The sequence below is a fragment of the Megalobrama amblycephala genome, linkage group LG3 (assembly GCF_018812025.1).
Source record: "Megalobrama amblycephala isolate DHTTF-2021 linkage group LG3, ASM1881202v1, whole genome shotgun sequence".
Taxonomy (NCBI): Eukaryota; Metazoa; Chordata; class Actinopteri; order Cypriniformes; family Xenocyprididae; genus Megalobrama; species Megalobrama amblycephala.
Genome location: NC_063046.1, coordinates 31,992,016 through 32,280,373, shown reverse-complemented (window position 1 = coordinate 32,280,373; position 288,358 = coordinate 31,992,016). Strand labels below are relative to the sequence as shown.

The following is a 288,358-nucleotide window of genomic DNA, read 5'->3' as shown; positions in this document are numbered from 1 at the left end:
TCTTATACTGTATGCAACAGAAATGGCAGCTCTTATCAGTTAGGCAACGTGGTGGTGGCACCAGTGTTGCAAAATGCGTCCATTTGGTCTCAGTCTGGAGCCCTGGTACAGGTGACATATCCAGGACTTCTCCACCATCATTTAGTCAGGTTAAACACAGCCCCTGCAAGCTTGTGTTCATCTGCTTCTACTTTAGAGTGCAACGCCCACATCTAAGCATTTAAAAAAAAAAAAAAAAAAAAAAAAAAAAAAAAAAAAAACCTGTTTCATTGACTATTTAACCATCTATAGCTACCTTAGTTAAACGTGTGGTCACATTAACTATCATTTTAAAAGGCATCTTCCTTTTTAATAGAATTGGTTTTTGTACACAAGACAAATACTGATAGATACAAATACATAAGTGTGATGAGCAGCTCTAATTTAGCATTCATATACTTAGATCTAAAGCCTGACACCTAAGCTTAAAATATTATACTTCTGCTGCCATAAAAGCACTGGTATTTCCTTCTGGTAATACAAATCTATTAGAGGTGCAGCTGATCATAAAACTCAAAGTTTGAAACAGATCAGTCTTTGGATGAGCAAAAAAAAAAAAAAAAAAAGAAGAAAGATATACATAACCATTAGGCTACAACTGCTCCTAAAATATTATATGCACGCACACACACAGGGCTTGACATTAACATCTGCCAACCCACCAAATGCGGGTGGATTTCAGCAGTGGCATGTAACGCAGTCACTCCTACTACTTCTACACTTTGGCGGGCTGAATTTTTCAATTGTAGTCTTTTAAAAAGGCATCTGAAATAATAAACTAAGTGCAATGTAGTGTTTCAAAAATATCTGTTTTTCAATACATATCAATACTGAAATATCTGAAACGCTTCCAATACTAATTTTCCGCTGAATAGATACCAGCTGTGCTTTCAGCATATGACAGCGAGTTGACACACAATCCCGCCTCCTCTCTCTCACTCGTTTCATTTGCTCCAGATGAATATTGTAAGTGTTACCAGGGTTTCAAATTCAGCGCGGGATTGCACGTACTGCGCATAATTTTACTCACTGCCACAGATTCCGTGCTCACACCAAAGTGCACGCACACAAAGCCGCCTCTCAGTACTAAATTGAGTTCTTTCTTTACTGCTTATTATGCTTAAACAGTCAAATACACACAAAATAATGTCAAAATTCCGGTCTTGACAAGTATTCACATAAACACAGCCAGTTATGTTTTAAGCGAACGTAAACAGTTGAGAAAAAAAAAAAAAACATTTTATACTATAACACACACTTATACTGCCATCAAGTGGTTATACTATGCATTACATTTGATTTTATTTCTTTCAAAAAGATGGCACGGAATCTGCATATTTTTAACACAATGCATTAATTATAAAAAATATTTTTTTGTTTGTTTTTTATTTGTATTTTATATAGAAATTAATTGTGTATAATTTATTATTTAGAAGATATGAGAAACTTCCAGTTTCCCTTTTTGTCATTAATTTAATCCCTCACCATTGTAGCATCTGGATCAGACACAAAATTATTCATTTTATTTAATGAATAATCCAGAAACTCTCCCTCACAAGTTCTGTTAACCCATCCCCCACAACTGCAACACACAGGCAGAATAGGTGTTCTGTTCCTGTTTTATTACCTTCAGAAATTTGCAGAAGACTTGTGACTCCAACTTAACTCTTATTGAGAAGGACAAATAAACCCTTTTAATCCTATATATTCTATATATAACTTCCGTTTCCTATTTAGTAATTAATGTTACATGTTGCTAACTCTGTGACACATTAGTATTATAAGAATCTAGAGATTCTTCTCTCATTCATCCAATCCAATGTCTTATGCTAATATCCTGCCAAAGGGACAAAGACTCGTAAAGTTCCCTCTGATTTGTAAAGTTCCACTCCTTATTGGCTCAGACACCTCAAGAGGGTGTGGCATCTTCACCCCTTAAAGGGTTAGTTCACCCAAAAATGAAACAATGTCATTTATTACTCACGCTCATGCTGTTCCACACCCGTAAGACCTTCGTTAATCTTCGGAACACAAATCAACATTTTTGTTGAAATTCGATGGCTCCGTGAGGCCTGCATAGGGAGCAATGACATTTCCTCTCTCAAGATCCATTATTGTACTAAAAACATATTTATATCAGTTCATGTGAGTACAGTGATTTAATATTAATATTATAAAGTGACGAGAATATTTTTGGTGCGCCAAAAAAACAAAATAACGACTTCTTTAGTGATGGCCGATTTCAAAACACTGCTTCAGGAAGCTTCGGAGTGTTATGATTCTTCTGTGTCGAATCATGATTCGAATCGCATGTCAAGCCGCCAAACTGCTGACATCACGTGACTTTGGCGCTCCGAACCACTGATTTGACACGCTGATTCATAATGCTCCGAAGCTTCCTGAAGCAGTGTTTTGAAATCGACCATAACTATATAAGTTATTTTGTTTTTAGCGCACCAAAAATATTCTCGTCGCTTTATAATATTAATATTGAACCACTGTACACACATGAACTGATTTAAATATGTTTTTAGTACCTTTATGGATCTTGAGAGAGGAAATGTCATTGCTCCCTATGCAGGCCTCACGGAGCCATCAGATTTCAACAAAAATATCTTAATTTGTGTTCCGAAGATTAACGAAGGTCTTACGGGTGTGGAACGGCATGACAGTCATTTTTGGGTGAACTAACCCTTTAAAATCACTGATCACAAGACCACGCTCTCTTCCTCTTCCCCTCCTCGCTTTTTTTTTACTGAGAAAACTCTGATGTGAAGATGATGCTGTACTAGAAGCTTCTAAGGAACCCCAAGCTTGTGCCAGGCTCTAGCCTAGACTTTTCATTCACCAAAGATCCAACTAGTTCTCTCTCATCAAGACAACATCAGCAAAGATCAACTGGAGCCTCAACAAATTGCATCAGGACAGTTCAATTTAAATGGGCGAGACATGCAAATATCAAACTTAGTCTCATTATTTGATACATTAAGTATCCTTACTCCCCTTTAAAAAAAGGTTTGTTAGAACTAAACTGATGGTTTAATCAAGGCTGTTGATCTGCTGAATTTCAAACAATGCAATAACTTCTTGCTTTCCTGTATTCTGCTTCAGCTCTCTCTTTCCCTTGGTAAACTGTATGCATGAATGTGTGTGAATGTTAGAGTAGTTAAGTGTTTAGTCTAGTTAATAAAGTCTTGTTCACGTCACACGTAAAGTTGTCCATGATTCATGCTGAGTAGTACTGTACAATAAGAATGTTATTTCCCATAACCTGGGGCCGGTTGCACCAGCTGGATGTAAAAAGTTGGGTGTAAGCTCTACGCTGGACTTAGTTACATCCAGCTTTCCAATGAAAATTTACACCTGTTGCACCATCTAAAACTACGACTAGGCGCAGATACGCTGGCATGTTCTACAGCATTGTTAGTTGAGACGCCGCTCGCGTTACTATGGTGATCAATTTGAATTTATTGGCTCCAACGAATAGATGAAAAATGACTGCTGAGCCAAAAAAAAGAAAAATAAATTACTCAGATTGTGAAAAGAAAAATTATTGAGCTATTCAGTAAGTATATGCAACCTGCTGAAACGAAACCTTTCAATAAATTATCTGTCTCCATATACATCTACCCCCGGTTTCACAAACAAGGCTTAAGCTAGTCCTAGACTAAAATGCATGTTTGAGCTGTTTTAACTGAAAGCAAGTAGTATTGGCATATCTTAAAATTTGTCAGAGCCATTGTTTTGTCTCAAGATGCACACCAGTAATGTTATTTTCTAGGGTATGTTCATAAAAGCTACTTAAATACCCTAATTGAACTAAGGCCTAATCCTGGCTTAGGCTAAGCCCTGTCTGTGAAACCGGGCCCTAAAGTCTAGAGGATTGGTCCGGTCTCTCATTACTCTTTCACACCGGAAAGCCCACTGATCATGTAGCATGTATAGCAGATGCGCCATCGTCTCAACGTTTTTATTTATCTTTATTTTCATTTATTTTTATTTTCACCAACAGGTATTACTTCTACGCAGGACTTAAAATGCATTTTACGTTAAGCTTAGTCTTACGACCGGGTGTGCGTCCTGCTGGTGCAACCGGCCCCTGGAAATTAACATTTCTTAGAATAAACAATTAACACTGAGTGTTCATTGGCCAAACAGGTTAATTGAATGTAATATTAATTTTATTACATTAAGTTAATTTTATTAACTGATCCAAATATTTATAATTAGTTACTAATTAACTAGCTATGATTAATTATTCATATTTCTTTTGAGCTAATTTGTTACACAATGGCAACACCGTTCAAGATATCCAATACCCCTTCAGCTTCATGCTGACTGAGTTTGATGGCAATCAGATAAATCCCCTATGGAGGAATATATCAAATTCCAGAGCATGCGTTACAGAGCTTTCTGATGGACTGGCGTATGACTTTGGGTGTACTCACACTAGACGATCTGAACCATGCCGAACCATGCCCAAACATGTTTGACCCCAAAAGTATGGCTCATTTGACTAGTGTGATCACTCTGTACCCCCTTGAAGAGGTGGGCTCGGGAGCACAGAACAGCTACTACTTTTGTGTGTGCTACTGTCATCATTACGACAGCAAACATCTTCTATTACTACTTGAACAGTACACTTCTCAAATTAATTTAATTAATTTGAGTATATTAAAGTTCATAATGGGTATGGTTCTCACCTTATTGATGATCAGGAATTGTAGTTTGCGAGTAAAGCATCAATTTCCTCCATTAACGTCAGCTGCCTCTGTAATAATCTTCTGATATGTGCAGCACAATCAAATGAAAATCGCTGCGCAGCATAAATCATAAATCTATTAGGCAGTCTGTAAGTGAAAGTGCTTTTCTTCCTGTTTTCTTCAAAACAAAAAGTTGCATTGCAAAAGCGTGCTCCGGCCTGGAACATTAAGTGCAATGTAAGTGCAGGCCACCGGGGAAGTGGGGAGGAGGGACAATCGCGCCAGGGCATGGTAAGGCACGGTAGTGTGAGTACGCCATTAGAGTATAAAAGTTGTTTGACCCAGTGAGGTCTATAGAAGTGTATGAAGTTTTGTTAAAGTAGGTGAAAAGAGTGAGCCACAGAGCCCTAAAATTGCCCGAAAATTAAATATAGGTTAAAGACGCCTTTTGTTTTTTTGATTAACATTAATGACACAGACAGCAGCAGGTGCATAGTCTGCTGTAACTTTAAAGGATTAGTCCACTTTTAAATAAACTTTTCCTGATAATTTACTCACCCCCATGTCATCCAAGATGTTCATGTCTTTCTTTTGTCAGTTGAAAAGAAATTAAGGTTTTTAAGGATAATATTCCAGGATTTTTCTCCATATAGTGGATTTCAATGACTACCAACAGGTTGAAGGTCCAAATTGCAGTTTCAGTTCAGCTTCAAAAGGCTTTAAACGATACCAGACGAGGAATAAGGGCCTTATCTAGCGAAACGATCGGTCATTTTCGAAAAAAATACAACCGTTTATACTTTATAAACACAAAATATCGCCTTGAACGTACTTCCCGTTTCCGCATTCTTCAAAACGCTTACGCTGAACGTCCTACGCCTTCCCTATTCTACTTACGGAAAAAACGGAACTGGCGCCGCGTTCGTTCCGTAAGTAGAATAGGGAAGGCATATGACATACAGCGTAAGCGTTTTGAAGAATGCGGAAACGGGAAGTACGTTCAAGGCGATATTTTGCGTTTATAAAGTATATACAGTTGTATTTTTTTTCAAAAATGACAGATCGATTCGCTAGATAAGACCCTTATTCCTCGTCTGGTATCGTTTAAAGCCCTTCAGCTGCACTGAAACTGCAATTTGGACCTTCAACCTGTTGGTAGTCGTTGAAATCCACTATATGGAGAAAAATCCTGGAATGTTTCCCTCAAAAAACGTAATTTCTTTTTGACTGACGAAAGAAAGACATGAACATCTTGGATGACATGGGGGTGAGTAAATTATCAGGAAAAGTTTATTTAAAAGTGGACTAATCTTTTAAGACATAATGCATGGATCCAATATAATGATACACATCCAATTTCTTTCTTTTTACATTCCTTTCACTTAAGACATAACTGACTGCGTTTACGAGAATACTTGCCGAGACAAGTATTTTTGAGATACGTTTGTGTGTAGTTGTCCGTCAAGCACAAGGGAATGTGAAAGAGAACTCAATTCTGTGTTTGCGCAGAAATGCGGCTCTCTGTGTGCGCACTTTGAGTGTTTGCACACAGAAAACTGGGCACAAGTAGAAAATTGAGTTCTCTTTTGCATTTTCTTGCGCTTGAATGGTTTAAAATCGCAAGACTTAGAAACGTGCAAATAATTAACTTTCACTGTATAATGGCTAAAGTTTACAATTAATCTGTAGGCCACATGGGTGCTGAACCGTGGGGTCTGGTCCGTACAGATCAGGGATAAACTACGATCCGTTAGACCGCTAAAATCTATTAACAGAACATATGGAAATATGAAAATAATTAATCAGTAATTCGAAAATGAATTTTAGAGGTAAATGTGCAAACTTCAGAAGAAACTAACATACGATACCAGGTATGATCACTGTTCTTACAAAATTAATCAACAATTACTCTCTTCACTGCTTGGCCTACTGGTGCCAGCAATTCCTCTATCAATGACAAAGAAAGGGGGGGTCAGAGCACAAGAGCAGCAACAAGTAAGTACAAAGACAGGTTAATGGCTCGTTCACACAGAACGTGTCTTTGTGTCTAAAAACGCAGTGCTCAGGAATGGTTTTAAAAAAGCGCAGCACAGAACGCGAGGGTCTCGAGACAAGCTGACGTGATGCAATAACTGCAATAACAAACAAATAAAACAGTTGCCACGCAAACTTGCTACTGTAAACAGAAGCACGCAATGCTTGCCCTGTCTCCGAGTTCTTCTGATCAGTCCACTGTTTTGGAAGTGACATTGAGGAGCGGCGTGTAAAAGTTGAAATTCTTTTAACTTGACATGGCGTCTTCAAAATGTACTCATGTGTGAGACGCTGCAAAAGACGCGAGCACAATGGTCATACGCGTCCGTCTAGCGCGTTTACATAGAAAAACAATGGAAAAGTAGCACACTGGAATGGAAAAGCGCATTCTGTGTGAACGGCCTCTAAGTGTTTTTCTCAGCAATCCTGACCAAAGATAAAGTCTCCAAGGCACGCTACAAAACTAGATCATTCCATTCATCGTGAGGAGCTAGACTGAACTAGAAGGGACAGAAACACAACAAGCCCAAAGAAGAAGAAAAAAATCATAACAAAAACATAACTCACGCTGACCTTTGAGACTTGAACTCCTTCATGATATCCAGGAAGTCATTGTAGACCTGCGGCTGATTGCCAAACTGAAGTTTAACTTGATCCAGATAGGAAAGAGCATCTTCAACCTGAAATCACAAAAAATGTCAGCTCTCCAGCACTTCATCTAAACTAAAGCAGATAATTTCCATACTCTACTAGACAGATCTCTTACCTTAAGCCTTTGAAACTGCTGTTGGCCCAGTGTTGGGGCAGGGGCAGGGGTAGCATGAGAGTGACCCTGGCCCACAGGCTGGACAGCCGGTCCATGGTGATGAGGCCCACTGTGCACAGCTGAACTGCTGGTGTGACCATGTCCCCCAGAACTCTGGGCCATTGACAACTGTTAGAGCAGGAGGAGAAATGGTTAACCATCAGGGCTGCTTACGTGAAGTAAAATGTAATTTCCTTTTGAAACTATGCAATGAATTCTCATTTGTAAAGTTTTATATAGCCCAGAAGTGCTTTAAATAAATTAAATGCACACAGTGTTTAATCTGTCAGAGTTTGTCATCTCCTGCACATTTTGACCAATGAATTTCCATGAATTATCCAGTCAATCATGATTACTGGATTCATTATTTTTATTTAATTTATAGATGTAGCACTCACAAACAGCAATTTCTAGCCAATTAAACATTTAAATAGAACAGTGTAACTCTATAAAAAAAAAAATATATATATATATATATATATATATATATATATATATATATATATATATATATATATATATATATATATATATATATAGAGAGAGAGAGAGAGAGAGAGAGAGAGAGAGAGAGAGAAAATAAGTAAAAAATCTAAAAGGAATTTTTTTTAAACCATGCAAAAAAGTGTTTTTGGTTTATAAAGTATATATATATTTTATTAGCCATTTTCACTATTTTAAAATCCCTTAAGGTTTCCAGATTATATTCATATTTAATATTTATGTATTATATTTAATACATTTTTATATATATATATATATATATATACCAAGTGTGCTGATGACTTTTTAGTACCTGATAGGTCTGTGAGACAGAGTACTGCATGCTGGACGATGGCTGCATGTTATCTGGTGCAGTCACGTAGAGGGAGGACTGGGAGGCAGGGTTGAGGACGCGGTGCTGAAAGCTGTCCACACCCCCGGGGAGCCGCCGCTGAGAGCCGATCACTGTGTCCTGATCCTCCAAACGCCGCTTCATTATGTACTCATGCTCCTTACTGCAGCGGAAACTACAACAACAAAACAGTAACAGGGCTTGGCATTAACTTCGATTTTAATTTAGACTTTTACTCACATATAAACCTTGATCAGCGAACATAAACAGATGCTGAACTGAACATGAATGACGCACGAGAACAAAACCTCTTCCGGAAGCTCAAATGTGCCGCGTAACCAATGAGGTTCATTCTTGCGTGTTACGCAGCAAATATGAGCTTCTGGAAGAGTTTTTTTTTCTTGTGCGTCATTTATGTTCGGTTGAGCTTCTGCTTATGTTCGCTGATTAATGTTTACATGCAAGTAAAAGCCTTTAATTAATTCTGTTCATCATAAGAAGTGATTGAGTTTCTTTGAAAATTTGAACTAAATGGCTCAATTAATATGGATAGGTTTTCCAATCTCTTTATGAACTTTTTGAAGCATCAAAGATCAAGTTGCAAAGGCAGTCAATGGAGGGACAGACATTTCTCAGATTTCATCAAAAAGATCTTCATTTGTGTTATGAAGATGAACTAACCCTTTAAGCACAATATATAAGTAGCGAAAAAAACCTCAATTCAGTACTAAGAGGTGCCTTTATGTGTGCACACTTTGAGTGTGATCACAAAATCCGAGAGAATAGGTAAAATGATGCATAATACACAAAATCCCAAAATGAAATTCAAGCCCTGTAACACTAACAATATTCATCCGGAGGAAATTAAAGGAATGAGTGAGGGGAGGCGGGTTTGTGTGTCAACTCGCTGTCGGAGAGATGAGAGAGTGAGAAAGCACAGCTGGTATCATGTATCTATTCTGCAGAAAATGAGTATTGAACGCATTATTTTTCAGTATCAATATGCATCGAAAAAAAATCTATATTTTTGACAACACTACACACAGTTTATTATTTCAGATTATTTCAGCCTTTTTAAAAGGCTGCAATTTTAAATTTATAGCCTATATATTATATATAAAATTCAACCCGTCAAAGTGGCTAGCAGGAGTGACTGCGAAAAATCCATGTATCTTATGCTGTTAAACTGATATTTCACCCAGAAGTGAACTAGTTTTGAACAACATGAGAGTAAGTAAATTACTAAATGTTTGTGTAAACTATTCCTAAAAACCACATGATCGAAAGAAACCAGAAGCCTGTTGCATGAAGCCGGTTTCAGTTGCTAGCCAGGTAAGTTTGAGGAAACTCTGTCTTTTTATTTTTTTATTTTGGGGCTCAAGAAGGTGAATTATTTTTTAGCAGTGTTCATCGCCATGGTAACTTATGCTACACAGATCACAAACCAAAACTGGACCAATGAGCTGTGAGCAAAGTGATATACATGTGCTGCAATAAAGCCTGTACCTCCAAATTAAAGCAGTTTATTGTGAAAAGATTTGAGAGACAAAATTGCCAATTTTTTGCTGCAAATTATTGAATACATTTATATTATATGAATTGTGTTCATATAATTGATTCATTGATTCAATTATATGAATTGCCAATTAATATTAAACTTTGCATTTAAATGAATATAAATACATACATACAAATACAAGCTTTAATATAGAAAGCATTTAAAATGACTAACCTTGTGTATTTTCTTTTGAGCTCTGTGAACCTATATAAATGATTATTTAATTTGATTCACTTGCATTGATATAATCAGATATTTTCTTTTAACTACCTTGTCAAACTTTCACTGCAGCAGCAGAGTTTATTCGTGCCTAAAAAAATGCATTTAAATTCATGACATTTTTCATAACAATCTCTTCAGTAGAGAAGTGAATTACAAACACTGGATCAAACCCTGGATCAAACTGACAGAGTTTATAGAGCGTTGTGAGCCTGCTGAATCTGATCTAAACAAGGTTGGATTTGTATGGTTTTGTCAACTCTAAACCTACTCTGAAACTCAGTTTGTTCAGCTAGCTTCATGCAACAGGCCACAGAAATCTGTTTTTAGACAAATACATGTAGCTAACCAAATACAACTTTCATTACAAAAATAAAATGAAATATTTTAGGTAAATCAGCCAAAGTGTTCAGCAAACATCCCACTTTGTGAAGTTTGTTGAAAAATTCACTATGAAGAATATAGGGTAGTTTTAAGTTGTTCAATATTTTTGGCCACTACATAATTTCCAGTGTGCCATTATATAGTTTTGATGACTTAACATTCTAAAATGTGACAATGAGTACAAAAATAATGGCTATACTCATTCTTTTGGATGAATAAGTCACAAGTTTGGCTTATTCATGCCTTATTACTACAGGCGTGTCCAAACTTTTTGAATTTCGTGGTCTATGAATTAGATTATAACAGGTTTGTCTAAAGAAATGTATTATGCATAATAACCCGAAAGTGTTTAAATCCCACGCTGTCTTGAAAAACTCAACGTGTCAGCAGCCTGCTTGAGAGGAGATCAACTTTATGGCTTTGTGACACCTGTCAAATGTACTCGTCAAACGTTATGACCTTTTGCCACTACTCACATGAGACTGCGACAAAACTTTAAACAGCTTTGTTACAGTTTTCTAAAAACCTGTGTAGGCGGATAGTGGTGTGTAAACACTTACACTCTGAGGCAAACATGCTGGGGCATGCGTGTCGTCTCACTTTTATTTGAATGGCTAAACTCGGTTTCATACAACCGGACAGTTGTGTGTCAGGCCCGAGACTATTTGACCCACACACTCTACAGCACACTGAAATGCAGAGTACGACTTGATCGAAAACACGTAGTGTGTTTTTAAATGTGTACGTATGCATGTTTACAAATGTTCTGGCTATTAAAACGCGTTTTATCAAGCCGATAAAGCTTGTTGAGGCGTTAAAGGAGGCGGTGAGCAGTAACCGCCTCTGTCCGATGCAGAGTTCAGTCCAACACAAACTGATCACACCAAAATAAAAACACGATCCGATGACCACCGCATCGATCAGACCCAGCAAATAGCATCTAATAAATCGTCAAACACCGAGAAAAGGTGATAAGGCAGCCTGGTTAGCACTCGATATTGCCAAATGTTTCTTGCTACAAATCAGGAAGTCCTACTGAATGGTTTCTACCGGTAAACACACAACTGCTCAGTGATCAAAGCAGCACTGTTATCCGGTAGTCCAGAAGACACCATTAAACCAGTACTGATCGCTGACAGGTCAAAGATAGTGAATGATAGCTAGATATTCATGATGCTGATCAACCCAGCAGAGCTTAAAAACCTTATGTAGCCATTCAGGCTAAGTGCGACTGGCTAGCGCCTCGACAAATACTCTTATATAATCACTGTTGTGGCATGCATCACTTCAAATGAACTCGATTTAATGTCGCTAACTTTGAATTTCACTTCACCCAGGTGATTCAGTGGCCATTTGGTCAGGAAAGCGGTTTAAGCGTCATTAACCAGAGTCTGCTACTTTTAGCCTGAATGAAGCACTGCGACGACAACAGCTAGCGAGCGTCCGCTAGCACGCAAGAGCCAACTCACCCCGCAACAGACACTCCGGATCACTTCTTTCTGCTCCGCTGTGAAATCAAAACCTATAAAGCTCGGTAACAGCGCTCTCAAACGTTGAGTCGTGTAAGGTTCGGATTTGAATGGCAAATTAAAAATACACGTAAGCACCATTCAGTCAAGGCGCCAGACCTCAAATTGCATGCTAGGTTGCTAATTGGCTAACATGGGAAAACAACCTCAGCAGGAGGATCCTCTGGTGGGGGCGTGGTTTTGAAGGAGGCGGAGTCAACAAACTCCAACCGAGAACAACGATTGGTGGGGCGTTGGTGAAATTCGAATATATCAGATTTCTGCTGAATTTACCCGCCTCCTCTCTGACAAAAGGAGCAGTGGTGGAGATTCATTTCAGTGAGTCGATTCATTTGAATCAGTTCACAAAAGATTCCTGCTGTTGGCTGTTGCAGGTGTGTATGGATCATTGCATTCTTCTCTACTATGTAGTTTGCACGAATTACGTTCAAATAAACGTACTTCATCAGTGGCCAAAAAGTCAGATAGCCTGTACGTCTGTTAAATGTAAGCACAGGCGTAATTTGGGGGTGGGACATGTCCTCACCACTTTTTGCCTGTGTCGAGATATTGTCCCCACCATTGGCGAGGGCACCTTGCAATATTGGATAAATCCGTTTTAAACCAAGAAGGCGAGCCAATGGATATCACCGACACAAGCAACGTGCAAACTCTGCGCAACAGTTAAAGGGGTTGAAAAAGTCTCGGTCAGTATTCACTACAGAAAGTGAAAGTAAAAAGTGGCGGAGCTGTCGGCATCTGACGCTGTTTTAACGGAGCATATTCTCTCAGAGACGACGAGAGACGAAATTCAACATAATATGCTGATAACGATATTCTTGATTTATTCCATTATTTCCATTATTTCTCTTGTGGCCCGTACATAAAGTGAAACAAACAGGTTGTTTTTAACAGGTTGTGTTTGAAGTAAAAGCTGCTCTTAATTTTCATTGATGACTGCAGTGTTAGGAAATATTATAGACTGTTAATAATAATTAATTGTAGGCTATAATAGACCTACTTTTTTTTTTTTTTTACATTTTCAAAGACGAGCTAATAGCCTAATATTTTATTATGCAAGCACGTTAGTGATGCGTTAAGAAATTATTGCGGGGCAAATTTATTAAAATATTTATTTAATAATAAAAGTAATATAATAGTAATAATAATAGACTAGAATAATGTAACAGCCTAGCCTACATTAATTGGAAATGCCGAATCCTCTTAAGGGTTAGTTCACCCAAAAATGAAAATTATGTCATTAATCAGTCACCCTCATGTCATTCCACACCCGTAAGACCTTCGTTCATCTTCGGAACACAAATTATGATATTTTTGATGAAATCCAAGAGGTATATGACTCGTCCATAGACAGCAATTTAACCAACACTTTCAAGGTCCAGGAAGGTACTAAAGACATTGTTAAAACAGTCATCATGACTGCAGTGGTTCAACCTTAAAGAAACACTCCACTTTTTTTGAAAATAGGCTCATTTCCCAACTCCCCTAAAGTTAAATAGTTGAGTTTTACCGTTTTCGAATCCATTCAGCCGATCTCCGGGTCTGGCGGTACCACTTTTATCATAGCTTAGCATAGTTCATTGAATCTGATTAGACCGTTAGCATCTCGCTCAAAAATAACCAAAGAGTTTCGATATTTTTCCTATTTAAAACTTGACTCTTCTGTAGTTACATCGTGTACTAAGACCGATGGAAAATGAAAAGTTGAGATTTTCTAGGCCGATATGGCTAGTAACTATACTCTCATTCCGGCGTAATAATCAAGGATCTTTGCTGCCGTACCATGTGTGCAGCAGGCGCAATGATATTACGCACCACCTGTGACCCCCGCCTTCTGCACCCATGGTACGGCAGCAAAGTTCCTTGATTATTACGCCGGAATGAGAGTATGTTTCCTAGCCATATCGGCCTAGAAAACCGCAACTTTTCATTTTCCGTCGGTTTTAGTACACAGTGTAACTACAGAAGAGTCAAGTTTTAAATAGGAAAAATATCGAAACTCTTTGGTTATTTTTGAGAGATGCTAACAGTCTAATCAGATTCAATGAACTATGCTAAGCTATGCTAAAAGTGGTACTGCCAGACCCTGAGATCAGCTGAATGGATTCGAAAATGGTAAAACCCAACTGTTTAACTCTAGGAGAGTTGGAAAAGAGGCCTATTTTCAAAAAAAGTGGAGTGTTCCTTTAATTTTATGAAGCGACAAGAATACTTTTGTGTGCAAAAACAAAACAAAAATAACGACTTTATTCAACTTTTCTTCTGTGTCATTCTCATATGTTGTTTACGTAAGAACGCCAACTTATTATTGGCCGGCTCCTGCATCAACATCACACGCATGCGTCGTGCTGCTCACGTGATCAGCTTTGGCCAATACTGAGCCAGCATTCGGAGGTAAACACAGAAGCCTTCACTGAGCTTACTGCATCACCTAGGTAGGAGACTGACAGGGAAGAGAAGAGATTGTTGAATAAAGTTGTTATTTTTGTTCTGTTTTTGCGCACAAAAATTATTCTTAAAGTTGAACCACTGTAGTCACCAGGGCGGATTAAGGTGGTCAGGGGCCCCTAGGCTGCACTTTGTGTAAGGGGTTAATCATTATGCTTTACTGGAAAAATGTATTTAGTGCAATTTTCTTTCTTAGAACTATAGTTGACAGCATATACAAACAAAAATCTACTTTTCTTCAACGCAAAGGTTTTATTTTCAACTCAGCAATAAAATAAGAACAAATAAAAAAAATGCCAAACAGCACAAATAAATGCAATAGAATAGAGAGCTATGAAACTAAGTTTTTCAGGTTAAGTAGGTTTTTATTCAGGTAAGAAATACTACAGAAATTAAAGTAATCAAATGTAAAATAACACATCTAGTGTTATTTTACATTGGTTACCTTAATTTCTGTATTCTTTATTGTAAATATTAAATACAGATTTATTCTTACCATAAAGTTATAAAACGTATTCAGTCAAGAGCAGAAAGTGATTTTCTTTGTCTTTTGTTCTTTAAATAACATGACAGACAGCTGCAGGAATATTGGACTGCTGTCCCTTTAAGAGTTTATGAACGGACCCAATACTGTTACACAACATGTGTTCTCTTTCTTAGCTATTTAACGATCCAAAACTGACTGTGTTTATCTAAATAATTGCCAAGAATTGCCATAATTTTGTATGTATTTGACCTTTTAAGCGCAGTAAGTCACTCATTTTGGTACTTGTGTGACTCTGTTTGACTTCTGTCTCTGTTTGAGACTGAGTGTGGCTTGTTCGCTCCACTAATTTAGGCCATGTTCACACAGCAGCAGAATACGGTTGTCAGTCCTGTATTTGAGTCCTTAATACGGTTACACAGTACGGTTATTGTATTTTGTACAATGTTAATTGTACACTGTAAAGCGTCCTTGAGCTCTGGAAAGGCGCTATATAAATAAAAATTATTATTATTATTAGTAGTACGGTTATTTATGGATGTGACAACCGCATTTTATAACCGAACTCACACCTGTAAAGTTTCAGGACTGACAACTAGTTGTCTGTCACATCATACAGAGAAGCTCTTCTAAGGTGTTTTGTGTGTGGTTTCGCTTTCGGTAACTTACAGCGTAAGAGATATGAGCAGTGCGTCATCTTAAGGTGTTAGATCCAGTCACTGTTCTCCACCGGAGCGGCTCCAGTCAGTTTTGTGTTTCTTTTCCAAATTCAAATGCCGTGTCATGCGCGAGAGGTCGCAAAAGACGTAACAATGGTTAAAGACTCTGACTACCCAATGTTTACATGTTGCTGTTGGTTAATGAAGTTTGAATGGATAAATTTGCAGTTCAATTGGTCTCTTGTCATGTCAAAAGTGATGAGACTTCTGTCATGAAACTCTAAATGGGCAGGCTAATAGGTCCTTAACTCAACTGCTCGTAATCACATCATTATGCTCGTAATCATCTAGGCTATAGGACACAGATGATTGGTTCCTGCTGTATTAGTAGCCAATGAGCTTGCATGCTCAGTCTTCAAATACATGAGTAGCATTTGCCTTAGCAGTGCAGCACGCTTTTCATCTGCTACGGGTAATTTATCTACACTATATTGTACAGCAGCAGGATGTCTTACTTGCTCACAGCAGCGTGTCGTGTATGTATTGGCAGTAGCAAATCCCGTACTTGCTCTGCAGCAGCAGCAGCAATAAAAGCAGCAGCAGCGTAGCAGATGTATTCCGCCAAGGCCAAACATATCAACATTGTCATACCCATTATCATGCCAAACACTCAGAGAGTTGTCATGACAGAACTTTTATTCAGCAAACTTCAAATCAATAATACAAATGTAAATAAAAACAAAACTGCACCTATCCTGATTGAGAACAAAGATCAATAGCTGTCTGGCCCTTCTGGCATCCCATACCCCCATATCTGTTGCGTGCTGATCGGAGATAGTTCTTTATGTATTTGATGATGTCAGATTATTTAAAGATTATTTTGGCTAAAAGTGGGTTACTCATAGTCGGACTATATCGGGTTTATAGTTAACCGAGATGGTGAAATGACGGCTATTGCTTGCTGGGAGGGAGCTGATTGAGACACACCCTAAGACTAGGCTAACATTAGCGGACTTATAAAGTTGCTACTACTTACATGTTTCAAGTGATAAGCCATATTTGAGGTCGATGAATGATAGGCGAATGTTTGGATTTCCTTCCGTTAACGATCTCTCCCTCACAAACTGCGTGATTTGTATCCAATGCCTTGAAGTATCAAGCCAATTTGGGATTTTTTTCAGTATATCTTGTTTACGTTGTTCTTTTAACCTTCTTTTAACCACTATCGTAATTTCTTTCGGACATTTTCCTCAATGCCGTCTAGCAATAGCAGTGACATAAATGAAAATTATTGACATGATTTGATCAGCAGCTGATTGGACAGATTTGACCCAAATGTCACATCTAACAAATCACCTGCCTATTTATTTTCTTGTGGGCCAATGAGGGTCTTTTTTTTGTTCACGCTGAAGTAAATGTAAAATATTAAAAATTAAAAAAAAAAAATAGTCCCCTGCACACGTGGGGCAGCCTAGGCAAGCCTGTGCGTTAATCCGCGCCTGGTAGTCACATCAACATCAACTGTTTTAATGAAGTCTTTAGTACCTTTCTGGACGTTGAAAGTGTTGATTATATTGCTGTCTATGGACGAGTCATATACCTTTCAGATTTCATCAAAAATATCTTAATTTGTGTTAAGAAGAGGAACGAAGGTCTTACGGGTGTGGAATGACATGAGGGTGAGTAATTAATGACAGAATTTTCATTTTTGGGTGAACTAACCCTTTAATATTGCCAATATTTGATGCTTTTGACAATATAGCTATCGTTGATACATGATCATCGTCAACCTAGCACAGAGGGGTTATCCCGGGCCCCCCCAAACTATGCCTACCCTACCTTTTAATAGCTTTTCATCTAGAAAGCATCTGTTGTCTACAAACATCTGATATTAAATATTTATTTTATTTTATAGACATTCAAACACAGAAGACCAATGGGTCTTCTTTGTGTTCTAAATAAACACAGAGTTTTAGTCATTTTGTGAACTGTTGAGACAATTATCAACTTTTAAAAACGACTAAATTAAGAGTTGCAATAATGACTTTACAACATTTTTACACATTCCCATCCCATCGGTTTCTTTTCATATTATGAACGAGAATTTCTTACATGAACGAATGTGAGGCCAATTACGCCACCCCGGAAAAATAACACTAAGTTACAGAAACCGCAATAGCAACAGTACAGATACCATCATCAGACCCGACAGAAGACTCTAGTCACTCAAGTGACACTATGACAGCTTCAGATGAAAGCCCTGCTAGGGAAATAAGAAGCTTGAACTTTGCAGGAGCCTAAGTCTACAGTCCCCCTTGGTGTTTGGAAAGTGTGGAACATGTACAAGACATCCAAAACAGCACAGGTCATCAAAGAAATGGACAGATATAATCTGGACATACTGAGTGTAAGTGAGAGCAGATGGACTGGTTCAGGTCGCAAGGTAGCAAGTGAAGGCTCAGCCATCCTCTTCTCTGGCAAAGACGACCTTCATTCAAGTGGTGTAGCCCTAATTATAAAGAAGGATAGCTAAATGTCTGCTAGAACCCATCAGTGATTGCTTAATCAGAGCAAGATTCAACTCCAAGTACTCTAAACTGAACATACTAGTGCTTTGCTCTACATATGAGGCAACAGATGAGGACAAAGATGACTGGTATGAGCAATTACAATAATGTTCCACAGCATGATCTGCTCTTGAGGAGACATGAATGCCAAAGTATGCAGTGACAATACCAATAGTGAGGAGGCTATGAGGTGCCACAGTTGTGGAAACATCAATGACGGTGGAGAAAGACTTGTTAACTTCTGCCTTAACAACAGCTATGTTATTGATGGTACCATCTTTACTTATAGGGACATTCACAAATTAACATGGAGATCATCAGATAGCCACACAGTTACCCAAATTGACGTCAAAATGTTGTCATCAATAAGAAATGGCGCCGATCCCTACAAGATGTAAGCAAAAAATCACTTTCACAGACCTGGACTGTTCCCTGCAGGTGGAATGATCTGCTTAACTCAAGTCTTTAGCCATTCTCAAGAAACACATCTTTTTCATAAGCACTGACCAGTTAATATTAACACTTACTATTCTATTATTATTATTATTATTAACTATTATTATTATTATTCGATTCTAAACTTGATATATGTACTGTGCTAGACTAACTGGGACTTGTTACAGCACTTGCATATTGTTGCCCTATTGGTGATTTGTTTGCTTCTATTGCTTCTTCTATACCATTTGTAAGTCGCTTTGGATAAAAGCTTCTGCTAAATTATTAAATGTAAATGTATATATTTCATGATATTTAGTAGATGTTTTATTATTTCTCATTTTCAGAATAGTCGCTAGTGAAAGTTTTGGGACTGTGCACATTCTTGTGGTCCCATCAGCCAGTTACTGCTGTCATGATGTAATTTTCCTGTGGCTCCAAAGTAATTTGTCACATGGCATTTATGGCCAAGGTGATTGGCTCAAAAAAGCCTGGCAGCAGAACTATGGGTCCATGTGCCACCATGAGCAAAGATGGCATTTCTAAGGCATCCTGCACTATTGAGATTAATGTGAATGCTAACACAGCTTTCTCAAGGTATTATAGACATCTTTGAGTTTGAATTTGATATCACATCTTTGCCAGTCATGTTATAAGGTTGACATGACAAATGTTTGAAACATTTAGGGTGTTTTCACACTTGGTCCTTTTCAGGGGTCTGAGCGCATCTTTGCGTGATTTTTGGCCCATATATGAACATTTCAATTGATCTCAGACCCCAATTGTGATATAACAGCTACTGTTTTACTTGCTATTTTTATTAATAGGCAGTATACAATATATTGCACAAAATTCATCAAGTTCTAGTTCTTTTCTGAACATTTGTGTGTTTTGAGCACTCTGAAATAGTGCTAATTGTATGTGTGTGTGTGTATTAATTTCATTTGTATTAATACCATGATATGATAAAACAAGCAAAGGCTGTGATTATAATCTGGTCACATGAGAGTAAAGCAGTCTGCAGAGGAAGCATCAACTTGGTACGCTACACATATAGGCCTGGCCTACAGGAAAAAAACAATTTATGTTTAATCTATCTAATATTGTGTTGGTCATACTATACAACAGGGATGGCAGAAAAGATTGTCTCTCCAACGATTCTGAGCTTAACCACAGATGAGCGATAATGCTGCATGTGTTTTAGAAACACCTGTATTCTGCTTGCTTCCAGTTCCTCACACACACACACACACACACACACCACTCGAACATTCCGTAAAATAATATTTCATAAAGTTTGGAAAGGTTGAAGCGAATTACAAGGACATTTGCGAGCTTCATTGCACAAGATGCGCTTTGCTTGATGTTAGTGCTTGATGTTACTTGCAGTGTGTGTTCTCACCTGCCGGTATTTTTCTTAGAAAATGCTCTACAAAGGCATCATTTATGTCATTTGGAATGCAGTGGGCTTGTATAAAAAATAGAAAACTCACTGACAGAAGGCTGCTTTCAATTTTAAATGCTCACATGCGCTTTGAAGAGCGCTTGCGCATGTGGCTATGTGCGACTCCATGTAAGTGATTAAATGTAGGCTACTTGCATCTCAAAATGGTTTTATTTATGCGAAATTAATGTAAACAAAGTCAGTTATGTTTTAAGGGATTAAAAAGACAGGACAAACCACATCTTATATTTAAAAAGATATCTGTGCATTAGTGTGAATGTAGCTTTTTAGTTTTCCCACTGTCTGATGTCATCATAATAATCAACAGTAAAGCTGAGAAAGAAAAAATCACTCACAGCTTTTGAAAGGAAAACATTCAGATACTCTTAAATACTGAAAGCACTCTTTGTTTATTGCTTGTAATATGTTTTTTGTTCCTCATTATTATTTACTAGCTTTTATGTTTTATATTAGTTATCATTAGCTATATTAGTTTATATAGGCTATTTAAAATTATTAACATGCAGTTGATTTCATTTAATTTTTGATGTGTAATTATTTTACTTACACATAGGCCTACATTATTATTATTCAATTAAGTATTTGCAATTGTAAAAAATTATGTAATTTAACAGAACATTGGTGATTCTGAAGTTGTGGTGAACAGTGTTGTATGGAAGGTCCCATAACAGCAGAGGGAGACAGAGTAATTTCTGAGTTGTTAATTTCTCTTTTTATGGACATAGTAAAAAAAATGTGCTCCCTTGCATGTTGTTGAATCATGAATAATGATTTACACAAAGGGACATTTTCAGCTAATGCTAGTGAAATTTGTACTCATCCACAATCAGATCAGATCAGATGTTTTTTCTCAATTGCTTACTCTAAATGCATTCTGTTACCAACCATGATTTAATTTTCAAACAAAAATACAAATTTCTCAGAACTATAAACACTATTACTGATTAAGTCAAATTGCAAACCTTTTTATTATTACAGTTATAATTACAAATTCAGCAGATTACACCATGATTTATTGCAGAAAACTCTAGTTTGCATTAATCATCACATTCTCACCATGTGAATGCCAGAAAACTCTATTTTTCACACACCAGTACCTCATGATCTAGTGTCACCAGGGGCGTAGTTTGTGGGGGGGGATGGGGGGAGGTAACCCCCCCCCAATATTCAAAGCCATCAGTTACAACCCCCCCATACAATACAACCATACCAACGTTCAACCCCCCCAAAGTTGAAACCAAATCTATGCCCTTGAGTGTCACGTGTAAGTTTTGTGCTAGCAGTGGGTAGCCATTTTGCTGCAGCACCTGGGGAGCAATTTGGGGTTAGGTCACTTGGGTGTCTTGCACAAGGGCACCTCAGTCATTTCCTGCTGGTATTGAGAATCAAACCCGCAACCTTCAGGTTACCAGTCTGACTCTCTAACCATTAGGCCACAACTGCCCCATTTATGCTGAAAATAAATAATTAAATAAATAAGGGACATGATATGATATTTTTCATATAAAAATATATGATAAATATATGACAATAAATCACAGAGTGTGTGTGGTGCGTGTTCGTGTATCTCTGGATCGGATGGGTTTGTGAGCCTTTTGAAATTGAAATTTAATTTACATTAAAGGTGCCCTAGATTCAAAAATTGAATTTACCTCGGCATGGTTAAATAACAAGAGTTCAGTACATGGAAAAGACATACAGTGAGTCTGAAACACCATAGTTTCCTCCTTCTTATATAAATCTCATTTGTTTAAAAGACCTCCGAAGAACAGGTGAATCTCAACATAACACCGACTGTTACGTAACAGTCGGGATCATTAATATGTACGCCCCCAATATTTGCATATGCCAGCCCATGTTCCCAACATTATGAAAGGCATTAGACAAGGCAGAACGTCTGGATGTGCACAGCTGAATCAACAGACTAGGTAAGCAAGCAAGGACAATAGCAAAAAATGGCAGATGGAGCAATAATAACTGACATGATTCATGATAACATGATATTTTTAGTGATATTTGTAAATTGTCTTTCTAAATGTTTCGTTAGCATGTTGCTAATGTACTGTTAAATGTGGTTAAAGTTACCATCGTTTCTTACTGTATTCACAGAGACAAGAGCCGTCACTATTTTAATTTTTAAACACTTGCAGTCTGTATAATTCATAAACACAACTTCATTCTTTATAAATCTCTCCAACAGTGTAGCATTAGCCGTTAGCCACGGAGCATAGCCTCAAACTCATTCAGAATCAAATGTAAACATCAAAATAAACACTGTACTTACGCGATTAGACATGCTGCATGACGAACACTTTGTAAAGATCCATTTTGAGGGTTATATTAGCTGTTTGAACTTTTTTTTATGTTGTTTAAGGCAAGCGTGAGCTCTTGGGGCGTGGAGCACGAGATTTAAAGGGCCACACACCCTGAATTGGCTCATTTCTAATTATGCCCCAAAATAGGCAGTTAAAAAAATTAATTTAAAAAAATCTATCTGGTATTTTGAGCTGAAACTTCACAGACACATTCAGGGGACACCTTGGACTTATATTACATCTTTTAAAAAAAAGTTCTAGGGCACCTTTAACGGCACAGCATAAACTGCAAAGTAGACTAGATGCATCAACAAAAATTCTTCAGTTTACATTTCTGTGCGCCTAAGTAAATACTACTGAAAAACTAATACTTTTCAGTAACCTATGTCAACATTCATTTGAAAATAATATCTGCTGTTGCACCCAGATGCTCATATATTATGCATGATGTATTGTCTAGTGGGTTATGCACTTTTGTATTTTTATTTACTTAGTGTTATAGGCTTACTGTCGCATGATTTGAGGCCACGCACCAAAGCTGTGTAGGCACCTGCTCTGCCTAGCTGTTTCCTTTTTATTGTTCTTCTGGCTTGGAGTTTAGGGCTCATTGATCTAAATAGTAAAAATTGTGAAGGTTGCCAAACTGTATGTGACAATGTAGGGGAGATCGGGTATGGTTGTAACACTTTTTGCTTCAGCATCTGTAACTCACTACCCACATTTGTTTACTACAAAAGGCACCAATTCAAACCTCTGGAAGAATATCACAGCCCTTAAGAGTTGATGTCAAATACATGGTGTGGCTTTGTTACAATCTACCCCACTACCAGGGTAGGATGTAACACATGCTGGGGTAAGTTGTAACAGTTAGACAAAAGAAGCAAAAACAGAGGTCACATTATGCAATATGCTTCAAAAACTCAAATCCACTTTCTATTTGACTCAGGAGTGTGTGCATGCGAGTAAAATAGTCTAGAACAAACTTCCTTAATGGTATTTATACTTAATGAATGCTCAACTCTAGTGTACCTATGTAAAGATCATGTAGGTCTAACAAAAGACACTGTCAGTGTGTGTGAATATGTGTGAATATTCTTAATCAGAGTAACAATGGTGACAAATGAATGTTGTTAACCTTGGAGTGCAAGCATGGTGGGCCCAGAAACTGCATAGGTCACATTTCCTTTGGCTTTGAGCTGCCAAATGGCTCTAGACAACATAAAAGATTTCGTTAGTCTCAGAATCCTCACTGCTGGCTTTCAACATTTTCTTCACAAGTGATCTGACCTGCCCTTCTTTGAAACCTCATTAGTTGCTTTTTTAAAAACACTGGCTGGCACACCTCTATCTATCTTTAGTTTCCACTGTCTAGGCATTCTGTAAAATGATTAAAAAGAAACTGTTCTTAGTTGTATGTAAGGAGATGGTTGTAAAACTTTTTTAAAGATATGTTACAACCTACTCACCCCTGTCAGCCATTGTTTAGCTAGCCATATTAGCATAATGGTTTGAAATTAGCAGCTTAGAATACATCACAGTTTGCCTGAGAAACTACAGTTTAATCTAATATAGGTTATATGATTTTCTCTGTAAAAGTTTAAGTACTAAACCAAAATATACTTTAGGTCCAAAAAAAAAAAAAAAAAAAAAAAAATTTAAATTCTAACCTCAAAATCAGTCTTTTTCCTTAAAAAAAAATGCATGTGCCAATATCCAGCCTTGACAACCATTCATATGGGATCTGGGTGGAAGTGGGTGGAATTGGTGGTGTTACAACTCTCCCCATGTTACAACCACCAAGTCTCCATTTTCGCAATGGTTTGGCATATTGACACAGAACTAAATGTTGGCGCAAAATGGAAATTGTGAACGTCTTTTGTGAAAGAGAAAAAGGGAAGGACAAGACTTGATTTTGATCAACGGGAATTGATTGGACCATTTTTGTTTCTGAGATCTCATATTCTGGAGGGGAGAGATTATTGCCTAGCCCCAGGTTGCCAGGTCTGTGTAACAAAACTAGCCCAATGGCCAATCAAAGTAGTCCATTGACTATATCTCAAATATAAAAACTCAATATAGAACATTCCCATACCTAGAATACATATTTTACAGTCACTGTTATGCAAAATGGACCTTTATCGTAGTGATTATAAACACAGCTCAGAGGATCCCTACCAGTTCTTGTCCTTCACAAAACTTAACATCTAGCACAGTTTTATCACTGGTAGAATTTAAAACTTTTCAGTACTCCCCTTTCAGTTAAAATTGTGCAATAGGCTATGTCAAACCTTTAACCCACGAAAATATTTTCAAAGTAGCCCAATTCTGTGGGAAAACCATGGACTTGGCAACCCTACCCTTGTGCCAGTGCATATGTCATTAGCGAAGAGGTGTTAATGTCAGGAGGAGGGGAAGTTCATGTTTTTGGCACATAAAAAAAAAAAAAAAAAAAAAAGATGTGCACAGATTAATCACTTAATATACACTATATACACTTGATATTAAATCCAAATTTACCAGTGTCATTAATGTGTCCTTGCCACAGTACCCATTATCATCACTGTGGTTATAGTACCACCTATTTGTGAAAACATGTAAGAACTATAGTAAGTAATTTAATGTTATGACCAAACAACATAACATTAATGACATTGGTTTGGCTTTGCCCCGTAATTGCTGATATTTTTTGTTATTAGTCACCATGTTGTTTTTATTTCTGTTGTTTTGCTTTGTGTTTTTGTTGTATTGGCCCTTCCTTATTTTGTCCTTACAATTTGGTTTAAAGAGGGTTGCAAAACACAATGTTTCTCCCCCCAAAAAAACAGAGGTCCCCAAAATACACTGTCATTTTTAATTAGTGGTGAGCGGAAGGGTTTCAGCAGTGAGTGCAATATGGCAGTGGCGAAGTTTCTAGGGCAAGTGAGTGAAGCCAGTAATAGTGGCCAGTCTGGTGAAGGAACAGTTGTTGGCACGTGACTGTTGGTGCTGTTCCAGAGCACCAGAGACAACAGTTACTGACTGAGAGAGAAACATTCTGCTCTAGAAGTGACGTCTGCACCCTCAAGAAGCTGTTACTCGTGAAATGTGTTTTTAGAAATTAGGGATTTAACCATTGTGTTTTAAAATTTGAACTATATATCTACAGAGTGGAAAATGATCACAAAGGCAAATTTAGAAGAGTGGCAGATGGAGGAATGATATCATGACCATTAGGGAAACCATTAGATGAGAGGCCAGTGGAACACTTCATTCAGTTTGGTTTGATCTTGCCCTAAGAATATTTTCAACCAAGAGCCATTAAATTATTATCTCACTTTTAAAAGGCTCTGCTATAGACACGCACCACTGTAAAAACAATTATGTAATTAAAAAAAAAAAAAAAAAAAAAAAAAAAAAATCTGTGCTACTACTTTTTACACTGGCACCACCACAATAACAATGGTGTAAAGAGAAAAACAACATGATGATTCAATGTTCATCACAAGTGGCTTTTCCACAAGCTGAGGTAAATACTAATATATAAAAGGTGCACACAGTGTGTCGATAACAAACATCAGTGGCAAAAAATTGTTTGGGTGAAGTATTCAGCAAATTGTAGTCAGTATTATTTCGGAGCAGTGGCACAGAGGTTATGCATTGCTCATAATAATAATAATTATAATAAAAAAAAAAAGTTACACAGTCATTGTGGACTTTTTACTATTCAAAAAATTTAAACTCCTGTGATTATTCATACACATTACTTCAGCTGTTTTTAAGGGGTTACAAGATTATTTATAGTGAAATGGTGATCCTGAGAGACCAGTTCACTGAGGGCCTTTTAGGTGAGATTGGCACAGATTTATTTGGGCCACATCCCAATCCACTATTCTAGGAGTTTGTAGTAAAGTAATTCTGTGGTCTATAGAGGGCTATTGACCTTGTATATTCCGAGGTAATTAGTGAGCCGCAATACTCCAGGAAACAAAAATCCTGCTAGTTTAGATGATGTATTGATTTTCTAATGTCAACTTATAATGACTTAGTTTTGTTTTGTTTGCATGAAACAGTTTCACCCTGCATCTGGCCTTCCGAATTGTGCATTTTTTTGTGCTGGCCTCTGATTTTTGCTTAGGAAATAAGTATACCGCTGAATGGACCGTCCTCATTGAGTACAGATCCAACAGAAAGGGACACATAACTAATAAAAATGTAAAATAGAGGTGCTGCACAGCCTTCTGTGGTTCAGGGAAACAAGCTGTCTTGATTACTTCAAGCCAAGCAGTGTGAAGGATGGATGCTGGCTCATCTCAAGATATCTGATTACCCGAGATAGACTACTTGAATGAGCTGGCAAAGGCCCTGTTGTGGACTTGAAAGTGTTATGGCATCATGTTTATTGGACACTGTCAGGCAGGCCAGCACAATCAATTCAACGTTTGTCCAGGAATGATATTGACATGATTTCCATAGGGTGGTTATAGATAAGAGCAACTAATGTTTGGAATATTACTTCAAGGGTTATCTGACTTACTTCTGTTTTGTATTGCATACAAAAAATGGCATGTGCTGGCAATTATCTCCCATTTCCAAACACAGACTGGCTGCTATGCAAAACTGCTTGGTGTCAGAGTAGGCAGGTTTTTTTTGTCAGCTGGGATGTATAAGTGCTTCCAAAAGAATTGAAAAATATTTTGTTTATTGTTAATATACAGTATATTGGTCATTGACGAAAACTTAATGGAGATATAATTAATTTAGATTTTTTTATTAAGTGTTAACAATGAGATTATGTGTTTTTTGTAATCAATTAACACTGCTTTTGTCATTTTTTACAAGATGGACAAAATTTGTCACCAAAAAAGTCATTCGGTTTAACCAAAATTTCGGTTTTACCAAATGACACTTTTGGTTATACCGAATGACGATATTTTAAAAAATGCTAACAGGCTGATATTTAGCTAGCTAGCTAGTTAGCTTGCTAGCTAGCTAGCTAGCAGCTAGCTAAAAAGGACAATCAAACATTTTATATTTAGTACAAGTTTTTAAAATTTTACAACATTTTCCATGTTTTATAGCGGTTGCACCAAGTGACCTGATGTTTTGGGACATGCGTATGAGCAAGTGAAAACATGAATTTTTCAAATAGTAAAGAGAGAGTTAGTTACTTTGTTTCATGACCATGTGGTCCTTTGAAGGTGTCTGAATGATGTCACATCCTGTCACATGATATTGACCTCATGTCTTGATCCAACATGGTCCCTTTATATTGGTTACTCCAAATGACATCAGTGAAATTCATTTTTCCGGACATTCTTTCTCATAACAAAGCAACGACTTCTACACATAATTTTAATACCATTTTTCATGCCAGAATAAAAAATATACATTTATTACATTTTAAGATATTTTAATCACAAATGAAATGGCTGTATCGGCCTTTGGATGGTTAAACTGAATGACCTATTGACACTTAAAAAAGCTTTAAAATACCTTTATATGTAGCAAAATCTAATTAAAACCAATAAAAGAGATCTAGTTGTACTACCTTACATACTTTGGATGTCATATCTTTGTTTTTTCTTATTATTAAGGCCTCTGGACAAAAAATAAATAAATAAATACCTGTCACGTCCATGGTCACGTCAGTGACCCATATATAAAATACATCTAAATTTTAGTGCCTTCAGTGCAGTATAGTGTCTTTCTTATGCCTTTGTGTGTTTTTTCTATATTGTCAGTGTATTTGGTCCATCCTCTTTGCTCTCTTTTAAAATTTTATTAAAGGATGAGCATAACCCAAAGACATCTATAGCAGTGAATCCCCATGTCAATTACTTTATTGCCCTTCATGATGACTCTTTGTGATAAATCGTAAATTGGGCATGATACTCCATAAAAATGAAGCTTTGAAATTCCTCTCTTGTGTGACTGTATCAAAATAGGTGAAATCTAACAGCTAGCGTTTAGGCAGAGGTTGCAGGTGTTACATGTGGAAGTGAGGCAATTTGAAAGCTACAGGCATAAAGTGAATACATAACTGAAAGATTGCATGGAAATAAAGATGACAAAGTGGATTTACTGAACGATGCATAAATAATGTATGGCCACACAACAGATGCTTTACAACAGTCCAGTAACTCTAGTTCTCTGTCAGGTTTTGCCAGTATTGTGACCTCTTTCTTTTATGTATTGACTAAATATTGTAGTACAATTTAAAGGAACCAGCTTTGAAGTATTTCTAAAGCATTTACTCGGATTGCTTTTGCAATGCTGCAATATGTAGGCAATATTCTACATATGGTAATGTGATTACAGCAGCTCATGTGTTTCTCTGTCTCACTGCGACGTTACCCTCAGCGTGACATCTGCCCGTGGGGGCATCAGAAATTGCATGATGATCAGAAACGACAGATTAATGCAAATTCAAGTAGTCGTGCTGCTAAATATCCATTTAGCGTAGCGTAGGTCAAATGAGCCCTCAAATGTGGTGATGACCCATACATATGGTTGTCACATCTTGATTTCCATTTCAGACTCTGTCGGCATGTCTTTTGAAGCGTCATTAAGAATCTCTCAAAATCTGTAAATTACGCATAGAAAAATCTGATGTTATCATACAAGGACATAATCCTTTAAAAGAAAGGCAGCCACCTCATCAATGCACGATGAGGCACGCAAAAAAAAAGAAGTTATTGTTAAAGTCTGCAATTAACCAGGAGATCCACTGTGAGATCAGAACCAAGGTTTCATTAAAAACCCCAGCAAAAGTATCCTCAAAACTGACTCTCAGTCGCATGATTGCAAAACATTTAAATTTGTTCTGTCCTTTCGATGACACATCCTGTGTCTCATTCTCGTTTCAAGCTGAGATTTCCTGTGGCGATTTCCTGCAGCTTGTCCCCACTCCATGTCCACTTGGCAAATCAGATTCCCCTCAGATCTCTTGTGCTCTGTCTATTCTTCAAGCTGGAGCCCTCCGACAACAGATACAAGACCTGTTCAACGGCTCGGCAAGGTACGAGGACAGTCCAGCCGAGCAGCGATGCCTCTGGGCAAGCATCATCCACAACACATATTTAGCAACTTACAGTCCGAGACCTTTCTCTGTTGTGTGCACTTGGGTCCAAGCATGATACCTCCATTATTATCTCGGATAATCAAATTTCTGCCAGCATCACAGGGATTTGACAAATGGCCCTGTGCATCAGGTCCGACTTCCCATTTCCCCCTCTTCAGGTTCTTCCTGTAAATGTGCCCATTCTAAGTGTGATGTATAATGGTGCCCAGCTCTGTCAGACAGCTCTGAATGAGATTGTGTTTTCCTTTATTGTTCCTTTGCCTTTGCTGAGGCAGTCAGATCTGAGGATGGACATATCCATCGAGATGCCTCAATAAGCAGAATCCCATGGTGAACAATCATGTTGTGCAGTGCTGATATGTCAAAGACAGGGGCAACACAGAGATTGGAGAAAATTCCACACAAACAATGATGGTTTCTCTGTATGCTGTTGCTTTCTAGGTTCTCAAAAGTACTTAATATCTGACAGTGATGTCGCTAGACCCTTTTTCACTGACAAAGTACCGCTGTTCCCCAGTAAAATACTAAAATACTGTGAATACTTTTTCTGAAATTGCTTTTGACAGTGATAACCATACTGTATATGGGACGGAAAAAAAAAATCTAAATAGATCTGTGCATTAAACAATTCAGTCTTGGTAGACATTTAGTAGCTTTAATAAGTCTCTACAGTAATATACTATTAAAGGGTTAGTTCACCAAAAAATGATTTTTTTTCATTAATTACTCACCCTCAAGTCGTTCCACACCGTTCATCTTCGGAACACAAATTAAGAGTCCAGAAAACTACAAAAAACATTGTTGAAATAGCCAACGTGACTGCAGTGGTTCAACCTTAATATTATGAAGTGACGAGAATGCTTTTTGTGCGCAAAAAACAAAACAAAAATGACTTTATTCAACAATTCGTCTCTCCCTGTCATTTGCTACATTATTTACATCGCAGAGCTTCCGTGTTCGAACGCGGGCTCAGTATTTGCAAAAAATAATTTTTGTTTTGTTTTTGCACACAAAAAGTATTCTCGTCGCTTCAGAACATTAAGGTTGAACCACTGTAGTCACGTTGACTATTTTAACGATTTTTTTCTGAACCTCGAATGTTGTAATTTCGTTGCTTTCAATGGAGGATAAAAATAACATCTTGGATTTCATCAAAATATCTTAATTTGTGTTCCGAAGATGAACGAAGGTCTTACAGGTTTGGAACGAGTAATGGGTGAGTAATTAATGACGGAAATTTCATTTTTAGGTGAAATAACCCTTTAACACTCTATTACTAGTAATGTGTTTTCACATAACAAATTTTAACTTTTCACTTGACTTTTTTAAAGCAATGTTTACTTTGCATGTTTACTATTTGAAAAATATTTAAAGTTTCATGCTAATGTTTAAATTATTATGTTTTACTCATAATTGTTATTAGGATAAGTATTTAATACATTTATGTTATTTATAGGCCTATATTTTGTGGAATTTTACTGGATTTTGTACCAACTAATTTTGGTATTGTGACAACAGCCATATCACCCTATAGCCCAAGACTGGTTGCCCACCAAAGCTAAGCAGGCTGAGCCTGGTTAGTACCTGGATGGGAGACCTACTGGAAAAACTAGGTTGCTGCTGGAAGAGGTGTAAGTGAGGCCAGCAGGGGGTGTCCACCCTGTGGTCTGTGTGGGTCCTAACACCCCAGTATAGTGATGGGGACACTATACTGTCAAAAAGCACCATCCTTCGGATGAGACGTTAAACCGAGGTCCAGACTTTCTGTGGTCGTTAAAAATCCCAGGATGTCCTTCGAAAAGTGTAGGGGTGTAACCCCGACATCTTGGCCAAATTTGACCACTGGCCTCTGACCATCATGGCCTTCTAATCATCCCCATACACTGATTGGCTTCATCACTCTGTCTCCTCTTCACCAATAAGCTGGTGTGTGGTGGGCGTTCTGGCGCAATATGGCTGCCGTCGCATCATCCAGGTGGATGCTGCGCATTGGTGGTGGTTGAGGAGATTCCCCCTTCAATATGTAAAGCGCTTTGAGTGTCCAGAAAAGCGCTATATAAATGTAAGGAATTATTATTATTATTAACACTATTTTTTAACTAACTGGTCAAACAGGTCTGCAAAAATTTCTGAAATTGTTTTTAGTTGGGTTTTTGGCTTTGATCACTTTCCTTTGGTTCTGAGGATATTTTGCAACTTGGATTCTTTACAACGTGAAGCTTAATAAACCATCAATTTGCATTCAATGAAACAAGGTGACGGATTAAAGCCCTAATGAGTAATTTATTACAGCCAAAATACTCAAATGACAAGAAACGCTTTCCAGATGGCTATATTTGAATTGTCTGGGCTTATCTTCATCCTCCCATGGTCTCATGGAGTGAAACACCTCATTTGTTTTGACTCACTCAGTACTGTCTTCCAGCTTGCCATGCTATTTGGCATCATGCTGTTTACTTCTGGAGGAGGGCATGGGTGAGTGGCTGCTGCTGCTTGACACATATTAGTCCTTTCCTCCTGAGGTTTGCATTGAGCTTTGACTGCTTGCTGGGTTCTCTCACAGTGAAGAGAACATTTAGGCCTTTGTATATTTGCAGTCTAGTGTGGGTCACACTAAGTTGCACGTTGCCAGTTAATCATGACTATTTTGTCAGTAAAAGGCTATATACCTTGTCATGTGTACTTTACACTGAGGTTAATTCTGTTATAACTCAGTCAATAAAGGGAAGAAATTTAATTTATTAGCTGAATTTGATGCAATACTTGAAGTGTCATGGAGGTCATTAGTTGTAAATTGTATGAGTGTAAGGCTAAATGAGGTGAGGTATAATGTATCTGACCTTAAAGGTGCCCTAGAATTGAAAATTGAATTTACCTTGGCATAGTTAAATAATTAGAGTTCTGTACATGGAAATCACATACAGTGAGTCTCAAACACCATAGTTTCCTCCTTCTTATGTAAATTTGTTTTGTGCAAAAGACCTCTGAAGAACAGGCAAATCTCAACATAACACCGACTGTGACGCAACAGTCGGGATCATTAATATGTACGCGCCCAACTTTTGCATATGCCAACCCATGTTCAAGGCATTAGACAAGCCAGGATTATCGTCTGGAGCTGCACAGCCTAATCATCAGACTTTATGCTGGTAAGCAAGCAAGGACAATAGCGAAAAATGGCAGATGGAGCAATAATACCTGACATGATCAATGATAACATGATATTTTTAGTGATATTTGTAAATTGTCTTTCTAAATGTTTCATTAGCATGTTGCTAATGTACTGTTAAATGTGGTTAAAGTTACCATCGTTTCTTACTGTATTCACGGAGATCAGAGCCATGTCGTTATTTTCATTTTTAAACACTTGCAGTCTGTATAATTCATAAACACAACTTCATTCTTTATAAATCTCTCCAGCAGTGTAGCATTAGCCGTTAGCCACGGAGCACTATCAAACTCATCAGAATCAAATGTAAACATCCAAATAAATATTATACTTACATGATCTGATGCATGCATGCAGCATGCGTGGAGCACAGAGGTCTTCTATCACCCTGAAGGGGTTTATTATGCAATAGTGACTTGCTAACATTATCCAGCTTGTTACATGGCTGCTCACCAAATAAATATATAAATGGAAATGAAATACTTATCTTATAAAATGATATTATTGTCTTCATTGTCTTAGACCACTACAATGTACAAAACAATTGGCCTAGCAACAAGGCGAATACTGCAGCAACATTGCAGAAATAATACTGAAGTCCTCCAAGGACATTTTCGCTACAGTCGCATAAGTGAAATACAAGGCGGCCACCTTTGCGTTTGTATGAATTGAGATAGCGAGTCTGTGGACATGTGATATGAGAGAAATGAAAATAACTAGCAATGATGAGCGTTCTGATATAAACCATTGCCATGGACAGTGAATATTAGGAAATATCTAGTGTTGCCAAGCTAGATCTTTAGACTGATGGCAAAAGGTCTGGACTCCATAGCAGCTCTCATTGGCAAGAGGCCGAGACGCCGTCTGACTGACCTGTAAAGCAACCAATCACAGTTTGTTTTGTTCAACGTCATTTTTAGGGGCATGAAAATGTAAAGTCAATGTCCCTATAATAACAGACCGGCATGTAAAGTTTTTGGACATCTTTTAAAGAGTCTATGGCATCAACTTCACATACTTTTGAAAATCCAACATTTTGTTGATCATTATAAGTGCTCATTGTCACAGCTGTAAACACAGCGGCTCTTTTTTTCCATGAGGGGGTTTGCCATCACAATGACTTTGTTTCCAAGTGGGTCGTTAAAGAATGCAACACACATGTCTCCCAGAAATCCTGTATAATTCAACCAATCAGATTACAACTTCTGAAGTGTTTCCCATTTTGTGTGCCTTATGCATAAGACTGAGGCTGAGACTTGGAAATGTATGATTGGTCAATTCTGCAAATGACCAAGAAGAAAGTTTTCCAGAGAGCTGTGTAATAAATAATTACAACAGCCAAACTCTAGTATATTATATGTTAACATCCATAATCTACTCAAAAAAGGACAGGTAATAGGCTACACATCATTATTTATCTTTCCATATATGCAAATCTAATCCCCCACAGCTTTAATATTGCCCTAAACACACAACATCTGTGGAAGCAGAACTTAGTTTTCATATGTCCCGTGGGTCTCGCACAGCGTTACACACCATCTCGGTCTTAAGCATACCAATTGGCCAACTTTAAAACTGCTTCTATTGTGCTCTGCCATAGGCATTTCTCTCTCATTATATCAATATGTCTTCATGTTATTCTATTAGTGTGCTTAAAATCTGTTCAGGAGAAAATGACTAAGTCTGCCTAAGGTGACCCGCACATGTGTTTTTATACTAGTCTAGTCTCATTTTCCCCTGATGTTTTTCTCAAATCCACATAATGTACGTGCAGTTAAATTTTAATTCATCGTTGTTTCTTACATGTGCCTTAACATTTAGCTCTCACCCTGTAGACTGATGAGATCTGGGAGACAGATCTACTGAGGGCTGTTTTGGAGGGCAGTTGGATCTAGGCCAGAGCAAAGCAGCAATATCTAACAACACGTCTTTTCATTGAAATGTAAATTTTGCCCCCTGGATCAACATTTCCAAATCCTGTCCTACATTTGCTGGAACAAAACAGATTTTTAAAATCAAACTCACCAGAAGCCCCACTTACCTGTATCATCCATAAATTACCAGTGATGTAAGAAGCCAGAATGTTGGAGGCAACCTTTGTTTGGTGATACTGATATTGCAGTCTGCGTGTAATGAGGTCATTCATCGTCCTTTGATGCAGCAGAGCTGGGCGGCCTGGGAACAAAAGGTGGCTGGCGGCAAACCTGACTCATAATGACAGAACAGACAGAGTCGTCTCGGCTAATGGCAGCCTGTCATGATTCTGATGATTTCTGCAGCTCTATTTCACTGGTTTTGTCCCTGAGCAGTTTGTCTGCATGATGAAGTGCTGAATGCGTTTCTGATGGATCGCATGTTGTATTTTTTTTTATTATTATTATATTTTTTTTTACCAAGAGAATGTGAAAGACCGAGTGTGATGTATGCTCTTTTCTCTTCTATAATTTTGTAGACACCACCGCTATTATTTTGTTCTGATTTCTGAAATGAAATTCTAATGTAAAACGAAGAACACCCACCAGGCAAGCCGGAAGGTTTCTGGCAGTTTGAGACAACATCTACCATTTTACTTATTTACTCATTCAGAAGTTTTTACACAAACCTTTCAATTTTTAATACTCTAATTGAAATTTTACAGAAGCCCATTTGGACGGTAATTGTTTTTCATGTGGATGTCTGTAAAAATAAATTTGCATGGCACCTCAGTGATAAAACTCATGCATTCAGATGGTGATTTATTTATTCACAGTGGAGGAGCGAGTTTAGTGAACACAGGAACGCGCTGCCTACTTGGTGACATGATTGTCACAAAATGTCTTATGCTTAGAATAATATGAATACATTCATATTTAATTTAATATGAAAATAAAATCCTATTTATTATGTGATTACTTAAATCTACTGTTTAAAAATAGGAAGATAGACAGCTGTAGTTGAAATGGTTTTATGTCTTTCATTTTACATGAGGTAAACATAAAGGAGCTTTAATGTATATAATTGTATATAATACATTTTAAAATTGTATCCCCTTTCAAATGTTTATGTGCTTTATTTCCTCTTTCTCCTTTCGCTGAGGTGGAGCGGTGATGAAATATTGTTAGTGTAAATACTTCCCAGCATTTAAAACACATGCAAATGACAGTGAAGTGCAACAGTTATCTTAGGGTGTTCCGCAGTGGTCAAAAAGGATTTAAACAGTTAATTTTGCAATGATCTCCTCTTGTAAATTCAGAGACGTGGATTCGGACGGCAATTAAATTACCACAAGACATGGCGTTTGTCAAAAAACAGTAGCTAATTCGGCTGGGGATTTTTACGCAGGTAGTGGGTGAAAACACTGATGTTCTAGATTTGGACGGCAATAAAATCACAGACTAGCCCCTGTAAATGTTGAAAATACCGTATGTCCCTATGAGAAACAATTACCATCCAAATAGGGCTAGAGCCCCAGTTTGTTAGTAGATAAAGTCATTGACATTTGATTTGCCTTTGTTGATTACATGAAAATGTTTATAGATCCCATACAGAATCTTTTCTGAATAGTAAATTGTCCGCCTGGCCTGAAGATCATGCTCGCAGCTCCCCACAAACTGTCAGGCATATGCTTCACTGGCCAAGGACTCAATTGGGTATAACAACTGTTGTCGTGTTTGACCAGTGGGATATGACGCCTTCAGAGAACAGCCCTGCACTGCGTACAACTTCATTATGGGCATAAATAAAGCCTGAAGAACAGAACTTGTGACTCTTGGACAGTTGGACAAAAGAACAGAATTTGCTGCAGGTGGTGTTTAATAATTCATGGACTTATGAAACTCCCTACAAGTTTGGGAGAAATTTTGCTGCGTGGTCAAAAAATCCATCTGTTATTATGAACACTTACAAAACTGGGGTGTTAAAAGACTAAACACATGAAACCTGGGTAAAATGTGAATCTGTGATCTGGCTAAATGTGATCTGATTGATTTATTATTCTAGGTTAAAGTTAATTTCAGGATGACATTAAATTAATATTATTTAATCTATTATGAACATACATGAATTAACAATGAATGGTAGTATATTTATACATTAACCTAAAAAAGTTGTTTGATTCATGATACTTAATATGGTAACAGATGTTTTTAATAAATTGAAACTTACTGTAAAGTTTTATTTCTTTTTTTAATTAGGGTTTCCAAGCCATTTTTATCAGAACCATGATGATCCCACATGGCATGTTCCACTTGTAAAAGACACAAGGGATTTACACTTTATTTACATGCCAGTTTAGCTGGCACACATACCGTATGTGTTTGTGCTTTATTAGCTTCAGGTACTGAAAGAATTGTGTTACGTTTCTAGCACTGATGAGATACAGATTTTTGTAAGATATAGAGATACTGGATACTTGTTAATTTGTCACGGCCTAAATCACTTTGCATTGTACTGTGAATTCATGTTTCTGAACTGTGAAAAGCTAAATATAGCATACATAATGTTTTCATATGCTTGTCACCTGATGCCCCTGTAGACAAAGTAGATTTGTTTTATGATGACGCCGAGTATCGCATACACCGCAAGTGTTATGTATTTCAAAATTAGATTGCCCCAAACCATAAAACAGCTGCTTGGAAAATAGGAATTCTTTGGAGAACACATAAAATAGAACAAATACATCCAAAATGAACCCACAAGCATCATGAAGACTGTATAAGAGACATCAAGAACGAGAGAAATTGATTTCCTTTTCTTCAGCCAAGACTCATTAAAATAAATGGCAGGATCAAAAAGCCAAGTTTGATTAAAGTCACACTTTGATGTAGTCATTTGCCACCTGTGGATGTGTGTCCCTACCCAAGAGGTTCAGGAGACAATTGGGAGAGCGGCAAGAAAGCTGGCATTTCTCTTTGAAGCACATCTGTACTGACCACATCCCCAAAGTAAGCCTATTTTCTTCCATCACTGTCACTGTCAGGTGTGAATACTTAAGGACATTTTCAGCTGCTGGACTTTTTTGTTCTTATTACCCATTTGCAGAGTTTACAGCATGCCAGAGACTCTCAGGAGAATGAGCTTATTCCTTAAATGTCAAAATGTCCTATGTCGAAATCGCCTCTACTGCACTACTGACATCCTTAATGTCATTCATCAGATTTCTGTTCCCTGCATTATTTAAAAGAGAGAGACACTGAGAAAAAAGAAAAAAAGAGATTCTCAGTAGAGGCTGCCCTCTACTGCAGGGCCACTCTGAGTTTTGAGGATATCACTGTTGCAGCAGAGGACCATTAAATTAAGCTCTTAAATTAAACTCTACTTAAAACTTTCAAGAACAAACTGTGCATTACAGCAAACTTGAGATCATGGCTGAATAGTGAGACAATGCCTGTGGTCTTTTGGTTCTTTTGTGATTCTATGGGGTCAAAAGTGCATATTTATGCTTTGAGGACATTTGCATGCTTGGCATCTTTGAGAACCACCTTCCTGTAGTTTAGCTCCAACCTGCTCCGACACACCTGTCTGGAAGTTTCGAGAATGTGTTCCACTTTTAAACGCACATTCAAGCACTTTCCCTCAAGTGAATCCCTGCAGTGCGTTGAAGTGCGTTCCACTTCGTCAAGTGGATGAGGGTAGTTTATGTGGACAGACCCCCGACCCCTCTGAATGAGAGATCAAGTCTACTCATATATTTATTCAGGCAGCTCCGTATACCACAATACAAAACAATAGTGATGTCACAGCAGATCAGGCTTAATTTACCCCCACCCCACACGATGTTTGGGTTAAATGTTTGCAAACCTGCTGGGTGGGTTAATTTAACTCAACTATTGTTTAAAAATTGCTGTATTTCTTGCTTAAAATGAACCCAAAATATGTTGGAAATTAACATGTATTAATATGTTTAATAAATAAACATTTATTTATAAGTTTAATGAATAATAATTTACTGTTTTTTTTTTTCTTTTCTAGGCTTGATTGTGTTTATGGGGCACAGTTTAACATGTCTTAATGATTTGTTTTTTTAAAAAACGCTGTATTTTTTCATACATTTTACCTTTATTCTACACTGCTGTTTCCATTGTTATTTGAGCGGCTGGTTTGACTTCCTGATTCTGTATTACCACTCCCTCCGAAATACGCAATGTGCTCAGATTGGTTAGCTGGCCCAATGTATTGTGATTCGCTGAAGTGTCCAGAAACACCACACCATGTGCTTCAGTGGAAATGTAGATAATGGCGTCTATATTATCAAATTGAGCCCGTTGAGGTTTTGAGTTTGTTGGCGTTTGTTGGAGAAGTATGCAATAGAATTTAGCTAACTGGCTAGTGAAGCAAAACCGCGTTGGTCTTTGTTTACGTCCTTGATGCAACCAAAAAATAGCAACATAATATTTTTAAAAGACATGTACAAACAATAAAACATCCAGGTTGGGGCCAATGTTCCCTCTAATTTTTTTTTTTTTTTTTTCGCTGAGCAAAACTTTTCTCTGTTGAGCACACATTTTGTAGCCTGGTAATACCAGACTCTGCTACTTCACTTTGCTTCGTAGACAGAGTCTGGAATGGCATAATAGAGAAGTGTTTTCTCTCTCGCTAGGGGACGCTTGTCTGAAGTTTAAAATCATTGGTTACCCGTAAGCCAATCAGATACGTTTAGTTATGACGTATGTTATCCGCCTGTACAGCCGCATCGAAGCACAGACATCATGCATCAAACTCAAATCTATGATTTAACTTCCACTGTAAACCTGTTGTAAACACATGATGATGTGAGCGAAATACCGGAGTGAACATGGCTGTAAACGACTTTTGCAGATTATGCGAAGTTAATGCATCCCGAAGTTTGCATCCCGTGTCTCGTTTCCCATTTCCGCGGTCGTTTCGGTTTTCGATTTCTCTAACCTACAATGTAAAACTCGGCGCTTAGCATCTACGTCACGGCTCTCAGCCCGCCCTCTGTTCGTTGATTGGCCCGGCTGTTTCCAGACCGGTGGCAAACACAAAGCTCTGACGCTGTATCAGACTGAGTACAGAAGCGAAATGAAATTGAGCGGAAGTAGGAAGTCTGACGTAGTCAGGCTACACATTTTGGCCACCTGAGCAAAAACATACTTTATATCAGACCTGTACAATGAACATAAACACACACAAAAAAAATGGTTTTATCATACATCTGTAACATTTAACTTTAATGTGCCGTTTCTATTTTATTTGACCGTTGATGTAACTTAGTGATTTATTAAATAATATGTGTGAAAACAAGCAGTTCAGTCACTAAATTAAGCACATTTTAGGTAACCTGAGTTTTTTTCACATTGCTGTATTAACTGTACCAGTCTTTACCAAGAAATTTTATTAAAAAATAATTTCTGTCCTCCTGCAGGACAGTTCAATTCTTTATAATAATATAATATGAGCAGTTACAATGATGGACAACCATAATGTGTTTTTGTACAGTTAATTATTAGCAACAGACAGTGTTAAACCATCAAAATTACATGTTTACTGCTTATGAATTTCCCAGATTTTATATACCAGGAGGTTACGATTTTTTATGGCAAGGAGCCCTAAACAATCCCCTTGTGAGATAATTTTTTTATTAGGCTTACATTATAATATAATAAAATATAATATAATATTTAAGTATTTAAACTGATATACAGTATTATATCAGTTTAAATGCTTCCATTTGTTTTAATATATTATATAGTGAAAACAAACTGAAGCATTTAAACAGATCTGATAGCTAAATATTTTTAAGAAAAGTGAACGTTAACTTTATCTAAACATCCCTGAAACCCACACCACCACACACACAAATCTATTTAAATTGAGGTATATCACTTATGTATTTTGAGTTTGCAAGCTACACCTATGGTGGGTGTGTGATTGTAAATGTCTCAGAGTTTTGTTAGCATTCTGTGCCCATCATCCGTTATTTCCACCACTTAAAACAACCCAGTCGCTGGTTTTGGTCCATTTTCAACCCAACTTGGGTTGTTTTTAACCCAGCATTTTTAGAGTGTGGGTACTGGAGCAAAGCCATTTGAGAACCAACTGTAACAAATCATGCAGGTTTAAAGACCCACTGTGGTGAAAATCAAGTTTTTAATGTTGTTATGTATGTGGTGTTTTTAATGTACAAATTTATTAGTCAACACCATTGATAAGTATTTTCTCCTTAAAACTGCAGTGAACCAAAGACAGTCTCAAAAACGCAGTTTTCGAAATCGCCCCTGTTCTCATTATTAACTGCTGCGAAGCAGGGGGGTCTCGAGAAGCCAGGTTATCCCGATATATTTTTCTGTTAATATGAAAAATCGGAATATTTAGCAATATAGTGGATTAATTATGTACATAATGTATATTACGATGTCATGATGAACTTCCCCCACTGACATTCCAAGTTGTTCAAAGCGTTTCTAAGGATGCTGATTTTTAGAAGTCAGCTGTCTGACTATGAGGTGGTGCATGGGAACATAGTTTGTGTAACATTAGCAAAACATTATTAGCTGTTTGATAATGTAGTCAAGCCAACGGCTAATCATATCAATTACCGATATGTGTCCGACGTAGAGAGCAATACTAAAATGCATTACCATTCTTATACATCGATTTGTAGATGAGCCTGTATAATTCACTCTTCCACTCTTCTGAATCAGTTTCTGGTTCAAACATATATGGCTGAATTACACCAGTATTTCCACTTGCCAAGTTGGCCGAGTGGATGAGGTCCGCTGTGTGATTCAGCTGGTGTGATTGAATGGAGGTGGGGACTAATATGCATATTCATGTTTCCATGTATACTAAATGAAACAAGGGTGTAGAGTTACACTTAAGCCATTTTAAGGCATGGTGAAATTATTTTCACAGGAAAAAAAACAACATTTTAATATGTCATTTTGGTGATCAAAGACGAGTTTTAAGGGATACAATTATTGACTACAAGGGGACTTAAAGGCTATAGCAGGTCACGTCCAAATGTCATGTTTCCATAGAAAATACGTCAAGTTTCATGGGCTCTTGAGACCTTAAGCATATCTTGCCAGGTTAAAACAGGTCAATTCTGTGAACTAAATATGTCAAAAAGCATAAAGTTGGTCCATTAGTGAGATCTCCTTAGGAATTAATATTTGCTCTGCAACTCGCTGCATTGCACCCACAAAGTACTAATGCTTTTGTATGCAATTTTCATTCTTTTTTAGCTCTTATTGTCTGTCTGCTTCAAAAAAGCAGCTTGTTCAGAGAATCCATAGAGCGAATCTTATTTCAAAAAGCCACTTTGGAACTGGCAATGCTGTAACGCACAGCCCTGTAATGTGTAGTGATAATTCTATCACAAGAACATTGACTGGTGCCATATACCACACACCAGCTCATCTAATAAGTCACACCATTGCCAGCTCTGCGTTGGTGTTCCACTGGAAGATTAGAGCATTAACAAAACGTCTAGGACAGATCCACAACGGATCACACACACGCACACTCCCTCTCCCACATCGTGCCTTGATCTGGTTGTACTGTGCAGAGATAAATCCCTCACGCACGTAGGGTCGGTTCTGCCGCTCTTCGTCTTCCTCCTCTGCCCTTTCGCTCACAGGAATATTGAAGCTCCTCTTCAGTCTGTTTGTGCCGCTCAACAACCCCTGTGCCTCGTGCTCCACATCACCCTTCCCCTCCACCCCATCGAATCTGCATTTGATTATTCCCCCTCACCCCACCACCAGTAATCTCGCTCGTCTCCCTACCTGCCGCGCCACCGCCTCTCGCTTATTGTTTAGTATAATGGTGTGGGAACTTACAAGGATTTACACCTGATTATATCCCGCAGGGCAAATCCCCCATAGACTGACCTTGCAGTTCACTACTGCGATTGGCTAAGCAGACTCAGCCCATTCGGCCAAATTCCTCATCTCTCTCTCTCGTTCTGTGTCTCCGGCTCTTTCTCACTCTCTCTCCATTGGCTGTTGTTTATCCACCCTGCCTGTTTACCTCCATGAGTCATCCATTTGTCACATTGCAGCTCCCGGTTGCTTTTGACGAACGCTGCCTTTTGCATAAAAGCCCAGCATTAATCGCCATGTTCTGACAGGATGACAGAGAGGTAGAGACAGGTTTCACAAAGGTATACTAAAATTTCTGTGTCAACCCCCCACCCCCCATGCCGGCATCCCTCCGTTCCTGCTCCTGTTTCCTGCTGCAGTCGGTCTGATGAAAGGAGAATTGAATTTCATTAGTTACATTGTCCCCTGTTTTGAGCTTTGTGCTGTTTCTTTTTTCCTCCCCCCTCCTTCTCACTCCTTATCCCTCTCTGCCTGTCAGTCTTAGGTTTTCTCCCCCCTCCCTCGCTCCCTCCGTCTCCTCCATCTCTCCATCTCAATGCGCCACAGCTCCTCCCTCCACCTTGCACAGCTTCGACTCCTCCCTCTCCATCTTTCTTCCCTCACTCGCGCTCGCGCTCTCGCTCTGCTGGGTATGGCATGTATGTGAGCGGGTGCACTCCTGTTTACATGCATGCCTGCATCTGGGACAGACTCATGTATTCTGTGGACTGTAGCTGCTCGTGCTCCACACTCTGAGAATTTTCTGGACCCCTGGCTTGCTTTGAGGAATTGTTTGCCGTTTTTGTTTTTCCTCTCACTCATGAAATTCTTCAAAGGCCTCCTGTGTGCCACCCTGCCACTCTGGAGAGATTCGGATCCAAGCTGCACTCCGGCAGGATGGAATTGCCAAATTTAGACTCCACCGCATGACGTTTCTGGTAAGAGCAGTTTGCATTCAGTGCCAGATAAGCGTTTCGAGAACTCTGAGATTCTGCAAAGGGCTGAAAGGGGGAGATGAGACTGGGGTTTTCAGGGGGAAATGTGTGTCCGAGAGGGATAGTGCACAGGCTCAGGAGAGAAAGATGCTGAATAATGCTTCTTAACCGGACACGGGACCAAATACTGTGGACTGTCAGTGCACAGGGAGGGGGTCATTTGCCAAAAATGAATATCTGGCCATGTAAGCATTCATGAATATTTTCACCTGCACTATGTTTCTAAAAAAATCTCAATCCATCCCCCAGGTTATGATAAATGTTGTCTATAGTGCACGCTTGAATGTATGTGAGACTTCTGAGTGTATTTTTGGTGCTGTTGTCATGGTTTATGGCTTAAGGCTCTTTATTTTGCAAGATGCATTATGAAAGAAAATAATGTATTGCTTTCAACGCGTTTGAGTCTTTAATTCACAGACCTCATTATAGAGCCTCTTTTCTCTCTCTCTCTCTCTCTCTCTCTCTCTCTCTCACTTCCTCTCTCTCTCACACTTTCTTTCTCTGTCACACACACACACACACTCATTTTCTCTTTCTTGCTCTCCTTTCCCCTCTCTCGTTGTTTTACTGCTTGGAAGCAACTTCCTCCGCAGCTAATGTGGCGTTTAAAGGAATAACAACATTATACTTCATTTCTTAATCTTGGCAAGCTGTCAAAAATACATTAAGAGGAGACTTACTGGATACATCAAAGATTCATACTCATACATTCATCTCAGTGTTCTCATTGGTACATCCTTTACAGCTGTCAGATCCCTCTATCTATAGTTTCTTATATAAATTTGCATTGTCTGTTCACATCTATAAAAAAACAACATGAAATTTTATATTATTTGCCATCACATATAGAGGCCAAAAATGTTCGCACAAGGTGTGAGCCGATTCTCAGATTCAAATCCAAGACACCATGTGCTCTCCAAAAACCTCCTCCTCCTGTTTTTTTTTTTTTTTTTTTTCCCTCCCTGGGAAACTCAGGGTTATCAATCAAAACACGATGCATCTGCAATATGCACATAGGCTTGTGTTGGATAGGAAGACTGGAACATGAAACAACTGCATGGCAACAGTATCCTGGCCACATTCTGAAGATGCTGTAGCTGCCAGCTGAGAAATCCAGGCCAAAACAGAGCAATGGCTAAAAATTCAGCACTGAATAGTGATACGAATAAGACAGCCTATACATTGAGATGTGTTTCAGTATTCTGGTGACTGTGTTAAAAGGCAATCTCCTCATCGAGCAGATTCTCAGTTGGTGGTAATAGCCATTATGATAATGCTGCAGTCTGATAACAAACAGCAGATGAAACAAGATAAGGCAGTGCTACAGGAGAACTGCATCACCTCACGCTCTTGTGCCATGCGTTCACACATAGATTAGAGCCTGTGACTGTCAGCCCTCGTGTTTTCACAGCTTTTGTGAATGATGCAGCCCAGGCAGTAAAAATGGGCTAAAATCCCAAAAATCATTGAAATTCATATCCTTTCCGATTGCGAACCCACCGCATCCCTCTCTGCTTCCCTATTCATTCTCTTCTATAAGCTTTTTTAAGCAGTCAGTGAGGGCCTGCTTTCGGCCGTGGCATAGATAGACAGACCGGCCGTGCATTTGTCCTTATTGTGAAGGGATGCAAGAATCGGACGCCATCAGCGCAGCAGCTCTTTTCTGTCACACAAAATGAGGGACTATTGAAATAGGGCTGTACATAGCGGGAAAGCCAGCAAGGGGCTGCTGTGAGAGGCGACCGAGTGGCATATCAGACAGCGCACACTCACTCCAGCCTCCCACAAATGTATTCAGAAGGTCACAGAGTCGCTTCACTGCAGCAGACTCACCCATTAAAATTTAATCATAACAGCTTTATGTAAAAAGTAAAAAATATGAGACCGGGCCCATGCCTTACTTTATTGCCACCCCGTTTCTAAGGGTTACGTACGCGTGTGAATGAAAATGATCTTTATGTGTTTGAAGCAATGCTATCTGTCATTTTGCGGAAGTTGGCATCCTATCTCCACCGATCATCTGGGTGGCTGCTGATGGCAAAATTTGCGCCTTGTGAAAGACGAGAAGAAGATATCATTGATTGTATCGGAGTAATCAAATTATTAGCCTTGGATGGAGTGCTGGTCAGATGAACAATGCTAGCATAATTCAGGAAGCTCGAAAGTGATTATCCCGTGGCTAATTTCGTGAGATAAGCTCCTTCCTAATAGAACCATTGATAAAGAACTCAGAGGAGCTCGGCTTGAGCTAGATTGCTTTTGGGATTACGGGTGTCCTATATTCTCTCCACATTTTCTCTCTTCTTTTGTTTCAATTAAACCCAAAACAAAGAGCCCTGTGTTTAAAAGAGGAAGAGTGGTTGGAGTAATTACCAGCTTTGCCTGCTGGTAGCGGTGAATTTAAAGTGAATCTCAAGAGCGTTAATGAGGAATGAAAAACACTTTATGGAATTATTATTAACCGTTGCCGGAAAGCTGAGGGGAGGACTGACATGGGACTGGGCCCAATTAGACTTCACACCATGACAAGGAACCAGACAGCAGCCATAGCTTTGGAAATTTAGCCAGACCTTGGGCTGAAATAACCTATATAATGTTTCAGCAGACTGACGAGTGGGCACATGCATGATGCCGCTTACAAGGAATAGGTGTGTTTTATCGTGAAGTGTAAGAGACAGAAACAAAGTGCATCTGTTTCATTACCAGCCCTTTATTTAAACTGCAACCATCACATATTGCTCCATCGGCAGTTAGTCAGAAGACCAATATTCAGATGACAGGTCATAACTAACTTCAATCTCAACCATGCTTGGAGTTGAAACATTCATGTCGTTTACTCAATTTATGATGGCATGAAACTTCCAGGCCACCAGTCGGCACAAAGAAGGGTGTTTCTCTTGGTCTGAACCATCTTTTCGATGGCGGTTTTCATTTTTGCTTCAGATTTAAATGCTTTTAGAGTACAAGCGTGGCAAGCTGTGAGGAGAAGTCATTGTGAATATGTACAGTATTCAGACGCTCAGACGACTTGTTTCAGCATGCTACTCAATTCCATATACAAACTGTCCATATTCCTCTCTATACAAAAGTTTCGCTTTGACGGTTTAGTCATACCTTTTATTTGAATGGTATAAATTTCAGCGCAGTGCTTGACATTTTTGCTTCAATAAATCTAGAGTACTCTATGTTTCGACATCAAGGTTCATGTTACTTTTTCCTTTACTGGAATGTAGCTTTCCAAACCTTGGGCTTTGATCTAAATCTTACTGTCATCAAAAAACAAGATCAAAAGAGAGGAGTCAAATGGAAGCAAACAGTTGGAAGATGCATCTCTGCTTTGAATGCTGAATCCATAGGCTTAAAACCCAAGCTGATTTGGTATACAAAGTTGTTTGTGGGGGGTAGGAAGAAGACAAATGTGAGGGGCAAGCAGGGCTGATTATTGATTTGGCTCAGGTCCTCACTGATTAAGTGCTGTTGTAAATACCGATGAAGACACCTGCTTATGTTGTGATGAATGGTAGCGACTTGATTTGCCACTCACAACTTAATGACTTAACGCTATTTTCAGTGTCCTACCATCCAGAAGTTTTTGTAAACAAAGTGTCTCTTTTTCCACTCCGCTTTGGATTATATGCTAGTCCGTTATGTTATAGGTACAACAGATAAGCAAACCAGATATAAACGAATACGTTTTAGCAGTCAATTCCTCTCTGCAGACCGCACAAAGGTCCTGTAGAACTTCAGCAAGTGAATGTGACTCCAACTGTCACAACTGTATCTATAAAACATTTCTTTACATAAAAGTTTTAAACGATCAGGGTATAAATGAATTGAACATTACAGACACAGAGTGAGTGGGTCACCCGTGCCATTTCACAACCAGATTGCATGAGAGCGGACAACTAATTACCAGCAATTTAGCAGATAACTATTTATGTATTGGGAATATTTAGATAGCTGTTAACCACTGATTTGCTTCATACTGTGAAATGTGTGCAGTGTGATGCCAGAGAGGGAGAAAAAGAGAGAGCGACAGGCAGAAGGAAAGGGATGATGAATAAATAGATTGGAAGAAGGAACAAAATGAACTCCCTCAGGCCAGTATAGCCAATTAGTTGCTGCACTCTATATTCGCTTTACTTTCAACTCACAGTAGCTTTCTATTAGACTGTTGTGCCTATTATAAAACATTATGCTTAGTGGTATCATTTGCCAGCACAAATGAATCATTATTTAAATCTTTCTCTCTGAAAGAATGTAATAACAATTAAAGCAAAATTAAACATTTTTTAAATGTTCTTCCAAATAGTTTTTACTTGTGGCTCACATCAGACCGTCCTCAAAACGCAACTTATTTTCATTATTTCTCTCTCGTGTTTTTTTCTTCCTGCGTTTGTATTTATGCATTTCAAATGAGTAGAAATATGATTACAGTCTGGTCTTTTTATAATTTATGAATCATGAATTTTAATTTAACCAGATTTAAAATGTCTAAAGATTTTTTAATGCAGTAAAACAGCAACCTGACTCACAATGTTTAATCTGTTTTCTCTCAATATTGTACAATAAATATTCTACTCAATGATGAATCACCCCACCATTAGCAAATTATTCCTTCTTTGATATAGTACTGTGTTAATAGAAAGCACAAAAACCCTGCTGTTTACTGTAAATGTTTTTTTCTCCCCCAAAGTATAACTCTCTGTAGATCAAAACAAGTTATTAATTACTATGTAAAACATGTTTCATAATTGTTTTATCTAAACTGGAAGGTAAATCCCTGACCGAAACACTCGTTTGCGTTTAACGTACATTGTGAGAACACAGTGCCAATTGGAAAACACACTGAATGTGTCTTTTGTCATTTTGAACTCTTATTTGGGCCTATATTGACTATGGTCCTGTTTACACTTGGTATTAAAGGTCCCGTTTTTCGTGGTTTTTTGAAGCTTTGATTGTGTTTATAGTGTGCAATATAACATGTGTTCATGTTTCGCGTGTAAAAAAACACAGTATTTTTCACATAATTTACTTATCTGTATACCGCTGTTTCCACTGTCATAAAAACGGGCTGATGACTTCCTTGTTCTATGAAGTCCCTCCTTCAGAAATACGTAACGAGTTCTGATTGTGCCAGCGGTTCCTGTGTTGTGATTCGACAGCAGCTTAGCGAACCTTGCCCGGAAAGGTCACGCCTCTTACCATAATGTGGAGATGCACGCGCTCAGTGTTATTGTAAACGTGCTGCACATAGTTTTACATGTGGATTATAATTTTCGGGAACCGAGTTAAACATAAATTGTAACCATTGATCTCTAAGTACAGCGTCCTTGGGAAGGCCAAACAAAGGTGATTGGACTGCGGGATGAAAATAACAGCGTTTCGACGACATGGCGACAAACACACTCTACAAACGCAACTCTTGCTCTTCTCCGTGGGAGCGCAACAAGACCACGCCCCCTTTTTTTGTGTATTCCTGTGGGCGGAGGTTAGTCAAAAAACTGTTTTAGTGACGTCATTAAAGAAGGAAGTAGAGGGATGTAGTCCAAACTGGCCGTTCGATGTAGGCGACTTCTGTTAAATAAAATATCTCGCTTGGCATTGAACTTTGAGCTTTAAAATTTTACAGATTTTATTTATACTCTAACAACAACATTACACACTAACTAAAGTTTAAAACATGGGATCACGAAGAACGGGACCTTTAAAGGTGCTAAAGAGGATGTTTTGTTTTATACATTTTTGCAATATTACTTGAAACTGTCTTTACTAACTGATAAAAGACTATTTATTAGGTGCACTGAAAGGAATAATATTAATATACATCATCTGTGCACGAGGTAGGCCTTAAAAACATCAGCCAATCGTTTACGTGATCATCGCGTAAACGATTGGCCCTCTGGCTTGTCAATCACTGCCATGACGTTCCTTGTGAGAGACGTGCGCGGCTGCGCGCTCCAGTAACTTTCCACACTCTACAGGCGCCGCATGCAATGTTTTTGTCAGGAGACAGGAGTAACAACTGCAGATTATGAGTTACCTGCGGTGAGTCCGACATAATGAATCCACTAACACAACACAGCGAATGTCGGTGGTAAACACTCGTGTTCCAATACTCTTGCACGAGTTTTGGGAGGCGTTCCCTCGAAATGAGCTGTGAAGGAGGGGGGTTGTTCTTACGCATGTGCTAATTTCAAAAACTCAGTAACAGTCTTTGGTTTCTCAGTCGACGAAAAGATCCTCTTTAGCACCTTTAAGATGCATTTTGGTTGATCGGATCACAAGTGGATGACGCTTGTCTACTTGTGACCACTTTGAAACGCATATAGATTGTTTTTGTAACGTAGAGGCCCATGTGGTCGAATGTGTTTAAACAGCAAAAAAAGACTGTCTGTTCTCCGCCTACTGACTTAATGCATTAACATTATGGGAAGCGCGCTCGCCAGATGGGATTTAAACTTTGTTGATTTAAGACCAAAGTTTGGTTTCAAGACGAAAAACATACCAAGCACAATGTTCTCTTACCATTCCTTAGCACTCACTCACTGCATTTGCTGTGGTTTTGTGGCTTTCAGAGCAGAAGCGAAAGCTGCTGCTCTCCATATATGTTTTTCCATCATCTCCGGGTGCATTCATATGTAAATTGCGCAAGCTTATTTTGTCCATTCAAAAGATCTGAAAAAACCCATACATTTACCTGTCCATAAACCTTCCCCTACAAGAAATAAGGACAGAAGTGGTTGAAAGTGTACAGATTAAAACACCAGGTGTAAACGGTATACGTCTCCATGGTCTACTTGTGATCCAATCGACCAAAACGCATCTTAATTCCAGGGCCTATAAAACCCAAATAAATAGGGATCTGCAAGTGGGTCACTCCCAAGCTTTACTTATTTGTCTTGTTTGGTCAAGCTGAGGCTCACCGCCAAGGTCAAGAGTACGATGGTGAACAGGGAGAGAAAATAGAGACTGCGTAGATGGTCCGACGTGATATTTTTTCCTCAAGGTTATCGCCAGGATGAAACAGAGGGGACGGAGTGGGAGAGAGAGCAGGAAGATGGACCTTTGGGTTGAATTACATTTGTACATGAGTGGGAGAGACAGAATATCATCCAGTGAGCACTCAAACACATGAGTGGTGTAACATGAAAATATAAAATCAATTCAACTGATAGCCATCCTCTGTGGTTTCAGATGACAATGAATCTTGATATCGTCGTGACGGACGCGTTTGGTTTCGTCTGTGTAATTAGCCTTGAAATAAAGCGTCCATGAAAAACAATTGTTTTTCATTGACAAAGGTAAATACTCATATTTGCTAAGAGTTTCAACCTTAAACATTCATTTCTCTGTGATGGTCTCTAGCTTAAACAGATAAATGGCTTGGTTTTCCTACGTTGGAGGCAGAATTGATTTTGCCCTCTAGCTTGACAGATAGCCCTGAAAGTAACAAATAGCAAAGAAGAGGACAAATCTTTGAAGCGCAATGCTTATTAACTTCATGAGTGTTGGGAAGGTGCAGTAATCTAAAAGAGATCTAGGCCTCCATTAGTAGAGGAAGGAGGCATCAGTCGGAAGACACCTTGTGAAAAAGAGGCCTCGCTAATTCCTCCCACCTGCAGACATCAGATAATTGAAAAGCAAGGCTGCAGACCCTTTCATTATCAACTGGATATGGACTCGTCAATTAACTTGCTCATATTTTATTGACTGATTGAACTTGACTGTCTTCTGAATTGCTCCTGTTCAAACCCATGCCATGCTGAGTTTGAGATACAGTGGATGTTGCAATATGGCAAAATAGGGCATTACATTTGAGGGTCCCTTTCTCAGAGGAGCACTATATTAAAATATACTTGTGTTTGACACTTTATTTCTTCCCTTCGAGCTAGTGGGCAGAGTTGAATGGGTATGACCTTCCTATGTTACTGAGGGAAAAGAACAGAGGAGAAAATGTAATTTCCACCACAAAGATCTTAGGAGACCAACCCGCTTTAAACGGCACGCAGCCTGTCGTGTGACTGAATGTCGGGTAGTAATTATTAAACAAAGAGAATGCTTAGCGCTGTTCTAAAATGGGAATGTTGATGCATGCTCAATATATCATGCTTTTAATGTAAACAGCTGCATTTAAATTGCTTCTTAAGGGAACAGTAAATTTATAACAACAGAGATGGCCTTTTAATAGTGAGGTGCATGCTTGTTACAGAACTGGCTCGACTTTAAGAATCAAATACAAGTGCACTACTCCCTTTTCCCATATGCAGAATGGCTCTCATTGACTACTGTATATTTCTTCAAATCAATCAGGCTAAAGGCGCACATTTCTGTCTGAATATATTGCACGCTAGGAACCGCTGGTTACACTAAAGTGCCCTGAGGTAGATATGCCTTTAAAGACACAATTCTCTACATGGAAATTCATGCAGGGTGTTGACTAATAAGATGAGCTATTGACCATGTGAGCGAGTTCACTATATTGAGAATTACTCCGTCAATGCAATATTCTGGCAGTGCAACAGAGAGGAGTTTTTTCCTTCTTCATACATTATTCATAGTTGCCTGACAGACTTTGATTTGTATGTTTACAGAATGGGGGCTTCCTGAGCGATGATTTAATCTTTTAATTGGATAATAAATCCAACACTTTGTGTAGTGGCTTTTCAATTGCCATCAGTTGACCACTGAGGCCAAATTAGTTTTAAAGCATTTGCATACCTTAGCATTTGGGCTAAAACAAAGGTTAGAGTGATTAGGAACAAAGATGGAAGTGTGTGTGTGTTTGTGTGTGTGTGTGCGTGTGTCACACAATCCATAATTTCAATTTGGAAAAAAAAAAAAGAAAAACATTTTTGGTACATGTTGATTAGGCTTTTTGTTTTTTTCTTTTTTATTTAAATCATCATCATTTTCAGTTCACCCATTGGCAAGCATTTGCAAATTGCAGGCCAAGAAATAACGGCACAAATGTTTTCAGTGCGCTTTTCATCAGTTGTAAAACAGGTACACATTTCTGCCCATGAGCAGAGCTATTTTCTTCCTGTGGGAGTACTATGTGACAACCACAACAGTGAACAAAATACAAAATTTTGATATTGGAAGCAACGGCCATGTTTAATTAGGAAAACTGTGATCACACCATAGAGACCTACTGTAATTTTATAGTGATTTCCATCTGCTTTTGTTTGCTTTTTAAAATTACTAAGCAAATTTGTCAATAATTTTAATGAGGCAGTACCTTTGACCTGTTCTCTCCTCTGACAAATCCCCCCAATTATAGTTAAAGGTCAAAGGTTTGGCAGATATTCGGGAGACATGCAAATTGAACAGAAATTTGCATCGCAGGATATGTCACACATAATAACCATTCAAATAACCCTGTTATGCCTCCGGAGGCTTGATGCCTGCTCAGTCGGGGAAGATCGTGATAGATTTAGCGTGATTAAAACATCCCGTTCTTGGCAGCTCTGTTTACGTCATGACCTTCACCCTTACACCTCTTCATGCCACACTAGTCGTTTAATCGATGTAGTAATTCTCTCACAGTAGCCTGATCGCTCTGCTCCCTGACTGTATGCAGATCACACTCGATAGATGAACGAGGGATAAGCACCCTTGACAGTAACGCTCCTTTTGATCTTGTTGAGGAGCACTAATATGGAATTGATATCATTGAAACTACTCACCTAATTTCAAACCAGAACTCAAAAGAATCTTTGGTCACACCTGACAACACTCAGAGATGGAATCAGCAAATCTATGCATTAAATCTATGCATCTATGCCTCTTTCTGCAGGCAGTTTCATTCGATCAAACTAGTCTGGCCTAAGCCACTTCACAGTGCTGTCAGTTGTGTTGTAGTTTTCTCTCAGAGAACACTCTTTCTGCATCTTGTAGTTTTCAAAGTGCCATGATAATAGCTACCCTTGAGATATTCTATTGCGAACGTGCAAATACAAGTTGGCTATACATAAGCCCCCGGTTTCACAAAATGTTTTCCTAGTCCCAGACTAAAATGCCAGTTTGATGTGTTTTAACTGAAAGCAACATGCACTGACATGTCTTACACAACCCGATCTCACAACAATTTGTATGTATTTTATGAGGTGGCTAATTCGTACAAATTCGTACGACCTCACTTGTACTATTTCATATAGGTTTTTTACCAAATCGTACGTATTTTACGAGTTGCAAATTCATATGAATTCGAACAAATGACCTACCCCTAACCCCGCCCCTAAACCTACCCATTACTGGGGTTAAGACAAATCATATGAATTTGTACAAGTGAGGTTATACGAATCCGTACGAAATAGCCACCTCGTAAAATACGTACGAATTGGTCGTGAGATAGCGTTGGTCTTACAATATGTCAGTGCCATTGTTTTGTCTCAAGATGCACACCAGTAATGTTTTTCTAAGGCACGTTTATAAAAGTGTATAAAAAATGTCTTAATTGAACTAAGGCCTAATCCTGGCTTAATCAAATCCCTGTCTGTGAAACCAGGCCAACATTTTCTATTCATAAAATATACACTCTACTGTTGAATCTACATACAGTAGTATCATACAGCTTCCATTGAGTTTGCATAACTGTATTGGAATTTACTAAAGCAAGAAGTATTTAATTCTGGGTCACTTTCACTTCCTTTACAAATGGGAGCTACTTAAAGTTTACCTAATTAATTATTAAAGCTGGCCTGTCTACTTAACATGATTTGTATTTGACTAGTCCAATTAGCAACCTCCTGCCTCATCGAATGCAACTCATGTGTCATTTTGGCAAGTTCTGTGTGTCTTGTGTTCCTTCATGTCAATATTTCACGAGCCTCTTCACAAGCCCTAAACCAAGATCTCCATCATTCTGAAGCACATAGCTGAAAGAAGCTATGAGATTGAGACTGAGTTTACTTAATCAATTTGGGAAGCAATGTTTGAAGGCTCAGAGGTTTAGAAGGCTTACTATTTTGCACAGTAAAATTTGGAATTTTGGATTTGGAGTTGATTTGGATTTAACCTGTTAAGAACCGAATTGTGGTCCCCAGGCCACACTTCAGTTCTACTCTAAATGCAGTCATTAATCATGTTCAAAAGAAAGAAAAAAAAAAAATCAGATTACCATGTATTAAGGTAAAATGTCCATAACAATAGATATTTGGTTCAAAGACCAGATAATAATACATATTATTTTTTAAAATGGCAAATAAATCGTTCTAGATTCATGTTACTGATTTATGTCCCTTGCTGTATTTTTTTTTTTTTTTATAGTATACACTAATGGTATACCATCTGCTATTTATGTATGCCATGCTTCATTTTAAAGGAATATTTAATTATTGTTTCTTTTTATTTAAATTGTAAATAAAAGTTAGTACGCTTAAATCATTACTAATTTATGGTGGTACAAACCATTATTGAAAATGTATTTTCAGTGCAAAAAAAGAAAGTACCACTGGCCATCAAAAGGATGGAAACTACAAATTACATGTCCAAGATATTTTTAAAATAAATAAAAAGGCTAGTTCTGTGGCTATGCTTCTCTATGGTCCAGTGCTGTTTATGGTTGTTTTCTTTTTCTCATAGCGTCTTTTACTTTTTAATGTCTCTGTTATATCATTAATCAAAGCTCTGAGTTGCCTTTACACAGCATGTTCCAGTGCAGTAGTCTGTTACATTTTTTAAGCGTCAGCATTTTCTCCAACACCATCTCTTGCTATTTTAAGAACATGATTGTCTCTCAGCTCCTTTGCCTTTTTTCTGTCTTGTGGAATGAATTTTGTCCATATTGTGACCCAATCTCTCTACCCTTTTTCTCAGCAGGTTACCATCAAAATGGTGGCCAGAGAGGCAAGTGGGCACAGCTACCTGGTGGCATGCTGGCAGCCCATTCTCATCCTGATGCTGGGTACCGTGCTGTCCGGCTCTGCCACTGGCTGCCCCTCTCGCTGTGAGTGCAGTGCCCAAGAGCGCTCGGTCGTGTGTCATCGCCGGAAGCTGATGGCCCTCCCCGAGGGAATTCCCATTGACACGAGGCTGTTAGATCTCAGCAAGAACCGTTTGAAAGCCATCAATCCTGAGGAATTTCTCAATTACCCACACCTAGAGGAGCTACAGCTTAATGAGAACACCATTTCCGTCATTGAACCAGGGGCCTTCAGCAACCTCCTTGGCTTGCGAACACTGGGACTACGCAACAACAAGCTGAAGTTGATTCAGCTGGGTGTTTTCACTGGCCTCAGTAACCTCACTCAGTTAGACATTAGTGAGAATAAAATTGTCATTTTGTTGGACAACGTGTTTCAAGACCTCTACAACCTGAAAGAGCTGGAGGTGGGGGACAACGACCTGGTGTTCATCTCTCACCGAGCTTTTCATGGCCTCAGCAGCCTAGAGCAGCTCACTATGGAAAGATGCAACCTGACCTCTGTGCCAACAGAGGCCTTCAGTCATCTGCACAACCTGATGACCCTCAGGCTGCGGCATCTGAACATCAACACCATTCGAGACTTTTCCTTCAGGAGGCTTTATCGACTCAAAGTCTTAGAGATAGCAAACTGGCCTCTTTTAGAAACCTTGACCGCGAAGTCCCTCCATGGACTCAACATCACAACCTTGAGCATCACAAACTGCAATCTCACTGCCGTCCCTTACGTGGCCATTCAGCACCTGGTGTACCTTCGATTTTTCAACCTGTCCTTCAATCCGATTGAGGTTGTGGAGGGCAACAAAATGCACAATTTGCTGAGGCTCCAGGCTTTTCACTTGGTTGGGGGCCGGCTAGTCAGCATCGAGCCTTATTCCTTCAGAGGACTCAACTACCTTCGTGTTCTCAATGTATCCAGCAATAAATTAAGCACTTTAGAAGAGTCTGCCTTTCACTCGGTCGGCAATCTGGAGACACTGGCTCTTCATGACAACCCCTTAGCATGCGACTGTCGTCTCCTCTGGGTCTTTCGCCGTCGATGGAGACTTAATTTCAACCGCCAGCAGCCATCTTGTGAAACACCAGAGTTTTTGCAGGGTAAAGAGTTCAAAGACTTCCCGGATGTTCTCCCGACAAATTATTTCACTTGTCAGAAATCTAAGATCCGAGATCACAAAGCCATTCATAGATTTGTGGATGAGGGGACCACTGTCCAATTCCCTTGCCAAGCAGATGGAGACCCCGTTCCCATGATTATATGGCAGTCTCCAAAAAAGCAATTCATCACAACTAAAAGCATTGGCCGGCTGTCGGTGTCTCCTGATGGCACCTTAGAGGTTAGATATGCCCAAATTCAAGACAATGGCACATACATGTGCATTGCCGTCAATGCAGGAGGTAACGACACCCGTTTGGCTCACCTACATGTTCATAGCTACTCTCCCAATTGGCCCCATCAACCTAATAAGACCTTTGCCTTCATTTCGAACCAGCCCAATGATAACAGTGCCAATGGAACTGGTGCGACGGATCCCTTTCCCTTTGATATGAAGACTCTCATAATCGCTACCACCATGGGGTTTATCTCTTTCTTGGGAGTGGTGTTGTTCTGTCTGGTGCTCTTGTTCCTCTGGAGTCGAGGGAAAGGCAATGCCAAGCCAAACATTGAGATTGAGTATGTGCCACGGAAAGTAGATGGAGAAAACAGCCCGACTGAGGGATCTCACAAGATCAGTATGAAGATGATTTAAAAGACTAATCACCATTGTGTGTGCATTAAGTGAATAGGTGTTCTTGAAAACAGACTTATGTTGAGGGAGGAATGAGGGCGTAATCTTTGCACCCCTACATAATTATGAAAAGAACAATGTTCTGACACAAGCCTTTTACATTTTTTTTTTACAGACTGTACAGATCAATCACACTGAGATTGTGTCCTTAAAGGGAAAGCAGACAAGTCATTTGAGGGTTTCAAAAATCTATGTACTTGTTTGGGTAAGTGTTGAAAAACATAGTCCTGTTGAAATTTGTGCGAAAGCCAGAATCCAGAGGACCGGTATAGATTTATACCCATCCTCTCGTCTCTTTTTCTGTACATAATGATTTTGATGTACACTGGGCAGTACAGTGGATGAATGGAGCCGATCAGAGGATATGGATTTGTCGAGCCTACTGGAGTGCATGTGCTATATCTAGATACATGCAAAGTGTATAGGTCTAATTAAATCACTGTAAATGTCCATTACCAACTCTTTATAAGAGATCAATTTGTTTTAAATGATTTATCGATTAGGCTTGACAATCATCAATATCTCAAAGGTCAAGTATTAATCATTAAATATGGTTTGATGGTGCGAATTCAGTTTTGACACCTTACATAGTATCATAAAGCCAGATGTAGCTTTGAATTTGAAGCCATTTGCTTTGACTGAACATGTGACAAAACTATTGGACCTGTGGTTGTACTCACACTAAACTACTATTCCATCAGACAGATCTCCTTAGTTTTTATTCACCTACTGGTGAAAAGTTTACAATTTTATTGATTTAGTCATCAAAATGTCATCAATTTGCCATACTATTATGCATTTTCTACCACTCTCACAAGGCAGGAGTTGCTCGGTGTAGGTAAATGTGTTCTACAACCCTTAAAACACTTACAGTGTTGTTTTTGGGACAATGGATGGCTGTAAAACATATTAAAATGACAAGCTTTTATACTTCAATGTCTTTGCTTATTTATTTTGCTCTGCTCTCTGAATTAAACCTTGAGAGCTGGTGAGGTAGGAAAATTGAGACACTGTGCAGCTAAGAAGGTGTGCAGCTAAAACCTTCGCTCTCCCTCACACACCATATTACTATTCAACATTTTCTGAAAAACATCTTTTCTCTGTAAATACTCATTTCAGTGTTAGTGGATTGAACACATAACATTACTGACAGTGGATTTGAAATGTTAAATCAACCTAAGATTATAGGTTGCTACCACTGATCTTTATAAATGACTGTGGTGAAGCCACCGGAAGTGTTCAAGCAGTTCCCTACTGGCAGTGGGCATCATTGAATTACAGCCAAAACCACCCGCTTTGCAGCGTATCAGTCATATGTGAATAGTTTTAAAATATATGTATGTATATTAATTGATACTTTGAACGTTATCTGTAATGTTTATGGTCTTTTCGGGCAGGACAAGTGATATATAGATCTCATTATTATGGGTGTGTCTACTGCACACTGCCTACACAGGTAACTGAACTAACACAAAATAGATTTCTTTATATACGCAATTATGCAGGAAATATTAAGCATGAACATATATCTGGGATTATTAGCAGAAATTGATTCGAATATACATTGAACATTACAATACATACAATCCCCTATTACTAACACTATATTATATTAAAAAGGTTTACCAGGCATCACTTTGCTTGGAGTGACAGTATAAATAAGCCTCATGTCTTTAAATCTATATGCAGTCAGCGTCATTTCTCTGAATAAGTTGTGAAGCGTGTATAGGCCTATCATTTCCTGATGTCTTTTTGTTGACTAACGTTCACTTCTCCTGGAAACCGTTAAAAGCTACAGGTCAGCTCAAATTCTATGGCTTTTTACTAGCATGACAGTTTGTATATGAACTAAGTCTTATTTGAATATATTGCTAAGCTAATTATTCATTTAACCAACGTTTAGTCTTTATCTTTACTGCTTCGAAATGCTGTTAACAAAAACACTGTTGAATCATTTACAGTTACTGTACAAATAAAAACAGTAATATATGACGCACAACATAATTATATAACTATAGTGTATAACAGTACATGACAAATTAATTTGTATGAGCATGCCTTACAAAGCATAAATCTGTATTCAGATTTCAGAAGAATCATTTGTAATATAAATGCTGAGGTGTCTCGTCCATCAGCTGATCTGGTATTCAAAACTGTAAGATGAACATGACTTTTAATAAACAGAAGAAATTCCTGACTCTAAACAAATAACCATGTACATGGTTAGGATGTTTGCATTGTAAGAATGTGCAAGGAGACTTCAGATAAAATGCTGACTCATTAGGTAATGTTTTCTCATTAAATCAGATGATTTCCTATTAATTGAATAGAATGTAGGGAATATAGGGAATACCAACATGGCGGCACAGTGGCTTCACTTTTTATAATGTCATGAGCAATCCAGTCATTTATATAGATCAGTGGTTGAAACCCTATGAATCTGCTCAAATGGTAATTACATTAACTCAAAATGCATTCGTTTTAATCCTAAAGAAAAATAAGGTTTGACAGGCTTGGGGAAAAAACTGAGCAAAAGTCACAGTTTTCACATTTATATATATATATATGATCTACTGGGTATTGTTAAAAAAAAACAAAAAAACATTTAAAATCCTTTAATGCTCTAAAATTTGTCTTTCATTATTCTTTTTGAGAATGGATATGCATAAGTGTATGATCTGCTAGAACTAATCTACAGCGATAGACAATGTTGTGTATTTATTTGCTCTGTTTAATAGATTTGAGCTCCCTGCAACTCAAAGCCTGGCATTTCCCAATACTCACCACACACACACACACACACACACACACACACTGCAAAAAATGCTGTTCTTACTTAGAATTTTTGTCTTGTTTCCAGTCCAATTATCTAAAAATTCTTAGATCAAGAAGCATTTTCTTGACAAGTAAAAATTATTTTCTTGTTTTTAGGAAAAATATGTCAAAATTAAGTGAGTTTTTCCTTAAAACAAGTATAATCTGCCAATACAACAAAATAATAATAAACAAAATAATCTGCCAATGGGGTAAGCAAAATAATCTTAATCCAAACTGAAAACAAGATTATATATCTTATTTTTGGTTTGAAATAAGATTATTTTGCTTACCCCATTGGCAGATTATTTTGCTTGTTTTAAGGAAAAACTCACTCAATTTTGACTTATATTTCCTGAAAACAAGGAAATATTTTTTGCTTGTCAAGAAAATGCTTCTTGATTCAAGAACTTTAAGATATTTTGACTAGAAACAAGACAAAAACTCTAAGTAAGAACAGCATTTTTTGCAGTGCAAATTTGCCTTCTAAAGTAATCTATAACATGTTGTAATAAATCCACAAATATTCAGACATGCTTTAGATTTTGAATGCACTGGTTTAGACAAAGCTACCAGGGACAAAGCCACGGCACAAATCAGGATAGGACCAACCTGACAACCCATCATCTCTTACAGGGGCATAATGGAAAACATGTCAGCTGAAGTCTAAGCACAGAGCCCTCATGTTTAAAAGGGAAGCGATAGTTGTGTAATCTTCCTGCCCTTTTTGTACCGAGATGACTCCCAAACAGTTGGCCAACCAGAGCAGCGCTTTAATACTGAGTAACTACAACAGCAAGGGAGAGAGTGGGAGTGGTGAACATTAATAAGAGAGGAAGTGGAGCATCCAGATGCCAGTGAGAAGAAAGAAAAAAAAATGAAAGAATGGAGATGATTAATATTTAGGACCATTAAGAACAAAGCCAATATGGAGGCTGTGTTATTCTAAAATGATTAATTCAGGTTAATACAAAGCTGGATAAAATATTAACTACCATTAACTACAATATGAATTAAAATATAAAAGATGAGGATGTATATTTCCTTGGATTACTTTAGTTACTATTTTGTCATTTTGATATTAATCTGGTCTGCCTCCTTGGCTTTGTGACTGGAGGTTTCAGTACAGCTTTTGGAAATGGTGTCACACTACATTGTGATTGATTTGCTTTGAAAACATTTTCACTCATAAATCGCTAGTAAATTTCACAAATAATTACAAAGAAACATCAAGTAACACACTGAATTAAAGGTCAAATTTTGAAGTACAAAGACTAAAATAGTATTTGTATAAACTGTCCAATAATCTTTTTTTAATTATTTACAGCTGTGAATTTTTTTTTTTTTTTTTTTTTTTACTCTAGTAATTACTGAATTAACAGTCTTAGGCACCAACATATTTGAACAAATTTGCATGTCTGACTGTAATTCATCATAATGAAGCTTTCTGCAATTGCAATTTGTAGATTACTATTAAAATGACCATGTGGTTTATTAATCCTACAGGGTGCGTATGGAATCCAGTCTAACATTGATCTGTGATACTCTGGAAGGGAACTTCTTAGTCTTTTATTATGTCAGATTGTGGCACTTTATTCATCATGTGGAGTTATTTACCCTCTGTTTTATAAAGAGTTTGTTCATCTGTCATTTCACAGTAATAGTGAAAAACCATCAACCAATCAGATCTGAGGGACAAGTTCACAGTTTTTGTCAAGTTTATGCTTACAACCAGGCTTAGGTGCTTCTACATCAGTGTTATTCAGCTATCATTTCTCTCTGATTTAAGGGATAAGTTATTGTTTTGAGGGTAGGACTAAATTTTCAGAAAATAATGTTGTTCCAGGATCAACAAAACACTTTGATCCAGGAACATGTCTTAACTTGATGACCGAGATAGGATGATGGCTACATACAATTTTGGATCAGGGAAAAAAAATATATCAAGGTGTGTGTGGGGGGGGGGTTAATATCTTGACATAAATTGTATTCTACATTAGATGTATTCTACAAGGCACATATACATTATAACAGGAAAAATACTGAACTTTACATTATAGATTCTTTTGACAGAATGAGTAAAGCAAAGGAACACTAATTAATTTGTAATTTATAATATTTTTTTTTTAATCAGAATATCCGTATATATTCGCATGTCCCTTCAACATTATAACAGTGCTCACCAGTAAAATCCAGTGATCAGTTTTTGCACAGAAAAAATATTTAAATAACTATTGACTGTGAATAATGTGCAATGATATTTACAGTCGAGACCACTATTAGCCAGTTTCGCTCTCAATTTAAATGTATTTTTCTATAATAAGGTTAAATGGTGTTGCACAGAACTTGTTTTGAAACATAAATGCCATGGGTTAACGATTTCAGTTTTTCAATAAAATGTGATTCAGTTCAAGAAATACTAAGTGATACCTATTACCCTAAGTACATTAATTCTGCAGCTACTGTGATGGGACTGAAATAATGTAGTGCTTTGATTTTTAGGAAGATGTAGCCACAATGTTTAAAAACTGGCCATTAAAAAAGAAAACAAAATGTTTGACAGTAATCTGAATATTAAGGGATACATCCCCTGGATTGTCTCTAGTGTTTGCTAACCTGAGGTGGGAAAATATAATTTCTGGAGAGTTTAGAAGTAACCTTCTCACAGTATTTTTCCTGAAAGTTTTTCACACACATATAATAAGTTGAAGTCTGAAGTCTTTCTTATACAAAAATATCTTTTGTTAACTATGTGCCACTGAGATATTCACATAGATTCTATATGGGTCAAGTTCAACTGAACAGTGATATGTTACAATACACATTATGTGCATCTCTATATAGTTCATGATAGTGTTGTTTAAAGTAAGGTACGATGAAATGCTAAATTTAACTAAATTTAAAAGTCATTTTTCAAATTGAAAAACTCTTGGCGTATCACTCATGAGCAAGAGCAGGCATTCCTCTCCTTCCAGCAATATGCATTTATCAAATATGGAGCTGCTGGTCAAGGTCATTTTGAATTATTTGAAGGCATTTCTTATTTTCCAGTCTCTTTAACTGTTGGCATGCAGGCATCGAGCAACAGCACAGCACTATAAAACATTGTAGGCTTCCATTAAGTGTTTACTACATCTCAAGAAATCATAATAAACTGTAGAAGGGATGCTGTATAAGGCACAGCACTACAGTAGACTATTATAATGACATAATATTAGATAAAGCTCGGCCAAAAGATATAGATTAAGAAATGACAGTTTGATTTTCTGTCACCATTCACTTCCATGAGCAGCTAACAGAATAAATCAAGCTTGGAGAAGATGTATGGGGAGTGAATTATTCTGGCATGTGGTCTTGTTCTTTATGCATAAAGCTGCAAGGAGATTGGCTCACTCACCGAATGGTTTTATTTGTAATGCAGCCTCTCTGGTGGGATCAAGTGAAGTAATTTTGTAATGTTCGCACACAGCCAGGGGCTGCCATCTCTTGAATAAGATAAAGGCACAACGGTGTCACTCTTCTTGGGCATTACCTATGAGTCACATGATAGACATATCTCTGCATGTTTGGCATCTTTTTTGAAGCCAGGTCCCCAGTGTAAACTCTCTATACAGCTGTTGTACTCAATAATGTCTGATCATTACTTTTCAATTACCTCCACCGATCAAACTTAGCTCTTAGATTACTAATCAGTTTAACCATGGTGAAGCAGGAAGAGAGCCCTGCAGCAGAGAAGAGTAATTACAGGCAGATTGGCCACTGTTGAGAGCCAATGACACAAAGCCTCTGTGTGATGGAGGAGGATAGCACTCATCAGGGTCTCACAGGCTCACCACATGGGCACACTGCTCCTCATGCATTCTCTTTACATAATGCCTTCTAGCCAGGAACACCTTAAGAGTACTATAAATCAGAAGTGGTTTAGTTTAAGTTTGATGCTGTCATTGTAGTGATCCTGATTATATTTACTGTATAAATATATATACTATATAAATATGTATATATAACTGTGTACTATTTAAATATATTTGACAAAGTAATTTATTCCTGTGATGCAAAGCTGAATTTTCAGCATCGTTACTCCAGTCTTCAGTGTCACATGATCCTTCAGAAATCATTCTAATATGCTGATTTGCTGCTCAATAAACATTTATGATTATTTTCAATGTTGAAAACAGTTGTGTACTTTTTTTCTCAGGATTCCTTGATGAATAGAAAGTTCAAAAGAACAGCATTTATCTGAAATACAAGCTTCTGTAGCATTATACACTACCGTTCAAAAGTTTGGGGTCAGTAAGAATTTTTATTTTTATTTTTTTGAAAAGAAATTAAATAAATGAATACTTTTATTCAGCAAGGATGCATTAAATGCAATCAAAAGTGGCAGTAAAGACATTTATAATGTTACAAAAGATTAGATTTCAGATAAACACTGTTCTTTTGAACTTTCTATTCATCAAATAATCCTGAAAAAAAATATTGTACACAAATATTTTGTACAATTGTACACATTAAATGTTTCTTGAGCAGCAGATATATTAGCATATTAGAATGATTTCTGAAGGATCATGTGACACTGAAGACTGGAGTAATGATGCTGAAAATTCAGCTTTGCCATCACAGGAATAAATTACTTTGTGAAATATATTCAAATAGAAAACAGTTATTTTAAATTGTAATAATATTTCACAATATTACTGTTTTTTACTGTATTTTTAATTAAATAAATTTAGCCTTGGTGAGCAGACGAAACTTCTTTTAAAAACATTAAAAATCTTAGTGGTTCCAAACTTTTGGACTGTACTGTATATATATATATATATATATATATATATATATATATATATATATATATATACACTATGTATTGCCAAAAGTATTGGGACACCCCCCAAAATCATTGAATTCAGGTGTTCCAATCACTTCCATGGCCACAGGTGTATAAAATCAAGCACCTAGGCATGCAGACTGCTTCTACAAACATTTGTGAAAGAATGGGTCACTCTCAGGAGCTCAGTGAATTCAAGCATTGTACCGTGATAGGTTGCCACCGGTGCAATAAGTCCATTCGTGAAATTTCCTCACTACTAAATATTCCACGGTCAACTGTTAGTGGTATCATAACAAAGTGGAAGCAGTTGGGAACAACAAAGGCTCAGCCACGGAGCGGTAGGCCACATAAAATCACAGAACGGGGTCAGTGCATGCTGAGACGCACAGTGCGCAGAAGTCCGCAACTTTCTGCAGAGTCAATAGCTACAGACCTCCAAACTTTGTGTGGCCTTCCGATTAGCTCAAGAACAGTGCAGAGAGAGCTTCATGGAATGGGTTTCCATGGCCGAGCAGCTGCATCCAAGCCTTACAACACCAAGTACAATGCAAAGCATCGGATGCAGTGGTGTAAACCACGCTGCCACTGGACTCTAGAGCAGTGGAAATGTGTTCTCTGAAGTGACAAATCACGCTTCTCTGTCTGGCAATCCGATGGACAAGTCTGGGTTTGGCGGTTGCCAGGAGAATGGTACTTGCCTGACTGCATTGTGCCAAGTGTAAAGTTTGATGGAGGGGGGATTATGGTGTGGGGTTGTTTTTCAGGGGTTGGGCTTGGCCCCTTAGTTCCAGTGAAAGGAACTCTTAATGCTTCAGCATACCAAGACATTTTGGACAATTTCATGCTTCCAACTTTGTGGGAACAGTTTGGGGATGGCCCCTTCCTGTCCCAACATGACTGTGCACCAGTGCACAAAGCAAGGTCCATAAAGACATGGATGTGTGAGTTTGGTGTGGAGGAACTTGACTGGAATGCTGGAGTCCTGACCTCAACCCGATAGAACAACTTTGGGAAGAATTAGAACGGAGACTGTGAGCCAGGACTTCTCATCCAACATCACTGCCTGACCTCACAAATGCGTTTCTAGAATGGTTTAAAATTCCCATAAACACACTCCTAAACCACGTGGAAAACCTTCCCAGAAGAGTTGAAGCTGTAATAGCTGCAAAGGGTGGGCCAACTCCATATTAAACCCTACAGATTAAGAATGAGATGTCATTAAAGTTCATGTGCACATAAAGGCAGGCATCCCAAAACTTTTGGCAATATAGTGTGTGTGTGTATATGTGTGTTTATATATATATATATTAAAAATTTTGTAGCGTTTAGGGATGTTCACTTTGGAAAGTGACAAGTGAGTTTGTGAATCTTTGTGATTGACTCATTAAAAAGAATCAGCTTGTAAGAGTCATTTGTTTGTGAATCGGTCATCACAGCTTTGTGCTGTGTCTGCAGTTGTGTGCAGGAAAAAATGGAGCACACTCTACAGATGTAATCTATCACCAGTAATCTATCACCACCTCATGAGATGTTATCTGATGCAACCGCATATGGATGCCCACAAACTTTAGATTTTTAGCAGTCTGGAGCCGAATGTCACCTCACTGGAACAGACTTTTTGAATCATCAACTCACTACACAGCAATGCACTGGGCATAATTTCCATCACTTATATTCTTGCACTTATATTCTTGAGTGCAGAGCAGTTTTCATCCCGATTGACCAGTGAAGACAGGTGGCACATTGGCTTTTATATTAGATTACAGGGTGAGATACTGGCAACCATCAACATGCTTGAAGTGGTATTTAGCCATAGCAGAGTACTAAGTGGGGAGGCAAAATATGAATTAATGGAACCGCTCCCATGTGTTTAACAGCAGTAAGTAATCAAGTAATTCATATGCTTTTCCTCTCTGATAGGTGCTGCCAGCTGTGTCTGTGCTGCATAAGGAGATGACAGGCCTCTGATGCCAACTTGGGAATGATTAGGAGGACTACCATACCAAAATGCCAGCTGCTGTGACTTTCTATAAGAGTAATCACCAACACTATTGTTGTGACCGTATGGACATGCCAAAAAGCAATAGTCCAGGGTGGTTGAGATTTACTACAGACTATAGTTTAAATTGGGTATCTACCTTATTTTTCAGGGTGAAATTGTGCAAGACTTCCAATTCATTAGCCACTATAGGTAAATAACTACAAGAATAACAAAGAGTAAAACTATTTGCACAACAAACCAGTGTGGTTATGATAATCAATCAATCAATAAATAGCAAGTACAGTTTAACCTCATTCTCATTCTTCAAGTCCACAGTGCACACTGAATAAACAAACATGAGTAAATGGTTTTTGTGATCCATTGCCACAGAAAACATGTAGGAAGGAAAAGGAAGGAAAAACACAAGGAAAGAGAGAGAGAGAGAGAGAGAGAGAGAGAGAACAAATTAATGTTTTTTTTAATTAACAGTAAATTATGATTCACTGTACACTAATTAGAGCAGTGAGGGTGCTGGAGAGCCTCTCAACTTGAGTTTAAAATGAACTAAAACACACAATTAAAGGCAGTCCATGCACTGTAATTTCCAAGGGGCATACTGAAAACTCTCCACACAGCTCAGATGCATTTTGTAGATTTCCTGCAGCCACAGAGCTACTGTAATCCATTCAAAACAGTTAACATGCACCAAACTATATGCTTATTTAAAGGGGTGGTTGATTATGATTTCACTTTTTTAACTTTAGTGGAATGTTGCTGTTTGAGCATAAACAAAATCTGCAAAGTTATGATGCTCAAAGTTCAATGCAAAGGGAGATATTTTCGTTTAAGGACTACAACAAACGGTTGGTAGGGACTACAACGAGTTTCTTCTGATTTCACTAACCCTAAAATTTACATAAACCCTGCCCCAGAGAACACGCAACAAAGGGTGCGAGGACATGTTGGGCTGCTTTAGAGAAGAGGACGAGTTGTTGTAGTAGTGTTGGGCTGGGAGCAGCAGCTCATTTGCATTTAAAGGGACGCACACAAAACACCACCGCTTTTGATCATAAAAATAAAAATAAAATACATTTCATAGGACTCTATTATTCTAATTCTTATTTTAATAAATTATTAATGATAAAATAAGTTGTTAATCTAATTCATAATCAATTATTAAATTTAGCTGATTATGTTTTATTGAAATTTTAAAAAACAAAACAAACAAATGGTTTCAAGTTTGTTATAATAAAGCATTTGTTCAACCAAAAAACTTTTAATTTTCATTAATTTAATGGTCATTTTAACTGATGATAATAATAATCATAATTTAATAATACTGTTTATTTATTTAATAATTGTTTATTAATATTTTTATAAAAATTGTTTAATAATTATAATTGTAATTAATACCGTATACAGTGATGCCGTGAAACCGTGGATGGTTATCGAGAAGAAGTAAGTTTAAAGAAGTAACTCAGTAACTTTTACTCTGAGTAAATTTTAAATTAGCTACTTTTAAGTTTTACTTGAATAATTTTTTAGACTGGTAATTTAAAGTATAGTACTTTTACTTGAGTAGAATATTTCATTACTCTTTCCACCTGTGACAGGAAGTTTTATTAAAGGTACACTATGTAACTTTTTTTGTTCAAAATGAACTAAATGTAAATAATGAGTCAATACATCTTCAATCCTTCTTCCAAAATGTATTTTTGTATTACCCTGATTCACTATGTTAAGCCTATTATAAGTGTAAAAGTATTATAAATGGAGTAAAATTCAAATTATCTATATCAATTCTTTGAGGTATAAATGTGATTAAAACATATAGGTTATTTCCATATCAGCTTCTTTGTCTTGCTGTGTATTTCACACAACAGGTGTCCTTGTCATTATTAATGTCTATCCCTTATAATTTTAAGAAATGCCTAGTGTTTGATCATATGTTGTATATTGACTAACATTGGTATGTACACATAAAATATAGCTAATCTTATTATAGAGCTTTTTCATTTACTGTTACATTTACATACCACCATTACAATTATAGAGGTTAGAAATATATTATTAGATTGTTTAGATATTAGATTGGACTTTTGGTTTGTTTTCATCAGTTTCTTTTGTTCTTAGTTTGTCTGTCTTCACCTAGTTTCTCAGTTTGTCATTTCGTTCACTTGTTGTCATTTAACTAGCTCATTTCCCTGGTGTATAAATACTTCCTGTTTGGTTCAGTTCAATGTCAGTCATTGTCAGTGTTAAGCTGGTTGTGTTTGTTTTCCTTATGTATTCCTGCAACTTTCTAATTAATGACTGTTTATGAGTTTCCCATGTCTTCATGAGCTATTTACTACAGCCGACCGTGACAGAATGACCGACCGAATAACAAGTTTGAAGATGGACTAACTAACTTGGTGTTGCCTATTGCTTGCCAAGGCAGGCAACACTACTGGAGTACTGGTGGTGGATATTGCAGCAAGAAGACTTCTCGTTCACCATCTGCGAGGCAGAGAAGGAGTCAGCTACCTGGGTCATCACGGAGCCGACGCAAGCTGCTCAGTCCATCTCAGAGCCAGGATCGGACCTCTGCCTAATAGGTAGCAGCCAGAAAAATTAAGAGCAGCTGGAAGAAAACAAAACTAGAAGTATTTCGCATTTCGTGGAGAGAGAGAATGATTGAGTACAGAAAGGCCTTAAAAACTGCTAGATCGGCCTATTTTTCAAAACTTTTAGAAGAAAATAAACACAACCCTAGATATTTATTTGATACAGTGGCTAAATGAACAAGAAATAAAGCTTCAACTTCTGATGTTTCCATACAGCAGTAATGACTTTATGAACTTCTTTACTTGTAAGATTGATAATATTAGAGAAAAAATTATAACCATGCAACCGTCTACTACAGTATCGCGTCAGACAGTGCATTGTAGTGTCCCTGAAGAAAAATTCAATTCATTTACTGCTTTAGGAGAGGAAGAATTGTCTAAACTTATTAAATCATCAAAATCAACAACATGTATGTTAGACCCTATATCAGGGGTAGGCAAGTTCGGTCCTAGAGAGCTGCTGTCCTGCAGAGTTTAGCTCCAACCCTGAAAAAAAACCTTCAGCTGCCTATAGCCTTAGTAATCCTGAAGAGCTTGATTAGCTTGTTCAGGTGTGTTTGATGCTTGGAGCTAAACTCAGCAGGACAGCAGCTCTCTAGGAAATAGTATCTGTGAGGATTTCCAGTCAGGATTTAGACTGTACCATAGTACTGAGACTGCTCTCATTAGAGTTACTAATGATTTGCTCTTATCATCAGATCGTGGTTGTATCTCTCTATTAGTGTTACTGGATCTTAGTGCTGCATTTGACACAATTGATCACAATATTATTTTAAATAGACTCGAAAATTATGTTGGCATTAGTGGAATTGCATTGTCATGGTTCAAATCATACTTATCTGACCGTTATCAGTTTGTAGTAATAAACGAAGAAATGTCATATCGATCACAAGTTCAATATGGAGTACCTCAAGGCTCAGTACTAGGACCATTGCTTTTCACTCTGTACATGCTACCCTTAGGAGATATCATTAGGAAGCATGGCATTAGTTTTCAGTGTTACGCTGATGATACTCAGCTCTATATTTCTTCGCGCCCTGACGAAACTTGTCAATTCACAAAATTAACGGAATGCATAGCTGATATAAAAAATTGGATGACCAGTAATTTCCTACTACTAAATTCAGAAAAAAACAGAGATTCAAATTTTTGGACCAAAAACTTCTTAACCTATAATAACCACATAATAACCTAAATTACTGTCTAACACTTGATGGCTGCTCTGTTAAGTCTTCGTCATCAGTTAGGAACCTGGGTGTGCTCTTTGATGCCAATCTTTCATTTGAAGGCCATGTTACTATCATCTGTAAAACTGCATTCTTCCATCTTAAAAATATATCTAAACTACGACATATGCTCTCAATGAAAAATGCAGAACAGTTAGTTCATGCGTTCATGACCTCAAGGCTAGATTACTGTAACACTTTACTGGGTGGTTGTTCTGCTCGCCTGATAAATAAACTACAGCTCGTACAAAATGCAGCAGCTAGAGTTCTTACTAGAAGTATGACCATTTTAGCCCAGTTCTGTCAACACTGCATTGGCTTCCTGTTAAACATCGTATAGATTTTAAAATCTTGCTAATTACTTACAAAGCTCTAAATGGCATTATAGTCCTTCACATCTATTGCGATCTCAGAATTCAGGCCAGCTGATAATACCTAGAATATCAAAATCAACCGCAGGCGGTAGATCCTTCTCCTATTTGGCACCTAAATTCTGGAATAATCTTCCTAGCATTTTTCGAGAAGTAGACACACTCTGTCAGTTTAAATCTAGACTAAAAACGCATCTCTTTAACCTTGCATACACATAACACATTATCAATTTATATTTTCAAATCCGTTAAAGGATTATTAGGCTGCATAAATTAGGTCAGCCAGAACCGGGAACACTTCCTATAACACCAGATGTACTCGTTACATCGGAAGAAGAATGGCATCTACGCTAATATTAGTCTTTCTGTTTATCCCGAGGTTTACCATAGTCAACCGGATCCAGGCCGTATCCAGGTGAGACCAAGGACCTGCGCCTTGACACGACCACAACGCAGCCCTGAAGTATCAGCAGAGATTGAGTCAACTAGATCATCCACTGTGAAGGCCTCATCTACACGACAACCAGTAGCGCAGCTCCTCAACAACCGTCCATACCGGCGTGATGAATACGATCCTCAACTGGATGGAACTGAAATAAATACTTTGAATGTTGCGATCCTATCGGACTTATGATAGTAACCTGAGTCGTAACAAAGCACTGTTCGCCAGAGGAGAACTGGCCCCCCGACTAAGCCTGGTTCCTCCCAAGGTTTTTTTCTCCATTTTAACACCTATTTGCCACTTGTTTGCCACCTGATGTCAGCTGTTGGAGTTTGGGTTCCTTGCCGCTGTCACCTTTGGCTTGCTTAGTTGGGAACACTTGACATTTGACTTGACATTTGATATCCAACAGTGCTTTGATCTGCCTGCATTGACACTATTCTTTAAGAGCTGCTGTGCAGCCAAAATAATGTACCAGATATCAATGTAAAGCTGCTTTGACACAATCTACATTGTAAAAAGCGCTATGTAAATAAAGGTGACTTGACTTGACTTGACTAATAGATCTGTGGTCTGCGGAAAACTTCCTCTCCCGAGCCCCAGCCCTTGATTCTTTGCCCTTCACGCCGGTCTCATCCGCCAGCTGGATGATCCAGTCCCATCCAGAAATCTTCCTCCTCCGATATCCCCACCTGATTTTCTGGTTCCCTGGTGTCACCTCAAGTCTCTAGGCACCTCTAGGCACCTCAAGTCTCTAGGCACCTCTACCTCGGCATGTCAGCTCGACGGCTCCGCTTTGACTCTGCACTCTATCGACTCCACTGTGGTCCATCAGCCCTGGGACGACTCCGGGCTCCGTCGTCCCTCTGGATCAGCCTCAGTCAGTAGTCGCTCTGCCTCCACATGGACTTGTGGGTCTCCCGATGCACATCGACCCTCCACCATCTTCAGCTCCACTGGGCTTCTTCTTCCCTCTGGCTTCCCTGTCATCCTCGCTCACTCCATCGTTGCCCGGGACTGCTAAGCCCCCATCTCCAGCTCGGTCCCGCGAGCCAGCAGCTCTACTTTGGGCTTCCGGGCCGTGGATGTCGCCCTGGTCCATCTGCCTCTCTGCTCGGCCGTATACCCCACGCACCCTGGTTCCGACCCCGTCAGTCAGTCCCTGGGTTCCGCCTAGTCCTTCAGTCAAGGCTCCACCCTGGTTGCTCCCACCATCGGTTCCACCATGGTGTCTGCTTCTGTTGGCTCCTCCAGGTTCCTGTCCATCACCAGCTCTAAGCCCACCTCCAAAGCCCCCTCTCTTCCTCAGCATTTGGATGTTCGGTTACGGCACATGGATACGCCTTCCACGAGGGGGGAGTACTGTCATGATTGTAGATTTTCAGTTTGTTTTCATCAGTGTCCTTTGTTCTTAGTTTGTCTGTCTTGACCTAGTTTCTTGGTTTGTTTGATTAGTCATTTTGTTCACCTGTTGTCATTTAAAGGATTACTCCACTTTTAAATAAACTTTTGCTGATAATTTACTCACCCCTATGTCATCCAAGATGTCCATGTCTTTCTTTCTTCAGTCGAAAAGAAATTAAGGTTTTTGATGTAAACATTCTAGGATTTTTCTCCATATCATTCATTTCAATGGGCACCAAACGGTTGAAGGTCCAAATGGCAGTTTCAATGCAGCTTCAAAGAGCTTTAAACGACACCAGACGACGAATAAGGGTCTTATCTAGCGAAACGATTGGTCATTAAAAAAAAAAAAAAAAAGTTTTAAGTTTTATAAGCACAAATGCTGGCCTTGCTCTTTTCTCCGATGCGCGTTCATGACGTCACGTAATACGCAATTACGTTGAAAAGGTCACGGTTGACGTAGGCGGAAGTATCGGAGTCAGTGTTTACATTACAAATGTGCAGAAGGAGGATCGTATACACATATTCAAATGTCTTTGTGTCAGTTTATTGTTTAACCCTTTGAGCGGTACGTTCCCACATATGGGATGTTTATTTCTGTGCCCCTGGGCGTACGGTTCCACATATGGGATTTAGTATGTTCAGCGATGTCACATAACTGCTAGATTCAAACTGTGCTTTCGCGCTCTGGCTGCGAGACGGACGCGCGCTCTCTTGTCATCACAGCTATGCAGTGTTTTCAGCTACATAATGTTTCTTTTAAGGTTTCAGACATTTAAATACGCATAAGCACCATTAAACAATACATTTGGAGTTTATAAAATACACACTGATGTCAGACGTCAGTGGAAGCATCAATAAACAGTGAATTCAAATATAATTTGCCGACATTTATTCATATCAGACACACATAATGGGTCTAAGTAACTCTAAAGTTTACTCTCTTATTCTTCCAGTTCACCAGTCACTTACTTGCATATATTTCAGGAGAAACTGATGTATTCACCTGCTGTAAATCAGACTGACAGAACTCTGTGAACTGCAGTGCAAACTAAGATGGCGGCGCCCATCTCGCATTATAGATCAAGATAAAGATCATTTATAAAGGTTTTTAAACGACAAAACACACTCACTCACACATATTTGAGAATCGGAATATCATATAGTTGAAGACATGTAAGCAAGTTTGCGAATATTTTAAATAAAAAAGGAAAAACAAAATAATAGTGATCCATCTCTCATACAGTGTTATTGTGGCTACGTTCAGCACTCGTGACACGCACGCATCGCCATGGAAACAATAAGGGCAAACGTTCTAAAATAAGGGTCGCCTTAAAAAAAAAAAAAAATTCTGGTGGTCAGTTAGAATATTTTAAACTCACGCTAGAAAGGTGTGCGTATCCTGGGTGTTTTAATATTAGAAAGCCTAAAAGAAAATTTTTGTCAGGACAGAAATTTGTGACTTTTCAGAGATTTCCTATACACAATCCTGAGCGAATGAAACTGTGGTTGCTACGCCTACGTCAACCGTGACCTTTTCAACGTAATTGCGTATTACGTGACGTCACGAACGCGCATCGGAGAAAAGAGCAAAGCCAGCATTTGTGCTTATAAAACTTAAACTTTTTAATTTTTTTTTAAATGACCGATCATTTCGCTAGATAAGACCCTTATTCATCGTCTGGTATCGTCTGGTGTCATTTAAAGCCCTTTGAAGCTGCACTGAAGCTGCCATTTGGACCTTCAACCGTTTGGTGCCCATTGAAATGAATGACATGGAGAAAAATCCTAAATTGTTTACATCAAAAACCTTAATTTCTTTTCGACTGAAGAAAGAAAGACATGGACATCTTGGATGGCATGGGGGTGAGTAAATTATCAGCAAAAGTTTATTTAAAAGTGAACTAATCCTTTAACTCATTTCCCTGGTGTATAAATACAGTTCAATGTCGGTCATCGTCAGTGTTAAGTTGGTTGAGTTTGTTTTCTCTATGTATTCCCATATTCCTGTCAGTTTCTAATTAAAGGTCCCATTTTTCGTGTTTTTTTGAAGCTTTGATTGTGTTTATAGTGTGCAATATAACATGTGTTCATGTTTCGCGTGTAAAAAAAAACACAGTATTTTTCACATAATTTACTTATCTGTATACCGCTGTTTCCACTGTCATAAAAACGGGCTGATGACTTCCTTGTTCTATGAAGTCCCTCCTTCAGAAATACGTAATGAGTTCTGATTGTGCCAGCGGTTCCTGTGTTGTGATTCGACAGCAGCTTAGCGAACCTTGCCCGGAAAGGTCACGCCTCTTTCCATAACGTGGAGATGCACGCGCTCAGTGTTATTGAAAACATGCCTTTAATTTTACCCTATCAATTTGAGCCGGAATCAGACCCGGTGATTGGACTGCGGGATGAAAATAACAGCGTTTCGACGACATGGTGACAAACACACTCTACAAACGCAACTCTTGTGTATTCCTGTGGCCGGAGGTTAGTCAAAAAACTGTTTTAGTGACGTCATTAAAGAAGGAAGTAGAGGGATGTAGTCCAAACTGGCCGTTCGATGTAGGCGACTTCTGTTAAATAAAATATCTCGCTTGGCATTGAACTTTGAGCTTTAAAATTTTACAGATTTTATTTATACTCTAACAACAACATTACACACTAACTAAAGTTTGAAACATGGGATCACAAAGAACGGGACCTTTAAAGATGTTTATGAGTTTCCTATGTCTTTGTGAGCTGTTTAGTGCAGCCAACTCTGAAAGGTAAGAATAAATTTAAATTTAATATTTCATTGAATAATATTTTTAAAAATTAAGTATTAAAAGTTCACCAGCAATAACAGCAGAGCATACCACAATATTGGTTTTAATTGTACTATTTCTGAACACATGATATTGTTACATATAGTGCAATCTGCAAGTTATGATTGGCTGTCTGACAATATAGCTTATGTTCCCCATGTACCCAGTGCAACCAGTTATGTTGTATTGTAATACTATTACACCAGCCAGGAGAAAATAAATTAAAAGGAAGTGCCAGAGCCAAACAGAACACTAATCATAATTGTGGTGATTTCACATGAATAACTTTTACACTCTTATTTTACAAATTCATTACGATATGTTGTTGTTACAGTTGATTGTGTTGTTGGAGATGCTGGATTGGTTTGAGTCAGCCAGAATTGTTGCAGTTGCTCTAAAGATTTACTGCTGAAGCATTAAGATTTCTGCTGACAAAAAAACAAAGAGCATTCCCTCAAAATGCTTGTGGAACTGCCATGGAATGACTAGTGCGAGGATTTAAACTACCAATATGATCCATTCAATAGATGTTATTGCTTACAATAGCTGAAGCAAGTATATTCTTTTGGATATCCATATCCTGAACACCATATGCTATCTTTAAAGCAGCTGTTTATATATATTTACTGTTGATCTATCCTCATAATGATAACATTCTGAAGAAATCAGAATAGCACAAATGCATTGACAATCTTGTACTGACAGCTGAATGAAACACAGACAGTCCACTGAGACTGTTCAACATGACTGTATTGTATGTCCAGGACTATCTGGATTCCCATAATTTGTTGTGGAGCAGATTTCATTTGTATAATAATGAAACTGTTTAACAGTCCATTGTGTTTTAATGCAAATGGAACATAGATGTGAGTGCAACAGATGAGTATACTCTCGCACACACACTCCCCTTAAAATGGACAATGTAAGTAAATTGAATACATTAACCTTTCGTGCCTTTGTTTTTATTCTGCTGCTTGATAGTTTAAAATGAACTAACAGTGGTCAGCAATACTATCAGCCCTGGGACCAATGCAAAGCGCCTGATTACCTGACTGCAATCAGCCTTTAAGCTAGAAAAATATATACTGGTACAAAGGGAATGCATTAGGAAAATGGGTGTTTTGTCAGAAAAGGTACATCCCAGCTTATAAAAAAGGGCTTCACTAGTCATCATGCTGTATGAATGAAAGGTCACCAGTGCTTTTCAGCAGTAGGACACAACAGAAAGTTCCATCAGCCATTTCAGACAGCCTCACAAAATCACACAAAGAAGTGTTAGAAGCGACTTATCCAGAGGGAAAGAGTTTTTGTTGTTGTATTTTTCCCCTTTTTTGAGCAGCTACGCTTGTGACAGCTCCTGTCTTTGACTGCATCCCTCATTATGAAGCATCTTGCATCAAAAGCATCCTGTCTGTCACATGATAAGCTCGTGAAAAAAAAAAAAAGATATCCTACCATACAACAAATCAAGCTCCAATATATTCTCAGTGAAGCAATGTAAGACAACACTTAAATTCTTGGTTTTAAAAAAGGAGAATCAGAAGCAACTGCAGTTTCAGTGTCAATTTGCCAACACAGAATCATTAATGTACATTTACTAAGGCTTTATTTCTGTGACAGCAAAGCTGAAATTTCAGCATCATTACTCGAGTCTTCAATGTCACATGATCCTTCAGAAATCATTCTAATACGCTGATTGTTGCTCCAGAAACATTATCAATGTTGAAAAAAAGCTTTTCATTGAACCTTCTATTTATCAAGGTTTCCACAAAAATATTAAGCAGACAAAACTGTTTTTAACACTGATAATAAAAAGAACCATTATTGATGATGAGTAAAAATAAGTAACGGCTGCTGAAAATTCAACTTTGCCACCACAGGAATAAATTACATTTTAAAATATATTCAAAACAGTTCTTTTAAATGTTAATAACATTTCACATTTTTTGATCAAATAAATGCAGCCTTGGTGAGCATGAGAGACTTTTTCAAAAACAATAAAAAAAATCGTAATTATTCCAAGCTTTTGAATATATATAACTTTGATACCAATTTTGATGATAGATAAGCTATATGTGTTGTAAAATTACTCATATTGTGATATAATTTGGGTCATATCGCCCACGCCTAAAATGTGTGTTGGCTTTCAAATGCAGTAATACTTATGGATTAATATTAGTTTAAATATTAAAATGTAATATATCTCAACACTATGATGGTAGAAGTTGCACTCCTTCAGCCACTGTGTTCTCAAGGATAGTGGAGGACTCTAAAGGTCCTTTTTAGAGCGTGCAGGAGACATGGGCTGGAGACATGGTTGCCGAGAGCAAATATTGATTTTCCTCTCTTCCCACTGTGGGTTGCTTCTGCAGTGACAAGTTCAGGCCTCACCCACGCTGTTTAAAAACCAGTGTGTGGGATCTAAGTGAATCAGCCATATGTCCCCTTCAAAAAATGTCCTCCCAGGCTTTCTTTTTCACACACTCATAAGCAACTCTATCAACAAATCCTTCAGGGATGTCCGTCTCCTCTAATTTAGATTTCAATTCAGTCTCTCTCGTCCCCCTGTGATTCGCACACGCTGTGAGCACTGAGTTGTTTCCATGCATGTTGTCCTATTTTCATTAGACCTGTCACTCCCATTGCCAGTTACATGGGCACATTTTCATGAAAGCTACCAGATGTACACATCGCAAGCACCATGAAGCAATGACAGCCACATCAGCACTCTTCTCCTAATGCCTAGCTCCCTTCTGCTTTCCTCAAATGAAGCTTTCTCTTGCTAATAATATGTTGGCAAGAAGGAACCCTCTCGTCTTCGAGAGAGATTACATGCTTCAGAGTGGGGTGTATGGCTTGGTAAGTGGTGTCTTCCAGGGATTATGCCATTACATCTGTGTGTGTCAGTTGATAAATGAAGTAGCTCAACTGTGCATGTCGGATAAAATATCCAATTAAAATGAACCATGGGGCAAAAACTGAAACCACTGGTCCTACAGTGCATTAGCATGAGGGCATGTAGGAGCAACCTGTGAGCTGGCAAGTTGCTCAAAGAATTTTATTGTGCCTTTAAGCACAGCACTTTAAAACAGATTGCAATGATCTTAAGCTGTTTTGTATGAAAAGCGTCTGTGGAACATCATTTAACTGAAGATTCTTATTTGGTTTAGATCATGCTTTTTTTGTGCCATGTTGTTAAATAGATACTTTAAAAAGGCACCATTATATGCTTTGAACGTGCATGCGCTGCAGATTTGTGAACAGTTGTCAATGATTCCCAATAATGTTAAGTGTAATGGATTATAAAGTTATTGTTACTGTAATTAAATTCATTTTTAATTTAAAAACCTAAAATTAATAATGCAGTTACTTTTTCCATTAAATAATGAGCAATCTGATTACAATTTTAGAGAAGCCATTAATAATCTGTGTTGGATTATTAATAACTTTCCCAACACTTCTCCCCTAGCACACACAGTATGTTTGTTGCATGTTTTCAGATTGATTCATTCACTGCTGCATAGTAAATAGAATCAATTTTAACTCTTCCTTGTAATTAGGCTATTGATTTAAGTTCTGGTCTTGTTAGTAAGTTTTACAGTTCCTTCATTTTAGTTTTTCAGTTGTTTTTTTTTTCTTGCCCTTGAGGAATTTTTTTTCTTCAATATTTAGAGGTATAGACATAAGAATAAAATGTTCATGTCATCCTTAGTAAATAAACTGCCAAACCACAGGTGTTTTACATAAGATTATTTGTGTCTGACAGTAGATCAAATTCTGGCTGCCTGCCATTTTAAAGACATTTTGTGCTGGATATTCAGGGCAAATTGTCCATTATCAAATATTTGGTGTATTAATACTGATGCATCTAAAGTACATGGCACTGAACACACACACACACAAACACACACACACACACACATATTGTAACAAATGGGAAAATATTTCAGAAATATCACTGGAGCTATTGTACTGAATATCAGCTGTGATAGCACAAGGCCGCACAAGTAATTACAGCTGCTATTCATATCAACAGCACAAATATGTGATATTATATTGCTTTATTGCTTTTACATCACATTTGTAAGTATCTCCCATTTTAGACACATTATTGCCAATTAATTTGTCTTTTTTTAGCTCAGCTACAGCGAAAATATTTCCAAATGAAGGCACAGCAGAATAAATAGTTCTGAGTAGGGTTTTGTACCTGAATGAACCAGTGTTTTTTACTCAACGAATCGGTTGAGTGAATGATTCACTGACTTAAAAGACCACCAAGTTTGTCATTCCTAAATGAATCAGTTTTTGAATAAATGGATTAAATGAATATTTCAAAAACTCAATCATAAAACAATTAATTTTTGCCATCTACTAATGTTTATTTTTATGTTTATTCTCTTTATTATCTCCCTTAGGAGAAATCTGTCTTAGGCAATCATTGATGCAAATAAAGTGATGATCTTACCTACAGAAAGAGTAACCACAAACAGTTTGTCTAGAAACATGCAGTGATACAAACGATGTAAAGTCCCAGTACTGTTGCCTGTTATAATAGCACTCGTGAAAAAAGTACATTAAAATTGCATTATAGCAGTGCTGCTCCCACCAAAATTCTGTTATTGGATGTTTTAAACAATAAAACATAGGAGAATGAGTTTTATTTCACAGCAGAATAAACGGTTCTGAGTAGGGGTTTGTACCTGAATAAACCAGTGTTTTGTACTGGTTGAATTGGGTTAATTAAATGATTCAGTGACTTAAAATATTATCATGTTTGTCATTCCTGAATGAATCAGTTGTTAAATGAAATGAATTGAATGAATATTTCAAAGACTCACTTATAAAATATATTCATTTTGTGCCACCTACTGGCATAATGATGTAATCTATAGAAAGAGGAGTGATACAAACACTGAAAAGTCCCAGTGCTGTTGGACCGTTATAACAGCACCCTTGAAAAATGTACATTAAGTTCTAATGTACAAAATCATTAGATTCAAAATGTTCAAAATCCTGTTAATGGATGTTTTAAATAATACGACTTTAGAAATGTGTTTTATTTGGACTGAAGGGCTGAAGTCTAATATAGCAGTGTCCTAGATGTGTTTCATAAGTCATGTAATAGATAATGATTGGCCTGCAGTGTGGGAGTTCCAACAGTTCAAGGAAACAGCCAAGAACTGACTAGAGTTGTTTGTCATGGTAGATCAGTTTCTTCCCATGTTTTCACAAGGGGTTTGGCAGGACCGGGCTGATTTGCATGAGTCTCATCACTCACTTGCACATATTCTCAGGTATATGGATATAAAGAACTCTAACTCTCCGGTATCATTAAAAGAACTAGAAGGAATGATAGAGATCGTCATAACCTAGAAAATACAGATCTCGACTGCCTGTTGTAAACAGATCTCCCCTGCTGGGTAATGGGAGAGAGCCAGCAACTGGAGGGTTACTGACATCACAATCCATCTCTGCCGTCAATATGTCCTTGAGAAAAGCACTTATAGCTAAGTTGCTCCGTGGGGACTGTCCATGCAATTAATCTAGTGTAAGTTCAATTGAAAACGTGGCTGCTAAGTCAAAATGTTCAAAAAGGTGACATCCTGCATTAAAGATGGCTTGGCAAGAGGGAAAGCTCAGATTTGACAAGGTGAAACATCTGGTACTTGGTGGGGGGTAAGAATACAAGTAGCCACTGGCAGACCTGCAAATATACTGTACCTGTGCTTTCAGAAGCAGGGGAAAAGGATAAAAGAGACGTGACTCTAATCAAAGAGTGAAAGAGTCTAAAGTCATACTGGGCCAAATGTGTGGCTAGCATAATAATGGATCAACTGCTGTCCTCTTTGGCACACCATTTAATACTTTTAATAATTAAAGTATGGCCATCTGCATAAGTACATTACTGTAGAAATGCAATGTGTAGAAATATTTGTTTTATTGTTGTTGCTGCTGCTGCTCTTGTTTATTTGCACATAATAGTCTTTAAAATCTATCATAATAAGGAATAGATGTTTAGTATAAAAAATATATTTACATTGTCAAAAGAAACTAAAGATATCATGCATGTCTTTTGGGTTAATATTATTATACTGTAATACTTTTATTCAGCAAGGATGCATTAAATTGTTAAAGGTGCCCTAGAATTGAAAATTAAATTTACCTCAGCATAGTTAAATACATGGAAATGACATACAGTGAGTCTCAAACAGCATTGCATTTAAAGGGGACACGCACTGAATCAGCACATTTATAATTATGCCCCAAAATAGGCAGTTAAAAACCGAATTAAAAAAAGAAAAAAATCTATGGGGTAATTTAAGCTGAAACTTCATAGACACATTCAGGGGACACCTTAGACTTATATTACATCTTGTGAAAAAAGCGTTCTATGGCACCTTTAAAAATTGATAGCAAAGACATTTACATTGATACAGATGCTGTTCTCTTGAACTTTCTATTTGTCAAGGAATCCTAAAAAAAAGTATCATGGTTTCCACAAAATATTAAGCAAATGTTTTCAATATTACTAATAAGAAGAAATGTTTTTCAAGCCAGTTTTTCATCTGCTGTAAGTTCAGCCATAAAAGGAATTAATTACATTTTGAAATATTTTTTATATTGTATTTTTTCAAATAAATGTTTTTTATAAACATTTTTAAAAATTTACCGACCCCAAACTTTTTTACGGTAGTGTAAATGTCATTAATTCATATTAATACAAATATTAATTGTGGATCTAAATAGCTGAAAACCTACACAGCTTATTTTGACAAAAAATTAATATTAATAGTAAAAAAAAGAATCATGGCATCACTTTAGAGGCCCTGCCAAAGCAATACAGTAGCAAAATCATTTCTACCCAATTGAAGTCAATTAATATTCAATGGCTTATCTATAATTCAGCCATCTATCTGAGATAAACGTTTGTTTATCTGGGTTCAGCATCTGCACCCGCACTAAATAGAGTTTAAATTTAACTTCTATCTAATTCACTTCATGTAATGTGTGTACCCTGTCGTCGAGCATTGCTCTGCGGGAAAAGCATAAACCATGGAATGGAGGAAACAGCTGTCTGGGAGCATTACTCTCTACTGGTCCCAAACTATGTTTGTCAGAGGTCAGCCTGGGGGAGCAGCTCAGCCTGGTTAAGGTTTTAAACAGTGCACAGAAAGATGACAGACGTAATTATCACTGCTAAGTTTTGAGGGTCCCTTGTTTACTCTTGCAAACCATCAGCAATTGCAGGGTCTTTGACTTGATTGTCAGGCTTTGCCATTGTTTTACGGCTCTGCCCTAAAGCAACGGAGTTGAACGGTGCATTACAGATGACACAGCCCCCTCTGAGTGGAAGTTGAGGGGGAGCAAGGGGAGAGAAGAACTGGGGGGAGAAAGAGAGCGCAGGGGCATCCATAGCCTGCTCAGCCTCCAGGCATAGCGGCAGTATGGTGTCAGTAATGAGAGTCCTCCAGCAGAGCGGGGACCAGACACTCTGCCTTTTCCACTGCAGCAGATGTCACTGCAGGGACAGCTGAACAGAAAAGAGGCACGGGCCAACCTTCTTCTCCTGCACTATGATACAGATGCTGAAAGAAGTGCTCAGTTCTCAGCTGTGTTTAATTACGGTGCAACTGCATAAGTGCTGTTAGCAGGCTTGTGAAAAGTAACGGGCTGAAAAGGAGGACAGTAATTCTACCCCGTGGTGCTGGAGAGTCTGAGATAGACATATTCATCACTCACACTGCTGTGTGGATGGTGAAAAGAAATGGATCATAGTCCATGCTGAAAGTCACAAGAGTAGAGAAAAAAGTAATGTTGGATTTATTAAATCCCCTTTCACTGAAATTATGAATATAACAAATATATTTTTCGTGATGTAACTAAGTTGTTTAAATTTCATTAAAATGGATTATCAGAATTAATTGAGTTGCACTTTTTAAAGGTCCCGTTTTTCGTGGTTTTTTGAAGCTTTGATTGTGTTTATAGTGTGCAATATAACATGTGTTCATGTTTCGCGTGTAAAAAAACACAGTATTTTTCACATAATTTACTTATCTGTATACCGCTGTTTCCACTGTCATAAAAACGGGCTGATGACTTCCTTGTTCTATGAAGTCCCTCCTTCAGAAATACGTAACGAGTTCTGATTGTGCCAGCGGTTCCTGTGTTGTGATTCGACAGCAGCTTAGCGGAAAGGTCACGCCTCTTACCATAACGTGGAGATGCACGCGCTCAGTGTTATTGTAAACATGTCTTTAATTTTACCCTATCATTTTGAGCCGGAATCAGACCCGGTGATTGGACTGCGGGATGAAAATAACAGCGTTTCGACGACATGGCGACAAACACACTCTACAAACGCAACTCTTGTGTATTCCTGTGGGCGGAGGTTAGTCAAAAAACTGTTTTAGTGACGTCATTAAAGAAGGAAGTAGAGGGATGTAGTCTAAACTGGCCGTTCGATGTAGGCGACTTCTGTTAAATAAAATATCTCGCTTGGCATTGAACTTTGAGCTTTAAAATTTTACAGATTTTATTTATACTCTAACAACAACATTACACACTAACTAAAGTTTGAAACATGGGATCACGAAGAACGGGACCTTTAAGTAAACTGCAAATATTAAACATTATTTATATTTGTCATGCAATGTATACATCATAACCTGTCTCCCATCCAACCAATGGCTATGCTGAAAAGGTTGTGTAGTGGGAAAATCGGAGGGTTGCTGGTTTGATCCATGCTATGCATGAAGAGCACAACCTTAATAAGTTAGCTAAACTTGGACTCATTCAGTACATTTCAACAAACACAATATGGCTGAAGCAGCTAGTTGTGTGGAACCATTTGAAGTGATATTTTAAGTAAATCCAACATTTCATTTTTTTTGAGCTAAGAGAAATTATTATATGCAAATTAAAATAATAAAATAATGTACAAACGTAAAATAATGTACAAGGCTTCAAACTGAACTGAAGCATTATAAGGTGTCTTTTCACTATTTTCATTAGTGAAAATGATTGTCACATTTTCAGTTTGGTTGTGAAGCACCATGGTAAAATGAATAAATAATGAATGTATGAATATTTCCACACAAAATATATCCAAACAAAGACTTTTGAAAGTAAAACACAGTAGGATTTCTAGGGCTGATCAATGTAGGATCTTCACACAGTTCCAATACTACTCTCTCAACCTGCAAATGGATTACTTATAGCTGTCTTCGCATTTTAAAATAGTAAATTTATTTTAACATCGAAAAAATTACACCACAAATAGTGGCACATTTTCATTCTTTCTGTGCTTAATATTTTCTTTTCCAGTGTGGCACAATCTTTTGGTCTAATTTCACAGGCACACAGGTGAAGGTTCTGTGTATCCTTCTAAAAGTAGAATTTCAAGCCACATTAATCCTCTTTTGTGCTTCTATGAGCAACGAGACTTGTCTTTTGTTAGTCTTTGTCTCCCTCAGACTCTAGAGACCCAAACCTATATAATTTCATGCCTCTCAATAGCTAAGCCTTCTAAGCAATGATTGTGATCCCAGGCAGAGTGCCATGAATATCTTCTTCTCATCATCTGTGACATGACATAGCTTTGTCAGTGGAAAGTTGTTACACTGACTGACAGAACTCAGGGTCTGTCTACCAAAATTTGCACCATACTGCTTGGGTTTTCTCCGGGTTGTTGACGGGTTCATCTGCTCTTCTTTGGCATATCTCACAATGAATCTTTCAGATTGAGCTCCACAACTCACTAGAAACCATTCACTGCCACATATCAAGGTTTCAACAAACAGTGCAGCCCTTGTTGTGTTATCTCTGGGGTTTCCTTTCCACCATTGATATGCCATTTCCTTCATTTAGGGCTTTAGCAAAATAATTAATGCTCTCTAATAAACAGAACAATAGGAAACACAGAGTTTATGATGCAACTGGTTTGCCAAAAATAATTTGCATTTACCACTAGAGAGCATTTTATGCATTAATTAAAGCAGTGTGCATGCTGAAAGATGCCAAATGCTCATCTGGTATTCATCAGAACATGCTTACTTTGGTTTAGAATGCAAAAGGGCATCACAGAGCACACTGTGTCTATTCACTCATCATCAGTGGGCCACTCTGGGGTTTTTTATAATCAAAAATTGAAGCCAGGCATAAATACTATCAGGACAGCAGGATACTTATTTTGTATATAGTGGCAAGATGTTTCACAGATATTCTCTATGATAAACTATGCAGCTTAATAATGTATATGGCTTAGGCTGGGGAAAAACAAAGGCATGTTTTCAATCTAAATGTGTCTAGTTACTTTCAGAGGCACGTTCAGATGAGGTCTCCAGAAAGGCAACGAGCATGACAAACTCTGTCATGTGCTAAATGTCACTTCTTGCCCTTATCACAAGATTACCTTGATGGCAAGTTATCTAGACATCAAATTCATGGCTTAGCTCTCACACTTGAAACAGGATCATGTCATTTTACCCCTTTCAGAAGGTGCAAAAAAGAATCCTTTTTAAATTGCAGCTGGTTTTCATGCTAATCATTTTTTAAAAATACAGTTAGAAATCACTGCCACTGACTGATCAAGTGTCTTATTAAAGTAAAAAAAATATATATATAACTGTTTACTTGTGATTTTTTCCTGATTAACTTCAAATAGACATTTGTCATTAATTATGACTGCTGCACCAGTAGGTGGTGTCAAGCGGCTGTTTTAATGACTGACTGTTTAATTAGTGATTAATTCAAAATACTGATTAATTCAGGGGGAAAAAAAAACATGGTCTTTCAAGTCACTGAATCATTCACTTATACGATTTGTTCAGAATTACTGGTTCATTCAGGATTCAGGCATGAAACAAGTGACTTATGCACAAGTCATTGAATCATCCACTCTTCTTATTCATTCAAATCACTGATTAATTCAGATGGTTAACTCTGCAATGGTTTATTTGGAACTGGTTTAATTGGCAGGGCAAAAACAGACAAAGTAACTAGCAATATTGTGTCTAGAATGTAAGTTTCTCAGTATTAAAGGGGACCTATTATGCCCCTTTTCACAAGATGTAATACAAGTCTCTGGTGTCCCCAGAATCTATCTGTGAAGTTCAAGTTTAAAATACCCCACAGATCATTTATTAAATCTTATCAAATTTGTCCCTATTTTGGGTGTGAGCAAACACAGGCCGTTTTTGTGTGTGTCCCTTTAAATATAAATGAGCTGCTGCTCCCGGCCCCCTTTCCAGAAGATGCTTCGGATACTCACAACAACAAAACTGGAGAATCTCACACAGCTAAAATTTCAGAAATTGTCAGTAGCGTTGTTCAGCCTTACATGTTTGAACCAGAGTCAGACACTGAAGGAAAGACTCAGGAAGAAGTTACAACTTTTAAAATGCAACTGGAAATTTCTGAATGGTTAGTGGATAAATTTATGTAGTTGTTGTGGAGTTAAGTTGATTCAACTCATCGAGTAGCATGTACCGTCATGTTAATCTTTTGTGCAAATCCATCATTGTACTGATTCTTGTTTGTGAAGCTGTGCAGCATAAAATGATTTGCGCAAATATATAACACTTTACCAACTTTCTTACGTTCGTTGGTACATCCAATAACAGAGCATTTGTAATGTTTTTTTGGCTCAGACATTGTATATCTCCAGCTGCAGCAGCGAGAAAACAAGTGGCAGGCTGGTGCTGCTCACTCATGGCCGTATCTATGCTAATAGGGCAGATTGTCACCAGTCATAGGCAGGGCTTCCCCCTACTCTTTCATAAGAGTAGAGGGAAATCTGGCACCACTTGTTTGGAGAGATGATTTATGGGTATTATAAAAAAAAAGAGTGGGTGGATTTTTACCATTACAGGCTGGTAGTTTACACACACTATTGACACACATCTGTGTTCAAACACCTTATAAAAGTGAATTTTGAATAATAAGTCCCCTTTAATCTCTCTCTCTTTTTTTTTGAACGGTTATTGAGTCATCCATTCTTTGGACCATTTATTCAAATGATTAATGCAAAACATTGATTTACTCAGGAATGAAAAACATGATGGTATTTTAAGTCATTGTATTATTCACTTAACTGATTTGTTCAAAAATGCTGGTTCACTTAGGTACGAAGAAAGTGACTTATAAGTGAGTCTCTTCTGATTCGTTCACAACAGAGAATAATTTAGATGGTCAAGTCAAGTCACCTTTATTTATATAGCGCTTTTTACAATGCAGATTGTGTCAAAGCGGCTTTACATTGATAACTGGTACATAAATTTTGGCTGCACAGCAGCTCTTAAAGAATAGTGTCAATGCAGGCAGATCAGAAGCACTGTTGAATAAATGTCAAGAATACTGTTGAATATCAAATGTCAAGTGTCCCCAACTAAGCAAGCCAAAGGTGACAGCGGCAAGGAACCCAAACTCCATCAGGTGACATCAGGTGGCAAACAAGTGGCAAATAGGTGTTAAAATGGAGAAAAAAACCTTGGGAGAAACCAGTCTTAGTCGGGGGGCCAGTTCTCCTCTGGCGAACAGTGCTTTGTTACGATTCAGGTTGCTATCATAAGTCTGATAGGATCACAACAATCAAAGTATTTATTTCAGTTCCATCCAGTTGAGGAACGCATTCATCACGCCGGTATGGACGGTTTGTTGAGGAACTGTGCTACTGGCTGTCATGTCGATGAGGCCTTCGCAATGGATCATCTAGTTAACTCGATCTCTGCTGATACTTCAGGGCTGCGTTGTGGTCGTGTCCAGTTGAGGATCGTATTCATCACGCCGGTATGGACGGTTTGTTGAGGAACTGTGGCACTGGCTTACGTGTTGATGATGTCTTCACAATGGATGATCTAGTCGACTCGATCTCTGCTGATACTTCAGGGCTGCGTTGTGGTTGTGTCAACGACCACAGAACGGTCAGTTCTGCTGTGACTATCTGGAACTGTTTTCATTGGAGGAGCAAAAATAGACAAAGCAACTGATAATATTGTATCTATAATGTAAGTTTCTCAGTATTAATTGCTTTTTTTAAAACTGTTTTATAGAAGGAAAATCATGTTTGTAACATCAGTACAGCCTTGTGGTATTGCTTAAATATATTTGTCTTTTTTATTCAAAATCTCAAAATGAAAAATAGTGAACACAGAACACTGAACAGAACATTTGTCTGACAGCATCATTTAGTTCACATGCATTTGTTAAAATTTAAGGCTTACGACATATGGACATTAAGTGTCCTTTATTGATCCCTGTGGAAAATGGTAAAGTGCAAAAGATCCTCTTATGGCAATTAACATGCAGTGCTGTAGCATTACATACATTACAGTCAGAGATATAAATGTGTTATCTGTTAATGGTAATGGATTCTTGCATGGGAAAGAGTGACCTTATTCAGTGTCATTACTTCTGACTGGGGGAACTGCAGGAGTAATATGTAGGGAAGCATGTGAGGAGGAAACAGCATTGTACAGCCTAATGGTAGAAGGCAGGAAGGATTCCCAGTAGTGCTTCTTAGAGCACAGTGCTGGAACAAGCCGACGGCTAAAGGTGCTTCAAGATAGCGGACTGTGGAGAGGCTATGAAGAATTCTTCATTATGAACTCCAATTTTGTCATCATCCTCTTCTCCACCACATGAGTGTGGGGTATATCTAAACTTCCTCACAGTATGTTTTGGAGGAAATTAAGTGCAAATCTGTGTTTCTTCCTTTGCAGATTAGTTTACATGTCATCATATCAGACAGGATACAAAGTAGCTCTTAATTGTTATGCATTACATGTTGTTGATTTTGAATTTCCTGAGGCATAAACAAAATAAAGGCTACATTTGCATGGATCTGGTGATTGATCACCTCTCTGCAAGAATTCCGTCCCCAGCCACATGAGACGTGATGTTTCATTCGTGGAGCCATAAGTCACTTCATGGCATTGCACGATGGCGCCTGTGACAGTAGCGTGAGCTGAGAGCCATACCCCTGATCTGTCTGAGACTGGCATATTCAGCAGAGTCGCTGTAGTTCTATGCTGATCCCATTAGTTTAACAGCATGGAATAAAAAGTGTCTTGGAGGGAAAGAGTGACTCACCGACATATCCTTGCCTCTCCTCAACTATTACTGTGTGATGTAACAAAATGGTGAACCCTTCCAGCTCTCGGGAGGTGAAGAGTCCCAGTCATTCTGTCAACATAAATGTGTACTGGTACATATGTGTGTGTGAAATGCCAGCAAAGGAGCAATTAATCATAAAATAACAGAAGATACTTTTACAGTGAGTCTAAACATAGTATCTATGAGATAGAAAAATCAATTGAACCAAATACTGGAAACCATTTAGACAAAGCCTAAAATGGCACAAAGCATAGCAACACAATATGGTGTAATATCTTACACCAAAAGTGCAGCAGGTTTAGAGCTTTAACGGAGCTGACATGGAGTAGACGAATATGATGGTGAAGAGAACCCAAGTGCAGTTCATTTACAATAGTGAAGATCCAAAACCGTGAAACAAAATATAAATTCAATCTTGACATGAAACAAAACAAACTATTAACTTGACAATAAACAATAGTCTGGCACATGGAACACAGAAGCATGGAAACAACATAACAGCAACTTACTACACTATCCAACCAATAGACATGTCAAGAAGGTTTAAATACATGAACAAAGGGAACACATGACTATGACAACCAATAAAACAAGGGAACCAATGGAATGGAAACAAGGGAACCCATCAACATGAAACATGAACATGGGAAGCACATGATAGGATCACATGAGGAGAACAGGGAATCGCATGTACTGATCAGGAACTAAGACTAAAGGCTTGTTCAACTTCATGCAGCACTGTGCAGACCAATCGGCGTCTGACTTGAAGCAGGGCATGCCGGTTAGTCAGACTTGAGACAGCTCCGACACCATGTGACTGTGATGTATGCCATCAAAGTGCAGCAGGAGCGATTCGAGAGTAGGGGAGAGCGGGGCTGGTTGGGTCAAGGGTTGATTGGCACGCAGTTAAATCCCAGTACACTAGAGGGCGCTGCCACAAAAATCTAACATTAAAATGACTGCCCTCTTGACCAGACCACACCCATTTACTGAAATCATTCAACTGTCACTAACTATAGACCAATTTGGTGTTTGCAAACAGCGATGACGTTTTTTTGTGGGCGGAGCCTAGCTGGTTGCAGAAAATGACAGTTGAGCAGTAGAAGTCTATGGAAGCCACGAAATAAAAGAATAAAAAAAGTTAATTTCGAGTTTACATCTCACATTTCTTACAAAGAAAAACAGAATTGTGAGATATACTCACAATTCTGATATACAAATACTTATTCTGTCTTTTCTGAATTGCAATTTATCCCGCAATTCTGACTTTTTCCCCCTCAGAATTGTGAAATAAACTCACAATTGCGAGTTATAAAGTCCGAACTGGGAGTAATAAACACGCAAATGCAAGAAAAAAAAAAAAGTAGAATTGTGAAATAAAAATTATTATGTTTAAAAGTTATCTATGTAAAATATTATAGGTTTAAATTATTTTAATTATAATTATTTCATGCCGTGTAACTGCTATGTATGTATGTCCTCTGAACTGCATGTGTGAATTATGTAGACTTACTGTGTGCATCAAATTCCTGCTTTAATAGTAGACTAATCCTTGCAGGTGTCATCAGTCCAGTCTGTGAAACGTCTCTGTTTATCTTCAAAGGACGTTTTCAACGATGGTTTTCTTTAAAAATGAAGACTATATTTTTTGCATTCCGATTCCAACATTCAGAGGCACAACAAAACATTTTTCTCTTATTCTGTGGATTTTGCACATTTTCCTTCAATTGCTACTGCTATTTTTCTGCAACCAGTATGCGCGCGCAGCTGCAAGTGACGTAATTGTGACGTCTGCTCCAAAGTGGTCTATAGAGGAGTCTCAAAACAAAAAAAAAGTTCTCCCCACTAAATATATTGTAGAACTGTGATAGATAGAGATATATAAAATGTAAGGATTTCAGTTTATAGAGATAGGAATCATCTATATTTTGACAGGAAATTTACATGTTTCTGATAAGCTATGCTATGTGGCTAACATCATGTCAGTAAAGAGGTGTGGATGGGGTTGGTTGACACACTGATTTGCTACGCATACAAACACACACACACACACACACCCCACACATGTACAAACTGTTGTTTAGTTCAATTAAATACAATCTATGGAGAAAATGGGCTGAAATTCTGTTGTTTTTCTGTTTTGAATTAAATTCTCAAGTTTTTTTTACATTTGTCACCTCATTCTTTGTAACTATAGCATCTGTGTCAACCAACCCCATTGCAACCCCCCATACTGGGGCTGGTTGGCACAAGTGCACAACATGAATTAATGATGAATTTGAAAGGAAATAGGAATCATTTGAGAACATTAAATATATCTGTTGATTAGTTGAGATCATAACCTTTCAGTTGTTACTGGTTAGACTATTTTCACATATAGCATGACTGAGAAATATGACAGAGAGTGAAAAGTGTGCCAACCAACCCCACTCTCCCCTAGTCGGCTGAGTCAGACGGCGCAACTTCTCCAGAGTGGCTGCACGGGCTCTGATGATGACATAGCTGTTTCACGATTGGCCGAATTCACCACATGACAACATTCACGTGTGTTTCGTGTGTATTCTAACACCTTCAGTTCCACTAATGCTCACAAATCTGTATTTTTATAACAGTTAAAGCTCTATTCGTATAATCGTAATGTTATATTGTGTCATGTTTATCTAAATAAAACTGATAAAAAAGTAGACCCCACTACATTGATAAATAGTATAGCCTTATGTTGAACTTTATTCTTGTATAAACAGATGCTGAATTAAGCAGTACATAAAGTACGGAATGAAAATGTCTCTGAAAAATCTGTGTATGAGACAAATATTGCATTTATTTCACTTCAACTGAGATAAAGTATGCAAACACAGGGCAAGCGTCACTATGGGAAGCAAAAAGTGTCCGGCTTCATGTCTCTGTTTTCAGCTCTTCCCCGACTGCAAGCAGCAACTCCGATGTCGAACACACCTTCTACGTCAGAACGCCGGCTTACACGCATGGCTTACACGTCGTGCTGCTCACATGTACAGCGTCGGCCAATACTGATCTTACTGATCAATACTGATCGTTCTGACAAAGAACCCGGAAGCGCTGCACTGTTTACAATGTCAACAGTGTAAGAGATTGACAGGCAAGAGAAGAAATTTTTGAATAAAGTTGTTATTTTTGTTTTGTTTTTGCGCACAAAATGTATTCTCGTCGCTTCATAACATTAAAGGATTAGATCACTTTAAAATGAAAATTACCCAATGATTTACTCACCCTCAAGCCATGCAAGGTGTATATGACTGTCTTCAGACTGCCTTCCGTATTCAATTTACGGAAAAAAACGTAACTGACACGTTTTTTTGTTGAATCTGAAGACGTAGGATGTTAGCCTGGTAATACCAGACTCTGCTACTTCACTTTGCTTCGTAGACAGAGTCTGGAATGGCATAATAGAGAAGTGTTTTCTCTCTCGCTAGGGGGCGCTTGTCTGAAGTTTAAAATCATTGGTTACCCGTAAGCCAATCAGATATGTTTAGTTATGACGTATGTTATGGGCCTGTACAGCCGCATCGAAGCACAGACATCATGCATCGAACTCAAATCTATGATTGAACTTCCACTGTAAACCTGTTGTAAACACATGATGATGTGAGCGAAATACCGGAGTGAACATGGCTGTAAACGACTTTTGCAGATTATGCGAAGTTAATGCATCCCGAAGTTTGCATCCCGTGTCTCGTTTCCCATTTCCGCGGTCGTTTCGGTTTTCGATTTCTCTAACCTACAATGTAAAACTCGGCGCTTAGCATTACGTCACGGCTCTCAGCCCGCCCTCTGTTCGTTGATTGGCCCGGCTGTTTCCAGACCGGTGGCAAACACAAAGCTCTGACGCTGTATCAGACTGAGTACAGAAGCGAAATGAAATTGAGCGGAAGTAGGAAGTCTGACGTAGTCAGGCTAGTAGGATGTAGCGTAAGTGTTTTGAACTGCGAGAGGCATTACACGTTCTTCCTAAGTTGAATACGGAAGGCAGTCTGGCGGAAGCTAGATATTTTAATTTATAACTTGCTAAATATAGATATTTTTCTTACACAAATGCATCGCTTCGCTTCAGAAGGCCTTTATTTAACAATAATTTAATTTTTGGGTGAACTAACAAAGACAGACTGTATATATATATATAGAGAGAGAGAAATTAATATACATAATATAAAAAGTTATGTAAAACTATTGTTCATCATTTCATGATATTAGCTATTTGATATGAGCTTGATATGATATGAGCTTTTACTACTAGTACTTTAAGTGCTAAACACTGTCTGTAATGGATTCACAGGAAAAGTACTCATTTGCATTACATTATATTTTATTACTTATTTAATATATATGTATACATATATATATACACACACACATATATACATATATATATATATATATATATATATATATATATGTGTGTGTATATATATATATATATATATATATATATATATATATATATATATACAGTGCTCAGCGTAAATGAGTACACCCCCTTTGAAAAGTAACATTTTAAACAATATCTCAATGAACACAAAAACAATTTCCAAAATGTTGACAAGGCTAAGTTTTATATAACATCTGTTTAACTTTTAACATGAAAGTAAGGTTAATAATATAACTTAGATTACACATTCTTCAGTTTTACTCAAATTAGGGTGATGCAAAAATGAGTACACCCCACAACAAAAACTACTACATCTAGTACTTTGTATGGCCTCCATGATTTTTAATGACAGCACTGAGGGCCCTATTTTAACGATCTGAAACGCAAGTGTCAAAGCGCGAAGCGCAAGTAACTTTGTGGGCGGGTCTCGGCGCTGTTGCTATTTTCCCGGCGGGATAAATGGCTCTTGCGCCTGGCGCAAATCTAAAATGGGTTGGTCTGAAGTAGCTTCATTATTCATAGGTGTGGTTTGGGCGTAACGTGAAATAAACCAATCAGAGCGTCATCCAACATTCCCTTTAAAAGCAGGTGCGCAAGTTCCATTATGGATTGCTATTATTATGGCGTATTTACCAGGCGCACGCCAGGAGCGGTTCACAGCCGAGGAGACTGATGTTCTTGTAAGAGCAGTGAAAGACAGAGAAGTTGTGTTGTATGGGGATGGGAGAAACCCACCCAAAATAGCGTCGGTTAAACAGGTTTTTTCACATCTTCGTGGCACACCACAATGATTTCCGTCATCTCATGTGTTAATATTTTTTTAGTGTAACAATTTATGATTTGCAAAAATAACTGTTGCATCTGTGTAGATTACATGAGCAAAGTGTATGCGCGTTGTGCACGCTATACATTATGGTCAAGCATGCGCCCTTAAAATAGCATAATGAACAACGCGCAACGCGCCACTGACTTTAGACTAGGTTTTTTCTGGTCAGTGGCGCAATTGTTTAATGGAACAGCAAAATAGCACCAGGGATTGTTTGCGCCGTAACACGCCTCCTTTTTTGCGCTGAACCGCCCAGGGAGCGCAAGTTCATTCACTAGTTTAGCGACGTGCTTCTGTGGAGGGAAAAGCGCGCTTTGCGCGGGTGCAAAATAGGAATGACACATGCGTCGGTGTACAAAGTCAATTGCGCTGGGTGCAAGATAGGGCCCCAAGTCTTCTAGGCATGGAACGAACAAGTTGGCGACATTTTGCAACATCTATCTTTTCCCATTCTTCAACAATGATCTCTTTTAGAGACTGGATGCTGGATGGAGATTGATGCTCAACCTCTCTTCAGAATTCCCCATAGGTGTTTGAATGGGTTCAGATCAGGAGCCACTGAATCACTTTCACCCTGTTCTACTTCAGAAATCCAACAGTGGCCTTAGATGTGTGTTTAGGATCATTGTCATGTTGGAAAAGTGCAGGACAACCAAGGGCACGGAGTGATGGTAGCATCTTCTCTTTCAGTATTGAGCAGTACATCTGTGAATTCATGATGCCATCAATGAAATGCAGCTCCCCGACACCAGCAGCACTCATGCAGCCCCACATAAGGAAACAGCCACCACCATGTTTCACTGTAGGCACCATGCATTTTTCTTTGTATTCCTCACCTTTGCGACACTGTACAATTTTGAAGCCATTCCAAAAATGGCCAGTTCCAAAAACATTTATCTCGGTCTCATCACTCCAGAGTATAGAGTCCCAGTAGTCTTCATCTTTGTCAGCATGGGCCCTGGCAAACTGTAGACGGGCGTTTTTATGCCTGGGCTTTAGGAGAGGCTTCTTTTGTGGACGGCACCCATGCCATTCCTCTGCAGCGTACGCCGTATTGTGTCACAGGAAATAGTCACCCCAGTTTGGCTTTCTACTTCTTTAGATAACTGCAGTGAGCTTGCATGCAGATTTTCTTTAACCCTTCTCATCAGAAGATGCTCCTATCGAGGTGTTAACTTCCGTGGACGACCTGGATGTCTCTGTGAGATGGTTGCAGTTCCATCTTTTTTAAATTTTTGCACCACTTTTGCTACAGTATTCTGACTAAGTAAAGCATTGCTGATCTTCTTGTAGCCTTCACCTTTCTCGTGTAAAGAAATTATATTCTTTCTCAGGTCTTGTGACATTTCTCTTCCATGTGGTGCCATTGCTGACAGCATGAAATGGGAAGGGCTTTTAACACCCTTTTATAGTCACCTGTCTGTTGGACACCAGTGTAATGAATAATTAGACTCACCTGTGGTCGAATTCTTGTTAAATTAGACATTTGTAGTCTAAAATTTAGCTTTGCTCCAGAGGCTTTCAGTGGGGTGTACTCATTTTTGCAACACCCTAATTTGAATAAAACTGAAAATGTTGTTCTGTAAGTTATATTATTATCCTTACTTTCATGTTATAAGTTAAACAGATGTTATATTAAACTTAGTCTTGTCAACATTTTGGAAATTGTTTTTGTGTTCATTGAGATATTGTTTAAAATATAAATTTTCAAAAGGGGTGTACTCATAACATTGATTTATATATACACATACATGCATGCATATATATATATATATATATATATATATATATATATATATATATGTAACGTGGTCAGTAGATGTGGGAAGGAGGCGGGAACCAGCGATCATTCAACAAAACTTTAAGTAGAAATAAACAAAGAACAAAACGAAAGTAATTAAGCGACTACAGTGAAGGATGAGAGAGGACCAGGCCTGGACTTTACGTTATGTTGTATTATGTTTGTGTGGCCGGCAGACGTCCGCGAGGGTCTGCCGGCCACACAAACATAATACAACATAACGTAAAGTCCAGGCCTGGTCCTCTCTCGTCCTTCACTGTAGTCGCTCCTTTTATGCTCCCGGAGCTCCTCCGTGAGGGACTCAAGGCCGGTGCGCCTCCCAGGTGAAGCTCATTAACACTCGCGCCACCGGCCTCGCGCCGTTCCCTCACGGCTCTCGCCCGCCCTGGTCGCCACATACCCCCATCGCCCCTCGCAGGCCGGGGGGTACTCCCGAGACTGCGCTCAACTCCCCCCCGGGCCTGTCTCGGCGGCCTCAGCACCTGGGGGTAAGGACAGACGAGACGAGAGAAAGGAGACGGAAGCAAGGGGAGCGACAGGACGAGAGAGGGGAGAGAGGGAAAAAAAAAAATTCTGGGTCCGGTTCCCAGACACACTGCCGCTCGGTCCTCAGCCTGCCGAGAGGCTTTTCCTCGCGGTGCCACATGCGATGGCACTGGACGCTTGGTGGACGGCCCGATCCTCGACCGCCTCCTGGCGGCCGGCGATGGCTCCTCCGGCTGAGGGCAGCCGGCAGCGAGTCCCCCGTCCCCTGCTCCTCCCCTTAATGGCGGACGGCAGCAGGCTCCGGCCCCCGGCGAACGGCGGCGACTCCTCCGCTCCCTCTTGGACGGCAGCCACCCCACCTCGTCCCAGGAGCACGGCATCCGGGTCTCCGTCCCACCTTTCACAAGGCTCCAGTACCACCGCCTCGGGCAGCCTCTCGCGGTCTTCACACTCCCGCGCTGCCCGAACTCCGCAGCACCGCGATCCCCCTCAGCAGCGAGGGCTCTCCGACAGCATGTCCCTCCTTCCTCTCGGCACCAATGTAACGTGGTCAGTAGATGTGGGAAGAAGGAGGCGGGAACCGGCGAACATTCAACAAAACTTTAATTAGAAATAAACAAAGAACAAAACGAAAGTAATGCCAGCAGACCCTCGCGGACGTCTGCCGGCCACACAAACATAATACAACATAACGTAAAGTCCAGGCCTGGTCCTCTCTCGTCCTTCACTGTAGTCGCTCCTTTTATGCTCCCGGTGCTCCTCCGTGAGGGACTCAAGGCCGGTGCGCCTCCCAGGTGAAGCTCATTAACACTCGCGCCACCGGCCTCGCGCCGTTCCCTCGCGGCTCTCGCCCGCCCTGGTCGCCACATATATATACACACATATGTTTTTTTGTTTTTTTTTGCAATGGTCTGAGACACCATGCAGCTTCTTCCCAGACACTAACTTGTCACCACCTTTTGTGCCTTTTTTCCAGAGTGTACTTTGAACACAGTGACCTGCCAATAAAAAAGCATTTATAAGCCATTAGTCTGGAGATGTATATTGCTACGACAACATTTGAGAGGTGAGGGTAAAAGCACTTACACTCCATGAGGAGACAGACAAGCAAGGGTGCACTGAAGAGCTATTGTGTTCCAATTCATTGCAGGTGTAAAAACATTGAACTACATTAGTATTCCTGATGTCAGCAGTGAATCCTCTCTTTTCAATCAGTACCTGTTCAAGGTTTTGTACAGCTTCACGGACTGCCCCAGGGACTTTATCCCGGCCAATCGTTGACACAGTTGACATGAAATGCATTGAAGATCAATGATTCCAGGCATAAAAGGCAGACACTGTTGAATTCCCAAGCAAATATACTTGTTCTTCCCAGGATAGAAGATCTGTTGGTAACCCACCAACTTGATCAAAGATACTCTTGGGCATTCATTAGTTATAACACAACCTCTTTATCTCATGAAGATGTTTTCATCATTCACTTCCAGCCCATTCCAGTTGTTTCAATCCAGCACTGTGGATAAAAATATCTAGTCATTTTTTTTCTTCTTCTCACTTCACTGAGCAGGAGCTCAACACAGCCAGCTTTACCTTAGACTCCCGCGGAACACAGCCATCCACACACACCCACACTTACAAAGTCGTGCAAAGTGAGGGGTTTAATCCCTCAGGGTGTGACGGAGTGAAGTGAGGTAACTGCGCTTGAGGGTTGGCAATGGTTAATTTAGTGTAGCAGAGAATCGACAGAGTCTACTCAGTTAGAGAGAAGCACTTTTCTAGGCAATACATAAAAACAAGTTATCAAAAGCTACTTCAGCTGTAATGAATTTGAGCTCTGCAGGGCTCAATCAATAGGCACCCCAATAGGCGCTTTATGATACAGTTCATTGTATGGTTGGTGCTCAAAAGCATCGCATTAAATCCACCATATAAAGAAAGTGTTCATGACATTTCACCAGCCAGTTCTTTTCTTCAGCAGGGAGTCATAGGTAGCTCTAGCATCTAATCCAAACATCAAAACAAACCACATAAAAGACAAAAATAGTCATTCTTCCCTGTCTCTCAAGCAAAATGGATCATTACAGATCCATATTCTGCCATTTAGATCCAATACCTCCGTTTACCTCCATTAGAGGGCTCTGTGGAGGATCCAAGAAGTAGACGTGCCTAATTAAAGCTTACAGCCTGTGTTGAAGTCATGCTTGCAAGCAAAGGGAATTGCATCGCCATTCTAGCTAAGATTACTGATGTTCGGTCTTTGGGGTCAAAAAGTAGGTCAGGAAAAGTAACTATAAAAAGTTCAGAATGTAACAAATTGGTGAAAAATTTAGTAAAATAACATCTTGCTGCCGAGAGATGAGACAATTGTGTAATGGTTTTTGCTAAGAACGTCTAGGGAGAAGGTTGTGATGACAAGGCTCGTAAAGCGATTTATTCACAGTGAGGAGTGTGCCACGTTTGACAAATAACATTATATGTGCCTTGATTTTTCACAGTGCTGTCAAACACAAGTCATATAAGCACTTCTAAAAATGAACATTAACAGGTTACTCTTGCAGACCTGTTTTTCCAAAGCATTCTGGGAATAAGGCATGAGGTGAATAACAAAGTATGTTAGTAGGCCTAACCCATTTATGAATGTTAATTTCTTACTGTTCCATACAAGAAATGGCTCTGGAAACTGGGCTGCATTTCAGATGAAGGATATAGCATTTAGGATCTATTTTGTTTATTGCTAGATTTTTAATAACCTATGAAAGCATATTCTGTTTTCAGTGATGCCACTCTGTCATAATCTATTCACTTTAAGCAACTAGGTGTCAACTCAAAGAGAGCTTTATCAAGCCAGTGGAAGATCAGAATTGTAAGATCTGATAATGTTTTGCTGTTTTGACAAGGGAGAGAAGAGAGGTCAGCGAAAATGCTGCTCCCTGCTGTACATTGCAAAATACTGCAGCTGAATTTAAAAACAGTTTATGCCACATTCAGAAAGATCTTAATTTAATGACACTACGGGGATTGCATACTTGAATGTGCTTAAATAAATAAAATGGAATTTCCATCACATGGAATCTAAGGGGGCGTTTACACGACACTGCTTTCTATTAAAAACGTAAAACTTTTCATTTTATATCACAACAGTGTTTTGGGAGCCTGAAAATGCAAACATTTGAAAACGGGTGTCAAAGTGCACTGTTTTGAAAACCAAAACATTGTACTCTCTGTGTAAACTACAAAAATGTGAATTTGTGAAAATGGTGATGTCAAGCATATTATGTGTTCAGTCTGTGTGTACTGTAGTGTTTCTTTATAAGTGATATCGCCAACTACAGGTCTTGCAGCATGATACAGCATTTTTAGTCGTTTTCACAGATCCGTGTGAACGGGGATCATTTTGACAATGGTGTCGTCTGTACACGAAAAATGCAAAGAAAATCTTTTCTGTTTTTAGTACATCGTTGTTGTGTAAACATGCCCTAACACTGGACTTACATATCTCATTACTTTTTCAACAACTGCCTGCATGGGATAACAGGAAACAGTAATATGTTTCCTCACAGCAGAGGTGTAAAGAGTACCTGAAAACCATACTTGAGTAAAAGTACAGATACTTTACAGCAAAAATGACTCTATTACGAGTTACAAGTCACCAATTCCTATTTACAACTTGTAGTATCTGAAGTATCAGTAGGCTACTTAAGTATTTTACTCATGCTGAATTTAGGCTCAAAGATGCACTAGTCCTCAACACCAAGAGACATACCAGTGAAAAACAAGTAACAGCTAATTTGTTTTTTTGTTTTGTTTTTTTCTAAAATCAAAATTAAACTGAATATTGCAATAAATCAAGACACATCATCAACACAACAGCCTCATCTACAAACACGCGAGTCTCAGTTAAGCTCAAGTGCTCAACAAAGGGCATAAGTAAGCCAATGGCCTTCAAAAACATCTCTTCAATATAACAAATAATTAAAGTAACGTTAAGGAAAATGAAATAGTCAAAGCACTGGACGTCATCAGCCTCATCACCAACTGCAGCCATGTCCTCATCTCGTATATGAAACACCTGTGATTCAGCAACCACCTGCTAAACCACTTGCATTTGAAAAAGGGCAAAAAGTTACAGTATCTTCAATGCCCTGTAGATGGTGATAGCACTTCTTTTGTAGCAGATATAAATTGATGCAGAAAAAGTTAGGTGCCATGCAAAATGTAACAAGTAATTGCATTAATCATCACAAATATATTGGAGTGCATACTTATTCATAAATGTAGTCAAGCACAGAGTAAAAGTGGCTAATAATATCTTTTATACTCAGTCAAACTAAAAGTAGCCAAAAAGATGGCTCACGCCACTGCCTCAGAATCATTATTTTACAACTCAAAAAAAACAGAGATTCTTCAATAGCATCAACAGGAACTAAATAATTAAGTGCTCTGACCTTATAGCAAGTCTGGTCATTGTCTGCAGTGCTGAAAGTATTTGAGGATAAGCTACACTATGCTCAGATGATCTCTGCCTTCATCTCTCTCTGGCCTATCTTAATATCTACTTGACAACAGTATCTGTCATCACTTCACTGCCACATGACAGTATTTGAAACCTGCGTCTCAGTGAATCAATACCTACCTGACATCTCAAGGGTGAGGCAGCGATTCAAGGTCATGCTGAATGAAACTGCACCTTCACCTTTGTCCAAACATAAATGCCTGCTAACTTTTTTTTTATTTACTTATTTTTTATGTTCATCTGCTCTCATTGATTTCAGTAATAAGAGTTTTGACTTTATACTGACTTCTGTATGAATGTATGAACTTTGCTACTATCTGCTTTTATAAGAACACATTTTTATTAGTAGTAAGGAACTCAGGTAATTGCATGACACATCTGGTCATTTGATGTCAACATGTTGCTGCCCATGAGGGGGCGACCCACTCCATCTAGAATCTAGATTACAACCCTTTATTCTAGAAGAATAATTAATATTCATTTTATAATATTATGTTTAGTTTAGATTAAGCCATGAGTAGGCCTAAGTTTAATTATAGCGTAATATTTATATTTAAGATTAATATTCAACTAATATTTTTATTCCATTGAATTCAGTCTACAGAAACGCACTAAAATACTACATACACTATTGATATTGAGCGTAATCCCTATTTACCTTTGTTGGCGATGGCATGTGCTTCCTGGTACGTCACTCACTGTTGAGTTATGAGTATTTATGCATGTGGTAGACAGAGTCAAGTGCCGCTGCTGATGGGCTGCCTCAGTCGTTATGCTGCCTACTGCTCTGCCAGCTGCACTTCACTCTCAGATGCTGCTGTTCATCCTGAAACACGAATGAAGCGATGCAAAAAGTGCTTTTTACCTTTTCTGAGCGCAGGAGAAGAAGGGAATAAAAACAACCTAAACCAAGTCATCTGTTACTGTTGCCGTCACACCGAAAGTTGATATAGTTTTGAGTTGGGTGTGAGATCAGGCGTGAAAGTCTTTTCCCAGTAGCAGCATGACCTCTCCTCCTCACAGTACAGCGACAGAGCCTTCATGGACTATTGGACCTGCAGAACTGGAGACGAACGAAACTCTGCATATGCGAAATTACAGTGTGGGGTTTGGCGGAGCGTCTGCGGAGCAGGCAGTGATCACTCACCGCCAGGCATCTCACCTCCATCCCCGCATGTCCGTGTACAGCGCCACCCGTCCCACACTCTCTAGGTCCTTCTTTCAAGGACGAGTATATAATTTCTTGGAGAGACCATCAGGTTGGAAATGCTTTGTGTATCATTTTACAGTGTGAGTATTTTTTTCTGATTGTTATAGAGAATAAGAAATAGTCTACACCGTCATGCCATATTTTTCTATTAAACAAATTATGTTAAAATTATTTTATTGTTGCAAGAGGCACTTCTTTAAGTAAATGTTTGATAATAGTTATTGTTTTTTTGTTGTTGCATGAAATAATCCCTTCAGTGCAGCACTTCAGCATACGGAAACTACATTATTTTATCAATAGCCTATATTCGATAACAGTAAATAATTAATTAATTGCAACATAATTAATTGCATTTATTTTCAACATAAAACTCAGTAATGTTTTTTATGAAGGTTTTAAATATGAATCTATTAAGTAAAAACTACAGAAAATGATACCCTGTATATATATATATTATATATATATATAGGTGTTTATGGCACCAAAAAAACTGCCAATGTTTTTTTGTTGTTGTTGTTGTTTTTTTGACTTTTGAATAAGTAAATGTATTTAGGTAAAATAAAATTTAAAATTACTTGAATTATTATAAAATTCATTTATATTAAGGTATATGATTTATTAAGTTATAAAGGAGTCAGTAATACACGCAGCATATATGTCTATAGAAAAAGGAGTGCATGGCTTAGAAAGCGAAGTGGTTGTGGTCCTGAACTAATGACATGACATCGCATGAGTAGCCTACTCATTACATGAATACTCATGAGGTGATAAGCACTCACACACAGACCTCAACACTTGGTACATGAAACACAGCAAGTTCCTGACAGTAACTTCTAACAGTAGAGCATGATGCTGGCAATGCAGAGATTATGGATTCAATTCCCAGGAAATGCGTGACTTGACACAAAAGGTGTACTTTAAATGCAATATAAGTTGCTTTTAAGAAGGAAACACATGGCAAGTGGTCAAACAATGCAACCATATTAATTAATCATGCCCTAGTGCATGCTGTGAAGAGGGCAAATGGATCTAAACCATTTTATTTAAAAAAGAAAAAAGAAAAAAAAGTGCATTACTCTAACTAACTTACAATTCTTGTTGGTTTGACTTAACCTGGATTCGCAACAAGTCTGAGAGTTAATTCCTTATCCCAATTCTCTCTAAGCCTTGCTTTTACCTATATGTACTACACTTTAGAAAAAAGTTAAAGCAGAAAGTCAATAAAATGAAAAACCAATCAGATTATGTTGTATTATAAAAGCAGTTGTATGATTTGAGATGCATTAGTTGAGCTTGAGCTTCTGCTATAATTTTGTAATAGTAAGTAAATTTTAAAAAATGACTCAAAAATCAATCTTTACTTGTTGCTAGTATTACTTGATCTAAGAATCATTATTACAGTGTAACGAATAAAAAAGGATGCTTTGCAGCAGAATGTGGCTGTTTTGTAATTCTCAAAATGACTTAACTCATTGGACATTTCATGGTCTATATCTCTAGCAGGAGAGGAGGTGATAGCGGGCAGCTAAACTTGGCTGCAGAGGTGACTGTTCAGCAGGGGCCCTGTGGGTTTGGTAACCCTGTGACTCAGTGGTGTTGGGCAGAGATGCCAAGAGAACATGGGAATCTGAGTGTGAGGGTGTCAGATGCTGCATCACTGTATAAAAACTGTAAACTTCACTAATCGTGGATCATTTGACTGATACTTGTTTTAATGTGTTTCTAAGAATGATGAGCATGAGGCTGAGGGTTGGAGGTTAGTCTGTAATTAACTGGTGGCTTGTCATGTAGCACATGCGATTTATTCAAAGTGATTTATGGTGTACTAATATTATGATGGTCCCTATGGAGCAAATTGAGGTTAATTGTCTCGCTTAAGGGCACAACTGGACTCTCCAGGCTCCTCAGTGCATAATTCATCCCCACCTGTTGCCTTGCTAGCGTAGAGCCTTGAGCACCAGTCGACCACTTGACCACACTGTTAGCTGCAGCAGGAAATTGAGGAGTCTCGCCTGAATACGGAAGCGTTATGGAAGCGTGAGTGTAGAAGGCAGGGTATGTTAGCCAAGAATGTGCACATGCTTATCACTGCTTCAAAGGCTGCAAAGCCATGGGGGAATGAAAGGCACTTATCGTCAAAGTGTGACCCAGCATGTGCACATGCTGTTGGAAAAATTTGTATTTGTGCTCTGTACATTTTTATTGTTATCTGGCTAGCAATGTACGTACGTAAATGAAATGATTGTCTGTCTGTCTGTCAAGTTGCTTTTAAGAAGGCAACACATGGAAAGTGGTCAAACAATGCCACCATTTTAATTAATCATGCCCTAGTGCATGCTGTGAAGAGGGCAAATGGATCTAAACCATTTTATTTAAACTAAAAATGTGCATTACTCTAACTAACTTACAATTCTTGTTGGTTTGACCTAAGCTGGATTCGCAAGAAGTCTAAGAGTTATCTGCTTATCCCAATTCTCTCTAAGCCTTGCTTCCCTATACAGTCAAACCAAAATTTATTCAGACACCTTGAACATTTCATTCATTAATACAGTTTATTCACTTTAGTTTAAAAAAAGTTAATAAAATATGACAAGATCTTAGAGTTAAACTATGTCAGAAAAAAAATCTTAATTATGTCAGAAAACACTAAAGCAAAACATGGTCAGATTAAAGTGTCTGAATAATTTTTGGTTCCAAATTGTTATCAATTTTACTGGTAAGTCCACTGTATGAAGAATTTTTGGCTATAATATGTCACAGTTTACTTTATTTTGCTATCCTCACTTACACAAATGAACTATAGTGTCCTGCACCCACTAGTAAAAATATATCAAAAATATCAAAAATGTCTAAATAATTTTTGTCAGATTTTTGTAAAATCTATCTATCTATCTATCTATATATCTAACTATCTACCTGTCTGTCTACCTGTCTTTCCGTCTATCATTCTGTCCGTCCGTCCGTCTGTCTATGTCTGTCTACCTGTCTGTCTGTCTGTCTGTCTGTCTGTCTGTCCGTCCATCTATCCATTCATACATCCATCTTTCTATCTGTCCATCCATCTGTTTGTCTGTCTGTCTATCTATCCATCTTTCTGCCTGTCCATCCATCCATCCATCAATCCATCAATCCATCCATTCATCTTTCTATCTGTCCGTCCTTCTGTCTGTCTGTCCACTGGTCTGTCTGTCCATCAATCCATACATCCATCCATCCATCTTTCTATCTATCTGTCCATCCGTCCATCTGTTGGTCTGTCTGTCCGTCCATCCATCCATCCATCCAACTTTCTATCTGTCCACCTGTCTGTCTGTCTATCTTTCCATCTGCCTGTCTGTCCGTTCATCCATCCATCCGTCGGACAGACAGACCACTACTACAGCTATATGTGTCTATCCATCCATCCATCCATCCATCCATCCATCCATCCATCCAACTTTCTATCTGTCCACATGTCTGTCTGTCTGTCTATCTTTCCATCTGCCTGTCTGCCCGTTCAGCCATCCATCCGTCGGACAGACAGACCACTACTACAGCTACATGTGTCCATCCATCCATCCATCCATCCATCCATCCATCCATCCATCCATCCATCCATCCATCCATCCATCCAACTTTCTATCTGTCCACCTGTCTGTCTGTCTATCTTTCCATCTGCCTGTCTGTCTGCCTGTCTGTCCGTTCATCCATCCATCCATCCGTCGGACAGACAGACCACTACTACAGCTACATGTGTCCATCCATCCATTCATCCATCCATCCATCCATCCATCCATCTCTATTTCAAACCGTAAACTTCAAGGCTTTTTAAACAATTTCAAAACTTTAAAACAAGGCTTTATTTATCTTGACAAACTTTAATTTTCTGGTTAAAAATGACAGCTATTTCTTTGAATTTCAATTCAAGAATCCCTGTAGCTCAAACAGCAGAGCATGGTCATGGGTTCGATAAAATGGGTTTGATATCCCTTTAATGCAGTATAAGTTATTTTAGATAAAAGTGTTAAAGATTTAATGTTCATTTTAACTCAACTCAAATTCGAATTGCAATTCTGCATCCTGTTTGCTACTTCAAATTAAATTATACTGGAACTGAATTGGCATTTAAAAGGCATTCTGAATTTGATTCTGAACAGTGCACAATGCCAGTAAATACTAATTTGCAGACCACTACTACAGCTATATACCTGAAACACCAGTAAAGAGGCAAATATTTAAAGGGATGCCAAATAACATTTTCAGAACCGCTGGTTAAATATTATAAACTTCAGTGATTTCTGCCGGCATCAATAGTTAAAATAGCCTGATGCAAATTTAATACTGTTTAGCTCCACTCCTCAAAATACTATTTCTCATTGCACTGATTATTTTTTTGTTGATTTTACCACTAATTGCTGTTAGCAACACAGTCATTTGCTGTGTTTATTATCCCTGACTAACCGCTGTGGATTGGCAGATCAATTATTTGTTGCGTTGTACGGTAGCCTGTGGCATCTGTATTGACATGTAACTTCTCGACTGCTTGCGGCAGGTTCAAGGTCATTCAGCAGTAATGATTACATAATAAGATAGATATTTGTCAGGCAGCCATCTTACCCCAAGGCTATGTGTGTATGTTTACTTACAACTCTGGCCCCTCCCTCTGAATTTGTGTTGACAGGCAACAGCTGGGCACTGTTTGTCTGGCAGCTGGGTTTCATACCTCTTGGTGTTTCATTTTTATTGTTAATGCAGTCAGACTGATGAATTATTGAGCTGATAGAGCAGTTGTAATGGGTTAAGCATAACTGCCAAAAACAAACACAGGGAAATAGCAGTTGCTGCGTAGTAGTGCAGTTCAGAGAAGATTAAAACACATTTTTAATTACAAGATTAAATGTATTCCTAATTAAATCAATAGACAACTTTCACATCCGATGTACCAAAAAAAAAAATCAACAACAAATAGCTGTTTTGTCTTCTCCTTCATATGCGGTTGTAAATTATGATTCATAAGTAAAACAAATCAATATAGAGATTTAAAGCACATGAGAATATACTATTTGCATAGTTGTCTGTGAACAAACTCTGTGAAAGAACATTTTCTTTTGTCTCAGAAGTTTGTTGGTTTAGACTGAGAGTACACATGATGACCTTGCCGTGATGTGTTTAATCTACAGTACTGTAGATTCTGCTGGGGTTTAGAAATCAATCTGCACCCTTTATAGAATGTATTTTTTGGCATGTTCTGATTTCTTCTAGACTAGTCTGTGAATCTGAGAAAAGATACCCTCAACTGATTTCCTACACTTACATGTCCAGGCTGATTAATAAAGAAAGGGTAACACTTTAGTTTACGGTCCATTTCTTACTATTAGCTCGTTGCTTATTAGCATGCATATTACTAGGATTTTGGCTGTTTATTAGTAGTTTTAAAGCACATATTAATGCCTTATTCTGCATGACCATATTCTACATCCGTTAATCCTACCCCATACCTAAACTTAACAACCTACTAACTATTAATAAGCAGTAATTAGTTGTTTTCTGAGGCGAAATTCATAGTTAAAAGTTAGTTAATAGTGAGAATTGGACCCTCTACTAAAGTGTGACCAAAGAAATTTCTATTTAAACACACACACACACACACACACACTGCTGTACAAACTGTATATTCTATCCCCCAACCCTAAACCTTCTCCTTAACCTACCCATCACAGAAGACTTACTGCATTTTTACATTACAAAACATCACTTAGTATGATTTATAAGCTGTTTTCCTCATGGGGACCAAAAAATGTCACCAAAAGGACAAGGATTTCGGATATTGACATCTTTGTGGAGACATTTTGTCCCCATAATGTAGGGTTTACTACCAGGACTGTGCCATGCCTTCATTACATCACGACTGGACTATTGCACCTCCCTGTATTATGGGATCTCAAAGACCCAAATTTATAGATTACAAGTAGTTCAAAATGCTGCAGCTAGATTTCTGAAGAGGCGTAAAAGATTCGATCACATTACGTCCCTCCTGAGATCTCTACACTGGTTGCCTACCCATTACAGAATTGAGTATTGAGAAAATCCTACTACTTGTTTTTAAATCTTTGAATAATCTAGCTCCCTCCTATCTGACTAACCTACTTCACCCCTACACTCCTGTGAGAGGACTAAGATCGCGAGGGAAAATTACTCCTAAAGATCCCCAGAACCCGTCTGAAGACAAGGGGTAGTCGAGCTTTTGAAGTGGCTGGCCCCACACTCTGGAACAATCTTCCAAACTCTATTATAATGGCTTCCAGTTTATCTGAGTTTAAATCATGCCTTAAAACTCATCTTTTCTCCCTTGCATTTTGTATGTAATATGTAGGTATTTGAGTATATGCATGTGTATATATGTATGTGTATATGTATATATACAGTGTGTGTGTGTGTATGTATGCATGTGTGTGTATATTATATATATATATATATATATATATATATATATATATATATATATATATATATATATATATATATATATCAGGCATGAAAATGGGTCAGGGGTGAAAAAGGTGAGAAGGATATTACCCCTCTAGGGGGGTCCGGGGGCATGCTCCTCCGTAAGAAAAATTTAAATATTCCATATATTAAAGCATCAATCTGATGCATTTTGATATGTTTTTTTGTCAAACTGGGGAGAGCTGGAGAAACTTAACTTCAGCCATGAGTCAAAAATTATTATGGCCTCCTTACTAAGTATTATGAGGGGGGATCGAGCGGGAATCTTTATTGGTGTCGATTTTCAGTCTCTTTTTAATGATAGGCTTTACGCATCTGTCAATCATCCCCACTTGCTATTTGGGGGAAGAACCTAGCGCTATGATTGGTCGAACTCTTCTTCTTTTGCTGTTGCTTGATTTGAGGACTGCGCGTGCACAGAGGCGTCACCAGGTTTTTGCGTAGTTTAGAGTGACAAATCGTACCAGCGTACTTTGAAGTCAAAATGCGTATCCGCTACGCAAATTGCGTACAGGTTGGCAGGTCTGCTTATTGATAGAACGGTGGACTACTTTACCTTCTGCCTTGTCAGTCCCCTCACCTCAAAATCTACCTCTTCAAAAACGGTAGCGTTAGCTAATAATTTTTCACCGGAGCTTTAGCTAGCTGGCTAAAGTTGCGTTCTCTCCTGCTGTGTACATTTTTCATGTCTATCACTGTGAATGTAATTTAGAAATATAGATCTTTATTAAAGTGGATTTAACATAAAATTTTGCTATTTTATATAAATGTATATATTTAAATTATTACAAATTGGGGCAAATAAATAAAACAAAATACCATAAATCCTACAAAATTGCACAACTTTACAGTAAAATATTAAAGTAGGCTATTACATTTGTTTAAAAAAAAGTTACATGTTACAAAATCACATTTTACTCTCTGGTTAAGCTAGTTGGACAGAAAAATGAATATTGTTGGCCAATGTGTAATAGCATAACAAGCAACATAACATAAGTGATAGGCCATATTTTATTATTTGCCTACTATTATTATGATATGAGTAAGCTGCATACATGCCTTTATCTTTTGCATGTTTTCCCCTCTTCCTTTTTATTTATTTACGTTACTTAAATCGGCCTCCGGTGGCTTAGACCTTTTGCCTTACCATAATGTAATGTTGATTTAGAACTTGTCCCGCTGTCCCTACAGACGTCACCTCATCCCTTCTTCTCGTATACTTTGAGTGAGTTGTCTTCTCCGAGCGCACACTCCGAGTCCCTCCCGACCAGGTTAATTTACCCACCGAGTGACATGATATCATTGACGTTGCGTGCAAATGAGCGGTAAAAACCCGATCGCGCATTCGTTTGTTTGCTTTTTCTTGCGCGGGTGCCCCGTGTCGCCCTGTGCCGTCCAGGCCTAAATCCGTCACTGAATGGTTTTTAGGAAAAAATTAGTTAGCTTAGTACATTTGGCCGCGTCCACAGTTTCTAGAGCATCCATATTTCAACCCAGTGCCATGACAACACCGGCCCTCGCGGCCAAATAAACTGACCGCCCCACCGGGAATTCTCCCGGTGCTCCCATTAGCCAGTTTCGCCGAAAGGTGTGGGATTCTATCCCCCTACACTACCCCTACCCCTAAACCTACCCATCACAGAAAACGTTTTTACATTTTCAAAAAAAAAAAAACATAATTTAGTATGTTTATTAATCCCCCATGGAGACTGCTGGCTGGTCCCCACAATGTAGGTGATCTAAGGTTTTACTATCCATTTGGTCCCCACAATGTAATATAAAACTGTACATACACACACACACATTTTATTATTTAAATGTTAAACTGACATATCTTCCTTTCCCTCTGCAGATTCCTCATTGTGCTTTCTTGCCTGATCCTCAGTGTGCTGTCCACCATTGATGAGTATCAAACACTGGCAAATAAAACACTATTCTGGGTGGTGAGTCTCACTGCTTTAGGCTTACAGCGTGTTAAATATTTTTGAATGAAACTGCTGCTTATTAAGATGTATAACACCTGGTGGCCTTGGACAATTGATTCAAATGTCTCTGTTCCCTGACCTGTAAACAGGCAAGTAGCAAACAGGTATACTGCATTAGAACATACTGACAATTTTGAATTGACATATGACATTGAGGCTCTTTTTGACACAAAGTGAGCTATTGTTTTTGAAGATGATATAGATTTTATGTTCACATTTAGCATGGCCTCTTAGTGTAGCTCATTGTGTTCTCTATAGTGTTCGCTGCCCTTGGTTTTGTCCAGCAGAGGGCAGCAGTTCATAATTTTTCATGTTCCATTTGATACAGTGGCTTTACATTTTTTGGTTACATACTTCTTTGAAACTAGAACAACTTTTGCCCCCATCTAATGTAGGAAAAAGGAACACTCACATTATTTATGTTTATTTATTTAGCAGTTTCTTTTTTTTAAATGTCTCAGAGATGGGAAAAGACAAAATTTAACAAAATGGAACCAATAATATTAGCAGTGGTTAATGATTTAATTGCTGTTTTGTTTTAATAATGAAAAATATATATACTTCAAGCTCTAAAAAGTGCCCTATATTCCAGGTCTTCTGAAATCATATGTTTTGAGGACGAGTTGCTATTCACTGGTAATCTTGCTCTCTGCCATTTGAAACTGGCCATTCAACTCCATTAGAAGGAGAAAAGGGAGATGAAATTGCATATATAGCAGATTTAAATGTGCAAAAGTGAGTACAATTTGGGAATTTGGGCAGCCCTTCTTACTACCACTGCCTTGATGAATTCAAAGCCTGATAACCCTCTCAGCAAACAGACACTGCAAAGTAAGCAGCTCAATTCACAGAAGATGAAGGTGTTCTTTTGTCTAGAAAGGCAGCTTGAGTTGGCATTCTTAAATCATTCTGTTTACTTTGTTCAATAATCCATAGCAGTGTTTCTGGTAATCATTAATTGCTTTAAGTCTTGTTAGCGCATCTGAGGCTTTGTTTTGATCAATATTCAGATGCCAGTCTGTTCAGTAATTGATGTGCTCGCTGAAGCATTTTCTCCTGACAGAGGCTATGTTAAATATGAACATAATCAATACCATCCTCTAAAACAATAGCTAGCTTTTGCGTCAAAGGTCTAGAGCCTCAATGCCATATGTGCAGATTAGTCAATGTTATGCTGCCTGTTTACAGGCCAAGGAACAGAGACAAAAGAGAATCATTGTCTAAGGCTGGCAGAAAAAGGAGAAAGAGAGGGATAGAGATTATAATGTGGTGACTGCATGTCAGAGGTCAAGCCGACCACCGGCTAATGGGATTAAATCTATGCTTCATGTTCATTAGATGATGCCTCGCATCACAAGTTAATTCTGCAGAGTCTAGGGCTTGATGCAGAAAAGCCCCTTTCGGATTAGCTTTCCAGCTACAGCAGCCCTGAGCTTAACCAAGCTTACAACAGGTGTTGTCTATTGTGTGTTAAGGACAATCATCAAAAATCAAATAGCATGCTTTTAGCATGGGTAGATACTACAGTCACTTGAGGGAGAAGGATGTTCTCACAGGAAGTAGAACACTTGTTTTAAGGGCTGAAACCTTCCTTTAGACCCAATCACCATGTCGTCCCTCCCCCCCCCCTTCGTTCACACCCTATTTTAATGAGGCACAGCCCTCTACATTGCGTCTCACAGCTGTTGAGGCAAACAAAGCAGACTTGTCCCTTTCTACATCTTTTCAGGACAGTTAAACTGCTCGCTAAGCCATTATCAAAAGTTCTTTACAGCGCATAGATGTTTATCAGACATATAAGAGTGTATATTACAAAAAATACAGAATACAGTTCCATCATTAATGAATAACTATACAGGATCAAATGAGGAACTCAATTTTAACATTCTAGTAACTACTATTAACTAACAAGAAACTGATTAACTAATAATAGTGCTTATAGTTGAATGAGGTAGTTCATCAATAACTACTATTTTTTCATACCTAATAAGAACTATATACAGGTTCATAATTAATGTGAAAAATGCATAATGAATTAATTAATTCTAAACTGAAGATCATGGTAACACACCAGTAACGACACAAGCATTACCAAATCCTTCAGAAGGAATTACTACACTGTAACACCGAACAGTGAAATGAATTAAATGAAATGAGTTTGTTTCACTCAAATAATAATGAAAGTTCATTGTACTTAATAGAAAAATGTAGCGTGAACTCAAAATTTGATTGTAGTAAGCTGAACTTAATATGATTGAGTTGCAGCAGAGTTCTAATTCCCAGTATGCGTTGCATCAGACTGTATAAAGAAAATAAATGTAACTTTGAGTTTGATTAACTTAAACCATTTAAGCCAATCAGTTTCCTCAAAACATTTAAGTAGCTATATAGTTGTTAGATTTGTTACCTGAATTCAAACTGAATGAGTGGAATAAACTTAAAATTTTAAGTTGGATTTACTCTAATGATTGACTAAAACACTAAAATATAAATCAATTTATAGTTTACTATAAACACTTATAAGTAAATATAAAAATATAAGTTTACTCAGATACAGTACTCATACTTATTGGTTTTAAAATTTAAATGGTTTTAGGCAATCGGTTTCCTCAAATGGTTTGAGTTACCGTAACTTATCAGGTTTTACAGTGTAATTATTTGAAACAGTATTCTAAAAGTGAAAAGCATGGTAACTCCTTAGTAATGACTGAAATCATTGAAAGCTTTTGGTTTTGGACAGTAATTGCTTCTGACAGATTTGGTAACATTTGAGTCATTTCTATTGGGATACCTTGATCATCACTTTAGAATACTTAGTATAATTAAATAAATTAGTTATTCCAGAAGGATGTAGAGTCATTACTATCCAAAACCTTACAAAAACCTCAAACGCTTACAATGACTTCAGTCAATACTAGAGAGTTATCACTTTAGAATACTTTTCACTTGAGAATACTGTTCAAAATAATTAGTAATTCAACAACAACAACATTTATTTATAAAGCACATTTAAACACAATACGAATTGATCCAAAGTGCTGTACAGTGTACAAGTGGGTCTACACAATAAAAACAACAATTACAGTTTCCAAAAGCTTTCCCCCACAGAAAAGGCCCAATCACCCTTTGATTTGTAGCAACACAGTAAAGAGCAAGTGATTAGAAAATATGAGTGCCCTATAGCAGGACAGTATGGCTCAAGAAGATCACTAATATACCTTGGTGCACGGCCAGACAATACCTTGTATACAAACATAAGGATTCTAAAAATCAACCCTGAATTTAATGGGAAAACAGTGAAGGGATGCTAAAATAGGGGAGATATGTTCCAGTCAAAAGTCTTGCGGCTGCATTTTAAACAACTTGCAATCGTGATAATGATTGAGGGAGAGCAGAATAAAGAGAGTTACAGTAATCTAATCGCGATGTTACAAGTGCATAAATCACAACTTCTAAATCTTCCTTCCGATCTGATAATACTTGAGTCATTACTGGTGGGTTACCATGATCTTTACTTTAGAATTAATAATACATTGTGCATTACTCTCATTAATTATGAACCTGTATATAGTAGTTCTTAGTAGTCCTCTGGGAGGTATGAAAAAAATAGTATTTTGGCAGACAAATGGTTTTGTATATTAATAAGCAGTGGAGCATTTAAAAAAAAAATCTTATAAATAATAATAAAAGATTATGCCAAGCTAAATAATTTTTCTTTTCAATTATTTGCTTTTTCTTAATTATGAAATCAGGACAGATCATGCCCCAAAATAAATTTGAATTCAGCATGCTTATCGATAAAATCACTGAATGTACGAATTTCATTTTTAATGTGTTTTTGAACAAATCAAAAGCTATAACAAATAACACATCATTTATACACTTTCTACTGGTTTAGCAGAGGTGGGATATCATGGTTTAGATCCCTAAATTCTCTTTCTCTTTTTTTTTTTACTTTGAGTAAGTGCTTATGTATATTAAGATAAAGCTTATCAAGCAAATCTTACTAAGTGCAGATTAATCTTTAACTTAGATCAATTGTTCAACTGTTTTTCCAGTGTCAGCCACTAATAGTCTTGATAGGCCCTGTTAATCCATATTAGCATGGCATTGTTTCACCATGAGCAGGGAGAGCTACTGCACAGCACTACTTACAGCCACACACGTGCAGCTGACACTTATTAACTGAGCCTATTCTGTGAGGAAAAGAGACTTTTGTGTGTGTCACACTTCTGGGGTGAAGCCTCAGAGGTTGATCATTACCTGCTCAACAGTGGTAGGCGACAGACGGACGTTACGCCACACACGGGTGCTGGAAGTTACACAGGACACCGTACTGACCTGACACCACACGCCTTGAGAAATCTCTCACCTGAGGATTGTGATCTCATATGCTTCCTCTGGCCCACTATGAAGCGTCATAGCTGTCGCCAAACTTCCTCCATATGCTAAGTGTGCTAACACATCATCAAGCTCAGTCTCTAGGTGTTGCGTGGACAGTAGTCCTGCCACGAGGTGCTAACTTCTACTCCAGGCAATTATCAGCTACAGATAGAACCCTCCCCTAATTAGACAAAACACAGATGTCTCTCTCTTTGTCAGTAAGAGCCTAGTGTTGATCAAGGCCCCCCATGAATGGCTAATAAAACTGTAAATGGACAAAAGCCTCTATAATGATGAAATGTTTCCTATTTGAAACCACCATGAATATGCAATGAGCATTTATTGCTGTATTTTAACAATTTGTGGTAATGTTTTAGCCCTGGGTCAAAAGAGCTTTTAGGCTTTTTGTGATTCGAGCAGCTAATAGAAACTAATCATTATCCAGCACATTTTAGCTTTCTAAAAGCACATTTTAGATGTGGATATTTATGTGAAGGGATATTCACAGTTATGAGGTGAAAGGACTTCTTAACCCCTAGAGTTTTTAAGTATTCATTTCAAACGCTGGTGGTGCTCATCTTGTTAGGACCTTTATCCCATTTGCACTGAAGATACTGCATCCAGTCAGTTTCCCTCCCCCAACACAGTAGCTAATGCCATTCTTTGTTTGTGACAGGATGTAGAGGCTTGAGATAGAAATAAAACCGTGTATGTTTTTAAACAATGTTTTAGTGTGTAACGTTCAATGTTTGCAAAATTATAAAATTGGAATGTTCTCTTAACAATCACATATCATGACTTAATGGGAGTGTTAGTAAAATGGTCTTAGAACATATTTTTGTTAGTTGGGATGACTTTGAGTTCCTCTGTGGAAAATAAAAGAAGGGTGTTTGTGTCGACATTCTTAGAATATTATCTTTTGAGTTCTGCGTTTCATACAGCTTTGGAACAGAATTTTCATTTTTTTATAAGAATTTTCATTCCCTATATGTCTACACACTGTCACAGCAATAATTTATTTGCTTTGTGTCTTTCCTTTTAAGAGTGTAAAGGGTTAATGTTATTATTTATTATCAGACTTTTAGTGTTTGCTTTGACTAGAGAATAAAAGGCATGAGCAGAAGGAGTCACTCAATGCCAAATCATGTGCTTCATAGTAAGTCCATTTTTAATATTTAATGTAATCTTATAAGATTGAGGACAAGGGTCAGCTGGCCCTTGCTGTTATTACAGTGAACCCTTCCTCTGCTCACCCTGGCGACCGCATTCCAGCTGCGTTTTGGATGGGATGTCTGATTGTCATGGTAACTGAGAGAGGCCCTTGCATCTGGGGTCCTGTTTCCTCTCACCCTATACCACCCCTCCCCAAAACTGATCCCATGGCCTCTGTCGCCCACTGGCCGTCCACCCAGACCTTTCATATGCCAGCTGGTCAGTGTGATCACAAGCCTAGATTTAATTAGCACATAGAGGAACCAGGAGCACGGAGAGAACAAAATGGGCCCAGCTAATCTGACATATAGTTAGAGGGTTAGAAAAAACTATTTTATACTATTTTTAAAACATTCTAAATAGTATAATGGTAGGGTTAGGATTAGGGGTTAGAATTAGTTTTTAGGGTAAGGGATTGAGTTACAGTTAATAGTAAAGTTAATAGTGTAACAACAACATATGTTAATTAAAAGAACTTTAAAGGGAAACTATAATGCCAATTTTACAAGATGTAATATAAGTCTCTGGTGTCCCCAGAATGTGTCTGTGAAGTTTCAGCTCAAAATACCCCACAGATCATTTATTATAGCTTGTCAAATTTGCCCCTATTTGGGTGTGAGTAAAAACACGCCATTTGTGTGTGTCCCTTTAAATGCAAATGAGCTGCTGCCCCTGCAGTTCTGTAATTAAAACAAATTCAAAATAACACTTCTTCAAGAATACATGAAAGGAACATATAGGGCTATATATACACAGGGAACAATAAGGACTGAAGGTGCATTCACATGTCAATTGCGAGAATTCAACTTGTTTCAACGGAATTGCAGTAAATATAGGAGTCCTGTACTACCTGACCGCTGCAGATTCATTTAGGCATTGATAGTGGTGCCATAGAAACACATAATTCTAAGTCTGAGGACATAAACTGCTCTGAATATAACATCATCTCAAGACTACTGTAATTATGCTATGGTGCAGGAAGAACGAGATAATTAACAAGACACAGGTGAGACACATGAGGGCAAATCAGAAACCATGGCAACAGAAAAGCATGAACAAAGAAAACTCAGGAAACTGAACCAAGAACAGTGCAAAACTAACTCAAAGTCCAAATGAAGCAAAACACAAACACAAACCAGATGTGATACAATACAAAGTGACTATTTTATTTGAAAACATTGACACAAACGCATCATTTTAGCTAGTGGCAATTTTATTTGGATTTTTCTTATATTATTTGATTGCATAAATGAGTAATGAAAAGGTTTTTTTTTTTTTAAAGGCCATGTATCATAGCTGATTATTGTATCTGAAACATTCCTATAAAAATTTTAAATTGCATCTGACATTGTAAAGAGTGAGTTGGCCTACTTTCAATCTAGTTGCTCGCAGCCTCTCTCCTGTGCTGTGACCTCTGCTGGTTCGGCTTCGCTTTTTAGCCACTCTGCGTTGTTCAACCCTCATGTTCTGTCTGTTCCCACAGGCTAGGGCTGTGCCTGTAATTTTATTTCATTTTTGGAGGCACTTTAGACAGGGTAGGCAAGTGGACTGTCCGGCTCTGTGCCAGGAGCCGTCCCCAGGCAGCTGAACAAGCTCCTTCTTAGCCTCTTCTCAGACCTGGATCCAGCTCTCCAGACTGCTTATGTGACAGAGGGCTTCACAGCCAGCCTCATAACTCATACATGTCTGGTTCCTCGCAGCTCTCAAAGGGCCTGCGCTCAGCAGACTCTCAGCCTTCTTTTGTTTTCTCTTCTTTAAGAAGGAGACAAGGGCAACTGCTGTTGTTGGCCATGACCATGAACCACCCGTGTGTGTTTTCACACAACCCTGTGTCAGTGCTGTGAAGTCTTAATATGCATCTGTTACATGCATCACATGTATAGTAGTATTGTGCTTTATGCATTGCAAACTACATTCCAAATGATGCATGACCAAATTATTTATTATCTTTTATCCCATGCTACAATTACAACTACAAATATGATGAATTCAATGGACTCTTTGTCCATAGAGTTGTCATTATATGGGATTGCAGCATCAAGTTGCAATAGGTGCACAGTGAACAGTGGAGGATTTTGTTCTAGACATACCTCATAAATATTTTAAAAGGCAATATATTGCTCATGAGGAATATCTAGGAAAATAGCTCCACAATGACAGCCATTCTCATTTTCCACACAATAAAGCTTTATTGTTAAACCCATTCTCAAAGCAGACATCTCATTGCTCAAATAAATGACTTCTATGTACTTACAGAGTTGTATTATAGCAAAGTATTTTACATTATGTCTCGGTTGAATCAATTAGCTCTTTATACTTACATTGTTATCTTCCAGTAAATCTCACATTATGTTTCAGTTAAATCATTTCTCATTGTCATGAGCACATTATAACTATGATATGCATTGAGTGCACTTTTGCGTAAGCACAGTGTGTTTGTCTCTTTAATTCTGCAGGAATTAGTGCTGGTAGTATTCTTTGGTGTGGAATATGTGGTACGTCTGTGGTCAGCAGGATGCCGGAGTAAATATGTGGGAACTCTGGGCAGGCTTCGCTTTGCCCGGAAGCCCATCTCTGTTATCGGTGAGTGTGTGAATGAATTTTCAAAATGCCCTACTGAGCATTTTTATGTATTTTCTGGTGCATTCATAAAAGCAGTATTGTTTTAGACTTGATTTTGTTGTTGCTATTAACATGTCTACATGTTTTTCTTGTTCTAGACCTGATTGTGGTGGTGGCCTCCATTATTGTATTGGCAGTTGGCTCTAATGGTCAGGTATTTGCCACTTCAGCTGTCAGGTAAGGTTAATAGTTTAATATAGAAGTCACTGAAGTCTCATTGTCCATTGTGGTACAGGATTAATCAGACTTAACTCTCCTGAATTGTATTGAAGTCATGACATGATGTTGTTTACAGAGGAGTCCGCTTCCTTCAAATCTTGCGAATGCTGCATGTGGATCGACAGGGAGGAACCTGGCGGCTGCTTGGATCAGTAGTCTTCATACATCGACAGGTGAAGCATATGCCTTTTCATATTCCACAATTTGGAATGTGGAAGTAAACTATTGAATGAAATTTCTATAGAGGTCCTCGGGAGACCGAAGCAAATATAATTTTTGCATTTTCATTTGCTCCAACAGCAAAAAAATAAAATAAAAATAATATTAATGAATTAATTACATAAAAAAAAAAAAAAAAACATAAAACATAAACACACTTGTCAGTGACATGCCAAAGAAGAAAAATTATAGAGACATGCATATCAGAAGAAAGAAAGATTTACAGTTTACATTTACATTTAGTTTTTTAATAGTTTATAATAGTTGTAATAGTTTATAATAGTGTTATAAAATTACATGATTTTTTTTTTTCAAAATAATAATAAAAATCTATGTTAATCCAATGTTAATTATATTTCAAATGCATAATCTCAGTCTGTGAAATGCATCCATTACATTGATTAATGGTCCATTAAGTCACTAGTGTTTAGGAATCATTGAAACTTCACACTTTAAAAAATTTTGGTTCCTATTGGAACCAACAAGAGACTCTTGCCTGATGCCTTTTAAGATTGGGTAAATATCAATTTTCAGATTAATCTTGAACTGTCACAATATTGATTTGTAAAATCCTGTTGTCACGGTTAAGGACTTTATATTCTGTTTTGTTCAGTGCCCAAGGAAGTCGACCGGAAGTTGAAGTCGGCCGCGTGCCGCCATCTTGTAGCAGAACTTCACTTGCGTTAGCCATCCCATTGACTCCCATTCATTTTGGCGTCACTTTGACAGCAAATAACTTTACATCTGAGGCGTTTAAAGACTCAATTTGTCCATTATTTATTTCTAAAGATACACGACAATGTATAAAGGGCTCCATTACCTTCTATGTTACATTATGGCCCCGTAGAAACAGTTTTTGTAAAAATAGGCTAACGATTGTGTCATTACCACTCGACTCTCTGTCGCACAGTAGAGAAATTACCGTACAGACAGGAGGAGAAGCTCGCAGGCAATAGTATGCATTAACTTAATATGGCGTACTGGCGTTACATTTTAAAATACTATACAAAATAATTAATCAGAATAATTACTCCTGCTCACTCACGCCAAAGAACTCCCCGCTCAAGCTCGCCGTCTCTGCAAGATTAACGATGGCAGTTTGCACGCACAGCTACTAGAAGATTTACATCTGTCAGACAGGTTGCTGACGTCATCAAGCTTAGTTTGAGTCTGCGCGTCAGAAACGGAAGTGCTAAAAATCGCTAAAAATGGGCTTCACTTGTCTCAATTGAGTTCCAATGGGGTCGCTGTGTCCATTTCTTTTACTGTCTATGGTTTTGTTTCCCTTTGTTCCTGTTTCTCTGCTCTGTTTAGTTTTGGTTACTGATTATCTCCTCGTTTGCTGCTATGGTTATGTATAATTATCACCTGTCAGTCATTATGTTAGTCTTGTATTTAATGCTGCCTTTATGTGCTATCGGAAATTTAATAATTCCCACTTCCCACTTAAAGCTGCAGCCGCGATTTTTGGCCCTCTAGCGGGTAATAAACAGAACCACACGCGTCTTGCGGAAGAACATTGTAGCCGGAGCTACTTTTCTCCGTGTATGTCAATGGCGAGTCACGCAGTTACTGTGATACTCTGCGGCAGGTCCTACCAGTCCGGTCTGAAATAGTCCGAATATAAACACTTGTACTTGTACTATAATGATTCAGGGTAAGACAAAAACACGGTTTAGAAAATGGATTCATGTTGTACATTCTCATTATATAATTTTTGTAAATTTTGAACACAAAAAAAGTTACGGACAGCAGCTTTAAGTCATGATTACTAGCTCATCGCATTCAAGTTTGGAAATGGGAGGGTGTTCATGTGCAATTTTTACCTTGGAAACTCGTATTTATGATAAATCCGAGAGCACATGAAGGCAACATAAACCCCGTTATGTTAAGTCCCTTGTTGGTTCTCGTATATGTGTTCAGTGGTTTGTGATTTTCTCCTACTGTATGTTTTCCTGAGTGTTCCTGAGCACCTGTTTTGTTTGAAAATGTATTTGTACAGAGTAACAAAATAACTGAAATAAATCCAAATTAATCTAATTGAATCAGGACATTTCTGCCCAGCACTAAAGCTGCAAAAACATAATTGAAGAATTGTTTAACACTGTACTGTAATAAAAGTGAGTGTTTTCTCTTTCTAGGAACTGATCACAACTCTATATATCGGATTCCTTGGGCTCATCTTCTCTTCCTACTTTGTGTATCTGGCAGAGAAAGATGCAGTGGATGATAGTGGTATGACAGAGTTCAGCAGCTATGCTGATGCTCTGTGGTGGGGTGTGGTAGGTAGATCCCCACCCATACCTTTCACTGACACAATGGCTATTACATGGATAATTGAAGGCATATATCAAAGAACTGGTTCAAGTTGAGTAATGGGTATTGCATGTCAATGTCTTTTCTGTACATATTCTCAGGTGACAGTAACTACTATTGGCTACGGAGACAAGGTCCCTCAGACCTGGATAGGGAAGACCATTGCATCATGTTTCTCTGTATTTGCGATCTCCTTTTTTGCCCTCCCTGCTGTAAGTTACAGAGATTTAATAGCCATAGCAATTGTTCCTCACACAGCAGGCAAGTGTATGAGAAGAATGATAGTATTTCCCCATAGGGAATCCTAGGCTCTGGTTTTGCTCTGAAGGTACAGCAGAAACAGAGACAAAAGCACTTCAACAGGCAAATTCCTGCAGCTGCATGTCTGATACAGGTGTGCCTTACTGTTCCCTATAGATGTAATATCGCTTATTATGAGGATAGTCAGACCTTCCAGAGTTAACCTGTTTCTTTCATTCTCATGATAAAGGCATCCTGGAGGTGTTTTGCCTTGGAGAACCATGATTCTGCCACCTACAAGCTGTTTGTGAAGAGGAACCTCAGCCACTCAGGGTCTAGCCCTAAATTAAAGGTAGGCTACCTACTTGCACAGATGGACTGGATGCTCTACAACAATTTACAAGCACAAACATATGGTGGTTTTGTATTTTTTTTTTATCAATATTTTGATTAATCTTTTATTTTAATATATTTATAGTTTTCATTTTACTTGAACTTAAACTTGTTTTATTTCAGTGTTGGTTTCAAACTGTAGTACCAGAAAAAAAGTCAAGTTTAGAGAAAAAAAGAGGTCAAGGGCTTAGATAAAAAATTGTCGATTTTTACTTCGGACAGGCGAAGATGAGGAGGAAAATGAAGAGTAATGACAGAGATAATGGGCCGAGTTCTCCCACCGTACCATCCATAACCTGTGATTCCTTAGATGATGGAAGGGACGGCAGACAAGATTCAATGAGCAGTATTCAACAGTCAGGTATTACCAACAATAAACTAAGATGCTATTGACCTTTTCTTCCTTCCTCCCTTTCATGCTCTTGAAGCATCTCTCCCTGATATCTTTTATTTCACCTCTCCATTCTCACAGAAGGGGCAAACACACTCAGAAGATGTGGTGAGCTCCAGTTAGTGTCTGTTGCTACATGTGTCTTGTTTGTCCTCACTTGCTATCTACCGTTCCTTATACCTGTCTGTTTTGATTGTTTTTTTCACAGAGAAATGTATAATATTGACTATTTCATTAAACCATATGGTATTTTGTTTCTTTAAAGGGTTAGTTCTCCCAAAAATGAAATTTCTGTCATTAAATACTCACCTTCATGTCATTCCAAACCTGTAAGACCGCCGTTCATCTTCGAAACACAAATTAAGATATTTTGATGAAATCCGAGAGGTTTTTCTTATCCTCCATTGAAAGCAATGAAATTACCACATTCTATGTCCTGAAAAGTAGTTAAAATAGTCAACGTGACTACAGTGGCTCAACCTTATGGAGCCCCTAAAGGGATGTGGTGGTGGAAGAAAATTAGGAAGGAAGGAAATTTTAAGTGCTGGTGAAAAAAAATTTGGGATGTGAGGAATTTTTTTTTTTTCAAATCTTTTGCTTTCCCCCGAGAAAGTTTGCGTTCCCTAGCAAAGATATTTGCGTTCCCACTAGTGTTTCAGTTAGTAACATACGTTAATAATGCACACAAATAATGCGAGGGAACGCAAAGTTTCTCATATCCCAAATTTTTTTTCCACCAGCACTTAAAATTTCCTTCCTTCTTATTTTTTTTTCCACCACCACGTCCCTTTAGGGGCTCCGTACAACCTTAATGTTATGAAGTGACGAGAATACTTTATGTGTGCAAAAACAAAACAAAATAACGACTTTATTCAACAATTTTTCCTCTTCTCTGTCAGGTTGTTACGCAGTTGGCGCAGTGCGCATTTCCGTGTTTACGTCCGAACGCCGGCTCATTATTGGCTGGCTCCTGTGTCAGCATCACACGCATGCCTCGTGCTGCTCATGTGAAGAGGCGTCGGCCAGTACTGAGCCGCCGTTTGGACGTTTGCACACAAAAAGTATTCTTGTCGCTTCATAACATTAAGGTTGAACCACTGTAGTCACGTCGACTATTTTAACAATGTTTTTACTACTTTTCTGGAGATTAAATGTGGTAATGTCATTGCTTACAATGGAGGATAAAAAACCTCTCAGAATTTCATCAGAATATCTTAATTTGTGTTCCAAAGATGAACAAAGGTCTTACGGTTGTGGAACGTATATCACAGCAGAATTTCTTAGCAGGAAATAAAATGTATACACATAATTCGATTTGAAATATTCCGTTTGAAAGCATCAAGCTGGATCTCTCTCCTCACAGAGCGGGTGCCATCCTGGAACTCTCTGTCCTCTTTCCAGTTCTCTACAACTCCAGGTGTGTAACAAAACTTGTTGAAAGTGGAATAATGCAAAGGAAAGACTGAAATGATGTGTGTGTTTTGTGTCTTTAGTGAAAAAGTCTGGGATTTTCGAGGTGCCGTCTCGGCCCACGCTCCAGAGGAGCAGCAGCATCGCAGATGATATGGAAACTGAGGTTGAGCGAGAGATTTCGCTCGTTCCAGTCACTCATGTGTCTCAGTGAGTAAGAGCGTACCATTTTTAGTGCAATTAGTAAGTCTATCTGCTAACTGCAGACATCAGACAGTCAATTATTTAAGTTTCACTGACTTTCCATTACTTTTAGAGCTCTTCCGAATTACATGCGATATATAGTGAATGAGCAATTAAAAAAGTGTTAGCTTGATGGCGTCAGAGTTAGCACACTCCTGCAATTCACACTCACAATGTGGCTTCTGTAAATGCAAATGGGGTCTAATCATCCTGCTAATCTTTGCAGTCACTGAATTCCCAGCTCAAATCTTTAAAACACTTTTAACACATATGTGCCATCTCTGCTGGAACAGATCTCAGCTTTCTGAGCCCACCCACCTCAAGTGAAAACATGGCTAGAAGAAGTGCACGGTATATGTTTCTGGGCCCCAAAGCATTCCCATGAAGAGTGGTTATGTTGCAGGCTGTGTTTTGCCTGAGAGGGGGGTCATTATCAGAATCTCTTTGCCCCATTAGCTGGTCAGTATGTGGAACAGCGCAGAGCCTGTATATACTGCAGACCATTTACTTACGCAGGCAATGGAGTGATCCCTTCTTTGAATAATCTAATGAACCGTGTCTCTGTTGGGGGTATACAGTCCATTAGATTATTGAGAGTGCCGCTTTCCATTTGTGATGGGATTCACCACTCTACAGCATCTAACCTTAGGCCTCTATTACACTCTAAATGATCTGAAAATACAAAGGTGTTCAGGTTTTTTTCTTAAACTTTTACTTATTTTGAGAAACCACAAGGGGGCAGTGAAGGTGTTTTTGTAGACCAAACCCTTCTCCTGTCAGTTTAAAGCATAAGTTTCTCGTCTAATACTGGCAAAATCATACTAATGGTGCTTTAATGTGTATTATACAGGTGATGTATTGCGACGAATGCAGAAAAAAGTATGGTCCCACTTTCATTAGGTGTCTTTTTTCTACTATGTAGCCTTCTAGGGCTGGGCGATATGGCCAAAAAGTCATATCTCTGTATTTTTTTTTTTTTTTTTTGGCTAAATTGCGATATACGGTATATATCTCGGTATTTTCTACATTTTTCTATTTGGATTAAAAAAAAAAAAAAAAAAATCTGTATTTAATATTTAAAAATCTTAATTTAACATCCTGCCTGATGTTGTCCTACAAACAGTGTTTATTTTGAAAGCCATTAATACAAATAGGCCTACAGTGAATGTAACCATGTAGTCTGGCACACTAATAGGCCTACAGTATGTGCTAAAAAGAGAAAGTTACTAAATTCTAACATTGTAACATTACAATCTAAAAATAAAAATAATGCTTTTTAAAGCAGACGTTAAATTCAGTAGACAAAAAATTAAAATAAAAACAAAAGCACAGACTAGTTAGCTATATATATTTATATATTTAGTTATTGCTATCATAAAAATACACTTACTTGTAGGTTTAAAATTCTACATATGGCACATTTATTGTTCAACAACAAACATTTTATCAAAATTTATATTTTAGTCAGAATTATGGCGATCCCATTCTATTGAGCTCTGGCGCGCGGCGGCGCTCGTTCACGGAAGTCTATGAAGTTTAGAGGAGAATGAGATTGGCTAGCAGAAGGCTCGTCCACTCCTGACCGCAAAATGGAAATATTTGTATGACTTTCTAACATTTACAGATGGAGAATATAGCCTACCTGTGACCACCCGTCCCGCATTTTTCTGGACAGTCCCTAAGTTGGGAGCTTTCTCCCGCGTCCCGCATTTCATTTATGTCAGTATCTTATTTTTCCATCCCTGAAATTACAATACAACAGTAAGAAATATAAAAAAAACTGTGACTGGCATTTAAAAATCTATTTGTGCAGCCGTCATATTCTAGCTGTGAAAATAACCAACCAACGCAATCATAGAGAGAGAGTGGACAAGTCGATAAGTGCGGGCCTCATCAAAGTCGGTAAACACAACTACACCAGCAAGGATTTCATCTCACATACTAGATAGGAACCTCAAGAGCTGCTCAAAGCTGCCCAAATCGATGATTTAAAGCATTTAATCATTCTGATGGCAAATGGTCGAGCACCTACGGAAAAACGAGATGTTGTCCATTTGTTTTAACCAATACAAAATTGCGATGTTCAGACACGACTTTCTTCTCACGTTTATAGTTCATTTAATGCGGGTTCTATGGCGTTACTATAATGAAAAATGTCGAAAGCGCATCAAATGCGCGGGCAATTTCTGCACTCAGAGGCGGATTCCCTTGCACAAAACTGGACGCGCGCGCGCTCTCGCTCAGATTTTATATCTGCGTGCTCAAACTTTGTCCTCCTGCATGTGCAGCCGTGAATCTAGAATTTTTTTCCAGGATTTAATGTTGCCATAAGCGCAACATTAGCCTATAGTGTGGGAACCCACCGGCAGAAACATTAATCAGCGCATATGCTAAGTTTGCCAACAAATCAGTATTTACATAGAGTAATAGTTGCAAATTTATCTGTCTCACGTGTCCCGCATTGTCCCGCAAAATCACATCTACTGTCCTGCAACAGATAAATAGCCAGGTGGTCACCATAAAAATGTAAGTTATGCTCTGAGGAAAACAACACATCACAAACGCATTAAACAAAAATATCTGTCAGCACATAAATCTGTCAGACTCGGAGCATCCGCTTTAAGCTATAGCCTACGTGTTAACTATGTCTTAATCTTATGAGTTAGGCTATTTTTAAAGCCCTTAATATTAAACATGTATTATGTTAACGACAAATTGTATTATGCATTTTCCCCGCAGCAGCACTCTGCGACGTCCACCGCTGTTTTTCAGATGCGCTCATATAAAACTACGATATAAACGGTATCGCCTCATTCTAATTTGTTAGGTACTTACTGTTTTCATATTGTATTGCAAAACAATTGCTGCTTTTGAGGTGGGATACGAGGAAGGTTAGGGACAGGTTTGGTGGTATGGGTAGGTTTAAGGGTGGGTTTTGGTGTAAGGGAATCATCAACAGTGTAATTATAGATGTCATTACAGAAATTAATTACAGCTGTAATTTCATGCAGGTATTTTTATCAATGTAAAATGTATGTAAACAATAAGTACATTGTATCAAATGATTAATTTAAATGTTAGTACACAGTAGATGATACACTTAATATAAAGTGGGACCAAAACTATATTTTTAAACACAATCTTGGAGATATCATAGTCTAGGTTTGGTTTTCTTCTCACTTGCACTATTCTTGTGTATTTATATTAACCTCGATAATACTAATCTCAGAATTGATACAATTACAAAGTTGCTTGTACACTGAGATTAATGCAATCATCTGGGGAAAAAAAATTAGGTGTTTTCCACTCAAGCAACTTAAAAGAGATTTCAATTTTTAATTATATATTTTTTAGAGTCTTAAGTATGATTCCTCTCTAAATCCTCCTTCTTAGAAGACATATTGCATCTCTTCTACAAAGGAGTCTTGTCACTACAAGCTTTCATTTGATCTTTGAAGTTTAATGAGCTTTCATTCGCCTCACACTGAGATGCAATGGCAACAGCTGGCTTTTCTCTCCTTCTCTTTTCTCTCTCTTTCCCTCCCTCTCTCTCTTTCTCTTGCTCAGTGTGGGTGTGAGTGCATGTTTATTTGTTTATGTCCAGCAGAGCAGGGTGGGGACTCGAAAAGTCCAGAAGCATAATGCCTCCATGCATCTCTTCTCCTCTCCGCTCATCTCTTCTCCGCTTACGTCTTCTCATCTCCTCTCCGCTCCTCTCCTCTCCTCTCCCTTAGGACATTTGCCCTGCTCTGACCTTTGACCCAGGCTGTTAACTCAAGAGGTGGGAGAGGCACAAAAGCCTTCTCGTGCCTGCAGCTGAAACAGTTCGGCAACGTTGGGGGTGGGGAAAGAACAATGCCACAGAAACATCTCTTTGACCACTGCGCTCCTAACACGTACACTGGAGGATATCAACACCACCTACACACTTTTATCTATTAAACCTCGATAAAGAACAGGACGGTTTATGGCGCAGTGAGATGTTATAAAATGTTGTCATTTCGAACCCCATGAAGTGTCTTGAATCAAGCCATTTAGTAGAAAACAGTCATAGTCGTTATTTCCTATCAAATACAAAGGCGTCTTTCGCAGCTGCCTGGATCAAAGAACATAAACTCCCATCCAGAGCGACACAGGTATAAAGATGAAATCAAAGCAAACGCAGGTGCGTCTGAAAGTGCCTATTTGTACTCGCACGTATCTGCTGTTGCAGTCTTGTAGGGCTGTGGTGTGAGGTTTACCAAAGGAGACCCGGTCTGAAAAGATTGATTTATTCTCAGTAAACAGAGAAGGACTTCTAGTGGCGGAGGCCAAGCCAGGCCGTCTACACTGGTGCAGAGACAAAGAGCCATTGTCTGCAGCTCTACACACGCCAACAATAGCCTGATTGACAAGCGGCCCTAGTCGTAATGGGCTTCTGGGCTAAGAGCGCAACACTGACTTTTGTTAGAAACACTCTTGTCTTCCAGAGCAATAATCTCCATGCTGGCAATTTCACAGAAATTTTATTTATGTATGCATTATATACATATTTTTCTAAGAGCTAAACATACTACTATACTATTTATTTTTCTTGATTAACTTTTACTCAAAAGGTATTTTTGATTCAGCAATTAAATTTATGGGAATATTTCCCCAATCCAAAACGCATACAGGCTCGCATTTGAGAGAACAGAGTATAATGTGTGTGATTTGGAGTGTGTGGCGGTGTGCGAGGCGTGCTGAATGGGACAGAAACATTGGCTCACTAATGCCTCTTCAGCGCGGCTTGCCAGCACAAGTTTCTTTATCTTGCCCGTCACGGCCCCTTTTCTTCCCCCCTTAACAGTAATTGTGTTTCGTTACAGTGTGTTAGAGCTAACGAGGGACATGGAGCGAGAGTCAGCCAAGCAGTGAAAGACAGACAGAGAGAGGGAGAGACTTGCTCAGCAAGAAAGAACACATCCCAGATGATTCTCTCATTTGCTGTCAGACCAAGAGCTCAGCAAGACTCTCTGTAGAAGTTTGTAACAGAACACTGCACACGGTGAACTCGACAACTATTCGGACAAATTCCTGTAAGCAGCGGTTGCCAGCAACAGTGCGTTTTTAAAATAAATAAATATGAATTAGTTCGCCTAAAATAATAATAATTTACTTACTCTCATATCGTTCCAAACCTGTATGATGCTCTTAAATAAAAGTTCCAATAGGTGGTTTTCACAGTGATGCCATAGAAGAACCATTTTGGTTGCCCAAAGAACCTTTCAGTTTTTCTTAAAAGAACCTTTTTTTTCTTGTGTAATGTGAATAACATTTTAATAAATCTGAAAAACCTTTTTCCACCTTTTGTGCAGTGTTCCATGGATGTTAAATTGTTCTTCAGGAAAACATTGATGAGAATAAAGAACCTTTGTTTTTAAGAGTGTACTTTCTTTTGCTTAACACAAAAAAAGATATTTAAAATATAGAATGAAATTCAATGGGGTCCAATGTTGTTTTGGACCCAGTTGACTTGGATTTTATGAGCAAAAACAGTTGAAACATTCTTATCTTCTATGTTCAACAGAAGAGAGAAAGTCATAAAGGTTTGGAACGACATGAGGGTGAGTATATGATGACACAATCTTTATTTTTGCATCGGCTATCCCTTCAAAATCGCCTAATCTACCGCTTAAAGCAGCATTTGCAAATTCAAAAAATCACAAAAAATACATTTGCTTCGTCAACAATACATTTGTTGTCTATGAGCAGCAATATTTCCGTTTCACTTTGTGAAATAAATATCAGTGTGCCATATCGGGTTTCTTTATGAGGGCCTGGCTAAGTTAGTGACTTTGTTATCTGGCAACATGATATGACAAAAGTCTCGGAGGCCCCTGGTGATGTATAAGGACTTGTGCTGAAATGAACGCTGTCAGTTTCTTTGCTGCTTAATGTTTAGGATCATATGAGGCCACAAGTTTGAGACATAAGCCATTTAGTCATGGTGTATAGCAGCGGAGGACTCAATGTCAGAGTGAATGCTGCATCCCTGTGTGTCACTCCTCATAAGGACATTTAATACTCTCCGTATTCGCCTGGCGCTTTGATGCTCGGGATGAAAGAGATCTGTGCTTGGCTGAAGCCAGAAGGACCCCTGCTGCGTGTGTACGAGCATCTTGTGCCCTCACGTCTTTGTGTGCACATATGTGTGTGTGTGTGTGTGTGTGATGGCTTCTGGCCAGAGGCCCAGACTCCGCCCCAGGGGCCTTTACCCCTGCGTACAATGTCCAGCCGCTGGTCAGCGATTATCAGTCATTACTGCCTCAGCGGCCCTTATCTCAGCTAACCACTTATTAAAATGTCAGTGAGGTATTTGAGCTCAAGAGGGAAGATGGAGCTGATATTTACGATAATGTTCTGTACAGCGCAGAGCCCTCTAAACTTTGTGATTCTCAGATCGTGGCTAATCGGAGTGCTCTTCCCCTCCTTTTCCACAGAGCTATTCTTAGACACACAGGGCCCCCATGAGCCTTTTAGTGCCATAGTGCTACAATCCTGCAGCCTGTGGCGCAACACCGCCACACAAAGGTCTTCATCCTTTGACTCGCTGAGACAAGTCACAAGAGTGCACATGGCCTCAGTGGGGGACATTGTGGTAATTGACATGTGTTTGTGATTCATCATATGATGTAACAAATCATTAGGGAGGTTTTGAGTATGCAGGCCATTTCTTTCAGATGATTGAGTTGTAAGTTATATCATTGCAGTCAAAGTCTTTGAACTTGAAATGGCAGGTCCCTTTCATTTACAATCAAATCAGTAAAAATCAGTGTATGTTTTTAAAAGAAGTCTCTTATGCTCACAAAGGCTGCATTTATTTGATCAGAAATACAGTAAAAACAGAAATATTGTGAAATACTATTACAATTTAAAACAACTGTCATTCCTTTGATGACAGCTGAGTTGTCAGCAGCCATTACTCCAGTCTTCAGTGTCACATGATACTTCATAAATCATTCTAATATACTAATTTAGTGCTCAAGAAACATTTCTTCTTATTATGGTTTTTAAGAAAACCATATATATATATATATATATGTACCATATGTATATATATATATATATATATATATATATACAGGATTCTTTTGAATAGAAATTTCAAAGAACATCATTTATTTGAAATAGAAATCTTTTGTCACAATGTAAAAATCTTTACTGTCACTTTTAATTTAATTTAATTTAATACATCCCTGCTGAATAAAAGTATTAATTTCTAAGAAAAATCTTTCTGACTTTAGAACACTAGTGTATAATGTAAGAAACTCTGGATAAAAGCTTCTACACAAAAAACAAACAAATAAAAAAAAAAAACCTAAAAAAAAAACCAACAAATGTAGATTAAATAAATTACAATCTGCAGTTTTTGGCCCCTATTGAATTTAACGACTGAAGTTGAAACTCTGAAAACATAAAAAAGGCAAAATAGATTACAATGGATTTGAATAATAATCTGTTTTTTGTCATCCTTATGTAATTTTGCATCCTCTAGTTTTGTAGTCACACATTATGCCCGTCCACACGGAGACGCATTCAGGTGTATATGCAAAAGATTTGTATCGGGTAGGCGTTTCGTCCAGACAGATCCGGCGTTTTCAGAACGTAAATCCGATATTTTTTGAAACCGGGTCCCAGAGTGGATAAATCTGAAAACGACGTCCTTGCGTTTTCATGTGTACAGCCTATCCGTATATTTTGTGAAACAATGATGTCATTACCCCACGTGTCGACCCTAGTCAGACACCGCTAACAGCACAAAGCGGCAACAACAACATGCTTGTGTTTGTGCCGCAGAAGCTACCGAGCCTAAAGCTTTATTAAAGGTGCTCTAAGTGATCCTGGGTGGAGTAACTTCCTGTTGATGTTCGAAGTGTTGTCAAACAAAACAGAGGCTAGCTAGACCCTCCCTCCTCATCCTCCTCCCCCTCCCCTCCGTGCTTCCTGAAACAGTCATGAACGCGCATTTAAAATCATTCTTGTCGGTTATTGGCTGGAGCATGTTTATTATGTTTCGTGGTCCAGGCTGCACCAGGTAGTTTTTGTTGCCGTTTTTGGAGCTTGTGGCGACTACAGAGACTGCGATTTTTTACAGTGTGTTCAGGGGACGGGCAGCTAGTGGATAGTGAGGAGATGTTTGCTGTATGTGACAAAAAAATTTTGGGCCTAAAAACACATGACATCACTTAGAGCACCTTTAAAATAAAGCTTTATTTCTAAGCTTTACTAAAGTTTGTATACAGCGCGCAAAGTTTATGCGCATGCTCCAATTCTTATTCTTTGTTTTATATCTCTATTGCAGAATTACAGCGCCACATACTGATCTGGCATGTATACTACATCGTTTTGAGTCATTTCAGTGGTTTCGTGTGTACGCAGATATTTCTTGAGACGAGGGAAAAAAAAGATCGGATAGGGAAAGCCGTGTGGACGTATCTGTTTGTCTTTTTGCAGTACCACTGAGGCCATAGTGTGAAAGAGCATGTGTGTGCATGTGTACATGGATGCTTTTTAGTGATAAGATTAGAGTGAAGCCCGGTGATTGTTATGTTTCCTGTTTATCTACATTTGATTACACTCAGATTAGCAGAGGCCCTTTAGAGGGAGGTCAAATAACAAGCCCTTTTTCCCACCTAAAACACACAAACAATCAAGATAAAAAGCCACTAAATTTCATATCACCCTTGCAGGTTCAGTTATTTATATAAGACCTATTTTAGTCAATAAAATGTCCTCTCTGAAGCTTCTCCTTCCCCACTGAATTCTTGCTATCCTTCACTAGAATCAAATCAGTTTAGCTCTAATCAATAAAAAAGATGCTGCACATAAGGAGCGGTGCTGACCTCGGATCAGGTGTTCTCTCATCTACCCTCCACTAATGAGTGTTAGTAGATGCGCAGAAGGGTGGATGTCATTGTCCAACATTGCATGTGAGGCCAAGCTGAGATCACCCCCTCAGACTAAATGTTGTTGAACACGTCCTGTTCGAGTTAATTGGAGGTGGGGAGTTAGACTCTTTGGCCTGAAGTGTTGATGGTACTATGCCATGTTTATTTCCTGTCCCATGATGCACTTCTTTGATCTTTATTTGGTACAGTTATGATGGCTTTTGTCACAATTACGACATCACTTGCTGTTTACATGGATAAGCACGCACACTCAGACCTTGGCTTGTCCTTTGATCATTAAAATGTGTTGATTTTGGGTTTACAATAGGTTTCATTTATGGTCTATACATTAACATGTAGATCAAATCCCTTAAACTAAGGGATAGTTCAAGCAAAACCTAAACCTCATGTCATTCCAAACTTATATTATATATTTTGAAAAACTTCTCAGATTTTGAAAAAAAAGTCAAAACTTTCTTCAAAATTCTTCTTTTGTGTTCCAAAGAAGAAAGAAAGTCACACAGGTTTGGAACGACATGAGTCATTTTTTTGTGAACTTTCCCTTTAATAATTTTCTCACAGGAAGCGTTGAATATAATATTATTTTTGTAAGATTATTTTAACATATTGTTTTGTAATAATCATAAATGTACAAAATGCCACGTTGATGCACAAACTCCTCTGAGTGTTTGAGTGATTGGTGGCCCTCCAGTGGATATGCAGTTTCTTTCACATCTGGCTGCTATTGTTTAGTAGACTTAAAAAAAAAGAAAAAAAAAAAAAAGATTAGGAACGGAAGAGAGATTTGCAATCTGCCTTTTGGCAGAAAGAAGACCTCATATGATTGCCTCCTTTTCTCTTTCTCTCTCTCTATCTGTCTGTTTGTCTGTCTCTCTCCAACCTTTTCTTTCTTTCTCTCTCTCTCTCTGTCCCAGTGGGAGTCTTTCTCCCTTTGCGTACGTCTCCACCAGTGTTCACCATTAGCCAGGCTTTGTGCCAGCACTAGAGGCAGATGGTGACCCTGCTGAGGTCATGAGACCAGCGTTGCTATGCTGGTAACCATGACTGGAGAGAGGAAGTGGCACTGCCTCAGGGACAGATGGGGTGGTTCCCATGTTCTATCTCTTGCGTCCCCCACCTCTTTCTCTTTCTGTCGTCTTTCCATGCTCCATTGGAATGACAAACAGCCAGGGAGATATGATTCCTGAACTCTGTGCAGATTGCTGACAGATTCCAAATTTGAATTTGGATTCTGTAGTTTCAAATTAATAATGTTTTACCAAAATGTAACCACCCTACCATATTGATCTCTGAGATGCATGTGAATATAAAACTGATCATTATACCATAAACATTTATGGCTCAAGGGAGTCGTTCAGCATTTGACATGAGAAAGAAGTTATTTCCTCACAGTTTCCACAAAAAATATTAAGCAGCACAACTGCTTTCAACAGTGATAAGAATAAGAAATGTTTCTTGACCACCAAATCATCATTTCTGATGGTCCATGCAACACTGAAGACTAGAGCAATTGCTGCTGAAAATTCATCTTTGCCATCAGGAATAAATTATATTTTAAAATACATTAAAATAGAAAAATTGTCTTAACATTTAACAGCATTACTACTTTTGCTGTATTTTTCCTCAAATAAATGCAGCCTTGGTGAGCATAAGAGACTTTTTTCAAAAGCATAAAAAAGTATGTCTAAAAGTTTGGACACACCTGCATGAGTGAATGTTTCTCATGGTCTAAAGATTTGTTGAGGTTGGTTGAGGTTATTTAAATGTAATATTTAAATATTTACATGCTTGAAATGAGTTCAAATTAGACAAATACAAACTTTGCCAATATTAATTTCTTTACAAAACTTCATTTTTTTTTTTTTTTAAAGATAAGTTGGATTGGAGAGTGAAGAAAAAGCAGTTTTGATTTAATCATAGTTGGACACTGTTAGTTACTGCATAACTCCTGAACTTCCATTTTTTGTTATAGGCCTACTAGTTTTGATTAGTTAAATTGATGATAGTCTCCAGACGTTTGACTATATATGCATAAAATATAAACTAAGTCATTCTAAGTATGCAAAATAGCTTCTGTTTTTGTTATCTGGAGTGTTCCATAACTACCTTTCCTCCTCTTTTAATGCTAACTTGACAGACATTTGCATTGCTTTGGGTATGATAATGCTCAAAGCTATGATGGCTATTTAACCACTGGCAATACAGTATTACCTAGAGGGATGCTGGTTGAAGTCTAGAGTATGGCACCAAAGAGCAGTAAAATGGCAGTTGCCTAGAGCACGGCATATGCCTTATCCCTCATTTCCCTGTAGCCCGCAGCCAGGGAGAAACCAGAAACTGTCAGCCAGCCATGTCCATTAAGTCAATGAGGCTTGATAGCCTGCAGCCAGTCTACTGCTAATGCATTTTAAAAGAACTTGTGTGAGTGTGCTCCGTCTTTTGTCAGAGTGACATGCAACAGACACGAGCCTTTGCATGCTAACATGATACAGACACGTATCGCATATAGACTGGCACGCGGGAGCCGACGTGCAAGGGAAAGTGTACTTCTCATACTTCGTCTTTCTTTGAGACAATGTCCCGTTCTCCTAGATAACCTTGGGTCTCCTGGAGTCAGTTCCCTTCCCCCCACCAAATCTCAGTGCTGTGGTTTTTGAAAGCTTTGAAAAGCAGAGAGAGAGCCTTGTATTTTCTCTTAGACACTGTGTCCTGTTCATGACCCTTGTGCTCAATGGCCACTTGCAAAAGTCCTATCCACATAAAAAGCATCTGGAGTGGCTCAGGGCTGCACCTGATGGCCTGTCGGAGACTGATAGCATTGTTTTGCAAATGATATTGAAAATGTGTTGGGTCAGTGATTGTGCCATGTTAATTAGTGCTGACCAAAACACAATCTCATGGCAATTCATCACTATTTTACATTTTGGCAAAGTGGTGGCTATTTTTATGAATTCATACAATCTCATTAGTACATTTTTGTATTATCTGCTTACTCCCCAGTGATAGGTATCCCAGGTAAAACAATTAATTTCAATAATGTACTTAAAGTGCTCTATTTTCGCGCACTAATTTTGTACTTAATATACTAAAAAATCTTCTTTAGTACTTCTTAAGATAATCTTAAGAACATCTAAGTGTACTCAACTGTGCTATTTTGAGACACCATGAAATATGAAATAAAATGTGTTTTTAATATACTATCTCTGTATTTAAAAATATATATTTAGTTACCACTTGTAGTACACTATGGGTTCAAATGTACTATAAGTAGTATCTAAATACATTTTTTAAATAGATAGTATATTAAAATCACATTTAAGTTCATTTTTCATGGTGTCTCAAAATAGCACAGTTGAGTACACTTAGATGTTCTTAAGATTATCTTAAGAAGTACTAAAGAAGATTTTTTAGTATATTAAGTACAAAATTAGTGCACGAAAATAAAGCACTTTAAGTACATTATAGAAATGTACTTTTTTTTCACTGGGATGTTTTTGGGATGGAGTTGGGGTGACCTTACCCTACCCTTACCTTAACCTGCATACTTTTTTTTATTAATAATAGTACATTTTTATATGATTAACATCACACAAATCCATACGAAATCGCCACCTCATAACATACTAACGTTTTCCTGTGAGATTAGGTTGATTTTAACAATAATATTATACATTTCTTTGGTAATCTTATAATAGCTCATTAGAAAACATTTATTTACCCTCATGTCATTCCAAAACTTGTATGACTTAATGTCTTCTGTAGAGCAAGAAAAGAGGATATTTTGATGGATATTTTGAATGATATATTGACTTTCATTTTATGGAAAAACACTGACATTTTTCTTTTTACAGGTTTGAAATGATATGAGGGTGTTAGTGATGACAAAATGTTCATGAACTATCCCTATAAAATCAAACTGTAATGTAAATGTAAAATGTTAGGTATCTTTCTTAATACTAATTACAATGCATAAACACACAGGTTGCGGGATTCCCATCGAGCAGCCATTCGTGTGATCCAGAGAATGTACTACTTTGTGGCCAAAAAAAAGTTCCAGGTAAGATTTTCTTTTTCTATTTGCAAGAACAACCAGAATTTAATCGTAATGTTACAGTGCTAAAAAAGATTTTTCTTCTCTTTATTGTGGTGCAAGTGCTATTTTGGTAATTTATATTTGATTATAAAGAAACTTTCAAATTTGCATTTCCAGTCATGAGTATTCCTTTATAAATTCCAGTGTAAGTAGTAAATTATGTGTCTTTTAACACACAGTAAAACCAAAATGTATTCAGACACCTTGAACATTTCATTCATTAATACAGTTTATTCATTATAGTTTTACAAAATTGGTAATAAAATATGACAAGATCTCAGAGTTAAACTGTATCAGAAAAAAAATCATCTTAATTATGTCATATAACACTTAAGCAAAACATGGTCAGGTCAAAGTGTCTGAATAATTTTTGGTTCCAACTTTTTATCAATTTTACTGGTAGTCCACTGTATGAAGAATTTTTGGGTATAATATGTCACAGTTTACTTTATTTTGCTATCCTCACTTACATAAATGAACTATATTGTCCTGCACCCACTAGTAAAAATATATCAAAAATGTCTGAATAATTTTTGGTTTGACTGTATTAAAAGGTAGACCTTGTGTTGGGCCTCATTCAGTCACAGCAGATGCTCTGCCTGAGTCCTCAAAAATACATGCTAATGTCAGAGGATTACCTTAATAGCTGTCCTACACACTTTCTCCTCCTTTGTGCGATTGTGCGACACTTGATACTCGTTACTGCACTTTGTTTGTCTTCTCTCTTTACCCTCCCATCCTCTTGCCATCCATTCATTTGACCCGCTTGCCACAGTCATCTCTCAATCCCCTTATTTTCTCCAAGTCCTTCTGCCCTCCTCTCACACACTCTTGCGACACAGAACACACACTTTGGAGTGTTTGTCAGATGCTGCTGCCTAGATTTGCTGTGTCTGATGTCATGACAATGTTTACCCACCTTTGAACAGCTCTAGCTTCTCCTGAATTGGGTCATTTGTGTCAGAGATGTGTGAATGTTTGGTTATTTCACTGATGCTGATCAAACTGAGCTCAAGTTCTTGGAGCTTGATGCATCTTCCCTATGTTAGTCAGGAAGTTCAAATTAATTTAAATAGCCGTAAGCGTCATCACCTGTGCTTAATCCACCCGAAAGCAAAGACTGAGTGTTTGATCAGGGTGTACCTTTGGTTTCAGCAGATGTGAATCACTTTCCTCAAAGGTGACAATCAGAGGAAATATTTCCCCTCTAGGCTTCTTTGATTTGGGGCTGGTTGTATGAAGTCAAGAGAGTTCACCCTTATGATGAACTGATTCTTTCAGACTTTATTCATAAAGCTTCACTCAAATACAGAGCAAATTAGTGCCTGTGGGGCCCTTGGCAAGATCATAAACTTGTATGAGATCAGTGTATGAGTGTATAAGGCAAAGTGTACATTTAATTTATAACCTTTTTTCATATCTTTTGCAGTTCATTGAGTAGTCCTGTTCTGTATACATATATACTGTGTGTATATATATATATATATATATATATATATATATATATATATATACACACACACACACACACTATAATTCAAAACTTTGGTGTCATTAATTTTTTTTTAAAGAAATTAATTATTTTATTCAGCAAAGATGCATTAATTTGATCAATTTGATAATTGTGACAGTAAAGACAGTAAAGACAATTTCACAAAATGCTGTTCTTTTGAACTTTCTATTCAACATTTTTTCTAATCCTGAAAAAAAAGTATCACGGTTTCCACAAAAATATTAACCAGCAACTGTACTATAATAATAAATAAATATAATAATCAGAAATGTTCCTCGAGCAGCAAATCAGCATATTAGAATGATTTCTGAAGGATCATGTGACACTGAAGCCTGGAGTAATGATGCTGAAAATTCAGCTTTTCCACACAATATTACTATATTTTTGATCAAACAAATGCAGCCTTGTTGAGCATGAAGAACTTCTTTCAAAAACATAAATAAAATATATGACCTGAAACTTTCAAACGGCAGTGTACATTTATTATATATTAGTATTTTATTATAATTATTATATATTTATTTAAAAACAGATCTAACTATATACACAGACAAAAAAAGCAAATACAGTAAGTGATGAGTACAGATGTTATATCAGCTGGTTTTTGTATCTATGTGTTTTTGCAGCAAGCACGTAAACCGTACGATGTGAGGGATGTTATTGAGCAGTATTCTCAGGGTCATCTCAACCTCATGGTGCGCATCAAGGAGCTACAGAGAAGGTGAGACGATGATTCACTTTATCACCTAGCAGCAGTTAAGCATATTGGGAAAAGTGTTTACTTTAACATGGCAATACATGAATGACATTTTATAGGAATAATAGCATTATAAATGACTGTTTCATAACCTTTGGGTAAATAAAGCTGGGGAGTTAAGAGTACATCCATTTCTGTCACTGTTCTTCACACTTTTCATCTGCCATTTCATGACCATATTCGGCCCTAACAGACTGGATCAGTCCTTAGGGAAGCTGTCCCTCTTCCAGACAAGTTCAGGTAAAGCTAGGTCATTCATTACACTTTCTGCTCTCACATTCCTCAACCCCACACCATGTTTTGCTACAATTTGACCCCTTCGTTGTTCTTAATGTTGCTATTTATTGTTGCCTTGTAGTCTTAGTGCACATGTGTGTTTATAGAGAGTTTTTATTATGTTATTCTTGGCGCCATTCTTGTCTTCTGTAGAACGCCTGAAAGACAAAGGCACAAACACTATTGGCTCCAGACTCAACAGGATGGAAGAGAAGGTAAGCACTCAACAGCCAGAGTATAGGGTTTAGTTAAACTTAGTAAGAAGGACATTTATACCATTTTTGTGTTCAAAAACATGCTTTTAATTCATAACTATTGTGGGTTCTAGTATCTGAAGCAAACAACAAAAACTCACAATCCCTAAAAAAGTCCAAAACTTCTTTGTAGGTAAGCCACAAAAGGCCAGAAATTACACAGAATATGAAGGTGAAAAAAAGACTCAAATCTGTGGTTTTTCTCACATTTGCTTGTTTGGATTCCAGAATCTGAAATATCGCTTCAGACAAAATCACATGCTCTTGAATTTTGCAATAAGTAGAAACCAAGTGCTTCCAACAAGTTAATCAGTGGTAAAACAATAACAAGTTCCAGGGCTTTAATTTAAGTGCACAAGTTGGTTCAGCAAGGATTCTACAGATAAAGATCTGTAAGCTTCATTCATCAAGCCTTAACCTGGAGGCAGAAGGAACCTCTCTCTTTCTCTGCCTTCAGTCAAACTTCACTTTTTGAAGACTTCTCAAACATTCTCCATGAGCGATGGGTGCTGATAAGGGTGTTATGACTCTAAAAAGAACATCTTGCTTGTGTGTGTGTGTGTGTGTGTGTGTGTGTGTGTGTGTGTGTGTGTGTGTGTGTGTGTGTGTGTGTGTGTGTGTGTGTGTGTGTGTGTGTGTGTGTAAAAGTGAGAGGTCTATTGGCCTCCCAAACTGACAGGGATTCAGGAGCTCTACAAACACTCTCTCTGTTCATTTGCCACTCCAGCCATTAATCCTTTTACAAACAGCTCTCATCCTAGACACAAACTCGAAACAGCATACTTGTTCACATGATCTCTCTCTCATACTCGCTTGCTCTCTTTCTCCCTCTCTGTCTCTCGTAGAAGTACCAAATTGACTTGTTTTATGATTGCCAGAAAAAAAGGCCATGTTTTAAATTCTTTTCTGAGAATGTTTAGAAAGAAGAATTAGATCTTTTTTGCTGTTTTCATAGCTGACATAACTTTAGGGAGTGATGACATTTTTTTCAGTTGTGTTGCCTTTTATTCATTTATATAAAAAGTAAAAATTAGTGGACTTCAGGATTGTTTTTGATCTCATTGATTGTCTTCAACATGCTAGCCATATCTCTATGACAATGCTGGTCAAATTACAAGTATTTCCCAATAGGACAAATTGTAAAGAACTGCTTTAAAATGTGTCGTAGCTGTAGAGCCTGTGGACAGGATACCCTGCCCATTACAGTGTCATTCTTCTTCCCATAATTCTGTGATAAACAGGAAGTATGTAGTGTCTGGCATAAACAGGAACAAATAACCTTAACTTTTATGCAAACACCCATCTGAGAAACTCATTACTGCATCACTAACACAATCTTCTGCCTCTACAAAAAATTCTTGATTCCAAGAAAAATTGACCAAAAATTGACCCCAAGCTTTTGAACAGTAGTGATTTTTTTTTTATGGAACATTTTTATAGATTATGAGGAGCACTGAATGGCTTTATATTGTTTTCCCAATTATAAATATTTCCCCATTAAATTTATTTGTATGGGTTTCTGGTATTTAATAGAAAAAAGAGTAACACTTTGTTTTACAGTGTCCTTGTTACATGTTAAATAATAATACTATAAATTGTGCATAATTATATGCAACTAACCTTAAACCACTGAAGCTATAATAAGTACATGTACATGTAGTTAATTCTTATTACTCAGTACTTAAATATATAACAGCTTAAAAAAAGTGTAACTGAAAATAATTCTATAGTTTGTAAGTACAAACCAGAAAATGTGATCTAAGTGTGATTATGACAAACTTGTACATGAGTGTGAGTAAATGATGAAAGAATTTTAAATTTTGGGGGAACTATCCCTTTAAGTTTCGACTCAAGATCTTGTTTTTTGTCTGCGGTTAGTGGTGTGCATGCTTGCATTCATGTCTATATGGAGAGCGACTGCATATGTTTACATGCCCGAGTCTCCTGCCGTACACTATATGTTTGTGCATGTGTCCATATGTTTGTATGTGACTGTGGTGCCACTATCATTGTGTAAACTGTGGTCCAGCATGGAGACACTCGTCTGATTATTTCTAATGGGGTGTAGACAGCCCTGGCTCCACACATCACTTAGCTTTAACCCAGGGGAAAGAATCTCATGACATTTGGCTCCCCAACTGTAAAATGAAGAATTGCAAGTATTTCTCTTGACAGATTTCTTCCTCTCAAACATGAATCCATTTAAATATCTAACAACAATTCCCACTGGTCTTGAAATATGTGGGTTTTTTAGGCACATAGACAGTTACATAAACAATACTGTAAAAAAAAAAAAAAAAAAAACTTTTCAAAGTTAGAATATTGGACTACGTTTTACAAGTAAAGTACTATTTTAGTCTTTCTACTTTAAAATTTTGCATGTAATTCAGTATTAATTGCCATTTTTAATTGTGAAACTTACTATTTCTGAGTGAAAATTGTTTCTACACTTTTTTTTTTTCAGTGTGCTTTCAAAATAGTTTATATGAAAATATTGCATGAGGTGTCACAAAATTAGTTTTTAAATAAGTATAATTCTGACTGGATGATAGTTTTCACTCAGTTTAACCATGTGATTCAGTTACAACAAAATAGCATAGCCTAATCTTTTCATTTAACTGAATTATTTTTCGACTATTCATTATCACCTCTTTGATCAAAGTTTAATCTCATTTACAACATACAGAAGAATGGATTTATTTCTTTTGCTAGACTGTTTATACAGATGGGACCTTTTATCAGTTGCTGGTGGTTTACGGCTTGTATGGACACAATGTCTCTTGTTTATGATGTTATTTACACAGACGCTATGACGGCGTTATTTTAGACAGTGTTTTGAAAGATGTGCTAAGGCCACACACTCGTTTCCCCACAGATCACACACATGGACAGGACACTTAACAGCATTGCAGAATCTCTCAACCTCATGTTGGCGAGGGAGAGACGGGGGGATCTGGCCAGAGGGAAGGAACAGCGTAGCAGCTTCCTCCGACAATCAGCCACCCTCAGCCTGTCAGTGCCGGACAGACAGGACAGCCTGCCCAGTTTTGAGCAACTGTCCACACCAACTGTTATTCATGAGGACAGCTGAGTTGCTAAAGGACCACTAAATCACAAAGTGCCTGATATTTGTCAGTTTCGGCTAGAGTTAATGTAAGATATTAGATCTGGCTCAGGTTCGGCATCAGCTGATTTTGATATATCTTCTTGTCTGACTAAGTCTGTTCATCTTTATATTTTGTCAAAGTGTTGAATTTCTTACAAAGCAACACGTAAAGCAATATGTATAAATATTTTAAGCATACCATTGTCTAAGTGTGACTGAGTTTTGATATTGATTATTCAGTTGTTTTCTTTTAAAAGAAGAGTGTTCCATACTTTTTGTAAGCGGTTTGCCGTCTTCCACTCCACACTCTTGAAAATAAAGGTTCCAAAAGGGGGTTTTCACAGTGATGACATAGATGAAAAATGTTTGGTTTCCCCAAAGAATCTTTCAATGAAATGTTCTTAAAGAATAAATCTTTTTTTTCTTAAAGGATTAGTTCACTTTCAAATGAAAGTTACCCCAAGCTTTTCTCACCCGCAAGCCATCCTAGATATGTATGACTTTCTTTTTTCTGATGAACACAATCTGAGAAATATTAATAAATATCCTGATGCATCCAAGCTTTATAATGGCAGTGAGTGAGAATCAACAAGTATGAGCTGAAGAAAGTGCTTCCATCCACATCCATCCATCATAAACATATTCCACATGGCTCCAGGGGGTTAATAAAGGCCTTCTGAAGCGAAGCGATGCATTTGTGTAAAAAAGAATATCCATAATTAACAAGTTATGAAGAAAAACATCTAGCTTCTGCCAAACCGCCTTCCGTATTGAAGTTACGAAAAAAACAGAACTGGTTTCGAGTCTGTTAAGCTTTTTCCGTAAGTTGAATAGGAAAGGCATAGGACGTAGCGTAAGCATTTTGAACTGCGAGAGTTTTACACTTTCTTCGTAAGTAGAATACAGAAGGCGGTCTGGCAGAAGCTAGATATTTTACGTCATAATTTGTTAAATATGGATTTTTTTTTTTTTTTTTTTTACACAAACGCATCACTTTACTTCAGAAGGGCTTTATTAACCCCCCAGAACCATGTGAAGTACATTTATAATGGATGGATGCACTTTCTTCAGCTCATACTCATACTTCAGCTTCAGGTCAGATGTGTCAGGATATTTATTAATATATTAATATAATTGTGTTCATCAGAAAGAGGAAAGTCATATACACCTACTGTAGGATGGCTTGAGGGTGAGTAAAGCTTGGGGTAATTTTCATTTGAAAGTGAACTAATCCTTTAATGTGAAGAACATTTTACTATTCTAAATAGCCTTTTCCCTCTATTAAGACCTTTTGTGAAATGGAAAGTTTCCATGAATGTTAAAGGTTCTTCGTGGAACCAAAAATGCCAATAAAGAACCTTTATTTTTAGGATTGCAGATGTGAATATTATGATGTTATTTTGGAGTGTCATGAATTGACAAATGTTTATAAAGGATTACTGTTGACAGGAACAAAATGTGTGCTCCTTATGTTTATGAATCACTAAGCTTTTTAGAGCCACACAGATTTGTGAAAACTGTTTAAATTCAGCCATATAGCAACTTTTTTCACTTAGCTCTGTCCTCTCAATCAGGTTTGTATTTATGTTCATTCACTAATATGAATGTTCTATTTTTTAAATTGTGAAAAATAAATACTGTATCCTATTCAGTTGTCCAGTAAAAATCCATTACAGCAAAAACAGCCCAAAAGTCCGTAAAACATCCGTGCCAAATACTGAAAGAATTTATAGACAAACAAATAACTGGTGCATAAGCTCAAAACCATATCGAAGTTCAACATCTACAACACTGATGACAATGTAAATCAAAAACCTTTTGTCTTTGTATTTGACCTCTAAAAAAAAGGTTTTTTTTTTTTTACTTGTTTCTTCTTTCTCATGTTTGCAGTGCTTTAATTTCCACCATGTTTCCATGGGGTCAAACATCTTGGCTATTCAAACACAAGTGTGTGTGCAGCCCGGCTTCCCACTCTTTTCCTTCACCATCAGGCCAGAATGGTGCTATTTATGCCTGTGTGGAGGCATTTATGGCATTCAGGAGCAGTTGTTGTCTTTTTTCTAAAAGTCTTTCAGTGACACTTTCAGAATTCCTTTAGAGCATCCCGACAGATCAATGACTTATGCAGCACACGACCATATGGGGAGCACCGTGACCTCTGATCTTATGACAATGCATTTGCTCTCAGGGGTGAGGGGCTTTGTTGCTATGGGGATGACTACATGCGCACCCTTCGACCTTATCCTGGGCAGGAACACGGCCGTCCACTCTGCCTTTGTTCGCACACAGCATCTTGTGCGGACCATTGTCACCTGTAATATGTGCAACGAATCAGACATTCCATCACATATGTATTCATGAAAAGCCTGACAGTTTTGTCTTTATTATCTCAGTAATCTAGGGTTTAGGATTATATCTCAGAAAAGCTGAAGTAAACCAGGATGTCAGCTTCCTCGTAACCATTTGTGCCTACTTAATCTTAATTTTATAAAACCATATGCCATATAAAGTCCAAAACTAATATCCCAAAGTCCCAAAAGTTGTCATGGCAGGACAACTATGTCAACAACGGAATCAACGGGATGATAGTATTGGCAGACAGCACAGAGAGCAGGCCTGCTACAGAGGGGGTCTGGCCCATATGCCGCCAGATAAATGATAAGCCTTTGTTATTCGTTTAAAAGGACGTACTGCTGTCACTGTCTCTGGGACTGCTGAGCAAACTTTGGGACCAAATGCCATTAATCCAAGCTAGTGAACCCATAGAGGTGTATCCAGCCTTGAAGACACAGCTTGCCAGTGCCTCCGCTAGTTTTATGGGTTTTATTAGTGAAAGAGAAACAGCTCTGCAATGGAGAGGGCTACAACACTGAGATGAATGGTTTGATGGTTTTGCTGCACATTGCAGATGTTTGTGTCAAAAAGGGTAGCAATGTTTGGAAAGTGATGTCCCTGTTAGAAAGAAAAATAAATATATAGCAATTGACGGAGTAAACATGAATTGTTAACTCATCTTATTTTCATTCTGTTAGGCTACTTTTTTCATTAAGTGAACTGAAATTGGAAAAAAAAATTCAGTGTAGTTTTTGGATAAAAAAAACTTATAAAGAAATCATAGTATTTACACTATTTAATTTAATATATATATATATATATATATATATATATATATATATATATATATATATATATATATATATATATACTCATATTTTGTAGTTTAGTGCGTAGGCCTATATACCGTATTTTGTATTCAGGCGCACTGTATTTCCTGTCTCTTTTTTTAGACAAATAAACGAGCATGATTTAAATAATGTTTTAGACAGAATAAAAGGATTCGAATTGAACTCTTAACTTCATTTAATGATGTACAGACTGCATGGGCTGAATGAATGCGTCTCTGTGGGATTTGCTGATAAAAGTCGAGGTCCCATGAGCCTGAGGAGGTAATCCATCTGGCCAGGAAACCCAGCTGAGCTAGAACGGAACATATTGGAAACCCTGTCAATCTGGACATAATGATTTTAGTGTAAAAGCTCAAATAATGAGGTCCAGTTAAACCCTGGAGGATTCCTCACATTACAAGTCACACAATTACATTTATTAAAATCCTCGTTTTCTATTACAAATTATGAAGCACGGTGGTGTAACAATATTAAGACAATTTCATAGATGTTTTAGAGATTGAGTGTATATTCAGCTTTTTTATTTTAACACGCGAAAGATAAAAATCCGTTCAGTAAAATAGAACATTTTGATCATGATGCTTATTACTGAATAAACCTTTATTCAAAAAACCGACATGTCCTAGAGTATTAGCCTACATCGGTACTGAGTAATAGCTACAAATTAACAGGCTACCTCAGGTAGGCCTAATTTTGGCCTGCTTGTAAATAAAATAAAACAGCAGCTAATTAATTATTAGTAGCCTATTATTGTTTGCATTATCATTTTTTGTTAACCTGCACATTTACATATTTATTTAAAGTGTTCCCAAACTATCTTTATGCAATTGCATTTCACGTCGCCAAACTTTATTTTTTTTCTTCATTTGAATGATGGTCAGTAGCTGGCATGACGGACTGGAGTATCTCTGTTTTCTTGCACACGACTAGATACGGACTAGAAACAAAAGCAAACAGGATTTGTGAGCACCGAGTGCTTCTATGAGAGCACAAAGCCTCATTTGCAGGTGAATGCGATGGCACTCGCTTCGCCTTACGCCTTTAGCTGCCTTTGTTCCATTTCGCCTTTTTTGGTGCCAGATGGTCATGGAAATGGGAAACTTCTTTAGAGAAAGGCTATATCTAGCGAAACACTGGCACTCTTCACCTATGCCAAACGTGAACGACAGAAAATAAAGGGGGGGAATATGTAAAATTCGTTAATAAGCATATTCCTGAAGATTGATTTGATTTTTCTGATAAAATATGAATTGTTAAGTGCCCAAAGCTGCTCGTTTTTCGTGTAAAATCCAAAGATTAGTGTAATTTTCCTATCGAGAATACATTCCAGGTTACTTTAATCCAATTATCGGTAATTTCCAGTCTGTCTGATCAAAGTTTCAAAGTTTATTAGGCACACTTTAAATAGTTATTCAGAACATTTTTTTTATTATTATTATTTTACATTGATTTATAGGCTATTGCTGTTATTCGTCATTTAGCCTAAAATACAAGACATTGGTGTAGCCTCATTGAAGAGCTATTAAAATAAAGTGCCTACTCTGAAATTGGTAAAACTGAACGAAAGTTTGTTCAAAACTACCCAAAAATCCAACTGGATAAAGCCTATTTTGCAGTTTTTAACTATGCCTATATAAAAAGTTTGAGCCTACCTATTTTGCTCACAATTACATTTCGTTTTGGTCACTATTTTATCTATACCGTTTTTGTTCTCGATTTTTCCATTAGCTTTTCCCAATGACATTATAAAGATCTGGCGTGTGGTGGTATCTATAGTAAATGTTATTCACAGATAGTGTGTAGGTAGGGGGAGGGGAGGCAGGTGGTTGGCGTGTAAATAGAAGGAGCCCATTTTGTTCGAGTCTTGGTAAGTGTTTCATTAGCGGGATAGCTGAGAGGGTGCTGAAAATGAAGGTCTTATGTGGACAAAGCGGGGTTCCAAGGGCACCTGCCTCCTTCATTATGGAAAGAAAATGGCATTTAAATCCTCCCTATAGCACGCAGCTGCCCGCATATCCCTCCCCACAAACACTGAGGGCGGAACAGCTGAGTCCCTCCTGTTTAGAGGCCAAAATGTCCTCTTTTTGTCACAGGCAAAATGTTGACGACTCAAAAGTGCGGCCAATTATTTATTTTCCTGCCGTTTACCCACATCCCATGATCCACAATAATGAAGTTGAACAGTATAATAGGCATATGTGACTTTCACAAGAACACACGTGAATACGACCAAGTTAGCAAAAATATAATTTAATTTACACTTTGATTCAAAGGTACAACGTGAGCTACAGAATATATTTTAACAAACACGGCTCAGAAACATTCTTTGCATGATGCTGCATACAAAACTTAAATAAAACAACTTAAAATATGGTCGAAATAATTAAAAAACAACAGCTGTAAATAATAGAGTAACCAACTATCATGAACATAAATAAAATAAGTTAGTATATTTATGAAAAAAAAAAAATAATAATAATAATAATAAAAAAGGTATTGCTCTAGTCTATTTAGAGCATTGTGGCCTAGTCCTCTACACAGTTGAAATACAAGAAATATAAAATTGCACCGTTTAGACTTTGTAACACTGCAACAAAGTCTCTGTTGGCGGAGCCATTATTGCTACATATATTCAGAGAGAGAGAGAAAGTCTCGTCCCCATGTTTTCTTCCATCCGCTCTGCAGATAAACACAGGTGGACTGCTGCATGAAGTGCAAACATCTGTAAAGCAAAGAATACGACAAAATTAACATTTGTTTCACAGCAGCTTACAGAGGACAGACATTTAAATGAAGGCGAATTAAACTGAATTCGATGTTGCCAATCACTTACACGTTTAATGCAATTAGTAATAAATAATAATAATAATAATAATAATAATAATAAAGCAATGATAGAGACAGTTATTAAGCACAAAGTGGATACGTACCATCTTATTGTTTTACGTGGCGTTACTTCAATGCTGGTGGATGTGCCGGCTTGAAAGGAGCTGCGTTCATCCTGTTTGGACTCCAGGGTCCTTTTTCTTTTCGGGAAGAAGTCTGGTGGAAATCAACGTTATATGCCGTTAGACATGTTTCGCTTAAGATCGCATTTAAATGGAGACACTTAAACTGTTACTTTTATTTATAGTTTCAGTGCATTTACCTGTAATTTGTGGCGTGCTGTTTCTCGTGGTCTCTGGGACGAGTGACCTCTTTCGCCTGTTTCTGAGGACTTTAGCGCGAGCGGGTTTTGAGTTGAGTGCACTAGAGAGGTTCTCCTGGTTAAGCTCGGTGGGTCGACTTGGGACGTCCGCGGATTCTTGAACCATCGGACTCCTGGAAATTCCGTGTAACCCACAGTCAGCAGTGCTGGACGAGTCCCCTGTTGCATTAACAGACGCCGCGGCGCGAGCTTTCTTATTTTGCACTTTATCCTTGTAGAAAAATGGCATAGTTTCCTCTGAAATCGCCTCCCACTCGTAATCTCCAGGCAGAGGCGAGCTGGTCTCAAAGTTAAAATTCCACCGGCTCTGGTCTCGCTCGGAGATCTCCTGAAGTTTGCGTTTCATTTCACAGTGCAGCTCCTCGTGGTCTACGGGTCCGAAAAGGTTACGGCAGACCTTTGTGCGAGCGAGAAGAGGAAACGTTCTCCGTGCAACATGACGCTCCAGATTGCTTGATACGTCCACGTTTGCCATGATGCCTAAAAGTCAATGCCGTGAGCCGACGCTTGTTTAGTTCTTGTTGTTTGTAGTCTGTTTATATCCGTGCCGGTGGTTAAAGGCCAGCGTTTGTACGAGCAAAGGCCTCCGATTGGATAGATGGACACCACGCCCTGCGCAATAAACCCCCCACCAGTTTTAACAAAGTCACCTTCCCCCCTCATTTAGAAAACCACAGTCCGAAAATTATAGCCCATGCATGAAGACCATGAAATAAGTGATTATTTTCAGAAAAGCAATAAAGAAAAAGAAGAAAAAAAGTTAAAAACGTAGCAATTTTTATGTGTTATATGTTATATATTTTTATTTTAATGTGTTATTTGTATAAAATTATATAGTCCTAATAAATAAATTAAAAATATAATAATATTCTATATTATTTATAATAGGCCTATACAATAACAATACGATAAAAGTATATGCAACATAAATATTACAACATTATAAAACTATATTATGACATGAAATTAATATAATATAATTAAACATTTGACTATTCTGAATATTTAGTCACCCAGGATTTAACTAAGTTTAGTATGAGGTATTTGTTATTATTATCTTCATCAACAATGTCTGGCTCAGTAGCCTATAAACATTATTTACTTCTATGCAAATTATAGTTTTGATCCTCCGGGGCGCCGAGTGTTAAGAAGCATAGGATAAGACTCTAAATGCTACATTTAGTTACACCAAATATTTAAAACGGTGTGTCTTCCAATGCCACAGTTTCAAGGCTTAGAGTTAGTACAGTTTAGTATAGCAAGGCATTATATAGTATGTATAAGTTAAGAAATAAGCGTTGCATGTTTAAATGTAATACCGAAATCGAAATGACATACAAATATAAACGCTGAATCTAAATCCAGTCAAAACATTTCAGACTAGAGCATTTCTGACGCCTCTAGGTGGTGTCAACCAATGGCGCGCGAAACTCATCCAACCAGCTGACTCGAGCAATGACGTCAGGTGCATCCGCAAGATGGCTGCAGCGCGTGCAAAGTCGTCACTAAACTGACTGAGCGATCTTGTACTGACAACGAGAGCCACCCCAATTTATTATTACTACTATTATTTACTGTTAGGCTATATATTTTATGTGATATGGTGTATTGTTCTTTACGGTTATGCCACTGTACACACTTGAAATGTCCTCTGCAATAAAAACAACAACAACGAGATCTGGGGGTATTCCAGAAAGCAGAGTTAACTTACTGTCACATATACCCTGAACTCTCGGTTGATTAACCCAAACCTTGCTTACTCGAGGTATGCTGGTTCCAAAAACGTGTTCGGGAGTAAGTTCAGCCAACCCAGAGTATGTTCCCAGTGAAAACACAAGACATTCTCAACCGAGCGACGAATCGACAAGTCATTATGGAAACAGACGCTAAGAAAAAGCGCGCCATTCTACTTATTTCTTCTTCTTTTGTTTAATGGTGATTTACATAACCTACTTAGTGCACGTCTCCACCTATTGGGTGGTTGTGCAGTCATTTTTTCAATCTTTTTATTTAATAAGTAATCTTTATTCAATAAGAATTATAATGTTTGTTTTATGCTAATTATTAGTAAGATATCTATGTATTTTATTATAGAAATTATAGCATAGAAAATGTCCTGTTACAAAAGGGATAAAAAAGCAGATCCATGTGTGCGATGACAATAAAAAAAATACATATATTAGAATTGAATAAATAATATAATGTGTGTGTATATATATATATATATATATATATATATATATATATATATATATATATATATATATATATATATATAATATAATATTGTATTTATTGTATAATATAATAGCCTATTGTATATAACTGTAACTATATAACAAATTTAGTTACATTAGGCCTATTATAACTAACCTATACAAATTATATAACACACATCTGAATACCTCTTAAAGGGTTAGTTCACCCAAAAATTAAAATTCTGTCATTTATTACTTTCCCTCATGCCGTTCCACACCCGTAAGACCTTCGTTAATCTTCGGAACACAAATTAAGATATTTTAGTTGAAATCTGAGGCCTGCATAGGGAGCAATGACATTTCCTCTCTCAAGATCCAGAAAGGTACTAAAAACATATTTAAATCTGTTCATGTGAGTACAGTGGTTCAATATTAATATTATAAAGCGACGAGAATATTTTGGTGCGCATGAGGGTGAGTAATAAATGACAGAATTTTCATTTTTGGGTGAACTAACCCTTTAAGCAATCTAACCCTGGAACATAACCTGCTCCGGAACATGTTATGTTCAGAGAGTAAGTTGCCATGTCTACTTACCCAAGTTACCTCCCTTTTTGGAACCGAAAGTTGAGGTTATCCGCTTACTTACTCTTAAACATATACCCAGCTATGTCTCATAACCTACTTCCTGGAACAATCAGTGCTGGAAACAATGTCACATAACATTTTACCTCAGAAAAGCCATTCGTTGACCATAAACTTGATAGTCAGCAAGAAAAATAACAAAATAAACCATTTTATAAACTTAATTATGTAGGCTATATGTAGGCCTATTAACACTTTATTATTATAAATTGGACTTAAATTGGATGCTCGCCTGTGTGTAATCAAACGCATCGTTTTCATGTTATTCTGGAGACTGAGCTCGCGCTATGCAGACACACTGGAGCGCACTCACCACCAACTGGACAGTGGGAATCAGTTACAAGCTACATCAGCCTCAGTGTATCTGTCAAAATGACGGACGGCCTTCAGATTTTTTCGTCACTGCAAAAAAATTCGGTTAACGCGACCTCTGGTCTTCACTCTTATTGCAACCCAAGCATTGCATGTTAGCTGTAACAAGGCTATTTACTTACAATACAGTTATAACGTTATACTTATTTCATATCAAATAGCCTAGCTTAAATATATAACTTTACTTTTAACATTTGTTTCCTAAATAATTAGATAAACCCGAATGTATAAAATTACGTTTTTAAATGCTTGAGATGGACTGCTGCTTAGCCCAAGTTAGTCACCAAGATGGTGATTTTGTATGGTGATATACCTCTGAGGGAAACTGATTTAAGACCATCTCATGGCATCTCGATGCCTTTCCGCTACCATATATGCCTCATGAGTCACAATTACAGACCGCTATGGATTTGAACACATTTTAACGGTGACCTCGACAACGTCCAGCCCTCATGCTTAATTTTCCTTGGAGTTGCTGACATCTAGTGGCTGATTCGAGTACTTGCAGCTGTTCTAAAACTGGAGCCTGACGTCAGATGCACTGGACCCAGTTGGTGACGAAATTAATTTTCATGGGCAATGCAAGACACTACAGGCAAAACCATTGTTTGTTTGTTTTGTCCTTTCGTCCTACGTCCTTTTTTCAGATAAATAGAAAGAAAGAATCCAAAACAGACATTTAACTATTTATTTCATTACACTTTATCCATTTGCATGTAGAATTCATTTACAATACACATCTAATAAAATGCCGCTTTCTCTAAATAAGTTTTTTTTTTTTTTTCCTCATACACTGAGCCAGAAATCTGTACCCCCTAGCACTTTCCAATTGTATTCCTATGAATATAGGCTACTGAACGTTTTTACAGAGGGGTTCATAGGCTATATCACTTGCCTGATTTATTTAACATTTTATTCTTTTTTTTTTTTTTTTTTTAAATCCTGATAAGTGTGGACAAGCTATTTTAACAACATTGTGTTAATCACTACGTTTAATAGACCTCGGGGGCATTGTAAACTGTCGAACTGTCAAAGTTTCACAAGTTTCAAAGTCTAAATGAAATTATTCCTCAAATATTGGGGAAAATAATTGAAATAAATCACCCATTTTGATGATATTTTCCTGTTGGAATGTTTATAGTGGAGATGGGGAGGAAGGCAGGTAAGTGGTTGAGCATATAGCAGCGGTTGGTTAGGGAGTGGTTTTGTTATAATAAACCTCCTGAATCACTTCCTGGTGGCACACTAGAGCTGGTCAAGCTTGTATTGGCCTACAAAATAAGCTCAGAGGATCCAAGAGCAAAGCCAACATCCAGATATGCTGGGGCACCAGGATACTCCTCTGGTAAGTGAACTCTTTCAGCTCAAAACCTGGCATCAGATTGCAGGTCATTTCTGTAGAGTTGTTAAATTAAATTTCTGAACAGTTTCTGAAAAAGATATTTATAGCAAAAGATGTAAAGATGCAGTCAAATGAATAGCAATATTTTCTTTAAGACATTAATTTTGATTGTTAAGTTTAGCATTTCAAATTATTATTCATATACCTCCACAGCCATAGATGTTTCTGAAATTTCAAGGTAATGGTTTCAGGACAGACCTCTGGTTTTATTTTGTGAATTCAGTGAATTGACTTTTTTCCAAGTACAACAATTGAAAATCTAAGAGATAAAATTATGTTTTAGTAGAAAAAAAAACCTTAACTAACAAAGTGCCCCATTCACTGTATTGAAAGTTTTTAGAATTTTGTTTTGAAAGTTGAAAGTTTTTAGAATTTTGTTTCCTGATGCATAATGTCATTTTTTTTTGTGTGGACTTCAATGCAAATAATTGTGTTTGTGTGCTGTGTTGCATATGGCTTTTTCCTCATACACACCCTCCCTTCTCCTAGTCAAATCACGGGCAGCTTCTGCACCTCCCAACAAACCCACACACATCAGTCATGTTTGCATACTTTTCAATACTCAACACCTGACTATGTCCTCCCTCCAAGAACCAATTATTATTTAAGCCGTTTAACATAATCTTTTTATTTATAGTTTAAATCACAGCTTTCAATGACTGCTGATTGGCCGAGTAATTGCATGTTTTCTAATCAAATCAGATCAAAATGTCTCTTGTTTGAAAACAATAAAATGAATAGCAACCATTAGGAAATTGGAGGTTTCACAGTAAAAAAAGGCCTGCAGGCACCTGAACCTAGCTGATGGCATTTGGATAAAAACTAATTGATTGAAAAGACATTAATCAGATCTGATTACATCATTCACATGCTGTTAACCTCCTGAAATGTTTTTATAGCATTGCATTTCAGTTCCTGACTGCTTTTACTATGACAATTTTGGTCCGTGCCTCTTCAACCACATGAGGAGAACTGAACTCGAGTCACTGTTGACCTGGATGCAAATAACTCCAAGTGGTCAAATGCATAGAGAACTTCTGTGGGTGATCAATTTTGCCTGCTATGAGTGAACAATTTTACAAGGGTGTTTTATGTTTATGCATTTTTCTATACTCAAACACCATGCAGTTGCAGTCTGTTCAGTAGTCTTTCTTTTCTATTCTGTTCTGTTCTGTTCTCTTTGTTTCTTTCTTTCTTTCTTTCTTTCTTTCTTTCTTTCTTGCTTTCTTGCTTTCTTGCCAAGGTTATAATCGTTAACGAAAACGAACGAAAAAACGAAAACTAGGTGGGAAAAAACATTGTCGTTAACTGAAATAAAATAAAAACGAGGCATTACAAAAAAACGATAACTAACTAAAACTGTAATGTGTGTTTGGCAAAACTAACTAAAATAAAATAAAATTATAGATTAAATGTCCTTAGTTTTCGTCTTTATCAATGTCTTTCATAGAGCAAATAACGTTCAGCTGCATTTCCTTTCCCTGCGTCTCTCACATACACGCGCGCGCGCACACCGCGTCTCCATGAGAACGAGTGTTCGACTTTGAAAGCAAGTTCGCTAAAGGTTGGTATCTCGTGAACACCTTTACACAATCACACATTAAAAAGTGGTATAAAAATATTTTTAATTCTAAATATAACTTTGTCAGCGTGTTAATGTCGACGCGAGAAGCGATTGCTACTAAATTTGAGGTAAAATGCACTTGGATTGTCGATGTCAAAACACTATATAAGCTGTGATTCAAATATTAAATAATGTCATTTGTTTACTCTTACACTGAATATTTGCTGCTTATAATATCAAGTTTACAGAGTTTTAGTGTCACTGAAGGTAAACCTGCGTTGCTCGTCGTGGTTAACGTTACCTCTCTTAACGTGCTCTTGCTGAATGGCAAGGATTGCACTATGGACTATTGTACCTTTTGTATGTTTTCATTTTTTTTTTTTTTTTTTACTGTATTTTATTTTTTATAACGAACAAACTGCGATGTCACATTTCCGCTGCTTTGTTGTGTGTGCGTGAGGCGCGGGCGCGATCAAACAGCTGTCTTTGCAGGGGACTTGCCTCATCGTCATGGCAACGGTTCGTAGTCAGGTCAGATTACATCAGAGTTGGTTGCCGTTTGTTGGATGCTCAGACTACCAAACTAACGCCGATTAAACATGTTCAGTCCGGTGAAAACCGACTCAGACCAAAGCCAACAGGGGTATCACACCGATCCGATCAAACTCCAACAGACGAGTTTGTTGGCGTTTGTCGGTGCGGTGTGAATTGGCCTTTACATTGAATGTTTGCTGCTTCAATCCAGACGAGTAGGCTATTGTAAATTTAGTATAGGGTGTGAAAATTGTACAGCTGTGGTATTTGTATACATGGGTTTCATGTGACGTCACTGTATTCTATCGCCGCCATATTTGGGACCGGTCACAGCTGCGCGCCCTGTTTAAGTCTATGGTGACAGCAGCTACAACTACCAGAGGAAGGCCAACGAAACGCTTTCAGAAGGTTCACAACAAATTTATAATATATCTTGGATATGTGGTGCTGTTAGCCGTTTCAACAGTCGTCAGAACTACAAATTTATTTGATCCCAAAGTAGTTAGATCGGCAGAATTATTGGCTTCATTCAGAAGGGACCACACCACTGGCAGCCAAACAGCAATGCACAACATTAATAACTGCTGGGACTGTCATTTACGTAACATTATAACGAGGACACTATTGTAATAAAATGTTGTGAATTCTCTGTGTTGTTGTTTCAGCGTGTTGTTGTGGTAAGAGCGCGTCGACTGAGTTAAACATTGATTACATAACTTGTTCAAACTTCACTTGTGCATTCGCATCATTTTGTACAGATAAAACTTATTAATTTTATTAAGTATAAATATCTGATTATTCTCATAAAGGATGTTTCGTTGAGGTAAATAACCCACAGAGCTGATGATCATCTATAGCTTCAGTGCGAGCGCTCAAAAAGTAAGACAAAACATTAATATGATTGGGACTGTCTTCTTCTTATACATGATATTATAATCGTATATACTTGTAAAATAACGTTGTGAATTATTTGGGCTTATTTGCTGTGTTTCGGAGTTTCAATGAGGTTACTTCAAGTTCATCTGTGCGTGATTTTGTGCAAATACTAGTTGTAATATTATTTTTATTTTGTATTAATATCTGGATTATTTTATATAGGATGTGTTCCGTTGATTAATTAAAAAGTTGAAAGTTAATTAACTTTCAGTTTATGGTTTTTTTTATTCTCTTCAGCTTCAGCGTGCGCAGCTCAAACAGCAATGATTAAGTCATTAAAATGTTTAACGTTACTACACAGTATTATTAACTTTAATATTTCTTTTAGAAAATGAATGCATTATTTTTAATAACTAGCTCTTATATTCTAGTATTATTTTCATCAACACATAGTTTGATTAATAATAAGGATCATGAACAATAACAGATTTTTTTTTTGTATACAATAACATCAATAACAGATTCATTTTGATAACAGTATTATTTGAGCTGCGCGCGCTGAATGAACACCCGTAAACTGAAGCGCTTTGCTAGAAGGTTAATTAACTCAACAGGACACATCCTATGGTAATTCATATATATTTATACAAGCTATACATAAAATTACAACTTATATTTGCACAAAATCATGCACGCATGTACTTGAACTAAGTAATGTAGTCAGCTGGTGTCGTGAATTTGTTCATCCTGTAACACGCCGAAACACAGCAACTAGAATTCATAATATTTTCAAATAAATCAAATAAATTTGAAGTTCTGACGACTGTTGAAACGGCTAACAGCACCACATATCCAAGATATATTATAAACTTGTTGTGAACCTTCTGAGAGCGTTTTGTTGGCCTTCCTCTGGTAGTTGTAGCTGCTGTCACCATAGACTTAAACAGGGCGCGCAGCTGTGACCGGTCCCAAATATGGCGGCGGGCATAGCGGAAGTGACGTCTTTGAAACCCATGTATAGGGTGTGAATTCTGTATAGAAGATGTGTAGATTTTTGGTAGATTTTTTGGCAATTTTGTGAAGGTGTCACACACTAAAAAAATTGAAAAGCTGTATTTAAAGTTTTTTTTTTTTTTTGTTGTTATTTGTCATGTTCTTTTCTCAGATTGAGCTACCTGACAATCTGACAGAAATGTCTTGTTGTGGCTTAAAATGGATTGAAAAGGCTACATGCGGTTCATGTATGTCTTCTTTAGTCTGTTGGCTCTTTAGTTTTTTTACTGGCACACGTCACTTACACATTTTGCACTTACTGCGGAGTGTTGAGACTGTTTACATATTTGTGCCCATATGTGCATTTTATGTACTGGTTTTATTTTTTAATGAATATTTTCTAAAATTGTATGATGTTTTTGTTGAGTTATTATTACACAATAATTTTTCTGACCTTTTTGAATCTTGCCCCTGACAAATAACCCAAATTACAAAAAAAGACTAAAACTAACACTAAAACGATTAAACACTAAACTAAAACTAAGCATTTTCAAAAAATAAAAACTAAACTAGCAAACCCACTTTAAAAACTAATTAAAACTAAACTGAATTTGAAAACAAAAAGTCAAAACGAAATAAAAATAAAAACTAATGAAAAATGCAAAACTATAATAACCTTGTTTCTTGCTGACCTTTACTTTACCTCAGGTTGGTAAAAAGCAGGTCAGTTTCCCAATTCAAGTGTGGCTCGGCCTTTACCAGGAGGGAGGGCATGTTTGCATGTGTGTAAAGAATGAAAATGAAAATTGCTGCTGCTTTACATAAAGATTTCCTCACTGAGCAGAACAGCAGCTCTGATGGCTGCACAGCTGATTAGACTATAATATAGATGCATTTTAATTCTGTCTCTAGGTTGTGTTACGGCAGGGCAGAAAGTGTCTGCAATGTGGGGAACTGTTGAATGAGTCCCAAGAACACAGGTGAGACTGGTGGCACGACTGCACATCCTGATTGAGTCAACATATTTTGTTGATCCTGGAAAAACATTCCTGACTGGAAATTTAGTCCTAACCATATTCCTTCCCCTAAACCTAATCCTTCCCATAAGTTATCCCTAAAATCAGAGGGAAATGATAGGCAAATAACACTGATGTAGAAGCTACTAACCCTGATTGTAAGCCTTAACTTGACATAAACTGTGAACTTGACCCTCAAATCTGATTGATTGTTTGGAATATTGTTCCAGGAACATGTTGTACTTGGTGAAATCAGGTTCTGCGGCACGACTTATCACCATTAAATACACATTTCAAAATGCTTGACCTTTTTTGTCACTATTTGCAGTTCTTTAGTGGGATGTCGGTGTTACACCCCACTTACCGAATCCACTGTTCGTGTTGGAGAGAAGGACAGTGAGAGATCTGATGAACCCCACTGGACAGCCGGACGTTTGGGAGATATTGATTTTGTCGGTGTCAGCCGCACCAGGGCCAAGGTATATAAGGACAGATATTTACAAAATCATTTTGTTTCAACTCAAAATAATCACTGTTCTTGATGGGTTCAAGCTTGTGCACATTACTCACAGACTTTATTTGTCAGTCCAGTTTGTTAGGGTGACCAGCTCCACAGATCCAGCGGAAATCTATCAGATTTTGACAAAGCAGTGGGGTCTGGCCCCTCCTCATCTGGTGGTGGCACTAATGGGCGGTGATGAAGTTGCTCAGCTGAAGCCCTGGCTGAGGGACACACTTAGGAAAGGCCTTGTTAAGGCAGCACAGAGCACAGGTGAATTATTTATTGTTTATTAAAAACAAAAATTAAAATCTCTTTATGATTGTCACAGACCTCTGACCCTTGACCTTCATAGGGGCGTGGATCCTCACCAGTGGTTTGCGTTTTGGCATCACCAAGAACCTGGGTCAGGCCGTAAGGGACCATTCTCTTGCAAGCACTTCCTCTAAGGTGCGAGTGGTGGCCATTGGAATTGCTCCCTGGAACATGATTCAGAACAGAGATCTGCTGCTGTCTGCAAAGGTGGGGACTGTCTGCTCACATGAATTTATTCTTAGACAGGTCTTCTCAAAAGATTCAGATCAATGGCAAAAAGTCTCCCAATCAACCTGAATTACCCCTACATTTTGATGTTTTCATTTATCTCACAATTTGTCTAATGATTTAGTTGCATGGAAAAAGCATGTGGACTTTTTGTTATGCAATAAAGTGCTGCAGGAATGGGACCTAAAACCTGGGAAAGAGTTTCCATTGTCCTGAAGTCAATGAGTTTTTTGAAAGAGCATTTGGTTATATGCCTGAAATAAGGTCTGTGGTTAACGGAAGCTCAAGATATTTTCATGTTTATAAACATGAAATACATCAGTAATACCCTACTCTTGATTTTTACATGTTTTGAAAAAGGAGGTTGCTAACAAGTGTCTAAATGGGACTACAACTCTGTTGAAAAACCATATGCAAAAAAGCATATGCTGGTTAGGTATGTTTTGAAACATGGCAGCTGGTTTGAGCTGGTTTATGCTGGTCCTTAGTTGGTTGGAAAAATCCTATTGGCGTTTTGTTGAGGGAATCAGAGTGGTGCTTACATCTGGGTTGGCCTACAACTCCTATTATTAACTTCATTAATAATTTTAATGTTTACTTTTTACATCACTTTTTTAAAAGAAACACATTTTTAATTTTTATAAATTGTTATTTTTATTTAGCCTGATCATCCAACAACATACCCATATGAGGATCTTCCCCACGGTGCAGTGTACTCCTTGGACTGCAATCATTCCCATTTGATCCTGGTGGACGAGGACCCCCAGAGACCTGGAGGCACTGGTGAGATGAGAGTCAAGATGCTCAAACACATCTCTCTGCAGCGCACAGGATATGGGGGTAAGTTAAGACAGTTTGTTTTCAACCGCCTTTCTAAATTTATATCTTCTCGTGCTCTGAGATAATTAATTCATTGTTCTAACAGGCACGGGCAGTATAGAAATCCCTGTTTTGTGTCTTCTGGTTCATGGAGAACCAAGGATATTACAGGTCACACTTTATTAATAAAACATATCATATTGAATTGATACTGAATATTATAAGTGTTTTATTGTGGCATGTTGTTCTCCTAGATTGGTAATATCCACTTTTATTCCCGTCTTACAGAAAATGTACAAGAATATTCAGAATTCAATACCCTGGCTGATTTTAGCTGGCTCAGGAGGAGTCGCTGATATTTTAGTGACCCTGATGGACAGAGGATGCTGGGATGCTGATATGGTCCAAGAGCTGTTGATAAACACCTTCCCTAATGGCCTACACAGCACTGAAATCACCTCCTGGGTCAAACTGGTAATGGACAACTGATAGTTAGTTAGTTTTATATACAACATATAGCTACTTTTTGTGTAAAGTCTCGGATTTTGTCTATTAGATCCAGAGAATATTGGACTACGGTCACCTGCTGACAGTGCATGACCCAGAGCAGGATTCCGAACTGGATACAGTGATTCTCAAAGCACTGGTTAAGGGTGAGTAACCGTTATTTTATTACTAACTAAAGCAAACAACTTGAGCAATTATCTTTCTCTTATTTGAATGCTTTTAAGAGATAAATTTCTGTATAATGATGTAGGTGAGTCTATAATCGTTCTTGTCTTTGTCTGGGCTCAGCGTGTAAGAGTCAGAGTCAGCAAGCGCAGGACTTCCTGGATGAGTTGAAACTGGCTGTGGCCTGGAATAGGGTAGACATCGCTAAGAGTGAGATCTTCAGTGGAGATGTGGCATGGAGTGTGAGAATTAAACTTAAAACAAAATCATTTTCTTCATTTTAAATGAATAATAATTCCTATATATAAATAATTCCTAGCTTCATTTTAAATGATCAGTACTTGTTTTGGATTCTTATACACAATATTTCTTTATTCTCTTTTAGGCTCAGGACCTGGAGGAGGTGATGATGGAGGCACTGATGAATGACAAACCTGACTTTGTGCGTCTGTTTGTTGATAACGGTGTGAACATAAATGAGTTCCTAACTTATGGCCGTCTTCAGGAACTCTACTGCTCTGTGTCTGAGAAAAACCTCCTTCACACCCTGCTCCTGAAAAAGCATCAGGAGAAACAGGTTCATTTGGCCAGCAAACGGATGTCAGGGCACCCCCACACTGAACCAGGTGACCGCAGGCCTCGTTTCACCTTCCATGAGGTTTCCAAAGTCCTTAAAGACTTTCTTGATGACACCTGTAAAGGTTTCTACCAAAAACTTCCAGCGGTGAGTGAGCCTTTAAATGGCTAGTTCACCCAAAAATGAAAATTCTGTCATTAATCAATCACCCTCATGTCGTTCCAAACCCGTAAGACCTTCATTCATCTTCGGAACACAAATTAAGATCATTTTGATAAAATCCGCAAGGTTTATGAGCCACACATAGGCAGCAAAATCATTGCACTTTTCAAGGCCCAGAAAAGACATTGTTAAAATAGTCCACATGACTACAGTGGTTCAATCTTAATGTTACGAACTGACGATAATAGTTTGTGCTCAAAAACAAACAAACAAACAAAAAATCATCTCTTCCCTGTCATTCACCTACACTGTTTACGTTGTAGAGACAGTGCTGCGTTCCCGGGTTCTTCATCAAAACGCCGACTCAGTATTGGCTGATGTTGTACATGTGAGCAGCAAGATGCATGCGTGTGATGCTGGAGCCAACCAATAATGAGCCGGCATTCTGACGTAGAACACCAGAAGCACTGCACTGCGTTTACTACATCGACAACATAGAAGAATGACTGGGAAGATACAAAATTGTTGAATTGTTGAAATTGTTGAAAATTGTTTGAAGTTATTTTTGTTTTGTTTTTGCACACAAAATGTATTCTCGTCACTTCATAACATTAAGGTCGAACCACTGTAGTCACGTTGACTATTTTAAAGGTGCCCTAGAATTAAAAATTGAATTTACCTCGGCATAGTTAAATAACAAGAGTTCAGTACATGGAAATGACATACAGTGAGTCTCAAACACCATTGTTTCCTCCTTCTTATATAAATCTCATTTGTTTAAAAGACCTCCGAAGAACAGGCGAATCTCAACATAACACCGACTGTTACGTAACAGTTGGGATCATTAATATGTACGCCCCCAATATTTGCATATGCCAGCCCATGTTCAAGGCATTAGACAAGGGCAGGACGTCTGGATCTGTGCACAGCTGAATCATCAGACTAGGTAAGCAAGCAAGGACAATAGCGAAAAATGGCAGATGGAGCAGTAATAACTGACATGATCCATGATTACATGATATTTTTAGTGATATTTGTAAATTGTCTTTCTAAATGTTTCGTTAGCATGTTGCTAATGTACTGTTAAATGTGGTTAAAGTTACCATCGTTTCTTAATGTATTCACGGAGACAAGACTGTCGTTATTTTCATTTTTTTAAACACTTGCGGTCTATATAATTCATAAACACAACTTCATTCTTTATAAATCTCTCCAACAGTGTGTAATGTTAGCTTTAGCCACGGAGCACAGCCTCAAACTCATTCAGAATCAAATGTAAACATCCAAATAAATACCATACTTACACGATTAGACATGCTGCATGACGAACACTTTGTAAAGATCCATTTTGAGGTTTATATTAGCTGTGTGAACTTTGTTTATGCTGTTTAAGGCAAGCGCGAGCTCCAGGGTCGGGGAGCACGAGAATTTAAAGGGGCCACAGCCTGAATCGGTGCATATTTAATGATGCTCCAAAATAGGCAGTTAAAAAAATTAATTAAAAAAATCTATGGGGTATTTTGAGCTGAAACTTCACAGACACATTCAGGGGACACCTTAGACTTATATTACATCTTTTGAAAACACGTTCTACGGCACCTTTAACAATGTCTTTACTACCTTTCTGGACCTCAAAATGTGCAATGACATTGCTTTCCTGTGAGGTTCAGGTACCTCTCGGATTTCATCAAAAATATCTTAATTTGTGTTCCGAAGATGAATTAAATGTTTTATGAGTTTGGAAAGACATGAGAGTGAGTACTTAATGACAGAAATTCCATTTTTGGGTGAACTAATCCTTTAACATGCATTTACACATAACACACCATGCTACCATTCTGCTATAATATTATGTGTATCTGCTGCAGGAAAGGATGGGGAAAGGCCGGCTTTTCCACAGCCAGAAAAACCTCCCAGACATGGACCGACGTTGTGAGCACCCATGGAGAGACCTCTTCATTTGGGCTATTCTGCAGAATAGGCAGGAAATGGCAAACTACTTCTGGGCAATGGTGGGTCTATAAACCAATAAAAGCAGTGAGCTCATTTTCATGAACTAAGTCCATTTACATGTTCACAATTTGTTCTTTAGACTATCAGAAGCTACTACCTAAGTCCCACTGATTACCAGTCAAGTATCACAATTGACCTCAGTAGGGTTTACATATCAAACTTTATAAGGGTCAATAAACAAAGAGCAATTTGAATGAAAAAGTGCTGAGAAGCTGAGAGTCAACACTGAATGAATTTACTGCTTATGTATTTGCATTCTTGCAGTTCATTGTGCTTATTTCTACTTTATGTACAGTACTTATTCAATGCATTATTGTACATTCATCTTTAATGACCATTTGTGTGTTTTAGGGCCCAGAGGCTGTGGCAGCTGCTCTGGTGGGCTGTAAGATCATGAAGGAGATGGCCCATCTGGCTACTGAAGCAGAGTCTGCTCGCAGTATGAAGAATGCCAAGTATGAGCAGTTTGCTATGGGTGAGAATCACAGCATAAGTGTGTTTTGCATGCTGGGACCAGCATGGGATTCAGTTGCTAGTTTGCTGGTTCCCAGCGTGGGAAGTTTGAGTACCTGTGGAGCTACACCAGCTCAGTTGTGCTAGAGAACAGCATGACTATTCTGGTCCAACAGCTAGTCCAGCACTATACCAGCATAAACCAGCCTGGACCAACATGGAATTCATGCTGATTTATGCTGGAGGTTTTTCAGCAGGTTTAATTACTTTAATTCAGCAGGTTGAGTAAATTACTTATTATTGGGTGAACTATTTCTTTAAGCTGTGCAAAGAGCCTGTATTAAATGTAACTACCAGAACGGTCAGTCCTGATACCTGCACTTTTTTTGTCAGATCTGTTCAGTGAGTGTTATTCAAACAGTGAAGACAGAGCCTATTCCCTCCTAGTGAGGAAAACACGTTGTTGGAGCAAAGCAACTGTCCTGAATCTCGCCACTGTTGCAGATGCTAAATGCTTTTTTGCTCATGATGGTGTCCAGGTAACAGCTTATGCCTAATTCTTGCACTTTCATGCTAGCCGTATCCCTATGATCAACCTTACCTGGATTGTCTTGCACAGGCCCTGCTGACCAAAGTCTGGTGGGGCGCAATGAGGACAGACACTGCCATCTCTAGACTTGTGCTCACATTCTTCATCCCTCCCCTCATTTGGACCAGTCTCATCAAGTTTAAGTGGGTATATTTGTTGTTATTAATACCGTGTATGGCATTTAAATTGATTTTTGATTCATTGAGTGTTATGAGCATATATGTGTGTATGTGTCACAGTGCAATAGAACAAGTAAGCCAAGGTGAAGGGGAGCCGTTTGATGAGCTGGACAGTTTGGAAACAGAGCGAGCCTTGATGCTCACAGACGAGGACCCGGTGTAAGTCTCTGTTTCATACTGGAATAGATACAAACTGCAGTGAAGAACTCTACAAAACTGTTTTCATCTTTTTTTCCTCAGTGAAGGTGGCGGTGACCCTACAGTGCAGAGCTGCAGGGCAACCTTCATTCATGTTGTGCTGCGACGGTGGAATCGTTTCTGGAGTGCTCCAGTCACTGTGTTCATGGGAAATGTCATCATGTACTTTGCCTTCCTCATTCTGTTCAGTTACGTGCTCCTCCTGGACTTCCGGCCCCCACCACCGAATGGCCCATCTGCAGCTGAGATCATCCTCTATTTCTGGGTCTTTACCCTGGTGTTGGAGGAAATCCGACAAGTAGGACTAAATGTCTATGGTCTATGATTTAACATATGTGAGAGGTTGTTTTTATATTGTGCTTGTGTGTATGTTTGTCTTGTATGGTTCTCTGTTGATATGGCTTATAGAAGTGGTATGACATACAGTGGGTACGGAAAGTATTCAGACCCCCTTAAATTTTTCACTCTTTGTTATATTGCAGCCATTTGCTAAAATCATTTAAGTTCATTTTTTTCCTCATTAATGTACACACAGCACCCCATATTGACAGAACAAAACAGAATTGTTGACATTTTTGCAGATTTATTAAAAAAGAAAAACTGAAATATCACATGGTCCTAAGTATTCTTTGCTGAACTCTTTGCTGTGACACTCATATATTTAACTCTGTGCTGTCCATTTCTTCTGATCATCCTTGAGATGGTTCTACACCTTCATTTGAGTCCAGCTGTGTTTGATTATACTGATTGGACTTGATTAGGAAAGCCACACACCTGTCTATATAAGACCTTACAGCTCACAGTGCATGTCAGAGCAAATGAGAATCATGAGGTCAAAGGAACTGCCTGAAGAGCTCAGAGACAGAATTGTGGCAAGGCACAGATCTGGCCAAGGTTACAAAAACATTTCTGCTGCACTTAAGGTTCCTAAGAGCACAGTGGCCTCCATAATCCTTAAATGGAAGACGTTTGGGATGACCAGAACCCTTCCTAGAGCTGACCGTCCGGCCAAACTGAGCTATCGGGGGGAGAAGAGCCTTGGTGAGAGAGGTAAAGAAGAACCCAAAGATCACTGTGGCTGAGCTCCAGAGATGCAGTCGGGAGATGGGAGAAAGTTGTAGAAAGTCAACCATCACTGCAGCCCTCCACCAGTCGGGGCTTTATGGCAGAGTGGCCCGACGGAAGCCTCTCCTCAGTGCAAGACACATGAAAGCCCGCATGGAGTTTGCTAAAAAACACCTGAAGGACTCCAAGATGGTGAGAAATAAGATTCTCTGGTCTGATGAGACCAAGATAGAACTTTTTGGCCTTAATTCTAAGCAGTATGTGTGGAGAAAACCAGGCACTGCTCATCACCTGTCCAATACAGTCCCAACAGTGAAACATTGTGGTGGCAGCATCATGCTGTGGGGGTGTTTTTCAGTTGCAGGGACAGGACGACTGGTTGCAATCGAGGGAAAGATAAATGCGGCCAAGTACAGGGATATCCTGGACGAAAACCTTCTCCAGAGTGCTCAGGACCTCAGCATGGGCCGAAGGTTTACCTTCCAACAAGACAATGACCCTAAGCACACAGCTAAAATAGGAGTGGCTGTTCTTGAATGGCCCAGCCAGAGCCCTGACTTAAACCCAATTGAGCATCTCTGGAGAGACCTAAAAATGGCTGTCCACCAAAGTTTACCATCCAACCTGACAGAACTGGATAGGATCTGCAAGGAGGAATAGCAGTGGATCCCCAAATCCAGGTGTGAAAAACTTGTTGCATCTTTCCCAAAAAGACTCATGGCTGTATTAGATCAAAAGGGTGCTTCTACTAAATACTGAGCAAAGGGTCTGAATACTTAGGACCATGTGATATTTCTTTTTTAATAAATCTGCAAAAATGTCAACAATTCTGTGTTTTTCTGTCAATATGGGGTGCTGTGTGTACATTAATGAGGAAAAAAAAATAACTTAAATGATTTTAGCAAATGGCTGCAATATAACAAAGAGTGAAAAATTTAAGGGGGTCTGAATACTTTCCGTACCCACTGTATGTGATTGCTTGATTTATCCAATATGATCAGAAACATAATTCCATTATTCTAATATTATGATTCTTCAGAATATGTAAAGCAGTGTTGTTATTGTTAACTAAAACTAAAACTATTTTCGTTAATTGAAATAAAGCTAAAATAAAATATAAATATTTGATGAAAAAATGTAAACTAATTTTAGAAATGCTGCCTTGGTAACTAACTGAAATAAAATAAGTTTATGTTTAAAATTAGTTTAAAATTACTGAAACTAAAACTGAAATAAAAAGTAAATCCAAATAGAAATACAAAAAAAATAATAAACATTACATATAACAGAATTTCACACATTTACTCTTATAAGGTTGTGCACCATTAAGATTTGAATTATGAATTACTTTTGAATTCAAAATGGTTTTGAACTAAGGGAACGAACAAGGTGCAGAACTGTAATTTCTGTGCTTTAAGTGTAGATTTTAATAATAAAACATTCCATTGTCAGGTATAAATTAGCCATAAGTATATCCTCAAACAGAAATGTGTTCATATTATTTATGAAGTGCTTTTCAAAAGTCTAACAGTCTGAGTTTACAACTTCAAACACAATTACATTACAAAAATACAGTACAAAATGCAATGCAACAGAGCACAAATCATTCATCATACAATACAGTACAATACAATATGCCATATATATTATAATACAATACAATGCAGGAAAATACACAAAATATACAATACACAATACAATACTAACTATGAACACACACATACAGGGTGGAGTGTAGGGTTCACCCGAAATAACAGGTACGAATGCAGTTTGGCAATAAAGTGGCCAGTGTGCCCAAGCAGCTGAACAAACAGTGGCAGCAAAAACGAGAGGAGGGTTAAGGAGCATATCCAATTCAAGGAAGTAAGGGCAGTAAAGGGAAATATAGTGTTTTTGTTCTTGATTTGATGGATCTGAAATGATCATTTGAGATATGAGATTTGGTGACCAGGGTGTAAACACACATTGATAATCTTACCTACCCATTATCAAGACTCTTACTCGTTGTCTGAGTCCTGGAGGAATGATAAATATCAGCCAAGTATTGATTCTTTCCGCTGGGTGCCTAATGTGCAGAGGTGTGGCTTCTTCATGTGTGATGAGACAAAATATGCTGTTTCAGACAGTTATTATGGAAGAGGAGAGGACAGATTAAATGACAGAGATGCAGAACTGGTTGATCAGGTTGTGTGGAGGACTAAACACTGAGCATTTCAATCAGTAAATTCGGTAACACTTTATTTTAGGGTCTTTTAACTAGTTGCTTATTAGCATGCATATTACTACAATATTGCCTATTTATTAGTACTTATTAAAGGATTAGTCCACTTTTAAATAAACTTTTCCTGATAATTTACTCACCCCCATGTCATCCAAGATGTTCATGTCTTTCTTTCTTCAGTCGAAAAGAAATTAAGGTTTTTGATTAAAACATTCCAGGATTATTCTCCTTATAGTGGACTTCAATGGGCACCAAACAGTTGAAGGTCATAATTAGTTTCAGTGCAGCTTCAAATTGTTCAACACGATCCCAGATGAGAAATAAGGGTCTTATCTAGTGAAACCATTGCTCATTTTCTGAAAAAAAAAAAAAGAAAATTATATAAGTTTTAACCTTAAATGCTCATCTTGAACTAGCGCTCTTCTTCTTCTCCTCTATTAGAATTCCAGCAGTGTAGACACTGCTAAGTGTAATACTGCCCTCCACAGGCCAAAGTTTGAACTAATTGTTATATACTATTGAACTAGCATATTGCATATAAAAATTAGTTCAAATTTTGACCTAAGGCCAGTAATACACTTAGCAGCGTCTACACTGCTGGAATTCAAATAGAGGAGAAGAAGAAGAGAGCTAGTTCAAGATGAGCATTTCTGGTTAAAATTTTCTTTTTCTTTTTTTTTTCTTTTTTTTTTTTCAGAAAATGAGCGATGGTTTCACTAGATAAGACCCTTATTTCTCATCTGGGATCATGTTGAACAATTTGAAGCTGCACTGAAACTAATTTTGACCTTCAACTGTTTGGTGCCCATTGAAGTCCACTATAAGGAGAATAATCCTGGAATGTTTTCATCAAAAACTTTAATTTCTTTTCGACTGAAGAAAGAAAGACATGGACATCTTGGATGACATGGGGGTGAGTAAATTATTAGGAAAAGTTTATTTAAAAGTGGACTAATCCTTTAAGCACATATTAATGCCTTATTCTGGATGACCTTATTCTACGTTCTTAATCCTACCCAATACCTTAACAACTACCTTGCTAACTATTAATAAGCAGTAAATTAGGAGTTTATTGAGGGAAAAGTCATAGTTAATAGTTTATATGTGTTCTCTATACTAAAGTGTTACCATAAATTCTTTACTAAGACCTTTTCCTGGTGTCATATTGGTGTTAAAGTAGGATGTTAAGGGGAGAAAATTAGTTGATGGACCACCTAATGTCCACAACCTTTTTTTTTTCTGTTTGTTGTACAACACAGTACAGTTGTATTGTGCAAAGCTGCCATTCAGTGTATGATTTTTAACACTTTCTGATGCACAGAGTTTCTTCACGGATGAGGACATGAGTATTCTGAAGAAGATGAAGCTATATGTGGAGGATAACTGGAACAAATGTGACATGGTGGCCATCTGTCTGTTCGTGGTGGGATTGTCATGCAGGTATTTTGATCAAATAGTGCTGTTTTATGAGCAGCGTTAAGAGTAGCATTGTGCTTAATTTGAGTTCTTTTTGTCTTAAGGATGGCCACAAGCACCTATGATGCTGGCCGAACTGTTCTTGCTTTGGACTTCATGGTTTTCACCTTAAGACTCATCCACATTTTTGCTATTCATAAGCAACTCGGGCCTAAAATCATCATTGTGGAAAGAATGGTAAAAATGATCATTGTCTGATTTAAAATGACTATAAAGAAACATCTGTTTAACCCCATGTGTTTTTTAATGTTTTTACAGATCAAGGACGTGTTCTTTTTCCTCTTCTTCCTCACCGTGTGGCTGGTAGCGTATGGAGTGACGACACAGGCCCTTCTACACCCCAACGACCCGCGCATCGATTGGGTCTTCCGCAGGGCACTGTACCGCCCGTATCTCCATATATTTGGACAGATTCCTCTAGAGGAAATAGATGGTACACTATATATTCTTTATACAATCTTGCTTTGAGCACATTGTAGCTCACTGTTGGGGCTGAAGTTTTATAGCTTTTATTTTTTATTTTCAGTTTTCATTTCAATTTTAGTTTAAATTGTAGTAATTTTTTATATGCTTTTGTAATTTTTGTTATTTTTCTATATTTCTTATGTTTAAGCTTATGTTTTAGTACTTCAACTTATAGATTTGTTGCATCAGCATTTGTTCTTTTCATCTAAATGAATTTGTAGTTATTCGACTTGACCTCTAGGTGGAGCTATTGCAGTTTATTTACTTGACTATATTTCTCCACATATCTCCACAGCGGCAAAGATGTCAGACGATAACTGCACTACTGATGTGCAGGAGATCATCTTAGGCACTCTGCCACCCTGCCCAAACATATACGCCAACTGGCTGGTCATTCTGCTGCTCGTCATCTATTTGCTGGTCACAAATGTGTTGCTGCTCAACCTTCTTATTGCCATGTTCAGGTCAGAGTCCACTTTGCAAGTACTTAACAGTCTACTAACAGACTACTAATACTCTAATGAGAGTGAGTTGAGATGTAGGTGCAAGGTTTTTTAAACATTGTCATGAATGTAACCAAACATGTCACCTCTCCATAGCTACACCTTCCAGGTGGTGCAGGAGAATGCAGACATCTTCTGGAAGTTTCAACGCTATAACCTGATTGTTGAATACCACAGCCGCCCGGCACTAGCCCCACCCTTTATCATCATCAGCCACATCTCTCAAGCTCTCCTCAGCCTCGTCAGAACAACAGAAACCAAGCAGGATCTGCTTGGTAAGTGAATCATCACACTGGTTGTGTACTTCCTGTACAGATTATTTTGATAATTCATAATACTTTTGTTATGATGAAGTCAAGCAAGTACCAGTCTAAATAACATCACAGGTCAAAATAGAACAAGTCAGGAAATTTGTGGTCAAATGTTTGTTCCTCTATTCTTGTGGTCAGAGAGGGAACTACCATCTGGCCTGGACCAGAAGCTGATGACATGGGAGACAGTGCAGAAGGAGAACTACCTGGCTAAACTGGAACGAGAGCATAGGGAGAGCAGTGGAGAGAGACTCAGATACACTTCCTCTAAGTGAGTCACATTCAAATGCTATACACATATGAGATGTATTTGTATAGCACGTTCCACAATTTTGTTTCAAAGCAGCTTTACAAAAAATACTTGTTACAGTGTTTCAATTTAGAAGTATTCTGTTATCAGCCAGAGATGAGTAATGTTTACTATGCTATAATATAGTACGTTATGTGGTTAGTTAACTTCATGTATTTTCATGTATAAAATAACAAGCATGTTAGGCAGCGATTACTACTACTTATGCTTGTAATGCTTGTAATGTTTTATTGAAAGTTTTGCGTGTCAATCCAAAGTTGCCGTAATCTGAAATCTTCGCAATTGTCGGTTTTGCCTGAAAATGTTGCAAAAGGCTGGATCCAAACTGGAGCTGGTGCAGTCTGTGGTAGAAACAGGGAAGCAAAAGGAGAGGAATTAGCATAGCTGCAGTTCATAGCATTTAAGCAAAGTATGTGTATTTGGTGCTATCTCATCAGATAAGCGTGTTAACTGCAAGTCTGTGCAGAATGAGTGTATTAACCATTTTAGTCTACTTTTTGCGTGTATCATTTCATAGGGTACAGAGTTTGCTGAGGTTGGTTGGGGGTTTCAAGGATCAAGAAAAGCGCATGGCAACAGTGGAGACTGAGGTGAAAATCAAAATTGACCTTTTTTTTATGGAATACTGCAGTATTTATTATAAATATTCATGTGCTCTCGTAATCTTTTCCACAACAATCCAATTATCCAATCAGTCCCCAGTGGACAAAATCACGCCCTGCCCTAGATAACAATAGGGATAAAAAGACTATCGTAACTTCCATTTCATGCAGACTTTAATGTCTTTTGAGATTCGTCATTTAACTTCATGATTCTAAATGACTTCACTGAACATGTAACTTCATCTTTAGGTGAGGTATTGTGGAGAGGTGTTGTCTTGGATTGCGGAGTGTTTCCACAAAAGTACCCTGAAGTGTGACAGAGACGCGCCTAAAGCCCCACGTGAGACTTTCTTTACTATTATGCTGCCCTTCTTCATATTGTGTCTTATCTTTGTATCTTATTTGTTCTTTCTCTAACTCTCTCCGAGTGTCTTCTTTCCATTGTCACACAGTTTTTGTTCACTCAAGGTAACATTACACTACCTTTGTGTTTCACAGGGTCCATTGCCAGCAGCTCCAGAAACCTACAACCACAGGAAGCCAAGCGACAGCAGCCATCAGGACATTCAGGATATGGTGCCGAAAAGAAACTGCCTTACATTGATCAGTGATCTGGCATTTTTTTAGATATAATTTTACTAGAAATAGGATATCAGTTGTTATAGTATGTCATTATAATTGAGAGTCCAGGCAACAAAATGAAAGACAAAATTTTTTCTAATTTTGATTTTGCCTTTATTTCTTGTACATTAAATGTTCTGTTTTGTGCCTTTTTTGTAGCTATATAGCACTATTATAATAAATCACTATTAACATTTGCTATACAAATATAAAATATATATTTATTTCAGTTTATAATTTGTTAATGCACTTGAAGTAATTGAAACTGTGTAATTGTTTTTCTAGTTAGAAGGATATTCGATTTTTCTTTTTCTTCTATCAAGACCCAGCCAAACGGTTTCAGTAAAATGAACATTTTAAATTGAATTACCATTTTGAGGAATTGTATGAATGCTACACAGCCTGAGCCCTTGGCGTCCTCATTTCAGTGGACTAGACGTACATGTAAACACATTCAGAAATTTGGGGTCGGTAAGATTTTTTGAAAGAAGCCTCTTATGCTTATCAAGGCTGCATTTATTTGATCAGAAATACAGTTTAAAAAACAGTAATATTGTAAAATTGTATTATCACAAGTTAAAATAACTGTTTACTATTTGAATATATATTTTAAAATGTGATTTATTCCTGTGATGGCAAAGCTTTATTTTCAGCATCATTACTCCAGTCTTCAGTGTCACATGATCCTTCAGAAATCATTCTAATATGCTGATTTGCTGCTCAGGAAACATTTTCTAATTATTATCAATTATCAACTATTAGTAATTTTGAAAACAGTTCACATCGCATATTCTTAAAATCCTTCACAGTGTAAACGTCACACTGTTTCACACAGGAAGACATGATTATTCATTATCAAGAATGACCGATACCGTTCTCATAGCTAATGAATCAGTAACTAGTTGACTAGGCAAATTTACCCAATGTGCACAAGGGACGTCAGAACAAGCCTCAAGGGAAAACAAGGATTTTGAAAAGTCTGTTTTCAGTAAGAATACCAGAACTACGTGGGGACACATTCACTCTGTTTGAACCCACAGTGTTTATTTTTTAAGGCAGAAGACCTGCTCTAGATTATGTAGTGAAGCTGAAAGGGACTCTGCTAACATCATACTCGTTTCTGCACTGTGATGGACAGGCTTGGTATGTATTATATTACTTTTGTTCCTTTATTACCATATGTGGAACAAAGTTTTCTGTTCCAAACATTTGAAGTGAATTTACTTGCTACAAAAGTGTGCTACAAAAACAATCTATACCATAAATGATTTCTTACTATTTTTTGTAATAATTTATATGGTTTGATGTAACAATTGTTGAGAATAAAGAAAAAAGTTCAATGAAAAACTGTTTGTACAAGTATATTTGGTATATTTTATATATATATACAGTGGTATATTTTGCCTTTATTTCATACCAAGTAGAGTGCCGCACGTCCTGATTTTGCATGAGTTAGAAATGTTCCTGTGTCAACATATTTTGTCCAAACATTTAATGTTAACCATATCCCTACCCCTAAACCTAACCCTACTCATAAGTTATCCCTAAAATCAGAGGGAAACAATGAATAACACTGATGTAGAAGCACCTAACCCTAGGCCTAAACGTGAAATAATCTGTAAACTTGTCCCTCAAATCTGATTAATTGATTGATTGGAATGTTGTTCCAATTGTTGAGAGTAGAAGAATATGACCAGGACATGACCCAGATCAGACTCAGACCTGGGTATCACTGTTCCTTACACATCCTGAGCATGTGCTCAGTCCACTGTGCCACAACCCTAACTTATTTTAATTGTATTGTGTTGTAGATTTTGCTGTATCACGCTGCGCTCTTGTCAGTGTGCCAGATCCTCAAATGAACAAGATGCAGTGTTGAGTTGATTTGAGGTTAATGAGTGAACAGATGTAAACAGAACAGGACAGTTAGTAACAGGAAGTTGGTGGTGCACCACAGGAAGTAGATTCTCAAACAGTAATGTGTCAGATCCACCTGTCTACTTTCACACAGTTCTAAAAACCTGGAAATGGCACTGTTGCTGTGAAAGTACACAGCAGTTGGTTATGTTACGTGTCTGAGCTGTGAAAAAGAAACTTCCTTACAGGCTAATTCATTGAACACTTGCTCTAACAGACCTCCATTCAGCAGCTCCATCCATTGACACCAACCTGCACGGTCCCAGCATTGCTCTTACAAATAAGTATAGACATTTTTTACATGTTCATATTCCTTCTTTTTGCCTCTAAAGGCCAAATTCACACTGCACAGACAAACACAACATCGACAGTCACCAGATTACACCATGTCACTTCCAATTCTGATTCAGCATGTTCAGTTGGTGAAAACAAGATCCAACAGATGCCAACAGACTCCAACGGGTAACGTCCAACAAAACATCCCGATCCGACAAAACCCGACGAAATGTCTGTTGCCATTTGTCGGCGCAGTGTGAATTGGCCTTAAAGGTATTTATGTATTTCTTGTATTTCTGTTGTCTTATATCAGTATTCAGAAACATTCAAATGTATAATGCTGTTTCTTCTTTAGAATCTCTGCTGCTGTTATTAAGGTGTTCATGGGAGAACAACTACAGCCGAATGAGCTGTACTCATTGAATCAAAATACCAGGTATAAACACACGATAAAATCATATTTAAAATGTGTAATAACTACATTGAGCAGTTGTTTGCTTTCATCCATGCAGGTGGCTTCTGAGGACAGATATGGGCTTCTTTATCAAAGAGTATTTCCAGGTGCTTTAGTGTGTCAGTTCCCAGAGCCATGGAGTTAATAAATAAATAAATGCATTACTGGTAGAAGTAAAACATGCTAATATTTCTTCACTTGATTGTTTGCAGAATCAGATTTTGACCAAAGGTCTATCAGTCATTTTGGATGAGATACAGAAGCATCAAGGTGAGACTGGTGGACTGTATGTGTATGAGTGTTTGTCATGAAACAGGCCTTTAACATGATCTTTTTTTCTTAGGAGAGTCTGGAGAGAGACAGCTTTTTGCTTTGGCCCAGGTGTGGGACAGATTTTTCTCTGAGATCCTACCTACTTTACAGGCTATTTTATATCCTCTGCAGGTAAATGACCTTGGCGGTCCCTGTCAAATAGGTTCAAAAACGGTGAGGTCTACATTTGAAACATCAGATGTGTCCCAGCAAGGCCAGAGATTGCACATATCAAACACAGACTGACGTGAAATGAATTTCACCTTTTATACTCTAAATCCTAATACATGACAATCTGTAAGAGTATTACATACTTTATACAATACCGTTCAAGTGTTTGAGAGCAGTAAGATTTTTTAAAATGTTTTTGAAAGAAATCCAGAAATCCCAGGCTGCATTTATTTGGTCAAGTAATATGCTAAACCCTGCCCATCAAAGTTGTACTTATATATAATAATATGTGTGTGTGTACACATTCCAAATCAAATCAGCTTCTCTTCACAAAATGACACAGAATGACACTTATTCTTAGCAGCAGTTTGGCAAGAGTTGTGTCTGAGTTGTGCATCTAAAGTTTTGAAGCTAGAAATGAAAAGTGTTGTACAGTTCTTGTGGTCCAACGAAGACTACTAGATGTTGTGGAACAAGTGGGACGAAGTGATTGACTGGAGAGATTCAATGCCTGATGAAATTTGGGATGAGGATGTTGAATGCAGTATATGGGATGATGGCTGGAAGGAGACAGTCGACAGTCAGAGCCTGCCAGATGTGATCTGTCCAAGATCTCCTGTAACAGCGAAGCATTCTCTGAATGCTGGGACGAGTGGGATGACATATATTCTCTTTGCTCCTTTAATGATGAAAGGAAGAAGGCAGTGAAGAAACTCCACATCTTTGAGCGCTGGGTTGAGTGGGATGACATATATGCTGCTGGCTCCAAGCTGAAAAGCAGTTCAATTGATAGAAACAAGAGAAAGAAGGAACCCTGCAGGTTCATAAGGCATCCGACCCCATCTGCACTGATGAACAGTTGACAAAGATAGATACTTCACCTTTCTTTTGCTGCCTCTAATGTCCACCAGCATGCCACAGCCAACTATGAAAACTGGGATGAGTTGGATGACATCTATCCTGCTGGCTCCTTCAGTGAGAAGCTGGAAAACAGGTCAGAAAGAAAGAAGGCAGTGAAGAAACACCGGAGGCTCATAAGGCATCAGACGGTTACACTTTATTTCGATGGTCCACATAACTTTGCAACTACATGTTAATCAACTCTCATTTCAAGTTTGGTCAGGACCACTATCATCAAAGATGATTGACAATTAGCATACAGATTGGACTGATTGAACCAACATAAAGAACCAAATATGGACCCAAAAGAGTGTCAAGAGGGTTGACTGGCTGAGATGGAGAGAGGCAGCACCACTGCTATGGCTGGCTGAAGCTCAGTTGAAGGTTATGCTGCTGCCGTGAATGAGTGTCCTGTGTGGGCATTTACAGATCAGGTAGAGAGCCTTTCGGTTGCTGCAGTTCATCCAGTGCAATAATGATATCTGCTAGGATAACCTCATGCTGCAAGTAAATCAGTCTATTGTTAGAAGAAAGAATGTAAAAAGAAAACATGAACTCTCAAAAAAGGGAACTCTTACATCTCCTTTAAAGAATGATGTTAAATAGTGTTTAGGCACATTACATGTTTTAAAAACCAACTTCCTGTTTAATTATATAATTGTGGTATATGTTGATTTTGCATAAAATGTATTTAGTTTCTTTCTCATTGTATGCAGGGGCAGGAGTTGACAGTGAGACAGATGGCTCTCCTCGGCTTTAGGGATCTGGTCCTATTGAAGCTCTCTCTGGGTGACCTGCTGCGCAAGAATCTGTCTCTCATCCCAACATCCATCACACAGATGCTCCTTGTGCTACAGGTGAATGTTAACTGCAAACCTATGCTGAATAGCCATCTGTATAACTATCTCTATTATTCATGTCTGTTCTTACGTATGTGTAGGGAATTCAGGAATCCAGAGGCCCTTCAAAGGAATATTGCCAACTTGAGAGTCTGGTGGCGCTAGTGGTTACACCCTATCTATGGAACTGCAGGCACACAAGTAGGAAGACCAACATTGATTCATTATAGTTTAATCTATTCTGTTCTCTGTATTCATCTCAAAATGCTTTCACAATAGAGTTCTGCAAGGATGAAGTGTTTTTGTAGGCCAAAACCCGGAAACAAGTTAGCATTTTAGTACTTCTGGTTCTATCGCCCCGAAGTCAGTGTTTTTAAAAAAAAAAAAAAAAAAAAATAGATTTAGGTTTAAAAGACGGAAATAAGGTCTGTGGTGAACACAAGTTCAAGATATTAATACATTTTATTCCATGACATAAAACACACCAGTAATACCACACTCATGATTTTTAAAGCTTTTACATGTCTTAAAAAAGGCTGTTGCTAACAAATTGTTAAATGGGACTGCAGACATCTGTCTGGGACATTAATGTTATCACACTGAACAGGTAAACTCATCTATGTACTTTCACGGCCTCATTGTGTTTATAATTACACTCTTGCAAACTATTCTAACTCACACTTTCAAGGATTTTTTTTATTTTTATAAAGACTGAAAAGAAAGATGGGGGCAGTCATGGCCTAATAGTAAGAGAGTCAAACTGGTAACCTAAAGGTTGCGGGTTTGATTCTTAGAACCGTCAGGAAATGACTGAGGTGCCCTTGAGCAAGGCACCTAACCCCCAAGTGCTCCCCAGAGCCATGGCAAAATGGCTGCCCACTGCTCCAGGTGTGTGTGTTCAGTACTCCTAATATGTGTGCACTAACTTGGATGGGATAAATGCAGAGGACAAATTCAGGGTATGGGTTACCATACCTGGCCTTCACTAGTCACTTTCACTGTCAAGATGAAATAGTTGTTAGAAGCTTGGTGGTGGTGCTGTTGAAGTTGTGCAAATGTAGTGTATTATGCTTGTAGCCTAAGGTTAGCTTTGTGTTCCTGGCAATTGTATTTAGACTTCAAAATTCATAAAAGTTGTGTTCATTTGTGAAATGTATCAAAATGTGTATCAAACTTTTGTTGAACACAGACCTTATTTTTTGTGAAAATTCAAAAATGTTCCAAACCTACATGACTGGTACAAACAACAAATGGTTCATTTCAAGTCTTCTATAGTCATATGCTAACTTTGTGTGATGAACAGACACAAATTTATGTTAATTCACTGATGATCATCCCCTCTAGTGGGCTGTTAACCATTGTGACTGGATCATTGAGTCGGTGTGTTAAACTCGAGAACTGGATTGGTCTGATCTGTGAATAAATCTTTCAGAATTTGGCTGCATGTGGAATCAAATACTTCCTTACTATATAATAGGCAAAAAAGAGCATGTGAAATGAGTAGAATGTCTGAATTCAAAATATTCATAAAATGGTAGGTGAAAAGTACCCCGATGAGATTCTGAAGTGCACATTTAGTGGAGCCTTTTAGTATCCCATGAAGCCACAGGAGAGGAGTTGTGATTAGCAGTAAAGCGACAGAACTGACACTGGTAGATCACGAAAAAGACAACATGCCGAATGTAGTACGTCTGGATTTCATCATATTACACATAGAACATTTTTTTTTGCAAATTGCACTGTAATTACTAATAAAATTGATTAAAAAAGTATTTACTCAGACAGCACACATACGTCTGCAAGATGTCTGTTAAAGATCACTTCATCTGCTGTTTACAAACATCTGATAGACGTCTTTAAGATGTCAGTTTTACATTCTAAATCATAAACATCTTAAAGACATCTTCTAAACGTCTATTTGACATCTGACAGGAAACGTCCTATAGACCTATTGCAGATGATCAAACACTCTTACGTCTTCCAGACTTAAACACGCACATCAAATAGACATCTCAGAGATGTACGTGTGCTATCAGGGTATGAGATTTCAGACAACCATTGTTTTCATTCAGATTTGTAAGCTGAATCAATGATTCACTGAAAAGATATAACGTATCTCAAAAGATTGATTCATTAAATCAGACTTCAGTGATATTTTAGTATTTATATACTGACTAAATTAGCTTTTATATCTTCAGTTTTCAATTAAATTTTAGTTTGTTTTAGTAATGTTATGTGCTTTTGTCATTTTATTTTTATTTCTATTTAGCTTTATTTTTACTTGTTTTGGACATTTTTAGTACTTTAACTTCTTCATTTAGTTGCTATGTCAACACTGTTTTTTTCTCAGACAAAGCTATCTTATGACTTCTGAAGTTGAAAGTCCCAGTCCTCATTCACTTTCATTTTATGGCAAAGTGCCCCATGGTATTCTTAAAAAATTCACCCTTTGTGTTCCATGTTAGAAAGTCTTACAGGACTGGGATGATATGAAGATGGGTAAATAATAAGATAATTTTCATTTTGGGTGAACTATCACTTTAAAGCAAACAGACTGCAACCCCTTTACCTTTGGCTACAAATCTGTGATTTTCTCACATTCCTCTAGGCTGCACTGAACAAAGCACCACAAGAGCACACCAGAGTCATCCTGAGATAAGGATTACTCATTATATCTCTGAAGGCTCTTTGCTGTCCCCTGTAATGGAACAAGAAGGGGAGATGTACCTAGAGCGAGTGGGAAACCTACGCCGCCACAGCGTGACAAATGCTCATTCTGACATCCAGCTGCTTGCTGTTACTAGCAGAGTATATACTGGGATGGACGATAGCTGTGAGACTATAGATGTGACTAGAAGAACACACCTCTAAAATCCAGTAGCCCCTCACTGCAGAACACAAGATCCAGGGGGCGGAGACGGGTAGGTTTAGGGATATATAAAGTGGGAGGAGTTGGATCCAGATCCAGGGGGTGGAGATGGGCAGGTTTAGATCCAGGAGGCACAGACAGGTAGGTTTAGAGATATGTAAAGTGGGAGGAGTTGTATCTGGATCCAACCTTCCCCACTGGATCTCGTGTTCTGCGGTGAGGACTCCTGAAATCTGCCACGTTATGAAAGCATCTGTGAGCACTAAAAATGCACAGGAAAGGGGACATTTAACAATAATTTATAAAGACACATTTGAGCACTATATTTTGATGAAAAAAAGAATATTAAATGAAAGGATTGTCAGATTTCCAGTGTCAATACAATTATCAGATTAACTTGCATACATTAGTCCATCAGATTAAAGATACTCCTACTTTGTCAATGTTGTTCAATGAAGCATGTAGAACATTCACACATCTAAGCAATATTGGACACAAATTAAAGATGACATCTGCAGTAAATGTGCGATCACTTTTACCACTGCTTGGTGAATTTTCACATTTGTCCTTTAAATACAAATGAGGCTGAAAGATTTCCCCAGGCAATCTTTAAATTGGTCACATGGATTTGCAGCATTAACCAACAATTTATGCTTCAGCGATTCACTATTGACAAAATTTTTTTTTGTCAAAACATCGCTAATGTGATCACACCTTAAGAATATGGACATTTTGAAGTTGTTAAATGAAGATGATGCACCACATTCAGTAGAGTCACAGTAAACAGTGCTGCTGTGTACTAACGATGCTTTAAATGGTAAATTATGTATTTTATGCAAAAACATTTTAAACTCACAGGACCAACTGTTGAGTTGGTGAGTAAGGCAGCAAAAATGAGCAGTTGAATGTAGTATTGTGAAATTAATTTGCCAACATAAGCCAACATAAGCAGCACCATTAAATAATGTTTTTACACCCTTTAGCTTTGACGGGACATTCAGTGAAATTGTGATGCTAATCATACAGAAGTTTGACCACTGATTGCACTGCACTAAAATGTTTTGGGAAACATTTGTATACAACAGACAGGCATTGCGAGTTATGCAACCATCATTACTAAGCCTGTAGTACCAAAAATAGTCAAAGAAAGGTTTAGCTGGTATTTTTTTCGTTTCAGCAGAGTGTCTATGAGAACTTGAAAATGCAGGTGCGACGTAGGAACTCAAAGTGAAGGTTCTGGGCCCCGAGGTTGGACCCCCTCCCTCCTGAGGCTAGCATCGAATCGTGGTGTGACCTCACAGCGCACCAACAGCACGTCCTCTTTCACAAAGCCACGCTGCCGCAACGCCTGTAGGTGCAGGAAAGTAACGTAGCCAAAACCCTTGGGGTTGCGCTGCACGGTGGGCCTCTGGAAGGCCTGCAGGTCCGGCTTGGTCTCCATCACTTCCACATGGTGCTGCCCCTCAACCTGGTCCAACACTGCCAGTCGGATCGTGCCCTGGAAGGGCCAGGAGAGCTGGCTGTCAAACTCACCCTGCATAGTGTGCACGAAAAGCGAGATGTAGTTGGAACAGCGAGGAGCGCTGGGGGTTTGGAGATGCAGTCGGAGGCAGAGTTTGTATCCCGGCCGGCCCGTATAGAAAGGTGGGCTGTGGAGGACTATGGGCTGACCGGCCTCTTGGTTACGCAGGTGAAGTGAGAAGTTCTCCAAGCGCCACACGTAGACGCCTTGGTACTGCTGGGCTTCTAGCTCTCGGGTTGCCTCCTCCAGTGAGCTCAGCTTTCGCCGTAGTTCGGTGACCTGGTTTTTCTGTGTCTCGTTGTGGATGCAAAGCTCCCGGATCTGCTGATCTTGACGCACCAGCCGACCCTCCAGCTCTAAAACAGTCTCCCTCAGGTTTAACAGCTCCTGTTTACACTGGCAAGAATCTGCCGCCCGGGAAGAGGCACCACGTTCGTCTGACGATGAGTGGGCGGCAACTGATGGCATTAGGCAGCTATTGAGAGATTGGCTGCGCAGAAACTCAGCCATGTAACGCATGTGCATCTGTGTAAATTCCTGCATGTGCTGAGCAAGTTCATTTCTCGGCATCTGTAACACATTTCCAAAGAATTAAAAAGGTTTTCATATTTTTATGTTATTAAAAAATATATTTTAATACATTTTAAAAACAACGCTGAATTTTCAGCAGCCATTCCTCTTCATAAAGAATTCTAATATGCTGATCTGCTGATTTATCAAGATCAATGTTGTAAACAGTTGTGCTGCTTACTATTTTTGTGGAAACTGTGATACATTTTCAGACATCTTTGATAAATTGGCAGTTATAAATTTCTTTTAAACAAAAATGTACTGAAACTTTTGAAAGGGAGTGTACTTTATTATAATGACAACTATGTATGAATAAGCTGAAGTGGTTCTGCCCTTTTTCAGAATGATAAAAATGAAGTCATATATCTTTAGTGTTATATGATCTCATGACTCACCTTTTCACGACAACCAAAAGTGCTGAAAGTACAGGCTACAGGAGCTTTCAAACAGTCTGTGTCACAGTGCAATGCCAGCTGAAAACAATAAGAACAGATTCATTCAGCTTTATTGTTCCACAATGTATAATTTTAAGCATTGAATAGAATCAATTACTGATGTGGCTCAGGTAAAGTGCATATTAGTGACAAATCCTCTGACACACCTGATCCCGAATAAGCTCCATTTCGCAATATTCACACACTGTATTGGCAAAAGGACAAATCTGTTCATGAATCTAAAAAAAAAAAAAAGACATTAATGCTAGACAGTGATGTTATTGTTAAGTTAAATTAATAAAACAAACTAAATCACAGCTAAATATAAATATTAAAAAACAAAAACTATTAAATGTCAAATACACAATAATAGTAAATAAATACACAACAATGACGTTAGATGAGAAATAGAAGATCAATACTAGTAATACTAACATTTTTATAATCTCTGTTTACTGATCTACTTTCACAACAATTTTATGCCAATCTAAAAATATTATGTAAAGAGGAATCAAAGGTTTTCACCTGTTTGGTAGCATACACAAAACTTTCTGCGCAGGCAGGACAGGTCATAAGCCGCTGTAAGCACTGCTGGCTCTTGTGTTCATCCAGATGGCTCTTACGAACAGACTCCAGACACTGAGGGCATGGCACTGTGGCAAACTTACACTGAGACAGGTGTCTCTGCGGGAGACAGAATGTAACAATTAAACAAGTTGCCACCATGACGACTGCTCATGACTGCTCACTAATGAGTTTGAAATGGCATTCATGAAAGGTCTACAACTATGAGGAGTTGATGCATAACATATCCATGAACTGTTTTAATAAATAACAATATCACAATAGGGGCAACTGTGACCTAATGATTAGAGTCGGACTTGTAACCCAAAGGTCACGGGTTCAAGTCCCAGCACTCTTTTCCACTCTAATTATCCACAGCTGAGGTGCCCTTGAGCAATAACGAACCCCCAATCAAAAATGGCTGCCCACTGCTTATGGTCTGTTTGTGTACTCACTGCTGTGTGTGTGTACTTGGTGGGTGAAATGCAGAGCACAAATTCCAAGTATGGAACATCATATTTGGCTACACGTCACTTTCACTTTCAAGATTTTGGAGAAATCAAAATGTTAGGTCCTGTAACTGTTGACCTGTTTCCTGTAATTTTTACCATATTTAAGAACCGGGAACACTTTACAATAAGGTTTCATTAGTTAACTACTTTAGTTAACTTGAACTAAGAATGAACAATACTTCAGCAGCATTTATTAATCTAAGTTAATATTTAATTCAACATGTACTAATGCATTGTTAAAATCAAAAGTTGTATTTGTTAACATTAGCTAATGCAATGTGAATTAACATGAACAATGAACAACTGTACTTTTATTAAGTAACATTAACAAACATTAATGAATACTGTAACAAATGTATTGTTCAATGTATATTAACTAATGTTAACAAAAGTGACCTTATTGTAAAGTGTTTCTTAAGAACCTAGGGCCAGTTTATTCATAAAAAATATTCATAAGAAAGACATTAAAATAAATTCTAATAACTTCATAACAATACAATTCTTGTTCTTGTACTAGCAGTTTATACTATTTTATATCACTTACTATTCAATTCTGTATTTATTCTATTCATTTTCAGGAATTATTTACTTGTTTATTTGTTTAAATTTAATTGATATATTATCCTAAACCTAACCCTAAACACAACCGTTGGTACCAACCACACTTGATATATTTAACCTAATTTGTTTCAGTATATGAGTCCCTATATTCTGGCTTTAAATTCAGCTTTCTTGGAAACAAGGACTATTTTCAGTGTATGTGCGAGACCTCAATTCTTTAGCCACAGCGCAACGTGGCGCGTCACGTCTGATGTGTGACATGCTTAAAGTGCAGTAAAAAAAAATAAAAATAAAAAAGCTACAAACTAATCATTTCCATGGGTCTAGTCTTTGCATCTTGCATCTGTTTGTTTGAACTTTGAATCAGGTCTCTGTTCGAGTAGAAATGGCTGTCACAAGAAACTAATGTCCTAGAAATGTGGTCCTAAAAAAAAAAAAACTCTGATACTGCAGGAATATAGTATTGGTCACACCAGAAAATTTACCTCCAGTTGGCGCAACTCCATTTTATCACTGCATCCTTCATTAGGACATCTGACAGTGAGTGAGAGGATCTCTCTTTTGGCAAAGTTATCAGGGAAGAGCTGTTCCTCGAGCAGCACCTCATTGTCAACTGGACATTTCTGCCCTGTGTCCCTGCCAGGCACAAGGAATAGTGTTATATTTTCCATTTTTACTTCTGTAAAGCCTGGCATATGAGATCATATTTTTTCATAATAGAGCTCATAACTGAAGAGAGAATATGGAGCTCACATCTGAGGAGGCTGGCTCAAACTGTGCATATACATGTTGCTTAAATAAGTTGCTTCAATCAAGTAGGTGTTCATCTTGAAATACTACTAACAATATAAAAGAAATTGTGTTTACGTTATAAAAATTACAGATTTCACAGCAAAAAGACGTGTGCATTGACCTAAAGGTAAATGTTTTTAGAATCAAACTAAAAGGCCTTGTACTAACTAAAACATTAAAAACTATCAATCAGATGAAAGTATGTAGTAGAGCAACAGGTTTTGCAGCAAAGTTTTGTTTGATCACACTGATTAATTTAGAGGCCTTAGCAATTTACATATCAAATATGATATAGTAGGCTTCACTGGGAGAATTTTGAAATTATGAATTTTCAAATACACCAACCTGATGGACTTCCTGATGCATGAGTTGCAGAATCGATGTCCACATGGTGTCTGTACTGCCGAGCGAAGACCCATTAGACAGATTGGGCACTCATACTTGCTCTCTAGCGGAGGGTCGAACTCTACATCATAGCCTTGCTGGTCTGGGGGGATACTAGAAGAGACACTGATGGTAGAGGGGTTCTCTGTCGGGCTCAGATACGAGTCTCTCTCTTTCTCCATGGCTGCTGCACAACTGGAGAACGCGCCATCACAGCAGGCATCATCAAGGCTGGACTTCTCCATGTCGTTGCAAGCCATCTGTAATCACATCGAGAGAGTGTTTTGTTGATGTGTGAACATAATAGATAATCATCCATACAACAGCAACACACAAAATCTGGCCCCCAAAATACATTGTGCTCTTCATATTATCCTGATGCTACACAGAAATTGGCCTCAGGTTTTCAAGACATCGACATATCGTCACCTTTATTTGAGTTATTCACATATTCTTATCCTGTGACAACTTATTTAAATTATGTGATTTTATTTAAAGTAGTGTACATTTTGGGACTATTTTTAGAAAACAAAACGTTTCTATCTACAAAGGAGCATGGAATGCAAAAAACTCTGAAGCTCAGTAGCTCAAAACTGCTCATAATGCAGATATAAACATGTAATTCCAAGGTGGCGATATATATGCTTTCAAAGTCTTAATTGCACAGAGGGTGTGGTCACAGAACAGATATTAGGTAGATTTCCGCAACACTAATGCAAAGTGAGAAGGCATGGGATGAGAAACTATAGTCCCTAATGATGTATTCATCTTTAAACTAGAAACGTACTATTTCCTCACGCGTAATACTCCTGGGCGGGGCCGATTCGTGAGAAAACGTTTCTCTCTCGACAAGTGGAAAGTTACCTTTTTTTAGTCCAAAACACCCACATTGTAAACGTAAAATATAAATTTGTAAAAGGTCAAACTTATCTCCCATTTAAATCTTAAACTAAATTCAAAGTCAATAGGAGTAAAGAAGCGAAACCAGCTAAGCAGTCACAACCGACGGTCACATCAGCAACTTTTCTTGCCGTCGCGTCAAGAAACACACATTCTAACCTGACATTATTGTTGTTATAGTACCACAAACTTCTTGGTATAACATATAATTCGACTATAGATGACAATCTTCCGTAATAGTTTTAATTTACATACCCTGGCTCGGTCCGGCCTCGCTGTCTACTACAGCTTCCTGTATTGACTCCAAACATCAGCGCAACGTCACTGGCTCAAACCTCCCCTCGTGACTCTGATCCCAGACCAGCGCACTCAACCGAATCCTCGCGAGAATTACCGCGATGTCGATTTCTCTGCTGGCCTCAGATCGGTGCTCATTATTCGATCAGAGCCCAGAAGGGCGCGTTTTGTGTCGGGATTTTACCGTTGTACTAAACTGAATATCCACGGGAATCCACGAGATGGTGTGGTTACCTCTGATTTTAAAGAAAAAAGCAATGCGGTCTCACTTGGTTATTTTGCAATGAAATTTAGAGTACTTGTTCACCAAGAAGATGACAGCAGAGTCAGTGAAGAATTTGAGATCTTTACATCACGGCCACGCTGCAATTTCAGTAAATTATAAAAAAGGAAATATTATTTAATGGTGGGTTTCTAGTATACATAAAATGCTAGCTAAGGTCATAACTCATGACAGCTATGCTATCCAAGAGTTGGCTCCACATGATAACTTGGCTGACAACAGCTTACAATTTCACCATTTTGAATAGCAGTCTTTGTCTGACCACCCATATGGTATTTTCTTGATCAGGTTAACCTCAAATTTGAATATTTGAATTAAAATCACAAATATTTTTCAGACCCTATCAATGTACCTAACATAAGCTGTGTCCCAAAGGATGCAGCCTTTTAATTGGACAAGGCTATAGTCTAGTTTACAGTCAGTCAAATTAGGTCTCATTGACAATGTGTTATTGTTGATAAAATGCTGTAAAAAAAAAAAAAAAAAAAAAAAAAAAAAAAAAAAAAGATATTATAAAAAAAAGATACTTAAAATAATGTATATTACAGATTACACTTACAATAATGTGTATAAAATGTCCATCTTAGAAGAATAATGCTGGTCATACACACAATATATATATATATATATATATATATATATATGTGTGTGTGTGTATATATACACACTAATAAATCAGGACAGCAACAAATAAATTATTAATAAGTTATGCAAAAGTAATCTATGAAAGGCTAAGTGACAGAAGAATAGGAAGCAATAAACTAGGCAGAGTTGTAGGTGCATAAATGGTCACATTCATATGTGCTTATATTCTTGTTTTCTATTAATGTACAGGACATTGTGACATATCTGTGATCAAAATCATGTTGTGGTTTTCCCAAATTGCACTTACCCCCTCAAAACAAAACTGGAAGTCTGTTAAAAGAAAATGCCTGTGTAAACATTTGCACAGATTTCTGTTTGAGCAAGAAGGCGTGCTCTGCATCCTGAGGTTGGTCAATAAGGAGCCTTGTTATATGCAGGTTGTTGACCTTGCTGTTTATAAAATGTGCTTTTCATAAGTGACATAGAAGCTCAGTGTGACCCCCACCTACTTTGACATACTATGTGGGCTGTGATCAGGCTACAAACAGACTAGCAAAAATGTACTTAGAAGCCAATGCTCAGTCCTCAGAAAAAAAGGGAAAAAAGAAGAAATTAAAAACTGTGCTGACATCAGTTGAGGTTTTGGTCAGGAATGGCATTCGTGTATCACAGTGTACCAGTACCTGTGTGCATCGTCTCAGAATTGGGAGGACTATGTGTGTATAAATGTGGCTCTGGAATATATGGATCAGTGACTATGCTAAATTGAGTAAAGCTGTCCAGCAAAAACAGGACATTTTTTTAGCGATTTTATATGGGTATACTAAAATGCCAGAGCAATCAAATTCATTAAACATATTTTTAAAAATAATTATTTTTACTAAGTAGTAAAAATAAGCAAAAACTAATCAACAAATAGCCATTATTCATAGCTAGAACGCCAGAACAATCTCTTCTAAACAGTGAATCTCCAAATCCTCAGGTCCACCTTTTCTGAAATGTGCGTCACAGAAACTGCACATCTCTGACTTGAGTCCTGCCTCACTGGCAGGAGTGACTACATTTCATGCCTGGGTGTTTCTTCAGCAACAGGCACTTTTGACACGTGGTGGTATTTTGTCAACCTCTACGTACACATTTCCAATAGAATCGCCATTGGTTTGTAAAAAGTCTTACTCGTCAGACTTTTGACGCATATATGTGTGTGTGTGTGTGTGTGTGTGTGTGTGTATACATATATATACACACACACATATATATACACACACACACACACACATATTTAGTGGTCCATTTTAATCACAAACCGCAAGAATTGCACAAATACTGTAAATCAAGTAAGCCTTCCCCTTTAATTTCTTTAAATGTTTAAAGGGGTGGTTCATTATGATTTCACTTTAACTTTAGTTAGTGTGTGATGTTGCTGTTGGAGCATAAACAACGTCTGCAAAGTTAGGAAAGTTCAAAGCAAAGGGAGATATATTTTTTAATAAAACGGTTAGTTCCTGTCCTTGATTCTGATTGGTCAATAGCTGTGTTTTATTCACGATAAAACATGGTTATGACCACTTCACCCAATGGTTCTGTGTATCACTACACAACACCCTTAGCAACCACTCTTAGCAACGTAAACTGTATGCTTCACGTCGTGCCTAACAACGCCCTTCAGCCGTGACTTATTCACGATACAGCACAGCCTCTTGTACCTTATTGCTTACTTAAAGAATTCTCTGTTTAAGGACTTCAACAAACGGTTGGCAGGGACTACAACAAGCTTATTCCCGGGTTGGTGACATCACTAACCCTAAAATTTACACAAACCCTGCTCATGAGAACACACAACAAAGGGGTGAGGCCATGTTATTGCAATACAGTGTGTAACACAAATGCAATAGCATGTCATAAAAGCAAGATGACAACATGACAAATTATAACCGTAATTAAACTAAATTATACCTGTTCTATCTTCAGGCAGCATATTCTCTGGCTAATCAATGACTTTAAGATAGTAAACTCCACATCAGCTACATAAATTCATCAACTAACCATTCAGAAACGTCCTGTTGCATTCTACATGTTGTCACTTCTTTTTGAGTCTCTCCATCATTGTCCGACTCCGGTTTGAACATAAAAGGCTGAACAGTTTCTGACATTTTCAGTGAGTCTTCAGTAATTGGCACTGCTAACAGTACTATGTGCTAACATGAGCTCTTGAAAGTCTGCCCTCTGCTTAGAAGCAGCAGCTCATTTGCATTTTAAGGGACACATAAAAACGGAGCGTTTTTGCTTTCCCTCAAAAACTGACAAATTTAACATGCTATAAAAAATTATCTGTGGGGTATTTTGAGCTAAAACTTCACATACACAATCTGGGGACAGAGACTTATTTTACATCTTGTAAAAATGGCATTATACCACCCCTTTTAGCTGTGTGGGTAAACTTTCAGACAGCTTCTTACAGAAAGAATACTTGTTGTCAAAGTTGGTGGCTTCAAACAGTTCATGAGTAGTTAAAAAATGTCTCCCAGTTAGTTTAATGTTTAGTTTAATGTGAGACCAAATATTCATTATAGGGTTCAAGTCTGGACTCTGACCAGGCCAAAACATGAGCCTGATGGACTTCTAGGTTGTCTTTGCATTTTCTTGTTGAAAAATTGCATTCCTCTTTAGACAACAACTTTTCACTTGTGGGAAGCAAGCGATTCTGCTATAATCTCCTGTACTCCAAAGCTTTAAATCACTTTTCACAGTGAAGCAGCTCACCAATACCAGCAGCTAAAAAGGTTCCCCACACAATGGCAACTCTTCCTCCATACTTTACTGTAGTGCTAGAGATACATTTATTATTATATTTCTCAGCATATTTTTGAAGACACAGCTCTGGAGCATCACCATGCAACTCATTCTGTCTTCTATGTTTAAAATTAAAATCCTAGTATTTAGCCAATTGGGGCTTGGGGCTTTTCCTTTTTTTCCCCTTTCCTTTCCTTTCCTTTCCTTTCCTTTCCTTTCCTTTCCTTTCCTTTCCTTTCCTTTCCTTTCCTTTCCTTTCCTTTCCTTTCCTTTCCTTTCCTTTTCCTAGGAGTGTATGGCAAGATCTGTAAGATCTTATTTGTTCAAAAATACAGTAAAACAGTAATATTGTGAAATAATATTACAATTTAAAATAATATTTTTTTATTTCAATATATTTAAAAATGTAATTGATGGCAAAGCTGAATTTTCTACAGCCATTACTCCAGTCTTCAGTGTCACATGATCCTTCAGATCCTTTTAGACAGGCTGGCTGAGCTCAGTTAGCCTTATTGAAGCATTTAAAAAATTAAAAAATAAACTTCCTTTGTCTTCACAATTTATTGAATAAATGAATGAATGAATATGTTTCCCTTCTTCACTGAGGAGACATTCAAGGGGTCACATGCTGCTATTTTAAAAGTTCATCATTTTGTCTATTGCGTGTACGTTAACATGCCTTAATGTTCAAAAACTCTATTCCCAGTCTGGTTCTGAAACTGGTTCTGGTTGATCCAAAGCTGCTCCTTCTGAAAAGCCCAGCATGCTCTGATTAGCCAGCTGGCCTAGTCCGTTGTGATTGGTCAAACACAACATTTCTGATGTAGGTATACCACAGTATTTTTTCTATTTACCACACATCTGATAAGCTTTGAACAAGCAACAAGCAGCCATTCAAAAATTCAGATGTTAGGCTTTCAACCTGGGCTTAACAGAGGGAAGGATTGTATGTTCAAATGCTACAGTTTGGCGGATTTCATCACTTTAGCCCCTCACATATTTGGACAAAAGCATCTCTGTTGGATAGGGCCTACATATGTTCTTTATTTAGTCAAACCGGGAGTGATGAAGTTGCGCTGCTAATTGAGTGACTATAGAACAATAAATGCCATTATAAAAGTTCTCTGTCCTCCTCTTTTGGATAACCACATGACTGATATAGTACCTTTGTATGTTGATAGTGTTCTGAGATGCACGTATTTATATATAATCTTGATTGTCTTTTCAGCATCTATGACTGGCTTAATTGTCTATGTGTCTGTATCTATGCTATGTAGCTTTTGCTTTATGCTTGGAGTCTTTTTCTGTCTACAAAACCTTTTACAGCTGTGCCACACTCTTTCTTTTTATTAGTTATTGATTTACCTAATGTTCAATGATGTGCTTCTCAGTTAAGTGTTCTTTTTTCCCCCTGTGTTTGTTCTGCCACAATAATGACTCATCAGGACTTTCCAAACAGAGGTGTATTTTTTACTACACTTTATCAGTTGAATTAAAAAAGTGATCTCGTGGTGAACCCTTTATATGACTGTCAGCTGGGATTCAGTGCTGTGAAACATATCACGAAAAAGGGGTAGTCATACAATCATGTAAAAGGGATGGATATGTACCCACCAAATGTCGTGTCTGACTCTTTTCCTTTATAACCCATTTTTATTTGAAGGAACAGACACATTAAAATTCAAGGAATGTCTTCAAGTCATAATCAAAACAAACAGCAGCAACAGTGAACTGGTTTATAACCTTAAAAGGTGTGTGCATTTTTTAAAATGTTTCTTTTTTTTCCCCCTTATTCCAAAGGCAGACATTGTACAGAGGATGCACTTGGAGTTTTACAAACCCGATTCCAAAAAAGTTGGGACACTGTACAAATTGTGAATAAAAACAGAATGCAATGATGTGGAAGTTTCAAATTTCAATATTTTATTCAGAGTACAACATAGATGACATATCAAATGTTTAAACTAAAAAATGTATCATTTTAAGGGAAAAATAAGTTGATTTTAAATTTCATGTCATCAACACATCTCAAAAAAGTTGGGACAAGGCCATGTTTACCACTGTGTGGCATCCCCTCTTCTTTTTATAACAGTCTGCAAACGTCTGGGGACTGAGGAGACAAGTTGCTCAAGTTTGGGAATAGTAATGTTGTCCCATTCTTGTCTAATACAGGCTTCTAGTTGCTCAACTGTCTTAGGTCTTCTTTGTCGCATCTTCCTCTTTATGATGCACCAAATGTTTTCTATGTTTTCTTCTTCTACACAGGCATGATGTTGTAATTGATGCAGTATGTGGTCTGGCATTGTCATGTTGGAAAATGCAAGGTCTTCCCTGAAAGAGACGACATCTGGATGGGAGCATATGTTGTTCTAGAACTTGTATATATACACCTTTCAGCATTGATGGTGCCTTTCCAGATGTGTAAGCTGCCCATGCCACACGCACTCATGCAACCCCATACCATCAGAGACGCAGGCTTCTGAACTGAACACTGATAACAACTTGGGTTGTCCTTGTCCTCTTTAGTCCGGATGACATGGCGTCCCAGTTTTCCAAAAAGAACTTCAAATTTTGATTCATCTGACCACAGAAATGTTTTCCACTTTGCCACAGTCCATTTTAAATGAGCCTTGGCCCAGAGAAAACACCTGTGCTTCTGGATCAGGTTTAGATATGGCTTCTTTTTTGACCTATAGAGTTTTAGCCGGCAACGGCGAATGGCACGGTGGATTGTGTTTCCATGACAGTAGCATCCTGTATGTGATGCAGTGCCGTCTAAGGGCCCAAAGATCACGGGCATCCAGTATGGTTTTCCGGCCTTGACCCTTACGCACAGAGATTGTTCCAGATTCTCGGAATCTTTGGATGATATTATGCACTGTAGATGATGATGATGACTTCAAACTCTTTGCCATTTTTCTCTGAGAAACTCCTTTCTGATATTGTTCCACTATTTTTCGCCGCAGCATTGGGGGAATTGGTGATCCTCTGCCCATCTTGACTTCTGAGAGACACTGCCACTCTGAGAGGCTCTTTTTATACCCAATCATGTTGCCAATTGACCTAATAAGTTGCAAATTGGTCCTCCAGCTGTTCCTTATATGTACATTTAACTTTTCCGGCCTCTTATTATTACCTGTCCCAACTTTTTTGGAATGTGTAGCTCTCATGAAATCCAAAATGAGCCAATATTTGGCATGACATTTCAAAATGTCTCACTTTCAACATTTGATATGTTATCTATATTCTATTGTGAATAAATATAAGTTTATGAGATTTGTAAATTATTGCATTGCAAGACTACCAGTTTTCTACTTCCCTTCATAAAATAAGTAATACTGCATATGATTTAATAAACAGACAGTAGCTTGTGAGATGTGTAGGTATGTGAAACATGCTAACAGCAATTATCTGAGCTGTAGATAGAGTCTTTAATCAGCTGCTAAACTACAAGTATAATGTCAGGTCTGTTCCTGTGGATAAGGAAATACTGTTCTACGTCTCCCCTTAAATGTTCACACACTTAAGCAAACACACACATGCTTGCAAAGGAATTGCGTCTGCTTCAAATTCCTAATGGTACGCGTGGACTGGGGTGAATTCATGCAAAGACTTTTCAATGTGTGAAAATCTGTCCTTTAAAAGGTAAGGTGGGTGGTGTTCAGAATTTCAGGAATTTTGTTTGCATTATGATGGGGAAAATCTTATGAGAAATAAAAACTATTTTACATTTGTACTATTTTTTTTTTTCATTTTATTTCATGATTAATAATTATTAATTGTGGATTTTATAGATCTCATTTACATTTTTTGTTTGCTAAAATATTTACATATGAAGACTTCAGATGAGGAAGTGCCATCTGAAATTTTCTTCTAAAATTAGCATTTTTATCAAGCTTGTATGTTTATGTTCAGTTACTTCACTTTAATGGTAATGAAAATGACATATTAATTGCCATTAAAGTGAAATTACTGAACCTAAACATACGAGCTTGATAAAAATGCTAATTTTAGAAGAAAATTTCAGATGGCACTTAGAGGCTTTTTCATCTCAAGTCTTCATATACAGTAATCAGGATTTTATTCAGGCCTTTTGGATGCAATTGAAGATAAGCATATGCTTTGCATCTTCTAAAGGATGTACATAATTTTGTCTATACTATTTAAATGAGTCAATGGTATAACAGTATTTCAATGCACCAAACAGTGACAATTAACAGAGTAAATGAGGCGTGCAGCAGCTTTAAGTGAGGTGTGTAAATGGACACTATTGAGAGAGAGCTGGCGTCCTTCTCTTCAGCTCAGGGACTTACACAGTGCTCTAGAAACCTATGGCGCACAATGCACTGTTCAGTTCCAGCAGGAAAATAAATATGTTCTGCGCTGTCCAAAAATACCATGTGAAGGCGCTCCCTGTGAAAGAAAGCCTATTTCCCGACAGCAGGGAGCCACTGAGTGCAAAACATCTTGGGCCAGGTTATGTTAGATTTAGCAGTAGCAAAAACTTCACAAACTAATTCAGACGTTCATCTATAAATCAATTCTGTGGTATGCAAGTCAGTGAAACATATAATTGCACCAGTCAGCGAAAAAAAAAATTCGAATGTCTTTCTGGATTGGAGGTGAGGCAGTACTTTACCTCTCTTCATTCTTCTTGGTACGTTTAAGGGCAAACAGTCCAGTGCCACCACACAGAATGGCAGAAAGCACCTGGAGTGACAGACTGCCCTGAGGAATTCTGTTTCCTCACACAGGCTTGCGAAGAGGCTTTTGTGTCTCTCCTGAGACCTGAGTTTTCTCTTCCTCTATAGAAACAAGATTGTCAGTGAGGAGAACGCCTGATGTCTTTCAAGCGTTTGGCCTTTTTGATGAAAAGAACCCTTCAGGACAGTGAAATGTCCACAGGTCCCTGAAGGCTTCACTTGGAACTGTGCGTGTTGTCAACGTCAATCACCAAAAGTCAGCTTGATTGCTTAAAAACCGGCAAATAGGTTGTACCTTACAAGATTGCTTTTCTACTCAAATCAATATCTTCTAAACAACAAACATTTACTATATCAGTGTGAACTGCCGTGTGATCATTTAAAGGATTTGTTCACTTTTCAAATGAAAATTACCCCAAGCTTTACTCATCCTCAAGCCATCCTAGGTTTATATGACTTTCTTCTTTCTGATGAACACAATCGGAGATATATTAATAAATATCCTGACGCATCCGAGCTTTAAAATGGCAGTGAGCAATACCAACAAGCATGAGCTGAAGAAAGTGATTCCATCCACATCCATCCATCATAAACGTACTCCACATGGCTCCAGTGGGTTAATAAAGCCCTTCTGAAATGAAACGATGCATTTGTGTTAAAAAAAAAAAAAAAAAGACCGCCTTCCATATTCAACTTACAAAGAAGGTGTAAAACTCTCGCAGTTCAAAAAGCTTACGCTACGTCCTACACCTTCCCTATTAAACTTATGGAAAAAGCTTAACTGACAAGCTCTCAGAAATAGAAAACAACAACGTTCCATGATCCTGATGAACAACATCAAGTCCCTTCCTACATTTTTTCTTGTTCGAGAAGCCATTTCATTCAGATTTATATGTCATATAAGGGAAGAACTGACTATTTTTAATGTTCTGTTAAAAATGTAAATTTAATTGCATTGCTTTTACTCTCAGAAGAAAAGGTGGTAACACTTTACTTGAAGGGGTGTGCATAAGACTGACATGACACCTTCATAATCTTGACATGACACGTGTCATGAATATGAAGGAGGTTTTATGCAGGTTTATGACAACTGTCATTAAATGTCATTCGCTCAATTATGTCATTTTTAATGCAAAGATGACATTGTTTGAGATGTCTTTGTTACGACAACTTGACATAAACCAACACATCATAACCTGTCAGTGTCTTTGTCATGACAACTTGACATAAACCAACACATCATAACCTGTCAGTGTCTTTGTCATGACAACTTGACATTAGCAAAACATCATAACCTGTCATAAACATGACATAGCAGATTAATTATCAAACTTAAAAAACTACTTAGCTTTATGGGTTATCATTACATGACATTATTTTGGTAACACTTCAGTATAGGGAACACATATATAAACGATTAACTATGACTTTTCCCTCAATAAACTCTTAATTTACTGCTTATTATAGTTAATTGTTAGGTTTAGGTATTGGGTAGGATTAAGAATGTAGAATAAGATCATGCAGAATAAGGCATTAATATGTGCTTTATAAGTACTAATAAACAGCCAATATTTTAGCCATATGAATGCTAATAGTAATAAGCAACTAGTTAAAAGACTCTAAAATAAAGTGTTACCATTATTTTATAACAGTGTCATCTTTTTTTTTACGAAATTTGAAATTGTCTATTATCTGACCTTCTGTTGGAGTAAACTTAAAAAAACAAAAAACAAAAACAAAAAAAACATGAAATGAAAAATAGTTGTCATAACTCGGACATCTCAAACAATGTCATCTTTGCATTAAAAATGACATAATTGAGCGAATGACACTTAATGACAGTTGTCATAAACATTCATAAAACCTCCTTCATATTCATGACACGTGTCATGTCATGATTATGAAGGTGTCATGTCAGTCTTATGCACACCCCTTCAAGTAAAGTGTTACCGAAAAGGTACAGTGCTGTCACTGGGGCAGTACCCTAAGGCACAAAAGTCAAAAGGTACATCTTTATACCTTGCTTACCCTATGAATGGTACATATTAGTACTTTAAAAGTAGATATTAGTACCTTAAATGAACATATTAGTACTTTAAAGGTACATATTAGTAACTTTTTGCTTTTTTACTGTACCAGTGACAGTGGTGATACCTTTTTTCTGACAGTTCTGAAAGTAATAAGATATAATTTAGCACTAAGGCATTGTGTCCCTTTAAAGGTGTAAATGGACACAGGTTAACCAGAGCAGGTTAACACACCAGGGCAAATTTCAAACATACCTTTGCATCTCATTTTATACACACAAACTGCAGAATAAAAGCACAGAGGATAATGGTCTCACACAAACTCACAGTGGGAACCTCCTCTTTGAAGTCCATTCCAAGCAGTTCAGTTACAGTTTGTAATCACCATCCAAAAGAAACAGAGAGAATGTTCCTCCCATCTAAACCTAAACTGAGTTTAAACGCCGGCTCATAACCGGTTGTCTCTGTGGCTCTGCCGTGTAATAGACAGGTTAATATTGGAGAAATGGATGGTCTGAGATTTAAAAACCTAACGTTTTTAAATTAGCATGTAATACACAAACTAAAACACCTTCAGGAATAAATGAAAATCAGATCTAAATATGTCATACTGCAGCTTTTTTTCCCCTAAACATTGACACAAAGCACACTGCGTTCTTTATTGGGTACTCTGTATTCTTATGTTTTGTGAGACATTGCAAGGTTCTCAAATAGTGACTCTCTTCAATGGGATACGTTGTCATGTTCCTCTGAAAGGCAAGTTTGAGAGGAACAACGGGGTGGGCCAGACTGCTGAATGAAGCCTTGTGTTTCTGCTTTCCACTCATGTTAATGTTGCAGCTCCAGAACGCTTAATTAATATGATGGATGTTTGCGACCAAGAGGTAGGCTACAATATTTGAAAACAGCATTAGGGATTTTGGGAAACTCAGAATACATGAAATCAATCTTGGGGAAAAAAAAGAAAAGAAAAAAATCAATTATGTACTATAAAATGTTTAGCATAGGGCTAGTTTTCCATTACATTTCTGGTAATGACCCAGGTAAAAATATACACCAGTCTTTAAAGAACATATCTGTAGGTAAAACAGTATCCCAGCTAACAGGGAACAGTGTTGTACTGTGTTCATAGCTACAGCAAAAATGAAATTGGAATTGGAAGGGGGAAAAATTATTTAACTGGGTTTGAATTAGGTGTTTAAAACCAATATCGCGACATCATATAAATATATTACCCGTCTAAAAAGCTAGCATTGTGCCTTCCAATGATGCATTATGACTCAAAGAGGATCAAGAGCACTGTCGACATAAATATCGTCATTATTTGCGCATGTTATATTTGCGCTCTGTGTATAGCCAAATTACATCATACGTGGAAATTTTATGTGCGCCTTTTCTCCACCTCTCATTCCCTAGCCCCCCTTCCAGCTCCTGTCCAGTTAAACGCGTTTCCCTCTGAAAAGAGTTTCTTTCTGCTTCTCATTCCTCTGCCAGAAGCGCCTCTGAACTTTACAGCACACGCGACACTTTTATTACGGGTTTGAACTGAGTGACTCGCGTGCCATCAGAGACCTGAAACTCATCTGCAATCAAGGACTATAATCGTTTCAGAAGGACACTGCATTATACAGGTGATGTATAGTTTGGCTTTATGTTATGGTTGCTCTGGCTGTACAGGTGAGCGCTGTCATCACTGGCTTGATTATGTGTAGCTACTGTATCCAAATGTTCAGGATAGATTAAATGATTCAGATAATGTGGGATTACAAAATTCAAGCTGAAAGTTGTCAACCATCACTCATTCTTTCACACAGAGTTGGTATTAAATATTCAAATGTCTTTCACAGTAAAGTTAATCAAATAGTGTGGAGATATTATGGCTGCTGCAGGATGTTATGGGAATAATCATAATAAATATGAAAAAATATTGACCAGTAACCATTGCGTTTTGAATTATGACTGAAAGTGGTTTTGTAACAGGACACCTTTCTGATACTTTGCTTAAATTGGAGTTGAATTAAAAAGTTAATTTCGTTGCTTTTTCATATAAGTTATTACTTCAGAGAAACTTGATGTATATTTAAATGTGTTGTTATGATGCTGGTGTTCTTAAATGCAACCTTCCTGACCTTCAGCAAGCTCTGCCTTGGTATAGACACTCCAGAAAGCTCATATACCTCTCATATATGTTTGTAGACAGTTCAGGTCTACACCAAATAGCTAGTCAATACTTCTTGTGCCTATACAGGGATATCCACTTAAATCTTTTTCTTTTGTCTGCATTGATGTTTTAAAGTTGACATTGCAGATAGATTAGACCACAACAACTGATTATTTTCCTTCTTACTGTCACAACATGTGGGCTGAGAGATGCTGCCTTTCATTTTCATTGACTCTCCCTACTCCTGTAAGGTATAATATTGCTGGCTATAAAATTGTAAAATGCTGAAATGCATCAAAATGTGCTATTTTTTCAAGTAGGTTTATCTTTATTTAACTTGCTTTCCAAAGTTACAGTTACTATGTAGGACTTGGTAATTGCAAGACCCTGCAGTTTTGTTGTCGACCCATTTTCATTCACATGGTGCCACATGTTGTCCAAAGAATTACTCTTAATTCACTGTAGCACGTTTCATGGTCTGTCTGAGGGGATCACACAGAGATTAACTGCTGCAGCATTAAGTCATTAGGTCATTTAACTGACACTTGTATCTTTGTAAGGTTACGTACAGTATACTAATTTTAGGAATAGTTGTTTTTAATCTCTATCTCACATGCCGTCTGCTGTGCTTGACAAAACACATACAACTTGTAATGTTTCACCTTTGAGCAGTGATTATAATTTTCATCAATTCTTTATCTTTCCACAGCTTTCTAAATCTTGAATGATGTCCAATTAAGCTTAAACTGGGAGAAACACATCACTTTAAGGACTTAAAAGGAAAACTAAGACCAACACATAAGCCATTAAGCCTGTTTCCCATGAAACCAACTTTGGCAACTGATTTAATCTTATCATTCTTTTTCCTTTGTGCATTCTCTAAACACAGTCCAGAGCACTTTAACAAAAACACTGCACACATTTTCCAAATAGCTTATTTGTTTTTCTGTGCTTTATATAAAATGACATAATATTTCTAAATTAGCTTCAACATCATTTTTCACTATAGTAATTTGAGGGACCTCATACATTAAAAATGGCTTGTGTAAAGGTCACAGAGTGTATGCACACTTTCTCAGATATTTTTATGTTGTTTGCTTTATAAGATTAGATTTGGACGAGAGGAGGGTGAGGACAAACTCGATATGGAATAGTATATAAAAAGCTCTAGATATGAATAAGTGTCTCTCTGCTCTTGCAGTATGTGTAGATAAGTCTATGTATAGGAAGTGCTGTTGAATGCTCTGCAGCAAGTCAAATAAATAGCATCATTCCTAAAAGCAGGCCAAAACTGGCAATGATTTATAAATGTAGTATGTTTGTCAAGAGAGGCAAACCTTTTAAGCTATAGTATTTTCCCATGAAACTTTTTGAACTAGATGAACAGCAATCTTTTGTCTATCCATGCATGGCAGACAATCAGTAATTAACGGCAAGTTAATTCCCAAACTGCCTGGTACAGAGATGACCAGCTTATACTGGCATGAGAACTGTACTGTTCCTGTGGTAATTTTGGGAACTGAAAATTACATGTTGGTTTTTCTCTCTCTCAAAAACCTCTTATTTTACCAAACCTTTGTTATGAACATGGAAATCCACATTGCATTTATTTTATACAGTATATGCTGTCAGAATAAACCTTAGCAGGACGCAATATAGAAGTTGTTGGTCCCACTTTAAATACTATGTGCTAACATTTAAATGAATTATTTGGTTCAGTGCACTTAATGTGTACATAATTGTTTTTGCATTCTACTACTATATATATATATTTGTTTTAAATTCTGCCTGTATTTACAGCTGTAATTTCTGTAATTACATAATATAATATAATTACACTGTTGACCCTTCCCTTACGACTTCCTTTACCCACAATTAAACTTAACCATACCACCAAATCCCACCTTACCCGTTGGCGTATCCCACCTCAATAGAAGCAAAAGTGTTTTGCAATTCAACATAAACACAATAAGTACATTGTACCTAACATGTTTTTTTTTATGTAAGTACATAGTAGTTAAAGACACCTAATATAAAGTGTGACCAAGTTGTCTTCTCATATACATTAAAAACTGAAAATGCATTAGTTGTTGCTCAGTATGTGCAAACATGATGGTGATAACTTAAACCTGTTCTCTTAAACCTGTAGGTAAACGATGCTGTCCTTGCTTTTGCTGAGCATGTGTTTCTGGGTCTTCTCAGCCACAGGGTCTTTCGATTACGTTTACACTGGTGCGTATTCATTGTGCAAATTACATAATGAAACTGTTCACTATTCATTGAGCTGTCTTTTTTGCTATGTCACGGTGTTTTGATCCATATCCTTGTATTTTCCATACCCTCATATGTCATCACAGAGCCTGAAATCCCACTGAGAGTCAGCATACCCAATGAGGTTCCTCTCCGGCCTCTGATGGGTGACACATTAGTTCTGCCCTGTTACTTCCTGGACAATACAGTCAATGACCCTGGTGCCCCCACCATTGCTCCTTTGTCTCACCGGATCAAATGGAGTCTGGTCACCAAAGAAAAGACTACAAACATTTTAGTGGCATCTGAAGGGTTAGTAAACATTGACAGAAATTATCTGGATAGAGTCACCATGGTGGGATACCCAATGACACCCACAGACGCATCCATTAAGATCACTGAGCTCCATTCCAATGACTCAGGAGTGTATCGCTGTGAGGTCATGCATGGGATAGAGGATAATCATGATACTGTGGACGTCCAAGTTCAAGGTACTGCTTTTGTTTGTATTGTATTGTTTTGTGCTTTTTCTGTCAGAAATGTGAAAAAGGATGTACTTCTGTTTCTTAGGTATTGTTTTCCACTATCGTGCAATCACCACGCGATACACCCTTACTTTCGAGAAGGCCAAGGCAGCCTGTATTCAAAACAGTGCAGTGATTGCCACTCCGGAGCAACTCCAAGCAGCTTATGATGAGGGATTCCATCAGTGCGATGCTGGCTGGCTTGCGGATCAGACCGTCAGGTCAGTTAACATATCCTGGCAAATTTACAGTAAAAAAAAAGGCAGTTGTGGTGTCTGGAAATTCAACGTTTAAATATAATGTTTCAGGTATTACAGGATGGCATATTGGAGCATGTATATTTACCAGCTTATAACTGCATATTCCATTAAATTATATAATGTTAATATATCAATATACTTGAACAACTGAAATCTGCTTTTTACTATAAAATGTTTGCATTTTTTACAGTTTTTTATGTCAAAATTATAGACATTTCTTACAATGTATATTTAGTTTGTTTGAAAATGTGACGGAAATAATGCAATTTCTTTTGGAATAAAGGTACCCTATTCATGATCCTCGTGAGGCTTGCTATGGAGACAAGTACCAATTTCCAGGAGTGAGGACATATGGAGTGAGAGATGTGAATGAGACATATGATGTGTACTGCTTTGCTGAGAAAATGACAGGTACGTGTTTGTGATGGCAGAAAACTAGCCAACCTGCTTGAAAAATGTTGCTAAAAAGCATTCCGTTTCGTCTTACAGGAAAAGTGTTCCACACTACTTCCCCTAACAAATTCACTTTTGAGGAGGCAGAAGCTGAGTGTGCAAAGCTGGGTGCCAACTTGGCCACCACAGGACAGCTGTATCTGGCGTGGAAAGGTGGTATGGATGTTTGCAACGCAGGCTGGTTGGCAGACCGGAGCGTCCGCTACCCCATCAACATCGCCCGACCGCAGTGTGGGGGTGGCCTATTGGGAGTGCGTACCGTCTATCTGTTTCCCAATCAGACCGGCTACCCCCTCCCGGACTCCCGCTATGATGCTTTTTGCTACTCTGGTACAAAAAAACAATTTTATCCTTTATGAATGTCTTTACACATACACATATATTTGTAATTGTTTTATCTTTGTTGATCCAATAATCCACAATAATATATGAGTAGCTGTTGAAGTTAATTGAGTAGGAACTGACAAGTGTGTATTGTTTATATATTCTTTTATTTAGAAATGGGTGAGGAGGGTTCAGGCTTATTTCCATTTGAAATCGAGACGACCACGGAGGCCGGCAGTGGTGTCCTGTGGGTTGACACAATCACAGAAAGCCCCCAGGTCTTTTTAAAGCCCACCTCCACAAAAAGTGAACTACAGGGAGAAGTTGTAACATATAAGCCCTCAGTAACCACCAGTGTTGAGTTTCCCTATACTGCACTAAATATTTCCCAGCTGCCGCTTTCACCACCTCCCAGCTCTGTTGAGGTAGTTACGGACACTGTGGAAGGGGTCACTGACAGGACTGATCTCGGCTCTGATTTATCCCATCTGAATGGAAGCGAAGCTATAATGTCTGCCATAGGTATGTGTCAATATTAAAATATACAGTAAAGAGTAATGTGATAATAGGACAGTTCACCCAAAATGATCATTTACTCATCCTCATGTTGTTCCAAACCTGAATTCCAGAGTTTCTTTCTTCTGTTGAACACAAAAGAAGATATTTTAAAGAATGTTGGTAATCAAACAGTTGACAGTAGCCATTGACTTACATAGTAGGAAGTCAATGGGTGAACTATCCCTTTAAGGATTATACATTCTCTGTGATTTGATACATGCATTAAATACTGCGAAAAGACCATAAATTATGGTCAGATTGTGGGTATATGGTAACTTGATTGGTCAGATCATTATCTATGAATAATTGCTTAGATTTGGACTTGTTCCTCACAAAAAAGTACTATAGTATATTTTGATCCTTTGGACCAATTGCGCTGGGGCTAGTGAATCTCTTACAATATTGTACTAAAAAAACAATGCAGGATTTCTTTATACACCATCCATAGTGAACTCCTGAATTATACATATTAAAATGCACATTAATATATTAAGCTAGAGTTACACCTTACTGAAAGTTACTGAAATAATATCACAATGAGTTAGATAAATCCATTGACACCTATTGTTGCTAATTCCTTGCACAGGAGTGGTCTTCCATTACCGTGCAAGCTCCAGTCGTTATGCCTTTGACTTTGTGGAGGCTCAGCTTGCATGTAAGAGCATCGGTGCAGTCATTGCCAGCTCCCAGCAGCTGCAGGCAGCCTATGAGGCTGGTTACCATCAATGTGATGCTGGTTGGCTCTTAGATCAGACTGTCAGGTATGACTGGTCAATAAATTGTTTGTATATGTATATTTTTGTTTATATTTATATATTTATTATGTATAATCTTCAAAATATAAATATTCAAAAAAATATTTGTGGCAGGGCAGATGACAAATGCTTCTAGTGGAATGATCTGTCTTATACCAGAGACAGGGATAGCTGCAGGTCAGAGTAATGGAGCATGCCGAAAGGTACACAATAATGCTACAACAGAAACTAAACCCCTAACACTACCCCACACCCTAAAAGGCAACTTACACGACCAATTGTAAAGACCTTTCGGCACAACCATTATTCCGACCTGCGGATACCCACACTTGTTATACAGCAGGAATGTACTGCATATTTACAAATGTATGTAAATGGCTATTATATGCAGGTATCCTATTGTGTCTCCACGTGACAAATGCTCTGGCGATTTGGAGCATGTTCCTGGTGTGAGGTCTTATGGACTGCGTCCTGCTGATGAACGTTATGATGTGTACTGCTATATGGATAAACCAAGGGGTAAGAGACTTTACATAAATATATAAAAACTGCTATGTGAACAAAGAGTGGGTATATAAGTAAATAAATATGCTTTAAAGGTGCCCTAGATTCAAAAATTGAATTTACCTCGGCATAGTTAAATAACAAGAGTTCAGTACATGGAAATGACATACAGTGAGTCCAAACTCCATTGTTTCCTCCTTCTTATATAAATCTCATTTGTTTAAAAGACCTCCGAAGAACAGGCGAATCTCAACATAACACAGACTGTTACGTAACAGTCAGGGTGTACGCCCCCAATATTTGCATATGCCAGCCCATGTTCCCAACATTATGAAAGGGATTAGACAAGGGCAGCCAGTATTAAGGTCTGGATGTGCACAGCTGAATCATCAGACTAGGTAAGCAAGCAAGAACAATAGCAAAAAATGGCAGGTGGAGCAATAATAACTGACATGATTCATGATAACATGATATTTTTAGTGATATTTGTAAATTGTCTTTCTAAATGTTTTGTTAGCATGTTGCTAATGTACTGTTAAATGTGGTTAAAGTTACCATAGTTTCTTACTGTATTCACGGAGACAAGAGCCGTCGCTATTTTCATTTTTAAACACTTGCAGTCTGTATAATGCATAAACACAGCTTCATTCTTTATAAATCTCTCCAACAGTGTAGCATTACCCGTTAGCCACGGAGCACAGCCTCAAATTCATTCAGAACTAATGTAAACATCAAAATAAACACTGTACTTACGCAATTAGACATGCTGCATGACGAACACTTTGTAAAGATCCATTTTGAGGTTTATATTAGCTATTTGAACTTTTTTTTATGTTGTTTAAGGCAAGTGCGAGCTCTTGGGGCGTGGAGCACCAGATTTAAAGGGCCACACACCCTGAATTGGCTCATTTCTAATTATGCCCCAAAATAGGCAGTTAATTTTTCCCCCTAAACATTTCATTGTTAACGGGATTCTCTCATGGGATACAAAATCACTCTGAATCACTCAGTGTAGCTTGAGTTTTCAGTAAATGTTCACGTTTCAGGGGAAGTTTTCCATGCAAGTTCATTCGAGGGATTCACTTACGATGAGGCATTGGCTTACTGCCAGGACCAGAATGCCTCCCTGGCCTCCACAGGAGACCTGTATGCTGCTTGGAAGCTGGGCTTTGATAAGTGCCGTCCTGGCTGGCTTCTTGACCGCAGCATACGTTACTCCATCAATAACCCCCGGCAGCAGTGTGGTGGAGGGATGGCTGGAGTTCACACAGTTTACATGTTTCCCAACCAGACGGGCTCTCCTGACCTGCACTCCAAATACGATGCATATTGCGTCAAGGGTAACATCTATAGTCAAATACAGGCTATAAAGTGTAACTTTGTTGAAATGTAAACTATTAAGTCTGTTGATTATTTATACAAAATGATTAATTACATATTTGTCATTTTTTATATATAGTGGATCTGGCTCTATCTCTGAATGAAAGTGAACCAGATAAGAGTGTGAATGAGGAAAAGATAGTGAGCATGACGTCCTTTCCTGCTTTCCACAGACCTGGTAATGTATCTCAGGATACATATATAAGTCAAAGACAGATAAGAAAAAGATATATGCCTGAATCAAACATAAAATGTATAATTAATAAAAAGAATGTTTAAATATAATTTTATATTTAATATATAATATAATGTATATCATAGTATATTATTACGTTTTTGGGGATCACACTGTGTGACATGTTACAACCTTGCCTTGTCATAAAAAGTGAAATAAAAATTAGGGATGACTTATTGACCTTTACACATAATTAATGAGGGTCTACATGGGTCTTCTCATTTCCTGTTTTATATTTTTTTTTGCATGTTTTTCTTAATTGTTTTTAAAAAACTTGATTGAAGATGTCTATTTGAAGGGATAGTTCACCCCCAAAAAGTTAGCTACTTCTGTTTACTTACCTTCATGTCATTCCAAACCTGTATTCAAACCTGACTTTATTCTGCGAAAAACAGAAGGTGATATTTTGAAGAATCTTGGCAAGCAAACAGTTATGGTTAACATTGACTAAGAATAAGAATAAAAATAAGAGAGAGAGAGAGAATTTTTTTCTTTATGTTCCACAGAGAAAATAAAGTCATACAGGTTTGGAATGACATGAGGGTGAGTAAATGATGATAGAATGTTCATTTTTGGGTGAACTGTCCCTTTAAGTCATTGTGTGTATGAATTGCATTGTAATGTATATTTGAATAAATAGAACAAAAAACAGGCGACATATGCATCAGAAGTGTTCATTTTGTTTAGGGTGCAGTACCTTAGATTCTGTGTGTGTCTTTGTTTCCTCAGAAAGTACCCCTGTCACTACTTCCATCCCTGTGGAACCCTCTGGATCTGATGCATCTGGGGCCAGCAGCACCGACGATCTGAGTAGTGGGAGCGGGGATCAGCCAAGTGGGTCATCTGTTTCAAGTGGAGACTCCTCAGGGACCAGTGGCACTGACGATATGTTGAGTAGTGGGAGCGGTTTCCAGCCAAGTGGGTCATTTGTTTCGAGTGGAGACTCTTCTGGGGCCAGTGCCACTGACAGTATGTTGAGCTGTGGGAGCGGGGATCAGCAGAGTGGATCATTTGGTTGCATTGGAGAGTCTTCTGGGGCAAGTAGCACTGATGATCTATTGGGCAGTGGGAGCGGGGATCAGCCAAGTGGGTCATTTGTGTCAAGTGGAGACTCTTCTGGAGCCAGTGGGAGCGGGGTTCTGCCAAGCGGGTCTGGAGACTCTTCAGGATCTGGCAGTGGCTTAGATAACCTAGTAATCTTTTCAGAAAGTTACACAGTTTTATCAGGAGTTGAATCAGCTTCAGGGAGACCTGAGGAGGCTGGGAAGGGAGGCACCGAGAGCCTCACCTTCCCCATCGGCCAGAGCTTGGACCTCTTTGGTGTGGACACCTCTGGATCGGGATCAGGCAGTGGGTCAGGGTATAGCTCTGAAGAAAGTGGATCTACCTCAGACTTTTCCAGCAGCTCAGGAGCGAGCGACGAGAGTGGAGAACTTTCTGGCATCTCCTCAGGATCAGGTTCCAGTGAGGAGTCCTCAGTATTCAGTGGTTTCCCGTCAGGAATTTCATTAATCGATGGCAGTGGCATCATCATGGTGGATAACCCGTGGGTGAAGGTGTCCACTGCTCCACATTTAGAACAGGAGTTGGTTGAAAGCCATGTGGATTTCAGCGGATCAGGACACATCTCAGGGTCTGGAATGAGCGGTGATATCTCTGGGATGAATGGTGATATCTCTGGGATGAGTGGTGATATCTCTGGAGTTAGAGGGGTCCACAGCGGCTCTGGGAGTGGTTTAGCGTTTTCTGGTCTGACATTTTTGGAGTCTGGCTTCACTGATCTCACAGAACAACCTCCTGCACAAGAAGCTTCTGGGCTTTTGTTATTTGGGTCTGGTGAGGGAAGTGGATTTACATCTGGAGGCTATGCCATTGAATCAGGAGAAAGATCAGGGGAATCAGCTAGCGGTGATATCACCTTTTTCACCAATAATGGCATAATGAAAATACCCAACAAGCCCTTCCAAGTAATGAAGCTAGGAAGGGGAGAGGTGGAGTATAGTGGCAACATCAGGCTGTCCTCAGGTAGTGGAGATGACCAAAGTGTCTATGCTAGTGGACAAGAACATGAATGGATCCCAGTCACTGACACACCAACTGTGAACTCCAGTGATGCTCCCTCAGCTGTACTATCTGCTCAAGGGCCATCAGGCCTGTACAGTGATGCTGCAGGACCTCGAGTGGCTTCAGAACCAGAGGGAATCATCAGTCAACTTGAGGCTGTTACTTCTGCAACTTTGTCTTCAACCACAGAGCCTGCCTCTTTACAGAGTCCTTCTGTCACCGAAGGACCTGTTGTGAATGGTGAGATTCCTTTTGCATAAAATACACAAAATATAGAACAGAGATGCATGATATATCAGTAGCATATCCGTTACTGGCCAGTATATTTTTTAATGTATTGTATTGGCCAGTATTGGATACTTAATTTTGCTTTGCTGTCATTTAAATTCAGCATGAAATGAAAATTTTGTAGAAGCATGTTTTTGAGAATTATTGATCCATGTATGTTTCATTTTAATCTTAATTTTTCTCTGTAATGTTTAATCAAAATATCATAACAACTGGTGAAAATGACAGACTGGTGACATATGCAGGACTACTCCAATCATTTAGTCCACTTAAACCCTACCCTACCTTAACTGACTCCAAGCTCGCATTCATTTTTTAGTGCAACACACTCTCAAAATCCAGTAAAGAACTGACGAATAGAACCAAGTCCCTTCCCTACATTCTTTCTTTTTTGATAATATGCTACAATCAGCTGATTATCGTCCATTGCATGAAAATAATGATCAGCTTATTGGTGCGTCCTAACATCGAAATCTATTTCTTCTCATCTTTGGAGACAAAAACTGCTCTTTGCCATCATGGTTTCATATCTTGCTCTGTTTCTTTCTCAAAAAACATAATAGCCTTTCTTAACCCATGTGATCCAAACCCTTGTGGAGCCGGGGTGTGTTCAGTGAAGGATGGTGTGGGTCTCTGTCACTGCCCACCTGGACTACATGGGGAAGAGTGCCAGTATGGTGAGTCAGACTGAATTGAATCAGTTATATCATATGCTCTTGTAAAGTCACACAAATATATGATAAACATTTTTATTTACCTTTAACAGATGTTGTTTCTTATTTCAGGCTGATCTATGTGTTCAAATGAATCAAATGATTGTCTCCTATTGTCTCACTGTTTGCATTTCATTTGCAAGTAACTTCTGTTCAGTTTGCTCATGCCTGATTCGTGTCCTCACAGTCCATTTTACAGGTTATGTGGCATGTGTGTGTGGTTAAGTAATTTTCAGTTTACTCAGCACTTGTGTCCAGATGTCTTTTTCAGTGACTGTTCACCTGTGTTGTTTTTGTTCAGCTGTGCCTTTGCTGCAGTCTGGTTTAATCAGCACGCCTGCTAACACCTGGTACATGCTCATACTTCTCGTCCATCTTCACATGAATCTGAACTCTAAAATTCTGCTTCTGTTTCTGAGACTGTAAGAGTGCTGATCTGCTCCTCATGAGAGGCATAAAAACTCATCCCAGGTCAGCGCTCTTACAGTAACCACAACTGACTCTGATCTCTCCTTCAGTCTTCTCAGCTTATCAAAATATTGATGGTATAATTATTCAAGAGATTGGCTTACGGTATAGAAGCAGCTCTATGAGTTCTGATTCAATGATGCTCTCTGCTAAGCTTGGCCTACCTCAGGGCATCTTCATAGTAGTCAGCTTTAATCGCTAAACCTTTATTTGCAGAGGTTGATGTTTGCCATTCAAACCCTTGCGCCAATGGAGCCACCTGTGTGGAGGTAGAGGACACTTTCAAATGCTTATGTCTGCCCAGCTACGAAGGAGACCACTGTGAGATTGGTATGAGGCTGCTTCAGCTAATTCTACTAACGGTCTTTCAAAAACAACCTTAAAGGTGTCACACAACTCTAGATGTCGCTATGGTGCAATGAGCGTCCCACAGAAGCACAAGACGTATTTGTTTTTTGTGAAAGTTTTCATAGTCCATTTTGTGGAAACCTGTTGCAGTTTTTCAGTTAAACCTCAGCGTCATACAGGATGAAATGATGGATTTGCAGGTACTGTAAAAATATAGCAACTACAACCCTTTAGTAACTCAGACAAGAAGGGGCAGACTCTCTGAACTGAGGTAGACAGAAAGTGTCCAGTTCATATTTTCCATTTAAGCAGAGGCCAGAAATATCTCATTTCTGCCGGATGTTTCTCTTGGCTTCATTTGGAATTTAATCGTCAGTCTACTGGAATACTTTCGATTGTGGAAAAATCACTTTATCTGATAAGCTGATATTATGCCACGTAAAAGGCATTTGTCGCTTGCTTAAAACACTGGTTTTAAACACTGAAAGATAAAGTGACTTCATCCGAATCCCTCAGCACATTCCATCATGCATCTGTCATTTGCTTCTTATTTGCATGTACAGTAAGTATTAAAGGGATAGTCCACCCAAAGATGAAAATTCTGTTGTTATTTACTCACCTTTACCCAAGCCCATAAGCCTTTATTATGAATGAAAATCATACAGGTTTGGAACGACATGAGGGTGAGTAAATGATGACAGAATTTTCATTTTTGGGGTGAACTATTCCTTTTATCCTGTGTCAGTGACTATCAATTTTGCGATAGTGGTCTACGAGGATATCTGGTGAAACGTTGGTAAATTTACCATGTGATGTTGCTTCAGATGTGCACAGATGTGAGGAGGGCTGGAGCAAGTTTCAGGGCAACTGTTACTTGCATTTCTTGGAGAGAGAGACCTGGCTGGATGCTGAGAAACACTGTCGAGAATTAAACGCTCACCTGGTGAGCATTATCACTCCAGAGGAGCAAGCCTTCATCAATTGTGAGTGCCATTTGTGCGTCTCTGTATGTGTTTATTCTTCAAAGTGTGTGTTGTTTCTCTGATTACAAGTAATCACCCTCTTCTTGCAACAGCATACGCACAAGACTATCAGTGGATTGGACTGAACGATAAAACAGTGGAAAATGACTTCCGTTGGTCAGATGGGAACCCCCTTGTAAGCCTAAATCTTGCTGAGAAGTTATATTTCTAATAATACACTATTAAATATGAAGAACAATAGATGCCAATAAAGAACCTTTATTTTAAAGAGCGTAGAGCTATTTGATTGAGATATAGTGCTTGATTTTTCTCTTTCTCTGCTTAGCAATATGAGAACTGGAGGCCTAACCAGCCTGACAATTATTTCAACTCTGGTGAAGACTGTGTTGTAATGATCTGGCATGAAAATGGCCAATGGAATGACGTGCCCTGCAACTACCACCTGCCTTTCACATGCAAAACAGGTCCAGGTACGCACACCACCAAACACGAACAAATATCATCTCTGTGAAAAAGCATGATGTGATGTTTGGATTGGACCTCCTCTCTTCCAGTGACTTGTGAACACCCTCCTAAAGTGGAGAATGCCAGGATGTTTGGAAACAAGAAAGATCGTTATCAGGTGAATTCTATCATCAGATACCAGTGCAGTGAAAACTTCACACAGCGCCACCTACCTGTGATTCGCTGCATGGCAGATGGACAGTGGGAGAAGCCACAAGTGCAATGCATATCAAGTAAGCTATTCAAGTATTACCAAAAACAATTGAAAACCAGTTTTTGTTTTTAATATTTACACTACTGTTCAAAAGTTTGGGGTCAGCAAATTTTTTTTAAATGTTTTTGAAAGAAGTCTCTTATAGGCTACTCACCAAAGCTGCATTTATTTGATCAAAATACAGTAAAATACAGTAATATTGTGAAATATTATTACAATTTAAAATAACTGAATCTACCTGTGAAATAAACTCCTTGTAATAATGCAAATGTCTTTACTGCTTCTTTTGATCCTTACTCATTAAAACAAAAACATACTAACCCCAAAGATTTGAACGTTAGTGTAAATCATATTTTTCTATACAATGTTATGTAAAAGATAATGAAATTATTTTGTTTTGCATTTATAGAGGTCAAATCTGGACTGCAAAAGGAATCATCTGATCATAAATCTAGTACAAAAACATTGGAGAAACATCTCTGAGGAGACTTGAAAAGTTAGAGTTTGGTTTTTAAAACAGTGCAAGTTTTATATTTATTTTCCAAGACACTGAATTAAGAAGCATACATTCCTGATTAAAAAGTGTTATTTTCAAAGATAAGTGCCCATCTTGTATATTGCTGCCCCCTGTACATCAGATGCCAGTTAATGGCGGTCAGCCATGATGCAGCGATCCGTCTCACCCCTGCATCCAAAGATCAGAGACCAACAGATCAAATACCAGCAGCATTCTTAAAGATGTCTGTAAATATTAGCAGAAGGTTTTCCTTTTGGACCAGCTGGTGTTTTATGCTGAAAGGCACTGAGCGAAAAGCTGGATGTGCCCAGTTCTTCATCTATGAAGGACCTAAAATCATTTTTGTCTTTATCTGCTAGTAAGCCGAATTTTAGGGACATTCACAATGTAAATGAAGTGATGAAATGTGAAGTATTATTTTCATCTTTATGGAGAGGAGTGGTAAACCTAGAAAAGTTTATAGCCATAAAAGACGTTTACAAAAAATCTTATTTATTTCTAATACCTAACCAGACAGATAAGAAAAAAACTTGCACAAGGATGTCATTAATTTGTTATGTCTGAGTTGGACATATAATATAATGTGAAATGAGATTCGATTTCTCACACAATAACATCCATTTTAACTGGGTGTGTCCATCTTTTTCCACACAAAAGCCATAAATACATCAGACAGAGGTGGTCAAATCCAGTCAGATTACGAATGTAAACCCAACCATGAAAATGTACTTGATTGTTAGATGTTATCTGTCGCCCAAGACTGTGCAGGGCATAGTACTACATGGGGACAAGAATGATCCTGGATCAGCTAACAGCTTTTATTTTCTAATAATAGGTCAGATAGAACTATTAATGACAAGTGCCTTGTGAATATTTTACATTTTGCCTGTTTTAGTGATGAGACTGCTTACTTAGTACAAGAGGCTGTGCCTCTTTCATCCCAAAGGCTCTTTTATACAGTGTAGCTTTTTATCTGATACAGCTGAATTGACGAATGCAGCATGAACTGCAGATGCACAAACATTTCTTGAAAAGCTTTTTTTCTTCTCTCTCTCATTAATTACAAGCAGAACAATACTCTATGGCATCGAAGACCCATCATTTCTTTCACTGAGAAAACATTTGGGAAAACTATACTGTCATTGTGATAATTTGTTGTCTTCTAGTAAGAGCTTTTAAAATTTTCCAGGAATGTCTTCAACTTTATGTTTGAATAACTGTATTACAGCAAATGCAACGTCTTGCCATTAAAACATTCCATACATCATGTTTAATACAGGACTGATTTGTGTGTTGGCCAGTAGTCTGTCACACAGGGAAAAAAGTACTCAGAGAGGTTATTCACAATGTACAGGTAATGGAAAGAAAACGGTTTCTACCTCACCCAACCCATTCTGTAACTGTATTTTAAAAACGATGATAATGTTTGCTTCATTGGGTGGAGTGGAAGAAATGAACTCCCCTGTGAGTGAATAGACCCTTCATAGCCACTTCGGACCCGTTTCTCCTATGTCGCCTAGTGGGCCTTGTTGGAGAGTCTGACGCGAAATGCCTACTGCCATCTTCTGGTTGATTTAATGTATGACATCTACTCTGGTATTTGTGTTGTCTGCAAATGCCAGAATATTAAATTTCCAAAACAGCACTACACATTAAATATATCTACAAATTATTTATTTCACGTGCATCAACCGATATCTATAATATACTAAACACTATGCATTTCTACTCTATTGATGATAATATTACTGTTTTATGAAATATCTACTGTTATAATATTGTTTAAAATTTTAATTTAACTATTTAAACAAAAGATTATTGCCATTACTTCCAGGGACATGATATTCATAAAAAAAAAAAAAAAAAAATGTATTTAATAAAAAGTACATGCAATCAGTATTATTGCTTTGATATTCTAGCGGTCAGTTGCATAATTTGAATACAAAACGTAAGACTTGTAACAAAGTAAGTTGGTCTTAACATACTGGCTATGTTTATGCAACTGGTCCCAGGTGTAGAAAAGTCATAGATCTCACTTTCCTTTGTGATAAACCTTAGCCAATAATGTAGCAACACAGCCTATTCTTTTGACTTAGAGAAGGGAATCCAAAGCCACAGATCTAAAAGTCCAATTATTTCAGGTTTTTTTACAAGATTAAAAGACTGATCACCTAGTCTCACACACATATTTATTTCTGAAAAAGCACATGTTGAATCTCTTCTTCAATTTTGAGCCACAAGCAAGAAGCACAAATATTTAACATATTTATTAATATTGTTAAAGACAACATGTTTTACAAAAGATACTCAATATATGCACAATTGTACAATTCTATTCCAATTTGGTTGTTTACATTGACTCAAATAAAATCGAGTTATAAAATGTATAAAGTGTAGAGCAACTGCAGTGCAAACAATTCAATTGATTTGAGCAGCTTTGCCACTCTTAACATGAAATTTCAACAAAGAAATTTCCCTGGAGTGTTTTCAATTCATTTCTAATTTACAGCACTGTTTCTAACAGACTCATACTGTATATAAATGTACTCCAGACAGTCAAGATTAGTTCAGGAAAAAAAATATTGCAGACAGTGCTTACAGCAAAAAGACACAGGATTACAAGTTGACCTTTTTCCTCTACGTGTTAGAAGGCAGAATAAGGGCAACTACTGGACATCAGCACTAGTGAGCTGTAATATTTAAGACATGTTGAAGCAGGTAGGTTGCTTCATGGATAGATTTTCTCACCTTGGTGCCCAAAAATGAGGAGTAACTGTAAAAGATATTTATGAGTTTGTATATTTCTTTGTAAATTAGGACATACATTTTGAAGAATGGTCATTGGTTGTGAGGCTAACCATTTTAATAAAGCATTACAATTAGTCTCCGTTTTTCTTTCAGGTTTATGTTTTTCAAATTTTGCAATATTCTCTGAAACTTACTTGGTGGTTAACTTAAACTTAAAGGTGGTTTCATAAAATTGTCACTGTGCCAAAAGGTGTTGAAAATTAGATCAACTGAGCCCTTAAAAAGTACATCAAAATAATGACATCAATTCAATACAATACAGAGAAACAACTGAAGCTAATGTATATTGAAACAAATCATCACCTACAACAAGCTGACAGACTTGTTCAGCCTTCAGCGCATTCACTAAACATCACAGCCCAGCAGCTCCATGCGTACAGTTATCCGCTCGTGCCACTCCCAGGGCAGAAACCGCACAAATCGGGCAAAGAACGGAGGCTCAAACAAGTTCTTTTTGTATGTGTTGTTGTCACTGTTGCCTTGGAAAATCTGTAGGGGGAAAAAAACATGTTAGTCAAATGAAATGAACAACTAAATGTAAGACTTACATGCTTTGAGGCTTTTGTTCAATTTTAGAATTCTGTTAAAATAAGATGTGATAAATGAAAAATAACTAAAGCTGAGTTATTAGGTTGAAAATTATTTTCAATCATTTATCCATATCCCAACATGGAAAGATGGGAGTTTATAGAGAGTGTAACCATAATATTCACTGTGCCCAATAAACAAAAAAAGTCTGAGTAGCAGCATGTGATACCGCACCCTACAATAATGATTTAATTTAATTGAACAAAAATACAGAAAAAACATGAATATTGTGAAATATTATTACAATTTACAAAATAAATTATTTTTTTCTTTTTTTTTAAATTGAATTCTAGGTTTTTAAGTGTCATTTTTTTCCAGTGATGGCAAAGCTGAATTTTCAGCATCATTACTCCAGTCTTCAGTGTCACATGATCCTTAAGAAATCATGCTAATATGCTGATTTATTATTATCATCAATGTTGAAAACAGCTGTGATGCTTACTCATTTATACTCGAAATCTTTGTAACATAAATATTTTTTTGTCACTTTTGATCAATTTAATGTGTCTTTACTGATTAAACATATTCTTTCTTTAAAAAAAAGAAGAAGATAAAAACAATATAATGGTTTAACAGTAGTGTGTATTTAAAATATGTTATCACTGTACCTTGTCTGTTCTCCTTATTTGATCCTTCACAATGCTCCATGTTTGTCCATCATCACTGTAAGCCAGCTTAAATGCTGAAACAAACTGCACAACTCCAAAATCTTTTGCTCCCTGAGTGATGATGCCTGTGATTCTTTTAGGGTTCTCCAAATCCAGCTATGACATGAGAAAAAAAAAAAAAAAAAACACATTAAACATAAGAGACAAACGTCAGACTACGGTCCAGTTACCTGCAGAGTAATTGATGTTAAATTAAAAAAAAAAAACTGAATAGTGTTAGTTACTAATTTAGAGTTATTGTTGTATATTTTTATAGCAATTATGATTTCAAGATATAAATCCCTCACTCTACTACTTTTTGATGAGAAGGGAAACAACAGCAGGTAGAAAATCAAAACAGCTTTGTAAAAACTAGACACGTCATTGCACAGTCTCACCTGGAGCCACTCTGAGCGACTGTTGTTCGCTGCCGCCCAAGCGTTAGTCTTGCCTTGCTTGTCCAGACGAGCGTAGTGGGGGTACCAGGTAAAGGCATCTATACCCCATGTACGGAAAGTACTAGATGCTGTAAGCTGCGTGTCAGAGATGAGACGGGACTTCATGCCCAGCGGATCAGTGCAACCGATTGTGCTGGACTGCACTGTCATGTTAGGGAAAATGAGAGTGCTAAATGCTAATAATTAGTAAATATGAAAAAAAAGTGATTCATATAAAAATAGCGATTCAAAGTTCATCCAACTGAATTTACCATTTAGCTCACAGCCCACAAGTTCCATTCGGAGAGTACAAGCTTTACGGCACACCACAGGAATGATGCGAATATACTGGGCCACAATGGGTGGGTCAAACATGTTTGTCTTTGTTCCATCATTATCTGTATTTCCTACAAACACCTTAAAAAAAAAATAAAGAGTCAGAGGGATGAATAGCTTTAAGCACATAAGGAAGGCTTGTGTTGTATTGATAACATTTGCATTTCTTACTTTGTCTTTTCTCTGACCATCCGCTCTGTACACTGTGTATGTTTTGCTATCAAAGCTGGACGCCACCTTGAAAGCCTTGACAAACTCAGCTGTTCCCATGCGGCTGGCTCCTTGGGTGATGATTCCAGTGAGACGCATCTTCTTCTGCATGTCAATCTAAAATGAGAAAATCAAGAAGTGGAAGTGTAAACATCATGCATACACAAAAACAAACTGAATCACTTTAATCCCATCTTGTTCCTATATTGCATGATGAATATTTGGCTCAGTAAAAGCCCTGAGGTAGCATATTCAGAAGGATTTTTCCAGCTGATAAACACTGAAAGCTAGTCAGAATCTAGTCGACGTTAAAGAGCTTGAGCAAAACTGCAGCACACGTTTATAATAAACAGAACATTATTGTCCATTGGAGTAGCTGTGGATGGTAAAATAGTTATCATTATAGTTATTATCTTTATAGTTATCATTTTTGGTGTGAACAGGTCTTAAAAACACATTTATTTACTTTGCAAGCAAATGATGCATATAGAAGAAAACATTTAAAAACACTTCCACGCAACTTTTTTTTTTTTAATGTTATGAGGAATGTTTTAATTTGTGTTTCAAGGCACTTGAATGGATATGAATTTAGTGAATATAGATTTTTTTAAATTTTGAGAAAAAAGTCGAGATAAAATGTTGAGAATAAAGTCATTAAATTACGAGAAAAAAGTCATTAAATTACGAGAATAAATTTGTTAAAGTGTTAGTGACTTTTTCTCGTAATTTAATGAGTTTTTTTCTTGTAATTTAACGAGTTTATTCTCAACATTTTATCTCAACTTTTTTCTTGAAATTTAACGAGCTTTTTCTCGTAATTTAACAAGTTTATTCTCAACATTTTATCTCAACTGTTTTCTTGAAATTTAAGGTCATTTTTCTCATAATTTAACGAATTTGTTCTCGTAATCTAACGACTTTTTTCTCGTAATTTAATGACTTTATTCTCAACATTTTATCTCGACTTTTTTCTCGTAATTTAACAAGTTTATTCTCAACATTTTATCTCGAATTTTTTCTCGAAATTTAACGTCATTTTTCTCATAATTTAACGACTTTTTTCTCGTAATTTAATGACTTTATTCTCAACATTTTATCTCGACTTTTTTCTCGAAATTTAACGTCATTTTTCTCATAATTTAACGACTTTTTTCTCGTAATTTAATGACTTTATTCTCAACATTTTATCTCGACTTTTTTCTCGTAATTTAACGAGTTTATTCTCAACATTTTATCTCGACTTTTTTCTCGAAATTTAACGTCATTTTTCTCATAATTTAACGACTTTTTTCTCGTAATTTAATGACTTTATTCTCAACATTTTATCTCGACTTTTCTCGTAATTTAACGAGTTTATTCTCAACATTTTATCTCGACTTTTTTCTCGAAATTTAACGTCATTTTTCTCATAATTTAACGAATTTGTTCTCGTAATCTAACGACTTTTTTCTCATAATTTAATGACTTTATTCTCAACATTTTATCTCGACTTTTTTCTTGAAATGCAACTAGTTTTTTCTCGTAATTTAACGAGTTTATTCTCAACATTTTATCTCGACTTTTTTCTTGAAATTTAAAGTTTTTTCTCGCAATTTAATGAGTTTATGTCAACATTTTATCTCAACTTTTTTCTCGAAATTTAACAAGTTTATTCTCAACATTTTATCTTGACTTTTTTCTCAAAATTTAACGAGTTTTTTTTCTCGTAATTTAACGAGTTTATTCTCAACATTTTATCTCGACTTTTTTCTCGAAATTTAACGAGTTTTTTTTCTCGTAATTTAACGAGTTTATTCTCAACATTTTATCTCGACTTTTTTCTCGAAATTTAACGAGTTTTTTTCTCGTAATTTAACAAGTTTATTCTCAACATTTTATCTTGACTTTTTTCTCAAAATTTAACAAATTTTTTCTCGTAATTTAATGAGTTTATTGTCAACATTTTCTCTCGACCTTTTTCTCGAAATTTAACACGTTTTTTCTCGTAATTTAACGAGTTTATTCTCAACATTTTATTTTGACTTTTTTCTCAAAATTTAGCAACTTTAATCTCGAGATGGTTTTATTTTCCTAATCCTCTTCCGTAATAGTGTTGTCAAAAGTACCGGTACTTCGGTACCAAGTCGGTACTGAAATTTTGAAAATGTGACGATACCAGCATTTCTGTAGTACCGGTAGTACCGAGAATCCGGGTATATTCGGTACCCACTGATAGGGATGTGCCAGTATTTAGCAATTAAATGTGACAAATCAGCCATGGAAACATTTTGGTTAATGCCGAATAAGAGAGGTGCGTGAGTCCATACATTTAAGCTTCGTATTCTGTTTTCCGAATCGCGATCTGGTCACCTGATTAGCAGAGAATTTAACAATATTCCATTAGTTATTCCACTGAATATGGAATCTGTTTCTTTTCCCAAATCTTCATTCACGCAGGGGATTATAACGTTTCTTTCGTTCGCATTTAGGCCTATTATATAGGCTATTCGCATTATTTACTGTGGTAAAGTAGAAAAAACACCGTAGGACAGAAACCTTTTTGCTTGCACGTCAGTTTCTATTTAACAGAGTTTGTGCTTGTTATTAGACTTTATAAGGCGCGTCAAGTTTATTTGTATAAACAAATAAAGTAAAAAGTAAAAAACAGTGATTTTTACTTTCGTTTTCTCGGGCAGCGCTAAATCACACATAGCCTGAATGTCTTGCCCCTGCGGAGGATAAAACACACTCTTCAGACCTTTTACAATAAGTGTCAGTTGTTTGTAACATCAGGAGATAACGAAGATATTATTAAAGAGCAATGGTCTCTTTCCTGCTCGTGTCCCACATCCCTCTCAAAGCGCAAAGCGGCTATATCAAAGTAATAACGGGACCTTGGCTATATATGACGCGTCTTTGTGTGGAAATAAAAAACGAATGCTTTTTGAAATAATATTTAACTTTCTTACTATTTAGGTTACCATTATTTACCGATATTTATTTAATAGTTTTACAGGCTGTAGTGTGTTGTTTCTCTGATGGAATAGCTAAAATAAACACGCACGTCTGTTACCCCTGTTGAAAAAACGAGCATATGCTGGTAAAGTAGGTTTTGAAGCTGGTTTATGCTGGTCCAGGACCAGCTTAGGACTAGTATGGACCAGCAGGACCAGTTTAGGACCAGCATTTGACCAGCATACAGCTTCTGTATGAACTTTACCAGCATATGCTGTTTTTTTCAACAGTACACAATGGATGTTTGAGCATTTAATTATTTATTTATTTTTTTTATATTTCAACATTTATTTCATTGAGGTAGCCTATATATACACACACAAACACACACACACACTCCAAATCATATTTAATGTTTTTAAAATAGGCTATATAAAATAGTAAAATAGTTCCAATAGATTTTACTGTGGTACCGAAATTGGTACCGGGAACCGTAAAATTTTCATGGTATCGGTACCGACTACTGGAATTTTGGTACCGTGACAACACTATTCCGTAATATCATGAGTAAGATTATAAGTAAAATTTTTATAAAAATTTTTGAGCCAATTCTATAACTTAAACAAAGTTTCAACTGTCATAAAAAAATGTAAAACTTTTTTTTTTTTTTGTTAATCAAGAGGCAAAAAATATAAATATAAATAAAAATAAAACAAAAATCAATCAATCAATGGGCTGATTGGCAAACCTCAATCCAGGGGTTCTTGTCTTGGGGTGCAGAGCTCCAGGCATTGACAATGCCCCGATTGTTGAGTCGCGCGAGCTCCGGTCCCCAGTGCTGCAGCCCTAGAATGCCAGAGTGTACAGAGGAAGCCGAGATCTGGGACTCCACGATTTCTCCTTCCTCCATCCCCAATAAAGATGTACAGCCTGCACCATTAAAGATGGTGTGAGTAACAGTGTTGCACAGCTCATTGCTACCTTATTGCCACCCTAAAATGTTTATTATTGTACTGGGAAATAAGAGGTTAAACACAAGGAAAACATATAATGATCATATAAAAACTCACGTAGAAGGCATTGCTTTCCAACGTATGGAGAAGGGCACTGGCAGGTGTAGTCTGCATCCAGATCACGACACAGGCCTCCATTCTTACAAGGCTGGTTTGCACAGTCATTCACATCTGTGAATAATACAGCAATGTCAATATGACGTGTCCAACTTCTACAGTAAGTTGGACATGCTGTAATGGGATGCCTCTCTGCAGAGGAAGGGAGCTGTCATGTAACTGCAGCTGAAGTTAAGGATATATAATTATTAGTGCGGTGACTGAGGAGTGTGGTGGCACAAAGCTCAGCCTGTGCGCTCACGCAGGTGGCTGCAGGATCTCGAATTTTACTCTAAGGGGACAGAGAGTTCTGTGTGGAGCATAAGATCGAATGGTCCAAGTCCAGTCTGCATTTCCAGTAAACTCCTGCAGACTGCAGCTACAGCACAACTGCTGAAAGTAAACACTGTGCAAGATGCTGAATTGGACTGACAGACGCAATAAATGTTGCCAGAAGACATGCTGTAACATCAAAGACACAACTTTTTTTTTTTTTTGGTAGAACTGTCTAATGAGAGATATCTAATTGAAGATGTCAGAGAGTCTGTAGCCATAGCAGATTCCTGCTTTAAGTTCACAACATCTGCCAAATTGCAAAATGATGAAGAGATATGCCAACAGATATTCACATTGAGCATCTGACTCCCTGTTCTATCATTATGTGGATCATTATTTGGGTGTTATGTCTGCTAGGTACACATTATTAGGTATTACATTACTTTTTTTAGCGGTTGTGAAGTAATTACTTATTCAAAATAATGCCTTCTCAAGAGATTTAGGACACAGACCTTGTCTATTCTCATAAACTGGCTTATTGCAGTTATCATAAATCTCCACTAAGGGGCAAACTTCTCTCAGAAAAATGGTATAAAATGTGAGATGCATAGATTTTTTTGCTGAGTACATTACTGTTTAAAAGTTTAGGGTCAGTGATATTTTTTAAAGAAATTAATACTTTTTTCAGCAAGTATGAATTAAATTGATCAAAAGTGACAGTAAAGACATTTATAATGTATCACGGTAAAATATGTATCACATTTCCCACAAAAATATTAAGCAGCACAACTGTTTTCAATACTGATAATAATTAATGTTTCTTGAGCAGCAAATCAGCATATTAGAATAATTTCTGAAGTATCATGTGACACTGAAGACTGCAGTAATGATGCTGAAAATTCAGCTTTGCCATCACAGGAATAAACTATATTCAAAAATATATTAAAATAGAAAAGTTATTTTAAATTGTAATCATATTAACAATATTACAGTTTTTACTGCATTTTTAATCAAATAAGTGAGCATATATATATAATCTTACCCATCCTAAACTTTTGAACAGTTGTGTTATATTTAGTGGGCTGCTGTTTACCACTTCTAGTCTTATTGGAAAAGTATTACAAAACTAACATCCAAATCATTCTAGCAGAAATACTTTTTGTTTCAGAAAATGACACAGAACAGCTATAATTGGAAAGGCAAACACCATATTTTCATCCCAACAACAGAAGTTGTTTTGTTCCTAAACTGTTAAGAGGATTGAACAACACAAAAAAAAAACATCACTCTGATCAAAGCCTGGACAAACATTCAGCACACAAGCACATACACATGCATTCACATAAGCAAACAGAACTGCTGAAGAAGAGGTCTTACAGACTCAATCACAGCTTATTTGTTGTGAGCAATGACCAAACTCACAGAATATTAGAACATAATCTATTCTGAACAGAACTAAAAGAGATTTAATTCATGACAAAAAGCAACTTAACATTATGCCAAATAGTTCAAACAAACAAATAAATTAACAAATGAGATTTATAAGAATTAGTTGTCTGATTGAATTTGGCCAGTACATTAGATGGAAATATTTTAGAGCCTCCCTAATGCCCAAAAGCTGGACTGCACTGTTCTTCTTAAGTATAAAACCTCTTTGGCTTGATTAAGGCTTGCCTATTTGCACTGAAGCTGCCCCTATGGTGAATATTCCTGGCTGCATTTGAAGGCCATTCAGTGATAATGCTAGTCTAAGTCTACGACATTTTTTAACTTTTCTTGCATTTTAACCCTTTGATGCATGCATTTTTTTTTTTTTTTTGGAATTTCTTATATTAAAGCAACACCATGGAACATTTACTCACGGTTACCCCATGTGGTTAAAGGCGCTCTAAGCGATTCTGAGCGGAGTAACTTCCTCTTGACGTTCGAAGTGTTGTCAAACAAAACAGAGGCTAGCTAGACCCTCCCTCCTCCACCTCCTCCTCCTGGCCCTCCCCTCCGTGCTTCTTGAAACAGTCATGAACGCGCATTTAAAATGTAAGTAGCTTGCGTATTGACGCTGCTTGTCGGTTATTGGCTGGAGCATGTTTATTATGTTAAGTGGTCCATGTTTGTTTTTATTGCAGTTTTCGGAGCTTGTGGCGACTACAGAGACCGCGTTTTTTTACAGTGTGTTCAAGGGACAGGCAGCTAGCGCATAGTGAGGAGATGTTTGCGGTATGTGACAAAAAAAATTGGGCCTAAAAACGCGTCAAATCGCTTAGAGCGCCTTTAATAAGCACAATTGTCTGTCACTAGTGTCGTAAATACTGTCGCTGTATCCACCTGTTTCCGCGGGCCGCTACTGTAAACGAGAACGTGGGTACAACTTCCGGTGAGGCGGCGGAAGTAGCATACCAATGGTATTTAGTGTGCTAATTAGTGAAGAGGCTAAGTGTTTTTTGGATCATTGTTTACTTTGCAAAGTTGCAAATCTTTATGAGAGATGTCGTTACGGCGCTCAGGGACAACATTTCAGTTTAGTACATTTATTAGTTAATAATATCACAATACAATAAACAGTTTTCGTGCCCTTAATTGCCCTTTACTTTACTGACCTTCCACAAAAGTGCTGCTGCATGACTAGAGCATCCTGACCCTGCAATACATGAACAACCCGCTGTCTGTACTTCACCTGTCACTGATGCACCAAAGCCTTATGATGTGATTTTACTCCTAACGTATCGTGCGTGCCAGAGCCAGTCGCGTTTCCACTGTATGCGATGCTAAAGGCTACTGATGTTAACCATTGCGATAAATACACACGTTTATGGAAAATATCAGAGACTGCTTGAGGGACGAAGACAATTCTTATATGATTATAATCGTGTATTTATTTAGTTTAATGTTTTATCTGTCTCTTCCCTGTGTCTGTTGATTCCTGACAAATGCATATCTTTCACAGATTCACACACTCCGGTTAACTCGTATAACTCATAACTCCTGTTGCCTTCTCATGAGCTCCCTCTGTTGCTCTGGCTGAAAGGATCAGGATAGACAGACGAGATCGCGCAAACATCCTCGGATTGCAATCATCAAATAATTTAGAGGAAAATAAATAGAAATGCTCAGAAAAGTGACGTAAACATACTGTAGGGTATGTTATCAATATATTTCTAAATGTTCAAGCCTTTGGATTTAAAAGCCTTAGTGGAGTTGTTTTGTGCATTCGTGCATTCTCGTGATATTCCATTCTCGTAAATAAATGGAAGCAGGCGCAACTGAATCTGTTAGATTTAGCATGATTGATCTGCACTCCTGACATAAATTAATACATTACTATTAATGTAACATTTTTTATTGTAAAACATTGTTCAAATATTGATGCTGGAATCTTAAATCTTTAAGTAAAAAACAAACGTTCGCAAGTTTGGATCGTTAAATCTTGAATGACTGTCAAATGTTGAATGAATGAGTGTCAAGTCCAGCTTGTTTACTTCGAACCGGAAGACGCTCCCACGTTTGACGCAAGGCCTCATGGGGCGTAGGAAACTTGTGGATAAGCTTCCCTGTGGGATGCGCAATACACGTGAATTTGTTGACTAAGCTGACGGAACCAGCGAATGCAGCAACCATGTTTGGAAACCCTTTGCCTCTTTCAGCTCGCACCACCTCCAACAAAACTCTCTTTGGTTTCTTTGCTGGCTCTGCCATGGCGTTGGTTTTAAGGCTTGCATATTAGATCGTTTCGTCTTATAGTTAGCTGTTGGCCAAGTCCACCCAGGCTACGAGTAAAATATGTGACGTATGCCGTAAAGCAGGTCGCACTCTTCTGCGGGCAGGGGATGGGCATTGGGCAGCCGACTGTGTACCGACCCGAACACGAAACTTGCAGAGTGTGGTTGTAGCCGATGGGAGGCTGCTCAGGTAGCAGCTGCAGTAGAATTCATCCGGTTAAGAGTTGTTCTATCACTGAAATAATTTTAGAGACATTATTTTAAGGTTGCTTTAAAAGGAGAATATAAACATAACCTTTTTTTTTTTTTTTTTTTTTTGCAAAATTATGTATTACACATTAGTCTACTGCAATTTTGTAGTGGAGGAGTTTAGAAGTATCTGGTAAATCCCTACTTTCATTAAAATCAAAACGTGATATAAAGGGGAAAGTTGAACTACAGTAAGAAATAGCAGTCATTATGTAAATGCCTTATTTGACAAGAATACAATGCAAGTCAATGGCTACTGTCAACTTTTTGGTTCCAGCAGTCTTCAAAATATCTTCTTTTGTGCTCATACAGAAAACTCATACAGGTTTGGAACAACTTGTGGGTGTGTAAATGATGACAGAATTTTCATTTAATTTTAGAGAGACATTAGATAATTATTTAACACTGTGCTAGCTATTTAAAACTGTATTGCTTGCTTTTTGTTTATTTTCAGACGATGCTTAAACAGTCAGTTGTAAGAATTATAAGCAGAAATATGAAATAATTGCTTAAGTACATCTTACTTCTGTAGACTGCCATTTTTGAGTGTTTCTGCATGATGTTGCAGTGGTCAGGTGGTACAAGTTGCAATAATGATTCTGCAAAGACGTGAACACTTTTTTACAAGTCAGAATCCTGTAATTATGGTAATTCTGACATGGCGTGATGGGGTTTTGGATGTATCATTATAATCTGAATGGTTAAAATGGCTTTAAAAGATGTGTCCACCAGGCAGCAAAGAGTTAACACCATACATGGAAAGGGACTTGTGTGGACTGGAAAATTTTAACAAAGCCTATTTAAAACTCACTATGGTTACATCTCTTCCTAACCACCACTGACTGCTCAACATCCTGGGTGTGTCTGGTGTTTACACCAGTGCCACAGTACCTTTATAAGCATTATACCAATGAAACAATGTGAAACAAATGATACATCATGCAGTAACTGAACTCTCTCTGCAGCCACAAGAATATTCGGAATGTAGGAGAAAAGTCTTAACACGAATGAACCACCAAATGCATCACAGGGACTCCATGTATTGTGTAACTAAGCATAAATGAGTCTTAATCAGCCTTACTCATAAGACATGAACAGAACAAATCATCAATCAATTTGTGTTTAAGTTGTCCCTTTAAATACACTGCTATTATTATGTATTTACACAGAAATTTGTATGAATAAGTCCCCATGCGTGTGATCATATAGTTTTAGTAATTGTTTTGTTCAGTAATTGAAGTTTTTTCCTTTTAAAGTTTTATACAAACATTCTTCTAAACCCTTTCTTTAGCCCACTGGAGTGATCATCATCGAGTTTTTAATTAGTGCAACAGATACTGACAAAGCTTGTTGTAAATCTGAAATAAGTGGTACAAAACTTACTGATGTGGCAGTGTGCACCTTCGAACCCAGGTTGGCATTTGCACACATACTCATTAAAAACGTCTCCTCTTCTGGAGTTAGCGATCACCTCACACATGCCATCGTTTTTACATGGGTTTGGGTTACAAGGACCTGTGGAGGAAAACAGAAGTAAGTTCTGTTGTTGGTCTCACAATATGGACAAACCCATAGAAAAAGAAAAAAAGTGATGTTTTGAATTGTTTCAGCAATGAGATTTTAAGAAGAGCAAATTAAGACTTATGCCCATATCTCTCATATTTTCCATCTGAGTACAGGAGCAATCTGATGTGTCTCCTTGTTTCAGTAGAGATCTCAACAATGTTTCAAACTGTGTTCAGATTTGCCAAGATAACAAAGTGTGCAATCAGAAAACATTCACAAAATTCCATTTGAAATTTGATGACATCTACGGTTTCTGAGACAAAGTTGCTACCCAAATGAAAAACAACTGAAAACGTTCCTTCTCCTAAGCTATGAAAGAGCAACCTCTAAGCAAGAAGGCAATAAGGTGACCCATGTAAACCTAATCTGAAATTTAGATGAGGATTGAGCCAGTAAAACTCAGATAAACAACATTTCAAATTCAGACCATTCTCGGTGGCATTGCAAGTATCTCCGGCAAATCCCTCAGCACAGATGCAGAAGAAGGGATCTTCTCCAATGCCAGTCACACATGTCCCTCCGTTGTGACACAGGTTCACCTTGCAGTAATCTCCTATAGAGACACACATAAGCAGGAGTGAATGGAATTACAAAGATTAGACTGGAATTAGTTCTTATTTTATAATTTGGCAATGGACGGAGTGGTCCTGCATATTAAGCTTCGAGAGATACAAAGGAGTAAGAAGCGCTTTTCACGCTTCTGAACAGGATCAGGAGAGTACAAAAGATAAGAGATGTGAGCAGCATAGCCAATGTGTATGCTGAATGAACTTTCGAAAGCTGATGTATACTTTTCAAGGATAGGAAAGTTTCTATGATATAAGTGAATTTATGAAAAAGAGCTTGAATTGTGATAACTGTGTGCGTATGAGTGCACAAAATATATCGGAAGCAATCATAACGAAACAAAACAGCAATTAAATGCTGCTCATGTTCTGTTTAGGAAGCCTCAGCATTCATTGTGCTTTATTCTGGCTGAACAACATGTTAGGATAAAAAAAAAGAGGCATGACCAGAACGCAACGAAATGCTCTAAGGCACATGTTGATGTGTAAAACGTTACACAACATGGGAGATTTGCCCTCTGAGCTCATTAAGATTACATGTAGAGGTTAAGACGGGTTTCTTTGAATAGGCTTGAGCAAGAAATTAAAGGCACTTCTCTTAAGCAACTTTGCACAGAATTACTTTCCAGAATTTTGTTGTTGTGAGTCATATTATCCAGTGGAGTGCAAATCCCTTTCCACCTCCCTGCAGTGGATTTGTTCTTTCCCACAATGGCCCGAAATCTCAGTATCATCTGGGTGGTTAACACTGTATGAAATTCATCTTTATTTCATTTAACAAGAAAATATAATAATTTGGATAGAATAAATATTATATGATGAATAAGATAAATAAAGAGAGATCATGCAACAGGCGTTTGAACAAAATGTTAATTTAAATGTTAACTGATGGCTTTTGTTACTTGATCAAAACTCTATCCTACTTATATGGCCAGCAAGAGAAATACAAGATTGTCTCAAATAGATTGAAGGAAAATCTGTGAAATGTTCAACAACCACAGATCAACTCCTTCTCACAATAAGAAACATTCACTATTAAAGTACTGTAATTCTTTTGTTTGCTGTATTATATATAGGCCTATGTAACAGATTAAAAGATGCACTAACTACTGCAAAAAAAGTAAACGTAGGTAAAATTATTTAAATTACTAATTTTAAGCTCAAACTCTTTTATCTTCAGTAAAGCAGTGACACTTTGTATCTAACAGGGTTCGACTGGAAAAAGAGCATTAAATAAAAAGCACTAAAATTGTAGCCTACTAAGAATATAAGATGTTACTCACCATTCACAGTACAAATGCTGCAAATGACTGAACTGACAAAAACTATTATACAGGACCGAGTAAGGCTCCGGGTCTTCATATTGGTACTCTGCTTTCTGTTTGTTTCTCAAGTCCCGGAGCGTTTTCTTTACCGCTAGGTCTCCTGACGTCATCCTCAAACGTGGAGCAGCTAGACGCGCTCAAGCGCAGGGCACGCGCACCGTTCACGCGCACGGATCAGCTATTTCAAGATCTGTTGTACTGTCAGATTATAACGACTCGGTACAATTGAAAGTATGCGATTAAAACGGAACTGTCAGAGTAAAGGTATTATGTAGACGTGTTTTCCGGATGTTGTGCTGAACTGTTTAAAGAATCTGTATTTTGGGGAAATTGTCGATTACGTTACATTAGAAACTCCTGAAAACTGGCCAGTTTAGCAATCCTATTATCCCCAAATAAAAGTCCGTAGTAAGCATCCCCTATGTGTGTTGATAAAAAGCATGCCATGTTTTTGTGTGTATATCTTCCCAGCGTGACTGGAGAATTTTTTGCAGCAGGCAGAACATCCACTCAGCATTCACTTCCGTGTTGGGTACCCGGTAAAGCACGCGATCCTTTAATGTAACCAGGTTGGCTACTTCCGACATTTCAGGATCTGCTTGGATGATGAAGGTCAACCCCTAATCTCTATTAATAAAAACCAGAGGTATCTGATATTAGAATCATATTTAAGTAACCCCATTTGCGCGCAGTTTTGCTATGTAAACCATTTTGTAACCGCGACGTTGTAGTAGTACATGGTTAATGGAGAGTGGACGGGCTATATTTGTGTACTGCTCAGTTGTTAAAGTAATAGTCAGGAAAACAAACGTTGTCTGGACTCATCGTGCTATTTAATCGAATGCATGGTCACGTTTACAGGTCTGGCCAGGAGAATAAGTAATCATCAAAGGACGGTAAGTGAGGCACATGGCAGTTTGACATAGATAAATTCGTCATCAAGGACATAAATAACAGCACATTGGGTTAGCTCACTAAGCTCACATAGCTCACTAAGTAAACAAACGCACATGTAGATAACAACTCTAGATCGGATCTGTATGCAGTAGGGCTATTAAGAGGTGTTTGCGATTCATTGTTTTCCTGTATTGAATCACGTGATTTAGTAGCGTTTGATGTGGAGTAAAAGACGGCCACATCATCAGGTCTGTAAACATAGCTATCTGCAATTAGATCTTCCTTTTTCTTTTCTTTTTTTTAACCTTTCTAGATATAAGTAGTTGTTTTTAAAAACTCTGCAAGATCGAAATAGTCTTCTTGATTTGTAGTATGCCTGTGTGATTTAAATATGAACTATTTTGAACTATGTTAACTATTATTTATTCTAATTCAGAAAGTTAAATATGAAATGTTAAATGTGAGTTACATATGAAGTAAATGAGTAATAGTTACTGGTTTGCCATTTTATTAGCAGGTGAAAAAGAAAAACAATCATTGGAGTCACAATTTTTGTAAATGACAATATGAGGGCACATTGCTATAATTTGTACCTAGTCACCTATCGTATCCTGTACTGAAGAATTTTGTTCTTTTGCAGAATTGTTAGCAGCGATCCAGTATGGCAGAAGCTCATCAGGCTGTGGCCTTTCAGTTCACCGTCAGCCCTGATGGCATTGACCTTCAGCTCAGTCATGAGGCTCTTCGGCAGGTCTACCTCTCTGGACTTCACTCCTGGAAGAAGAAATTCATTCGCTTTAAGGTACTAGGATTGTGTTTCTTACATGTTCTACCAATGGAAGTCTTGCCTAACTTTTCAAGACAATTTGTAGATTACAGTTTTTCATTGTGCTCACAGAATGGGATTTTGAATGGGGTGTACCCAGGGAGCGCACCGGGGTTCACGCTGGTGTTGGCAGGGTACTTGGGAAGAGCGCATTACTTAAAAGTGGACCCTTCCTTAGGCCTGTTCGTCAAACTTGGCAAACATGTCCCAGTCGGGTATGTCTGTTTCATTTGGGCTTTTTGTTACTCCACAACACAATAAAGTGCCTGTGAAAATGATGGGTTTTAAATTGCTTTAGTGAACATTAGAGGATATTCTCAATCAGGCTCCTCTTATGTCTCTTGTTTCTGCAGTAGGTACATGTCTGCACAAAAGCAGATGTTAGTTGGGGGTGTCATGGTGGGCATGGGTCTGTGGATTGCCATCATATTTAGCATGAGGACTGCCCTGAAGGGTCTTCTGTCCTGGCATGGCTGGATGTATGGTCCCCGTGGCAAAATTACCTGGAAACTTCGACTATGGCTTGTAAATATTGAGGATTTTTAATTTGTGTTAACTGTTTTCTGGAATAGTTTATGCTGATCCATTTTTGGTTGTTTTGATCTCTGCCATTTGTTCTTTGACCTTGCAGGTGCTAGTGAAGATTTTTTCGGGGATGCAAACACCAATGCTATACAGCTTCCAGACCTCTCTCCCTCAGTTACCTGTACCATCTGTGAAGGACACCATGAGAAGAGTAAGTTATTCATCTTTTAAACAACCAGATCAAAACTCTTCTTCATTTTAATGTATTTATTTGAGATGTTTTATTCCGTTAAATGTCAGAGTCAGACTGGTGAGCCAGGAATAGCTACACTTTAATGTGGATTTTGGTCACTTGTTTTCAGAGTTAACTTGCTCAGGTGATTATCTACTGTTGTTGGAGGTAGGTTGCACAGCGTGTATGAAGTGAGTTAACTTACTAAAACATGCACGCTGTTTAGAATGGTACTAGGAAAAAAAACTGGCTTAGATTTATGTGAACTTATAAAGCATCATTTGTTCAGACTCATAAAGAACGTGCTTGGGTTTAAGTTAATACTTTTTTTTTTTTTTTTGGCAACCCTGACAGTGAGATATTGATTATAAGTGTGTTCTTTTAACTGTGCTTTCTTGAAATTTTGGACCTGTAGTATCTTGAATCAGTCCGGCCACTGCTGAGCGATGAGGAACACCAAAGAATGCAGAGTCTTGCACTTGACTTTGAGAAAAACCTTGGACCAAAACTTCAGTGGTATCTCAAACTGAAGTCTTGGTGGGCCACCAATTATGTAAGTATAACACGTTGCTCAACATATCAGTTACTTCTTAAAGGATTAGTCCACTTTTGAATACAATTTTCATGATAATATGCTCACCCCCATGTCATCCAAGATGTTCATGTCTTTCTTTCATCAGTCGAAAAGAAATTAAGGTTTTTGATGAAAACATTCCAGGATTATTCTCCTTATAGTGGACTTGGATGGCCTCCAGACGGTTGAAGGTCAAAATTACAGTTTCAGTGCAGCTTCAAAAGGTTTTAAACGATACCAGACGAGGAATAAGGGTCTTATCTAGCGAAACAATCGGTCATTTTCGAAAAAAAATACAACTGTATATGCTTTATAAACACACATGATCGCCTTGAACATGCTTCCTCTTTCTGTATTCTTCAAAACGCTTACACTGTATGTCCTATGCCTTTTCCCTGTTCAACGTGGCACCAGTATCGTTTTTTTCTGTAAGTAAAATACGGAAGGCGTAGGGCATACACCACAAGCTTTTTGATGAATACAGAAAGCGGAAGCATGTTCAAGGCGATAATTTGTGTTTATAAAGCATATACAGTGGTATTTTTTTCGAAAATGACCGATCGTTTCGCTAGATAAGACCCTTATTCCTCGTCTGGTATCGTTTAAAGCCCTTTGAAGCTGCACTGAAACTGTAATTTTGACCTTCAACCGTTTGGAGGCCATTAAAGTCCACTATAAGGAGAATAATCCTGGAATGTTTATCAAAAACCTTAATTTCTTTTCGACTTGAAGAAAGAAAGACATGAACATCTTGGATGACATGGGGGTGAGTAAATTATCAGGAAAATTTTATTTAAAAGTGAACTAATCCTTTAATCTAGAACTGCAGCAGCAGTTTAAGTTCTTGCATTATGTTGTGTTGTATTTTCTCCTGTATTTGTCGCAGGGATGCAAAAAACTTGCCTTTTGGCAACATTTGTTTTGGGTCCACTTTGAGAAATGTTTAATGTGATTTGTGCATATCTGTGTAGTTTTTTCAGAAATATATTGAGCAGCACAACTGTTTTCAACTGATTGAGAAATTCCTGGGCACCAAATCAGTAAATTAGACTGATTTCTGAAGGATCGTGTGACAGAAGCTCGATAATAGCTTGATAATAACTTTTTCCTAGTGCTGCTGTAAAGCCAAAACAATCTCTGTCCATTAATTTTCCTATTATCACTGTAAAGCTGCTTTGAATCAATCTGTATTGTAAAAAGTACTATATAAATGAAGATGACTTGACTTGAAGACTGGAGTAATGGCTGCTGAAAATTCAGCTTTGCCTTAAAAAAAATCATACTGACCTCAAACTTTTGAATGGTAGTGTACATGATGTGGACCTAGACAATTCCTGCATAACAGAAATGACCCTGACTGTATTTCACCTTTGAGTTTGCATCGCATTGTGTGTGTTTCAGGTCAGTGACTGGTGGGAAGAATATATCTACTTGAGAAGTCGTGGGCCAATCATGGTTAACAGCAACTATTATGTAATGGTAAATAGTGCTCACCATCCTCACATGCAAATGTAACTACAAGGTGCAGTATAGTACCTAGATATATTATTGTCTGCTAGATAAGCTTAGGTCATAGTGTTTGCAGAGTTTGACTAACTAATTTTTTAAAAATGTATATCAATTAGAATATACATGCATTCTTGGTATCTAAAACTCCTTGTTTCTTTATTTCCTTCTGAACAGGACTTTCTTTATGCCTTTCCCACACATCTACAAGCAGCAAGAGCCGGCAACGTCATTCATGCAATCATGCTTTACAGGAGGAAGCTGGACCGGGCTCAAATCAAACCGGTTAGACAATCAACCATATTTTGTACCTCATCTTTACTGTAAACAAATCACTGTTTTCATTTAATAAACTAGTTTTGGTGACTAAACAGCCAGATTAGTGAGCTTATTTACAATTTTGCATTATAATAAAGAAAGATCAAATTTGTTATAGCTTTAGATTTTCATGGCCGTATAACCAGTAAGTAATGCCCTCTATCACAGATGATCAGTTGTCCTAACTAACCTTAGGCCTGCCACTGTGGAGACTGATCTCTTTATTTAATGCAATAAATGTTTGTATGTTTCATGCCTCCTGATCATATGGTCATAATGGTGCAGCTTTTTGCACTATTGAACAGCGTTCCACTCTGTTCTGCCCAGTGGGAGCGGCTATTTAATACATGCCGCATCCCAGGCCAGGAGAGCGGTAAGAATAGCTAGTCTGTGCACCATAGCCCAGCTTGTGCCTACAACCATGGTCATGTGTCATCAGAAATTTTTTGATTAGCAGAGTAATAGATATGTTATTGTATATGTTCATTGGCAGCTCTATTGTCAGTTTGTTCTTATGCACAATAATATAATGACTTTATGACAAGCTGGTGACACAGGACTGTGCTGCTTAAATGAATCTCTCTCATTCCATTCCATTCCATTCCATTCCATTCCATTTTTTTATTATTTATTTTATATATTTTTTTTCCAACTAGGGAACCAATTAGTCTTCTTGTGCCCTAATGATTGCATAGTTCTCTCTCTGGTCTGCCCAACAGTTATTTGTGGCCATTCTCTCTGCTTCACAGCTAATGCTTCAAAACACCATCCCCATGTGTTCGTCCCAGTATGAGCGCATGTTCAACACCAGTCGCATTCCAGGCATAGAATCAGGTACTGAACACTGACACAATTCAAATTATAGGACGACTTCCAATGCTGCTTTCCATTGCGTTCACAATTAAATCTGCAACTGGGAAAGATAACAAGCTTATGATAACAAGCTTATGATTGCTGATGGAAATACTCCAAAGGCGTGGATTAGTTGTTTTGTAAATATATTACTGTTGTGTAATATTTTAGGTTAAAGGTGTAATATGCCATACTACGTTTTCCAGTTGACCAAAACAAGCACCTTTAGAGCCCCTTTATTTCTAGAAATTGTTGTTTGTCACAAAAATTCCATAACGAATTGCTTTTTCGTCACAGATCCTCATTCAGCTTTAATTGAATGTTGTAAAACTCATGTATTATTGTACTATTGTGTGTATTGTACTGTTAACTAAGAAATCAGTTGGACATAAGTTGCAGGTTCTGATCTAATACCCATTCTCATTCCTGCACTGTTGCTTTGGATAGAAGACCATTCTTAGACATGATGTGTGTAATTTCTTGATTTTAAAAATACTCGTCTATTCTAGTTTAATAAGCAAAGAGAGACAGTTATACACAAGTCGTTTGTAGGTTTTCCCAGGGAAAGAAAAGTATAAACGCATGGATGGGACTATCTGTTTGGCTGACCAATGGCAGACATGCGTTCAGGAAACCTTTTTTGATTTTACAACTCTAGTGGTGCAGAAATTACACACTTCACCTTTAAATTTCACCTTAGTTCCTCCCTTGATCATTTGCACCATTTGTTTTATTTTTTACTTCTCTAATTGTTTTATATGTTTGCACTGCTGTGTAGAAGTTTGGAGTCCCTAGGTTTTTTTATGGTTTGGAAAGTCTCTTATAATCACCCAGGCTGCAGTCACAACGGTAATGTTGTGAAAAATTATTACAATTTAAAATATTTTCTATTTGATTATGTTAAAATGTCATTTACTCCTATGGTGGCAAAGCTGAATTTTCAGCAGCGTTTATTGCAGTCTTCAGTGTCACATGATCATCAATAAATCATTTTAATATGTTGATTTGCTGCTCAAGAAACATTTCTTATTATTATCAGTGCAGTTGTGCTGGTTAATATTTTTGTGTCTCTACTGTCACTTTAAATCGATCAGTTTAGTGCATCATTGCTAAATAAAAGTAATAATTTCAAAAAGTCTTACTGACTCCAAACATTTAAACAGTTTTGTTTATATACAGGTGCTGGTCATATAATTAGAACATCATCAAAAAGTTGATTTATTTCAATAATTCCATTCAAAAAGTGAAACTTACGTATATTACTGTATATTCATTCATTACACACAGACTGATATATTTCAAATGTTTATTTCTTTTAATTTTGATGATTATAACTGACAACTAAGGAAAATCCCAAATTCGGTATCTCAGAAAATTAGAATATTACTTAAGACCAATACAAAGAAAGGATTTTTAGAAATCTTGGCCAACTGAAAAGTATGAACATGAAAAGTATGAGCATGTACAGCACTCAATACTTAGTTGGGGCTCCTTTTGCCTGAATTACTGCAGCAATGCGGCGTGGCATGGAGTCGATCAGTCTGTGGCACTGCTCAGGTGTTATGAGAGCCCAGGTTGCTCTGATAGTGGCCTTCAGCTCTTCTGCATTGTTGGGTCTGGCATATTGCATCTTCCTCTTCACAATACCCCATAGATTTTCTGGCCAATTAAGAACAGGGATACCATGGTCCTTAAACCAGGTACTGGTAGCTTTGGCATTGTGTGCAGGTGCCAAGTCCTGTTGGAAAATGAAATCTGCATCTCCATAAAGTTGGTCAGCAGCAGGAAGCATGAAGTGCTCTAAAACTTCCTGGTATACGGCTGCGTTGACCTTGGACCTCAGAAAACACAGTGGACCAACACCAGCAGATGACATGGCACCCCAAACCATCACTGACTGTGGAAACTTTACACTGGACTTCAAGCAACGTGGATTGTGTGCCTCTCCTCTCTTCCTCCAGACTCTGGGAGCCTGATTTCCAAAGGAAATGCAAAATTTACTTTCATCAGAGAACATAACTTTGGACCACTCAACAGCAGTCCAGTCCTTTTGGTCTTTAGCCCAGGCGAGACGCTTCTGACGCTGTCTGTTGTTCAAGAGTGGCTTGACGCAAGGAATGCGACAGCTGAAACCCATGTCTTGCATACGTCTGTGCGTAGTGGTTCTTGAAGCACTGACTCCAGCTGCAGTCCACTCTTTGTGAATCTCCCCCACATATTTGAATGGGTTTTGTTTCACAATCCTCTCCAGGGTGCGGTTATCCCTATTGCTTGTACACTTTTTTTCTACCACATCTTTTCCTTCCCTTCGCCTCTCTATTAATGTGCTTGGACACAGAGCTCTGTGAACAGCCAGCCTCTTTTGCAATGACCTGTTGTGTCTTGCCCTTCTTGTGCAAGGTGTCAATGGTCGTCTTTTGGACAACTGTCAAGTCAGCAGTCTTCCCCATGATTGTGTAGCCTACAGAAATGGACTGAGAGACCATTTAAAGGCCTTTGAAGGTGTTTTGAGTTAATTAGCTGATTAGAGTGTGGCACCAGGTGTCTTCAATATTGAACCTTTTCACAGTATTCTAATTTTCTGAGATACTGAATTTGGGATTTTCCTCAGTTGTCAGTTATAATCATCAAAATTAAAAGAAATAAACATTTGAAATATATCAGTCTGTGTGTAATGAATGAATATAATATACAAGTTTTTGAATGGAATTAGTGAAATAAATAAACTTTTTGATGATATTCTAATTATATGACCAGCACCTGTATAGATTTTTAATCTATAATCATTATAATATTGTAAATGTTTAATGTAAATTGTCCTTCGTTCTTTTCTTCTCTTTCTTTCTGTAGACTCAGTTCAGCATATGTCTGATAGCCAGCATATTGTGGTGTATCATCGGGGCCGTTACTTTAAAGTATGGATGTTTTATGATGGCCGGTTACTGTTGCCACGGGAGATAGAGCAGCAGATGGAGAGGATCCTGGCCGACACGTCAGAGCCGCAGCCTGGAGAGGAAACCCTCGCCGCCCTCACCGCAGGAGACAGGTATTCACAACAGACCCAACAGCAGGAGCTGCTTCCGTTTTCCTGTCATTCGTCTGATCTCTTGTAACCGCTGTAAAGTTTCAGTGGGATGTCAGTTTGAAATGAGGTCCTTGTTACTTGTCACTGGTTTTTACAAACAGCCTAGACCATTTTAAAATTGAGTAAAAGTTTTTGTCTATATCTGTCTGTCTCAGAGTGCCTTGGGCATGTGCCCGTAATGCCTACCTCAGACACGGCAAGAACAAGAAGTCTCTGGACGCTGTGGAGAAGGCTGCTTTCTTTGTCACCCTGGATGACACAGAGCAGCGCTATGATCCTGAAAACCCTGTGGAGTCCCTGGATCGTTACGCTAAATCGCTGCTCCATGGGAAGTGTTATGACAGGTGAGGAAAAAAACCATAGCATGTGTTAAGAGAGACCATCTCCTTCCGGTTTTTGTGAGTCTCCAGGAACCACTACTGTACCTCTGAGTAGCTTTTATATAATGTATGTACATTTTAATGGTCATTTTTTCCTTAGGTGGTTTGACAAGTCCATAAACTTCATTGTGTTCAAGAATGGAACTATGGGCCTTAATGCAGAACATAGTTGGGCTGATGCTCCAGTTGTTGGCCACCTCTGGGAGGTACACATGCACACATGCACTTCTGTTTTGGTCTACTACTGTCTGTCAGTCTAAAATTAATACTTTTATTCAGCAAGCATGCATTAAACTTGTTTCTTGATCACCAAAACATAATATTAGAATGATTTCTGAAGGATCATGTGACACTGAAGACTGCAGTAATGGCTGCTGAAAATACAGCTTTGCCGTTACAGGAATAAATTGAATTTGAAAACATTTTAAAATGGAAAACAGTTCTTTTAAAGAACTAAATATTACTGTTTATTTTTTTATTTTTTTATTTTTTTTATAGCTAAAGAGCATAAAAGTAAAACATTAGAAATTCTTACAGTCCACATACTTTTGAACGTACTGTACATCAGTTGTTTCACTTTTAATTCCTATTTATCTTGCATGAAATGATATGTCTGCTTCTAATGTAAACCTTGATGATGTTTTTCATAAAGCATGCGCTCTCGATGGACCCTGTTAAGCTGGGCTACACAGAAGATGGCCACTGTAAAGGAGAACCCCATCCTAATCTGCCTGGACCTCAGAGACTCCAATGGAATATCCCAACTGAGGTCTGTGTATGATGCACTTTGAGTAAAAACACAGAGAACACTTTCTTCACATCTTGCTTGAATGGATGTATGAAGGAGCCAAGGCACTCATTTGTTTGACGTTCTTTCTCTTGTGCTTCATATTTTATGACAGTGCCAAACTATGATCGCCAACTCTCTGTCTGTGGCCAAGGCTTTGGCTGATGATGTGGACTCTCACATCATCCCCTTTAGTGACTTTGGAAAGGGCCTGATCAAGAAGTGCAAGATCAGTCCAGATGCCTTCATTCAGCTCGCACTGCAGCTGGCCCATTATAAGGTGAACTGTCCTATTAGTGAACATCTGAAATATAAAAAGTTGTAGCAAAATATTCCTCCTTATTGCTCATTTGAAAATGTGAAATGTGATGTCAATGTTCTTTTATTGTACAGGACAAAGGAAAATTCTGCTTGACTTATGAGGCATCCATGACACGTTTATTCAGAGAAGGCCGTACAGAAACTGTTCGCTCCTGCACTGTGGAGTCCTGTGCTTTTGTCCGTGCCATGACCAACAATGAGACGGTACCATGTCAAATATACCCCTTAAAACCCATGGGGAAGTGGGGTGCACTATACCAGTGCAGATATAGGGTAACGCAATAATTAACATTTTTCTGTTGTATTTTTTAGAGAGAGGAGAAACTTTGTTTGCTGATCCAGGCCGCTGAGAAACACCAGCAGATGTACCGACTGGCAATGACTGGTCATGGCATTGACCGCCATCTCTTTTGCCTCTACGTAGTGTCTAAGTACCTTGGACAGGACTCCCCTTTCCTACAAGAGGTGTGTTTCAGAAAATAAAAAGTAAGAATATAAGAAATTAAAATGTATATACACTACCATTAAAAAGTTAACACTTTTTTATCAGCATACATCAACATTGATGATAATAATAAGAAATGTTTCTTGAGCAGCAAATCAGCATATTAGAATGATTTCTGAAGGATCATGTGACACTGAAGACTGCAGTAATGATGCTGAAAATTGCCTTCACAGTCCTTCACAGGAATAACTTCACAGGAATAAATTAAATTTGAAAATATATTAAAGGTGCAGTAAGCGATTTCAGAGAAACACTGTTGATATTTGAAATCAACCCAAACAGTTTCAGAAATCGCTTACTGCACCTTTAAAACAAAAATGTTATTTAAAATTGTAATAATATTTCATAATATTACTGCTTTACTGTATCTTTAAGTAAACATAGTCTTGGTAAGCATTAGACCTCTTTTAAAAACATTTAAAAATCTTACAGATCCCAACCTTTTGAACAGTAGTTTATATTTTAGAATATTATAAAAAAAAGTGCCTAGTGTAGAATTAATTGTCCTGATGACCCTCATGTTTCATGATAAATTAAAGATAAAAGACATTTGTGCCTTTAAAGACAAGAAGCTGATATTCTTTAACAAAATTCAACGCAACTGAATGCAAAATTTCCCACTTCATGTCCCTGCAGGTGCTGTCAGAGCCTTGGAAACTCTCCACCAGTCAGACTCCTCTTCAGCAGGTGGAGCTGTTTGACCTGGCGAGACACCCAGAGTATGTGACCAGTGGGGGAGGCTTTGGACCGGTGAGTCTTTCAAAAATTACAGGTAACACTTTATTTTAAGGTGGCGCAGTTACACATGACTAAATGTACTTACTATAGTAATAACTGTAAATTATGCATACTTAAAAGTAGCTAACCCTATAACCGTGACTCTATAATAAGTAGTACATGTTGTTAATTAATATTACTAGGGCTGCCCCCTAAATGTCGACAAAACATTAGTCGGCTGGAAGAGGCTTAGTCGACCAAGATTGTATTGGTCGATTAGTCGCAGAAAAAAAAAAAAAAAAACTCCACAGGAAGTGGCGAAGTCACGCAGTCCGTGAGGGACAGAGCTTTAACGACGGGTCCTTGTGGTAACTACAGTAATCCAAACGTTCGCCTATCATCCATTGACCTCAAATTATGGCTTATCATTTGAAACATGTAAGAGGTAGCAACTTTACATGGTTGCTTGCTCTAGCATAAACCTAGATGAATGTGCGCTATTATATATCCAAGTGTTCGTGTGGAGTGTGGAAGGCAGCTAAAGTAGGCTATAGCGCGCTTTACTGCACAACATGGAGGCGCCGGCATGATCACTTGTATTTATTTTAACTTAAAATACTCCGTCATTTTTTGTCATACATATAAGAACATACATTTGTCATACATTTTTTGTCATGCATATCATTCCGAACTGTAAAGGGTCTACTTTTATTTGTATACACTCACAATAACAACAAAACATTGTGCTTTTGTGAAATAAAGAAAACAAACAGGATGCGCTTCCTGCCTGAACTGCAGCGCGTCACATAAATGAACTGAAACTCGCCGTATAGGACATTAGAAAATCTAATCAATTTTTACATCTCCTATATATATATATATATATATATATATATATATATATATATAATGAAATGTCTACTTTTAAACTAACAAATTCGAATAAAAAAAAAAATGTTCTTGCTGCTTATATAATCCATATGAAAGGTGCATTTCTCTAGGTGCGTTACTGTAACTGACTTAGAAAACTAGTGTTAATAAACAATTAAAATTTTATTTTAAAATAATACATTTACATGAACTTGCAATTTTTTTCTGACACAGAACGACTACTAGTCGACTAGAAAAATCTTTAGTCAGGGGGCAACCCTAAATATTACTCAGTACTTATTTGAATAAGTACAGTGTAAGTATGTCACCTTAAAATATAGTGTAACCAAATTACATCATCTAGTAATCTTAAAATTCTTGGTGAAAAGCCATTTTTTGGATTTAACTTTTTTTTTTGTTTTTGTTTTCCCGGTAGGTTGCAGATGATGGTTATGGTGTGGCCTATGTAATCATTGGAGAAAATCTAATCAATTTTCACATCTCCTCCAAGCATTCCAGTCCAGAGACCGTGAGTACACACATAATCAAAGAATCAGTCACAAAATCAGTTTTTCAGTGACAGTAGCTATGTTTCATCCACATATTTTTGTGAATTTTAGGATATCGCATAAAAACCCTGGAATATGCATAAAATATTAAAATGCACATAAGATTTTTTTTTTTTTTATCCAGTAAGAATGCATGGATAAACCAAGAAGGATTTACCAAATAAATTCCTTGATGCGCAACAAAAATCTCATGTGATCTCATGTGCCAGATCATGTGATTGGATAACTGGCTTGCTGGTCCATTATAATCTCATTAGACATCATCTCCAATGTGAAGTCATTCTGAAATGCCTGAGCCAAAGTCTGTAATCAAAATGATTTGTTTAATTATCTCCCAGAAATATCTCGATTGTGTTCTCAAACATCAGGCATCTGCCTCAGAAGGCAAGACAACATGACAGCATCTCTGTTGTCTCTGAGGCGCAAGTAATTTATTATGTTGGAAAAAAGAGCCACAGTGGCTTTCCTGGATGCAGCAACTTCCAATTTTATTATTGATACTTTGCACCAGTTTTCCAGGAAGTGACCATTTTGATCTCTTAAACACATGGTATTATTCGCAAATGTTTTTTGCAATATTCCAATTTTTTGCACAAGTTAAATTCACAGCTTTGGATGGATACATGGCTAACATTGTTTTTGAATTATTGGGTGTTTTCTCTCATAGTCTTTTATATTTTCTCCCCAATCTTTCTTCAGGACTCTCATCGCTTTGGAAACAATATCACACAAGCCATGCTTGATATGCTGGATCTGTTTCAACTCGACAAGAGACACAAAGTGATTTGACTGGTGAAAGGATTATGCTTATAATGACTCACCTTAAAGGATTAGTTCACTTTTAAATACAATTTTCCTGATAATTTACTCACCCCTATGTCATCCAAGATGTTCATGTCTTTCTTTCTTCAGTCGAAAAGAAATTAAGGTTTTTGATGAAAACATTCCAGGATTATTCTCCTTATAGTGGACTTCAGACGGTTGTAGGTCAAAATTGCAGTTTCAGTGCAGCTTCAAAGGGCTTTAAACAATACCAGACGAGGAATAAGGGTCATATCTAGCGAAACGATTGGTCATTTTTAAAAAAAATACAACTGTATATACTTTATAAACACAAATTATCAAAAAGCTTACGCCGTATGTCCTATGCCTTTCCTATTTTACCTACGGAAAAAACAGAAACTGCCGCCATGTTCGTTCCGTAAGTAAAATCGGAAAGGCGTAGGACATACAGCGTAAGCGTTTTGAAGAATACAGAAAGCGGAAGCACGTGCAAGGCAATCATGTGTGTTTATAAAGCAAATACAGTTGTATTTTTTCGAAAATGACCGATCGTTTCGCTAGATAAGACCCTTATTCCTCGTCTGGTATCGTTTAAAGCCCTTTGAAGCTGCACTGAAACTGTAATTTTGACCTTCAACCGTTTGGAGGCCATTGAAGTCCACTATAAGGAGAATAATCCTGGAATGTTTTCATCAAAAAACTTAATTTCTTTTTGACTGACAAAAGAAAGACATGAACATCTTGGATGACATGGGGGGGAGTAAATTATCAGGAAAATTTTATTTAAAAGTGGACTAATCCTTTAATTCTTTAATTATACATCAGCACTATTGAGAGAAGCTTTAAAGGGTGCTTTCTTTTTTTTTTTTTTTTTTTTTTTGCTTTACTTTGCTTGTGTTGTGTTGTCTTGTTTGTTTGCATGTGTCTGTGAGATGCAGCATATGAAGGAGAGAATTAGGGAGGCAGTGTGAGAATCTCATTCTGTTGTTATATGTGCTGGTGCCTTAACGTGTGTCTTAACTGAACAGTTCAGTGCAGGTGAACTGAATTTCATTACCAGGACATGCTTTCACTTTCCTCTCCTAGTATACTTTACTGAGATGTATAGATTCTTAGACTGGCACTTCAGTAGATGACATTCTCTTGACATGATGTCAAGGAGTATAGTACTTTGCTTGGCTGAAGTGTTAAGCTTATAAATCAAGCAAATTGCAGCTCACCATTTGTGCTTTTGCTTTGCATTCTGATATTTGAAGTTTTTCAGCTTCAGTATTAAGTAATGAAGGGAAAGATGAGATTATGCAGATAATAAGATAATCATATAATAAGTGTGCGCTCATTTATAATGGATTTTTCTCTCTTACACCGCCCTATTTTTATTGGGTGGTATTGTGTTGATTCAGCATTGAAAGTTCTGTTTTAATATGTTAATGCTTATCAGAGGCTTTATCACAATAACTGTACTTCTGTTTTTATTTGATTTAATTTGTTTTACTTTCATCATATTTTATGTTTCCTTCTAAATGTGGTATATACTGTAATAATTTTGGAATCAGAATAAATTCAGAATAAGCATTAAACATACCATAAACATTAATTATGAGAGATTTTTTTTTTAATAAAATGGTATTGACTTTTTTTTTGTCCTGACAAGATTATTTTCATAAGATTAAACGTAAACAACATTTTAAAATGTAATTACGCTAACGTTACAATTTTATTATTCATTTTAATGTCTGAACACAAATTTTTCTGTTGTGATGTTTTTATATAGTCCAGAGTCCAGTCATTGACCTATTAAAACCAATCTCTTCTAAGTTGGCTGCATAAATTGAACTGTGTTCCTGTGTAAACTGTCTGGCATTGGTCTACAACGTAGAGAGAAATGTGGTTGAGCCTTTACCTGTCCTGTAAAGAAGTCAGTGAAACCTTAAAACAGTACAATTTAAAAACGTGTGTACACAATAAGTGCACTGAATCAAATTATTAATTTAAAGGATTAGTTCACTTTTAAATAAACTTTTCCTGATAATTTACTCACCCCCATGTCATCCAAGATGTCCATGTCTTTCTTTCTTCAGTCGAAAAGAAATTAAGGTTTTTGATGAAAACATTCCAGGATTATTCTCTTTATGGGCACCAAACAGTTAAAGGTCATAATTAGTTTCAGTGCAGCTTCAAATTGTTCAACACGATCCCAGATGAGAAACAAGGGTCTTATCTAGTGAAACCATCACTCATTTTCTGAAAAAAATTGAAAATTAGATAAGTTTTAACCTTAAATGCTCATCTTGAACTAGCTCTCTTCTTCTTCTCCTCTATTTGAATTCCAGCAGTGTAGACACTGCTAAGCGTAATACTGCCCTCCACAGGCCAAAGTTTGAACTAATTGTTATATACTATTAAACTAGCATTGCATATAAAAATTAGTTCAAACTTTGACCTGTGGAGGGCAGTAATACACTTAGCAGCGTCTACACTGCTGGAATTCAAATAGAGGAGAAGAAGAAGAGAGCTAGTTCAAGATGAGCATTTCTGGTTAAAACTTATATAATTTGCATTTTTTATTTATTTTTTTTTTCAGAAAATGAGCGATGGTTTCACTAGACAAGACCCTTATTTCTCATCTGGGATCGCGTTGAACAATTTGAAGCTGCATTGAAACTAATTTTGACCTTGAACTGGTGCCCATTGAAGTCCACTATAAGGAGAATAATCCTGGAATGTTTTCATCAAAAACTTTAATTTCTTTTCGACTGAAGAAGGAAAGACATGGACATCTTGGATGACATGGGGGTGAGTAAATTATTAGGAAAAGTTTATTTAAAAGTGGACTAATCCTTTAAATGTTTGTAGTATTAAGACACTAATATAAAGTTGGCCTAATTTTTAAATTTTAAAATGCACAAAGCTTAAATATGAAGCAACACAACTGTTTTCAACATTGATAATAATAAGAAATACTTCTTGACATTTCTTGACATTTTAACACATTCAAATAGAAAACAGAATTTTTAAATTGTAATAATATTTCACAATATTACTGTTTGTATTATAGTGAGCAGAAGAGACTTCTTTCAAAAACATTTCATATTCATTCCAAACATTTGATTCCATATTAGATTCTGAAAAAGAATTTATTGCATTATGAGAGGGTCTACACAAGTCAGAGGGTGAAGAGATTAGATACCAAAAGCTGATTGTCATCCAAGTGTGGTTTAACAAATTTACTTTCACATGAAACCATCTGTTAAATTTGCATCAGATGACAGCAACATTAGAGAAGTTAAGAGTAGGTAACCATAGCAACAGTGGCTTTTTATTTCAGATCATCATCAAAGCATAAATACTTAAGTTATCACCATAAATTTAAATATTACAAATATCATTACTAAAAAAAAAGGAAACAATACTTGCCACATCATATAATGCCTTGGGCAAAGAGGAGTCATGAGACCTGCAGGAGCATCAGCTTTTACAGAATCAGCTCAGCCTCTAAGAATTACCCCTTTTATATTGACTTAAAGTATAATAAAGAAACAGTCACATTTGAACTTTATTTCTATAGCCTATTTAGTTTTACAATAAATAATGAAATTTCATATTTTATCACATGGGAATTTTTTTTTTATCTGTGACAGGTGATTTCCTTTTACACTGTATAAACCTACAAAGACCATGGCAACAGAGTGAAGCTTTCCCACTGTACTTTTTTTGAAAATCTACTTTTTTTTTTTTAAAGTTTCATGTACAACATTAACATGCATTAGATTGTATTACAAATTTCCATGCAAAGTAGGGTAATGTTTTATTGCACACATAAACGTTGCTGTTGCTGCTATTAATAGGCTTGTGAGTGTAAAAGGTGTTTGGTGTAAGGATTAGGGTGACCGGGTTACATGGGTAATTCAAATAGAGGCCTGAACACATTCATGCTAGCAGAGAGTGCCAAACATATCAAAAACAGCATGTCCCAAACTGACCACTGTATCGGATTGATTTGGAATGACAGTACACACGTAACATTCTGATCATTTCTAAAAGATTGAATTTATTTAATCCATTCTTTCATTCAGCTGCTGCCTAACTTTAACCAGTTTAAGCTAAAATCTCACTCATGTAGTCATTTTACACTGAACCACTAGAGAGTGCCATAGTGAACTTGTCAAGATGTCACAAGATGATTCATGAACTATATTAAACACTAACATTAAGTTTACAAAAGTCTTTTTCCTTACTGGACTGTTTAATGAGTGGTGTTGGACTTGTCTATTTGCAAAAAAATAAAAAATAAATAACATCTTATGAATCTTGAGTGTACAACTGATAGTAATAAAATTATACCCTACATGCTTATTTTTATCATAATATCAATGATTGATGTCCAATTCACGCCATTTCCACTTTTAGAGGAAGCTAAAATGAGCGAATTTTGCATGACACTGGCTGCTGTTTTCGGGCAGACAATGATTTGTTTTTACTAAAGTTCCATTATGTCCCGTTTTAGGCTTGTCAGGACATGTTGATTGTTCATTCATTTCATGTATCACTATTTATTAGCCTACTTCTAGACTGGTATTTATTTTTTGTACAAATGGTCTGCTGAATAGTAGACTATAGTTGTTTCATTGCGTCGTGAGCGGCTTATAAAACGGATTTATTTGCTTTTTAAAGAAAAGATTAATACATTTATGTTTTCGCGTGAGATGGAGCGCACGCGCACAAAGAGTCAACACTGCTGTGTGAGAGTGAAATTTCAGCACGGTGTCTGTCTGCATTCACTGGAATGCGATTGCAACCCCCTTTGTTATGGTGAGAAGCAGGAAGAATGTTCCGTCAATTAAAATTCCTCGGGCTGACCTGTTGCCAAAAGGCATTTTAAAGCAGAGGCTATTTGACTAAGAATGCGCATCGTCATTGGTGAGCAGGTAGCCTATACACTTTCATTAGCTGAGTGTGCATTCAAACATAAACCAATAGTGAGCGCTGTACTTTCACAATATTCTTGCATCAACGGATCCTATGTCAAAATGGGTAAAAAAAAAAAGGGTTTCCCTCTGTTTTAGGATTCTCGAATCAGACGAGCAAAAAACGTACGCTATATGACGATATGTTAGCGTGGCAACAAGTCATTAGAAAATACAGAGTCTATTTGGAAAAAAATTAAGTATGCTAAATATGAAGTTTGAACATTTTCTTAAGTGGAACCAGGGAAAATGTTGGTTAAAATAGGAATGGTCTACATATTGTCAAATTAAATTTGAGGGTAGCATTCGAGTTCTCACAGATTGAGCGGACTGGCTGTAGAGATTGGAAAATCATTTCCGCGAATCGGATCAATTGAGCAATTCGTTTCAAAGAATGAGTTCAAAAATAGGTTCTTTACATTATTACGTAAAGCGTTCCAAAAGCGTCCCAATAATGTGTTTTCTTAATAAGGTGGGTGATTAGTTTGTATGTTCCAGGCAGTTCCGTTTGTTGCAGCAATCAACTGATAAAACAAGTCTTTTATAATCAAAATATAATTTGTAACAAGAAACACGAGTAAAATCAACTCATATTTTGGTTGAAATGTTATTTATTTATTCATTTATAAAGCTGTCATAGAACAAGTTTTTTTGTTCAATGAGTCAGCGAGTTGTTGACTCGCGAACCGATTCATTCTACTGATTCTGTTCGGGTTTTTTAACGGTTCAACTAGTTCATTAAAAAAGGATCCGACTCAAAAGAACCTTTCGTTCACGAATCGGACATCGCTATTGGGCTGGGGGTGCGAGGGGCGGGTGTTAGTATATATTGCCTCTCGCTACATATTCCTTGCCTGTCCTCTGAACTTTGAGACAGCCACAAGCATCACTCAGAGAGATGCAACAGACTGGAAATTAAACAAAGCAACTTTTTAGTAAAACAACTAGTAAACGTCGCTTTCCACAAACCGCCTACCATGGACGATCACCATCTATTCTGTGCATCGTGTCGAAAAACGGGGAAAAGACAAACAACGGTAAGAGAAAGTGATAATGACATGCAAGTAGTAGCCTGCTATCTTTATATTTGCACATTTCCGACGTAATTATTTGTAAATGTATATGCGTATTAATGACGATATGTAAAACTTTAAGAAAAGTTTGGATAATCATTATAATTTCGAGGGTTTGAGGATTTTTGTTTTGTTTTAGGCTTTGCGTGATTGTATCACTGATACGGATAATAGCGTATCCACAGTTACTTTGATCTTTGTGGAAATACTATTTGCTCTGAAAACCAGACAATCACATCAGTAACCTCTGTTAAACGATACAGTTTGACTACGGATTTATGAATTGACTCAATCAAATCTGTTTTCATTTTACAGATGTGCTCACTGACACTCTTCATTCTGTCATTGTTCATGTTCGCATCCCCCGTAGCAACGTCGGAGACTCTTTGCGGTGGAGAACTAGTGGATACTCTGCAGTTCGTGTGCGGAGAAAATGGGTTTTATATCAGTAAGTGTAACTCTTACAGTGTTGTGTGATGGTTGCCAGGAAATCTAAACCTTTACATAGCTATTTGTCTTCTAGAAGTAAATCATTTAAATCAAGTTTGTGGTCATAGGGAATGACATAATAATGTGTCTTGTCTTGCAAATTGCTGGTTGTACATTTACACGAGTACTAATGACTGTCACAATGAGAGGGTTTATTAATGAGGAGACATGTATTTTATTGCTTTCCACCAAGTGTTTTCAATGCAAGCCATTAGTGCTGTTAAATGTTAGTGTTTTGGGGACAAATTCAATTTGTGTTTGCAGGTATTTATTTGTTTTCAAAAGACCTCTCTCTCTCTGGTCCTCTGTATTCCTATCAGATGATGGTGGACTTCCCCCTTTTGTACCTCTCCTGCTGTTCTTTATCTTTTATCTCTGTTTAGTAGGCAAATGGCAAGGTTAAAGGATCCATTTTGCTAGCCATTCACACATCCCTGGGAACACAGAACATTCTTTGTGATATTTTAAAGACCTTATTACATCGGCTAGTGTCAAAAATAAAAAGGGAGTCACAAAGAACAGGAAATAAAGAAAATGATCTGTTGATGCTGTCTCCAATTTCAGAAACCCTAAAAACATGCCAGTAGCCACATGTGGGATTTGGTGAAATATAAACAATAGGGTGTGAATTGGTAGCGTTGGTCGGATTCCAGGGGAACCCCGGAGTTGATCGCTTACTTTCTCTTCCCCCACCCAGGCAGGCCGAACAGATCAAACAGCCGCCGTCCTCAGAGAGGAATAGTAGAAGAATGCTGCTTTCGGAGCTGTGATCTGCGTCTGTTGGAGCAGTACTGCGCGAAACCTGTGAAGTCCGAGCGAGATGTTTCCTCCACATCGCTGCAGGTCTTCCCAGTGTCACAGGCTCTTCACAAGGTACATGAAGCTGCTTATCTCCCCCTCCCCCATCAAAAGCCCAGCACAATAATTTTGCTGAAAACACAAACACAGACTCAGACTAGACAGGCTAGTCAGACACGCAGCCTGTTTTTATCATGCCAAAATCAATATTAACCATGTCTCCTCTCTCAGAATCGCTGAGCAATGTGGAAAATGGCACAGATCATCAGAAATGCGTAGACTACATTAAAGATGATGTACGAACAACACTGAGGGAGATAGTTGCACAAACAAAAGTCCATGGTAACACCACGAAACTCTATTGGACAGCATGTGCAATGATGTCATTATTCCAAGAACCAAAACAAGTACAAGTGTTGTGCCGCATTCTGGCAAATTTTTGTGCCATGTGCTCTTGGCATGGAAATATGTTAAGCGTTGGCAAGACAGTTGGCCAGCTGGCCATGGCTTGAATTTGAAAATAACAAAAACAAACAACCCAACAACACAATAGTCAGCCCCACTTGAGAACAGTACATTCGCACTATGGCTATGTTCACACTGTCAGTCCAAATCCGATAATTTGTGGATCTGACTGAAATCTGATCTAAATTATTGACTGTCCACATTGTGTATTGCAACTGTTCAGATCCGATTTGTGTGTCCCATGCCGCTCTTTCGTTTTCCAGTATATCTGCATCGGTTTTTCTATGGAAGTGACGTTGCGTTGGTAGGTATACACCAAAAACAATAACAACAACAGCATCACAGATGTTGTCTTATTTACAACATGACAGTCTGTAGCCGCTGCGCCGAACTACTGCGTCTTATGAGGCAGCGGCAGAAACGCATGGAGGCTGGTATGTGCGGCTTTATTCCGTGCTGTCATCTCGTCCGGCTTTGCAACAACACAACCTTGTTTCTGAAGCGACTTTCAGCATGTTTCCTATAAAGTCTGATGGTTACGTTTTACGTGGCCTGAGAAAGTCACATAAACCATGCAAAATCTGATCAGAGTGGTCAGACAGAAACAGATTTCCAGAAATGCAATTTGAATAGGATTTCAAACCACATGAATTTAGCTTGAAACGGATTTGTAAAAATCGCATTTCATTTGATGTTTTGCTGTTCACACTTGCTAAATCTGATTTCAATCGGATATGCGCAAAAATCGGATTTGGACTGACAGTCTGAAAGTAGCTTAGTAGGTTGTTCAACGAATGATCAGTTTTTCTATAAAGTCAATCTATAGTCAGGATATGTTTACTGTACCAGGGTAAGAGCACAATAAAGAGCAGTCAATGTATATGCCACAGTTATTAGATTTAAAGCTACCATTTTCCTTTGTTCATAATCATATGGAAGTTTAAATGTTTGGCGAATGCTTCTATCCAAAGCAACTTGCATTGCATACAATGTAAACATCTCATCAGTTCATGCATTTCAATGATCAACACTTCAAAAACATGTTGTAAATAGACTATTTACCATCAGAGATAGACACCATCTATTAGCGGATCCTAATATATCTGCTGATAGACAGATCTGCTGATAGACGCCTGCTTTCGCTCCCGTGTGTATCTATGTAAGCGTTCGGTGAGGATGTCTATTTACAACATGTTTTTGAAGTGTTGATCATCGTAGCCAATCACAGACACATCTGTTGAGCGCGTGAACACAATGACCAATCAGAGGTGTTTAAGAATCCACTCAACAGTGCACAAAATGCTAGGGGGAAATGCTGGTATTGTCACATTTTTAAAATTTCAGTACAGACTTGGTACTGAAGTCGGTACTTTTGACAACACTACCTTGGTGTTGTTAGCACCGTGCTCTGCTGTTTGAGCTAGTGTTGCAAAACTTTGAAATCTGTTGATAATATGACAACAAATCAATAGATTTCAGAAACTTGAGCAAGTTCTTCTGTTTTGCAGGACATCTCAGGAGGGCCTCTTGGTGTGAAGTATTCCAAATATGAAGTATGGCAAAGAAAGCCTGTCCAGAGGTTAAGGAGAGGGATTCCATCCATCCTGCTTGCCCGAAAGTTTAGGAGGCAGGTGGAGAAAATCCAAGATGAGGAGCAAGCCAGATTCCACCGTCCCCTCATGACCCTTCCCAACAGACACCCTGTCATCCTTCCATACATCCAGATCAATACATCTCACAAATGATGGCCAGCCTTCCTAAATTGCAAAAAACATGGGATTATAGCCAAGTCTTGGTCAGTAGAGGCACTTTTTTCATGAATCATACCACTCGCCCACTGTCTTTGTCAATTCCAGATTATGAACACTCTTGTGTGTTATCAGCCTTCGAAATGCAAGAAGTTAACGTTGAAAGTGAATGTAATGCGACAGGAGAGATGAATGCAGTCTTGGTGAATATCATGGGGATGCCCAGAACTGATGCTGAGGAAGTTGCAAGAACGCAAATGTCAAAAGTCTGCCGTCTGCAAAAGCATTTATGGTTCTGTCTTGCTTTGCACCATATTTTGAATGTCATATTTTAAGGAATGAAATTATCGAGATTAGAGTCCTTTACCTGCACCTTTAATGTGCCACAACTGTGGCATATAGACAGAAGAAAAGTAATGAAAATGTTGGCTGGCTGTGTGAAGCCAAGGACTGATGTTAACAGCACTATTTTTTTTTATGGACTGCTAAATATGAGAACATTATGGTGCTAACTTTGCAAAAGGACTCAAAAGGACTTTGCTAAGGAGTTTTTCCGTTTTAGGAAAAAAAAACAAGATTGTATTCAAAAGACAATTCAGTAACTCTGGTTGTTTGGAGATGATCCCAACCAGATAAAACTGTTTTTTCCATGCTTGGCTGTTCAAGATCCATATTCTGTGCCCTGGAGAATGAAGGTGAAGTCTTCGCTATTAAAAACGATATAGCTTTGCATTGGAAGGCAGGAAACATCACAAATTATTGAAGCTGAGGACATCTGCAATCAAATTCTCTTGGACTTTGGGCAAGAGCAGTCTTGCATGTTTTGAGGTGTAACATATTTTACCACAACATTCCTGAATCCAGTCTGAGTTTCTGCCATTTTACCTTTGCGAATTGTCTTCACTGTTATTTAGACAGTATTTTACACATATAAACAAAAAATGGAACAATCTTTTAAAAAGGAAATTCAGCAATAACCTCTTGCATATTTTCAACGTACATTTGTAGTATTCCAGTGCTTTTGCTCAAAAAAAAAAAAAAAAAATACTTGAATATGTATGAATAGTCTCATAAGATGTTGGCATTGACCCTAGTATGACCAGTCTTGCAAATTGAGCCACCAAACATTTTCTTTAAGTAATGGCACTGTATCAAGGCATTATTTATTTTGATATGAAACCCATAAAAATCAGTCCCAATGAGCGATTATGTGCACAACCAGCCGTTTTTGTATATTATCTTTTTTTAGTTGTTCTGCTTATGTATGTAGATGCTATGTACCAAAAAATGTCTCTTTTTTAAGTAAAGTCAATGGAAGCTTCTAAAGTTGTCCTGACTCACTTTTTTTTAATGGCTTATCTTACTGCATGTTGCCTAATCTAAAATAGTTGGATGAGTCGATAGCTTTTAGAATGCATTTGGAATGGCAAAACAAGTGCGTACATTCACAGGCTGTGCCCTAAGGGAAGGGTGAAGGCTGGGGAACACTTATTTGTGATGATTTGCTGACTAACCTTGACGAAATGCCATAGGTCAGCTCAGAAGCATGCAGACTCCATATAAGCTGTGCACCATGTAAAGTTGAGCCTCATTTTCAATACCCTCGAGGTTTAGTTATAGGTTTCTTCACCAGACCAAGTCTTCTTTTATTTTTCTGGATCAGTAAGCCTTTTAAAGCTCATATCAAAGCTCAGCATACAGATGATGCAACCAGAATGGGAATGGTCTCTTGCAAGTGGGAAGAACATGGTTAAAGAGTGCAGCAACAGTGATGGTTTATAGACAAGGTGTCTAAAAGTATCATTTATCATTACAGAATTTGCATTGAAGGGGTAGTTAACCCAAAAATGTTTCAATTGTTTTGTTTTGTTTGTCCATAAAATGAAAGTCAATGGGGTTCCAAAACAACATTGGATATGGACATTCATTGTATAAACCAAAATAAATAAATAAATTAAAATAAAATGTCTTTTTTTATACAGAGCCCCATACATGACAGGGTATCGAGGCCATGAATTAAAAATTTGTTCCCACAAAATGAGAGAATAAATTAGTACAACATGGCCACGATTTAACTAATACCTGGAAATTAATAAAAAGTGGCCACAAATTTTTTGGCAAGTTGTGGGAACAATATTGATTTATTTTCCTCATGTCATCTGGAAGGCAACATGAGGGTGAGTAAATGATGACAAAATTTCATTTTGGGGTGAACTATCCTTTTAACAACATTTACCAATAGTCTGCTTGTATTTGGTCATCAGGTGATCAAATATTAAAACACTCCTATGAAAACAGTTAAAGGTTCAGGTGTCATACAGAAGCAGCAGCACTTTCAGGTAGTTACCCCATTCATCTACACTTCATCCTGTCTCATTCCACCCCAAACCCAAGGAAACTCTACAGGCCCAGACCTGCTCCTAACAAACTACTTTATAGTTCATACCTTATGAATCTAATCACAAAAGCTAAATGCCAGATATTAATTTGCCCGACTTTGTGCCTTGGGGATGTTTATGTAAGACTTGGAGGGGTTGAGATGTGATTTAAGGACAGGGCTGTTTTCTCTAAAGCCTGAGGTTTGTGGAGCTATTAAAAATGTCGGGGAAAGAACAGGAATGATACCTGAAGGATGAGCTTCAAAGGCTCTGACGTTTTTTTAGTTCACTCTCTAGCAGCTGAAACTATCCTTCAATCTATCAGCTATCCACTTTATGACTTATCTGTTGTGCCGCTCTTGTTCGTGTACATGTTGTATCATGGGAACTGGTGTTTTGTGTACATAAGCAAGATGATTTATACTCATTGTGGTTGTTCTGTATAAAAATTGTATACAAAATCAGGTTAATGGTGAAGTGGATGATGGTACTTGTGTCTGAGATCATCACAAGCTTCTGTTCAAAAGATGTCTGGAAGAACAGATTCACACTGACACAGTGTGCCTGTTGTTCGGTCTATTGTGTGAAGTGAAGGCTGTCCCACTGAGCAAGATATCTGCTCTCTAATGTGTAGGCAAAGCCTGAAATTAGTCATAAGCAAACAAATGACCACCGAAGAGCTGTGAACGGTTTTACACCGCACACAATGATAAATAAAGCTACTCCAAAAATATATTATAAACATTAGTCATTTACCTTTCATCAGTTCCCATCACCATCTGTTGATGGGTTGTAGTGTTGTACTGTCTGTACTGTCAAATATGTCCGCATGATCCAACATATTTCATGTTTGGACAAAATATATGAATATATACTGTATATACTACCATTTAAATGCACCAAATCTCCATATTAGAATTATTTCTGAAAGAGTAATGATGCTGAACATTTTCAAAACATTTAAAAATCTAAATGTTTGTATGTGTATATGCATAAAAAACAAATCACAAATGTATTATATACAAAGTATCCATGAAACATTATAAAAGTAGACTGATTTCATTTTTCTTGGGCCAATACATCTATGCAAAAACCACAGTGTTGTTTACTATTTATGACGATTCCCATAAAATTCTGTGTAAACAAATGAAAAGTCATTCTCTCATACAAATTCCCTTGTTTGTTCTTTTTCTTTTTGAGGCATATAGTAATACGCCTTGTTTTCCTTCTCTCTTTTGTTTTACAGGGCTTGATCCTGCAATGAATGAAGCTGCTTATTGACAGCATATGTTATCAAAGGCATGACACAAATACGAAGCTTTTGTATTTGATTGAATTGGTCATGTGAACCTTTCTTGTGAATGATTGTTGTTACTCCAAATGATATTCTGTAACAAAGAGACTCTTTGTATTGCGTATACACAGATCTCTCGATTACCGCACTGGGATGAGTGCGTTTACCTTCGTCATCATCTTGCGTAACCCTATTATGCAAAAAGTCCAAATATGTTCAAAAGCATGTGGGACGTTCAATGTGACATCCTGTCTACTCAAACAGGTGGAGATCTCAGCAGCACGAGGCAAACTGCCATGATGCTGTGTGCATGAGAAAATGTGCATAGAGTAGACAGGGATAGAAAAGGACAGGTTATGAACTTTCACACACAAATGTGCACACTTGTATACAGACATGGACATTCATAAAAGCATGCACACATAAGCACACCCTCACTCCATAATGATCTATCTAGGAGTAGTTACACATGGTCACTTCATCCATTAATATCTACCTATATATTTTGCATACCTCTGCACACCCTTCTCGCACAGACATCACACGTCATCAGCGTTTTCCATGAGGCTATGCAGAGTTGTAGACCGAGGCTGCATCCAAAATCACATACTTCTCTAGTAGGCGAAAAACAGTATGAGACAAAACCAGTTTGTCCGAATTCACACTATTCATAAATGAAAAAAGTACCTGGATGACCTACTTTAGTGAAATTCTGAAGTGTACATACGATGGACACTTTACTATCCTCATGAGGTCACAGGAGAGGATTTGTGAATGGCAGTGAAGCGACGTAACTCAAGTTCAGAATACTCAAAACATTTGAGGAAACGTATTACCTCAAAACATTTAAGTAAACTAACTCATTATTTTGAAGTTAGTAGAACTTAACAGTTTTGTGACAAGTGGGGTGGGGCCGAGAGCCGTAGAAGTGGAGCAAGGCCAGTGTGGTGCACAGGTGTCTCTCATTAACAATAACATCACTGACATTCCTTCGCTCCCACAGTTCTCGCCCAACTCATAATAATGTTAATTACATACAGTTACTTTACATAAACATTACATTCAGATCTTGGATAAATGTTAGATAGCAAATAACACATGATACTGTAACTATCAAAGAGACTGTCATTATATATGTATATAATCAAACAACATACAGTATATAAGGTCTTAAAAGTTTTGCAGCCCATCCTCAACCTAACCACCGGCTCTACTCTTCACCTCAATGGTAACCCTACAAAACTAACATAATAAAACCCCCTGTAAATCCCAACATAACACAGCATTAAACAGTAACGTCTCCCTATGTTAATCTTGTGCAAAAACACAAAATAACACTTAATTTCAGCATGTATTTATACAGTCTGATGCAAAGCATGCTGGAAATTAGAAATCTGCTGCAACTCAACTCAATCATATTAAGTTCACCTTACTAAAATGTAAATTTAAGCTCACACAACTTTTTTCTAGTTCAATGAACTTTCATTATTATCTGAAACAATAATAATATGAAACAAACTCATTTCATTTAATTAATTTCACTGTTTGGTTTTACAGTGTAGGTCACATTATAATGACAGCATGGTGGATGTAGTATGTCTCAATTACATTTATACGTAACTACTCAAGAGAGTATAGGCTTGTTCGACTTCATGCAGCGCTGTGCAGACTGAGCAGTGGCTGACTTAAAGCAGTTCACGCCAATTAGAAATTTTGCCCAACTTGGGACAGCACCGATGCCACATGACTGTGATGTATGGCATCAAAGTACTGTGAGAGTGATTCGAGAGCAGTCAGCTGAGTCAGACAGTGCAGCTTCTCCAGAGCGGCTGCATGGGCTCTGATGACGACACAGCTGTTTCACGATTGGCCGGATTCACCGCATGACAACAATCACATTTTTCGTGTTTATTCTGAAACCTTCAGTTCTACACAAATTTGTATTTTTATAACAGTAAAAGCTCTTTTCATGTAGTCGCAATGTTATATTTTGTCATGTTTATCAAAATAAAACTGATCGTAGACGTAGACCCCACTTCTTTAGTATTTAAATAGTATATGCTTATGTTGAACTTTATTCTTGCACAAACAGATACTGTAAGCAATACATAAAGTATTGAATGAAAATGCCTCTGAAACATCTGTGTATTTTACAAATATTGCATTTATTTCACTTAACCCTTATGCGGTCTTCGTTTGGGAAGTACACTCAGGGTCTTCGGGGTCTCCACAGACCCCAGGCAACAAAATGCAATTTTGTAACAAAATACTTGTTTTTTTAAAAAACATTTAATTTTACTCTGTTTATTAATGTTTTTACTCCATGTTTGTACAGTTTTTGGAGGATTTATCATATTTTTTAAATTTATATAAATAAATTAAAAAATATTTTTTTAAAATAGGTTTTTATACAAAAACAGCTTTTTATGTAAAATTCACTTTATAAAAGACCCACATTTCTAAATTTCATTCATGGGGATAACATGGATAATTTGACATGGTTTAGTGTAAGATTTTTGCCCATCTTTTGGAAAATGCAGTTTTAAAAGTAAAAAAACTATCATTTTTACCAGTAGATGGCTGCAGAGCTCCACTATATGCTATGTGCTATTTGAATGACTGAAAGACATCTTTTCATAAGTTTTTTTCAGTTGGATTCATATCTAAATATTATGAAATCACAATTATAACAATAAAGGGTACTTTTTGTCAAAGTTTAGTATTTTTTGTAATGAAAAAAAATAGTTTTTCAATATTGTTACATTATGATGAGACTCCACTGTGAAAATGGACAAAATTCATCCTCAAAATCAACATTTTGGAAAAATTAATTTTTTTCAGTACAAAAAATGCTAAACTTTGACAAAAAGTATTTTTTATTGTTATAATTGTGATTTCATAACATTTAGATATGAATCCAACAAAAAAAAACTTATGAAAAGATGTCTTTCAGTCAGTCAGATAGCACATAGCAAATAGTGGAGCTCTGCAGCCATCTACTGGTAAAAGTGAATTTTTTTTACTTTTAAAATGGCATTTTCCAAAAGATGGGCAAAAATCTCACACTAAACCATGTCAAATTATCCATGTTATCCCCATGAATGAAAGTTAGAAATGTGGGTCTTTTATAAAGTGAATTTTACATAAAAAGCTGTTTTTGTAAAAATATTAATTCATTTATTTATTTATATAAATTTAAAAGATACGAGAAATCCTCCAAAAACTGCACAAATATGAAGTAAAAACATTAATAAACAGAGTAAAATTACATTTCTTTTTTAAAAAGCAGTTATTTTATAACAAAATTACATTTTATTGCCTGGGGTCTGTGGAGACCCCGAAGACCCTGAGTGTGACCCTTTTCTTTACACTAACATAAAAACAAGATATCACTCCGATTTTTTTTTTCTTTGTAGATCTAGAAAGTGTTAACAACGGTACAAAGTTTCATGTCATTTGGACAAAGAGAATATTTTTTTTTATTTGAGCAAACGTCGTTTGGGGTCTGTGCAGACCCCAAAGACCCTATAAGGGTTAAGCTGTGATAAAGTATGCACACGCAGTGCGAGCATCACTATGGGAAGCAGAAAGTGTCCAACTTCATGTCTTCATTTTCAGCTCCTCCCCGACTGTACGTGGCAACTCTCGCCAATCGGTTGCATCCAGCCACAGCTGATGTCGAAAACACCTTATGCGATTTCAGATGCAGCTTGAGTCTCTGAGCAAGAATGGCAGACAAACAACAGCCACTTTTTTTGGTAAATGAGACATGAGGTCATTTGAAAGCGTTGTGTTCCACCCGTCACCAACGGGACGCCTCTCGGCACGCTTTGCAGACTCTACTCTGGTTGAGGCGTGGCATTTGGAAAGGGCTCTGAAGGGAGGGTGGGATCTAGCTATTGCTAGCCTTTACGAAGCTGCACACCATAGCTTTAATTCCCTCATTTTGGTTAAAGCTAGCATGTAATCCTCTAGCGGTTAAAAAAAAAAAACTGCAGGCACAGATTTATGTGCAGTCATCTGCATGGATGAATGTGGTTGAAGGCACCAATGTACATAGATAGCCTACAGAACATAGAATGGAGAAAGAAATGGTTTCTTTTGAATAATCCATGGTCGATTTTTCTTGTTTGTTGACAACTTTAAGCTTTGAAAGACCATCTCTGGCGCTACTCCCACACCGTACAAGCCACTGAAGCCAGAGCTAAATTTCTCTTTGTATGGTTATGACGTGACGCACACAGGCGAATGACGTATTTACTGTAAGGAATTTCCTGTGAAATCCATCCCGACCACTCTAAAATATAAACCGTTATTATAGGTTTATCAAATGCCATGCTGTACTAATTCATTCCCTTTAAATTGTGGACATGATTTAACTAAAATTTAACAAACTGATAAGTTGTAAATGGTTGCCACAATATCTTGTTTTTTCCCCCTGTATATCATGTGCGTGGCTCCATATGTACGCATTGGGTCATTTAGGCCACATACTTAAACTTTTCCCTCCCAAACACTAACCCTAACAACATCAGCATACAAAGTTTGGGAGCTCTGTAATCTACATGAGTGATTGGCTGTCCAAAAGTAGAAAAATGCTGCCTTCCTAGGCATTACACAGAAGTAAGGCAACAAGATATGTCCAAACACAACACAATGTACACGTCTACTAAAATGATATCCCACAACCCTGCAAGTGTAGTTTGGCAGTTGGTTTTCACTTTTTTCAGTTTATTTCAACCATTTCTGCTGAGGAGAATGCACTGTAGCATGATTTTTCTATTGCTCTTTTCTATTTGTTTTTGATCATTAGATGTGACATTATGTGGCCTTGAAAGCCTGTCTGAAAAAGTGTACTTTGGAAGTACCTTCATGCAATTCATACAAAGTCTGCCTGGGAAGTCATTGATTGACGGGGCATATCACACACTGCCACAGAGGAAGCAACTTTGAAACATTAGCTGATATTTGGGATGAATAGATCATTAAAATTTTCTGCTCGGCATTAGCATCACCATGAAAGTGAACTCTATATTTGTACATTGCATGGGTGTAGTACAGTAGATCTACGTTTATCTAGTGAATCTATGCGAAACACAGTTATATTGCAGAGTGTTAATATAATGAGCATACCTAATCATATAGCAACTGAATGATCAGGAAGCATATGTCAAACGACTGTGTGTAAATAGCCCATCTGATAAGCTCAAAGTTAAGTAACATAGAATCATTTCAGCTTAGCTCAGAATTGATCTAGAGCCAGTTCTGCCAGATCATTTTCTGCCCTTAGCAAAACAACAAAACTACACACATACTGGGCACAGTATCTTTTCTGTTCCAGGTGTGTAGTCTTGAACTTTGAAATGAAAATGTAAGGCATTGTTTAGAGGGTTTTTTTTGTTTTTGTTTTTTTGTTGAGTGCCCCAGTGGAAACCACATAAGTTTGTTGATTATGGTAGCTCTAGTGTCAAAGCCCATTTGAATGCATATTACCTGACAAAAAGTATGTCTACCAAACTGTAGAAGTGCATCTGCATTACATCTAGTTTGTTTACACCATGTTTTGTGAGGATCCACCTCTCTTTAACATCTCACTTTATTGTAGTTTATATTTTATCCAGCTGCATACAATATATTGTAACTGTACAGTTCAGAAACAGACTTGGTTACATTAACATCCATCATTATCTTACAAACCCAAGGGGCTGTTACATGCTGTGAATTGTTACACCCCACAGTCACATAGACTCTATTTCATACACTACAGTTCAAAAGTTTAGGGTCGGTGAGGGACGCTTCTTTTTTTTTTTTCTTTTTTTTATTTAATACTTATATATATATATATATATATATATATATATATATATATATATATATATATATATATATATATATATATATTAGCAAGGATGCATTAAATTAATCAAAAGTAACAACTTTGCCCATTTTCTTTTTCGGCGTGGTATCTCTTAGAAAACAACTTGTGTGCTGTCCGTGGTCCTGAAAAATGCCTCGTTGAGGTCTTATAATGGAAGTTCCCTTAACAGGTCTAAGTAATGACTTGATTACTCTAAACATAGTCAAGGAAACGTAGTCAAGGAAGTGGTCTTTATATCTTCATGACATTTATTTACGAACAAACACCCTAACCTTGCAGAACGCTCCAGAATATACCAGTCAGTGGAAGGCAAGTTTTCAAATGGGAAGATATACTTGTGAGGCAACACAGATGAATGAAAGGCAATCAAATTTCTCAACAAGTGGAGCAGAACCTATATACACAATATACAGAGTTGTTATGAGATGATCCTTCCTTCTTCTGCACCTTCTTTATATTAGTATACACTTCAGCTTGTGGAAAAGCTACTTGTGATGAACACAGATTCTTCATGTGGCTTTGTCTTTTACCACCTACAGTATTGTAGTATATGTTAAAGGTACAAAACAGATTTTACTAGCAGTGTGCATTGTTGAATTTACTGGTTTACATTGAAATTTTCTTGTTTGTAAATTACAGTTTTATACTGTGAAATTTACAGTTTGTTCTGTAATGTGTTTAGTTTTTCTGTATTTTTTACAAAATTATGGCAACCACAGCTGCCAAAATAACTTTTTAAACACTACAGAATTTTTATACAATGTATAAATTGTATTTATACAATATATTTATTTTTAAGTATTATTAAAATATAAGCCAAGACTCCCCCTCCCCCCCCCCCCCCCCCCAAAAAAAAAAAGAAAAAGAAAAAAGACAGACAGCACTAACAAGACAAATTCAAATATTGACCTATCCTTTTCAAACATCCCAGTTCCCAGGCCTCCTCTGCTTTTTGGCAGCATTTTCTAGCAATGCAGGGTTCATCTTTCTACATTCATTTTTTTTAATTTTTTTTTTTTATATAAAGCATGGGGCAAAGAGAGGGGGCCAGGATCAGCAAAATACCTTAAGACGGGAATCGAACTCTTACCATGAACGCATTTGCGCTATGTGTCGGCGCACTAACCACTAGGCTATCAGCGCTGACCTTTCTACATTAGTTAATGTTCAACTTAGTTTAACATACAGTCCAAACTGACACAGATGAAAGTCAAAGAGTAAGAGGCACAATTTGTGTATTTTAAATCACATTTATGAAGGGAAGTGATACACAAAAAGCAACCATCCCCCCAACCCAAATGAGATAAGTCATGCCCTATACAAACATACTTCTATGAGGCTCTAGGCCACATACGTAGTTTGCACAGAAACAGGATGTAGTCAGTCTATAGTTTACTGGAGAGAATTCAGCTGCCGTAAGTGGATTTGTGTTTATAGGATCAGTATCTGGTTCTGTACATTCTTATTTAATGGTATTTTACAGTACTGCACTTATACTTACAGTATACTTACATACAATGTAAGTACACTGTAAGTATAAGTGCAGTACTGTAAAATACTGAAAATACTGGGTAATAAAAGGTAACTACATGGGTTCAGGTTAGGTTTAGGGGTAGGTTCAGGGTTAGTACCTAGTTATTACCCAGTTATTGCAATTACAATAATAGTAGTACATAGTATGTACATGGAGAATAGGACTATAAAATAAAGTGCTACTGAATTTCCAACAACAAATGTTTTATTGGAACAAATGGCACCTAATTGGCTTGTCTTTAACTTGTTAACTATCTTCCCCTTTTTGAGCATAGATCTGAACTCAATTTTTTTAATTCATGGATGCTTTGGTGTACAGACCTACGGTCAGTCTCTTTCTATAGAAGACACTCAGCAGATTATTACAGAAGTGAAAGCACTTAAAAATAATTAAAGTTTAAGTCTAGTGTAAAGCACATGAAGGATTTTTTATTTTATACAAAATATGTATTTTACTAAATAATTTGGACTAAAAGCTGCAAGTTGTGTTCCAATTTTGAAGCTGATATCATAAAAATTGAGCCAACTCGATTTGGCTTGTTAACACTTTTCCATTACTGGCACAAAATATTCCACTTCTACATAACCATCTAAATGATATTTGCATAGAATTTTGTTTCCCGCTCCTCCTATTTTGTTACCTTTATATATTTAATTAATTATTTTGTTTGTTTGTTTGTTTGTTTGTTTGTTTTAATTATTACCTCCCTTTTTTCAAAATTGTTTTTATATGCATGATTTTTCCTTATTTTTTGCCCTGTATGTATCATAATAAATATAAATAAATCATTAATAGGCCTGCTGAAGAAAGCTGATTGATCCTTTTCAGACATTTTGTCAGATGTTCACCTAGAGACAGACACCAGGTAAAATAACAACTTTCACAATATTTATGGGCTAGACTGTCAAACTGTCTTTCTTTGAACTATACACAGAACAGACAGGATGATCAAGAGCAGATTAGACTTTGGTATTATTGCAGCACATCTAAGCAGAACACAGAAGTCAGGTCATACATTTTCTGTGAAATTTCGGTTACAATATATGTCAATATAGGACTAGTGCATCAAAGGTACCTGGATATCGATTAATATTATTTTGTTTTTAATCTTCATCTTCACTGTAAATTTGCACAAGGACCAGAAATCAAGAAATAAGTACACAAGTAAAAAATAACACAATTTTTACAATACAAAATTAATATTAAAGGTATACTATGTAACTTTTGGCCATCTAGTGAACAAAAAGTGCATGCATTTTGCAGAAGAACATTGTTTTGGTTGTGCCTCGGCTCTGTGTGACTGTACAGATGAATATGACCCTTCACAACACATAATGATTTACAATGAACTCTGTTGGTAATGGCAATTTATCTGTCCAATAAAATTCCTTACTCACCTGTTGAGTAATATAAACACATCACTTTTACAACATTTCAAATCCCTCAGTTCTCTCGGCATCTCTGAAAAGCCAAGCCAGTGTTGATTATCATTTTATTACGAACTCTTTCCTGAGTTCTCGCATTCTGCCAGGAGATTCTCCTTTGTTCGATTTTTTTTTTTTTTTTTTTTTTTTAAATGGGAGATTCCCCAGATGTTTGAGATCTAGTGCTCCATGTCAACCTTACGGAGCTGTTGATGATGTATTGAGTTATTTAAATTATATTATATTATGCAGCAAAGCATAGCATGGCTATCACCATTATGTTCAGTATGTATATGTCTTTGGGACTTTTAGTATGTTTTCATTAGTTTCCCTTCCTTTGTTCAGTTTTCCCACTTCTCATTTGTCTACAGGTGCTGGTCATATAATTAGAATATCATCAAAAAGTTTTCATTTTTAAAAATGAAACTTTCATATATTCTAGATTCCCTACATGTAAAGTAAAACATTTCAAAAGTTTTTTTTTTTTTTTTTTTTTTAAATTTTGATGATTAGAGCATACAGCTCATGAAAGTCCAAAATCCAGTATTTCAAAATATTAGAATATTTCCTAAGATCAATCAAAAAATGGATTTTCAAAACAGAAATGTTCAAGTTCTTTAAAGTATGTTCATTTGTGCACTCAATACTTGGTCGGCAGCACATATTACAGCAAATGACTTGCTCCTAGCACAAATTACAGCATCAGTGAAGTGTGGCATGGAAGTGATCAGCCTGTGGCACTGCTGAGGCACTATTGAGCCTTCAGATCATCTGTATATTGTTGGATCAACTGTTTCTCATCTTTCTCTTGAAAATATCCCATAGATTCAGGTCAGGCATGTTGGCTGGCCAATAAAGCACAGTAATATCATGGTCAGCAAACCACTTGGAAGTGGTTTTTGCACTGTGGGCAGGTGCTAAAGTCCTGCTGGAAAAGGAAATCAGCATCTCCATAAAGCTTGTCAGCAGATGGAAGCATAAAGTGCTCCAAAATCTCTTGGAAGATGGCTGCATTGACTTTGCACTTAATAAATGATAAAACACAATGGACCAACACCAGCAGACGTCATGGCTGACAGGTTATGATGTATTGGTTTATGTCAAGTTGTCATAACTCGGACATCTCAAACAATGTCATCTTTGCATTAAAAATGACATAACAGAGCGAATGACACTTAATGACAGTTGTCATAAACATTCATAAAACCTCCTTCATATTCATGACACGTGTCATGTCATGATTATGAAGGTATCATGTCAGTCTTATGCACACCCCTTCAAGTAAAGTGTTACCATCATTACTGACTTCAGAAACTTCACACTAGACTTCAAGCAGCTTGGATTTTGTGCTCTCCAGTCTTCCTTCAGACTCTGGGACCATGATTTCAACATGAAATGCAAAATTTACTTTTATCTGAAAAGAGGACTTTCGACCACTGTTCACTGTCCAGTTCTTTTTCTCCTTAGCCCAGGTAAGATGCTTCTGACATTGTTTCTGTTTCAGAAGTGACTTGGTAGTCCTTTTCCTGAAGATGTCTGAGTGTGGTGACTCTTGATGCGCTGACTCCGGCTTCATTCGACTCATTGTGAAGCTCTCCCAAGTGTTTGAATCGGCTTTACTTGACAGTATTCTCAAGCTTGTGGCCATCCCTGTTGCTTGTGCACCTTTGCCTACCCAATTTCTTCCTTCTAGTCAACTTTGCATTTAATATGCTTTGATACATCACTCTGTAAACAGCCACCCCATTCAGTAATGACCTTCTGTGACTTACTCTCTTTGTGGAGGGTGTCAGTGATTGTCTCCTGGACCATTGCACATTGTACATTTGGTTCAGCACTCATATGAGACCCCTGCAGAAGGAAAGCTACCACCCACCGCGATGCGCCAGCCAGAGCCTGAGAGAAAGAGGACAGAGCAGACCCTTGCCACGGAAGTGGAGCTCCAACATGAGTCTGACCAGGGGTGTGAGCCCACGACATCACCGGACAAGGGAGAAGTAATTTCGGATGATAAGGACTAGCTGATAAACTTCAACGAGGAAGTATCAACTCCAACCCTATCCCACCCAGTACTCAAGGTGTCAAGTAATGAAGTACAAATACTTTGTTACCTTACTTAAGTAGAAATTTTGGGTATCTATGCTTTACTGGAGTCATTTTTTTCAGCCGACTTTTTACTTCTACTCCTTACATTTTCATGCAATTATCTGTACTTTCTACTCTTTACATTTTAAAAATAGCCTTGTTACTCCTATTTCATTTCGGCTTGTTTTTCATTCAAGCTTGTCGTCGTTCAAAAAAAAAAAAAACCTATCCAGATAAATCGCACCATCCGGACAGAGTGAATTTGATTGTGGTTGGATGAGAAGTATAAACATATACCATTCCAACACCCTTTTGGTTTGTACGTGATCCATTGCACCTGCACATGACACAAATCACGTCACACTCCAGCTAGGAGGACATAGCCAGTGTTGGGTCGTTACTCAAAAAAGATTATTTTTTAAAAGTTATTATTTCTCCACTACGGGCTCATTTATCAGACGGGTGCTTTCTCTTCATCCTCTGCAAATTAAGCTACAGTAGGTAGTTCGGTAGAGAGACGTTTGAATAAATTAGCATTTGCAATTGACAACGCGATTGACAATGTTGTGATAAGTAGTCTATACTAACTTTGTAACTCATTACCCCCAACACTGGACATAGCAGACGTATGTAGCCAAGTACGAAGATGTCCGTGGCAGAGACTCAAGAAGAGAACTCGAGCGAAATGTCCCAACCAAGCACCAGCGAGGAGGTTGGTAGAAACAGGTAACCTAGTGCATCCCAAATTTTTCAACATTAAAATTTTAATATAACATTATAGTCATTATGGCCTTTAGAAAAATGTTTTTTTGAGGAGGTGGAGTAGTGCACAATAGGCCCCTGTGGCACGGCCTAAGCTTTTGTCCTTAATGGCATTTTTTCCTTACATTACTTTTATACTTTAAGTAGTTTTGAAACCAGTACTTTTACACTTTTACTTGAGTAAAAAGCTTGAGTTGATACTTCAACCCTAGTATCTATACTTCTATGAATGTGAATACTTTTGACACCATTGCCAGTACTTTCATCATTGATGTTTTCAGACAGTACCAATGACATTATACCATGATCTCCTCTTCTCATTAACCTGCATGAACTGTACTATTCTTACTGTTTTTCTGTCATGTTGTGTGGCACTGGGAAGCTCAGCAAGTCCTCCAGCCCTGCAGCAGCTGGATGTCCACAGCCCTGCGGCATCTCCGGGGAGTCCCTGTGACGTCAAACCACAGGTTGTGCATCCACCTGCAGCGCCTTTGCTAGAGGATCATGTGGCTCCCCTTCCCACCTTTGATCTCTTTGCTCCATCTCGGCCTGTTGACCTTTCAGCTTCACCTTGGCTCCTCCCACCTTTGACTCCACCGGAGACCCTCGGACCTGCGACTCCACCAGGTTCCCTCGTCCTGCCGGCTTCACCTTCATAGTCATCACACCACTTCTGCCACGTCCCTCCACCCCTACATCTACAGCAGGTTCCTCCTACCCCTTGGTGTCGCCTCTGTCCTCCATCACACCTGCTCCACCTCAATCCTCAGGTACTCGAAGTTTGTTGCCGCAGCATCGCCTTGGTCTTCAGTGCCAGCGATGTCGCTTGATTCCATCGGCTCTCCGTCTGCGCCTGTGGATCCTTCGGCCTCTTCTCTGTCGGTTGTCCACAACAGGGATTATCATTAAACTTTGCCTTGTGGAACTTTATTCTTCTGCCTCCAACTGTATTCCTGCAAACTACATGACAATGGCATAGTATAAGAAGTCTGGTCACTTCAGATATACAGTGCATAAAAACAGGAAACTAGACAGAAAATAAAGCTCCAGTATCAAAATATACAAAAGTAAATAACAAAATTCCACACATTGCTTTCCTTTTCATTCCATCAAAATATGTGGTCAAAATAATATGCACTTTTCTTTTTTTCTTTTCTTTTTTTTTTTTAAATATTTACAACAGTATTTTAACAGTGTTTTGCAATGACGCAAGGCAAACACATTCTTTGCACAGTGTAGAAGATCACAAACATGAGCATTAAAAGAAACATAAATATTGCATAAATGCACCTATGAAAATCTGCTCTCTTTGAATAATATAATATTTTGACTGACTGTCAATGCAAACAACAAAGTCCTTATACTAAAAGAGAAATAAACATTGCAGAATAATGAAGGCCCTCAAAACATGGGTAGACAGTAGGGGTTAGATGTAAAGCTGCACAGAACTGGCACAAGTTATAAAAGTGCAGCATGTGTATAAGAGGGGTCAGCCAGATGTCTGATAGCACGTACAGTTTTTGGTTCTAGGCAACGAATTACCCACAGCACTGAGTTGGGAAATGTTATCCAAAGTGATAAAACACTGCAGTCATGTGCATCTTTACTCTCAGCAAATACATTTAAATCCACATTCAGGGGTGTTTATTTTAGCTGTTCAAAGAAACATGCTTAGCAGTAATATGCACAGAGTAAAAGGGAAGAAACTTTGCTCTGAAACTGGCCTTGAAAAGATAGGACTATTTAATCATGTGGTGCACAGACCTGACGGACAGTGCTGAAACATGGGTCACATGGGAAAATGATGAGGCGGTGATGTCACTGATCTAGCAAATAGCTTCAGTCTTTAAGGACCTTTCCTTTAAACCATCCTTCAAAACGAATCACTTATTCACACATTGAATTCAGTCATAAACCATGTGCCATGTGTGTTATGTTATGGTTACGTTTCAAACAAAACATTATTATATGTTTTTATAGTGGTTAAAACAGCGGTTGAAACAAGTTGGCATTTTATGTGCTTTTTCCCACCACTTTATTTATTTTTTGTCTTATGATGGTGCACACGTTCTGAATAGAGGCCCCATATTATTTTGTGGTGTAACACATCTGCTAATTGTCTGCAACCTTTTCATCGTTTGGCACAATGCTTTAAAAAGAGCAAGTGTATCGAATGTCTTGACCTGTGCTAGAACTCCCTGACAAAAACAAGTCATGTGGCCTGACCTAGTTGAACTATTTTCTGCCATTCTCTTCCATAAAAACAACACTGTATGAGGTCAGGGAGATGCTGGGCTTGAGCGCAATAGTAGTTTGTTGTTTGGATGCCTGGTGGATGACATCAGCTCACACAGAGCTTTCCCCTCAGCCCTCACAGCGGGAACAGTGGTTTTCCATACTATTACCTCTGCCTCGAAGGAAAGTCCCACTGATTCTGCATTACCGCACCACCCTCTTTTACCTTAAGAGCTCTCTGTAAACGGCAAATAAATCACACTCAACCGCATGTAGCTGAGTCTTAACATGGACATTTATGTCTTTGGAAGGAATAACAGCAGTTGTCAGGAGAGAAGCATAAGGGCCAAAATAACCACAGCAGCTGATGGAGAGCTGATTAGCAAGATAACTTAATTCAAAATATGACAGCACACAAGAAACATATGGAATTATGTATATTCATATCATGAAATGTATAACTTAATGATAATTGTTTTCTTCCTATGTAGTGCACAACTTTATTTCAATGGCAGCTTTCCAATGTGTAAGTTAAGACTCTCTATCTCTGGAATGGTTAATTTCAGAATGGAAAACGTCTCATGTTAAGCTTGCAACCATGGTTCCCTGAGAAGGGGAACAAGACACTACATCTTTGGGGAGACACTTTGGGGAACGCCTCCAGTGTGTCCGGTGTCTGAAGTACATGATTCAAATGTGACAATGTCAGTGGCCAGTGACAGCTCATGATGTAGCTACGTGTGTGACCGTAAGTACAAGTGGGCACCTGTAGTACACTTCAACAACTTCTTTGTCTGCAAGAGACGTGAACAGGTATGCCCGAAGCAGGCAAGTGAGACACTGTGTCTCATTCCCTTTCTCAGGGAAACATGGTTACATGTGTAATCTGAGATGTTCCCTTTCAAATGGGAACTCGCACTGCATCCTAAGACACTTTGAGGAATGAGTACCCACTCCTAAATGGCTATGACAAGCACAATGAAGGCTCAACAGACTTAGATGCCAGAGACCAATCCCTCACTCAGGTCAAACACGGAACTGTCAGTGACACTATTCCCTAAACCTAGACCCATGCCCTATGCAAGGAAAATCCCTTACCGTGGTGAGTGAAAAGTGGCTGCTCCAAGGGCAGAGCTCAAGGTGTGGTAATGCCAGTCTCCCTGACAGGCATTACTTTTAAGAGAACAGTGCAGTCGGATCAGTGCTTTTCCACCAACATGAACCGGGTGCTAGTTCAGAGCCAGTGCTATTGCCACTTTGGAGTTGGTTTGAATGACGAGCCTTCTAAGAACCGGTTTGCCTTTCCACGGGCTAGAGAGCCACCACAGAGCCAGGTCTTATGTCACTGTATATGTCTCATCTTTCACAGCAATGCTAGCATGGTAGCGCCAAACACAAACACACCAGGCTTGTTCAAGATGCATCTGAGCTGTGCAGACCAATCAGCGCATGACACCAAAGCACAGCGAGAGCGAACCAAAAGCACAAGGAGTCGTATGCTTTCCAAATGCTCTCGCAGCACCAAGATTGGTCCACGCAGCACCGATGCATCTCTAACCAGTCTTCCATCAACAATGGCGGACTTTGAGTTACTATTGATGCTCATGGCTTTGTGAACCTACATCGGCATCCAAACACAGTGAATCCAACGCATTCAAAAATGTTCAAAAATGGCGGTCACAAGTTTCTGTTCATCTTGTTGGCAACGGTAACCTTCCCCCAGCCCCTGACACAAGTGGTTCTTACTTCTAGACCAGTAATGATTTGGTGCTATTTACGAGCCACTTTTCTTGGTTCAGAGCTGGTGCTTTGGGTGTCAAAAGACAAAGAACTGATTTGAAACTAGAGGGGGCCAGCCATACACAACCTTAGAGACAATTTAACAAGGTGGCCTCACAGAGGGCCAAACACTTGATGTCACTGTCTAGGTGGAGCTCAGGTGAGCGGAGGCCTCAGCAAAACGACTTTCTATAGTGAGAGGAGGCCAACCAAATTCAACCTTAAAGATAGTTTGTCAAGGCGGCCTTACAGAGGGCAGAATGCATGATGTCACTGTCTAACCAAAACTCGGGTGAGTGGAGGCCTCAGCAGGATGACTTTGTGAGCGAAAGGAGGCCAACCAAACTCAACCTCAAGACAGTTTATCAAGGTGGCCTTACAGAGGGCCGAATGCATGATGTCACTGTCTAACTGAAGCTCGGGTGAGCGAACGCCTCAGCAGGATGACTTTGTGAGCGAGAGGAGGCCAACCATACTCAGCCTCAAAGACAGTTTACCAAGGCAGCCTAGAGATGGCAGAACACTTGATATCACTGTCTAGCTGGAGCTCAGGTGAGCGAAGGCCTCAGCATGACTCTCTGTATCAAATTAATCAGTAGCAGTACCAGAGCTAGCAAGAGGAGCTTGAACAAAATATATTCCTGTTTGACTCCTCCCGCACTCGATCCCACCTCACCACAATGGCGGCCCCAGGACCTGAGCCACAGAGAGTAGGTGGTTAACTTTCATCCCTCAAGAGAGAGAGTCACGCCGGCGTGATCACCGCGTTTTTTTTCTAACCAGTGTGAAAGAGACTCCAAATACTCCGTCAATGTTGCACATACAATTAAGAGCTATACACCATTTTAATCTGTGGAATATCTTCTTTTATTTGTGTACACTCAGAGTAAAAACAAAATGTTGTGCTTTTTGTAAAATAAAGAAAACTAACATGATGCGTGATCTCTCGTCTCCCTCTGAACGAAGTCCAATCTGATAGGTCTCAGAAAATGAACTGTAACTTAGTGAATACTAATCACAAAAAAAATGTGTAAAGAAACAAACCTTCTGTGTTTATGTAATCTGTATGAAAAGAGAGCCATGTCAGAAGTCCTTGATTCAGCTCATTATCCATATTTCCTGGATTGCCTATTCTTCTTTAGCATTGGCATTTGTGGACTACCATAGAGGTAACATAACTGTTCAGACACTTTGTATCATAGAAATGCATTATATTTTAATAATAGAATACCATTTTTTTAAATTGTAATAATATTTCACAGTATTGCTGTTTTTTCTGAATGTTTGATTTACATTATGATGAGCTTGAGACATGATCAACAGAGGGTTTTTTTCACAGCCTATCTGACTGAAAGGCCTCATTATTTATGCAGGTCATTAGAGCTCTTTTATGCGATTCTTTTGTCTTCTCAGGTGTAAATGGCCTATTATTCATGATTATTCACGCCTCCACGCATACTGTGTTTCTTGACCAAAGATGTTTTAGAAAATTTAAATCTCTCTATTGTTTTATACGAAGGAGTAGGAATGATAATTTTTTCATAATTTTGAAGTAAAAACTCTAGTCTACAACCTCCAATACCTAGAAGTCTTGTGAACACAGATTTAATATACATTTTTTGGCTTTATTTCAGTGACTTAAGTTTTTTGTTTTTTCAATAACCAACCATAAACGTTATTCCTTCAAAAATACAAACATGTACATACATGTTCCTTACATATTATTGTAGCCTAGTTTGTGCTGAATACAGTGTAATGACACTTTTTCCATTAATATGTTTATGAACAACTGAAAAAAGCACAAATGTCAGGGCATGTCAAAACTTCTCCAGGCCCCAAATCAGCCTCAGACCCCTGAGGGTTAAGATCGCTAAATTCAAATGTAAGATTCTGTAACTCTGAAAGAATCATGCCAGAACAGCCATGAATGCATCACTATGAGTGCCTTTAACTCTCTCTATAGCCAAACGTGCTTGTGCAAACACTAACTTCTATCCCTCAGGAAAGAACAGAAAAGACAAAGCTCCTTACCTGTCTCTGTAGATAGTTTTATGAAGGCATCTTGCCCAACACATTCCATCCTCCTCAACGGATCCTGAAGACAAAAGAAATTGCTGACGTGTACTACAGGTGCCCTCTTGTACTCAAGGTCGCACACGTAACCACGTCATGGGCTGTCCCCGGCCAGTGACATTGTTGCATTTGAATCATGTGCTTCAGACAACGGTCACAATGGATGCGTCCCCCAAAGTGGCTCCGGACGCCGTGTGAGTTCCCATTCAAAAGGGAACATTAGTTCCCTATATGTCAGTCACTTTGAAATGGTGTTGATGACTGACAGTAGGGGTCACACTTTGGAATGAAATTTGCATGCCACTCCCCTGGACTTATGGGTAAAAAAGGGAGACGGCGTACATCACTCATTCAGATTTGTTCTAGGGAGCCAAGCGAGTGTTATCTCTACACAAGCTTATTTCATTGACCATTGGAAAAAGTGAGTTTTCAGTGGTCTGTCTCCAAGCGGTGCATGGATAAGTGCAGAGAGAGTCCCCCTGGGTGCTTCAGCAACATAAGAGAACAGCTTTCCTTTAAAAGAGCAAACACAGATGGAGAGCTTTTTAAAGATGCATTTCCACCTGTGTGTTTCTGGATGCAGTCGATATCTTTAAAGGGTCATGAAACCCCAGAACACATTTTTTGAGCTGTGCACAGACATATATAGGCTGCACATCATTGAAAACACTAAAGTTACTCATTAATTTTATTTAAAAGTTAAAATTAGTTATTTTTGCATTTTTCAGAGCGATTTCTGACTTCTGGTTTGAAAAGCAAAGTCGGAGCAACATCACAAAATCTAACATCATCGTGTACCACCGGCAAAGATCCGGAGTTCTGATTGGCTCCAGTATGGGCTGGTCGATGCTGACGTCAACAGTTTCTGTATTTATTCATGACTTAAAGCGTATTCAGTCCAATCACTGCGCTGTAGTATGCATAAGATTATAATTGAGGTATTATGCATGAGGAAGTATCACTTCTCTCTGCTCGGTCTCTTGTCATTCAGAGACATATCGTTGGTGCTCCTGCACCTCAGTACTACAACACAATGTGTTTTCCTGCAACGCGACCAGAGCAGAGGTTTGTGTGCATGTGGATTGTTTTGCTGTAATCTACCAGCACAAATGGAAAATGTGTTCGCATGAGATCGCATTACAGCGGATAATTCAAATGTCACAAAAGTGCGGCTCATTCACCTCTACCTGCTCTAGCTGCGTTCAAACACGCGAGCCGTAGGCTATGTTTCCCCCAGCACAGCAGCACATGTGTTGTTTGTATTTTGCTCATGATGCGGTCAGAGCTGGAGTTTGAATACAAACACATGAAAAATACGATTATTATAATATACACGCGGAGCGGGCATTTGATCGGTTTCAGCGCGGAGCTCCGCTTTGTGTTTAACAACACTAGCTACGTGGATCATAGCTCATACATAAAGTATCCGTGTTTAAAGTTTTTATTTCACACATTCTCCTGCACCAAACATTAACCAGCATGGTGTAGTTATGCACACATATATCTAGTCTTCTTCAAATGAATTATATGTGCAAACTGGATACTGATACAGTGCTGTAGCCTATCTGAACGCGACGACATGATTATTCTAATAGACAAAAGACTGATTTTGAGATGGCAGTGCTTGTAAACATAATCAAAGTAGCCTATTATTAGCCCTATTAAATATTCTTTCGCATTTCTCCCTTGTGCTTGGGAGTTTGTTGTAATTTTCTTCATGCTCATATATTAATATTCATTATTCTGTATAATGAGTGTGCTCTATGTCTCTGTTTCATTGGTTGTTCTCTCCCCTCTTCCCCCCCTCTACACTCCCACTTTTCCAGAGCTTTACATGCCCATTTTAACCCTCTGAGGTCTGAGGATTTTTGGGGTCCTGGAGAAGTTTTGACATGCCCTGACATTTGTGCTTTTTCAGTTGTTCATAAACATATTAATGACAAACGTGTCATTACACTGTATTCAGCACAAACTAGGCTACAATAATATGTGAGAAACATGTATGTACATGTTTGTGTTTTTGAAGGAATAACGTTTATGTGTGGTTATTGAAAAAACAAAAAACTTAAGTCACTGAAATAAGGCCAAAAAAAGAGAAAAATGTAAATCTGTGTTCACACGACTTCTGGGTATTGGAGGTTGTAGACTAGAGTTTTTGCTTCAAAATGATGTAAAAATGATCCTGCCTACTCGTTCATACAAAAAAAGAGAGATTTAAATTTTCTAAGACACTTTTTGTCAAGAAACACAGTATGCGTGAAGGCCTGAATCATCATGAATAATGCTGTAATTCGCATAATGAGCTGTAATGACCTGCATATTAATGAGCTCTTGCAGTCAGGTAGGCTGTGAAAAAACCCTCTGTGATCATGCTGATAACAGGATTAATGTCCACTCTGAAAAAAAACAAAAACAAAAAACATGATTTTTGTGCATGCATTATTGCACATCATGTGAAGAACATTTTGTATAGGCCTATGTTAAATTACAGTACCAGTCAAAAGATTGGACACATTTTTTTTAAAAGAAGTCTTAAGTCTCTAACCAAATAATGGTTTTCTATTTTAATATACTTTAAAATATAATGTATTTCTGTGATGCAAAGCATCTGAACATTCCTACCTCTATGGCGTTTCATATAGGCTACTGTATTTGTTATATTATATAGCCTAAATGTTAATGTGCAGTTGACAAACTATACATCATTAAAAAGATGAAAGACTCAAGCTTCACATTTTGACTCTTAAAATCTTATATTGACCGTAATTTCTTAATATGCTTAAAAGCATGCACATTTGGAGACATATTGATGGATTCTCATATGTTTATATCAATTTTCTATACAGAGGAGTAATATTTATTCAATATTTATTGTCATCACTGTGAGCGCTGGATACTGTGTTTTCAATTCATACTTGCAGCCGGAGGGCGCTCTGTGCACCTTTAGTCCACAAATATCTTAGTAAAAGAAGAGGCATATCATGTGACATTCCAGGAACTAACAGGCTTCCAGAGATCGCTTTAACATACAGATAAACACTTTTCAAGAAAATAAATACACAATTGAGATGATGTATGCATGTATTGCCTCAGAATTTGCGTCTGAATAGCGCTCACTCCGTGGGCATGGCCGCATTAGCGGATAATGAATCACGGGCATCTGACATGTGTCTCTTTTCATACAGATTACATAAACAGAGAGTTTTTGTTTTCGATTTGACATTTCAGTGTTTCTTTAGACATAAGTCTAATTTTTTTGTGATTAGTATTCACTAAGTTACACTTCATTTTCTGAGAACTATCAGATTAGACTTCGTTCAGAGGGAGACGAGAGATCACGCATCATGTTTGTTTTCTTTATTTTACAAAAAGCACAACATTTTGTTTTTACTCTGAGTGTACACAAATAAAAGGAGATATTCCACAGATTAAAATGGTGTATAACTTATAATTGTATGTGCAACATTGACAGAGTATTTTGAGTCTCTTTCACACTGGTAAGAAAAAAACCAAGGTGGTATCCCCGGCGATACCTCAGACTACAGAGTGTTAACAGACATTTCTGAGCTTTGAGGTGTGAACGGCAAGGGTAAAACAGGGGGGTTTCATGACCCTTTAACCCTGCAATGGTCACGATCGCCGCACCACTGCAAGTACATCAAAAATTATTATTCCTCTAGTGCCACTCGTGCGGAGTTTGGAGGCATGGTTAACACTTCCCAACCCATCGCGTTGGCTCTAAAGAACAGTCAGACTTGGCTATGCGATTCATATTTGCCAAGTGCCCATCCAGGTTCAGAGGCCTTCTCTTTACATTCTGACATGCGTTCGCCAACAATGTCAATGTCAGTTTTATTTGTATAGCACTATTCAAATGTTGACCAATGTGCTTTACAATATCTCAGTATAAAAACAAATTAATACAATATTATTAATTACAATAACACACAAGAGGATTGGTTTGGGGCGATAGACCTGAAGGGCTGTTCCTGTCACTTCCTGTCTTCACTTAAGTGACAGGGACAAGAGCAAGCTCTCTCCAGAGACATGTCCAAGACTGGCTGTGGTGCTGTGTGCAATGGGCGTGCAGCGTCAGGCTCCTGGAAAGGACCTCAACTGCAGAGGCACATCAACTGCCTTGTGTTGCTAGCAATAGTGCTGGCTCTGCTGAGGATTCGACCTTTGATCCAGGGCAAGCATGTGTTGTTTTGGACATACAACATGGTGGCAGTAGAGTATATTAGTGATGCGCGGGTCTGCTTTTTTCCAACCCGCGGGTCCCGCTTTCATTAAATTTTTTGCCCGCCCCAGCCCACCATGCACCACTGTATCTATTTTTACAACCCGCCCCGACCCGCACCCGCGACCATTTAATAGACATACTAGGCATTGTAATATAAATTAAAACAGCCTTTATTTCAGCCTGAAAGTGCTTGGAAACATCGCCCTGTAAACTGGCAACAACATACGATTATGAATATGAACCATAAATCAGTAATAACAAGATGATAAACATTTTCAACATTTACAAAGCAGCGTTTGTATTCATCGAATAAGCTAAACACGTATGTCAGTTGGGACATTCTAAAATGCTTAACGTGGCTTAATGTGCTAAGTGATATAAACAGACTAAACTTCATACTACTAAACATCATACTAATAAAGTATACTAAAGAAAAGCAGTTGAGCCCAGAATATGAACACAATTCGTTCAATTTCACATTGTATTTTCTTCCTATAACCGCTATAAAGAAAAAGCTTAACGTCGTTTAATGTAGCCTAAGTCAGAGATCAAAGATCAAATTCTGCACAAAATAATTATTCTATATAGTATGCTTTATTTGTATGGTATTTACTAAGTTTAGTTTGTTAATAATACTGCCTTAGTAAATTAAGCCACGTTAAGCTCTTTCACATTAAGCGTTTTATATATCCCTTTCAGATTTGTATAGGACAACCGTTTACAGCATGCAACGTCAATAATACTGAATAATACTGAATTCAGGAATAGCCTTGTAAGAGGAAAAAGTTTAGGGCTGGTCCGAATACCATTTTTTGAGCTTCGAAGCTTCGGTAGAAATGAACATCGACTATTTGAAGCTTCGGAGAGAGGGGCTGAACATATTTTTCTCTCTAATAAAGGCAGGAATCTGTGTCTGTATGTCCGTTTGCATTTTTATTTTTTCGAGAACCGTTCATCCAATCGACTTCACAAGGGAGTGCAGTGTCGCATTTGGTGCAATATAGATGGACACGCGAGACGCGACACATTCAGAATTAATAAACTTTTAGTAAACTACAGTCAGAACAGCGCGAGCGGGAAGCGGCGCACCTCATGCAGGCAGGGCTTATGCTCCGAGAACGGACACTGCACTAGTGATATAAAATGCACACACACAGGTCTGTTAAATTAAGCAATACTTTTAAGGTAGTCTTATATTTTTCTGACTAACAAATTGGCACAGTAAGGGTAGATTTAAATAAAGAAAAAAGAAATTTAAATAAAGAAAAAACAAAAATTAAATAAAGAAAAAACAAAATTTAAATAAACAAAAACGAAATTTAAATAAACAAAAACGAAATTAAGTTAAATTAAAAACAAGATTAATTTAGACTGATAATAACGGGTAAAAATGCTAATACATTTTGTTTCTATTATTCTATTTTCCACAATGTCAAAGCAACAAAACACAAGCTCAGACATGCACTTCGGTCCATACAAACTCTGCTGTTCTGCGCTCTAGCCAGAGAACACTCCCGTTGCTGGAACACGAGTCGGTTCTATTTCTAGCATGCACACGCAGCTCCACGCAGCTGAGACACTCACGCAGCCAGTGTGTCGCCGGCCTTATTCAAGAGGGAATGAGAACCGTTTCGCGGGGGATCCCAGGTGTGCAAAAAATAAAACAAAAACGAATATTCGAATGTCAAATTTTCAAATCGACCATATATACCCACCGAACGAATATTCGAATATTCGGGTCCGTTCCATATTTATTTATTTTTAAATCTAACGGAACAAAAGCCTTCTGAAAAGTAGCTTGTGCCATAGCCTGCCTTCAGTCAAGAATGACGATAAACGCATTGCTCTCATTGAACATCTTTTATTGTTTCACGTGCTCATTTTTTCACAAATGTCAAAATTTTCCTTGCCTGGGATTTGCGCACAATTGCGTGACAGTGATGGACAGCTTGACAGCCTCACAAATATGAAGCCTAAAATATCACTATCGCCCCCTGGTGGCTTGCTGCAGTACAGGTAATATGTAAAAAATAACATAAATTTGGAATTAGAATTAGTATATCAAATAATAACATATTAGGATACAATTCAAATTTTATTTTATATTACGAGTATCTGGCCCTTACAGTGTCTGCAGAGAAAAATTCTGGCCCTTGGACAAATATAGTTGATGACCCCTGGTTTACAGCCTACGCTACATAACCACTGAACTTTTGTTTTATTTAACACACGGAAATGTTCATTTACCGTTTTTATGTTCACTGTGCAAAAAAAAAAAAACGAATCCACTGTACCGGAGTTTATTTCGCCTAAACTCCACTCGCACTCGCTTGATGCGCTTGTGGCCGGGATACAAGAGAATCATTTTTGACACATTGGCAAGCACAGGAAAGGCGATTGACTGCGACTGCAGGAAGCTTAGAATGTCCTCTCCCTCCCAGAAGAACTGGCCCTCAATGTAGCGTTTTATTTTGTTTTATTTCTCCGTTTTTGTTGTCTTGGCTGGCGGCGGGAGCTGCTTGGCATGCCGCTTTCGTGACGCCAAAGGTTTGGGGACATCACGTGGGTTACCCACGGGGTCCGCAGGTTATGAGACGACCCGCGCATCACTAGAGTATATATAAACTGCCAAGGTGGTTTATGCTCATGACCTTTGTCACAACTCATCCACCATCTCCTCCTCTCAAGTCAGCCGTGACTGAAATCACTGCGGGCCACTCACATTCCAGGTGAACTCAAATGTACAGCTGACACGCTCTTGTGACGACTAACACTTCAGGGGGAGAGGAGAGTCCATCCCTAGGTGGTCCAGCTGATTTTGAGTTGATTCAGTGAAGTGCAGATAGACCTGTTTGCTTCCCAGAAATTCGCCCATTGCTCGCTGTGGTATTTCCTGACCTAGGCCCCCCTCAGCACAGACGCGCTGACACACAGCTGGTCCCAGGGCCTTGGCAAGTATGCATTTCCCCCAGTAAGACTGATTGCACAGACATTGTACAAAGTCAGGGAGAACGAAGCACAAGTCATGATGGTTGCGTCGTACTGGCACATCTGGACTTGTATATCGAAGCTCATGCTCCTTGTGACAGCCCCTCCCTGCCAAATCCCCCTGAGGAAGGATCTTCTTTCTCATGGACAGGGCTCAATATCTGGCACCCGTGCCCAGACCTTCGTGTCTGGCCCAGCGAGATGCAGAAGATTTGAAAGGGTTATCACTAGTGGTGATAGACAACATCAATCAAGCTAGGGCCTCCTCTATGGGGCCAGCCTATGTTTGGAAGCTATCGCTAACTAGTGTGCTTCTAGAGGGAAAGACCCATATAAATGTGCAGTCAGGTCAGTGCTTTCCTTCCTGCAGGAGAGGTTGTAGGGCCGCTTGTCCCCTTCCACCTTGAAAGTGTATGTGGCTGCTATAGCGGCACATCACAGTGCAGTGGATGGTAAGTCTTTAGGGAAGCACAACCTGATAATCAGTTTCCTCAGAGGTACCAGGAGGTTAAAATATCTTGAGTTCGGTCTGACATACTCTCACGTGACCCTGAAGACCCCGGCTGAGCTACATGCCCAAAGTTCCCACTACCCCTTTTAAGGACCAATTGGTGAGATTACAACCGCTGCCTCGGGATGAGGCAGACACAACCTTGTCATTGCTGTGTCCAGTACGTGCCCTGCATGTTTACTTGGACTGCATGCAGAGCTTCAGAAGATCTGATCAGCTCTTTGTCTGTTTTGGGGGACAGCAGAAGGGGAAGGCTGTCTCCAAACAGAGGAAGGCCCATTGGATTGTGAATGCCATTGCCTTGGCATACCAGGCCCAAGGTGTGATGTGCCCTTTAGGAGTGCATGCACACTTTATGAGAAGTGTTGCATCCTCCTGGGCTCTAGCAAATGGCGACTCTAACAGACACCTTTAGAGCAGCAGGCTGGGTAACACCCAATACCTTTGCAAGATTTTATAATCTCTGGGTTAAGCCAGTTCGTCCTGTGTGCTATTGGGTACAAACAGGCAAGTTACAGACAACAGGCCAGGTATACTGCTTGCACACAGTGCCTTTCCCCTCCTTGAAGTGATAACATGTGCTTTTTTTGTCCATGTCATTTCCCTGGACTGGTGAACCCTAGATGTCAGTTTTCCCTCAGCACCCTCGACAGTCAGATTTGGTGGAAAAATTCAATTTCACTTTGATGTCTGCCCTTTTCAGGTCAGCCCGTATAATTGGGCTAGGTGCTCCATATGTAGTGATTCCCTGAGGGTAATCCCATATGATGTATTGTCCATAACAGTAAACCCCTGTTTTCCCCTAGGCAGAGCTCTGTCTCTGCCGTGAGTCTCTATGTTTGTTGTAATTCCTTCCATTTCAGGTAGGGCCTACTGCATGGACCTCTTTCGAAGTGTGGTACTCCCAAGTTGGTAAGTTAATGTGAAGTATTCTCCACATATTAACCTCCCTTTGGGAACGATGTGGTCTCTGTAGTGTTATTTTTCCTATCTAGGAGAAAGAGCACTTCACCAGCGCTAATTCTGGTCTTTTATTTTTCAAAAGATCAAAAAGACAGACAGAAGCAACCCATCCCCATGGTAAGTTCTGTCCTCTCTGTCCCCGCATTGTACAAAGGACTACATGCTTACGTGGGGCGGCGTTGGGTAGGTTATGATGCTGTGAATGCTCGTTATCTAGCATGCAGTGCTTGCCGACATCTGCACCGCCAAAACCTCGTAACACGGTTCAGCTGTTGTGGTGTTTTCCCCAGGGGACCCCTAGTTTCAGTCATCGACACCACGTTGAAGTGACTGACAGAAAGGGAATGTTTTGATTACTATTGTAACCTCTATTCCCTGATGGCAGTGGTTGTGTCCCTCCTGCCACAATGCTTAACTGCCCGCTGAAATTTCCCAGTCTCAGCTCCTTAGCACAAACCTGAATGAGTGTACATCACTCATCACCATCTCCCTTTTATACCTATATGTCTGGGGGAGTGGCATGCAAAGTCCACTCACCAATTCTCATTGGCCTTTTCTCAAAGTATCAGAGGTGTTTAGGCCTCCCAAGTGCAACCCCTAGTTTCAGTCACAGAGTTCTTGTTTGTAAGCCAATTCTTTTTTAATGAAAAAATACAGAGATGACATTTAACAAGACACAGGCTGTTTTCCAGGGAGAGGATCATACAGACATTTCAAGTCAAGTCAAGTCAAGTCAAGTCAAGTCAAGTCAAGTCCTTTATTTATATAGTGCTTTATACAATACAGATTGTTTTTAAAGCAGTTTTATAGTGATAACAGGAAAATGATGCAAACAGTGTTCATTTCAGCTGTACAGCAGTTCTAAAAGAAAATAGTGTCATTGTTCAGCTGAAGTCCTTTCTGTTTTGATTCAGTTCAGTTGTAAAGATCCTCAATTATTAAATTAGTTCATTTCATCTATAAAACAGTACTGCAGAAAATATTAACATCATCGTCCAGTTCAGTTCAGTTCTCATCCAATAGTGTCAGTGCAGTCAAAGCAAAAATATTGTGGAATAATATTAACATTTGGACCAATTCCAAGGTCAGATTCTGTTAAGAAGAGGCAAAAACTAAAATACATCAATTTGTGCACTTTACTCATGCTGTACGGTAAGACTATAAAGTCTATGTTGTTTGGTAGACAACCTTGTTTTATAACAGGTATGACTCTCAAACTGTCCCGTTTACAAAGCAGCTTATACAGAAGAACAGTCTTACACACATCCACCATTTGTGACTTCATTGCATAAAGGTCCATTCACAGCAAGGTGGATAATGATATTGATAAAGATGTAGTTCTAAAAATCATTCTAAATATAAAAGAATAACACCCAAACTAAAATGGTAACGGCACAGAGAAATTATATTGTTGGAATCATTTCCATAATGATTTTTTTTCCAGCTGATGAATGATAAAAACATTGAAAACTATTTAGAATTATTTAAATGGCACATTTAAAGTGACAGATGACATAACTTCAAATGTGCTTTAGCTATATTTATCAAAAAGAAAAATGGATGAAAAAGCCAGTTATTTAAGTTTTGTTTTATATTTTTCCAGAAAATGACATCACTACATGTAGAAAATATCAGCATGAGGTGAGTTGACTGTAAAGATCAAACAGAACTGCTGCCTGGCTTATTTCATCCCTTTTAAATTCCCTTCAGTCACATTGCTTTCTAAAACTGGAGGTTCCCTTTTTTTATGTAGCTAATACAGATGATCCCTTGTCTCACATGACTTGATGGATGATGATTACTAACTTATGTTCATAATGACCCTCATACTGCAGAACTACACTCAGTACATGTTACTACACTAAAAGACTCACTAGAGAAGCTGAGAGTGATAAATCCTTAAACAGTCACACTGAGTACAGTGGCTCATAACACAATAGGTCATGGTAAATTCATCCGTCAATAAACCTCCTGCTAATGGCTTTGTAATCTAGCCTAGGATTTGGTACTGTACAAAGTCCAACAAAAGTGAGATAACAATGTCCTTTTGGTAAGGGTAACAAGACAACTTATTGTTTACAATTGGCTGTAGTTGTCAGTAATGTGACAGTAGGACTATTTAGTACATCAACTGTCTGTGTCCATAGTCTAACAGCAATTATTTGTCCTGTTTTGGTTGGGGGGACAAGACAGCAGGCTGTAATGCAGTTCAAGGAAACATCAGGGCAGCTGTTCTCCAGAGCATGACTATTGGCTTCTCCTCAGCCTAAATAAAAGCTTGCAACATAACAGGCCCAAGGATTTTCCCATGGATGCAAGCCCACTGTTTACCATAACTGTATTAGGAAGTCCAGCTGTTGAACCTCTATGCTGAGTTAGAATATGTTTACAATCAGGTTAAAGGCTATTTTGCCTGGTTTTATTGATTTCAGTGCATTCAAAACCTCAGGGGTATTCTGAGCCTCTTCATGAACTGGATAAAAAACTTCAGCAATGTTGCAGTTAAACTGATGGTATTCAGCCTGGTGAAACAACATTAAAATATATATGTAAGGCGCCTGAAAGTAGGGGGATTGCATGTATTACGTATTTCATAAAAAGGAAGAGAAAAGAAGCCAGTTCACAGAGAGTAAAACACTTTCACATAAAACTAAAATGTTTGTAAATCATTAGTTCTTCAGCCAAGTTCACATTTTTCTAAAATAACTAGTCGAATGAACACGTTACTCTAACCTACTGCTGTCTTCACACTAAAGTAACATGATGAAAGGTGTTTTTCTCCATAGTGCTAGACAGTGAAATACCTCCAATGTCCTAAATGAGTCCAAGAGCAACTAGCAGGAGATTTCCTTTCTGATGTCTCTAATAATCTTCCCAGTTAATCATTTTCTCATGGCCTTGCCGTACTAAACAGAAGTAATGTTAGTCACCCCTTGACCTTTTAAATATCACTCACCAAATTCTCGTCAGCTTTTCTTTTTTTCCACTATACAGTTTGTTGTTTTCACACTAAGGAGAAGGTCCCAGAATCCACACTTTTGCCTCAAACTGTGTATGCATATCCAATTTTAGGAATGAAAACAAGTGCAAGGACTCCATTTGACTTTTATCTTCTTTAAAAGTGGTGCTCAAGAAGCTGAAAAAGAAAGATTTTTGCATTCCACTGTGCTGATTTTCCATTGTTTTTCAATGTAAACATACAAATGATTGTTGCGCTTGCATCTAGCATCTTTTTTGATGTGGACAGCTTTTTTATTATGGTAAATGGGTTCATGCTATTTGCATGCAAATGCTTCAAAACGTGTTTGCTGTGTTTGTGTTGTGAAGTGGTCTTAAATTATAAAAGGAAAGACATGCCAAAAAGCTGTGGAACACACGATTCAGCATTTGTTTGTGGTCTCAGTGGCACTGCTACACTAGTAATCTTTTACCTACTTCTTGTCTGAATAGGAGAAAGAATTGTAAAGATTTATTGTATGAGAGGTGTATATAACTGGTAAAAATAATATCAGGAAATAATAAATCCAAATTTCTTGCATGTGTGATGATGGGCGCCATTGAAAACACCTTAATTGGGACATCATTCATGTATTTTATTCTCTTTTTCTGCTGACTC

At 37.9% G+C, this 288,358-nt stretch overlaps 11 protein-coding genes across 29 annotated transcripts in view; 7 read left to right on the top strand and 4 right to left on the bottom strand.

Annotated features, from left to right (window-relative positions):
- sin3ab (SIN3 transcription regulator family member Ab) overlaps positions 1 to 27,665 on the bottom strand; it is a 47,028-nt gene extending 19,363 nt beyond the window's left edge. For 2 of the 7 annotated variants that reach the window (XM_048185194.1, XM_048185199.1), the window contains exons 1-4: positions 12,047 to 12,246; positions 8,378 to 8,591; positions 7,543 to 7,710; positions 7,344 to 7,456 (exon numbers count right to left, since the gene is read on the bottom strand). In XM_048185194.1, the coding sequence (XP_048041151.1) occupies positions 7,344 to 7,456; positions 7,543 to 7,710; positions 8,378 to 8,560 (464 nt within the window). In that variant the 5' untranslated portion in view covers positions 8,561 to 8,591; positions 12,047 to 12,246. The other 5 variants (XM_048185198.1, XM_048185200.1, XM_048185197.1 and 2 more) reach the window with 4 other exon arrangements.
- A 15,459-nt stretch (positions 27,666 to 43,124) lies between these two features.
- lingo1b (leucine rich repeat and Ig domain containing 1b) lies at positions 43,125 to 58,143 on the top strand. Of its 2 annotated transcripts, none has more exons than XM_048185193.1 (2): positions 43,125 to 43,449; positions 55,330 to 58,143. In XM_048185193.1, the coding sequence occupies exons 1-2, from the start codon at positions 43,438 to 43,440 to the stop codon at positions 57,181 to 57,183; spliced, it is 1,866 nt and encodes a 621-aa protein (XP_048041150.1). In that variant the 5' UTR covers positions 43,125 to 43,437; the 3' UTR covers positions 57,184 to 58,143. The 2 variants fall into 2 exon arrangements, with proteins under 2 accessions (XP_048041150.1, XP_048041149.1); XM_048185192.1 differs by having other exon boundaries at positions 55,327 to 58,143.
- A 44,369-nt stretch (positions 58,144 to 102,512) lies between these two features.
- On the top strand, positions 102,513 to 144,707 carry kcnq1.1 (potassium voltage-gated channel, KQT-like subfamily, member 1.1). Of its 2 annotated transcripts, XM_048185190.1 has the most exons (18): positions 102,513 to 103,134; positions 111,393 to 111,483; positions 119,577 to 119,703; positions 119,841 to 119,919; positions 120,038 to 120,134; positions 122,322 to 122,462; positions 122,598 to 122,708; positions 122,795 to 122,890; positions 122,987 to 123,088; positions 123,352 to 123,490; positions 123,602 to 123,628; positions 124,884 to 124,937; positions 125,014 to 125,140; positions 138,085 to 138,160; positions 140,336 to 140,430; positions 140,660 to 140,706; positions 140,896 to 140,957; positions 143,872 to 144,707. In XM_048185190.1, exons 1-18 carry the CDS (start codon positions 102,848 to 102,850, stop codon positions 144,085 to 144,087), a joined length of 1,974 nt encoding a protein of 657 aa, XP_048041147.1. In that variant the 5' UTR covers positions 102,513 to 102,847; the 3' UTR covers positions 144,088 to 144,707. The 2 variants fall into 2 exon arrangements, with proteins under 2 accessions (XP_048041147.1, XP_048041148.1); XM_048185191.1 differs by lacking the exon at positions 123,602 to 123,628.
- A 4,814-nt stretch (positions 144,708 to 149,521) lies between these two features.
- Positions 149,522 to 151,300, bottom strand: cdkn1ca (cyclin-dependent kinase inhibitor 1Ca). The gene is made up of 3 exons (XM_048185189.1): positions 150,436 to 151,300; positions 150,218 to 150,329; positions 149,522 to 150,009 (listed from the first exon to the last, which is right to left on the bottom strand). Coding segments are annotated over exons 1-3 (648 nt in total). The 5' UTR covers positions 150,971 to 151,300; the 3' UTR covers positions 149,522 to 150,008.
- Positions 151,301 to 154,940: 3,640 nt separating this feature from the next.
- Positions 154,941 to 174,929, top strand: trpm5 (transient receptor potential cation channel, subfamily M, member 5). 2 transcript variants are annotated; one of them, XM_048185187.1, is made up of 26 exons: positions 154,941 to 155,055; positions 159,992 to 160,059; positions 160,424 to 160,574; positions 160,687 to 160,867; positions 160,950 to 161,116; positions 161,800 to 161,977; positions 162,063 to 162,127; positions 162,245 to 162,430; positions 162,513 to 162,609; positions 162,752 to 162,870; positions 163,014 to 163,352; positions 165,236 to 165,379; positions 165,732 to 165,855; positions 166,227 to 166,372; positions 166,453 to 166,565; positions 166,662 to 166,760; positions 166,842 to 167,097; positions 171,407 to 171,525; positions 171,606 to 171,738; positions 171,820 to 171,994; positions 172,322 to 172,490; positions 172,626 to 172,804; positions 172,979 to 173,111; positions 173,668 to 173,740; positions 174,002 to 174,092; positions 174,251 to 174,929. In XM_048185187.1, the coding sequence occupies exons 1-26, from the start codon at positions 155,029 to 155,031 to the stop codon at positions 174,361 to 174,363; spliced, it is 3,645 nt and encodes a 1,214-aa protein (XP_048041144.1). In that variant the 5' UTR covers positions 154,941 to 155,028; the 3' UTR covers positions 174,364 to 174,929. The 2 variants fall into 2 exon arrangements, with proteins under 2 accessions (XP_048041144.1, XP_048041145.1); XM_048185188.1 differs by lacking the exons at positions 154,941 to 155,055; positions 159,992 to 160,059 and having other exon boundaries at positions 160,445 to 160,574; positions 160,682 to 160,867.
- Positions 174,930 to 175,033: 104 nt separating this feature from the next.
- LOC125265142 (proline-rich protein 5-like) lies at positions 175,034 to 182,259 on the top strand. Its single transcript, XM_048185186.1, has 9 exons — positions 175,034 to 175,516; positions 176,508 to 176,574; positions 176,922 to 177,002; positions 177,079 to 177,127; positions 177,233 to 177,290; positions 177,364 to 177,464; positions 179,120 to 179,260; positions 179,344 to 179,443; positions 181,851 to 182,259. The coding sequence occupies exons 1-9, from the start codon at positions 175,504 to 175,506 to the stop codon at positions 182,111 to 182,113; spliced, it is 873 nt and encodes a 290-aa protein (XP_048041143.1). The 5' UTR covers positions 175,034 to 175,503; the 3' UTR covers positions 182,114 to 182,259.
- Positions 182,260 to 182,394: 135 nt separating this feature from the next.
- On the bottom strand, positions 182,395 to 188,756 carry traf6 (TNF receptor-associated factor 6). Its single transcript, XM_048185185.1, has 7 exons — positions 188,606 to 188,756; positions 187,412 to 187,710; positions 186,760 to 186,910; positions 185,163 to 185,321; positions 184,805 to 184,876; positions 184,599 to 184,676; positions 182,395 to 184,203 (listed from the first exon to the last, which is right to left on the bottom strand). Exons 2-7 carry the CDS (start codon positions 187,708 to 187,710, stop codon positions 183,334 to 183,336), a joined length of 1,629 nt encoding a protein of 542 aa, XP_048041142.1. The 5' UTR covers positions 188,606 to 188,756; the 3' UTR covers positions 182,395 to 183,333.
- Positions 188,757 to 199,785: 11,029 nt separating this feature from the next.
- Positions 199,786 to 215,815, top strand: acana (aggrecan a). 6 transcript variants are annotated; one of them, XM_048185174.1, is made up of 20 exons: positions 199,786 to 199,922; positions 200,533 to 200,669; positions 203,349 to 203,431; positions 203,557 to 203,940; positions 204,020 to 204,194; positions 204,517 to 204,644; positions 204,723 to 205,016; positions 205,185 to 205,532; positions 206,155 to 206,329; positions 206,715 to 206,842; positions 207,874 to 208,167; positions 208,287 to 208,385; positions 209,172 to 210,746; positions 211,358 to 211,471; positions 212,192 to 212,305; positions 213,148 to 213,306; positions 213,399 to 213,481; positions 213,632 to 213,776; positions 213,861 to 214,043; positions 214,434 to 215,815. In XM_048185174.1, the coding sequence occupies exons 3-20, from the start codon at positions 203,356 to 203,358 to the stop codon at positions 214,505 to 214,507; spliced, it is 4,548 nt and encodes a 1,515-aa protein (XP_048041131.1). In that variant the 5' UTR covers positions 199,786 to 199,922; positions 200,533 to 200,669; positions 203,349 to 203,355; the 3' UTR covers positions 214,508 to 215,815. The 6 variants fall into 6 exon arrangements, with proteins under 6 accessions (XP_048041131.1, XP_048041134.1, XP_048041135.1 ...); XM_048185173.1 differs by lacking the exon at positions 199,786 to 199,922 and having other exon boundaries at positions 200,455 to 200,669; XM_048185175.1 differs by lacking the exons at positions 199,786 to 199,922; positions 212,192 to 212,305 and having other exon boundaries at positions 200,457 to 200,669.
- A 978-nt stretch (positions 215,816 to 216,793) lies between these two features.
- Positions 216,794 to 231,505, bottom strand: mfge8a (milk fat globule EGF and factor V/VIII domain containing a). The gene is made up of 10 exons (XM_048185184.1): positions 231,267 to 231,505; positions 229,845 to 229,970; positions 229,235 to 229,366; positions 223,572 to 223,685; positions 223,250 to 223,431; positions 219,529 to 219,684; positions 219,294 to 219,438; positions 218,983 to 219,185; positions 218,546 to 218,701; positions 216,794 to 217,838 (listed from the first exon to the last, which is right to left on the bottom strand). Exons 1-10 carry the CDS (start codon positions 231,343 to 231,345, stop codon positions 217,695 to 217,697), a joined length of 1,437 nt encoding a protein of 478 aa, XP_048041141.1. The 5' UTR covers positions 231,346 to 231,505; the 3' UTR covers positions 216,794 to 217,694.
- A 276-nt stretch (positions 231,506 to 231,781) lies between these two features.
- Positions 231,782 to 245,200, top strand: cpt1aa (carnitine palmitoyltransferase 1Aa (liver)). Of its 5 annotated transcripts, none has more exons than XM_048185181.1 (20): positions 231,782 to 231,920; positions 232,170 to 232,204; positions 232,846 to 233,007; positions 233,104 to 233,246; positions 233,385 to 233,556; positions 233,663 to 233,767; positions 234,204 to 234,341; positions 235,764 to 235,841; positions 236,046 to 236,153; positions 236,936 to 237,020; positions 239,889 to 240,084; positions 240,279 to 240,467; positions 240,604 to 240,709; positions 241,156 to 241,272; positions 241,406 to 241,570; positions 241,684 to 241,815; positions 241,924 to 242,076; positions 242,753 to 242,866; positions 244,140 to 244,232; positions 244,972 to 245,199. In XM_048185181.1, exons 3-20 carry the CDS (start codon positions 232,867 to 232,869, stop codon positions 245,059 to 245,061), a joined length of 2,325 nt encoding a protein of 774 aa, XP_048041138.1. In that variant the 5' UTR covers positions 231,782 to 231,920; positions 232,170 to 232,204; positions 232,846 to 232,866; the 3' UTR covers positions 245,062 to 245,199. The 5 variants fall into 5 exon arrangements, with proteins under 5 accessions (XP_048041138.1, XP_048041137.1, XP_048041139.1 ...); XM_048185180.1 differs by having other exon boundaries at positions 231,813 to 231,954; XM_048185182.1 differs by lacking the exon at positions 232,170 to 232,204 and having other exon boundaries at positions 231,822 to 231,954; positions 244,972 to 245,200.
- A 5,623-nt stretch (positions 245,201 to 250,823) lies between these two features.
- Positions 250,824 to 255,921, top strand: igf2a (insulin-like growth factor 2a). Its single transcript, XM_048185172.1, has 4 exons — positions 250,824 to 251,059; positions 251,411 to 251,543; positions 252,282 to 252,457; positions 254,356 to 255,921. The coding sequence occupies exons 1-4, from the start codon at positions 251,000 to 251,002 to the stop codon at positions 254,590 to 254,592; spliced, it is 606 nt and encodes a 201-aa protein (XP_048041129.1). The 5' UTR covers positions 250,824 to 250,999; the 3' UTR covers positions 254,593 to 255,921.
- The last annotated feature ends 32,437 nt before the right edge of the window (positions 255,922 to 288,358 follow it).

Excerpts from the sequence above, each read along its gene's own strand:
- kcnq1.1 (XM_048185190.1), top strand. The coding sequence starts at position 102,848 with ATGACCTCTCCTCCTCACAGTACAGCGACAGAGCCTTCATGGACTATT. Across the intron at positions 122,709-122,794 it reads CCTTTTTTGCCCTCCCTGCT|GGAATCCTAGGCTCTGGTTT; the intron begins GTAAGTTACAGA and ends ATTTCCCCATAG. Across the intron at positions 124,938-125,013 it reads CCAGTTCTCTACAACTCCAG|TGAAAAAGTCTGGGATTTTC; the intron begins GTGTGTAACAAA and ends TTGTGTCTTTAG.
- cdkn1ca (XM_048185189.1), bottom strand. The coding sequence starts at position 150,970 with ATGGCAAACGTGGACGTATCAAGCAATCTGGAGCGTCATGTTGCACGG. Across the intron at positions 150,330-150,435 it reads CAGCACGCCACAAATTACAG|ACTTCTTCCCGAAAAGAAAA; the intron begins GTAAATGCACTG and ends GATTTCCACCAG.
- trpm5 (XM_048185187.1), top strand. The coding sequence starts at position 155,029 with ATGCTGGGGCACCAGGATACTCCTCTG. Across the intron at positions 161,117-161,799 it reads ATCTGCTGCTGTCTGCAAAG|CCTGATCATCCAACAACATA; the intron begins GTGGGGACTGTC and ends ATTTTTATTTAG. Across the intron at positions 166,566-166,661 it reads ACCAGTCTCATCAAGTTTAA|TGCAATAGAACAAGTAAGCC; the intron begins GTGGGTATATTT and ends TATGTGTCACAG.
- LOC125265142 (XM_048185186.1), top strand. Across the intron at positions 177,003-177,078 it reads TCATTGAATCAAAATACCAG|GTGGCTTCTGAGGACAGATA; the intron begins GTATAAACACAC and ends TCATCCATGCAG. Across the intron at positions 179,261-179,343 it reads AGATGCTCCTTGTGCTACAG|GGAATTCAGGAATCCAGAGG; the intron begins GTGAATGTTAAC and ends ACGTATGTGTAG.
- traf6 (XM_048185185.1), bottom strand. The coding sequence starts at position 187,710 with ATGGCTTGCAACGACATGGAGAAGTCCAGCCTTGATGATGCCTGCTGT. Across the intron at positions 184,677-184,804 it reads TGGAGCTTATTCGGGATCAG|CTGGCATTGCACTGTGACAC; the intron begins GTGTGTCAGAGG and ends TATTGTTTTCAG. Across the intron at positions 184,204-184,598 it reads CTTTTGGTTGTCGTGAAAAG|ATGCCGAGAAATGAACTTGC; the intron begins GTGAGTCATGAG and ends AATGTGTTACAG.
- acana (XM_048185174.1), top strand. The coding sequence starts at position 203,356 with ATGCTGTCCTTGCTTTTGCTGAGCATGTGTTTCTGGGTCTTCTCAGCC. Across the intron at positions 203,432-203,556 it reads TTTCGATTACGTTTACACTG|AGCCTGAAATCCCACTGAGA; the intron begins GTGCGTATTCAT and ends ATGTCATCACAG. Across the intron at positions 212,306-213,147 it reads AGGAGACCACTGTGAGATTG|ATGTGCACAGATGTGAGGAG; the intron begins GTATGAGGCTGC and ends ATGTTGCTTCAG.
- mfge8a (XM_048185184.1), bottom strand. The coding sequence starts at position 231,345 with ATGAAGACCCGGAGCCTTACTCGGTCCTGTATAATAGTTTTTGTCAGT. Across the intron at positions 223,432-223,571 it reads TGGAAAGCAATGCCTTCTAC|GCTGTACATCTTTATTGGGG; the intron begins GTGAGTTTTTAT and ends TTAATGGTGCAG. Across the intron at positions 219,186-219,293 it reads TGTGGGCTGTGAGCTAAATG|TGCAGTCCAGCACAATCGGT; the intron begins GTAAATTCAGTT and ends CTAACATGACAG.
- cpt1aa (XM_048185182.1), top strand. The coding sequence starts at position 232,867 with ATGGCAGAAGCTCATCAGGCTGTGGCCTTTCAGTTCACCGTCAGCCCT. Across the intron at positions 233,247-233,384 it reads GGCAAACATGTCCCAGTCGG|TAGGTACATGTCTGCACAAA; the intron begins GTATGTCTGTTT and ends TTGTTTCTGCAG. Across the intron at positions 235,842-236,045 it reads ACAGCAACTATTATGTAATG|GACTTTCTTTATGCCTTTCC; the intron begins GTAAATAGTGCT and ends CCTTCTGAACAG.
- igf2a (XM_048185172.1), top strand. The coding sequence starts at position 251,000 with ATGGACGATCACCATCTATTCTGTGCATCGTGTCGAAAAACGGGGAAA. Across the intron at positions 251,060-251,410 it reads CGGGGAAAAGACAAACAACG|ATGTGCTCACTGACACTCTT; the intron begins GTAAGAGAAAGT and ends TTCATTTTACAG. Across the intron at positions 252,458-254,355 it reads TGTCACAGGCTCTTCACAAG|GACATCTCAGGAGGGCCTCT; the intron begins GTACATGAAGCT and ends TCTGTTTTGCAG.